This window comes from Toxotes jaculatrix, chromosome 23 (genome assembly GCF_017976425.1).
Source record: "Toxotes jaculatrix isolate fToxJac2 chromosome 23, fToxJac2.pri, whole genome shotgun sequence".
Taxonomy (NCBI): Eukaryota; Metazoa; Chordata; class Actinopteri; family Toxotidae; genus Toxotes; species Toxotes jaculatrix.
The window spans coordinates 13,731,811-14,016,932 of record NC_054416.1 but is presented as its reverse complement, the minus strand read 5'-3'; the positions used below and the strand labels follow the sequence as shown (position 1 = coordinate 14,016,932).

Genomic DNA, 285,122 nt, shown 5'->3' with positions numbered 1-285,122 from the left:
AAAGTCCAGGAAAACCTGTCCAACCATTCAGCTCTCAGACTAAATGCATCATTTCCTTTTCATCTTCTTGTTATATCTCTCCAGGTGGTATTGTCTCTCCCTCAGCAGCTGCCAGACCGTTACAGAGGCTCCTGAAAAAGACAACACTGCTGTTAGAAAGGTGGCTGCCGCTAGCCTAGCTTAGCACAAATATTGGAAGTGGGGGTACAGCTAGCCTGACTCTGTCATCTGACTCTGAACCGAAGCGGACTGACCGATGACCACTAGCATTTTGTGGCTTTAGGTGGGGAGTTATGTGCTGGAACTGTTTCCTGTAGCCAACCACCCACCCTGTAAGTTCTGTGCAAACTCTCCAGCTTTAGCGCCGGTTGCCAGATAATGGTCAGTGGGCTCAGGCTTTGGTTTTGGTCTCAGTGCAGGCACAATGGTATCTCATAACAATCCATCTAAATGTCTTTTACATGCTCAGTAATTGAAATAGGACTTTGTAAAGTGGACAGTGTGTTTCTGCTGCTTACTTCACAGTTAATGCAACAAAAGATAAAAACATTCTCCATCTAATTAGCCTTCATTTCTTATTTCTCATCCTGTCCTTCTTGGCTTGTATGTCAGTGTCTAACAGGTGCGACAGGTGAAACACCCCCCCCCCCCCCCCTGCCCCCCACCACCACCACCACCACTGCAGTCCATGTTGCTTTAAGGCAGTGCAGTCTGAACTCTAGTCTTACCAAGAGCAAGTACAGGTAGGCAGACCATCAGGATGAAAGGGTGGTGAATGTGTGTTGAGTTTGGTGTCGTTGGCTCAATGTACGGCAGGGCCTGGTGTATAATGAGACCTGAAGAAGACAAAAAAATATATATATATTGAAGTTAATACTACATATAGCAAGTTCTTGACAGCCCCACTGAGAACCTATTTCCTGCTGTGTGCCTAACAGTGTTGGCTGTTTGGTGTTATCTGACCTGTTTTGCCTGTGTGTGTGTGTGTGTGTCCCTTCACTAAAGTGTGTTTCATCGCAGTGAATAGTTCTCTTACACACACTGGAATGAGCTTTCCTCACACACTTCCTGACATTTTATCATCGGCTCTGCTTTGCCAATTCATTTCCTGTATGCACACTACTTCCCTTACACAACACCCCTCTTTGAGACATTGAAGCGAAGTAAAGCCGTTGTTGTTGTTGTTGTTGTTGTTGTTGAGCGTTTGTGGTCCCCGTGAATGTACTGACGTTTCCCAAATCAAGCGAGCAACACAACTGGAGGGAAATAAACTGATTCCCGGTCACCTTCAGTGGCGACGGACAGGATGTATAACGGGATCCAGAGCGTGTAGCGAATCCACAGCATTGTGATGGAGGGTGTGTCCATTACACACAGCAGCTCGTGTGGGTACCTGTCATCAAACAGCATATAGCAAAATGTTGACGAGGGTTTTTGGAAGGGCGGAGTATTATGCAGTTATTCATAAGTTCAACCAAAGAAAAGAGATGAAATTCACTCTGTTTATGTAACATTCAGTTCAATATCCTCAGATTATTGGGATTTATCCTCTAAGGACATAAGATGTTAGTGGTGTGTGTGTACCGTAAGAGGTCCAAGATGTTCCACAAGAAGAACTGGAGACACACGACCGGTTTACTCTGGATCTCCTCCAGCATGATGACCATGATCAGCAGGAGGTTCTTTTCCATCACCTGAAACAGCAAGTGGCATGCAGAATCCGATCTGATTATACATTTCCCGATGAATAACGGGATTCCACCGAGCTGCGATACTCACGTGGATGAAGCGAGGAAGGAGCCTGGCTTTCTCAATTCCATCGGCGATATGGAAAAGCTCGAGGATGGAGAGCAGCTGGCAGAGACTCATCACGAAGCTGACGGAGTAGAAAGTGTCCGCTAAAGCATCTGCAGAGTCAAAGATCATGTTTCATCACTCTAACATATACTATTCAGAGGAAGCTATTTTATTCCTGCTCTCCGTTAAACCATTTTTGTGTCCACTGGGCTGGAATCTGAAACTTCATGCTTTACTCTGATAAAACTCACCTCGGCCAAAGGTGAAGAACCTGGCTATGGTATTAGCCAGAATCCACGTGTGTCCACAGAACTGGAACAGGTTGTAAGAGTAGATGTAGATAAGCCTGAAGCTGAACCTGGAAATGAAAGAAGTTCACACATCAGATCAGTTCAGCATGAACCCTTCATGCTCTGGACAATCCTTCCTTACACAGGTGGAACCAATCATTATAGCACACTGTTTAATGGTGCTAGTTATACCTGTACTCTTCCTGTTATGACAGGTCAAGCCATTTGGAGTAAAAGTTAAATTACATGGAAACATAGTACCTTTGTGTTAGTACAGCTGAGTAGGAATTTAAGCTAGTTTCATGGAGCATTTCTGATTTGTTAGACTGCCTTTGTGAGGAAAATACTGTATGTTTTAATGTTATTCCATTTAACTTGTAGGTTAACATTAACAACACCATAAGCATCAGCATTAAAATGCTGTTTAGGCATCAACTTTAACAGTTTAATGGAGAATTTGAGTCCTGATCGAACAGTTTAAGCCCAATGTTTACTGAACCCGAGATCAAAACAATGAGTTAAAAGAGGCTAAAAAAAAAAAAAAGCAGACAGGGTGATAATTCTATATGGGTTTATCACTATGAGCAGCTCATTTCACATTGCATGTAGTCATTTAATCCATCATTAAAATAAAAATATTGATCAGTGCAGCTACTTTTACTTACATTGGGTCTCAATACTACTGTGTACTGTATATATAGTGTATAATGGTTTTTCTCAAGCCAAATGCCTAACACTGTATACTGTATGAATCTATACTGTAACCAGTAATTCTGACCTTCCCCTTCTTTACTGTGATTTAGCAGTTTTAGAGTGGAAAACTGATTCTCCTCTCATTCCTCAACACGCCCTGAAAAAACAGAACATTCCTTTCGCAGTGAGGACTGAAAACACAGCTGCGGTGCTGTGAAATACTCACTCACATTCTCCTTCTCATGTCTTCTCTTTTTCTTTTTTTTGGGGTCCTTTTGTTACAGGGGAGAGGAGCAGCTCAGAATCCTTGTCTGAGTTGGAGGGAGAGTCATTTTTCCCAGGTGAAGTTTGCGCAGCGGTTTTTCGCTCAGTGACCGGAGGGACTCCGCCTCTTACTTCATCCTCCTTCACAACTGGAAGCTGAAAAAAAAAAAAAAATGCTGCAATATCTGTCCTTTTGCCAGCGTTTCCTCAGGCTGATTGTAACAGTTACCACTTCACAGTGAGTAGGAAGTGGGCATTCCATGTGTGAAAGCCTGACGTCAGATAGTCCCAGCCCTCCTCTCAGAAAACTGTGAGCTGTCAGGTCTCCAGAGAGAGAGAGGAGAGAGGGAGCAGCAGGAGAATGAGACACACACACACACACATACTCACAATACATGTCAAGCGAGTTAGGATTAGCCACATGAACAAGTCAGACCCTTTCGGCGCTCATCTGCTGTCTGGTTAAAGTGAAAGTGAAACATAAAGCATGAAATGTAAATTCTTGATGTCCTGGTGCTGTGTAAGCATAATTACCAATGGAAATATTATTGTTGGTTAATTGTTTCGAAATTAACTTTCCAAAATGAAAATGTGCAGAGTAACAATTAACTCAATTTAATTAAAAAAAAAAAAATAGACTAATTAAACCTTTTAAATATAGTTTAACCTGCATTTCATAAATGTTAAGAATGGCAGGATTAGTAGTAATAGTAGTACATATAATTGTTGCTCTCTCAGCACCAAGTCAACTGGTTCTTCCTGAAAACCTCCTCACAAACATGTAGTTTCATTCTTGAGAAAAAGGCCCAGTAGTTTCCTTTTTTTTTTTTTTTTACAACTGCTCAACTGCAAGTTTTTCACAAATGTTACACAAACAGGAGGAAACAGCAAAGTATTTGCTGGGGGGACTATTTTCAGCAGTGCATTAATCCATGTTTGCCTCCACTAACTATTTAGAGTTTTAGTTTGGGGCCCCTCTGGTAACCATGGGGGCCTTAAGCAGCTACATAGTGTGCTTAAGCCTTCAGCTAGTTGTTGTAACATGTTGACGTATCATATTTTAAAGCTTCATATTTTACAGTAACTTTAATAGAGTGTTTTTATGGTAAAAAAATACAGATAAAGCTTGAACATGTCTGTGTTGAGTCTGACGTACATGTCATGGTTAGAGGTTCTACACTCCGTAAAACAGTATGTGCTGCTCTCTAGTGGTGGGAATAAAAAAAAAAAATCATACTGCAGAGATCAGGTGAATGTCTACAGAAAATACAGAAGAGTTTGGACAGAGTTTCAATCACATGGTTCAGCCTGTCCTCCAGCATCTTGTCCATGTGTGTCTCAGTTTACTGCAGCAGAAAATGTACTGTAACAGTAGGAACTCCGTCCGATTTTACAGACATACTTACAGTGGTCCAGAGCACAGCCTGCATATTCACGTATGCATTCTGTGTTACGGTATGCCTCAGTGTGAGCGTCAGAAAAAAAGTGACCGGGGTCAAAGGTCGAGGAGGGTGAACGCAAGGGCAGAGGGGAGGGATATTACATGACCGCTCTGGTTAACAGTATGGATGACGCTTCAGTAGAGATTCTAAAATATAAAATACTATTTAAATATTAAACATACAATGAAAGTGCATGTCACATTATCACCTCTTTGAATTTTCACCTCATTGTCATGTCCATGTTTTTCTTTCTTTTTAAAGGTGCAGACCAGAAGAAGTTTGAGAACCACTCTGCTGTGGAGGCACAATGCTACCAAACCTGCAACCTCACTGTGACAACAAGACTCACGTCAGGTTTTTTTTTTTTTTTTTTTTTTTTTTGCTGTATCATCACTGACAAACCTTCATTAACAGACCAGAGTCTCCAGACTAAGGGAGGGAACCAAGGAGAGCTCGGGATAAATATGAACACATTTAGCCTTTTATTATCTTTGCCCCCTCTCAGTGCTGATGAAAAGCCAATGACACATGGAGAACAGATTAGTCTGGTTCTAAGATATCAGGACCTCGGCTAGTTGTTAGCGCTATCATATCCTCTCTGAAATTACAGCGCATTTTCTGTATCAAATGCTGCGCTGCACTCGATTACCCTGCACCAGAGTGCATGCAATGCAGTACATGACCTTTCCACAGTCAGACTTAAAGGTCTGTGCGATGGAATTCTGCATCGAACTGGTTACCATGGGAACCATCACCTTTATGTTCACACCATCACTACAGTATATGAACATCACACTACTGCCTGCATGGGCACTGAACACTGGTGATAAGTACTCCTGTGATTTTGTATCACGTGTCCATAAAGTTGGGTCACTTCCCATGATGCAACTTGATAATGTCTGCAGTTAGGCCCGGTTTGTAACACATATTTTCTGTTTCTGTCCAATATTTGGACCCTCAACCACCGATGACATAATCAGAGTTATTTTCCCAGACTTTAACTGTAGTACTCCTCCTGAGGAGTAAACTGATCTCCATGTGTAAAGTCAGCAGTGTGGCCCTTTAATCATGACTCAAGGAGATAAATGAATGTGTCTGGATGGGTCTCTATTAGCTGCTAAAGAAGACGTCTCGCTGTGCCAGGAGACACAGATAGTTTTTACAAGCTATTTCATGACTTCTCGGAGCTCGAAACAGAACCATACGTATATGAGCTAAGTGTTGATGATATGCATTTATTTATATTTGCTGCTATGGAGATATAGCGTAGACTCTGACGGGGGACTGTACTAATTACAGCAGAGGATGTTATAGGAAAGGAAAAGGTATTTATCAGCGCGCTCTTCTTGTTAACCACTTATGTCGCCTTCTTAATCCTCTCTGACTAATGGCCTGACATGATTGACCGCCTGCAGTTTCGATGTGGACTCCTGAAGTAACTGTATCTCCTCAAGACCTGCAGTCCCAGGCTGTCTCACTAAAATAGGATGCTAAATATAACCTGTTTGTGCGGCTGGGTTTACAGTAATTGAGCTCCAGTCAACGTTTGGAGCGGAGCAACAACTGAGGTTCTCATACTGTTTGGACCAGCGGACGGCTGGACTTCACCAGGCCTGTGACCTAAAAAAAAAAAAAAAAAAAATGGTCTTGGAGGGAAAATGAGTTAGTTCAGAAAAACTCTTACACCTGACCCCTTTACAAAAAGTTGTCAATCTCTGATCAGTTTGAACAATAACAAGCTGCTTTCATTTGCCTTTTTGCCATCTGGTGCAATTCTGGTATTCATAATCCACTCACATTATGAATTCAGTGTGGCAGGGCCAGATTAACCTTCTTTGGGGCCCTGGGGCACAAATGAGCTGCTGGGCCCCCTTTTTGTGTCTGTATTTTTTATTTCTGACCCCTGGTTTGCTGTGTGGTGATTTGACTTAATGCACTAATTTAGGAATATACACCACACACACGAGATCAGCTGAGATAATGACACAGGGCCCCTCTTATAGACCCTTACAAAATATGTTTTCAACAACTGATGTTCACCTAGTATTTGCAATAGGACCTGCATTTTAACATGTCTGAGAGCCAGATATCATTTTAATTCACTGGCCGTGTAAATGAAGGTATCAGGCCCCACGTGGTCCACAGACTGTAGTTTGGACACAGCTAGTCTGTTGTGCTTCACTCTTCCTTTTCCAACTTGTCTGTGTGGTTAGTTCCTGCTTCCCTGCTCTCCTACAAAAACACTAATTTGTAATTTCTTGTGGGCGCCTAAACAATAAAATTGATTCTTTAGAACATTACTCTCAGCTCACATTTGGTGCAGGAGATGTGGCTGGATACTTGGTTCCAGTCTTTGACACAAGTAGAGCAGAGTTTCACCCACTTAAGCTCAGGGTCATCTCTGGTTTCCTGCTCACTATCTACAGTGTTATACACTGTTGGCAGGCAGTGATTGGGGTGTGTGTGGGGGGGGGGGGTGTTTTGCCTACCAACAGCAGACCCCTCTCCGCAACCCCCCAACCCCACAGCGTGGTGGTGAGTTCAGGGTCCCTGCCAGCGAAACATCACCATTCCCAGTTATTCATTCCAATTAGACTGGACTCCCTGACGCTGGCTGACTTCTAAAGTACTGTCATTTACAGTGGTGATACTCGTCACCTAAACGCCTACGTCTCATCCTGTTGACACTGATGCTAACCATTTTTAGTCTTAGCTGTGCTAAGACGCTACGAATGAAAATTGTTGTGGTCAAAACCTGCGCGAATCAATATTTTGAAATTCACTGAGGATCGTATGACCACGCGTCGCGTGTAAGGTGTCGCCCATAGTGACAAACCCAAGGGGAATCATCACCGACTCTATGGTTCCTCTCACCCCGACACAGCGTTTTAGCTTCTTTCGGGTCGCTAGTTTTGGTTTTGTGGCCAACAGCTTCACTGACTTAGATCACTGTCACTGCTCTCATCAGCTGTTTCAGTGACGCCGCTCTGATAAAACCTCTGTCCATTGCCTGAGCAGCTGGTGAACATGGTGGAGCATTTAGCCACTAAAAAGCCTGATATAAATTGATTGATTTTCAATATTTTTATTTCTGTAATGGATCGTATGAATATGTAGTCCCATATGTAGTTCCCTCTGTTCTACTGAGCTTTTTAGCCTCTTCTAGCTTGTTGTTTTGGTTCAGTCTCACAGTCCTGATCTTGCTTGTTTGCAGTTGCAGCAGGCTGTGAGCAGTTTGTGCTCTTATTTTTCTCTTTGTTGGAAAAAGATGTGGTCTAAGTTCGTATGGAGTGCTAATCTAATATTTTATTGGATTAAATGAAGATTTAAATGAAGAACCTGATTGAATCAGATGGTGTGATCTTAATATAACACCCAGTAACCAGCTCATACCCATTCACTTTAAAGTTAGTCACAATATATGCACTACACACTGCAAGCAGGCTGCATCTGTCATCTGTGTAACTCTAACTCTCCAGGAACGTTTCTTCATGTGTTTCGGGTGTCGTCAACGTCTGGAGTCATGATGACGGATCGTTAGCTAATCTTAGGAAAACTGAATATTCTCCTGATCTTTGTCTGTATCCATGCGATGATGATTCATCACATGGATACGACTGAGTAACACTCGCTTGTCCACAGTTGGGACTTGGCAGTTCTTACTGAAGGAGCTCAGAAGCTTTACAACACATCTCAGAGGACCTGACAGGGGTGGTGTCCGTGTTTAGACCCTGCTTTTCCCTTGTAGTTTTCTGTGATCCAGCCTCACATCTTTTGTATTACCTCTGCCAGTTTTGACTGACTTCTCATGTACCGAACCTTGCCTGCTTTAAAAAAACAGTTTTTGCCTTTTACTTCCTGAGTCCTTTGTTTGTGCCCAGCTGCTTTATAAATAAAGATTGATTGATTGAGTCTGAAGTTCAGGCCGTCTTTAACCAGCATCTCACTCTCAACATGAAACACCAAACATATTGCTCCAACAACATTAACTGGATGACAGGTCTACTCAGCCTCAATGTCAGGTGAACAGATGAACAGGTGAACGGGCCTCATGTTGCAGTAAAACAATAAAGGATGAGCTGTCCATGGTGCTGAAGATTCACCTTTGAAACCATGCAGATGTTTGTGTTTTTAAGCTTCGTCAGCTGCAAACAGGTTTTAACAGAACTCCATCGCAAATGTTTGAAATTCTACTGGATTCTACTTGTTTAAGAAGATACCAAAGTTTCACTTTGGGGGGAAATCTGCATCGATCCATCCGTTCATTGGTTAGCTGTACTGACACTGGGTGAAACAGGTCACCAGAGATAAGCAACCATTCGCTCTCACATTCAGATCTATGGGGAATTTAGATTCGCCAACTAATCTGCATGTCTTTGGACCGTGGGATTAAGGCTTGATCCCAAAACCTTTGTGCAGCCCCTCTATGACCTGATCCATCACTGCTATCAGAACACAGCATCTGGGGTTTGAATATTCCTCCGTCACTGGTGAACTGTTGAAACAAACAGACTGGAACAAGGGGAAGGGAAACCATCACCTTTGTGGTGTTAGAGTAGTTCCCTCAGGCCTAAAGTTTTCTTCTTTCCACCTTCATCCTCCTCTTTTTTTTTTTTTTAAAGTTCAGGCACATTTAAGTGCACATCCTGGAGACTGGTGGCTTTGAAAGACACAGATGTTTAAGGAGGGCCTGGCAGAAGATGTGAGCAGGTTGCATTATGGAAAATGTAGGATCCAACTGTTTTTGGGGACTAAAAGTCAGGAAATCTCAAGCTCTGTTGCACAGATTTGGACCAGAGTGAATCCCTCTGACCTGGTTTCCAGCTGGGTTGTGGTCTCAAACAGTCTCCTTCTTTATTATATCATGGAAAATAGCCATTGTTGAGAGAAACTGTAAACCTATTCCCCAGGTACAGGTCTAAGAAGATCTTGGTCATGGTCTTGATCCAAAACTCTGTCATTCTTTCAGGATGAAAATGTGGTTTTCACATTTTGTGGCATGACCTATTTATGCTTTAGAAACCCCTGGCATCTTCCAAAGGCCCCTGGTGGTCTGTGGCCCTAGACTGGCCTCACACCCCAGGGCCTCACACAGCACTCAGATGTGCACAGGGGCTCGGCCCTCATTGGGGAGTGTGTTGCTGCCGGGTTGTTGTCACTCGGGTGTTTATCTGCCACACGGCCTCCGTCTGAGGTGTCACGAAACGCCGCACACCACATCCCCTCCTTGTCTAACACAGCTGTGGTTTTCACATTTTGTCGCAGAGCCTATATTTGAGCATGTGGAGTATTTTTAAAAACAGCCCAGACGTCCGTCCGCACAGAAACTCGGCCTGTTGTTCAACAAGCATCTTGTTGTTGACTCCCAAATATCCTGAAAACACATCCATGAGACCACTCTGAGCCTGAGTCTGCACTTGATCTGGTTTGTTGCTAAGACAACAAAGTTATTTAGTTATGGTCGTTATAGGTGATTATCTTGTCCCTAACCTGTGAAAATGAACTTTTCGGTTGGTTTATTTTGCTTAAATTTCTTATTTCGGCAGCATCTTTATCATTTTCTTTCTTTAAAGACACTTTGAACAAAAGTGTGTCTGATGTGTTTGGTTTTTCTATTAAAAAAAAAAAAAAAAAAGAAATCCCTCACAGAAGCTATGAAAATATGTGTATGTAAATATTGTTCACTTCAAACTGCATGACTCGGGATGCTGCTGCTGCTGAGTCATCCCTGAGATTTCTGCTCTGATCTTCAGAGTTATGGCTTCTGGTTCTGTAGGCTCTGCTCTCTGTTTGGTGGGTTCTAACCATGTTCTTTGAGTCTGTGCTGTTAGAACTGAAATGGTACATTTTGGTTTAACTACTAAAAAAGAAATTGGAAATATTTATTATTCTTATTATTGAGTCTGTATATATAGTTATCATCCTACATAATTATATAAAAGTTGACATTTTCCTGAGGGAACCAAATAGAGTGAGTGTTAATTTTGCCTGGGAGCGCTCTCAACGACCCCTACTGGTCCGCGAACCCCAGCTTGAGAACCATGTGGCCCAGACAGACAGCAGTTAGTGATGTCTCCGCTCCGTTTTAGACACTCGGCTTTGGGCTTCGTGTGGCGGTGAGCTGGAATGTCTGGAGCGCCTCAGAGTGTCATCAGGGCGTCCGTCTAACCGGGCGCGGAGCTCTGCGCCGCAGGACCATCTGAGTCCGAGGGAACGGAAGAATCCTGTGGGGTGGGGGAGCGGAGGGGTGGAGGGGTGGGGTGGGGGGGCTCCATCTCTGTCGCTTCTTTTCTGTCAGACACCGAATGTAAGTGAAAACCTGCCACTTCAGCCATGAAGGCGACGGAGGAAAGCTGCGTGGACTCGCCGGTGATTCTCCGGCAGGTCAAAGATCTGCTCCACAAACCGGCGCACGGAGGCGAGGATGCCCCGGAGACGCAAGACGAAAGCAAGTACGTCGATCTGGACTTGGCGGATGTGAAGACAGGTGGGACAAAAGCCGAGAAAGACTGTCGCTTTGGTAAAAGAAACCAAATGTCTGTCCTTATTAGCAGCAGCAGCGGCGGAGCTCCGTGCGCCACGGAACCAAACCACGAGCTGGTGATTAAAACCGGGACTGAAACTAAAGCTAAAGAGGATTCTGGACTTGGGGAATGTGCAGAGGCTACCATGGAGGGTCCCTCTGATCCACCGTCGTCATCAGTTCCTAATTATCTTAAGGCAAAGTCTGAGGAGTGTCTCAAATCGGGACAGAAAAGCGAGCGCGCCATTGCGCAGCCGGAGGTGTCCAAAAAAGAAGAGGACAAACACACACCGAGGGATGAAGAGTTACACTGCGGGGGGGACAACCTGAGCGGGGGAAGTGAGTCGGAGGACTATGAGGAGGAGGAGGAGGAGGAGGAGGAGGAGGAGGAGGAGGATGGTGTTAGTTTGGTGCTTTCTGATGACTGCGTCCCGTGCGTGACGGAGGACGAGTCCCATTACATTACCACGCACGAGATCCAGCTCTCGGAGCTGTCTGACCATGAGGGGGACTACGAGGTGGGCTCCTCCACCAGCTGGGACATCGAGGATGCCAACCAGGTGTACTCTTTTGTCGATTACGCTTCTTTTGCGGGTGATGGAGCCGTGGGGGAGAGGGGGGACGGCCGCCAGAGCCGCTCTCAGGGCGCAGCAGCGGCAGCGGCAGCAGCAGCAGAAGTCAGCACTCTGCTTGAAAGTGATCCGGCCAAGTTCACCAGCTCAGATGAGAGTGTGTCAAAGTCCCAGCGGCAGCAGTGCAGTGGCAACGGCGGGGGACAGATCCACCTGTCAATCAGAACCACTTCTCGAGCTATAAATGACCCTGGCAACATCCAAGAACAGGGAAATATCCTTTATCATGCCAGGCGCTCCGGAGACATGAGCCGCTATGTGTTTAGGGGAGTTGATGGGAAGGCAGAGACGCTGCGTGACAGGGCGAAGTGTTTCATCGCCGCGCCCGGACGCCTGCACTTTGGCGGCAAATTGAGGGGGAAAGAGGTCACGGAGTATTCCAGCGGTGCGTCCAGCGCTGTCAGCGAGCTGGACGACGCTGACAAGGAGGTGCGCAACCTGACAGCCAGAGCCTTCAAGAGCCTGGCGTATCCTTACTTTGATGCCATCAATTTCAGCACCTCCAGCGAGTCCTCCGCATCAGAGCACGGGATAGGGATAAACAGGTGGTCCACGTTTGTCGACCTGAAATATGGCAACATGAACGTGTCACAGGGACTGGACCAAAGTGTCCGCCAAAACTCAACGGCCTCGTTTGAAATAGCCAAAAATATAGACAATAGAGGTTATAAGGGCATTGCGCTGGCAAGCATCAAACCGCCCACCAGCAAGATTTTCACTCTGAGTGGGAATCCCCACAGCGCATCTACAAAGAAAATAGAGCTGATGGGGAAATTCAGTCAGGGCCACAGTGGGGTGATCAGGCTCACTGAGACTCTGAATTTTCGCTGCAATGTCAAATCGGGAATGTCTGCGGGAGAAAGACGAAGTAGCTTTGCACAAAACGCAGCGGGATCACGTTCCACAGATGAAGTTACCAACAGTTTGCCAAGCGGCCAGAGGAGAGGGGCCAGCCAGCCGCCCTCGAAAACCATGGAAGACACACACAAGAAAGCCATATTCGCGTCGAGCCTGATCAAAAACGTGATTTCGAAGAAGATGCAGTTCGAGCAGGAGCGCAAGATGGAGAGAGGGGAGATAAGCGAGCCGCATCAGACGCCGTCCCCGTGCTCCGCGCACCTGCAGGAGGGCGACGCTCACAGAGGGAAGGGGAGCAGGGAGCTGCACAGACAGAGCTCCAAGTTTTCCGAGAGCAGCTCCGACTACGCCATAATGTGCCTGGATGAATTAGGGGACATAGTGGACAGCGGCTCATGTGATACCAAGAGCGACTCTCGGAGACAGGACGCGGCCGCTCCCGCACCAGAAACTAATTTGGAGCCGGTAAATGAGGTCGGAATCGATGCTAAAAAAGGCGCATTGGAAGCGTCCAAAAGCACGCTGCTTCGCAGCCAAAATAGCGCCTTCAGATGCTGGAAGGACGAGGAGCTAGAGTTTCAAAAGGATCATAAAAACGATAAAACTCCCGAGGAGAAGCCGCCTTCAGCGTACGACAAAGAGGGAGAGGGGGATTGGGGCTCAGGGGGCTGCGGCAAACTGACTAAAATGTCACATTTGTTTGTGCCGAGTATCCAACTGCTGTCCAGCGACGGAGAAGCCGGACAGCAGCTGCAGAAGAGGAGTTATTCTCCATGTGGAGATGCAGGAGGGATAAAACTGCGCTCTGACAACACGTTATACGTCGCAGACTCCAGGACAGTGGCTACATCGAAGTCTCCGGAAATTAAAATTAACTTAAGGAGGATCAGGGACAATAAGACGGAGCCTTTTGGCGTCTCCAAACTGCGCGCTCCTAATATAGGCTGTAACGCGGCCAGCCTCATCAGGACGGACGACTTCAAATGCCAGGGTCTGGCTGCAGCTTTGAAGGGTGAGTCCTCGGATAAAGTGCCGCACTTTATGGTCAGAGACATTAGAGACAACAAAGGGAAGCTGCAGACGCCCATTCACCAAGTGAGAGACGTGCGTAAATTGGTGAAAAGCTCATATCACTTTGTTTCTCTGGACAACGAAAATAAGTCAAACTTGGCCTCAGCTGAGGGCACAGAGCAAAAGAAGCAAATGCCAAATCGAAATCCAAATTCTGTGTCACCTATAGTGATCAAATGTCAGTCTGTGAACACAAACAGTAACGGAAAACAGTCTGGAAATGTTGAGTTGTCTAAACGGGAGCCATTGGACATAGACAGGTCGTCTCCAGAGGGCGCTAAAGGTGCTCCCCCGCAATGGGCAGCAGGGAGAGCACCCATGGGTGCCACAAATAATTCCTCAGAGGGAGGCATTGGGTTGAGAATCGAAAGCAGAATAGCTCCAAGAAAACAGGAAAAAATATCAGATGTCACAGAAAAGAAGCCTGAATCGAAACTGACGAACCAGGTAGCTTTGGAAAAACTCCAGGCTGCAGTGAAAACCATGGAGCAGCTTTATGTGTTTGAGAAAAACGAATGGAAAAGGAAGAATGAGCTGCAGCCCCTGACAGACAGCCACGTGCTTTCACTGCTAGCCAGCGAGGAGCATGGAGGAGGACCTGAGGAGGAAGGGTCCAGAGGGTTCAACATGGACAACAAGGCTGGAAGAAGAGACTCCTACCCCAACACGGACAAGGTGTCAGCAGGGGTCGCAGCGTCCCCCAGCAGCAGTGAGAGTCTGCTGAGGCGGGAAGACAAAGACCTGTTCAAGGCCCTTCAGATGTCCAGTAGCCGTGACGGTGGCCTGGTTGCTAAGTCAGTGCAAACCACTGGTACCACAGGCAGCAAAAACATGTTCAGCCTCAGCTCCAGCCTTAAGGCTTCTGCAACAGCGAAGGTGACCCAGCCAAGCATCGTCACGCAAACACCTTTCAGCGTCAAAAATTTTGTCCCAAAGTCCCCCAAACTGCCCGTGTCGTTAAAAATCAGCCAGTCGAAGGTGAGTGGAAACGAAGGAGCTGAATGGAAGGAGGTGGACAGGTCGTCTCAGGAGTTTCCAGGCGCCTCAGCTGACAACTACCTAACCATACCGGTCAAATCTCACGCCAGCAGCAGTAAACAAGCACAGTGTGCTGATAAAACATCAGTGTATACATCCACCACTCAGCCACACCCAACCACCCCTCCAGGACACTTGGTATCCGGTGCCAGGGGCCAGGAGGACCACAACCAGACCGCCAAACGCTCCAGCATTGTGATGGAGACATGCACACCAGAGATCCCTTCTGCTACCATCTACCACTCCCTTCCGTTGGGGATGTCTGCCAATCAGCCTCAGGTGTACTGCTTCTCCCCAGCAATCACCCCTGCTCCCACCCTAGACCCCTTCCAGGCCACTCAGAGGAAGATGCTCCTGGATCCCACCACGGGAAACTACTATCTGGTGGACACCCCCGTGCAACCGGCCACCAAGCGCCTGTTTGACCCAGAAACAGGCCAATATGTAGATGTGCCCATGCCGCAGCCTCCCATGACCCCTGTGCCCATGCCGATCTCACCCTTGGCCCTCAGTCCAGGAGCATACGGACACACTTATATGATCTACCCGGGCTTCATGCCCACGCCCTCGGTGATCCCGGCCCGGACGCTGGTGCAGTCACAGATGTCAGTGCAGTCGGAGGCGGAGAGTGGAGAGAAAGCGTCGTCGCAGCAGACGGAGGGTATGTACATGGAGAGTCCCTTCTACATGGCAACTGGAAAATCTCCCCAGGTGGCGTCTGGAGCTCAGCAGCAGGCCTCCACCAACAGGCCGCAGCAGGGTTTCTCTGGCGTCAAGCAGCCAGTGATCAGCATCACCTCGCAGCAGGGGCCCCGGATCATTGCCCCGCCATCGTTCGATGGGACCACCATGAGCTTCGTGGTGGAGCACAGATAAACAGCAGCTCACCCAGACAGGTGAGTCCCCTGTCAGCGTCAGTCTTTTCAGTACTCCACAATTTATTCTCGATAAAACTTTATTTAAAACGGCTAGGTTCACATTAAATAAACCAGAGAAGAGTAGAGAAAAAAATATGTCATGAGTTAAATTTAACAACTACAGTTTTTTTTTTTTCTACCACAACTGGTGTCCTCAGCCTCCAGGTTGGGACCCACTGTGGTATCACACTGCAGGGTAATATCAGCTATAAGCCCATGAGTGCATAGTGGACAGGCTGTGCTTTCCCCATGCAGCAATGAGTGGACATAAAGCTTTCAGCCAGTCATTTCCCAGGATTCAACTTGGATGAAGAAGAGACCTTATGTGATGATAAAGTTTGCAGCTGAGCACCTCAGCAGGCAGCAGCTCTGATACCACAGCAGAGATGCAGAGGGTTATATTGATATAAGATTCTACACGGTCGAGGTGTTTGAATGTGTGTGTGTGTGAGTGTGGCGTCGTGGACATAGTGTGTGTGCGGGGAGTAAAAAGGTCAGGCAGTGGCAGGCAGTTTGTTATGTGTATACACGGAAAAGCCTCAGCTGCTGCCGGACATCAAGAGGCTGCCTGGCAGGTCAGAGTCGCAGCAGGGTCAGTGGGCTTTTTATAGGAGCGCAGCGCGAGAGGCCAGGTTCACATGGCCTCTGATCAGCAATTACATAAACACAGCATGCAAACATGGCAGCAGGTCGCCCTGGACATTTGGAGTTCCCCCTTTTCATCTGAGAATGAGACCCACATACTGGAAGGGCTCGGTTATGTTTGTAACGTAAACAGATGGTCTGTAGTCTGAAAGTCCAGAGGCTGGAGAAATGAGCTCCAGAGTTGGAAGATTGCTGGTTTACATCCAAAAGACTGGGGGCAAAACTGTGTATGGGAAAAGTCAGTGGACAATCAGTCATGTCATCCACCTCAGCAACTGTTATTACGGTGCCTCTGGCACCCAAGTGCCCAGTGAGGGACCCGGGTTTTGGCTTCAGGGCCTAGCAGGAGGTATTTTAAGGGTAACAGAGGGTCCAAAAAACAGTTAGTTCAAGTTTGATTTTTGGTGCCAAAATTTTCCTGCCTGGAAAATACATGAATACAAAATGTTGAAATGAGAGAACAACATTAAATAGATGATTTGCTATTGTTCTGTATGGAATTCCTTCATAGAGAAGTGTGTTTACACTGCAAAGTCAATTAAAATACAATATATATGAAACTAATCCACTGAATTCAGTAAAGAGACTTTTTATTTCAAAATTTGCAGATTTGCAGACAATGTACTTAAACTGTATAGACTGTGGACAGTGGTCCAGTGGTTTAAGGGAGACCAGAGGTCTCTGCAGTTTACTTGTTCCATGCATCATTCATGTGATTTGTTCTGCGGTCACATTAGAGGAAGCATTGATTTCTTGATGGGGAAAAAACTCTACATTTCCTGTGCTGAAACAAAGTTTTCTCTGATGAAAATGCCTCTGTTACGTTGTAAATCTTGTGTTCATAAGTTGTTTTCTTTGCTCCTGGCAGGGCTGAACTCTGACTGGACGCTGGACGTGAAGATGTGTGTGTGTGTGGCCTGTGTTTCCTGCTTTGTTTTATCTCATCACATTGTGAAAATTTGAAAGACGTAAAAAACATCGGCCTGTGTTGTATTTGCATTGACTTTGCCAGCAAAGTGGTTCTCAAACTTTTTCTCGAAGCTGTAAAAAAAGATCACGCCCCTCAAACCACAGTTGTTATCACTCATTAACAATGATGGGGGGAAGCAAACGGTTAAAAGAGGATCCAAGCTGAGCTGTAGTTAAATAACTTTCAGCACATACACAGCACATAAATCATATTTATTCATCTTATCTCTCCTCTTTACTTCCCCCCCATTCACCCAGGCTCACCCTGCAGTGGCTCTGTGCCCCCACAAGGGGGGGCCCCCCCACCACCTTCCCCACTTTGAGAACCACTTCACTGAAAAATGTTGCTTTTTAACAGGTCAGATTGTGTAGAGTTTGGGATTGGGTAATGTGTCGTAGACGATAAGGTCATTTGTGTTATCCATATATTTGGCCAATGAAGTGCCCTGTCTGGTGGGCTGGATTTCATTCTTGTGTCTTGACACTTGCTAAAAAAAAAAGTGTTATTATTACAACACTGCTAATTTAATGTGTGTACTGAACCTGTACAAAGGTAGACATCCTACAGATCTCTCACCATGCACATGTCCTGCATATGAAGCAGAACATTCAAACAATTTATGAACAATGTGTGTACATATAACACAGTACAGCATGAGCATCTTTTAAAGTTTTTTTTTTTTTTTTTTAAATCTGGTGACCACTTGGAGTCAGTTTGTGCTGAGCTCAGATCAGATTTCTTCACTTTTCTCTGGTCACACCAAAATAAAACTCCTCCTCCTTTTCACTGGAAGTTAAAAAAGATGATTTCTGGATCATATTCAGCGGGCAAAGCAAAGAGAGACCTGTAGCATGACTCAGCTGTGTGATCTGCAAACTGATTTACCTTTTAGCCCCATTCAATGTGTATTTCTATGTGTGTCACTGTTTCTAAGTGACTATATTGACACTGAGTTGATTGTTTTGTATATAATAGTTCACAAACTGTGGATCTGCTGGTCAGTCCATTTTTTTTTTTTTTTTTCATTTTTAAATAACTAACACCTAGACACATAGAACCAAAACCATCTGCATGTCCATATACCACCAGAAATTAATAGGAAAATATGTTTTTTGTAATTTGGGTGAATGGACCCTTTAAAACCCTTTAAAAGAAGAAGAAATCTGAATAAAATTGTCAGATTTCCGATTGTGTGCCAAAATAAAATATGAAATGACCTCGTTGTGTGTTATAGAGGTTTGCAGCACAGGTAAAAAATATAATCACTTTTTAATTCTGTTTACAAATCTGATGTGATGCAAGTGTTCCAAAAACCATCTGCTTAAAACTCCACTGTGTAATCTACCTTTCTCTTTATTTACAATTTGTCTTTTCAAACTCATCACTGACAGGGTTAGGTCTTTTCAATTATTATTTATTCAGGAAATGGTAAAATCTTTCATTATGTTGTTTTGTGGTTGTTGCAGGTCACACTGCAGCTTTACTCTGCCCAAAACATGTTTTTTTAGAGAAGTGAAATTTTCTATAAGTGTAAATACTTTTTTTTCTCACAGGTTTGGGGAGGACCTGATGCCGTGAGGCTTCACTGAATGATTCTGGGACTTTGGTGTTTCAGATTTTTTGTTGCAGAGGTTTTGAAGCAGGGTGACTCTGCTGCTTGGAAACTATGAAATGAGCATGGGCAGTAAATGTTGTGAAGGTAAAAGGAAGTAGTTTTATCATGGAGAGAAAAGCCAAGGATGTTTAAGACTTTTGGGAAAAAAGTGATGAGTGCACAGTGGGAGGGGGGCAGGGACTCAGGTGGAGAGAGAAATGAGAATGTTTTTTTTTTGTCCAAAATTAAAATATGATGACAAATTTTAGGTTTTTCACTTTGATGTGTTTTGCAAATGTACAGTGTCACAAACGCTGAAAGGGATGTTACATTATGTATTGTTTGTAAATGTGTTTGTGGGCTGTGAAAGTTCAATAAACATGAAACCATTTTGCAAAACCTGTGTTATCACTTTATGACTGAGCAGATGGAGTTTCACTACTGTAAGTGGTGTAAGGACATGGTTAGCCTAGCTTAGCATAAAGACTGGAAACAGTGGGAACAGCTAGCCTGACTCTGTTTACACAAACAGAAATCTAAACATATGTGGTATTGGGTGAAACTGCTTCTTGACGACCATCAGGTGGGTGCAGTGATTGTGCTCAGCTTCCCAGTCTTGGCGTCACAGGTTTGGCACTGCTGTGTGAGACCAAAAATCAAAACCTGCACAAAGTTGTTCATCAAGAAATAGTTCCAGCATGTAGCTCATCTAAGACTACAAAAACAAAACAAAACAAAAACTGGAATACTAATCATCAAATAAAAAACATGTTCGTTTGTGAGCTTTGCAGGTGGCGTGTTTGCAAGGCTGAAACCGGGGCTTAGCGCCTGTTGATGCTGGAATGTGTGCTAAATAAGCAGCCAGTGTTAAAGGCTTCTCTGCTGGCTCTGGGCCTATATAGTAACTGTGTTAGGAGTGGGGTGGAGGTGAGGGATGCTGGATCATGTTGCAGAGCCCTAACTGCATAAACACAGAGGCATTTAATCCCAGTGTGTCTGCGGTGCATTCCATTACATCCTGAGCCATAACACACACACACACACACATATAAGCCTGTGAGCAGTCTGCAATGCATTCTGTGTTGCAGTCAACACCCAATATAAAGGGTTATAAGTAGCAGTAGTAACTAATGTATTTATTCATGGTTTTCTTCATCAATGGACAAAGCACTTGATTTATTTTATTTAGTTACACTTGAACGCGACGTGTAGTTAATTCGGTTATCAGGTAGAAACAACTGAAACGTTTTCCATAATAATCACCATTATTATTATTATTATTATTATTATTATTATTATTATTATTATACACAGTAATGTTATTATTCCAACTGATTCAATTGCTGTTGCTTGTGTGTAATAATTCCGGTAGCGTTTGAACACATCTGGCGCGCTTCAATGACGTCGTGTGTGTGCGCCAGCATAATAAACCGGTACATGTGGGAGAGTAGCTGAGTTGAACCGCTTGTTTAGGTGTTTTTACTTTGTCTTCCCGCTGTGCCTGACTCGTATGGTTGGATATAAAGGACCTTTGAACGGATCTGGTTTCTGGTGCTAAGCGAAGAGCGGCCACTTGTTGTTAAATGCAGCCAGTTCGCTCACCGCAAAGAGCAGCCGGTAAGCTAACATCAACAGCTAGCCGACAGGGCAGCGTTAGTTAACGGACAGCAGTCACCCCCCCCGGCTCTTCACAGATGGCTGAGGTGAGTGTGAAAGCTGAGGCTTCAGCCCAGCAGCAGAGCGATGATGGAGATAACAAGAAGACTGTGGAAAGCAATGGAGACTCTGCAGCGGAAAACCAAACTCTGTCCAAAAGTCAAAGGAAGAAGCTCCTGAAGCAACAGAAATGGGAAGAGGAGAGGGAGCTCCGAAAGTGAGTGAGGGGTTTTTAACACTGGCAGCAGTGCAATCTAAACCACAGAGGTGCTATATCAGTGTATATTCATATAACATGTCATGGCGTGTGTGCTGCTACAACACAGTATCACAGTGGTATTTTCCAGGGTAGACCCAGTCTACCCAGTTCTCTTTAGCCAAGCCAAATGTAGCAATATCTGTTTTGTGTCCACCACAGGCAGAGACGAAAGGAGAGGAAGCAGCAGCGTCGCCTGCAAAGGCAGAGTCATCATCAGGAGGAGGAGGAGGAAGAGGAGGGGGCATACAGCCAGAGTCCCAGGAAACGTCCACGCCGAGAGGTGACTCCCAGCTCTCTGAGGCTGGTGGTGGACTGCAGCTTCGACAACCTCATGCTGATGAAGGTGAGCTGCTCTGGGAGGCTCTGGATGTATGTGAATATTCAGAGATATGACGTTTGAGGCACTGAATCTCCGGACCGCTAACTGTTGTTGTCTTTCCAGGATGTTCGGAAGCTTCACAAACAGATCCAGCGGTGCTATGCTGAGAACAGACGAGCCCTACATCCAGTAGAGGTTAGTGTCTGCTGACCAGCACACAAACCAGTAGAGCCAATCCTGTCTGATGAGTAACCACAGCTCTTACTTCTCCAGTTCTACCTAACAAGCCTGGGTGGACAGCTGAAACAGAGCATGGATGAAAAGGACAAAGGATGGGTGAACTGGAAGGTAAGTAGAACTCTATTAAATGTATTGAAAACACCAATAAAGTGTCTAAAACAAATGCAAATCAGTTCTTAGATAGACGAGTGCTAGTACCATATATCTAAGTGTGTCCTTGCATGTGTGTGTGCAGGGCATTTCCTTTAAAACCGAGCACTACAGCGAAGTTGTGGCTAAGGAAGACCTGGTGTACCTGACGTCAGACTCTCCCAATGTGCTGGAGGAGCTGGATCAAAAAAAGGCCTACGTGATCGGAGGCCTGGTGGACCACAACCATCACAAGGTTTGACTGAATTCAGTGCTACTGGTTTTTAGAAACACGGCTGAACGGATCACAGAGATGTGCTTCTGATCTGCGCTGGTCACTGTTTTTTTGGTCTGGCGTGGTTTTCCAGGGGATCACCTTTGAGAGGGCGAAGGAGCTGGGGATCGATCACGCCCAACTTCCTCTCAGCAGCTTTGTCAAGATGAACAGTCGGAAGGTTCTGGCGGTCAACCATGGTGAGTACACGTGTCAGACCAATACATGAGACTGATATTTGGTTAGTTTTAAACCACTGCACAGATAGCTTTAGTGTGTTCTGTCTAGCTTTTGTCATTGACCAGTTTTAGTTGCTGCTCAGTGAGTAAATGTTGTTTGGGACGATACTTGATATATAAAGACCTTGCAAAGGTTGTTGTAGCTTTTCAAAAACCAAAGTGTAAGTGTGTAACAAAGTGACCAGTCTCAGTTTCGGCTGGTTGTGGAGTTGGCTAATTCCCGCTTTGACTCTCAAGTGTGCTGTTCATCCGTCCTGCAGTGTTTGAGATCATCTTGGCGTATCTGGAGAAGGGCAGCTGGCAGGAGGCCTTCTTCACCATCCTGCCTCAGAGGAAAGGAGCTGTGGCCGTCGACCAGGACGGAGCAACCGTTCGGGAAAAAGAGGAGGAAGATTCAGACTCCGACCCTGACACCGACACACTAGAGCAAACCAGGAAAAGAACCTAACACTTATCCCACACGGACAACTCCAAACAAAGTTCTACCGTCTGATGCTACAGGAACGAAGGGAATAGGAAAATGAAAATGTTTGGATTTACTGATGCAAAGGCTATAATCAGAAGTTTCTGTTTAAAATTTCAAAATGCTTTTTGTTTTTTTACTAGATATTTATTGAAGATTCTAAGTTGTGCTGATTTAATTGCTCAGCTTTGTGGGACTGCTGATAAAAGCAGAATATTTCAGTTTTGCTACAGCTTTTTAGAGCCGTTTATTATGCTCACAAACATATGTTTTACTTAGATTTTTATCCTTTTTGTTTGGAGCCGAAAGCTAAAGCTGTCAGACCTGTGCCAAATGGACCCATTTAAAAGAAAAGATTTAATACAGGATAAAGACCATCATTCTCACTGGTTCTGGAATTCCTGTTATTGATTTTTCTTGACAGCACAGTCACGAAATGGAATTAAAGAAATTTAATTTTTGAGGTGGATTTGGATGATGTGTTGGTCAGTCAAAGCATGCAAGGTGAACCAGAGGAGTATTGGGGACCAGAGGCCCCTTAAGGACACCAGCAGGAGTTTTGTAGTGTGATGTAACATATAGTAGCTAATGGGAAGAAGCCACAGGGGGCAGTCATGGCCTACACTTGATACTGCAAGCGGAGCCCAGGGATTTGATAGACCACCTGCACTGCATTTGAATGTGGAAGAAAGAGCAATGTCTCAGACTGTTGTCCTCTTTGCCTGTACTTTAGGCCAGACCTGGTCTGAATGAAGCCACAACAAACTGCAACAGGAGTGAAGTATTTAGTCCGATTAGGTTACACCTATTCTGAAATGAATCTTTGGGTTGCTCCATGCCAGCATGAACTAACATTTAGCATACTAATATAATAGGTAATATAGGCATGTTCTGAATGGACACCAGGACAAGACCCCCAGACCTCCAGGGGGCCCATAGGCCCCAGATTCAGTATATGGTAATTGTGATAATTTGAAAAATAGAAAAATTATCTAATACTGCGTGCACAATAACTAAAGCACAGTATAAATGAAATTTAGTGTGAAAGCCCTTTTTTTACATGGTTTATATCCCTTTATAAATTGTGATACATACAATTTTAAATAAAACTTAATTTAAAAAATTGACAGGAAACACGACACCCTGTGGAATCACGTGACCAATGAAACTCAAGCAAGTAAATAAAGAGAGTTTAACAGACGCAGCATAGGCAGGTGAAATTTTTGGAAAGATTGTGGAAGTTGCAAATAAACAGTATGAATACGGTCAGACAGTATATACTCGCGGGCAATATTTATGAATGGGAAGAACTGCCCTTGCTGCACTAACAACTAAATCCGGAAGTTGTAGTATCCATGGTGACAGAGAAAGGTGACGCTGAACCTGAGAAGAGTTAGTTTTATTTAGTAGAAGCTGTTGCTAGTCCGTGTTATTACCCCAGACCGGAGAGTCCAATGTCTCGAAAAGCATTAAAGGTGGTGGTTGAATTAAAGTTCAGAGCGGTAAGATTAGTCTTTTTTTTTTAATTCATTCTTAAACTTTCCTGCTGTATCTTCATCGGTCCTATGTGCGGAGAACGGCACGTCCGACACCAGTCTACCTTCCTATCGCTGTCATTTTTATTTAACTATTTATCCAGCAAAGGCAAACGTTTGTTAGAAGTGGACTTACTTTGATGTATGAAGCTTTAAGGGTCACTCTGCAATTCGGCATATATCTTATATAGCAAATATATGTTAAATCTGTTACATTTCAAACTTTTAAACCCACTTCACTGTTCTCTGGTAATAAATTAATATGGTGATTTATTAAGTACAAAGCTGCCCGCAAAAGGGAGGTAGCATTCAGCTCAAGTGAACCGTTCACTCACATCTTAAAATACCAGTGAAAATTTTACATCTGAAAGGAAACATTTTTATGAGAAGTTAATACTTTGGGTCTGTTAATTACAGCTCAGAAAACACTACATGTACATATATTCTAAGTAATATATATTACACGAGGGTACATAAATTAAAAGTGTGTCTATGATATAAACTGACCTCATTCTTAAGGCTCACACTCAGGACAGTTGCTACAGGGGTTGTGTTGCCTACTTTAATTATCAGGACAGTGTATTGGTGCAGGGAGCCAACTGTGACCACAAGGTAAAGCTGTTAAAGAGTTAAAACACAGATACTGAGAACAGTAAATGATAAGATTGAAAAAATAACTGGATTCCATTTAGGTGAATTGGTTCCGGGTATTATATGTACTGGCTCACTGTCAGGGTTTACTGGCAAGCTTAATGGAAACGAGCCATGATTAATGAAATTAGTTTCACCTGTGCTTCTCCTGCTAGGACAAGTCAAAATGTCTGCTGTGAAAAAGAGTCTGAAAAGAGAACTGTAGCACTGTAATTAAACTGTTTAACAGGGTGTCACTGAGATAAAAGTTTATTTTGTTGGCTTAAATGATGTCTGGCTAACTAGCTGTTGCTTGCTAGCTAACAGGCTAATTCATAATAGCTCCATAACATTTTAATGTTGACTGCTGACTAATAATAAAACAAGAACCGTGAGAAAGGCTCTTAAATGTGTACTTAATGGCTGCTGTATGATAATGTGCTAAAAGACAGAGGCTAATACTCCAGGTCCCAGGTAAAAAGTTAGGGCTCTCGCTAGCTGATGATCCACATTAGCATTGTTTTTTTTTTTATTTATTGCAATGTAAAGCTAGTTTGTCCAGTACAGAATATACATGTCTGACAGTGTGGTCACTTCCTATATATTTGGGATAATGGTTTGATGTTTCCAACTTTAAAGTGAATTTAAATTATGCGACAAAAGGGGAAACTGGAACCAGGGGAAATGAGCACAAAGTAATATGGGACTTTTGTTCATCTCTACTGGCAACAAGTAGAAAATAGCTGATTTGAACTTATGTTTCTCCATTTTTCTTCCCCTGAGGTTTCTTGTCCTGGGGTTCACCTGCCATACAAAGATGATATCTACCTCAGCATGTGCTTCATGGGCCAGTACCGTCAGTCTGAATGTCTCCCTGCTGTCTTCCCTCTGCTGTTTCATGAGAAGATGACTTTTGAAAAGGCAGGTCTTTACCTGTTGTCCACGGAGCAGAGAGGCGGCTATGATGAAATGACATTTGAGTAATCTTAGTTAGAAAAGGATCTGAATCACAATCCATGTCCAATGTGTTGCTTTTTTTATGGTTTCAGTTGGTGATTACTTAGATCTAGTTATTCTCATTCTCGTTAAAGTCCATTGAGACATGCCTGAATGAATGTACATACAGTAGATATATAAACTTTATTTTATTGTGTTTAATATTGTATATTGTTAACATCTGTGAAATGAGGAACCTAATTTTGTCTCCAGATTTTCAGACATGCAGTTGACCCTGGAGACATCGCTGTAATGCTCGAGTGTAAGTTATATTTTAATGTATACAGTTTTCAAACTACTATTCCAAGGTGAAGAATAAACTTTGATAAGATAAAACATATTCATGTTATTATGTATGATTCACATGTTTGAGATTTGTCTTTTTGTGGTGATACTGTAGATTTCTTTTCTTCTCAGATGAAACGGTCAGAATTGATCTGGTGCAGCTGGTCCCTCCTGGTGAGACTCTTTATTTTTCATGTCCGTATTTTGTATTCTTTGTTCATCACAGGGCTGCAGAAGCTTTAAAGTAACAGCATTCCTGCTAGAATGTCTCTACAGTAGCTGTGTAACAGACATGTGTTTGCGTTTGCAGCAGGCGACACTCTGGCCTACTTTGAGGAAGATGCTCGACGGTTCTTATTCCCAGAGCCCAAGCTGGTCCCTTCCTTCTCTGGAGTGGACCGAGAGGTTCTCATGACCCGAGCACCTTACTTTCCAGTAGGTCAAACCCTTTGATATGAGTGTGATCTTTGTAGTTTCATGTGATTATGGTTCAAACATGTCTTCTCTGTTTTTCTCAGGGTATCGCTCCGAGGTTGGAGTTCTCCACCAAAACCACCATCATTGAGTGCTCAGCTGATGCCGAGATCAACATTTACCCCAATGTAGCCATGGTAGAGATTATATTATATGGATCAAAGTCTATGTAGACGATGCATATTCAGTTAAATTACACTGTTCCTGAGGTGATCACATTAATTGGACCATATTAGACACACAGACAGTACCAGTCCATTCTTTGTGGACTGGTACTGTCTGCATGGCCTTTTTTAGCAATGATAACAACAATAATTATATTAATAATCATTTCAATTGCTGCAAATTGCACTTTATTGCCTTATGTTATGTATTGTTGTAATTTTAACAGTTATTGTAGTGTTATTGTTACTGTAATAACATTTTCAAAGTAATTCCATAATGAAGCCAGTGCAATGACACTGGCAGGTGGGATATACATGATGATATTTTGGTTCTGAAGCCTGGCAGCTGAATTGTGAACCAGCTGGAGGCAAGTTGCTTCTGACACAATACAGAAAAAAATTTGACAGGACTACAAGAGTGAAAATGAACATTTGAATCAAATTAGCACCTAGTGCTAGTTCTTGCAGAAGGTTTAACATAAGCAGCCAGGAAGCCCAGCTGTTTTTGTTACAGTCAGCTCTGTTGTTTCCAGAGGCCAATGATAAAGAGGCGCACGAAGCGCTCCGGCAGACCCAGGACGTCCTCTCCTCAGAGGAAACAACCTCAAACCCTCGCAAGGAGACGAGGTTGCGGGGCGGACAGAGAAAGACATGGCATTTCCAGGTCGCTGTCTCACATTCCCAGATCCCAGTCACTGTCCCCTCGGAGGGCGGGGGACACGGAGCGTCTGGCCCGGCTCAGCCTGGACTCTGCAGCTCCCATCTCAGCCGACATGAACACAGTCAGCACCTCCCAGCCTGTAAGTACACACACAACACACCTTTATTCCAAACCTAAAAAATATTTCCAGCCAGCAGATGGCAGAGAAGAACTCTCACCTGGTAGCTACTGTTTTGTGTTATGTAATCTTTCACCAGTTAGAAGCTTGTGTCACAGAATGACTCTAATATTTGCAAAAAGCAAATAAATAATGCAAACTGAGGGCAGGAGGTGGATAGTTTCAAGATGTGTTACCACCGATCCACCACTTACTGATCCTAAACAAAAAAATTAATTTAAAAAAAACCAAAACAAAACACAATATTTATCTTATAACTTTATTCAAACACACATTGGCTGAACTTAATTTGTTTTCATGGCGCACAAACGTCACTCAGTCTTCCATGTGGCCTCCTGAAGCCTGTGACTGTGTAATGATTACACGGTTCAAGCGTCAACAACCATGTGAATCTATTTATCTTATGTAACCCACCTGTGCATTGTGATGAGGGTTTAGTGAGGCATTTATTAGCCCTCTGCCTCTTTTGAACGCCTCCCTGTTTTTTGCTCCCCCTCTTCTTGAGGGAGGAACAGGAGGTGCAATTGTGTGTGAAAGTTCACGATTGAACGACTGAATCTTCAGTCAAGGTCCACTGCAGACCCCCACATTCCAAGGCCTTCATGAGTGGATGGAGTTTTTTTCAGCTCAGTTTGTCATCAGCTCAGATCCCCTGGGGGCCCAAAGGCTCCAAGTTTTAGATTTAGCTATAATTCAGTCAAATCATGATGACGGTTTAAGGGTTGTTTTCTTATGTCGCAAGTACAGTGGCTTTAAGATCATTTTGTTAAGGAAATATAATGTTGCCATGGGAACAGTCAGTTGTCTGAGGGCTATACCTTTCATTTCCACCTAATATTGCGCACATTTTGCCAAACCTGTGCCGCGAAAAGTCACATTAGCGATCAACACTTCCTGTTAGCAGAATGTGTTTAACTGGTGTGTACAGCTCTGGTAATCATGTCTAACACTGTGTCATCCATTTGTGCGTAGATGCTGGCTTCCTGGCCTGGAGCCAGTCGGTCCGACTCACCCCACAGGTCGGCTGTGTTTACCAGCTCCTCTTCACCTTTGGTCAGGTCTTCATCCACAGGTAGACATCCTCGTATAATGCTGATTTTGTTGCTACTAAACCAGGTTTACAGTCTCAGAGAGCTTACCATGACTGCTTATAAAAAGTATCGTAATTGTTATACTGCTCTGTTGACATGGCACAGTTCAGCTGTAACCTACTTAAAGTTACCTGTTGTGCTGTAACCTACTTTCAGTCAGTAACTCAAACATTTTTCCCTCTTTTTGCTGTTTTAGTGAGATTCTCTCCAACTGACAGGAGAAAATCTTTATCCAACGGTTTGGTAGGGACATTTTTATATTCCTCCTCAGGACAGCCAGTTACTGTATGAGCTTTAACTGATGTGATCCTAATTTAAAACAAACATTAAAGGAGTGATGCATTAATGAGGGGTCTATCTCAACGACACAGAGCGCTGGTGAATGAATGTCTGCCTCCTTTGGTAGGTTGGAGGTATGTCTGAGGACGACTCCAGCTCTTCAGAAACTCACGACTCTCTTGATCACCATCGTGGTCCTGACCCATCAGCACTGTGGCGGTCTTACGAAGAACAAGTCAGACACAGCAGGTCAGTTTCTTTGCTAGGTTTGAGCTTTGACATTTATGGTAAAATCATATTAAAATCATATGCTTTTTGAATGAAAATCCAGCTGCCTATTAAGCCCTAATCACCATAAACAGTTTCAGTCAATTTTCTCCAATGACTACACCAGTCCACAGTCTTTCAATAAAGTTTCTAGATGTTAGAGGGTAATTTTTTTTCCAGGCTATCATTTTCCTATGGTTCCCACTCTTTATCCTAAGCATAAATAAAAACATCAGTACTGCAAAAGAGCATAAGCAGATGACTGTAATATTTATTTTTTCACGTGAATCATGACGGTTTCTAAAAACTCAGATCCAAATTCCCTGACCGTGGTTGTTCGTGTCTCCATCCAGTTCTCACAGAGAATGGGAGGAAGTCCATGAGCGTGTTCGAGGACTCCTCACGACGCCCAAAGCTGTACGCCGACTTCTATATGTAAGATGTAGACTCAGTATTGGATATCACAACATTAGTATGTGTTTCAGTGTAGTATAAGCCTTGGTGCTGTCTCTGTAAGCCACTCTGTGGTGTCACACAGCTCAGCTGATGCAGTTGTAGATGGCAGGTTACTGGTAATGATAAACTATATTGTCATGTGTGATTACTTGAATATTTATTCTCTATAAAGAAACTGTATTTTAATTTTAAGTGCCATGATTTAATTTGCTGTTAATACAATCTCAAACATTTAGTTTGTGTCTTGATAAGTTCAAGACTCATTTCTACAGCATGATTTGAAGAATTCTTTTTTTTTTTTCAATTACTTTTCAAAATAATCTCAGTTCTGTTTCAGAGTAAAAGCCTTCCCATCTGTTTAAAGGACATTAATTTGAAAAATCTACATGGTGTGTTGAGTTTCATTGTGACTTTGTTGATGTGCTGATGAAATTACTGATGTGGAAATGGTCAGCACACTGAATAGCCATTAAAATACAGATAATTCCCCTTATCAATCTTTTTATACCTGGTTTTATTAGTGATTATGAGACAGCAGAGGGATTTTTTTCTTTCACACATGACTGCTATTGTGTTGCAGGGTGCTACAGTCACTGAGGTTGACAGGGTTTTGGCGAGACGGTCCATCTCTCCAGGTCCACCATGATGACCTGGCCAGGCTCTGGTAAGGTGGCTTAGAGCTGTGCTGTGTTTCAGTGAGTTTCAGTTCTCACTTTGAAAAATGCTGCTCTGTTGCGGCGTCCTGGCAGCCTTGTGTACTTGTGTTCCAAGTAATTGCAACGTCTCTTGTTTGATTTTGGTCAGAGACCTTTGTTGTATGGCTCTCTCTCCCTCTCCATATTTTCTATCTGTACACGGTTAACTCTGAAATAATGGCAAAAAATCCCCACATTACTTTTAAAAAGGCAATTTTTTTCTTTGTGTTGAAAACTAGTGGTTTTGTGGTTGTGAATGTCTTGAAACTCTTAGATTGTCTCAGATATGTTGGGGGGCGGGGGGGGGGGGGGGTACTATGGACTATGAAATACTTTGGAAAACGTGATGGTGCATTTTCACATTTTCCAGTATTATTCAGCTGTAATTTATGTATATGACTCATGATTTATTTAAGTAAACATACTAAGCGTGTATGTTAAAGTATACAACTTAAAGTTGCGTTGCACCATAGATGCAAAACTAACTGAAAATGATGTTTTTAAGTGTGTGATGTCTGTGATCTGCCTCTCTCCTCTCCTTTAGGGAGACAGGTCACCACCTTGCCAATGAAGTCTTCAGATTTTGTGACTATCCTGTCATGCGTGTGTGTGCTCCCACAGAAAAGAGGGGAATTTAATTGCAGTGGTTTGATAAATGTCCACACACACTGTGATGATGGCTTGAAAAATAATGTGTTTCATGTTAAAATAAACCTCTTATGGTTATATCTCAGCCTGGACGCAGTAGAATGGGTTTGACGTCATAAGTCTCCATATCGTTAATCTATCAAGCTAACATTGTCGAGTCCTTAAGTAAATCACCCGAAGGCTATTAAAAGCAAATTGTGTCTATGGCAATGCAGCTCTGCGAACTACTGCCATATATCAGAAAAATAGCTGCTCACCACGACTGTGAGGCATTAAGCACCGGCTCTATCAGGAACATTATGATCTATTACAGAATGGCTGCCTATTTTGTGTTCCCTGCAAGCCTTGTTGGCAGTGTGGAGATTTTTCGTGGTTTGCTTGGTCAGTTTTAACCGAAGTCTTTAAATAATGCTATAAATAACAGACAGTTCGGAACTTAGCAGGGGGCTGCTTCACGCGTCTGCAAAGACAGTGAAGGTGGTAGGTGATAGAAAGCTTTAGCTTTAGAGTCCCATTTCAGGGAACTCCTCCTTTGAAGGATGCGGCTGAAAAGGTGAAACCTTTTGGACAACTGAAGGCTAATAGGATGAATCTGTGCCTCCTAACTAGATGGGACAGTCTACACAGAACCATGATAATGATCATACAGTAGATCACCAGAGTCCTTTTACAAAAAGCGAACTAATATTTGTTTCCATTCGCTATCAGCCCAAATGTTTACATGATGACATGATGTCGTATTTTTATGTTCAAGAAAATGCTCCGAAATAGATTTAAAGAAAGTAAGTGTTCCCTCCTGAACAATCTCAATCTGTTCATTATCCTGATCATGGTGAATATGAATGTGGACAAAAAAATCATCAACAAAAAAATTAAGCAACTTTCTTTTATTCGCTTGCAATTACACGTAATGTAGTGCACGTTGATTCACATACTGTAGGTACTCAAGTAGCCTAGTTGTCTGTACAGAGAAAGAGTAAGTTGATGCTGTCATAGTGTGCTTTTGAAATGTAGAATACAAACAGATTTACGAAGGTTATCTGCATATCGTTTCGGATCAGTATAGAAATACAAACAAGCATCTTCATTCACCCATGTTTCATTTCAAATGTGGCCCCTCAGGAGGCGCAGGGATGACTGAAATTGAGACTAAGAATGTATTCCACACACAATGGATGTGGAAATTCTGACCTCTTGGACAAATGTAACGCAATGTCCCATCAACATGAAAACAATGTTCAGATAAACCTGACAGAATTCTGTAAGCTCCATCACTTTATTGAACATTTTTTATTATTCTGAAAATAGACAAAGTTTGTGTGTTTTCAACACTTCATGACCATAAATCTATCAAAACATTTGCATGATACTTGGTTAAGGATAAAGCTGAAAGATAGCGTAGCATTTTGCAGGTGCTAATTTCGCTGTGCTACTAACATTGCAACGTATTGACATATTAGCCGATACTTTTTACATCAGGCAAAGAAAATCTCACAGGCATTTCTTCTGTGATTTTTTTTCTTAGCTGGACTGCTGAAATTAGCATATCTACCTAGCCTAGCAGTGAATTTTTAAGAATACTGAGTGTTTGTTGTTGCTAATTTTCTACGCCAACCTAGTTACATTAGCTTTTCACAGGTGTTATTTGATTTTTCCCAAGCTGGACCACTAAATTAGCATATCTAACTAGTGGAGAATTTATGACTTTCAACTTCAGATGAAACACATCGTACAGTATAGTATTGTGCTGTAAACTACACTTGCAGTTTAATTTCTACCACAATCTGAGCTACAAACAACCACAAAGCTTGTAGGTCTTGTAATGAATGACAGGCTCATGTTCAGACAGTGTTGTTCTGACGATGTGCAAATCATGTACATCTATCGATCTGAGTGTGTTGTCGTAGAATACCTCAGTTTGTATGTCATGAGTAACATGAGGGTCACCGAGTTGTGGTGCGATGATTATTGCGTTTCCTGTCTGGAGATTGGGAAAGGTATTTGGCTCAGACTTGAGGGATGTTGGAAACAAAACAAAACGTACCATTTTACTTCAACCTAGAAACAATGGTATTGATTACATGCTGGGAACAGTGGTCATGGGACCGGCACTGTTACAGACATGTACATATGTATATATAAAAGAGTATAAGAGCACAATTTTTCTGTGAGCCTCATAAGTAACAGTGCAGCCAGGGAGCATTATCATTATATAAGTGCAGACATTTGTGGTATTACTTCACACTGTGATTGGCCAGGTGTGTGGAGGTCAGAGAGTCACAGTCGGCTTCTCAATCCGCCTTCCACTGTGGTAGACATTTTTGTTTCCAACGTGGTTTCACAGCATGTCTTAAGAGCTAGCTCTGAGAGACCATAAACCCGCCCTTAGTCTTGCCATTGATATAGGAATAGCAAAACTGTACATAAGTCATTTAGTTTGCCCAGCATTGTAGTGTTGTGACATGTTGTGAACGTCGCACTCTATGGATGACTAGCCCGTTTTATATTTATAGCCCTATTTCTTTTGTCTTTTTTCTGTGTTCTGTTGTGGCAGTGCAACTAGCCAAGCATAGCCCAAATCCGATACACAACTGTCTGCACCACATTTAGCTAGTGAGAAGCTAACTAGGCATCTAGGCTAGTAGTAGACAAAATATATTGTAGCATCAAAAAATATACAAAGAAGCTCAAAAGGGAAAAAAAGAAGTACTTTGACATTTCTGAATGCTTGCTAGCTAGCCGTCCACATAGTTTCTCCAATAATTTGTCATTTTCCGTTGGAAAGTTGAGCATTTGTATATAACACTCACATTAAGTCTTTTATCGCATCTACCTTTGACAAAAAAACCCTCGTATCCTCATGCTAACTAGCTAGTAACAAGAATACAACATATAGATTTATCAGCTAAGTGTGACAGTAGACTGATTACTTGTGACCCAGTTTGCTTCAAAATCAATATCTGTGTATCGTGGGCATGACAGGGAATGATGAGATAAAGCTGTCGTAGCTGTCTGTAAGGATGCACTGTTCCGTATTTAATGCACAGACCTGACAGTCTTATCGATCGCCTCAGCTCACTCTTCACCAGAAAAGCTAAAATGTGCATTTCCCAAAATGTCAAACTAAATTCCTTTAGTTCCCAAAGGTTTTCATGTGTTGTTTCAACAAAAGTGTTTATAACCAGCTAAAATTTGTTAAACAGACGAAAGCTTGCCATGCAACTGTGTCATAGCTGAGCTACATTTGAACATACTTCAACCCTACAACATAGTGAAAATAAATTTGTCATTTTTAAAAAGCACATAGGAAGAAACATTTGATTATCAGATTATTGACATATATATCGATTAGCTGACAATTAAAATGGTCTGGTTTGAGAGGGTACAATCAGTAGGTATTGAATATACTAGTATATATAAGTATATTCGCTGCCTGAACACAGACAATGCTTATGATAGTTTAACTTTGCAATGCATCAATAAATGCTAGCGATTTGGTTCTGAAAAAAATGTCCTCAAATTTCACAGTGTTCATTGACTCCAACAGCTTTTGTTGACCATCTCCAGTCTCTGTGAAGTCTCCATTTAAAAAAAAAAAAAAAAAAAAATCAGTCTGCCAGCAATTGCCATTACTCTAACATATTGCCTCATGCAGCTCGGTGAAAAAACTCTTTATATGTTTGGCACAGTTTAAATATACAGAGAGATATACAAGCAGTGCATCATAGGACATAGACATTTAACAAGAGCCACACACCCACCCACACACACACACACACACAGAAAAACATCATTCATTTTCTAGAGAATTAACCTCTAATCACGGAGCGAATAAAGTACATAGGACGGAATTTATATTTTCCTTTTTTGCAAAGTACACACACCTCGCCCAAAAAGAATATCCTCATGCACACAAACACACATGCATACATACATACATACATACATACATACATACATACATACATACATACACACACAGCTTCTTTTGAGTGCATCTTTGGAAGAAAGAACACACTCTTATTCAAAATAAAACTGACTTTTCTTAATCTTGGCACAATTTGAGTAAGAGGGAAGCACTTTAATCTAGTCGTTGGTTGTAAATGTCCGACGTGAAGGGTGATCATCTTAGATAATCTTAATGGAGGCTGCTATTGCTGATGTCTGAGCTTGGATGGGTCTGGTTGGATAGTTTTCCTCTCTCGTCGTGGTGCTGATACATGATGGAAGGTTTTCTGCTTTACACCCCTAGCAGTGTGGCACTTTCTCTGCACCTCTGAGCCAGCCAGAGGCTAAAACTGTGAGGTTTCAGTGAAGGAGATCGCATCTGTCTTGTCGACGGTGAAACCTCCGTTCACATAGGATTTCTTCTCGCACTCTTCGTCATCCAAAGTGGCTTCCAGAGCGAAGGGGTTGGCGACATCCACGTCCGAAGTCAGGTCCATCCGCTCAAGTTCCCTCTTGGATAGTTTCTGAACAATACCGGCCCCATAAGCATCACCCAGCACATTGATCATAGTGCGGAACCGATCCCTGAAACACACCACTCAAAATAAATCTACAGGGTCGGCCTTGTTCGAACTTAAGCAGAAAAAGTAAGAAAAACATTTCAGATGGAAGGACAGCGGATGAACTTACAGAAGCCAATCCACAGCCACTATCAGAGTAACATCACTTGCAGGTAACCCTACGGCTGTTAACACTATCACCATGGTGACAAGGCCAGCGTTAGGGACCCCTGCTGCTCCAATACTGGCAACAGTTGCTGTTATACTGAAACAAAATGTCAAAAAAAAGAACACAATTGGTACGTACTCTGAGAGAAAAGAAATTCGTCTGAGTAACCAAACTGTACCTGATGGTGACAATCTGGCCCACGTCCAGAGAGTAGTCATTCAGCTGGGCGATGAAAATGGCGGCAACCGCCTCGTACAGTGCTGTGCCATCCATGTTAATGGTGGCACCCACTGGGAGGACAAAGCGGGTGATCCGCTTGTCAATGCGGTTGTTCTCCTCTGCGCATCGGAAGGTGACGGGTAGAGTGGCAGAGCTGGAAGACAATCATCAAACTTAGCTGGTTTTGTTACTGCGACCTTATGGCTTGCTGGAGCCACAAGGTCTCACAATGGTTTTGCTGCTGCCCTGAATTTAAATATACAGCTATATGTATGTTGTTTCAAGGCGATGCATGCACAAGTAGTGTTAGGTACAGAAAAGGATTTGGCTTTACGAGCAGAAGCTTGGAGGATTCTCACCTCGAGGATATCATGAGTGCTGTCACCAGGGCCTGAGCCATCCCCAGTGTGAATGTATACGGGTTCTTCCTCACAATGATGAAGAAGATGAGTGGCAGGCAGACAGTGGCGTGGATAGCTAGACTGAGGGACCAAACAGACATTATTAGGATAATCTACTTGAGGGGAATTACTAAAAGTGCTTATAGTTCAGTTTCGTGTTACTAACTGCTCAGTTGGCCCACAGAGAATTTAACAGGTTCATCTGGAGTTTGTTACAGATTATCATCAATACCTTTGCCCTTATGATGGGCTCATAACTTTTCCCTTGGAAAATAGTTAGTGGAAGATAGTTTCAGTGTTTAACCCAGACCTGATTAAATGTTACTGATGCATACAACAACTTCACCAATGCTATCAGTTTGTAAAAACTGACCACTCTGGAGTGGCTTCTCGGCTTCTCAATCCAACAAGGCAGTTATTTAGGCCTTGAAAAACATAATAAATGTAGGATTATGTTAAATGCTGAGCAAGACCACACACTCCCCCCTCTCAGAGCCCTAATGATTCTGATCAGAACTGATAGCGAAGATATAAATACTGATAAAAGATCTTGAATTAAGGGACCCAAAGACCCAAAAGTAATTATAACTTATCGATAGAGTTAAGCTATTGTGCTTCTAAAAAGGCAGATTTGAAGAGTTTTGTCTTCTGTTTGAAATTGTGTAAAAAAAAATAAAGAAGCCTGATGTCGTCACAGGAACCTTGGACTAACCCTGCGACCTAACTGAAGGGGATTTACTGTACAGTCTTTAATAGCGTCACTTAGATTTAGAGGTGCAAGCGCAGCTTTCATTACTGCATCTGCAGGTTGAGCAGTTTTAAATGTCCTTGGCCCTTATCAGTGCCCACGCAGAGCTTGGCTTTTACTGTATCCCTGTGGGGAGGAGAGACTCGGCCCAAATGTCAACCATAAATCCCAGTGTCTGGAACAGGCGGATACAGAGTAATGGGACGACTTACCCACTCAGCACCGTCACCATGTAAAGACCCATCTTCCTGAAGATCTCCCAGTCTTCCACCTCGATGATCTTAGCAGCAATTAGGAACAGGATGCCTACTGGCATGTAGCTGAAAAAACACAAGTACTTTGAATTATCTGGGGTATAGAAGCTAAGATTATGGCAAATATTGTCTATTTGGATTGCAGCTGAAATAATAAGTTGATTAATTGATTTCAGAAAAATGATGAGCAACAATTTTGAATGAATTATTCAAATCTAGACATAAATTGGACACGGTGTCAAAATGGATTTGAATATTGTATCTACCAAAGATCCAAAGTGTTCTCTTACCAAACCTGGTATTAGTTTTCCAGTTGGGTTGATGCTGTTTTATTGCACTTTATTTGTTTTGAACTTGGGTCAAGATGATCCTCTCTTATCTTATCTTATCTTTAAGACTGTGCCATGTTGTCTGTGTGTTACGTTTTACAAGTGGTTACAAAACCCTTGCGGGAAAGGGGAAAGAGAGACATCATAGTTTTGGCAATGCGTTGTGTTAGCCTGGCAAGCTAACAGGTGAGCAGTGGTAGAGAGAATCAGGGTCTGTATACAGGTACAGTTTGGAGGTGTTTCTATTTTACCCGGGTATTTCCATTTGATGCTGCTTTATGCTTGCAGAGGGAAATGTCCTACTGTTTAGTCCATCACAGCTTAACAAAGATGATGCATGACAATTGATTAAACCATTTAGCTACTTAACTGTTGAAATTAGCTTCAACTTGACCACACACTGGATTAAAAATGGTGCTTAAATGAGGCTGTATAGATGCTATAGTATCCCGTGCTAGCTCTAGACACATAAGAGAAATAGCTTGTTGGCCAATTAGTCTGAGTGTAGTGTTGTGTGTTGCAGGGCTGCAGTGTATTTGTTGCATTTCAGGATTTGGTGTTTCCCCTGATGTTTGTGCTTTCACTCTTGCACGCAGTTTGTCCTTAAGGGCCACCATAAATACTTTTTTAAAAAAAATACATACCACATAATTATCTGGACCAGTTTCATGGTTGCTTCATTCAGGGCGTCAAAAAATTCCAGGAGGATTCGTCCCTTCTCACCCATCTTCCCAATAACAAGGCCAAATGCCACGCAGAACACGATGAGGCCCAACACGTTGATTCCATCCGAGTATGACCCAACGATTTTATAGTTCTTAGTGATATTCTGCCGAGAGGGGAGACAAGGAGGCGATTCATTCTGTTTAGCCAAGACCAGGCCAGGAAGCTGCTTTCACAACCACATTAGTAGACTCTAAAGACCCATTGATAAGCTGTGCAAATGTGTTCTGCGGGATCACAGTCCACTGGCCCGTGGGTACTTATAGCCCGTGATTGGGTTTTCTGATGCTTTTAGATTTTTGATTTATCAGGTGCAGAAACATGAAACGTAAAGTGGAGCTGATAGATCAACAAAGAAGCACTGTCATGTAAAGATTAAAAACCCAACAGTCATGTTAATGGATCATCCTGACGGAAAACACCCTGGTTGCAAGTGTAGCTTTGCATTAAGGCAGAGTAATGTGTGCACTTACCTCTACTGCTGCCATGATAGTAGTTGTGAGAGGTGGGATTGTGGTGGTGTCGCCCAAAACCTTTGGAGGCTCCATCTCTTTGCGCTTAGTCTTGTACTGGAGCAATTAGTTAAATTTGACAGCATCAGTTTCAATCACATGGCTACAAACTGTACACCCACTGAACCTGTATGATACTTTAAACATGCACAGGAAGTGGAACAGGAATGAATAATGGAAGTGTAACCCTTCTTACCTGCTGAAAACAGGCCTGCACCAGATTTTCTGGAAACATGTTTCTGTTGATGTAAAAGACAAGATTGGGGGTGAATGTCACAAAAGGTAATGATGTGTACTTAGATCATTCCTCGACAGATTCTTTATTTAGGGAGGGAATGATTTTCATGTTCATAAAGTCTTTTGTGTCAGTGGAGTTGAAACACACGTTATTTGCAGATGTCTTCCCCAGGGATGGAAAGATTTTGTCAATAGAAAGTTGTGGGTGATCCAGATTTTCATTAAGATGGGGAGACATTGAGATTAGGCCATGATAGAGGCTGTGACGACGGGGTCACCTGATGAGGTCCAAGAGCGTGTCAACTGTCGTGACGTTGGGCGTGGTCCCTTCTCTGTCAATGTGATCAGCTGTCTGAGAGACGCCCGGTTTGATAGTCATCACCAGAATGATTCCTGTAACAGATGACACCACTCAGGATGCTGTGATGACAGCAGATGCTATATACAATAGGTTTCGTATCAGAGCGGGAACCGACAGATCGTGGAGGAGAGGGCTCACCCAGAACGACTGCAATGATGGTTGTTGAGAAGTAATAAATAACAGCCCGCAGACCTATCTTTCCCGAAACCTCGGAGTCCAGGGCTGCGACACCTGTACGCAAAAAGCACAATGTTTAATTCAAAACTTCATTCAAAGCAAAAGCTCAGCTTCAAAGCTAAATAATAATCTATTGTAGTATTTACTGTAAATTCTATCATTCATTTAGCGGTATCAGTACATTGCAGAGCAATTTCCATTTAAGAAAATTCTGAATCTCCATAGTTTTTGGTCTAAAACACGGGAGAAATTAAAGATACCAAATCAAAAAATATTATTCTCAAATGCCTATTTCTCATCATTACGACAAGGAGCCTAGAACTTATGCTAAAGCTTCACATTCTCATTATCACCAAGCATATACTGAACTCTTCCAGCTTGTCTGGACAGGAAAAAGGTGGATCCAAGCCTGATATGTATAACTCCAACACGACTTCCTACATTTCACAGTAGGAAATGATGGTTCACAGGTGTGGGAAAACTCTGGGGAGATACAGGTGGGAAAAACAAATCCCAGCCACATCAAGCAGTTCAGGAGCTGGTATTATGAACAAGCAATGGAACAAAATACCAAGATGGAAAAGTCTTTTTTTCTTTACATCTTGTCACATTTCAACAAATTGGCTGCATTATTGCACTAAAGCCATAGATGTGACAGAATCAGAATTGAACGAATAGAAAAAGAAAGAACCCAGCAGGAGCATCAGAATAACAATAACATATACTCTGCACACACACATATGTACAAATATGGGCTTACAAGCTAACATATGTCTTGCACATGACAACTGGTCACTGTCAGTCTCTGTCCCCTCAGTTAGCCAGAATGAAGCTATGAAGTCTATTGGTATCCACCGTCTCTACCACATGTTGCCAGATCTCTTGTTAAATCTCTGCATATTGTCAGTGTAAATGTTGGTTTTCCAGAGGGGACTGTACCGGTCCTTTAATGTGGGAACGTGCATTGGATTAGGCCAATATTAAATGTGTATTTGTTCTGAGATGCTCTGAACCATCCTACCACTCTGAGGATGTTTCATACCTTTTAATGCTTGCCTCCTATAGTTTCCATCCTCTAGTTTCTCCTTTGTGCCATTTTTTAAATAAATGTTGACTGTTTTATAAAGACATATAATTACAAAAATACCATTGAGTTATTCATCATTCTGATTTGATTGATTGATTAGGTGAGACGGATGTATTCAGACCTGACCTGTGAGATTTGATTTTGTTTTTGATACATTTTATGAGTTGTCTCTAAACGTCTAAAGTTTTTTCTAATCATTAATACTGTTATGTAAATTCTACTCAGTTGGTTTTGGCCTAAACTAGAGAAAAAAAAATCAAACAAATCAGGTCTAAGAAGCAGGATCAATCTAGGAAAAGATTCCACGTCGATCTCCTTCACTTTGCGGCTCTGAGCCGTGAGAATCACCTGCCTAATTCCATCCAGGCAGGGATCCTCCATATCCCGCTGCGGATGTGGAGAAGGGATTAGTCAGAGCAGATGTAATGCGGCTCCTAAATGACATTCTTCAGCAGTCAACTGCAGCATCTGTTATCCTGCCGTCTTCTTGTGTATTTTGTGGCTGTTACTCCTCAGTGTTTTTCTCAGTCTGGATCACATAACCAAATTAGCATCGTCTTGCCTTCGTTGCATACAGACTACAGGAAACTAAAGGTGCGTGCAGCCTGACACTCTCTCACTGCGTCTCATTAGTGGAGATTACTATCTCCAAGAAAGACTAGCAGCAAATTCTTCTACAGACATCAGCTGGTCTCTAGTTTGTTTTGTTTACTGGGTAAATAAATAATACCTTTAGCATGAAGCTGTTTACGTGAACCTCCGTAGCCACGCTGTCATCAGATTTACCTGTTATCATGCTCGAAATGATGAGAGGCAGGATGACCAGCTTCAGCATCCGCATCAGGATCTCGCCCGGGAAGCCAAAGTACTGCTTGTGGAGGTGGGAGAGGGAGGCATACTCTCTGACCAAGACACCCAGGCTGATCCCTGAAAGAGCCCGAGAAAGACAAGAGGAGTCAGGGCCATGAGGACCGTCTGGTTTCTGTTGACTCACACAGCAAACATCTGTAATAGCTGTGTGTACAGATGTGGAAGCAGGATAGACAAGGAACATTTAAACGGGTGCTGAGTCGGCTGAACAAATGCATGATGATCACATTATTTTTTACAGGTCGATGATTTGTCAAGTGGAATTTATGAGGTAAAATGCACATTAGTGTATATTAAACTTTTTATATTTCCTAGCCATAAACGCCACATATATATCCCACTCAGGGATTTTAGTAATGCACGTCCAAACCAGCATGTGTGTTATCGCACACGACAGACCATTGTGAAAGGTGCTCGTAAAATGATGGAGGTGACCTAATGCATCATGAGTCCGACCCGCTGTATGATGGGTAACTCACTGACGCACACACTTCACAGGTGCAATATTTAATACTCAGAACAAAAAATGCTCTTTGTCTTCTGGCTGACAAATAATTTGGAATCTTGTTCTGAACTTTTGGACTGGAATTTTCCCTCTTTCATGAGTGTGTCTGTGTGTTAAGACACAGAGCTGCAGTCAGGATGCGGTTAGCCACGGACGGATTATGAGGCGGTGGGCCCCCGTGGGGGCAGACAAGTAAAATGACCCCCATCCTTCCTACATAGGGACCAGAAAAGGACTATGAACAACAGTCATTTTGTGCATCTTTGTGGTTGTTCTGCGTCACTTTGTGGTCATTTTGTCGTGGCTTTGCGTCTCTTCATAGTAGTTCTGCACCTCTTTCAGTGATGTTTTGCTTTGATGAAGCCCAGGAGCCTCCTGTGTCAAAATCAGAGGAGCTTTTACTTTTCTTAAATGTAAATGAGACACATCAGCGTGTCTTTATCGACAGGTCTGAACTGCAGCACCTGCCTGAAGCTCCTGAAAGCTGCTGGGTCTGATTTTTAGGTGCTTTGCATCAATCACACTACATCCCACTTAATATCACAGCTGCAGTCAGTGTATGATGATGATGATGATGATGGCTGTCGTAAAGACTCACGCCTTGATTTTATAACAGCGGCAAAACAGCGCACAGTTTCCTCCCAGCCCGCTGATGAATGTTTTGAAACTCAACTTTGAACTGCACTGATTTCACAACAAGGACAGTAGACCTGAGGAAATTTGGGGACAAAGTCCAGACCTTTACCTCTAACGCTGACTTCTTTTTAATGCTACACATGGCCAGCAATCAAGAGAAATCTTCTTTGCAAGGCAATAAAATATGAATTTCAGCAAACAGATTTGTAGCCTAATAAGAAAGCAGTCTGGGAGAGGCTTCTTGGGAAGTGAGGTCATCAAGGTAAATGAACAACAAGGGATGACAGAGATTATAGCTGTGGAAAAAACAAGATGCAACATAACATGTGTGTCCATATTTAGCTGCTAAGCTAATGCGGGTTACAGGAGCATTTAAATATGTAATCAAGAAAAGAAGAATGATTCTACTTTAATGTTTGTGCATTAAATATCTAGAGAGAGCAGGGAGGTAGTTAGCCTAGCTTAGCATAAAGACTGGAAGCAGTGGGAAACAGCTAGCCTGGCTGTGTCCAGAGTTTAAAAACACACCCAAAATGTCTAAAGCTCACTGATTAACAAATTAGCCTGCGTCTCATTTACAAATTAACCAAATGATCTACATCATGTTAATCAGTGAGCTTTAGAGGTGTTGACAGGTGTAATTTTATGAACTTTGCACAGAGCCAGGCTAGCTGTTTCCCCCTGCTTCCAGTCTTTATGCTAAGCTAAGCTTAGAGGATGCACAGTTTGGCGTAATTAGTCCAGAAAAAAAAAAAAAAAAAAAAGCCTATATATTTTAAGCACCTGCAGGTGGCTTGCAATGTATAGGCTATGCACTGTGCTGTGCTGCCTCAGTGCTGGGACTCCACTCACAGACCCGGCATCAGCTGTCAGTTCAGTCTGGTCACGTTTGACTGAGACATGTCCAGACACGGGGGGGGGGGGGGGGGGGGGGGGAACCTGCTCTCTGTCTCTGGACAGAGGACAGAGGCTACGTCTCCCATAACACCACACTCACAGAATCAAGTATCATTAAGAAATATGATGCATGCACCATACACACCATACATGTCTGGTGCTGTTTAGTCAAGCAGCGCAAAGCCGATGGAAAGAGAGGATGATTTATTTCAACAGTGGCAGCAGCAGAAAGCAAGACTGAATGGTATAAAACAAAGAGGGAGGGATACATGTGTAAACAGCAGTGAAGATAAGTAAAAAAAAAAAATGAAGAGGTTTCCACATACCAAGCAGCACTGACAAAACCGTGGCAATCAGAAGCCAGTTCCTCTTCAGCAAGCCTTTGAAATTCACGCCTCGTCGCTCTTTGTTGCCCATCATGTCCATGGTGTTTGCTTTCTTCTTTTCTCTCTCTCCAGAAAAGGGGGAAGAAACGACAACAATGGCCCCCGTGGAGACACAAAAGACTCCTGCGGCCGGTGGGATGTCAGATGCAGACGAGGCAGAGAGGGATGGAGGAGCAGCAGCTGCGTTGCTACAGCAAAGGATGCGGCCGTCAGACGCTGCTGATGGCCAGCGTTGGTGTGAGGGAGGGAGTGTGTGTGAGTGTGTGTGTGGGGAGAGAGAGGAAGGGAAGGAAGGAGGGAGGGAAGGAGGGAGGGAGATGGTTGGTCTTCTCCCTCCACCACCCTTCCCCCACACAAGGTGTCTGACATTTTCTCCTTTTTATGAGTGACACCAGCCTGCGTGGTTTGGCCGAGGAATTAGGAATAAAAGAAAATAAAAAATAAAAATTGCTCAACCTGGAGGAAAGATGGGATGTGGACATCTGGACATCTGTCTGTGTCCAGGAGCCCACACCTGCATAATCTGCCCAATGCTTCAGGCTGTTTGGACTTATATAAATATTAGCTCTTTATTGAACTTGTTTCATATTAGAATGTTTAAAGTTATTTGGCATTTATTAATGACACTGAATAAACACTGTAACTAATGATAAGCGTGAGTCCCAGCACATTTTTAGTCATTTTAAAAAAGACACCAAGAGACTGTCTGTGTGTGACTGTCCTCCTTGATCTTTGTCCAGCCGTCCACTCCTGGTCAATGACCTCTGACCTCTTGCCACCGGTTGCTGCTGTGAGCAGACTTGGTCTGATCTTTACAGACCACTTGTTATCACAATTGATGACAGCTGAGCCGGTTCTGGTCTCTGATGCAGCAGAGAGCTCAGAAAAAGCTTTTGCCACAGAAATCCTGAAGAGGTTAAAGTATATGAGGTTTAAAAATGCTCAGATTTTGTATGATCGCTGTGATCATCTCTCCTGTCCATGTTGACAAAGTTTCTAGTTAGTGCTAAAAAAATTTCATGGACCTGGACACTACGTTGTTATTAGCTTTGACATGTTTTGCTGACCACCCTCAGGTTAAACTCGATGAATAGCAAAGTCTTAGTGTGTCTTAGTAGCCGAACGTAGTCGCCATGGACTCCTGTTGTTTCTTCTGAAGTGCCTTGCCGCGGCGGGCTCGGACCTGGACTCGGTTGCATCTGCATGCGTCAGGAACAGACTGTGCACTGTTGGAGCCAGGCTCCATCTGGGGCTCCTTGCCAGACACACACCCACTGCCTCCTCTCAGCACCAGAGCCATGGCTCTGAACTTGGCATGACCATTACTGGTGGTGTACATTAATACCTTTATGATACATAGAATGGTCAAAGTCACTGTTCCACCAACAATATATATAATGCATCTATATGATCCAAGACTTAGATTTTTCATCAGCAAGATACAAGTTCATAACTATCAGGGACCAGTTTAGACTGTCAGCAGACCAGCAGGGGCCATCATAAACTCGTTTCAGCTAGATTAGCTAGGTAATGAAAAATGTGCAGACGCACAAGAGGCAGAGGAACCACAGGTAAGCACAGTGCAGCTCTGTGGACAAACTACATCAATCACACTATTGTGTATTGCTCATTGTAATGTTAGTCCAGACGGTTTTGATTATAAAAAGCTATAGAAAACCTATTGAGTGGACTTTGAGGTTAAGTTTGTGTAGTGTTTGTTTTCCCCAAACCAAATCCTTTCAATGCAATGCATTTTGGCTGCTGACTGTCAGTGTATATATCAGATGTCTGAGTGTTCTTGAACACACCACCAAGGGGGGATTGACCAAACCAAGTAACTGATTCGGAAATGTAACTGTGATTAGGATAAAGGGAAGCTGCTTTTAGACAGCTTCCTCTTACTTCTGCCTCTTTTAGCAGCGATTAAAACATTTTAAACCACATTTCATTGAAAAACTGATGGATGGATGTTTCTTTTAAATGTTGGGTTACAACTAACTGTATGTGTCCATTCCTCAGGAGAGATGTATTTTTATAATTTGATGCCAGGTACTCTACTGACTTCAGTTCATTTCTAAAGAGACATCCACGCTTTAAAACTGAATTCAAGACTTTTAAAATCACACTGAAAGGCAACGATTCCCAGCATCTTTGGCTTTTATTATTATTGGCTACCTTTTGTGCCCCCCCAGATTTATTTTGCGACCTCTTTGCGGGGTCCCAACCCATAGATTGGAAACTACTGGTGTAAAGCAATTTTACATTAAAAAGCATCATATGAGTGGCTGTTTTTTATTTGGGGAATTGATCTGATCAGGACACTTGTTCCAGACTAGCTAGATAAAAAAAATGACCAACCTGTATGGCCAGGTTGAATGTCCGCTTGGCATCTATCTTGTGCTTTTAGAGGTCTTCTGCTGTCATCTACAGGCGATATGTCATATTACATCGTGTTTCTTACAATGGTTTTATTTTGAAGGTTGTGTCCGGAAGTCGTACTCTCCATCTCCGTTCTGGCTGACTTGACTGTGGCATGAGACTGAGCCAGTCGTCCGGAGGAGCGCCAGCCAGCAGGTCTTGACTGTAGGTGTGGATATGAGAGGAAGTCAGATGTGTTAAACCTGGTAGTCAGCCGGTGTACAGGCCGCTGCGCAGCAGCATCCATCTGAGCGGGAGTGCTCGACCGGCCGGGCGGCTGCTGTCTCTACCTAACTGGCTAGCTAACCTACCCAACCTAAACCCGCTAACTTCACCGGTTTAAAGGCGGTTTAAAAGGGACGAACCGTGTGGGGGGAAGCGGGGCCTCCGGCTACTACGACTCGGTTTTCAGCTGACCTGGAGAACTTAGCACCCCGGTTTATTTTCCGGAGTAACATCCTCCCGAGATGGGTGAGTAGACAGCTAGCTAGCCAGCTCACTCTGAGCCGAGTTAGCTAACAAGAGCTGCTTTCACACTTCATTTAAACCAGAAATGCTTATCATGGAAACGCCTGCAAGCAGCCACGTATGTGTGACTGTAGACGTTATGTGTCATTCATTAAAGCCGGAATAGCTTTACGTTGAACCTCATAGTTTCCCGCTGTATAATAATAACGGTAGTTCTGGAGAAAGCTGACTGTGGCTAGATGGTGTGTACGTGCGCGCGTGTGAGCGTGTCTGCCTCAGTGCTCGGGTGGGGTAGCTTCCCTGACTCCATCCACTCTCCGCTCTCAGTGGTCGTCATGTTTTTCCTTTAAGCGGTGCTAGCTCCGCAAACATGATGTGTTCTCATATTGCCTTCTGTTTGTTGTTGCCTGATGTAATTCAGCTGGGACTGGAAATGGTTTCGAAGGTCCCCGGCAGCTACGTGGATGTACATCCCCTGAAATGGCAGTATGCTGCTGATGGTGTAGATGGCACTCCTCCATCTCCACAGCTGTTATGCAATAGGATCCAGCAGCCCACTTTGTGTTGCTGTTTATACAGCACTGCTCTCTGTAGTGTTACTGTTTGAACTGGTTATTGATGATAGACACACACTCGTTACCAGTTGCCAGAGTACAGGCTTGTGACTATTGTGGTGCTGCATCTTCATAGAGTTTAAATACAAATTGACATTAAAAATTAAAAGCCTGCTGTAGATTCTCTAAACATTATTCCTGTGTCTGTCACATTAGAAAACCAGAGGTCCCTATGAGGCGCTGGCACCAGGAGCAGTATTTGTTTGACAGTTTATTAGGTGCTTCATAAGGTCTGAGCCCGGGCTGGATCGATGATGTTGTCATTTCATATAAGACATCCAGGGATGGAGGGATGGATGTGTGGGTTGTGCAGCGCACAAGCAACTGACAGAAACAACGAGGTCACTGCAACAGTGTCTGCAACCCTTATGCAATACTAGATCATCACCTGGTTTCTAGGTACATTGCTGGAATGACCGTTCAGGAATATTCATGGTGTGACTGCAGCAGTTCTTAATATTATCTTCATCTCTATTGCTGATCAATGAAATATTGGAGAAAGTAGTGTGTCACCCTCTGGAGTAATTAGAGTGCATTCTGGACCAAAACCAGACAGGTCGGTCCTAATCAGATTTTGCTGAGAATGTACACGGCATAGCTGCATCACTCTGTCTATAACACATGTAGTGAATATAAACTGCTTAATTAATAAATATCAATCAGCTGCTGTTTGGCCTATTTGTTGTAGCGGGTTAAAAACAGTCTGTTGGCTCAGACTGTAAATAGATATATATTGAATGTAGAGCTGGTGAATCAGGTTCATGCATTAGTGTAAATGTGGAGCAGGTGTGTCAAACATTACAAAACACAGCTCTATGAGAAGAGCCCCGAGGGGAATTGTTCACTGAGCTCATGGTCACTATTATATGATGTAATGAGGAAACGGCTAGACTGTAATTTGTTTCTTTGACTTATTAATAAGAATAACAGGAACGATATAGCATGTGATGGATGCACGCCAGTTCTAAATTATTGATCCAGTTACTGTGGTTAACATGGCTGGCATTACAGTGGAATGATGGCTTGGAGTCCTCATAATGGAGTAAAGAGGAGAAGAAAGAAGTTAAAAACATACAGTAAGAAGAGCTGCTTACAAAATTAAGAGACAAGACGCTTCAGTTACAGTTGGTTTTTAGGTTCCGAGGTACCTACCAGATGAAAATAACAAATAAAATAACGTTAAATCTCCAATTTTATATTTAAATTCTAAATTGCTTTGGAAATAAGGGGCTTTTTGTTAATATTCTTGTCACCGATGCATCATAAAACACTTCCCAGAGGGCAGCAGTGCAAGCTGACGAGTGGGTGGGTAGTATGTGACAGAATACAAATCTCCCAGCTGGTTCTCAGTGACTTTACTGGCTGTGCTGACCAGTCTAGCTAAGGTGTTTTTTTTTTAATATTTACAACTGAGATGCCCATGAGATGCTGAATTCATAAACACTCTCCAGACCCACTTATCCTGTGCAGGGTTGGAAAGGGTTGTGAGAAGCTACCTCAACACACACTGCACAGTTTCCCAGTCTATCACAGGGCCATACAAAATCGTATATCGTGTGGCCAGTATGGCACACCTCTTACCACACCAGGGTTAGTTAGACAGGTTTTCCCAAACTGGTTCCCCTCTCACACTCACACAAGTGTGGTCGACCTTTAAAAAAAAAAATTAAAGAATTCTGTGGTCATCTTCAAGTGAGCTCCATGTTTCGAAAGGGTTTTTCTGTGTGTGGAAATAAACCTGCAATAATTTCCCCCTCACATCCAATTAAAGAAATTACCATGGCTCCAAGCTCAAGTATCCGAAGGCTTATTGTGCTTTGCAGTCTTAATGCTCCATGGCTGACTCACTCCAGACTTTTTTTTTTTTCACGCCCCTCTTTCTGTCTCTGTATCCTTTTCAGCTTATCTCATCTATCGTCTCCTCCAACAAAAAAAAAAAAAAAAAAACCTGTCAGCTTTTGTTCATTAAACCTTTCTCTTTGCAGACAACCTGAGTGAAGCCCTGGAGAAGCTGAAGCTAGCGTCCACAGACAGCGCCACTGACAGCGTGGAGAGCTGTCTGGACTGCCTGCTCAAAGCTCTCGCCAACAACAGTAAGCAGTGTCTGATTTAAACCCGGTGTGTCGTAAAATCCGTTTTCTTTTGGTCTGTTAAAAAAATAAATAAATAAATGAAAATCAGTGGCAGTCTGCCGGCGCTGGACCTAGTGCCAGTTTTGTAATATTTCCTAAATGACTGAAATGTAAATTAAAACAGCTCTCTCATTAGTGTGATTAATTGTAAATTTCATAAATCTGGATTGTACTCAGATACGAAATGTATGTGTGCTGAAAATAAGGTTCTTGACTAAGCTGTGGCTGCATGGTGTCTGCCTAAAGACACATTTTTTTGGGCAGTGTGACAGTCTTTGCCAGACAGCTGACTAATTTGTAAGAGTGGACATCTTGCTGTTGAATGAGCAATTCTTTTCTAGCTGATTGTACAGCAGATTTTCATTGCCGTTCAACACATGTGCTGCTAAACCTGCGTGGCTAAACGCATTCCGTCTAATGTTTCATGTCACGGACTTGACCAATAACAGGCTCTTGTGCGCTGTGTTATTTTTGCTGACATTCGTGAAAGAGTCCTGGTGAAATCTCTGGATGTCAGTCCAAAACTGTTGTCCTCAGTATGAGACACATTAACCAGCGACGGCCTGCATCAAAGTCCTGTGCGTCAGAAATTAAAGACCTACTTTTTCCAGCATAAATCAATTTAGGTGTCTCTTTCTTGTGTTTCTTTGTAATTATCTGTTTACATAGTTGCACTGTTGTTCCCCAGGCGTTCAGAACACAGTCTGACATGGCTCAGAATTGATAATACGCGACCCATCTTGCACAGTGTGCCATACATTATACCTACAAGATCGCTGTGATCACACAGGGTTCAGGGTAACTCTTTTTAGAAAGTAATCTAGTTATCCCAGTGATGTTGAGAATACATAGGCATGCTGTAACTTTGAAAAACCTGCATTGATGTGATTGAAATGGCTTCTGTTTTTCCTCTCCAGACACCGAGGCCAGTGTGAAGATCCAGGAGATGGGCGTTCTTCCCTTGCTCCCCACTCTGCTAAACCCCCAGTCTTCCTGCACTCCTAAAGTAGCCAACGTCATAGCTGAGGTGGCCAAAAATGGTGAGGTTCGGCTTCCAAGCCCACCCTCCCAGGAACATCCTGACTTTCTGTTCCTCCATTTGTCAATTTTTACACTTTCTGCTGCTCACACCTTTTTTTTTTTTCTTCGTGAACACATTACTTTGATGGAAATGGAGCAGCCTTGTTAGTGATGTGTTATTTAAGAATCTTTTGTATGAATTATAATATTTGAAGAATCCAGCAGTTATGTGTTTGATTGACAGGTCATTTCAGACCGGGGCCAGTTTTAGCAGCCCTCCTTGGCGTTTCAGAACTAATCTGTCTCTGAGTGTGAGGTGGTTGTGTAAGGACTCAAACCTTGCATAACTGCAGTGTCAGAGAGCTTCCATTTTCCATAATGCCTCCGTGTGAGCACAGGAGAAGCTTTTAAAGCAGAGAAAAGCAGACATGAATAGAACTTGGGGCAAGAAAAGGTTAGGATAATGAATGGGTTTTTAGCAGCTTGCAAGACTGCAGCTAATGATCACTCCCCAGCAGTTTGCCAAGCTTGGCAGCAACCCGCTGGCATTTATCTGTCACAGCTTCCGGAAATGTCTGCAAGCAGCCAAGTGACTGCTGGGGCTAAAGACAACTCCCTTTCTGTCTGACAGTTTGAACCGACTTGATTGTTTTTAAAGCTGCACAGGGCAGGATTTAATGTGGAAAACCTGTTCGACTTATTAGCATACATGTAAATCACCACCACCGCAGAGGAGAGTGTCTCACCCAAGCTAAAGACCCGCTGGTTCCATCCTGATGGCCCACATGAGAATCTGATTACAGTACGGTCACTAGTGAGACATCCTGTCCACGTACGGGTCTTGGTGACTTCATGCTTAATGTCTGTGGGAAATGTAAACTTTCTCTGAGATAGCAGTGAGTAATCATCTCATCCAGAGAAAGCAGGACAATCCTCAGTGAGATTTTTTTCTTTTACCCCTTTGTTGAAAAGCAGCACAGACAGCTGGGGGAGGGGGGGGGGGTGGCAACTATGAGAATGCAAGAAGTGGGCAGCAAATCAACTCTTCCTGTGGGTAAAGGTGCATTAGAGTCTGCTGTGATCAGCAAAAGACAGACCACATGCACAACAATCAGCTCTGAAGAAGTCATCAGTGATTGGAACTGTGTCACAGGATAAAATTTTCAAATCTGCTTTCAAATCTTATGAAGTTTGCTTGAAAGCAATAAATACAAATTTTCAAAAGCATTTATTATTTCTGTAAATGCTGCCCTGTTAGTCTGAAACTTTTTAAATGATATTCATTTGGGTGAAAGGCACTTAGTGATTTGTTCAGAACCCAAAAGCACAGGATTTGGACTTAACCTGGGACTGGTCTTGAGCTGATACTTGACTCAGAACTCAGTCTTCATAGCTCATACACTGAGATGTATGTGTGAATTGGAATAGAATGACTTTGTTTCGCCTCTGGAATATACAGGACTCATCCTGTTACCCAGCTGTGGAGGATGTTGTCTGGGTACTAACATTTTTCCTGTTACTGTTATTTCTGGTTTCCATTTTGAGCCTTTAGAGTGTGAAATTGCCATTTGCAGTTTAAAAATGAACTAGAGTATAAAAAAAAATATGTATGCACACTGTTAATTAAATGTGACACAGGATTGCCTGCTTCCCTGCATGTTAATTTTGAATTTTTTTTCCTTTTAGCGTTCGTTTTGAATTAGCTATTTCATTACAGAATTTTGCCTTGGGCTGTTGGCATCTTATATATTTTCATCCAGAGCTCAAAATATGTTTGGTAAGGAAGAATGTACCAGTTTGTTTTGGATTAGTGACACATTTTTTTCAGCTGTAATTTATTTTTAAAAGGGGCCGAGTATCTTGATCACATGTGCTGGAAGTTGTTGGGTTTCCCCAAGCTGCAGTCAGCACTGGAACTGGAACATCAAATGTATGTTTGATGCACTTAACTTCCTTGAACTGAGGACAGTTTGATTCTGACCTGTTACCCAATATCCTCGCCTCTCTCCAGAGTTCATGCGGAGTCCCTGCGTTGAAGCCGGCCTCATCCCTCCTCTAATTCAGCTGTTGAACTCCACCGACCAGGAGGTTTTACTGCAGACTGGCCGAGCTCTTGGCAACATCTGTTATGACAGCCGTAAGTAAGAGTGTGCTTTGCTTAGGGAACACTGAATTCCCCTTGTGCTCTTGTCATCATCGTCACAGACCTAATATAAGATAAGTAGTAAATATAATGCTGCTTTTGGGCTACAGTAGATGCAACTTGTATTTCAGCTACACAAGCTTCTAACAGGGTTACAGGGTTGTATCCAGGGAAATGTTGGTTGAGCTCTAAGTAACCACACCCCATTTACTGTGTTCACATAGAAGGCAGTGCAACTACTGACCCGCTGTCTGTTCTCTGTGAACACCTCAGTTGAATTTCCCCTGACACTGATTGTTTGTTTATGTGGAACCTGCTATATTCGCTGTATTACTGGAATCCATGTGAAAGCATAGAGGACAAAAATTGTTATCTCAGGTCTCTTTTCTGAAGATGCTTTTTAATAATAATTCAAAAGTGGACATGTGAGATTTTACATTTGAGGCCGAATTGAGGCTGATACTAATACGGGAATATTTGGAGGGTTAAAAACGACAGCAAGATCATATCAGCCAATAGAAACCTTTTTTTTTAACCTGAACACTGAACATAAACAAACAATCTTGATTTTAAAAAAAAGGGACCAAGAGCAGGACATTTTAAAAAATGAAAAATCAACTTGTCAGTACTCTCTCGTTTCTAAATTGCCTCAAACCTAGTTTGGCATTTCTGTGCTGCTTTTTTTTGGGGGGGTTGCTAGTTTATCTGCTGACATTTCCACTGATCCCGAGACATCTGCAATAAGCTAATAAGGGCTGATAAACTGACTTGGTTGAATTATTATTTAACCTCTAATATAAACTGCCATCTTGGGGTACGTTGCTCCTTTAAGGTCATAGAAGATGAGTCATCTTGAAGCCTGAGCCGGAAGTTCCTACTGTGATTATACCGGCCAAACAGAAGGAGCTTATGTAGATGAGGTTTGTCTGTACTTTGAACAACAGACCCACTTACAGCCTCCCTCAGCAAATGGAGATTTCACAGTAATCTGTACATACACCAAAAGTACAGTGAAATTTTGACTCATGTCCCATGAGAGCCCCACGTGTCAACAAAAATCTTCTCGCACATTTAGTTTATGTGTAAAAAACAAAGGTGTCACAATTTATCTGACAACAATATGCTTGTGTTTGAAAATGCTACGTGTAGCACATTTGAGACGTCCACTCTGAGAAGTTTCATTAGTGAAATGTTCCAGTGGGGTATTTGAGGGTTGACCTCAGGGACGAGCAGTGTAGTTTAAGCCTGATTTTGCAGCAGCCAGCTTTAGAGCTTTAATCACAGCTGTCAGTTCTGGTGCATAGTTTTCTCGTCTTGTTGAAAAGCTGGGTATCTGCGGAATCTGGTGGGATGTGACATTTGTTTGAGTGTGTGTGTGTGTGTCGGAGTGGGGGGTGGGGGGGGGGTCTCAATACGCTGGTATGGTTTTATGATGGACACACTTGGGCAGTGTGGACGAGCAGCTGCTCCCTACCTTACAGAAACACACACTTGTGATATGTTAAACGTTGCTTTAGTAGAATAAATGAAACTGGATCTTCTGAAAGCACTGTCATCACAACACAATGAAATGGAGCTCTGCACATACATTACACAGAATACACACACTCTTAGCAGACATGAAGTGACATGTAATCACTGTGAAGTTGAAAGAGCTGTGATTTGTACTTTCACTTCATGTCAGAAGACTGTTAAATCACTGAGGGCCTTACAGTACATTAAATACAACAGTATAAATCAGCTGTATTACTTTTATATGACTGTTTAATTATTGATAGATTAATGTTATGTAATGCATGTAAAGGTAATGAAGGTAAGGCTCCTCTCCCTGTCCCTAAATTGTGTAGCGTGAGCAGCACATTAGCAGAGCATTAGCAGCTCCTGTACTCTGTGTGTGTCTACAGGGCAGGCGTTCATGCACAGTATTGAGCTGTACATCACCTGCATTTAGGAAGCATTCAGAGCCCAGTACACAGTCAGCATAACTGCTTGTGAAAATGCAGCACAGTAGTCTTGAAGCATAAAAATACATTTCACAGGTCACAGGCCGTTAGCTGTGTAGGTAGCTGGACTGATTAAAATAGGGGTGGAGATGAACGACTGCAGCTCTTTGTGTTGCTATTCTTTCATGACCTTTAGATGAGGTGATTTAAGAGCTTTAGTTTATCAGCTAGTAATATGGGCTGGCCAATTTACTTGTCAGGTTCTACTGGAGATACTCTGGTGATATGGATATTTTATACCGTACTGGAATTGTATTGCTCAAGCCTTTTACAGTAACTACTCAAGGCGTTGGGGTTGCTGTTAGCTGGTGTGTTGTTCTTAGGTTCAAACCCAAGACAACTCTGGCTAACAGGTGTTAAGGCTGAAATAGTGATCAATAACACTTCCCACTGGCAAGCGCAGCTAAAACTGTTAAACTTCATATCCTTGTAGGCAGCTCTCACCTGGGCTAATACCTTTGTGTTAGCTAAGCTCGCTAAAATTTTAGGATAGCTAAATTCTAACCCTTTAAAGCTAGCACAGCTGAGCACTGGCTAATCGACTCAAGCTCCTGCTGGCCATCTCTTGAGTTCTGTGGTTTTCTTCCTGTTTCACAACGAAGTCCCCACCACTGCCTTTTCGTGAAACAAACTGTTGAGTCAGCATCAACAGCAGCTTCACAGGAATAGAACATAATATTATGCACGTGACATTTCCTTGTTGTTGAGAGTTCAGGCGTGGCACGCTGCCACGAGTGATTGAAAGTAGCAGACGCACTGATACTGAGAGGACTGACTCATGTAATGCTTCCTTTGGCAGCTACTCTACCAGACAAAGCCTTCCTAGAGAGACAGTTGTCACTATTGTTCATTTATTTATTTCTCTGAAGAAACAAAAGAACAACAGTGATGAAGCCACTTGTGATGAGTATCAGTATCAAAGGTAAAGTGTCCTGGCCTTCAGAGGACTACGGCCTGGAAAAGGACATCACATAGAGGCTTGATTATACAAAACATATCCACTGTCAATGGTCGGTTTATTCAAGCTTCTTCTCTGATTTTTTTTGTTTTGTTTTATTTATTTATTTTTTTAAAGATTGCAGCTTTGATTTTGCTGTTGTTGATTGTGTTGAGTTTTAATTCTTGGCTGTAACAGAATAATTGTATTAACTGTGCAGGGAGATCCTTAGCTTTATTCTGTTGCATACTGTGGAAAAAAATTTTTTAAGAAAAGGGAGGAATTATGGCCACCAATGTCAGTTGTCCGACTCCACGTTCTTGTATGGATTTGAATAATAAAAAGCCTTCATCAGAAGGACAGTAAGCCTCATTTGAATCCTTATTCACCTCACTCAGAATGTAGATTTGGATTTGCTTCGTGTCATATCGTTGTGGCCATAATTCTTTCCTTTCCACTTATTTCATTCAGCCCTGTGATCATTTTATAGCCTTAATTTGCATTGATTTACATGTTTTGTACTGATTTCATATGTATTTTCAAGTTGTGGTTATTTTTCTTTTTCTTTTTTCCTTTGCTTTGTGGTTGATTTGTGTCCTGGCCTCTTTGTTTTGCAGATGAGGGCAGGAGTGCAGTTGACCTGGCAGGAGGGGCTCAGATAGTAGCTGAACACATTAAATCCCTCTACCAAAATACTGAGCCGGAAAATGAGAAGCTCTTGACTGTCTTTTGTGGCATGCTGATGAACTATAGCAATGATAATGGTAATGACCATCTTCCCCCCCAAGAACAACTGTTAACTAATCTCAATTAATCAGCGAATGTTCTCTTTCTTATACACAGACAATAGGGTTGATCTGAACCAGATGATTCTTTGCTTTTCTGGTTTGGTATTGACCTTTCTCCTGATCTTTCTACCATGCTCTCTGTTGCTTTTCCAACTTCACTTCTTGAGGTAATCTGCAGATCTTAATATTTGCTAAAAGCCAGCTTTCATTGGAGTAGTACCCTTCCTCCCGCTATGGCCCCCTCTGTGAGTCTGCTTTGTTAATAGATTCAGGTGTAGGTGTAACGTATTCGTTAGCTAGTTCCTCTCCATGCTTTTTAGCCATGGTAGTGGCATGGTTCACCACCACATTGCTGTTGAAATTGATACATACATGCATGTTCCCCTCAAGATGAACTGTAATGAAGTATTGGACAAATTTGAATTTGTCTAATGCTTTGTATTGACCAGATACCTGCTAAACTAATGACATTCTCATCAACCTTAGCTGTACTTTGTTTGTTGCTGTTAGCAAATGTTAGCATGCTAACGTGCTAAACTAAGATGGTGACCATGTTAAACATTATCTGCTAAACATCAACATGTTAGCACTTGTCATTTTGAGAATATTCCATACATTAGCATTTAGCAAGTACTTCCTCACAGAGCTATTAGCATGGCTGTAGACAGTGTTGTTGCATTTTTGTTTGTGTACAGGTTAAAAGATGAGACACAAAATATTAATCAGTGAGCTTTTGAGGCATTTGTAGGTGTATTGTTGAACCTAGTTGGCCTAGTTTCCCCCTGCTTCCAGGCTTTATGCTAAGCTAGGCTAATCATGTCCCGACTACAGCTCTTTACCTCAAAGCTTTTCTCATCTCGCTGTCTTGAAACCAAAGCGACTAAACTTATTTCCTTTAATGATGAACTGTTTCTTTAGGGTACAAGACAATATTTATGCACCTGTCTGATAACAGGAAAGTGTGACCTTTTTTTTTTTTTTTTTTTTTTTTTTACAGATTTTCAACTTAAAATATCCAAATTTTTAACGAGAGTAGAGACTGCTTATGGTTTATCTTCTATATTTCTCTATCTTCATAACGTGTCGTAATCACTTTCAGTTAACTTAACTATTATTTACTATGAACAACTCTATTTGCCAGTTTGACAAGGTGAGAAAACTGTATCCCTGTATATAGAATTTTTCTGGACTACCCTGAGGTTTGTGTCTTTGTGATAAAGAGACTTGTTGAGAGCAGCGAGTGTGTGATCTGACAAACTCATAGCTCCTGCCAAGGTGTCTTTTGGCACTGGATGACGGTTTGACTCTGTTGGGCTGGGTGATGGGAGGTTTGGGGTTGCACTAATAGAAGGCTGGGTTTTTGAGTTTTTGAAGCTTTCTGCAGCTTTCAGCATCCAGCTGACTCTTCATATCTAGCTAATGTTGAGACAACTCCCCGCTTACTAACACTGAATCAGCTGCATCAGTTAAAAAGGGTCTCTTGAGAAGAGGACATGAATCTATTTAAGATATTCCTGTGACAACCATGGCGCTCAGATATTTACAGCACGCACAATACCTGGCAAATGGCCAAGGAATACACATAAGTGAGGTAATCCACACTGATGCATGAGGTGATAAAAGATAACTCACTCTAAATTGTGCATTTATTTACCAATGTATTTATCAAATCATTTATTTTGACAGCCAGTTTATTTTAATGGTCATACAGCTTGATTAATATGCTTAATAGTTATTAACATTAGACCGATTCATTGCTATAGCTTGGTGCAAATATTATAAATAATTCAATGAGATTGTGGTTGATAAGTGGCTTCTGTCTCACACTAGTTCTATTTGTTTTATTAGTATTTTTCAAAGTGCTCATGCTTACTGCCCCTCCCCTGTTTTTCTGTTTTCTGATAAGTTTCTCTGTATAACCCAGTAGCATTAACATTATATTCATATATGGAACAGTTGTAACAGTTAGTAAAAATACACAGTACAACAACAGGTTTATAATTGAACAGACAATAGGCACTAGAAAAGTCTCCTCATCATGGCTTTCTTGTTTTTTTGTTTGTTTGTTTTTGTTTTTTTATTTTAGTCTTTAACCACTTGCCTTTCCAAAACCCCTGAAAGCTTCAGCCTCATGTGCACTGGAAGAACAGGAACAGTGTCCTCTTATTGTTTTTGTTGTCTTTCAGGAAGCATCAGCATCAGATTTTCCACTCTATCTGATCTCGGGGGGAATGCTGTAAAATGCTGTGGGGGCAGAAATAATGCAGTATTTTATCGGTGCTTAAACACCGCGTGTTGCACCTGTTTTCTCGGCTCCGAGTGCATCACATGTCATTACTTCACCATAATACGTAACTTTTACTTTAATTACTTACTATTACATAGCTATATGGTTTAGCTTGTGCTGCTACTGGAAGCTGTGACTGAAAGAGAATAAGAACCTGAAAATATCTTTTTGAGTGTTGTTATTAAGACTTTTTCCTGCTCTCTTCTTTTCTGCTCATTTACCTGCTCTTGTTTGCCTCCACCATTGGTTCATTTTCTCTGGTTTCTAAATTAAAAGAATAAATCTAAATGCTTTTTCCTTTTGCTCTTCAGGTGCTTCTAAAAACTCTGTCATCAAATGGCCAATGAATCCACTCATTTCCTTTTGGGTGTTTGGGAATCTGAGGCTGTTAATATATTTAACCCTGTGTCTAAATGTGATGAGTATTTTCATATGAATTTGCTGTGATTTCCCAGATTTTCATCAGGCAGGAATGTGGAATGTGTTTTGTTTTTGTTTTTTTTTTTCATTACAATGTGAGTACACAAATAAAGTAATGTAGCCTTAAATGGTAATTACAGGATAGCTGTACATATTAAAACATACTATAACAATATTACAAGAACAGGAAAGTCATAAAGTCAGTGACTGACATGCAGAAATATCTATCTAAAGTTAGCACTAGTGTTACCAGTGCTACTGGTCATACCAGACCAAGTAAGGCTGCAGCAGAAAAACCCAGAGTGTATTGAATTGAACAACGGTTTATTTTGGTGCACACAAATTTTTCTCTTGTCATTTTAAAGAGAAAGAGTGTGTTACACAAACGGTCACTGTTTATTGAAATATAGCAGCTGAGCTTTCAGACACAAATAACACACAAGCTAATGTCTTGATCTCCTCAGCTCTATAGTGTGTGGAACCACAGATCGACGGCCTGTCTGTCTGTGTCTTTGTTTATTGCAGATTCCTTACAAGCCCAGCTGATCAATATGGGTGTGATTCCCACTCTGGTGAAGCTGCTAGGCATCCATTCCCACAACACAGCCCTGACAGAGATGTGTCTAATTGCCTTTGGGAATTTGGCTGAGCTTGGTGAGTATTGCTAAATACCTGTTTAGCCAAGCAAATTTACTTACTAAGGTGATTAGTAAGTTTGGATGATGACAGTGACTAAAAGGGGGATTTGTAGTTGTGAGGTAAGGGGTTACAGTGTGACTGTGGAGCCTGCGGAACAACCCAGATCTGACATTTAATTAAAAATCAAAACCTATTCACAAAGTGTCTATATAGCAGTAGAAATCCAGTTTAACATGTCACGTCTTTGACCAAAAGAGTGCAGACAATCTGGATTACGGGTGGTGGAGATTGTAACGTCTCTGTTCTGACATGCCTGCGATGATCGCCTTGTGTTTTCAGAGTCCAGCAAAGAGCAGTTTGCCTCCACCAATATTGCCGAGGAGCTGGTTCGTCTTTTCCAGAAGCAGACAGAGCACGAGAAGAAGGAAATGATTTTCGAGGTCTTGGCTCCGCTCGCAGAAAATGGTGAGGTTTTTTTTTTTTTTAAAATTATTATTATTATCTTTAAATGATTATTAAACTCTACAAAAGGCCACAACCACTGTATGAGAAATCCGAGTTCAAACACTGAACGGTGAGAGGCTGCAGAGCTCCATCACGCCTTTAGATGAAAATCACGTCCACCTACTGTGTAGTAATTTATCCTGTCAGTGAGTCATGCTTTCCAGGCTAGCTGCTAACTGCACAGTCACGGCAGACAGCTCCTGCATTTACTCAGCTGCTCTTTTTCAAACATGTCAGCATGCCTGTGTGTTTGTGTGTGTGCTCCAGCAGCAGAGAGAGCATCTTACTGACTGTTGTTATCACCATTCCAGGCACACTGGGTGCTCCCACATTGTCAGTCTCCAGGACAACGTCCTACTTAACTCTACTCTAGAGAAACCTCTCTCTCTCTCTCTCTCTCTCTCTCTCTCTCTCTCATCTCACCAGCTCTTTCATTTGTCGCTCTGCGTGTTGTTTATTAGGCTTTGAGAGAAACAACAATCGAACACTTATTCTTTAAAAAAAAAAAAAAAAAAAAGTCAAATGTATAATGGTGAGACAGGGATTTAAGAATACAATGGTGACAAATGTTAAATGTCTTTACGGTCAAGTGGTTTCAAAACTATTTTAAGTGGACAGCTGGAGTCTTCTCCCAAACCTTGGATAGGACTGCAGCCAGCAGTTATCTTTGTTGGCAGCTAATGTGCTGATTATTATTTTTGCTAAGTCTTTTTTGTCCACAGAATGTCAGCATGTGGTGAAAAATTCCCATTATAAGTTTCCATAGCTCATAGTGACATCTTCAGATGTCTCGTGTTGGGTGGTCAGCAAGGCCTAAACTAGCTCTACAATGTGCTGCTCTCAGCCAGTACGAGTCCCATGTGTGCTAATGGTGCCATACGATGCATATGGTATGATGAACCACTGCATTGCAGCATGAGTGTGTTTCAGACATAACTCTTCTCTGAATGTCTCACCCTTCCATCCCCTTTGCCAGACGTGATAAAGCTGCAGCTGGTGGAGGCGGGCTTGGTGGAGTGTCTGCTGGAGGTGGTGGCTCAGACCGTGGACGGAGAGAGGGAGGAGGACATTGCCCAGCTCAAGACTGCCTCCGACCTCATGGTCCTCCTGCTCCTGGGAGGTAAAGTCTGGGGTTTGAGCAACACACGGCGCCACTGTTAACTCCGAGGGCTAGGATCAGAGTTCAGAAACACATCTTCAACCAGCTTCCAGAGTCCACCATATGCTCAGGAACCCGCATTCAGATCCCTGTGAATCTTAAATTAGAAGGAACCTTGTGTAAGAGTAATTAAAAATTCATATTTTCTTCAACCTGTCAGTGCTGCTGCAGCACAGACCCTGCAGCCAGCTGTACAAGGTCGTCAGGGGAAAAGGATCATCAGTTAACGGATTTAATTAGTGGATGGGAAATTTCACCCTACGTGCACACACGCACACACACACACACACACACACGACCAACATAAATATCTCCGTCCAGCAGCTGATGCAGAATTCATAATTCAGCGTTCATGTAAATATTTTATTACATCAGAACAGACCTGTGTGTTGTTAGTATGTGTACTGGCCTCTCTGCCATAGTCTTACCAAACCCATCACATGCCTTTGATTAAGTTCATTGTTTACCCTTGTTAGCAGCGGAGCAGCAATAGGTCAGTGTGTTTCCACGAGCGCAAACCAGACATGAACCCAACCCTAACCTGCAGACGGTTGAATGTATTCCATGCTTTTTTCATCTTTCATTCCTCTGCCCGATGGGAATGATCACAGATAACAATGTTTGCAGGTGGCCTAGCTCTGTGTCGCTGCTCTAACCTTCACTCTGTCGTCACTCCGCTGTGTAGATGAGTCCATGCAGAAGCTGTTTGAGGGAGGGAAGGGCAGTGTCTTCCAGCGGGTCCTGTCCTGGATACCATCTCACAACCATCAGCTGCAGCTGGCTGGTGCACTGGCCATTGCCAATTTTGCTCGCAATGGTGAGCTTTACTTCACACTGCTTTAAGTTGGTGGGGGTTTTTTTTTTTATATAACATTGAGGGACTTGAACGTTAACTTCTACTTGCATTTAATGTAGATGGGAACTGCATCCACATGGTGGACACTGGTATCGTGCAGAAGCTCCTGGAACTGTTGGACCGGCACGTCGAGGAAGGCAACGTCACCGTTCAGCACGCAGCTCTCAGCGCCCTGAGGAACCTGGCCATACCCGGTGAGCTGCTGCATCGAGTCTTAACGCAGAGGACCTGTCGTCTAGAGGTCCTCACGGATCCACTTGGTTCCTCGTCGTTGAGACCTTTGTTAGGGAACTATTGTCCTTCAGCAGCTCTTTACACTTTAGGTCTAAAACCTGAAAGGAACCGAGTGTAGTTTTATTTTTAAACATGGTTCATTAAGTTTGAAGGTAGTGGTCTTACATGCATGTTGCACATATGTTTTGGGAACATTTTTGTAACCTTAGCCTTGCGTTTTCAGAGTTGTCATCTGTAATTATTGTCCTGTATAAGTCGCTGCCTCTGATTTTTTCATCAGAACAGTGTTTAAATCCACGCTGTTGATTCCCTCTCTCCAGTGGTAAACAAATCCAAGATGCTGTCGGCGGGCGTAGCAGACGTGGTGTTGAAGTTTTTGCAGTCAGAGATGCCTCCAGTCCAGTTTAAACTTTTGGGAACATTACGCATGCTCATCGATACACAAGGTAGAAACGCCATCCTTTCTTTGTCTTTATCTTTCGTACCGAATCCTTTCAAATCCTCACAGCCACGAGTCTAAATTCTGATAAAAAAACAAAAACAGGGTCAACATCTTGTACTTGTGTCACACAGACCAGCTCACGAAGTCCCTGTGAAAGAGATTCCAAACAAAACTGGCTCTGTTTTTAAGTTTTGTTGTGATAAATCAATTCTGAGTCATAAAGACGCACAAATATGGCAACTGCTGCTCAAGAAAGTGCACACACAGCACAGATGGTTCCACATCAGAAAGTCTCCGTAATCAGCGACGAATCCAAAAGTGTGGTTCAGCCTTCTGCTACTGTAGAGTTTGCTTCTAATCTAAAACTGGCGCCCGGCAGACGTGCGAATAAAAGACAGTAATCTCGTGTGCCGTGCCTCTCGCTTCAGCTGAAGCCGCAGACCAGTTGGGGACCAACGGGAAGCTGGTGGAGAGACTAGTGGAGTGGTGTGAAGCCAAAGATCACGCGGGAGTGATGGGCGAGTCCAACAGGCTCCTGTCAGCCCTCATTCGACACAGCAAGTCCAAGGTCAGACAACACCGCACTTCACAGGAAGAACGGTATTTCCTCTGTGGCAGGAAGACATGTTAGAGCAAACACTCACTCTGAAAGACTCACTCTAAAAGAACTTAAAAACACTTGCTACGCTAGCAGTCTTAAGGCTACAGACGGCCCACAATGCAACATCAGTGTCACTCTCTTTCTTTTTTCTTTTTGCGGATTTCAGGAAGTCGTCAGAACTGTCATCCAGGGAGGAGGAGTCAAGCATTTAGTTACCATGGCAACCAGTGAGCACATGATCATGCAGAACGAAGCACTGGTGGCTTTGGGTCTCATAGCGGCACTGGATTTGGGTAAGAGCGGGTGAAGTGAAGCTGGAGTGGCTTGTGATTAAAAATGTCCACTGAGGAGCAAAATGAAGTCCTGATACAGGATCTGTGGGACTGCTTAAAGAGATGCGGTCCAGGAGCTCATGAACTGAAAGCTGGTCGTACCGCACCACAGACACACAAGTTTTAAAAAAAGAAAATCTCTCTTGTACAGATTAATCCAGCTTTAAGTGTAGAAAACACAGGACAGATGTTTTGAGCCTTTGACAGATGTGAGACGACGTGAGTTAAGGTGTAAATGTAATGTAATATATTTATTTATTTGATATTTCCTGTCTGACCTGTGACCTCCGAGGATGGGGCCGTTGTAACACGTCCTCGTATTCATGGTGGTGACACACTGAGACTCTTCTTTCTGGCCTTCAGTTGCAGCTGAGAAGGACTTTGTGGGAGCCAGCCTGGTGTCGGTGCTCCACAAGCTGCTGTCAGATGAGAGGAGCGCTCCAGAGATCAAGTACAACTCCATGATCCTCATCTGCGCCGTCATGGGATCAGGTCAGACTTTAAATAAGCTTTCAAGGTTAATTATTACTCTTCAGATATATGCAAAAAGTATATTATTTGAAATTTGATTGTTAATTAATTAATAATTACAGTCTAATGTCTAATAAACCACATTAAATGTCTTCTAGCAGCTCAAAGGGCATTATCCTCACTTTCAGGCTTTTATTTTGAAACACCAGGAAGAAGAGCTAAGGTTCACTGATTGTAGCTGAACACAGTGGAAGTGACTGGAAGCAGTGGTGGTGTTTTTCGGTGCAGCTCAGAGCGACGTCACTCGTGTCGCTGAACCGCTTCTTCTCGTTTCAGAGCCTCTTCACAAAGAAGTCCAGAGCCTGGCGTTCATCGACGTGGTGTCCAAGCTGAGGGCTCATGAAAACAAGACGGTATCGCACCAGGCATCGCTCACAGAGCAGCGACTAACTGCCCAGAGCTAAATGACTGTATCCAAGCCTCCTTCACCACACACACACACACACACACACACACACGCACACAAACACACACACACACACCTACTTCAATGCCTGCCTGACCACCTAATCACCCAGTGACACCTCATGACTGCTCTCCCCCGTGCCCCATCGTCATGTGCCAAGGTACCACGTCGCGTGAACTGCCAGCCCAGACATACCCTCGAACCCTCTGCCCTGCCCGCCTCCACTAGGGTTAGACTGATGTGGGTTTTTAGAGCGTCAGTACTGTTATGCGTCTGTTCCGAAAAGAAATCTGAGCTTTTTCTTTTTTTGAAGGACAAGAATTCACCTAGAATGACTACCATGGGACACGAAACCCTCTCCTCTGAAAGCCATAATAATGGGATTTATTTAGGTGGGTTAGCCGGTCCTGAAGGCAGGCTGAGGCAGGCTTCATTTCAGGCTTTTACAGACTCACAACCCCTTAAATGCTCAAAAGACTTACACCTCTATAGGTCGACACCACTACCTTTTTTTTTTTTTTTGATACATCAGTCTAGCCCTAGTCCCCCCCCCCCCCCCACCCTCTACTTGTGCATGCATCTTCTGCTCCACAGGAGCTGAGGCGCCATAAACGGCCTAACGCAATAGATCAAGAGACGACACTCTTCTATGACCATAGCTGTGATCCCATCCGCCGGTAACACCCACCAGTGAAAATGTGCACAAAAGAAAAAAAGAAAAAAACTAAAAAAAAAAACTAAACACACACACAAAAAAAAAAACCTTCCTGTCGTGATTTTTTTTTTTCATTTTTAAGAAAAAGAGCAGCCATTCATGATGTGCCCAGTTGTGTCCCACGTAGCTCGAGTATAAATTGACTAGAAACTGTGCATGTTTTAGTCCTGTTGAAGGTGTGCCAGTGTTCATTTTACCTCTCTACCGCTCGCAAAATACCGCCTGCCCTCCTCTAATGACGCCTCCGAGTCTGTTTTTTTCGCACTTGTTCTTGAAAACTTTCAAACCTAGAGATTTTATTCAGATTTTTAATCCCGCAGTCGTCCCGAACGCAACCCCCCCTCGAGGTCCGACAGCCGTAGTTAAGGTGAAGTTTAGTTATTTTAAAAAAGTATTTTCACAAGAGCATGAAAACGAGGGCGTGAACCATGAAGAGCAGCTAAGAACAAGAGGAGGAGGTGAAGAGAAGTCCCACTTGTTTCGTACGAACCTTTGTTTCGTACGAACCGTACCTACATGTGTGCGTACCATGTGGGTTAGGCAGCGTGGAGCAAAATCAGTGCGGCATCTTTTGAGAACAGGTAACTGAATGCAAACACAGATCCTTCCTCTACCCACCAACCACCACCTCCACAGCAGCAGCAGCAGCACCTCTCCCTCCAGAGGACGGGTCTCTCTAATGCGTGACAGGTCGGTTCTTCCAGTTGAAAGGGACTTCTGCTGACACGCGTGTCTCAGCATGTCCCAACACTGCACCGACACCGATGTTGTTAACATGCCAACGGTGTGTTTCCCGGTCCGGGCCCACACTGTTTTTGTTTTTGTTTTTTAAAAAGGTATGAATGGTTATTTATCAGATTTGTGCTCTTCTAAAGACACATGCCAGTGGAGATGTATCCATAGTAACTGCGTAAAATACTATAAACTTAAATGTTTGTTGTAAATGTCATGAGTTGTACATTTGGAGGATTGTAACTCAGCAGATAATTAAAAGATGATAGCTGGTCACGGCTCATGTCTTTATTTCGACGGTATCTCTGAAAAGGTTTCTCTTCCAGGTGAAACATTTCCATTTCACATGATGGTGCATTTGCGTCGCTTCGTGCTTCCTCTTGGCGAATTTGCGTCCAAGCTCGTCTCTCCGTGGACTTTGTACGCATTGTCAAACCAAAATCTATTTGTACGTTATTTCAGTGAATTTGACCACGCAACTGCATCCGTGTCTGTTTTTATAACGTCTTATCACATATGTTAGTTTGGATTTTTGAAACTTTTGGTGTGTTCGTGTCCATTTTATGGAGCATGTCCTGTTCTACACACGCGTCCTTTATGGAATGCAGTTGTCTGGATTAAACAGAATTATTTGTATGAGCAGCGACAGACACCAAAGATGTCCAGGAACGCTGACAGATGATGTGTGGGAGGTGTAATGCATAAACACATTTGTGAGCTCTTGATGCCAACAATACGAAGAGAGAGAGAGAGAAAGAAAAAAGAAAAAACACTTTAAAGACTCAACAACTCATTGATTTTTTCACCTTTATTAATTAATTTTACTTGATATTAAAATCAGTCCAATTTGAGCGAGACATGAGACAAAGCAGATGAGAGGAGGTAGTTACAATACAATGTTTGTGGGATAAACACTGATGAGCCAAAACATTATGACCACTCACAGGTGAACTGAATAATGGTCATTATCTACTAATCATCATGAGCAGTAAAAACCAGATGATCAGAGTGCTCCTGGTCCTGGTAGTGGTGAGGACCTAAAGACAGCGGTCTGAGCACAAGTCTGATCCATATGGACTCCATCTTACTATTTGTAGATTTACAAATCTGCTGCTGAGGTCTTGGTGTACCAACAGTAGTAACAACAGTTTATTAGGCAGATGTGATCTTAATGTTCCGGCTCATTAGCTTATTGTGATCATATAAACAATGAGTGGAAGTGAACAGGTAGTGATGAGTGAGAGAACTCCTCATTTAGTTACAACCTCCTAAAGCTGGGCACAAACAGTCAGTGGTACTAAATGTTTGAGGAAATTATAAAAACCAACTCAAATATACAGGAAATAATAAGTATCAAAAACAGTGTCGATCCCTTTTAAGTAGCTTAACACACATTTTCAGAATGTGTCCCATCTGATGCCCCACGTTGTGAATTTGAACCGATTTTACAGACAAAATAATTGGAACTGGGAATAATCACTTTAAACTGTCAGAAGAAACACTGATTAAAAAATACATATATGCCAACACTTTAAAAAAAAAACAAAAAAACATTTTATATCTGGGCTAGATTTAAAGACTCGGTTAAGTTCTGTTATTATGTGTACTGCTGTGATCTGCATCAAAAAGCACACAGTGAAAGACAAATCATAGGACACATGTGCCAGGTCTGTTTTCATTGAACTAAGTGCAGTAATGTAAGAAATGTCTGTTTCACAATATGAAAAATATTCTGTTCCACACCAGAGACGACTCATTTGTTCCCGGGCCCCTCGTTCTAAACGTTCCACTCCCAAGTTTTTGACACGTCCTGCGAAAAACATCAACTCACCACAATATGAAATGACAGCCAATTAAATGTTGTGTATCAGGACTTGAACCTTAAAGATGGTTTAAAAAAACAGGATTTAAGAGTCCCATTTCCAAAACCTTCAGGACTGTTATAATAACCCTGGAAAAATGAGTGACCATTGCAGGTATTCAATATGAGTGCCAGTGAGGTATCTCAATCCTGGTTTCATATTTTTTTAAATTCCATAAACATATTTACCCATAAAAATTTTCCATTGAATGGATTCATTTTGATTTTTTATCATTTTTTTGAAGTTGTAACAGTATCTGGATGCTAAAATCATTCCTACTCTCCATAGTCACCTTGAAAGGACTTCTTTATAGAGCATACATTGTAAGACATAGGGGGACAAAATCCACAGTCCTTGTTCTGTGCAAGAGCAAGTTCAGTTACCACATGAACTTTAGCAGTCTGAGTCCAAATCTCTTCTTTTAACAACAGAAGCCAAAGTGTTTAACATGTGTAATGATGTCTAAGCACAAACGGCCGCAACAGACCAGACGACACATTTCGGTCAGTACAAAAAAAAGAAAAGTGTAACTGTGTAAGTGTAACGCTGGAGCTACATGGTCTTAGTCTAATGGGTCCTTTAGTCACGGGAAAGACTCCATCACGTCATTAAGTGTCAGTCCATTAGCTGAGCAGTAAGTCGTTATGCTAAGCAGCTGAAGTAATTTGGAGAATATTTAGCTCATCTAAACCCTCACGAAGTCCTGGACATGTGGTGGAAACGTGCGTAAAATACACCTCAGTTTGTTTTGTACACTATTTCACAGTTCTAATATGATGGGCTTAGCAATGGAGCATTATTTTCTACAGTGAAAAATACCAATCTAATATCAAAAAAAGGTATCAAAACTCCTACTCTCTAGACGTAGCTATCAAAATTGGAGCACTGTGACAAATCTGCATGTAGTGCATGTTAACCATCCTTTCCAACAGTTACCTTTTTTTTTTTACAGTAGTCACACACAGTGTTATATACAGAGCATCGGTTCACGTATTAGTGCCTTGGAAAAAAAGGTGCTGGTTCAGTGAACGAAATGGTGCAGGTGATCAGTGACGTCCTCTGAATGCTCTCTCCTGACGTTCTGGTGCGTTCAAACACTGGCAAAAAAAAAAAAAAAATATCTGTGATTGTGATATTCTGTGATCCTGTTAAACACTATATTTCATTTTTTTAATTGAATTTCATTAGAAGAAAAGGGGGTTTACCTGTTAGAGTTGAAATGCTGTTTCAGCATTAGGTAAAGAAACTGGAAGAGATAAAGATAAAGATGAGATATTCATTAAAAAAGGCTCTTAAATGGTTCAACAGTTTTAAGATGGAAGTCAAAGGACAGAAAAGGAAAAAAAAAGCAGAGAACGGTGAAGTCAAAGAGGTTGGGCGGGGAACGCTTAGAGAACAGTTTTCGGCGAAAGGATCTAAACTAAAGAGAGAAGGTTTAGGATTACAAGTTGAGGCAGAGATAAGACAGAAAGAGAAAAACGTCGTCTGTTGGACAAGGTCACGAGAAACAGGCAGTGGAGGAAAACAAAGAAAGAGTTGTTGTCTCAGTCACATGACTCCACCCCAACTCTGCAGCTCAGTAGGAACATGAAGGAAAATCACTGACATGCAGTCGCACTGAAAATAACTTATGAGCTCTGAACAGTCTACAGAAGCAGTTTGAACAGAATTTCAGGGCATGGCCTCACTCCGTCTACAGTCTCAAGGTCCAGATTCAGGCTTTGCACATTAGCATTTCTTCTATAACCAAACAAACCCTAATTCGCTTGATTGGAAATGTGACAATTGTGACAAATAAAAATTATCAATACCATTCTGCTTCATTTCCAGCTTATAGAGAATAAAGCTGTATTCATATTACAACAGAATGGAGCATGCTGGTCTGCGTAGTATTTACTGCTTCCAACTTCTCAGTAGTGTCGCACAAAGCTGCGCTACCTTAGCTAAAATGCTAATGTTGCTGCTGTTTCATTTTTTAATTTTTCGGCGTCTTTCCAGCAGCATACCCTGTCAGTGGTCCACAGCATTACCTCTAATGCACAAAATACATTTTGAACATCACGTGAACTTAAAGGGCAAAACACACGGCAGCACCTTGATGCATCAGAATTTGTTAACGGTCCAGAAAAGCAATATTTAATGCATTCATGTTAAGATTTGGCCTTATTTCGGTCTGTACAGTGCTTTTCAGTGTTTGATACAGGCATCACTTAATGTGACCAGTGTGTGTTGCACATAAGTTCATCACAATACCTGTGATAAGTAATACCAGCTGCTAATTAGCTAGCTAACACGGTCAAATACTGAAATAACACGAAATGCTACCTGGAGAGCAAAGCAGGCTAAGTTTTATTTGTGGCCCTTTGGCATGGAGTCTGGAATGTGTTACTAGAGATTGTTAACAGTTAACAGGAAATGAACTGTGTTCATTTTCTGAATCCATTTTAAATGAATTATTAAATCATCATTCAAAGGCAGGAAAGAAGAAATGGAATTGTTAATTAGCAAATTTTACTTTAATTTATTTTTATTTAGTTTACAATGAGTTTTTAAATGCATAATTTAAATGCTAATTTACTTAATAATTTTACAATTGCTGTATTTCCTGTTGAAATAGATCAGTAAATGATGATGGTTTACTGTTTTTTTTTTTTTAGTACCACCCACCAGTGCAACGTGGTCACCACTGAAGAGGCAGCGGCAGAGGTAAGAATTTCAGGCCTTCATTTTATTGGCTCTTTGAATTTCAATTGAAATCAGTTTATAAAATGATATAGTTAAACTAACTGACAGTAACTGACTCCAGTGGCACCTTCTTGCCTCCATACAACACTTTAAAGGTGGAATGAATTCAGCTCCATGTTTCCGTTACTGGATCTTAAATGGGACACAACACAACACCAAACACATCATCATCATTATCATCCACCCAATCACAGCAACGCTTAAGACAAAACACAATCACCAAATGGATCCATCGCACCCACCGGCTACAAACACACACACAGCGTTGCGTGACGTGTGTGTGTGTCTCATGAGTAGTAAGCTGATGCTTTCTTGCTGGAGTGTGGTGGGAGTCGACGCATGGAGAAAGGGGGGGGCACCCTGACGAAGCATGGAGGAGGAAGAATGAGGCGTGAGATGAGTTTTGGCATTGTGATGGTAAAGCTCAGCAACCCTCCTCCCTCTACTCCCCCCTCAGACTGCTATGGAGTTAATGCTGAATTCAAACATCTTTTATTTATTTTTTAAATAAAGAAAAAGATGTTTGATGAAAAGCCGATATTTATTTTTTAGTTATTACTCAGTGTCAAAATTGTTTTGTGTCTAATTTTCATTGTTTAGGACAATTGGACATGGACATCTTGCACAAATTAACATTACTGAGCAGCAGAAGCCCAAACAAAATATGTGGATTTTGTGAGAACAAGATTACTGTGCAAATAAGATAATAGTCTTGGATCTTTTTACAAAGAAGATAACAATATTACAAGTGTGCACAAGATAAGGATCTTTGAGAGACACTTCCAGCATTTACTCTATGACAAAGTTTCATGTTGTGAAATGGCAACAATAAAAACTCATGGGTAAAAATCCATGAGGGTGAAAGGATATAAATGTGGGATACATGAGACACAGAACTTAAGAAGTAAAAGTATGGATCATTTTCTCACCAGCTTGCCCGTACAGCCTCGATGTCACTCACTAAGTTTTGGGCCAAACAAATTCCAAAAATCTGTGGATGAAAGAGGAAAAAAACAAACAAACAAAACAACATAAAATGGCAATGTTACACATTTTCAAAAAGGAAATACAGAATGATTGCTGTTGTTTCTGATTTTTATTTTAGAGCACCATGAAGGTTAAACACATGAGTGTAACTGGCCTGCAGCAGTGCAACACCGATGAAGATCCCAGCCACCAAGGTGAGGTTGTCCTGAAGCCACTTCTCAAACTGCGGCACGCAGCCTTTCACGTTGATGTAGTCTTTCTGCTCCGAGTCCTGCATGAACATGTCTGCCTGTCATCATCTTTACCAACAGCTCCAAAGCCGAAATATCAAATAGACATTTTCCCAACCTTTGATTGTTAAGATATAAATTGGTAATTGTTTTTAAACCTGGGCCTTCGATGCTAACACATTTTCGTGAGCATAACTATTGGCTATTAGCAGCTTTAATCCAATTCTGACCTGCCTTCAGAAACCCTGTTAGAAAATCACAAAATCAGAAAAAAAATGAAATATAACATTTTACAAATTAAAAAAACTGTGGAGGCATCAGTCATAAAAAACACTTGGGGGACATTTGTGGGAGAAAACAGAAGAAATGAAAGAGTGAGTGAGTCGTGCAGATATGTGTTACTTACTGGTTTAGCTCGAATGTCGTATCCACACTGAGTGTTTATAACATCCTCCTAGGGACAAAGAGTAACTGTATCAGTAATACAGTAACAGTAATAGTATCTAACATGTTTAAAAGCTTAATTTTGAATTTAGCTATAAAAAAGTGCACAATTTGTTTTTGTACAACTGAATAAAAACCAGACTAAGAGTCTATATTTACGCTAGCAGCTCAGTGAGGCTGTCACAGTGGTACTTCAAGCTAAATGCTACTGTCAGCATGCCGAGCAGGTGCACTGTTTACCATGTTCACCATTTTTAATTTAGGGTGTTAGCATGTTAATATTGCTAATTAGCACTAAGCACAGAGTACAGCTGAGGCTGATGGGAAGTGAATGGCAGGGCTACCAATCTAATTAACTGCACATTTAAGATTTTAATGAAATAACAGGAAACCTGCAGAGGCTTGTTCATTTTTTCTGATTTTTTTGTCTGCTAAGGCAGTTTGACTAAACTCTGAGAGAACTGCCAGGCATTATGCTCTACTTAAGGTTTAGCAATGTTTTCTCATTTTCTCCTGAGACCTGATGAAAAAGTATTTAGAACAATATCTGTGTGCAAGAAGGGGGTGGGGGGGGGGGGGGGGGCACTTTTACCGCTGGGTCCTTGGTGCAGCAGGAGAAGGGAACTCCACATTTTTCCCGACTGGGATTCCCATCGGTACAGTTAAAATAGATGTTCAGGTTCCAGTCATCTGCTCCAAACGCACCACAGCACTCCCACTGAAGTCAGACAGAAAGGGGAAAAAAAATGATGAAACTATTAAATGCTCCTGTTGTTGGAATTAAAATGCCCTCTGTTTGTCCGCAGAGATGGCGAAAGACCATTTGGCAGTTTCAGACATGAATTAGTGGACTTGATTGGTCTGATGACCTAATTGGCTTGTTTTATTAAGGGCTTCCAATCAGACCAACTGGCAGCATTTAAAGTACAAAGCTTCCACAGATAAGAGGAGCTGATGTTGTTGGGCTAACAGAGGTGAGCTCTGGTCACGACCTATAAGAACAGCCTCTCACAGTCTCTCACGTCTTGCCAAAAAAAAAAAAATCCTTACTGTGAATCCCTGTTCACAGCTCTTTGATGTAGCTGCAATGTTTCAAGTCATGATGCCACATGACAGCAAGAAAAATCTCATTCAAAGTCACGCTGACAGCTGAAATAACACAAATTACTAAAAATCCAGCCTTACAACATGACCTTGTTCAAAAGCATGAGGGATGGTGTAAAAAAAAAACATCATATAAATACCTTTTTCATTAGTATAAACAGGGAATTGCAGATGTCTGAGACCATATCATTACACTAACAGCAGAAGAAGCAGTCATTCAGATATCCAACATCCGAACTTATTTTGAAGACAAAATAAGAGCTCAAAGTTAAATCATTACCTAAAGTTATTAGCTCAAGATTCCCCTCACTTTCAGTTTTACCTCCAGATAGAGTTGGAGCTAATCCTAGCTACGCTGTTAGATTTGTTTATAACCTGTCTGTTCATCTGACTGCTCGTGATTTCTGCTGTATTTTTAGCACTGTTACCATATGTTCCTAGCTCTCAACAATGACCCTGCTGAGTACAAAGCTGTCATAACTGACAGAAATCACATTCAAGTTGTAAAAAAAAAACAAAACAGTTTTCATTTATAGACTATTCCAAGGACATTTAAAGGCTGAATGGAAAGAGAGTTATAATGATGTAATGTTATACACACGCTGCCATGGTAGAAAAACATGCTAACCAAAAGCAGCTAAATAATTTACCGTTTGACTGCTCAAATTAAAGTTTCAAAGTCGTAAATGCTGTAGTAGATAATTAGGCCATGAGACTTGATTGAAAGCCCAGGGAAAAGCTAGTAAGTAGACTTTATTTTATAATATTATGTCAAACTGTTTTCCAAGGTCAAGAATGAACTTCTGTGCCATCTGCAAATGAACATGTTTTCTAGCAATTCCTGCTGTTATGTTCCCAACTTACATATTCCTGAGTGAAATCTATGAGGTTCTGTAGATCGATGTCATCCCGGTACGCCCGGATGTTATTGTTGATGAATAGGTTGAGCTGGTCTTTAATCCAGTCCTTAAAGACAAACGCCAGGATTCCAGTCGTCAGCTCCAAGAAAAAGATGATTCCCAGAAACACAGAGAACTACAACAGAGCAGAACAGAAATAAGAAGACAAATTCACATTTAGGTCATTTGCAGAAGGTTGGATTTTCGGCTCATTCGTCTCTGCATGCAGATTGGAACATGTTCTTATCATGGAACATACAAACTTAAGCAGAAAGGTGTTTTCTCGCAGCGCTCCGATGCATCCGGCGAAGCCCAGAATGAACATGACCCCCCCGACCACCATGAAGAGCCAGACTGGATCCAGACCCCCCAGGTCTGTGATGGATGAGATGTTGGACAGAACCCCCTACAGCGAGGAGACGGGGCACAACAACACACTCAGTCTGAGCCAGGCAGCTGCGTCTCTTTCAAGACATAACACAATTGCCAATAGGGTCACAGTGACATGAAGCTAGAAGCTACACAATGTTCATTAGATAGTTACTAACTCCATTTGTCTGTTGTTAGAGTACAGTAGGTTTGTCAGAGCTCATTGGCTGAAAACAGCTGCCAGCTGTTTTCAGCGCAAATGAGGTTAATGAGACCGGAATTTGAGGCTGAGGAAGTGGATGACTGTATGAAGGCTGATATCATCCATTTTCTCAGACAGTGCTAACTTGCAATTTTCATCTCATCTCATACAGCTAAGACAACAAGCTAAAAGAGACTAAAATGCTCTCTATGACCATTGATTAGTACAGCTTTAATATTAATAAGTAATGGCACAGAAATTACAATGGTAAACTGGTAATAATAAAATTTATAAATTAATATAAAAAAACATTGTATTCCTATTTTCGAATAATTACAGAGTGTCTGTACTCACCTTCTCACTCCATGCCCACAATCCAATTCCAACTAAGGCCATGCCCAACAGCTGCAAAAGAAAAATCACAGTCATGTCTTATTACTGTGCATATGTGTTAATGCAGAGTGACATGATGGCAGTCTGTCACATTGGTACTGTCATGAAAATACAGAAGCACTTCCTCTGAGGCTGCTGTGGCCCTGTGATGTGGGCTCTCAGAGGTTTGCCTGGTTCACAACTGCCTTTAGCTTTTGTTATCTCATAGTGGCACTGGTTTATGTCTCAATACTGTTTTTAAGTCAGTTTGTATATATTTTATATTTTCATGCAGTTTGGGGAAACAGCACCAAAGTAGAGTTGTTGACTAAATTACCGTAAAAAGAAGGTCAAATTATAGTTAATGTGAGAGTTGTGAAAGTCTCAGCGTGTCATTATAGTAATGCAATTTGTATAATGCAATTTTTCTGATTGGCTAAACTAAATAAAGATAAGAATAATAGCTGTAATCGCTCAGTTGTCTTTTCATGCACGCAAAAAAAGGAAACGTATCATTTCTGTCACAATATAAATTCTTATACTGTATAATTTTCCATATCGCACTGATCGTCACAATAACATCACATCTAAAATGTTAGTTTCTTCCTGCAACCATTACACCTGACAATTAGGACTTGCACTAATGATTCCGATTAATCGATCATGAGAAAACCCGGTCGCGTGATTTAAATATCTAAACGTGTCTTGACACGAATGACATCACTTTAAAAAAAAAAAAAAAAAAAAAAAGATATGACGTCATGTCTTAACGTCTGCTGAAGCTGACGTTAGAAATCTGTTTCGCCGTTAACGGAATGAGCTCGCGCGCGATGCGCGCGGCCGTCAGTGCCGTGCGTCTGCGATATGAATGTGTCGGCTGCACACTAAGCCTGCAGCCTGACGCTGAAGCGCTGAGCTGTCATTAGTTCACTACAAAAAGCCGATTAGCTCTGTGTTGTGAACCGAGCTGCAGCTGCATGATGTATTCAAACGTTTCGGACCGAATACAAGCACAGTGGGAGATTCATGCCCTGACTTGACTCTGAAAATGAACTTGAACGATAAAGACTCGAGATAAGATGCGATCATGACTCGGGCCTTCCTCCCTATTGGCCAGTGGAATGATAATAACCGAAGTGTACCGGAGAGAGGCGCAGACGCGTACAATAAATAAAAATAAAAGCCTAACTCTTACCCAAAACAGGATATTGAATCCAAAAATGAAGTACTTGATGCAGCAGCTGACTTCGTGTCCTTTGTAATGATTCCCCGTCATGTTTGAGCATCATCTGCGCAGCGTCTCTGTGTGAGGGGAGAAAAAAAAAACCACGGCCTGCTTCACAGGCTTTGTGTGCGGGATGGAACAGGTTCAGCGCTCCGGGGATCCATTTCACTTTGTCCGCTTCAGAATGCTCGCGCGCCCGCTTCAGACCCACACCGGGGCCATGCTGACAGGAGGTCCAGGACGCGCTCACACACCCGGCATTTAAAACGGAAACGCGATAAAACAGAGAATAAGAATAATAATTATAAACTATCACCCTCCGCTTTCTGGGCGAATTGCGCCTACAGAAGGCGGTACCGTTACTCCAGGGTGGTCGTCAATGATTGGCTAGAAAAAGACTTGAAAGACTGAGACTGCAGCCAATCAGCTCCGAGCAAGTGCGGGGCACTTCCTGTGTCATAGATAATGTTGATGTCAAGCTAATAATACCGATACTACTCAATAATAATAGCAATAATAATAATAATAATAATAATAATAATAATAATAATAATAATACGTTTCACAAACTGCTATTCAAACTCTGTAAAAAATGTTTTGTATTTTTGTTTTAATTATTCATTTAAGTGTGTGAACTGTACTTTTTACCCTAACGGGTAATCTATGTCATCGCAGAACATAGTTGAACTGCCCACTGGGCAAATCCCAGAGAGCCCCAGCATCAGTGGGTCAGTGGGCCGTCAGCAAATCCATGAAAGCCCGCTGGGTGCGTCTATGGGGCTCGGATCACTGGCCAATAACTGCTAAGTTTCAATCATAATACGCTACTATACAATTGAAAATATCATATTATTACCACTGAAGAAGGTGGAGTTTATTTCTTTTTTAAAATCATGTGTTTATCGTTTGGTCACCAACGTTTACTTTGAAAGTTTTCAGGAAGCATGAGGACAATTCTCTGTACACCTTGATGATCCTCTCTTAACAGACTACATTTATATGCAGACTTTTTTTTTTACTGCTGTTACTTGTAGTTAGCGGTGTCACGTCAGTCACTAGTACTGATTAATCGATATTGTCACTGATCAATAACAGTTAGTTGGATTATCCTGTTTTGTCACTGTGTGTTGTAGTTACTCTCTGTGTCCACTGGAGGACAGTGAACTTCCATGATTGTAATACTGAGGGTAATGAATGTCACCAGTGTTAAGTCTGACATTAAAGCGCCAATACTTCCAGTGAAAACTTTCAAAATAAGAGACAGTAATTAAAATTAACTTCTTGTTAACATAAAAAAATCCATAAGATAATTTTTATGGATTTAATTTTGTTAAGTCATTAGTATCTCGTAAACCCCACCCCCCCACTCCCTTGCCTATTTTGTGTTGAAACATTCTGCATCATATCCTACACATCAGAGGTGGATAATACTGAATAGGATTAGATAGGTTATAATAATAATAATAATAATATATCCAGGTCACAGGTAAATTCAACACTTTCCTGTGGTCCTAGTGACAGAGTTAGATGTGGACAGGGTGTGCTTGGTAAAGCACCAGTAAGGGTTCACTCAGAGAGCCTCTGTTCAGACAGTACAGACTCTGGGTTAGGGCTTCATGAAGGACCAGACTCCCACTCTCGTCTGTGTAACGCAGCTGAAAGCCCACAACTTCCACAGGCTTCACAGCCAGAACAGCTGACACATCAAACACATCGTATCCAGACGAGGGTCGCTGGTCCAGGGTCAGCAATCTCTCCTCCAGAGCTGGACTCTCCTGCAGAGCTCCCTGTGAAGCAGTGACACTATGCAGGGTGACGGTCACACTGAGGGGACGGGGGTGGAGGGTTTTTCTGAACAGAACCAGCTCCGCGCCCAACATGGAGGGATTCAAACTGCTGACGTTGAACCAGATCCAGCCTGGAGGGGCATCATCTGGGCCTGTAAAATAAAATAAAAAGAAAAGGAAAGGATTAGTTAGTAAGTGGATAGAAAATTAAAGATGAATTCCACCAGTTTTTCCAAATTATTAAATAACTGATGATTTCACAGATATGTCCAGTATGATACTAATATGTTCCTGATTTGAACAGACAATCCTTCATTTAATGCTCAATTTATCATTATAATTTTCAACTTTTTCCAATTAAAGCTCCTATAATCAGTATTTTCATATTAACAATAGCTACAATAATAACGATGTGTAATGTGAAAAGGTCCTCTTGTCCCTCAGCTCTACAGAGCTTTTTAGCCTCTTTTATGCTATTGTTTTTGGTTTTACAACCTGCAAACTTACTGTTTTGCTTCCATCTCCTTAAGTCCTTTTAGCCCATTGTTAGCACTTACATAGAGCTAAACGGTGGAGACCAAAACAGAGCTAGAGGGATAGTGAATATTAGACACAGAGCTCCAAATTCATGCTGCTGTTGCTCTACATCTGTTGGCTGTGTAAATAAGTAACAGGTTTTCCAACACTTTAGCAATGTTCACTTTATAAGGTGAAAATTCTTAAGTGTTGTGTTTGCAGGTTTTTTCCTTTGCCCCCCACATGGACAAAAAAGAACTTAGTGCAGCTTTAAAATACATTAATTTCTTTATACCTTAATTGTACCAATATAATACCAAAATTGTGCACCATCAGCATTAACATTACATAGTTTTTAGTATTGGGACACTCAGTTTGTCTTCATATCTTATAGCGCAGCTTGCAGTCAAACTGGATTACTACTATATGATATTATAATAGCAGTAATGATAAAAGTAATAATACAATGTGAAGTTGTCTTAGTTAGTTAATTAGTTATTTGAAAGGAAGAGGCAAAACTAATATTCAGTCTGCCTTAATTAAAGATTAAAGTCTTTCATTTCAAGTCCTTACCGACAACACTCCGAAAACTCTGCACCAGCGTTCCGTCTGATCTGCCAAAGTCTTGAGCCTCCAGTGAGTCCAGCCGCTGATAGACCCTCCTCATGTAGGGATGTGGTTTGGCCTGATGGCTTGCTGACACTTTATTGATATGTATCATTTCCAGAATAGCTTTGTTGAGCTCGTGGTCATCCTCTGCGTCTCTGCGGTGGTCCATCAGCAACAAGCCTGTGACGGAGCACAGCAGGACGAAGACCAGGGTTATATCAAAAAACCCCAGACACGCTCCTCGAACCATCCTGAGTTTTATTTTATTCTAACTAACCAGCCTGATTTGATCCTGTGTGTATGTGTGTGTGTGTGTGTGTGCTTCTGTTCCTGTCAGAGTGCTGGCGAAGTTTCCATCTGGGAGAGTAGTGTAACAGTCTGTACACTAATAGGTATGCAGGAACCACAGGGGCTGTCAGGACTTAGTGAAGCAGTCCCGTTCTGAAGCGGAGGAATGCTGCTTCCTTTTGACAAACACTCTGCCGTGGACTGTAATGAACCGCAGTCCTGCACAGCTCTGAACAGACGACCACAGGGCTGATACACTGACTGGAAAGACTCCGCTTCAACTCAAGTAAAACATTAGACACACGCAGCAAGAAATGACTGCAGCCTACAATGTGCTACAATGGAGTATTTGGTATGGTGAAGCATTAGAAGCTGCTGTTAGGGAGAAAAATCAAATAGAAAAGGAAGAATAATATCACCATGTTGAAAAAAGTCAATTTGGAGAATATCGTTGTAATATTTTGAGAATAAAGTCCTAATTTTACAAGCAAACATTTTAGTTTTTTTAATGACAGAAACTGTATTTATCATGAAGTGATAAATACAATTTATCATGAAGTTTTAATATCACTTTCTTGAACACTGTGTCCTAGAAACCACTGGTGTCGTTTGCCTAAGCTGGAAGAAAAATACACCATTTGCCTGATGATGAAGGTCAGCTGCTTTCCCTCCAATTCATTTTTGTTTTTAGTTGCATCATTTCAATGTGTTTTAACATTTAGGGTCATCATTACAGAGAAAACTACACAAGTAATCTCCCTGGACACATCATCACCTACAGTATAATGTTGCATTAAGGCAGGAATACAGGGTTTGTATTATTTTTTCAGGCTGATACTAACCTTTGCTGGCTCTCTACAAAACTACACTGATATTTCAGTACTGAAATGACATTTGGAGAAATATAGCCACGATTTTTGCTCTTTAAAAATGATTTCTCTTGTCTTAAAGTATGTTTGGTTACATATAAATTCATTTTTTTCCCTGTTAGTTCTGTTAGCTCAGTAATATCTGCTAGAATTTTCCAAATTGTCATGAATGGTCTGTTTTTCCTCTTCCTGGAAGGTCTTTTCCTTACATTACTGTTAAGTCTTTTATCTTTGTCCACTTCTGTCTCAATAATGACAAACCACCAGGCACTTTGGACGAGACTTTGATCTCACAGCCCGGTGTTTGTCTTTAGGTTTTTCCGCTCCGATTACTGATCCTGCGGCAGCAACAAGAGGAGGAAGGCGTCCCTTGAATCGGTTCTTCCTGCCCTCAGCCTCTACTCTGTCCCTCCCTCCCTCTCTTCTCACCCATCTCACTCTCTTAGGGGTGGAGTTTGTCACTGTGGAGCGAGCCAGATTCTGTCAATGAGGTAGTTGCTGTTGAAAGCAGAGGAGAGCAGACAGGTAGTGAAGAAGAAGAAGGAGAAGGAGAGGAAGTGCCGGATGTCAGCAGATCAGGTAAGCAAATGTCTAAATGTATGCAAAGATCTCTAGTGGAGAGCTGCTTCTTCTTCAGGACCATAATGTTTGCTGCCTCTTCTTCTTCTTTTGGTTAATTTTTCTCAACTCTAAATCTTGGTCTTTTATCATGACCCTCATTAACTGATGTCTAAGTAATCCCCGGCAATCTAAACATCTCGCAGTGTTGTGTCAGTGCACGGTGTTTAATTAACACCGCGCACTGAATGAAATCTGGGTAAGTTACAAGTTTATTTAAGGTGGAATTGATTTAAATCTGCAAAACATGCTGTTCTGTCTGTAACACTTCAGCACTGTAACATGCAGCAGAGCACAAAACTCCACTGTTATCACACACTCCGCTCCTATCTCTTGCAGCTGGGGAGTATTTGGGAGCTTTTCGAGACTTTCTGATTGCACGTTCTGGACTGTGCTGCTGGACGGCAGCCAAATGTTTTTTTTTGACACTCGTGTTTTCAGCAGAATGGCCCCCACCCCTCCACCCCTTCCATGGCTCGTCCTGCTTTGAAAATTGCTGGCTGCTTAGGACCCTGTCATTATTAAGATTAGAAGAAGAAGCTGCAACTGCTGTGAATGGATGTAACAGGCATTCACAGCAGCTGTGGAGCGAAGCCACTTGTTACATGACGCATCACATTCCCTCACAGCTGTGTGTTTTGTGTCCGTCAGTAGTTTGAGGTTTGGCGAAGACAGGGTGTAAATCAGGGTTATTGATGGTTGAATTATGAGATGCTCTGTGACCTTAATCTCCTTTTATTATTATTATTTTATGCTTGTGTTGTCTTTTTTTTTTAAGTGGGACAGTGGAGTGAACCAGACAGAAAGCATATGTTCTGGTTTTAGCAGCTGGTATATCTCAAAGGTTTTAATGCTTAATATCACAGAACTGGACTGAACTCGAATGAAATCTGGCGCATGACACACATGTGATTCATGATGTTTCCAGTACAGCTTTAAATTAGAAGATGAGGCAGATTAGCAAAGACAATCTTGGAAAAAAATCCCAAATAATTCTCATTTGTAAAAAAATTGGTGGAGTGCTCCTTTAAGAGTGTGTGAATCAGCTGGAGAGAGTGGTACCACACCATCCAGCACTGATGTTTTGTTTAGCTTTGGATTAGGGAGGTGCGTGTTGCACTACCACAAGCTTATGGGAATGTAAATCCAGTCTGTCATTAAACGCTGTCGGCTCTGACGCTCAGCAGATGCCGGGCCTCCTCCTGAATGACATGTTGAGTGGAGAAAACAGTTCAGTCCTGACATGTGAGGTGAATTCAGCAGTTGTGGCTGGTAGTATACGTTACTAGCCCCGGATGCTTTGTGTTGGCATCGTGTTGTAAAGCCACTGTAACATGAAGCTCTGTCAAAACAGGAAAAGGATCAACTGCAAAACGGGGGACAGGACCCTCAGAGTGCTCCAGGCAGCTTAACATTAGGACCTTTCCCAGCACTCCCACCTCCCCATCTGCAGACTCCCCACTGGGGGACTCCCATCAGTCTGAGGGCCATCCAGATCTTTAACAGGACAGATAACTGAGGCCTTTGTGTTGTTACACTGAGAGTAAATATCAGAGATATGCAGTTGTTTGGTTTGACACAATGCTGGACAGGCTGTTATCTGCTGAAATGTGATCTACTCTCAGCTCTGGCCTGCAGCTGGACTTTGTTTTGTGCTACAACTGTAGCTAAAAGTCTACACTACGACTATGTTCATTAACAGCCTTGTTTACAATGAAATATGTAATCCTACGATTGAGGTAAACATTAAAAATGACATCATTTAGATTTTTCTTAGGATATTCAAAAGCAGTCCATTGGCAGCACACCAGATGGAGTGTGAGGTGGAGGCGGAGAGAGGGCTGTGGCCATTTGGAATCCTGTTTTTACACTCAGAACCTTGAACATGATCTTTCCAGCTCCCTAAACACAAGCATTGTTCATGGAAGACAAGCTATGACATGTACCCCAACGCAGAGGCTGATTATAAGGTGCTTTTTCTGTTCAAGGTGCTTGCTTTCTGTGTGAGGTCTGGGGTAGGTGTCCCAGACAAGTGTTCGAAGGAATGTGGTAGGATGACATCTGAGGCCTGTTTTCAAAAAAAAAAATATATATATATATAATTCAAAACAGCTCCAACACACACATCCTCAGTGGGATCTGAGGTGAGATATGATGAATCTTTATTGATCGCTGCAGAGGAAGGAGTAATCAGTGCTATGAGCTGAAGCAGAAAGCAGAATGAGAACAAATTATGACTGCAAAAGTAGGGGAACTTTAAAGCGCCCTTAGGTTATTTTTTTGGGGGGGGGGGGGGGGGGGGGTGACTCTTTAAATTCTAAGGGTCACCGCAAAAATCATGTCATTACTAGAGAGGCTGTGTTTAGCCTCAGGGAAAAAGCCAACATTTGCTCATAATGAACACATTTCCTGACGAGCTGAGCACAGAACAAGTCACAAAAGTTTCTAAGCGATGTGGAACACGCCTGGAGTTGATTAAAATACTCACATTATTTTCCGTACTCCTCCTATAATTATAAATACAATGATCAACAACTTTACATTCCAGTCGTTGTCATAAAGCAGCAGTGTTGGTCTATCCCTGCATATGAGGGTGTGTTTATATTGAGGCTTCTTGCTTCTGCTGATAGACATAGTAGTTTTGTCTAATTATATTGTTTTATTTCATTATATTCAATTGTTTTTATGAAATACAATGTATTTGCTATTTGCTCATTTGGTTCAATGATATACTGTGGTGTTTTTGGTTTTTGCAAAATGTTGTATGTTGCTGTGTTACAGAAATCAATCATAGATTGAAATATGAAATATCATGGACTGAAACCTTTTTATTTCCTTACAGATCCTGACTGTTTATGTGAACTGGTAAAAGGCTCACACACCCATGCAGCAGAATCATTATTAAACCAGGAGAAAATGTAACATCTTCTCAAGAGGAAAGGCTCCCTCTGGTCCACTGAGGTCTCTGACTGAAGAGTGTATCTGAAACAGTCCTGCTTTTGTTTGGATCCAGTCCCCTGAAGATCTTACAGGGTGTCGGCCTGAGACTGACTGACAGTGATGGGTGCGCAGGGTCAAATGCTGGCCCGGACGTTGCTTCTGGTGCTTCTTCTAGGAAGGGCCTCCTCGTTGCACAGTTCCCTCGTGAAAGTCAATAAAGGTTTAAAGGTGAAACGGGGTCAGGCAGCCTACCTTGATGAGGGCGACCTGCAGTTCCATATTCCTCGTCAGAAGGACGCGTGCAAGGTGGAGGTGGTGTTAAATGAGCCCATAACTCAGCGGGTGGGAAAACTCATGCCTCAGGTAATGGAAAAATCCACTTCCAGTGAAAAGTCCCAGTTATGTTCCAGGCAATTTACAATCTGTAGTAAAACAAAGCTGTATAGTTTAAAGGCAGTCATTACATCTCCATAGCACTGCTTGACAGCTAACATGGAGGAAACCATGTTATATATTATTAGCGGTCTCAGTGCTTCACCTTTCTCCATCATCTTACAACCAAATACCCCTGTGGACCCTAAGACCTCACAGTTGTATGTGTCAGTGCATGAGGTCATTTTGGTTTTTATAATCTGTCAAATATAAATTAAATTAACATGCTGAGATTATCAAAAATAATATAAAAATACTATGTTGAATGACAGGTTAGGAAAGGTTGTAATTTCAGTTAAAGACTGAAAAGTATTTAAGCTAGACTGCATTACTGGATGTATTTCTGTATTTCCACGTCTTGAGCAGCGAAGTGTTCAGTCAAGAAAAGGGATATTTTGGGGAAGAGAATGTGAAGGAACTTCTCTATACTTGTTCCTTTGTTTTCCAGGTAGACGGGCTGTCTCCTCTCTAATGACTCTGTGCTGACAGATACAGTCGTCTGCTGAATGTCCTCTTTTGAATGAGTCCTCTTTTTATGCTTAAAAGAAGAAAACAAGAGTTTAGGATTTAAACATAAAACATTCATTTCACTATAAATAGGACTACACAGCATTTAATCCTTTACTTTTGGAATTGTTGACAGTTAAGCCTTTACTGCAACCACACATTATAGTATGTACTGTATGTAATAAGGAAATTATGTTTAGGTGTTTTGGAACAATTTACCAAGGGTATGGTCAGTATGCAGATTCACAGGTCTTACATGTTGGAACTAACTGTGTCAGGTGACTGGTTAATAGTTAGTTTGTAGTTAATTCAGTGTTCTCAAAACATTTATCATCATCTGCGAGATGCTGCTGCTAGTCTTTGATTTAGAGCTATGTTGGAAATTCTTCTTTGATATTATTCATTAATTAATCTATTTATTTATTGTTCCAGTAAAGATATTATTATTTATTATTATTGATCATTTTCAAGTTCTTTTACAGAAAAAGCAATGTAGTATTAATTATATGGGAAATACAGGAATGACCTCAAAAAAAAGGAAAAAGTAAATATTCATTTATTATTAATTTTTTTATTGGAAACCTTATTTATTGCTTTATCAAATTTTAAGTGAACTGAATGTGTATCACTATAATACTGTCTCTATTTTCTCAATAATATGACCAAATTACAGTTCAACATTGTAAGATGAAAGATTACTTTATTTCTTTACTTCCTGGTTTGGTAATTAGTAGTTTCTTGGCAGATAGACAGTTTAAATCTGGTCTTAAATCTCTTACCATGTGGTTTCTTCACACTGACACAAACAAAGGTAAGTTATGCTTAAAGCAGGGCTGTGTAACTTTAAAAAAAAAAAAAAAAGGAAAGAAAAAAGAAAACTGAGAAGATTCTGCTAGCTTTACTTTGTCTGGCTAGCTTATGTCTGTCAAGCTAATGGTTAGCTAACGTTAGCAAATTTCAGATACTGCTGTGTGACTGTCATTACTGAGTTAGCTGACTCTTTACTGCTTCTACTGCTGTTACACTGTGTATTAGCTCTCACCTTTATTGTGTAATGTTCAGCTAGTTCTACATACATTAAGCCTGACACACTCATTAGATTTAATAATTACGATTTCTCCCTCTGTATGTTTAGGTATTTGATTGCCATTATCTGGCTGATGAGGTGAAGTATGTCCATAATGGCTGTCCATTGTTAAAAGAGGACACTGTCAAGCTTCGACTCTACAGGTACCACACCTTGATATCATTAAAGTATTTTTTTCTTTCCTGTTCTTTTTGTTGTAGCAGCATGATCATCTTATGTGCTTTTGGACCAGGTTCACAGAGACAGAGACGTACATGGAGGTGTTTTCTCTCCACGTGGACATTATGGAACCTGAATGCACCATCATAAAACTTGGGCCTAAATCCTTAGAGGTTCCTGAATTCTACAGCCTCTCCGACCCTGTGGATGGCAACGTGGTGTCCTTCCACTATGAGAGGAGGTCTAGCCTGGAGTGTAGCATCCACCTGAGCAGCCATGGCACCCACCTGCCAGCCCATGGCCAGCTGGTCACTGGAGAGCCAGAGAAAGCCACCAAGAGGGGGGATGAACCAGAGAGCTTCATCCACCTACGTCAGCAACTAGGTAAGCTATGAAACATGGCTGACAGCTGATTATGGGAAAGAGTGATTTCAGAATTGTGTTATGGTTTTGTCTTCAGATAATAAAGCCAGGGCGATGTGTAAATCTGAAGACTGCCTGAAGGGTCTGAAGCTGGTGAAGTTCACCAAAATTCCCTGTGATGACTTCCTGTCGATGGGGCTGAGGTATCAGCACGTAGACCCTCCATCCCCCGATATAGACTACATCGCAATCAGACTGGACCTCACGGACACCAGGAGTGGCAGCATATATCAGGTCATTAATTAACTGTCAGTGTTAAGTGTAAGAAAGTTTAACTGAAGAGGTAGAGAGTAAAAATGTTTTGCCAACCTATGTTACATGGCTTGTGTGGCACTTTCTTGTTTTTCATGTATGCTTTTCATGCCTCATCAACGGATTTAATTTTCTTGGGCTATGATTTTTGGGGTCTCTCTTTTTATTCCATCACAGCTTTGCAGTTTTTTAGCACGTCACTAAAAACATAGAAAAAATCTTTTGAAGTACTAATCTTTGTGGTTTTATTTTATTTTTACACCATGGTGTAGTCTGAACAGACCTGGATTCCCGTGCGGATAGTCGGTGCAATGCCCAACCAGCCTCCCAAACCGTCCTTCATGTCCATGTTCATCCTGGAAGTGGACCAGTTCATCCTCACTCCACTCTCCACCGCTACACTGGATGCTGAGGATGAGGAAACTCTCAAACAGCTTTTAGTTTTCAACATCACCAAACCCCCTGCGGACGGCTTCGTCACTCATCTGTCCGATCACACTCGCCCGATCTCGTCCTTCACATGGCTGGATCTCAACGACATGCTCATTGGGTATCAACCTCCAAACTCTTCACACACCCAACGCAGGAATTACGAGGTAGCCTCTCCTTTTCTTATACTTTGTGCAGTATATAAACTATTATTTTTGGTGCAGGCAACCGAGGCTGAAGAGTTCTGTCATCTTCCCTACAGGTGGAATTTGAGGTTCATGATTTTTACTTTGAGAAGAGCCAAGCTATGACTGTTCACATGTCTGTTAGGAATTCAGACACAAACGCGCCCAGAGTGTCCTGGAACATGGGTATGTTAGCAACCAATGATCAAAATGTGCACTGAAACAGTTAACAAGATGAATATGTGTGTTACCAAAGGGATCTTAGGCCAGAGGGACCCAACGTTGCAGCTTTATGGAACTTTTTAGCCTCTTTTAGCTAATTATTCTGCTAAATATTCACAGTTTTGTGAAGTTTCACCACTCTCATCAACCTTGTTTTCAACAGCAGCACGCAGAAAAATGGACAGAACTCTTCCTGCCAAACAGTAAAGAGACAAAATTAGCAACTAGCTGGTGAAAAAAGTCTAACAGTTAAAGAGCAGGATATTTTTTTTCTCAGGGGTTGGCAAATATTGGCCTTACATTCATCAGGTGGCCAGAGACACAACTCAGATGATTTCTAACCCCCAGACATGCTTTCATGCTATCCGTTAGCATAAATCTTAAAGCTGGTTGACACCAAAAAGGGTGGTAGACATCAGAAACTATCTCTGTGTGCAGAAGAGTAAACTCACCCGCATCCTGAGGTTTGACATATACTTATACTGACTTATAACTTGTCTTGTAGGCCTCAGCCTGTTAGAGGGTCAGTCTCGTCCAATAACATGGGAGCAGCTGCAGATTGTCGACAACGACAACCTGAATGCTGTCCGTATCATCACTGTGGACGGCCTGCAGCATGGACGGCTCACTGTCAGAGGTACTGACACAATTCTGTTCTGATTCTGTACAAACTCTGAGAGGCTGCTGTGGCTCTGTGAAGTGATATGGCTTTTTTACACTTTGGTTTTTGTACAGATGAATGTTTCATGAAATTTGTAAAACTTTAAAATGTTTTTCTTTTTTTTTTTTTAATTTGAATTCTGCTTTTATGGGATTGTTTGACGTAAACTCCAGGCGGAAAGGGCTTCATGTTCACCGTCAGTGACATCAGATCAGGCGTGGTTCGCTATCATCACGATGACAGCGACTCAACCAAAGACTTCATCGTCTTCCGCATCACAGACGGTCGCCATCAGACCCGGCACAAGTTCCCCATCAAGGTCCTGCCGAAGGACGACAGCCCTCCTTTCCTCATCACCAACATGCTGCTGGAGGTGTCTGAGGGCCAAACAGCTCTGTTGAGGGGCTCCACTCTCCAGGCGTCAGACTTTGACTCCAGCGATGACTACATCCTCTTTAACATCACCCGCCCCCCTCAGGCAGGAGAGGTCATGAAAATCCCAGGACCAGGGCTCACAGGTCAGTGGGGATGGACTTTATATTTTAATTGTACATGGAGTTGTTTTTTTTTGTTAACCATATCATGTTGTGCGTGTTTCTCTTAAATCAGGTTACCCTGTCAGCCGCTTTCTCCAGAAGGACCTGTCTCAGTCCATGGTTTACTATCGACACCTTGGAAACGAGGTGTTTGATGATTCCTTCGAGGTGGTGCTGTCTGATTTCCACGACCCCCCCAACCTGTCGGAGCCTCAAGTGGGTTAACAGTAACACCTCTCTAACAGACTATTATTCAGTGACAAAAGTGGTATTTGGGTCGGTCATTATAACGGTGTCTTCAGGTGGTGATGGTGCACATAGAACCTGTTCCAGACCAGCCGCCCAAAGAGGTTCCTGGTTCCAGTCGGTGTCTGGTGATCAAAGAAACAGAAGTGGCCCACATAACGCGACAGCAGCTCCACTTCGTGGACCAGGAGTCCCCAGACAGTGAGCTGACATACACAGTGACCACTCCGCCTTTCTACACGGGTCCTCACAGGTGAGTGTGTCCTTGTAAACACATCATCTCTACACACCAAACTGTCGAGAAACATTCCGTCTGAACTACGTGCTCTTGTTTTGATTGTGCAGCTCTCCTGATGCGGGGAGGTTGTTCCTGGTGGACAGCATACCCAAATTCACCAAAGACTCCAATGCACCAGTGCTGAGGCTCTTCACACAGGTAATTCTATTATTGTTATTAATGCTTTAGGCACACATGTGATGAGACTGGCTTATCCAAAGCTCATCCCCCCTTTTTTTTTTTTTTTTTTGCTTGTTTCCAGCATGCAGTGAACTTCATGAAAGTAGCCTACATGCCTCCTATCATGGACATCGGCCCTTACCCCCAGTATATCCAGTTTGTTCTCTCTGTTACCAACCATTTAGGCAAAACCATCACTGGGATCTGCTTTAACATCACTGTGATACCAGAAGACAACCAGCCACCACAGGTGGAGAAGAACATCGGATCATTCTTATCTCATTTAATATATTTCTTTTGGACATGTGGACATGTAGAAAACACACTCTGTGTGTGGACACACTCTGTTCCAGGTCATCACCAGCGCTCTGACCGTAGATGAGGGAGGGGAGTGCTGGCTCGGCCCCGAACACTTGCTGCTGTCAGACGTGGACTCTATGGAAGAAGCCCTGCAGGTGGAGCTGCAGAGGGAGCCACGGCATGGAGCTCTGCAGCTCGGTGGCTGCCCGCTCCAACCAGGCCAAGCTTTCACGGTGCAAGACCTGAAAAGCTTAAAAGTTAGGTCAGACATCCTGGTTTATTCATTTCTTCATGGCACATGGGACTTAAAGGGTTAAAAGGACTGCAGTAAAGATTTTTTTTTTTTTTGTGTGTGTGTTACCTGTTCATGCAGGTACAATCACGACAGCTCAGAAACCGTGGAGGACAACATTGAATTCGCTGCAACCGATGGCACCAATTCAGTCCGTTTCCTCCTGCCAGTGGAGGTAATTGCTCTCTTTTTTTAGGGGTTCCTTTAAAAAAATGAGCCATTTTAATGGCTTTACATTCTTTAGCCATTAATTGTTCCACCCTGTCATCCTGTGTAACCTCCAGGTGAATCCCATCAATGACGAGGTCCCGGTGCTGGTCTCCGGTTTGAAGCCGGTTCTCAGCTGTGCGGAGGGACAGGAAATAGTCATCACGGCGGAGTACATCTACGCTTCTGACGCTGACAGCGACAACAGCACCCTGGCCTTTTTAATAGCCCGGCAGCCGTATCACGGCGTGGTGCTGCGGAACGGTGTGGTGGTGGATCGCTTCATCCAGGCAGACATCACTGCAGGGATGATCACCTACAGACACACAGGTAGACCGCAGAGGGTGGACAAAGATCATTGTGTTTATTAGAGTTCTACATATTTTTATTGACAGAGCACCTGCCTGTGTAACATACAGTAAATATCTCTAATACAGTCCGAAACTGTCTTTGTTTCCTGTGTTTCAGGAGCGGAGATTGGTCTCACCCCTCGCCGTGACACCGTCACGTTCGTGGTTTCTGATGGAGAAACGGAAAACTCCGCTCTGTGCTGCGACGGGAGAAATCCCATCAGGACCAGAGGCGCAGCTCAGCTTCGGGACAGCCTGCCTGTGTACGACCTCCACATCACCGTGTTTCCGGTTGACAGCCGACCACCTTCACTCACAACAGGTGGGCAGGTTCCTGTGTCCTATTCTTTGACTTTTGACAAAGGCAAAAAAAAATAGCTACAGGGATTTTAGTACGATGTTTTAGAAGTTTCTGATTTGTTTGTAGGAGACATCTTCACGGTGAATGAAGGCGGGACAGCCCCGATAACTGCGTCTCATCTGAAGGCCTCGGACGTGGACACCGTCCTGGATGAGCTGGTGGTCAGCCTGATTTCTCCACCCCAGTTTGGCTACATTGAAAATGTCCTTCCCAGTCCTGGCTTTGAGAAAAGCAACATGGGCATAAGCATAGGTAAGTGTAATGATATATATATGTTCATCATGTAGATGAAACAAAGCTTCATTTCCTGTGCTTTTTTTTTTTCTTCAGCTTCCTTCTCATACAAAGATGTCATTGACGGTCACGTGAACTACGTCCAGTCCAGACACCAGAGGATGGAGCCCACAGCGGACCAGCTCATGCTCTGTGTGTCAGACGGCAAACACAGCTCCGCCCACGTGCCCTTCTACATCATTATTAACCCCACGAATGATGAGATCCCAGAGTTTCTGGCTCGCAACATCACAGTAAGTTTTCACGGGCCATTCCCATTCTGTTTACAAGATGCGGTCCAATATTCACTGATGTCCCCTGTGTGACGAGGTACGGGAAGGAGCAATGAAGCAGCTGGACACGTCGGTGCTGAACGCAGTGGATCTGGATGTCCCCAGGAACGTCCTTCTGTTCAGCGTGGTTAAACCCCCTCAGCACGGCAGCATCATCGACCACGTCAGCGAAAAGCCAGTCAACAAGAGACGAGAGGCCAGTCCCCAGTCCCCCGTGGTCGACTTTACAATGACAGATCTTATTAATGGTACTTTTTACTCATCTCACTCAGGACTGAAACTGACAGCAAAGAAAACTACTACTTGTCTTCTGTAGCTCTGGAGTAAATAATTCCTGATGGTGTATCATCACTGGCCCTGCAGGTATGGAGCTGATGTATATGCACGATGACTCAGAGAACATGGAGGACACTTTTACCATCCAGTTAACTGATGGCAGGCACCAACTCCACAGACAAGTGATGGTTAAAGTGCTGCCAGTCAATGATGAGCAGCCGCGTACCATAAGGTGAGACTCACACCTTCATCACAGTTCATACGTAAAAGTGTGTCATCATGTGACTGATGGTAGAAACAGGGAAAAGTCTCACTCTTCTGTCCTTTAGGAACAACGGGCTGGAGGTGGAGCCTGGAGACGCCCGGCTTATATCCAGCGTTACGCTATTCGCACAGGACAGTGACACTCCGTCTTCAGAGGTCATGTACATATTTGACAGCGTTCCTACCCAAGGACTCCTTCAACTTAAGGTTGGTGCCATGGCAATCGAGTTTTTAAGTCCGTTCACAAATCTGATCATCCCCCAAAAAAGTGAGTCCGAGTTTCTTTGTTGCTGAATGGTGACGCATTTGAGTGCATTCATTTGTACTGAAGATATGCGTTTGGAAAAACAAACATGCCAGTTTGCTGCTGATTGGAATGATTAGGCCTAATCAAATTGTCGTATTAAATTAAGAAATCTGACTGGGCATAGAAAAGCGCTGCAGCCAGTGATCGACTGTGAACATCGGTATCATGTTGACATCTGGCTTTTCTTTAAGGAAAAAAAAAAAAATCTTAATTCCCGTGTCAGTGTGATGTGCTACTTTATAGTGTCCTGCCACTGTAGACATTAAGAAGACACAGGGACGTGTTGTGCTCCTAACTGTGACTGATCCTGTCTCAGGAGGGTCAGGGCTGGGTGACGCTGACAGCTGGGAGAAACTGCACCCAGGAAACGGTGGACATGAACCTTCTGCGCTACGTGCACACAGGCCTGCACGCTGCCAGAACACAGGACTTCTTTGTCTTCCACTTGCTGGATGGAGAGAATCAATCACCCCCACAGCACTTCCACATCTCTGTCAAAGATCTTGAGAAAGGTACCAGAAGCCAGTCTTATATATTCTTCATTAGACATGGGTTTGGACCAAATTTTCTGCTTGTGATGTCCTTGTGACCTCTAGGCCACATGTCCAGTGTGTTGTGACTGTAACCTTTGACATGTTTCCTCCTTGTTTTCAGGAAACATCGCCGTCTTTGTAAAGCCAGCGAAAGTGAGTCGGGGTGACCGCGTGGTCCTCACCACGGACGTGCTGTTGGCCACGGACGGCACAGAAAAGCCCGAAGAGCTTCTGTACGTCATCACCAACCCTCCTGCGCATGGACACGTCGAGTACATCAAGCATCCTGGAGTGGCCATCTCCACCTTCAGCCAGATGGACGTAGCGGCAAACCTTGTAGCTTATGTGCACGACAACCGAGCCAGCACGCCCACGGAAACCTTTCAGTGAGTCTGAGAATACTGACTCCTCAGTTCTGTCTAAATTCAAAGGGAAAGATAGCCTAACACCCGGCGTGTTGTATGTTTTCACAGGTTTGTTGTGAGTAACGGTAAAACCAGCCGTAATGGAACCTTCGAGGTCTCAGTCGAAATGGTGGATCGTGTCCTGCCATCCTTGTCCTCCAACAAAGGCATCACAGTCCCCCAGGGTTCCTCCATCATCCTGGGTCCCGACTGCCTTGCCCTTTCTGACCCGGACACTCCGCCCAGCGCCCTGAAATTTACCCTCCTCCAGCCTCCACAGTATGGCCGGCTGCTTTTAGCCGGTGCCGCCCTAACTGCTGGATCCATCTTCACCCACAGACACATACAAGAGCTGGAGGTATCGTATAAACATGACGGAGGGCCGTCGCAGATCGACCGCTTTGCCTTCACTGCCTCTGACAGCACCAATCGAGGCTTCCTCCTGGAGGGGCGTCTACAATCGGACCCTGTGTTCTTCACCATTCAGGTATGTGATAAAGGCTTTTACTAACAGGCTCTGTGACTGTGACCCAGCTCTCCTGATGTTCATTGCATCATCATATGTGCCTCTATTTTATTAACAAACCACGTATGGTTTCAGATCAAGCCTTTGGATAAGTCGCCTCCTGAGGTCGTGAAGCTACTCCCTCTTTGGAAAGCTGAGGTTTTGGACGACGGACGATACGGGATCTTTGTGTCGTCTCGGGAGCTGAAGGCCCAAGACAGCGACAGCAGAGAAGAAGAGCTGATACTCTGCATCGTTCGCCCGCCCTACTTTGGTTACCTGGAAAACGTTACCACAGGTCGGATAATGAGTTTTTGTTTCCGTCCACACTTCAGCTTGACTTGGAATGAAAAAGGTAAGTCTTTTTCTTTTTGCTGTTCCAGGAGGTTTTGTGCCACAGCGCTTCTCTCAGTCGGAGCTGAGCAAGCGAACCATCGTCTACATCATCGATCCAGAACGGGAGTCTCTCTCAGACAGCCTGGAGTTCAGAGTGTCTGATCCTTTAGGGAACACCGGGCCATCTCACACGTAAGAAAAAAAAAAAACTCTGTGACGCTGACTTATCTATGACATTATTTAACAGTTCGGTCTTCACCGGGCTCGATCTTGTCTTGGCAGACTGGAGTTCAGCTGGTCCAGCGTGGAGCTGTCTCAGCCCGAGTACTGTGTGTGTGAGGAGCAGGGAGGCATCTCGCTGGACATCATCCGAAAAGGAAACCTGGCAGAGTCCTCATATATCACTGTCAAGGTCTGCAGTCATTTCTTACTGGACAGGATTAGGATCCATTCTTGCTTCCTGATTCGAATTCTTCCAGCAGACTTTAAGATGTGTTCCTGAATCCCGTTTCTTCTTAGGTCAAGGAGGTGACTGCGATTGCCGGAAGAGATTTCCTCATAAACCCTTCATCCCTCATTCAGTTTGATCCAGGTACGTGCTCATTGAATGATGAACCAGAGCTTGTTAAAAAAAAAAAAAAAAAAAAAAAAAAAAGAAGCTGTGATGTTTCTCTCGGTGCAGGGGTGTCAAAGAGGAGCTGGCAGATCGAGATGGTTCAGGATCACCTGGAGGAGGCGGAGGAAGTGTTCGAAGTGCTGCTGGTCTCCCCTGAAGGTACAACGATTGGCAGCATCCACAGAGCTCAAGTCACCATCAGGGACTCTGGAAGAGGTAAAAAAAAAAAAAAAAAAAAAAACCTCAGCTTTGTATTTTAAGATCCTAGTGGACAATTTGCAAAGCTTTTTTTTTTTTTACATGGCATGAAAATCATTTAACAAATACAGATTATAAATGATGTGACTGTATGTAACTAACGAACAGTTAAAACTTTAACACCGCAGGACAGTGCGGGCTGAACCAGGATCAGGAGACTCCTGTCCTCGGAGGAAAAGAGATTAGGTCAGACACGTACCCTCAGCATGGATCCATTCAACTAGAGAAACTTCCCTTAGGAACGGAATCAGTCATCTGGTCTCGTGGAGACAGCGTCTCCAGGCCTGCAGGTCTCCCAAAAAAGAAACTCAGAGTTACAGGCAATCCAAAGTCTGTAAGTACTTACTGGCATTTTTTTTTTCTTTTCTTTTTTTTTTCACTGTGGCTTTCTTCCTGCTTCAACATGTCTTTAAATTGTCCCTGTGTTTCATCTTTCAGATTGCACCTTCGTCAGTTTTTCACAACGGGTCAGACATCGTTTACACGGTAAGCAGAGCAGAGACAGCCGGTCCTCACCAAAACTAACTTTTCAAGTTCAGAAAAAAAAAAAACCCTTATTTCTTTTGTCCTTTTGATTCCAGTATCATGGCATCATGCAAATGCAAGTAGAAGATGACACCTCGGCGTCCAGGAAGGGCCGAAAAGCAAACGTCCGTGTGGTTAGCCGAGGGCCACAGCAGCGGGCGTCGGCAGGGCTTACTGAACCGAAGCCGGATCCTCAGAGAAAGAGCTCAACGCCTCGGAAAACTGGACTGGCTAAAGGACACGTGAGTGTCAAAGGACACTGTGTTGTCCATATTGGTTGCTCCACACTTACCCTCCTTTTTTTTTTTTTTTGTGGTCCACAGGCTGCAGCTGATGACTCCATCCCCAAACCCTGTGTGCCAGAACTCATGGGATTTCTGCATTTCAACCAAACCACCAATCAGCTCTTTCACTGCAACGGTGTCTCCTGGAAACCCTGGGCACCAACGGATCAGGTCGGTAATGAAAGAATGAACAAGCTTCTTTGCATCTCTGGGAGAAAATAAAGGTCTGACGATGGCACTATTCTTCAAGTGATAGAAAGCTGTTTTAGTTCATGTGATTTCTTAACATGTCGCCACGTCTTCATCTTGTAACGCAGACGGTGGGCGCTCAGATGTGTCCTCGGGGCTGGACGTTTCGCGGTGGCCACTGTTACATCCTCAGCTCTGAGAGCAAAGCCACCTGGAGCACAGCGAACAGAGCCTGCAGGGAGAGGTAGAGTACAACGGGAAGCTCACACACCTTCGCAAACACGGAGGCTCAGAGAGGAATTGTGGGGGCAGAAAGGATACGGCATACGTGCCTCTGATTAGTCGTCTGTCACACACCGTAACTGTGTAATCTCATTTAAATTAAACCCTTCAAAAAGAAAACACTGCTTCCCTTCTTTTTCTTTTTCTTTTTCAGATATAAAGGAACTCTAGCGAGTGTTTGCTCTAAAGCCGACATGGACTGGCTGTGGGACTTCAGTGGAAGAAAACCATTCTGGATAGGTATATATATATATATATAGGATATTTATATAGAATTATATAGAATTTCCAAACCTTTGGGGATGGTGTTGTTATTTTCACTCCCCAGTCCCTGCAGTGTACAGCTTGGTGTAGTCTTGTGGGGAGTGACAGGTCAAAGCTAAATATCCACTGTCAGCACAGTGATGAAATGGGCTGGACGCCGCTAGTATAACTTCTTCACACTAACTGACCGATGGTTTCTTTCTGTGGACCGTTATAAGGTCTGAATGACAGGGAAGGCCGAGGACGCTGGGAGTGGGCGGGTGGCGAGCCGGTCAGCTACACCAACTGGAGGAAGACGCCCCCCCCACGCTCGAAAATGAAAGGAAGCAAAAAGTGCGTCCTGGTGTGGAGAAGGGCCAAGTGGCAGATAAGGGACTGTAAAACCAGCCGAGGCCATCGCTTTGTGTGCTCAGTCAAGACTTGAATCTGAATTCGTGTAATAAAGTGTTCGCACGCCACAAAGCGCTCACTGTGGTGTTTGAGAGGAGTCGCAGGAGGAAGGACTCATCCTCAGGACGTCTGAACTGCACAGTAAGACCACTTTCCAGTAAGGATCAGTAGGAACTGGAACTTGACTGGAACTGGTTTGAACCATTATCGTGTCTGGAAAGTAACCTGCTACACTAAGTGACATTGTTTACACAGCATTTATTCGAATTAGCCACTGAAAGTATTGTTATATATGTAAAGCTAAGAGATTTTTTTTTTTTAAAACATGTATTTGAATTCTTTTTGGCAGGTTCACTTATTGTACTTTGTGCAAGTTTCCTGCAGGTCCTGCGACGTTACCTAAGGCATCATGTGTCCAGACCCAGTAATTAGACTGTTGTTATTTTAATTTATGCTAAGCCTACACTGTACATACACCAAAATGAATTTATGGTTAATCAGATTACCACAACCCCATATCTACAGGCAAACACATAATGGAAATTCCTTGCCTGTGTATACTGTACTTGTTGGGAATTTTGGTGGGGGTGGGGGGGTTCAGCAAGGGTTCACATCATCTGTGTATTTCCTCTTTGTTAAATTGCGGATTCACTTCTAATCTTTGTTTCAACATGTTTCTGTAAAGATCAGGACGAAGCTCCAGCTCTTCATTTCGCTCAAAACACCTTCAAACCTCATGAATTCCATTCACAAACACATTTATTTGGCCATGTAAACAGGAAAAAAAAACCCAAAGATCATAATAAAGTTCAAGATGAAATCATCTGTGTAAATGAAGCTCTCATGGAGCCATAATTACTATTAATTTTTTTTCTAATGAATTCTATTTCTGTAGAATTCCTACAGCTTGTTTTTAGGAAACAGACGCTCCATCTGTGAAATCTCCAAGATGCAGCTGTACTGTAAGTGATCCTACGTTAATGTCTTTGTGAGCACCAGCCTCAAAATAAGCTCTTATCCCAGAGATTTTTAAGCCATTAAATGTATTATTTCTACTTCTAAGACACACTGACATGCTGCTGCTGCTTTTTTTTTTTTTTTTGAGAATTGGGCTCTATTGGTGTTATTTAGATCTGGGCCAGTGGGTCTTGCGAGCCACAAGGTTTAAGCGGCAATGTGATTATCCCCATCATGTGATCTAGAGCTGGGGTATGAAAGAAGGCCTTTTATATGAGCTGTAAGCAGTTCTCGAGAAGGTCTGCGTGCAGTGCAAAGATACAGCATCTCCTCTTCAGCTCGGTGAGTCCAGCTAAAACTCAACACATATACATGTAGATGAGGCAGCTGTATTTGAGTGTAACAGGTAAACCTGAGACACTTGTGTTTCAGATAAGAGTCCACGTGGTGTTATGACTGATGCTTGCTACTGTAATTGATAAAATGCTCTTTCCTAAACTTACTTTAGCAGCAGTTAGAACCTCAGTCAGTCACCGTCAGTGTTTAATGGAACAGAATCACTTGCTAGCAGGGAAATTCAATCTTATTCTGGGTTAAACTCTGAGAGGCATTAAGATTAAGATTAGCTCTTTGTATTACAAACATGCTAAAGAGACTGAGCGGTTGATGGATGTAATGGACACTGATTTCATTCAGCTGCATTAGATCTGGTATTAAGGTAATGTTATTGTGTCAGGTAACCATCACTGCACTGTCTCTGAGAAATGTGATTTGCGCTCTAGCTAAAAATGCTTAAACTAAACAAGAAAGAGCTACATGTTAGATACGTCATAGTTCATTTTAACTTTGGACAAAGCCAGGCTAGCCGTTTCCCTCTGCTTCCAGTATTTAAGCTAAGCTAAGCTAATCACCTCCAGACTCCAGGTTCATGTTTAGCACACAGACATTTCACCAAGACAGAAAACAAATGAAGACAACAATACTCATGACATATTCTGCATTAGTGCACATTGAGCTGGAGGAACTGGGCCATGAGGTTGAAATGATTTGCCTGATAAACTGTGGCATCACACAGGGGGGACGGGTGGTAGAGGGGTGCTACATTCCCATTCTGATGCCGGTGCACACACTACGTCTCCCAGAATGCCTCACCACACAGACAGGTGTAGTAGGTGCTTAAGCCACCTGATTGCAGCAGGCCTGGGGGACCTGAGGAGAGAACAAAGGGAGCAGGGAGCATGGACTGCATGGAGTTTAGGACTTTGGAGCGACAGCGTGAATTCAGGAAAGTACTTTTTTTTTACAAGTGAGACCTGTTCAAGAGGCAGCGTTAAAGACTATTTGGGGGACTCTGTTACATGTTTAAAGATGTTTTTGTTTTTTTTCTCCGGGACATTTTTTGTTTGATGTTGAATGGATTTCGATTGAATAAACCTCCATTTTCTTTCGAACCTCCTGTGTTTGCCTGTTTTTCCTGTTATAATTGCACTGCCTCGCCTGCTCTGGTGACCTCTCGTGACAGTGTGTTGCAAGGCTATTGTTGCACTGAACTGGTGTTCATGTTGCTATGTAGGCAAATGTGTACCTCATCAGTTCTGTTCAGCTGATTGTGTTTTAGAGTTTGATGCTTAAAGATTCTGACTCTTTCCTGTGGCAAACATATCTTTTACATGTTTTTTTTTTCATTCCAGGTTTGATCATGGCATAATCTCCTGACTTCTCTCCTGATCTTCATCACTGCAACATCATGGATCATCATCATCATCATCATCATCTGTCAGGCCAACACAGTCTATCCAACCCTGCCTCGAGTTTTCAGTGGCTCTCTCTGGCTTATCAGGGCCTGACAGAAATCCCTTATGAAACCATACTCACACAGACAGACACCCTGGAGGTGCTGGACCTCAGTTACAATCTGCTGGATGAGTATCCTTTTCCTAGTAACCAGAAGCTTAAAGAACCAACTACAGCAGCCATTTCTTGTCACATAGTACAAATTAAAGCTGAACTGCTCATTTTTTTGTGTTACAATGGTTGGCAGTGACAAACCCACACAACTATCACCAATGCTGCAGTCCTCTTCAGGTTTACACAGCTTTTTAGCCTCTTTTAGCTCATTATTTTTGGTGTTTTTTGAGGTGAACTGCAGTCTGGTGGTACTTCTTTGTGGATTTGTCACAACCTTTGACATTATACACACAAATATGAGCCGTTTAGTCTGAAAAATATGCATTAGTGCAACTTTAAGGACCAAAAACACTTCAGTGAGTTCTCTTTCATTCAGTCTTTTATTGGAACCCGGCTCTGCTGGGTCAGCTGGAGAAGCTCAGCACTCTGATTCTGGACTGCAACAACTACACCTCTCACGTCAAGTTCCCCTACATGCCCAGCGTGACCACAGTGTGCATCAACAAGAACAAAATCAACAACCTGCCTGTGTTCGTGGAAGAAATCCGACGCAAGTTCCCGAACATCAAGTGAGCCCGGGACTGTCGGTCAACTCTGCAGAGGATCTGTAGTTAGTGCTGCTGTTTTCACTCTGCATCCGACCATGGTTTTCATCCCTCACCTCTTATGTTTCTCTATTCCTTTCCAAAAAAAAAATAGGATCCTCAGTATGATGAACAATGAGGCAGCACCCAGCTACTTCAATGGAGGGAGTCTGACCCAATACAAAGACTACAGGTGAGCAACAAAGTCCCACTTTCCACTGTCTGGTTATTTTTGGTGACTAATCACAAAACAAGGATCTCTTTGTTGTTCTATTTTATTGGGAATTTGGGGGGGGGGGGGGGGGGGGTCTAGCCACTTGGTGAATATTTTTAGTGCCTGGTTCTATTTTAGATTCAGTATAAGAAATAAATAAATCAGTAAAGTCTTTATCAGGCAGTCTGAGGGTTATGAAACAGCCTTTAGCTCTTCATGTTGGGGAAAATAACATGACTAGAAATGTGGATCATGTCTGTCACCCTGCTTAAAAACAAGCTGGTCCCTCTTTAGGATAATCAAGTGTGAAAATACAGATGTTCCGTTAGAGAGAACTGGGCGAGAAAACAAGAGAACACGTTGTTCATCTCAAATGTTGAAGTTCCAGCAAAACCCAACCAGTGGTGAGGAGGTTAACTTCAACAACAGCACCCCCATCTGGCTCATTGGAGTAATGACACTGTGCTAAAATGTCCTGTGTTTAGTTTAGTTTAAGGAGCCAAAAATAAGAAACGCCAACATATGACATCAACAGAAGGGTAAAGGGTGGGGGTGTGAGGGTGTATTAATCACATGCCAGTGTAAAGATCTCTGTACTAGAACTTACTGAAAGGCTCAGGCCTCAGTGCTGGGACAGGTGCATCAGTGTATTCTCCATATAACAACCATACCTGATTAAGCTACGTCTGTATTGTTACTATTCTCTAATTTTCTGTTTTGTTTTGCCTCCTCCTTAGACAGTACGTCATCAGCCAGATCTCAGGTCTGGAGATTCTGGATGACACCGAGGTCCTGGAGAAGGAGAGAGCCCAGGCCCGAAAAACCTACAGGCTGCAGCAGAGCAGGCACAGCAGCAGGAAGAGGAAGGAGGAATCATCCAGGAAGCACACACACATGCAGAAAAAGTCAAATAGTGTCATATAAATCACCCCCTTTTAGTGTCAACATGATCATACACGTTGTGTGTTGTGTAGCTGCTTGTTCTTATGTGTATTTGAAGCTACAGGGTGTTTTACACTTTATATTCAGATCCAAACTCTGTGTTTTCTATAGCTGCACTATCAAATTAAAAATAGAAATATCCGATATGTCACACGTGCATCATTTTCTACACCTTTCACCATAATTAAACCTGACATATATGACAGATTTGGAAATGATTAACAGTGGTCGCCCAGCGGTGTTTGCATTGCGTGTTGCTAACACTAGGGGGCGGCAATGTCAAACAGGAAGCTGGGCTCTTTTAAAATAACTATTAGAGATGAAACAACTGTGGAACATTTTTGAAGCTGTTAAAATAAATTCCCTCCTTTTCACTCGAGTGTCCCAGGAGCTTCTCTCCACTGAAATAACTAAAAAAAATTATTGTAGAATGTTTCTGATCAAACTGTTGTCAATGATGTTTTGTGAAATAACAAATTTCTCCTCATATGTACATCCAAAAAGGAAAAAAAAAATCCATCACAGCAGGTAAACCATGCTCTAATAGCTGGGGAACCATTTTAAAACAAGAGTAAACTGTGGAGTAACCTTTTGATACCTGTTCTCTTTTGACTAGCTAACAGGTATGGCTCAGAGGGAACTGGTGTCCGGTTACCAGGACCTGTTGCTGGACTCTAAAAGACACAATGTCAGCGGCGGGAAGGCTGAGGAAGGCGCGGGTGAACTGAGTGAGTGTAGACATGATGATGTGATATATTAATACACAATGTTCAAAAGTGGGCGATGACAAAGTGCTGCAGTAACAGTAACATCAGGGCTCCCCCTTGGATTTGACCTCCTGGACCAAGGGTGGACCTCCTGACCTTGCTGCAGGGGAGTGCTCAGGACCCCTGAGTGAACTGCACAAGGTAGTTACGCTGCTGCAGAGTGTACATGGATGCCCCCCAGTGGACGGTGGGATGCCATGACAATCCCACAGACTGAGCAGGTGGGGACGGATTCATATAAAGGGGGGGGGCATTACAGGTCAGTGCTTTAAAGCTCAGATTTGAAATGTGTTGTGTTGCAAAGAATCAACAGTGAGCGAGAAGGAAATGTGAGATTTGTGGGTGATGCTGGGTGCATCTGAAAGGTGGTTTTCCTGTCTGTGTTTTCCCTGGTCCTCTCTCTCTCTCTCTCTCTCTCTCTCTCTCTCTCTCTCTCTCTCTCTCTCTCTCTCTCTCTCTGTTCAGAATTCTTTGACCTTCATTGGTCTCAGAGTTAGAGGCTTTGTTCGCGCTGTGCTGAACGGGGATGAAGGAGAACAAAATGTTCCCCTGATCAATCCCCATTACCCATTATCCCCAGCTTTCAGCCTGCTCCGGCCTCCAATATGCTACTGAGAGACGCTTCTTCCCCACTCAGCTCCAGGAATGGTAAGACGGACAAAGTGTGTCTGAGCCAGCTGGCAAATATAAATGGTCAAAATCAAGGAGTCTGCAAATCCTGACTTGTAGTCCTGAGCCCCTGGTATTCTTGGAGATCCTACACTTCCCATAATGCAGCTCAGTGTTGTCTTTCATGCTGCACCGATGTTCAAAAAAAAAAAAAAAAGAAAAGAAAAGAAAGAGACAGAGACATTGTAGTGTGTACATGTCATGGACAGCACTTTCTTTGTTACACCGTGGGAACCTTTGAGGGGAACTGGATCAGTTTACGCTCTGACTGTCAACACTCTGGCAGAAAGCACTGGGTGGTGTTTTCAGACAGAGCCCAGAACTTCTGCATTATGTTCCAGATGTGAGAAAACCATAGTCAGCATTATACTGACATTTCTTATGGTGCATCAGACGGTTTGCTGCACTTTAGAAATTAAACATGAATAAATAGAAAAACATTCAGGTGTTTATGTGCACACCCCTGTCAAATGTATGTATGTAATTGCATGTATTGTGTGAACATGTTGTGCAGGAGTTTTGACATCAGGCTCATTTTTATCTTCCATTTCACTGTATAATGAATCTTCCAAAGAGCCGGAGTGTTGTGTTGTTGTTGTTGTTGTGACTGACACACTTTAACAACAATAATTAAAAAAAAAAAAAAAACTGAAGCAGCAGCAGAGGCCAGGAAATGAGAGTTCTACATTTCCCACGATGCATGAGAACAGTTCTCACAGTTGTATGATGTCTGGATCCCATCACTGCAAGACTGATTAAACTAACCCTAACCTGTTGTGACAAAAAAAATGGGTGGAATGCCCCTTTAAAGTCTCCATTTAAAATACAGGCTCTTACACAGTGCAGCATATATATTTTTGGATAAAGAAGCTTCATCGTGTGATCGGCACTTTCAGTTCTATCATGTGAGCTGCAAACGTTTTCAGCCGGTTTCACATCGTCATTGTTGTGGTCAGACTTTAGCCACAGGACGTGACAGAAATAAATTCAGAGGCTTGCAGGTCATGAGAACAGATGGCCGAGGTGCTGCCCTGATAACAAGCGACTGCGCGTTCGCTTCTTTGTCCCTCCAGAAAACAGGTTCTGGTTTTGCTGTACTGTGGAGACATGTACACAAACACCGTCAGCGCTAACACTGACGCTTGTGTTTACTGTGGTTACAGCCAGTTTGTTGAACCTCTCACAGGTCTCTTCGAACTGCTGTCATCTGCCTCTACAGCTGAGCCGGTGGGGGGTGGGGGGGGGGTTGCTTTGCTGTGGAGGAGCCGAACGGCATTCATGTGTCACTTGGCAACCCGGTGCTCACTCACGGTGGGGCCCCCCACTGAACAGAACAAGTTAACTGGCTGCATTTGTGAATAAGTGAGGGACTTCATTACCCACAAATCCTGAATGTTAATGTCAGCAAAGGCGTGTGTTCGTGGTTTGGGTAGAAATGGAGAAAAAGCCAGCAAAGGCATAGTTACAGAAACTTTTAGGTGATGTTTATGTTAATTATAAGCTTTTATTTTGTGGAGAAGTGGCTGTAGGGTGTAGGATTCTGTGGTCTCACTGAGCAGGTGCATGTGGGAGATAAACTTATTGATATTATCAGTAGTTTCAGGAACTTAAACTGAAGAAACTGTGACTTTGGGGAAGCACATGGGGAGGGGGGGGTGTTAGTCTTTCTTGTGAAATGTTTGCTATTTCCACTCATTGTTTCCCTCCTGCTGACACATGCCAGCTTCTTACCACAGGCTTTGTTCCTTCAGTAATTCCTTCTCTGCTCTCCGTGCTTCACAAAGTCCCAGTGTTTTCCATATCAGTTCTCCTTCTCTCCACGTTGTTATCTCATATCCATTCCTTCCTCTGCTTGTGCTCGACTCCCTGCTTTGGTACTGGATGTTCTCTCTGTACCCACCCCTCCCCACACCCCCTCCCCACACCCCCTCCCATCCTCACCCCTCCACTCCAGGCAGTCTTTTACTGTGAAAACAAGGGTTTCCCAGCAAGATTCTGAGCATGAGCACTTCTCCAGCTTGCGGCTTTTAAATGCTGAAATCTAAAAAAAAAAAAAAATACTGCCAAATACCATGTTATAAGTAAGCTAGGGGAACATCTCACTCGGTGAAATGCATGTCAGCATATCTGTGGTGCATCTAACAAATGGCTTCCTGTTTAGTGCTAATTTGCAAGTGTTAGCATGCCAACACAGACACTGTTTACAAGCATAGAATTTAACATGTCAGCACTGAGCATGCAGGGAGTGCTGCTCTCTGTGCGCCAGGTTGAGTTTAAATGTATTTGAAATGTGCGGAGAAGAACAACAGCTGGGTGTGTGATTGCACTGAAACCAGTCGTTTTATTGAATTATTTGAATAGTTTCCTTCCTGAGTTTGGTTTTTCCACAGTGATGCTGTGAAATAACCAGCTCAGTTTATCATGTACTGTTTTGAGAAACATGCAATAAATCAACTATGCAACTATGTGTGTGTTAGTGTGTTAGTTTTTCTCCTCTCGTCCACCTTTTCCAATACGAGCTATGCTGCCTGTCTCATGTGACCTTTTGAACTGGTGTTCGTCTGTGTGGACGCTTTCCCTCCAAGTGCAGCTCCTCACTCCGAGAATTGTGGGTGTTTTGCGCCACTGCGTTGTTCCTTCACCGTTCCTTCAAAAGTTTGCGGATTTGTGTGCACTTATCGGTGCTGGTGACAAAATCAGGGAGTGTATCTTTAAAACTTCTGCGGATATTTTCCCTCCCTCTGTCCTGAAGCTTGTTTCGAGGTTTTTACACTTCGGTCGTTAAAGCTCTGTGAGAACATTCTCAGGATATTTGACATATTAACTCTGGTCCTTCATGTCCTGACCTGCACAGGGGAAAACGATCCTATTGCCTCATCTGGCTCACTTAATGTTTTTGAGATGAATGATTTAGATATGAATGCAGACTCTCACTGTCATGAGCAGATGACAGTATTTACATTTTATGGTCGCCTGTGGTCATGGAGATGTAGAACGTCTAAAGTGCCTTAAGACAACTAACCTGCGATTTCCAGTGAACTAACCAGACTCCTCTGCGTGGCCCTCACAGAGTCCAGCCTGACACCACATCAGAGCGCCAACAAGAGGAGCATCAGACTCTACCGCCAACCCCTACTGGAGGAGCCTAAACTGGACCTGGTCATCAGTGAGTCTGTCTGTGTGTGTGTGTGTGTGAAGTGTATTGTCTGCTGTTGAATGGTGGGAAGGAAGCCAGAGTTTTCCTTCCTTCAACAGACAGCTAGTGTTTTATGACCCCTACTGTGTATATGTGTGTGTGTGTGTGTGTGTGTGTGTGTGTGTGTGTTTTCATTCACAGGTTTCAAGCCTGCTTTCCTGTGTAATGACTTTTGGTTCAGCACTCTTCTAAAACTCCAGGTAATAAATGCAACTCAACTCTCTCACACACACACACACACACTCAGACACACACACACATGTTAATCAGTGAACTTTAGAGGTGTTGGTAGCTGTATTTTGAACTTCGGACAGAGCCAGGCTAGCTGTCTCCCCCTGCTTCCACTCTTTATGCTAAGCTAGGCTAATCTCAGCTCTGCAGTTCACAACAGGAGTTTGGTATCAATCTATTCAGAATCAACCCTTTTCCTCTAAATGTCTAATTTTATTGTGAAAAGCTTTCTCTTACTTTATAATGCAGGATAATCAGTGACGTCCAGCTTTGTATAGGAAAACACTAACTGAGAAAGATGACTAACCTGTGAACCAGAACGTCCACTGATCTGTGACTGAGTTTCTGTCCTGTGTCCCTGACAGTCTTTCAGTGTTCCAGCCTTCTTCTGTGAGATCAGCGAGCTGAGATGTGAGACAAGTCAGGAGGTGATGAACAAAGGCCACAGGGTGGGCGCTGTCTCCCCGCCAGAGATCAACCCCTTCCACTGGCCGCTGCGCATCAACGGAGGGGACAACAGGCTGCCACGGTGAGGAGGCTTTAACTGTTCTGACATTGCTTTAAGTTGAGCTGAGTTAGCTGCTGCTTTCACTGGTTATAATGACAAACATGGCCGGCAGCAGATCAGATCAGCTTCAGAGCTCCTCACGGGGATATACACAGTGTTTGTAAGTGTTACTTTAAGTGTCCATCAGACTCAGGATTCAGAGGTGTGGTTCCATAATACAGAACCGTGCTTCAAACAATGCAGATTCTAGTTTAATTTCCACGTCTTTTTATTTTCCAGTTCAAGCACTGATGTATGTGCAGATCTGTCCTTTCTGTTCAGTGTTCAAAAGTTGAACCTGAAGAGACTAAATACACAGGAAGACTACCATCTACCATCATATAAACTCTGTGACTCATCAGCTGGAAAAGTCCCTGTTTCTTGGGCATGTTCTGACCGTGCTGCGTGTTACCGCGGATCTGCAGCAATCAGTGTGGAATAATTGCTCTCAGCTATGAAAAGTTTTGACTGATCTCTGTTCTCTGTTACGTTTTCATCCTCCACTGCTCTTTCTTTCTTTTTTCTTCATCCCATCATTTCCCCAACGGCTTCATCTCCCACCTTATCTACAAGCCTTTGGCAAACGTTCAGCACCCGCAACCTCCTACTGCAGAGTCACTACACCTGACTCGCAGGGAGACGAAGGGCAGCCGCCCAGCAACACAGAGAGGCCAAAACGAAGGGAAAGAAAACGCTCTGTCTCTAAATGAAAAGAGTGAGTGGAGGAGGAGTTTTTTTTTTATTGCTGGAGGACATAAATATTTAAAGGCAGCAAAAACATGACCAGTCAAGTGACTGGCTTTAACTCAAATCTCCTGCACTTCAAAGAAAGAGCTTTTCATGATTCTGTTCGTAGGTCAAAGTGCTGAGGACAGAACCAGCTCTGAGGACCTTTTTCATGGTTCCTGCAGAGAGACCATCATGAGTCACTGAGTGAGTCACACTGTTGTTTTAAAAAGTCCTTCCAAGGAAATGTTCCCACTTGACCTTGAACGTATACTATAACAGGTATTGTTGGGGATGTTCCGCTCCGTAGAACATCCCAACAATGTTCCACAGAGTGTAAGGTTTCAGTTCGAGTGTGTCCACCAAATGTCAGTATTTCTTTGGGGTCTTTAATGTAAAAACTACCCACCCCTTCATGTCCATTATGTCATTATAGCGAGCTATCAGCGTGGCTCCATGTCCATTAAATCATTAGTGCCTGTCAATCACTAATTAAAAAGGCATGTTGTGGCTCCCTCCCAGTCTGCTGTGCACTGAAGTGCGGTCTGCTTCTTGTTCCTCAGGGGGGGACTTTGGGGAAAAATGGCCATTCCACCACCACCACCACCACCACCGTGCCCTCCACCCCATCCTGCTAAAATTGCCGCTTCAAAGACTTCCTGACATCTGGCCAGTGCTCGAGGGGGAGCGGAAAGGTGGGTGGGCAGGGTTTCTTGCCTTTGGGCCTGGTTGACGGATATACAGGACATGATAAGGAAAGCCACACTTCATTTCCTCTCAAAATAAATTGTCTCAGGTGCTGTTTCTATGTTGGGAAAGCTGGCAATTTGATTTATTACTAGAAAGACAAGTAGGCACTAATATACAGTAGAATACACACTGGCATATAATACACATATATATGTGTGTTACATAGTCCAGCTTGTAATATATATTGTATATCTTTGTGATATATGAAAAGTCCCGTATAAACATTGCTGGTGACTCACTGCTGTAGCATTATGGACACTGTGTGTGTCCGCTAAACAAAGCTGGACAGGATATGGTACTTTGTAAAAGGCTGAGATATTCAAAGGCACAGAGGAAGAGGGGAGTGGGGGGGCGGGGGGGGGGGGGGGGGGGGGGGGGGAGCAGTGGTGGTGCCCTAACAGGATTACTCAACAGGGACACACTGTGCATGTAAAGCAGATGACGGGGGAAACCGTTAGCACGGCACGGCACGGTTAGCCTGGCTACAGTTTCCATCTGTCCTGATTCTGACAGAACGGAACAAATAAAAGAAAACTACAAGGAAGGAAGGGGGAAGAAAACCAGAATAATTAAGGCTTTAGATTAACTCTGTACTCTGCTGGACTGCCTCAAGCTACACAGTGAACTGGAACGAGGCCGGAAACGAAGTGAGTTTGCCTTCAAAATAAAATGCCCCGTTTTTTTTTTTTTTGTCTTTTTTCCCCCAAATTCAAGTTAGCATTCTAATCACAGTATTATAAACATAAATGATGTTTACAGGGTGAGTGTGATAATCCAGAATGCAATTTAAAAGACAAATGTTTGGACTTTACTACACTACTACACTATGTACTGTATAATATAGCCCACAAGTATAAAAGTGTAATACCATGATACAAAAATTAAGCATTAAACAAAAGGAACTATATTCTAAGATGGCGTGTAATGGTTATTACAATCACAGAGGAATAAGTAAAGATCCAATGATATTCAAAAAGAGGAGGATGATTTGAAGAATTTCAGGACAATATCACAGTGCTGAAAAACTGAATTTGTTATTCATTGGTTGCTTTTTTTCCTTATTTTCTGTTAAAATTACATTTACTACATTGTAGCCTACTGATTTACGAATGACTGGTCATGCCAATAACGCAAATTTCTCTGCAAACCAGCAACATGGCCTCTGAGGTGTTGCATCACAACCGATGTGTTTTATTCTGAAACTCAAACCCGGAAACCCGGGCGTTATCGTGCGTGTAACTTGACGCTGGTACCTGTCAAACAGTCTCCCCGTCCTCCTCACTGTACGGCTGAAATGCCGGCTGGCTGCAGGCTCTCAGGGTTCAGCGCTCACGGCCGCGCACTGGCTTCCACTCGCGAAATATATGTTGAAATCCCCGGTTACATAACGCCGAGTTTAAACATGACCTTGCGTTAAACGGACTGAACACCGGCTCACTCTACGGTTTTTTTTCTTTCCCGTCAGTCTCCGGGGGATTTATTCTGCTCTGCGGCGCCCTGCATTGCAACGGAATGGGAGCTGGATGAATTGAAAGTCGGACGTGGATACAGGCTGAAGGACCGGGAACAACAAGACGGACAGAAGCCTGCGGTAGCCTGATATAGCAGCCATGGCCAGCATGACCTACATACCACACAGCTTAATGGACGCATCTCCAGGACATCTCTGCTGGATGGATTCATTGGACACTGACGCGCTGTTCAACCTTGTAACACAGTAACAAGTGACCTTCAGTTTTATTTGCTGCTGCAGAACTATGCATAACAAGACACGTGAATGTGCGTATGACTGAACACAGAGGAATCATCCCTGCAGATCATGTCCTATGCAAAATAAGGGAGCAACAACATGATAAGGATTACGTGCTGGATGTTTTGCTGACCTTTCTGTCACGCTCGGGGGTCAAAGAGGAAACCAAAAGGAAAATTAATCAGGCAGGTGGCCTGAGGCTTCTGGGTACTACAGTCTCCCTGCCATTCTGCCCCTGTATGCTGTTGGAGTATACACCGGCTCTGCTCTGTAGATTAGTCTACAGTTCACGAGGCTGGCAGTGGAGCCGGGATCAAAGGTCCAAAGAAGAGCAGGGCTGAAAGGTCTTTTTGAGCTGAAGCAGCTTGTATGATGCCTTATCCATTCACGAGCAACAGATTGTATGGTAGTGATCACTAAATATGCTGTGATCAGCAATAAATAAACAAGCCAAGCAATAAAAAGAGAGTTTTTTTGGAGGGGGGGGGTGGGGGGTGCTGTCAGCAACACAAACTGTTGCCATCATGCTTCTGAACTGTGGTCAGCCGTTACCTCTGCTGAGGCATACAGATGTGCCACCTCGGGTCATAGAAAACTTCATCCTGACTGGCTACCGCTTCCCAAACTACAGCCTGAGAGATTGCTTACTGTCAGCATTCAGGCCTACAAATGAAACAGGCAACTTCTGGACGCACTTCCTCCCAGTTTTCATTTTTTCATACTACTTTGTGGAGGTGTTTGGTTGGGAAGGTGCACCACCTGGTGACGACCCGTTCTTCTACCCATTGTGGAACTACTTTATTGGGGTGTTCTGTCTGCTAATGGCTAGCAGCATGGCCCACCTGCTCAACTCTATGTCCCTGGTGGTCAGAGAAGTCTGCTTCTTTGTGGATTATGGCACTATCAGCGCCTACACTGTTGGCTCATCATTGGCATACTACTACTACATCCACCCGCGAGCAGGGCTGGTGGAGACGGGAACCCATAATGACTCTCATATGGATTTGAAACATGAACCTGCAGAGGCAGTTACATCATCCTATGCAATCCCAGAATTCAGTGTGTTCTTTGAGACCTTCTACATCCCATGTGCGTGTGTCGTAGCCATCATTTGCGTCTTATCTTGCTGCAATACTCGCCAGAGGTGGAGGCAGCATCGATACGTCATCCGAACCCTTGTCTTCCTCCTCCCGTTCCTCATCTCTTCCACACCAGTCTTCTATCGCCTCCTCACCAGATCGCCTTATTCCAACGCCACCTCCTCCTTTGCTGCCTCCACTTCCATGCCCACCTTCTTCTATCGCCACTGCCTCTGGCTGCTGGTGTCTGCCGTCTTCAACATCAGCAAGTTCCCAGAGCGGCTGGCCCCGGGCCGCTTCGACATCTGGGGGCACAGCCACCAGTGGTTCCACTGCTGCACGTTTTTATCCATCCTGGACGAACTCCACATGATCAAGGCTGAGGTGAGGGCCATCCTGCTTAGCCCGACTCTGCTGCTGCCCTTCGCCACCCTCTCTCGCCTACCTGGGCCTACCATAGCGTCCACCTATGGGGTGATGCTCCTCCTGCAGACCACCATCATCTCCATCATCGTGTGGTTCTCCTGGCGTGCCAACTGCATCTACGGACCTCAGAGAGACCAGCTAGCAAAGGAGCACATCAAGAAACACCTGAAATGTCACTGATCAAACAGACTTTTTTTTTTTTTTTTTTTTTGGTCAATCATGTCAACTGTGAAGGAAGATTTGCACATGCATACAGAGCCATGCCACAAAGAGAAGCTCACCAGTGGAACAATATTTCCCATCCGATTTCAAGTCCCTCATATGTTCCATCTCCTTTTGGGAGCATTTTTCAAGCTTTCACGAGGGGAAATCGGGGACAACGGGAGATGAAAGGATTATATTCTGAGCTCACCACAGGGTGGCTGTCTGGTTGAGTGGATATTGGAAGACCTTGCCAGCTCTTTCCCCTGAGCTGTTCCAGCATGCTCCAACAGGATGTCTGAGCAGTGGGGATAATAACTACCTCTAGGGGCTGTATACTTGAGGACAGAGGAAAGGTGTTGGTACCCAGGAGAACACATGTTCCGTAAAACATTTGAGTAATGTGGCTTAAAAAAGTCAGCGCGGCCATTTACAGAAGTTGTTGATGAGTTGCCTGCTGTCATGTTCCTCCTCCTGTTGCACTTCCCCTTCCTCTGACCTCAAGCGGTATCTTTTGAAAAATTCTCTGCTCGGGCTTCAGCTGAACCCATTGTTTCACGCTGAGTTAATCCTTTTTGTCTGACCTTTGTTAACCATACCTCGACTTTGGCTCTTCCTCTAACTTACACAAACGCTCACGCAATCTCATTTCCTCTCTCTTTCCAAGTGACTCTTGCAGCAGGAAGTGTGGTGGGACTTGCAGACGTAACAGAAATAGCTGAGAGCTCGTATCAGTCTTACAGTAAAGCACTTTTGGGGGCCCCAATCGAATTTGCCCTGTCATTAAGAAGCCATGCTCTCTTTCTATCCATGAGGGACACGTAACATTTCTTAAGCATATAATCATGGCGTGTTCTGTTGGACTACTTTGGTTATTTCAGTGTGAAATGTATTCATGGTGCAGTCAATACATCTGTTTTTTGTATGTTTTTTTTTATTATACTGATAAGCAGTTCCTCATACATCATGTTCACATTGCTTAAAGTGCTCTAGTTTAGGTGAAACATGATATATTGATGTAAATGTTTTCTAATCAGTATGAAAAACATACTGGGTTTTTATCAGCACACAGGAGTGGTACCCACTCTGTACAGGCATTTTTTCTTCTTCTTTTTTTTTTTTTTTTTTGCTAAACAGCTCATGTTCGTAAAAATCTATCATTCAAAAAGAAAAAAAACAGATCCGAGCAGTGGTTCCTGTTTGCAGGTCTGCATTGTGAACATAGATGAAATGAGGACAATGTCCACGAAGGTCGGTCTTTCACGTCATGTGATATACAGCAATCTCTCAGAGCAAAAGCCATACCTTAGAAAAGTGAGAGTTGAAATAAAGGCAATATTGTGTTTATAGTATATCACCAGGAACCTCTGGATAGTTTTGCACTTGACAGATAGATCAGGTTACTAGTTCACATAGCAGTTTGTTCCTAATGTATATTATCATTACATTCAAAGAGCTAAGTGCTCGGGTGTGTGACTGAAATACAATGGTAATATATGAGAGGCACAAACTGGGGGCTATAGTTCATCATGTAAATTCAATGGTAACCTTGACAGAGAAGCTAACCTTGCATGAAGCAAGGTTAACCTTATTGCTAGCCATTGTTTCTGTGCTGTAGGATCCCATGAGTGTTAGCACCCGTGTTAGCTACCAACCCCTTTGTTGAAATACCCGTGTAGTCGTCTGCTTCCCATCCTTTTTGCTAGAATTCTCGCTGCCTGACCCGAACTCTTCGGGCCCTGTTTCACTGCGTAAAGCTTACGACTCAGGGGCCAGGTTCAGGTTTGGTTGTCACAAATTCAATTTATTAACAAATTCTCTTTTAAAGGCTTTTCTTCTCTCACTGTACCATCTGTCTGCATCCATGTTTGTCACAATGTTCAGAGAGAGAAGGGGGAAAGAGAGTGAGCGTAGCAAATTTGTTACGTTAGCCTGATAAGCTAACGGTCCTGGTCGAAAAGAAAACAGGTACATTGAGTGGGCATTACATGGTCCACAGCCTTCATAGATTCATGTAGTTGGACGAAACAGTTCTCAGTGTCTCCTGTGTTCATTTAAAACAAAAACAAAAAAAAAAGTGGTGGGACCAACCGTGATTCTAGACCCCCATCTGCTGAAGTGTGCACAGTTAGTCCTGCTGCGTTCCCGAACCTGAGGAAACAGGATTTCAGTTGAGATTTATCAAATAAATAAGTCCTCAGTTCTGAATGAATTTGCACACTGAAAATTGACCGTGACTGTCAGAGCTCAGATGAGAATCGAATAGGAGAATGTGTGTTTCGTTTGTGTGTTATCATGTTATTCTGTCACGTCCTCTGCAATTTTGTCATCATGCTTTCTTTCTTAGAGGGAGTTTTATCTTAAATGGCAAGGTCTTACTCGTGTGTCACATTTACTCATGTCTGTCACTGTCTAATCTCAGAAATTTTACGACCACCACTGTATGAGTTCTGCTCATATCTGCACATTTTACTTGTGTTTCTATGCGTTCGCTTGCACAAGACGGAGTGAGTCGAGACAGAAGCTGAGTTGTTTGTGATGTACGACACTGGAATGAGTAGGACCATACTGAGTGGTTGTTCTAATCATGCTGTTATAGTGCACTTTAAAGCTTCTTTAAACTCCTCAAAATGTTCCTTTAAGGGTCAGTCCTGCAGTACTGTATTATTTCAGGTTTAAGGCAGAGCTTTCTGAAGAATTGTCTGAGAGATTCATCAGATGATGATGCGTCCAGTGTTAAAGCGATGTTTCTACCTCAGTACAGTATTCGTGTCACTCGGTCAGTGAGAAGAACCATCGTTGAAACAGATTTCGTCCCCTCGCTCTCTCCAGACTGCGGCTGCCGGACTTGAATCTACCATTTGTTAAAAGCAGTGTTCAGTATGTGAATGTTAGACTTACAGACTACTGTATTTTACCTAGTGAAGTCCTCAGGGGTGACTGAAGAACGACACTAATACATTATTCACACAGGCACTTAAATTATGAATTACTAGAAGTGGCAGTAAATGATAGTACTCGGTGTCTGTTAATGCTGAGATGGTGAAACCCCTCCACTATTATGTTAATTGATGTATCAAATAGCACTAATAATATGGATGATTTGAGTTTTCTTGAATAAATTATACAGAGAACTGTTTGTGGCTCTGAACTCATTTTACTGTGTAGAAGTTTGTTATGGGTTGAGTCTTGTTGAGATGTGGCAATTTGATTTTTGTCTATTTAGCCAAGCTAGCAGCACAGCTGGAAAAGTTTTGTTTTGAATGATGCATTCGTTTTTATATCCAACAATTTGATACACAGTCAGAAAATACTGATGACTTTTACATACATGAAGTTATAAAAACAACAGCAACATACAATAACATGCAAAATGTTATTTTTGTTATTAAATAGCAAGTCCTTAGCTAAATGTTAGCATGTTAGCAGCCAAATATTCTGTGACAGTTTAAATGTAATATGCCACAAATCAGTATGTGGACATACAAAACAAAACTATGATTTTTTTTAATGCTAGTATGCTAACATGCCAATGACAACAGTGGCCATGCTAACCTGCTAACATTAGCAAGGTTTCTAGTGTGTAACCTCTCAGAGCTGCTAGCACGGCTGCAGGCTTTCTGCAGGGTGAATTGAAGTCACTGCTTTTCAGAGGTTTGAATAATTTAAATGTTTTCAAATGAGCTTCAGTCCAGGTGCTGATTTGCAAGTCCAGGCCCTCACTCAGCTTTTAGTGCCCACGTATTTCTGTGTGACTATGTGCACATGCTGTAGGTGTACTGGACCTTGGCCGGGTCGTGTGTGTGTGTGTGTGTGTCTGTGTGTGCAACACGTGCAGCTGGCTTTTTATGTCAAACTCCACTCCTCCCCCACACACCAGCTTTTTTTTCCCCTCTGTCTCTTTTTACTCTGACGTCCCAAGTCCTGGACAAACGGCTGGTGAAACATGAAGCTCAGAGAAGATCCACCTCAAATCAATGGGGCCTCAAATAGACCGCTCACCTCTCAGAGAGCAGAGGCTGCTGGAAATCTTTCCATATTGAAGACTTTAATGATAAGTAAATACTGAAAGTAGTCCAGGTACACAAACAAAGATTAACTCCAGTAACTGCATTCAGAATAATTAAGAATTAACAAGAATGAGTAGGTATGAGGACTGAGGTTTCCCCATTACTGAGCCTATGGCTTCATGAATCTTGTTCACAGCTCCCTCTAGTGGCTAAAATGAGCAGATGGAATAGATGCATAATACAAGAAGGAAGGTATATGGGAGACAAAAAAGTTGTCCTTTTTTTTTAGAGAAATAGCACAATAAATAGAGTGGCTAAAAATAATTAACTTTCTTCTTCTCAGGTTTGACAGAAATCCAGGATCAGTGAGTGCAGCCTACCATCAGCCAGCAGACTATTTATGGAATTAAAGGGCTTTTAGGGACTATTTTAAGGCTCCTGCTCCCCAGTGTATTAAAAAGAAAAAGGGAGAAAAAGAAAAGAAAAAAAGAAAAACATTCCAGTGTAGCCTTGTAATTGTGTAAGCGTTTGAAGTTTAGGGACCAAGAGACTCCAGACGAAGCTTCAAGCTGACTGCTATAAAAAAAAATTTAAAAAAAATCACATTTTATTCTATTTATTTCTTAATGCATTCAGATTTTAAAAAGAGCACGGAACAGTTCAACAAAGACACGGTTTATCAGTCTTCATAATCAAAACGATCAGTGTTTTTAGGATAAACACAAACATCTTTGAACCGAGATGATCGGACACAAAAAGTTATTAAGGCAGTTTAACAGTAGGTTAACACACCGACGAAAGCAGGTTTACAGTGACGTTTGGAATGTCTGAAGAACAAACAGCTTGTTTTTATTCAGTAAATCAAAGACAAAAAAAAAATTGGGACTGGGAATAAAACTGAAAAACCTGAGGCCATCACAGAGGTGGGGTGAACCCACACTACAGTATCTTTAGCTGGAAGAGAACCCCCAATGATAAAGTACTCTCTCTTGATTGATTTACGATTTATGAACATCCATCACCACCAATAAGCTCTAACAGCAACATAACCATTGACTAAACTACACCCTGTACTCCACTCAGTAGCTTTTCTAGACCTTCTAATTGCATCACATGGTCTCGTCCATGTTGGCTGAGAAGCTGAGACGCATATAAAGTTTATTCTTCTCATTATGGTCAACAATGAACTTTAAATCTCAACATGATCCTTGTTCCTAAAGACTAAAGAATAATTCTGGTTTATTACAACGTGGCTCTTGTTTTCTGATGAGAGTACTTTCTCTGTTTCTTAGCACACGCAGCTGGAGCGCTAACGAATGTGTTGAGTACGTCTCCTTCATCAGAAAACATCTGCAACACCTTATCAGTGGTAACACTGAGGAACAAGTCCTGAAACCGAGCTCCACATCTTCGAAGTTAAATCTTATCAGAACTGTTTAAAATACTAAATACGAGCCAAGTTGTAATAAACTGGAATGATATGCAAATCTGCTGCCGTCTCTGAAACTGTACACACACGATGACAAACGTAAACCAGGAAATGTCGACTCACACACACACACACACACAGAGCAGGTTGGAATGAGAGATTCTTACGAGAATGAAATACTGCAGGACATCTGGCTGACGTGAAACTTTTCATATCTTCACTCAGTATTCACATCTCCTGTATATTCACCAGCTTCTGCTGTGTAGTCGTAGTAGCATTCTCAAAAATGAGAATACTGTCATGTATCGTGTAGACTTGTTTGGCTCTCTCTGATTGGCTCTTGGCACCAAACATGGAAAATGATTGGACGGTATTTTCTTCTGTCATCTATTAACATTGCATTTCTAACCAATGTCAGACAGTAGCTGAGAATTCGAAAAATTCAACATGTTTCTCTCTCTCTCTCTTTGTGCTCTACTTGTCATGTTAGTTTTCAGACATCTTGCGGATCATGTAGTTGAGGATTCCTCCGTGGTGGAAATACGCCAGCTCCACGTCAGTGTCGAATCTCATCCGCACTTGGAATGTTTTCCCTGTGTCCAGCTGCCGGGGGGAGCGAAAAGAGACATCATCAAGTACCACATTACAGGAAGAAACAGAAATACGTCCCCAACCTCCTCCTCCTCCTCCGTCCTCAACAAACCTTAACGTCCACGATCATCCTGGGTGTGAGCTGCTCGGGGATGATGACGGTGTAGCGCTCTTTGCCCGTCAGCCCCAGACTGTCGGCCGTGTCTCCCGGCAGATACTCCAGAGGAATCACTCCCATCCCAACCAGGTTACTGCGGTGGATCCGTTCATAGCTCTCGGCCAGAACTGCCTTAATCCCCTTTTAAAAACCAAAACAAAGCTTTCTTCAGCCAGATCTCACAGAGGAAACTGATCACATGACCAAAGTTTTTTACTTTAGTCATCTGGAGAAACAACGTGGTCCTATTCTATAGGTCCTTTATTTATAAAGGACTGTTGTTGGTTTGTTTGACTTTTTGTTGCTCATTTAAGTCTTCTGCACTTTTGCTGTTTTTTTTGTCCAAAAAAACAAAACAAATCTTTCTGAATTAGTTCAATACACTTCAGCTTTAACACAGTTATGGAATATTAATGTCTGAATTTTCTTTCATGGGTAGGAAACTGAGGGAGAGTGATCCTCACCAGCAGGAAAGGTCCTTTAGCTGCCCAGTCCCTGGAGCTGCCCGAGCCGTACTCCTTCCCTGCCAGAACCAGCAGAGGGACGCCGGACTGCTGGTACCTCTCCGCAGCATCAAACACATCCATCTGGACAAGACAGGTGAAATATGCAGGACAAATCACACTGTGTTAATGGGCCTTTACAAAACCCCATATGTTTGAGTTTCCCTTCACGTGACTAAGACAAGAACAGCGCTTCGTGCTGACCGTTTCTCCGGTCGGCAGGTGAACGGTCTGCGGCGCCTGCTTGTTGAGGAACTTGTTGAAGAGGCGGATGTTTGCGAACGTCCCTCTGGCCATCACGGCGTCGTTGCCTCGTCGAGAGCCGTACGAGTTGTAGTCTCGAGGGGACAAACTGTCAGAACGCAAACAGATGTGATAAAAGCTTAATTCCACTTGGACTTATATAACGTCCACAGCGACTCACACAAACAGTGCTGCTGCTGCTGCAGTCCAAAGCAGTGAGGTCACTCACCCTCTGTTGGTCAGGTAGCGTGCTGCGGAGCTGTTCCTGGCGATGTTCCCCGCAGGAGAAATGTGGTCCGTGGTGACCGAGTCTCCCAGGTTCAGCAGCACGTAGGCATCAGTTATGGATTTAGGAGGCTGCAGCTCCATGGTCTGAATCAAGAAAAGGTGATAGAAGCCAGAGCCATGACCACACAATAATAATGATAATGATACCATTTGACCATAAGCTAAAATGTGGACAACTCCGAATGCAAAAGTAGCGTAACTCTGGGAGGATGTAGTGATTTGTATTATTTACCAAGCCGTCGAAGAAGGGTGGTGACTTGATGTAAGTGGATTTGGGATCCCAGGTATACAGCTTGTCAGAGGGAGCAACCAGGGAGTTCCAGCGTTGATTCACATTCTGTAACAGCACAACACAGCATGATGTCAAGCCTGTCTGTACCACAAAGCATAAATATAGGTCCCATAAGATTTAAGGTAACACTACCTCAATCTTTTCATAGACTTCTTTGAACATGGATGGAATGACAAACTTTCTCTCCACAGCCTGGATCTCCTCTCGTGTGGGCCAGATGTCCCTCAGGAAGACCTCTTTGCCTTCAGGTGTAATGGCTACAGAGGACAAGAGGACAACATTCTTAACAGACTTTGAAAACAAAAGCTTTCCCTCGTGTGTCAAGCTCGGAATCAATCTCCAAACTCACCAATGGGCTCCTTCTCAAAGTCTATCCTCACGGTGCCTGCTATAGCGTAAGCGATGACCAGCGGAGGAGAGGCCAGGTAGTTTGCTCTGGTGTTGGGGTGGACTCGCCCTTCAAAGTTTCGGTTTCCCGACAGGACGCCTGCAGCAACCAGATCTCCCTGAAACACAAATAAAAGCGTGACAGGAAGACTTAAAGAGCTGAAGAGACTCGAAGAGGTGAACCGATGTGGAAATGTAAACCACCGGTACCTTCGTTATGGCGTCCACCACTGGCTCTGGGAGCGGCCCGCTGTTGCCTATACACGTCATGCAACCGTAGCCAACAACCTCGAAGCTATCAGGACAGAACAAAATGAATGTTCACATTTTAGAAGATGTAGCCTCATATTAACATCAACATAAAAGTGTCAGCGCTCTCTGGTGGACAAACCATGTTTCTACAGAGACACAGTTCCTATATTTCTTCACCACCTGTCTTTGTATCACCAACTATAGAATAAAAAGACAGCCTACCCCAGCTGTGAGAGGTAGTCCATAACACCGCTCTCCTTCAGGTAGTAGGTGACCACTCCACTGCCCGGGGACAGGCTGGTCTTTATGTACGGCTTCACGCTCAAGCCGCACTGGATCGCCTTTTTAGCAAGGAGTCCTGAAACAACAGCACCGGGGTTCAGTCACTCAAATCAAATCACCGTCAAGAGGAGAGGCGACAGTTAAAGGAATCCATCCTCAGGGAGATGTATACACACCGGCTCCGAGCATGACAGATGGGTTGCTGGTGTTGGTGCAGCTGGTGATAGCAGCGATAACCACTGAGCCGTGGCTCAGAGTGTACTCTTTCTCATTGAACTGGAAGGGGACCGCGGTGCTGTGACGCTCGGGGGGCACTTGGAAACCCTTGAAGCCTTGCTAAACATGTCACAAAACCAAAAAGTCGATCAGTTGTGATAATCTGCTGAGTTAAAATACAAGTGACAGCTGTTGACCTCTTTATTGCCACCCGTACTGGTGCCTACCTTTGCTCCCAGGCAGGTTTCAAAGTCTTTCTTCATGTCAGAAACAGGAATTCTGTCCTGGGGTCTTTTGGGACCACTGCAGCACGGAACCACTGTACTCAGATCCAACTCCACAACCTGAGAGAGAGAGACAGGCAGACCATTATGTACTAGCCGTGGTGATTGTGATGTCTTTGCCCCACTATTTTTGTGTTTGGTATCATGGTCACAATTTGCTGTGCTAAACAATCTCAGCCCAGACTTCAAAATGATGTTGAGACTGACCTGAGTAAAGTCTGGATCCTGAGAGACATCGTTGTAGTCTCTGAACATGGCCACTGCCTTCAGGTACTTTGTGATGTAGGCCAGCTTTTCTGCCTCTCGCCCTGAATCAACACCAGGGAGACAAAATGAAGAAAATAATCAGCTGTGATGAACCAATGATTTCATTCATTCATTCATTCACAGCCCCAAAAAGAACCACACAGAGGAGGAATAGTCAGACGGACACTCACCTGTCTGCTCCAGGTACTGGATGCTGACATCATCCACAGGAAAGAAAGCCGCCGTGGCTCCATACTCTGGACACATGTTGGCGATGGTGGCTCTGTCAGCGATGGACAGCTGAGCCACACCCGGGCCGAAAAACTCCACAAATTTCCCCACTACGCCCACCTGACGGAGGTGCTGAGAGGACAAGGGGTGAGGAGATATATATATATATATATATATATATATATATATATATATATATATATATATATATATATATATATATATATATATATATATATATATGACGCCAACGTGTTGTAAAAGCTGCATGAAAAGTGACTGTAATTACCTTTGTAACAGTGAGGACAATGTCAGTGGAGGTGATGAGTTTGTCTGGGGTCCCGTGCAGCTTGTATCCCACCACCTCGGGAAGTACCATGCTTATCGGCTGACCCAGCATCACAGCCTCTGCTTCAATCCCCCCAACGCCTGAAGGTTCGACAACAAATCTTACACAAAAGAAGCTCATGACAACAGTTCGGTGCAAATGAACAGAGAGTGTTGAACGCGTGCCTCGGCTACAGTCAACACTTATTGTCTTACCCCAGCCGAGGACACCCAGGCCATCGATCATGGTGGTGTGGGAGTCTGTGCCCACCAGGCTGTCGGGGTAGAAGTACCCATCGTAGCTAAACACCACTCGGGCCAGGTACTCCAGGTTGACTTGGTGAACAATCCCTGAACCAGGAGGAATGATTCGCATGTTCCTAAAAGCTTTAGACCCCCACTGGGAAGAATAGAGAACATGTTTAGGAGCTAAAAGAAAACCCACCAGAATTGAAACCTATTAGACGTGAAAATTTTATAAAGAGTTTGTTCATTGTTCTTACTTTTAAGAACTGAAATCTTTCTCTGTTGCGGTCAAACTCCAAATCCTGGTTTTTCTGAAGGCTGTCAGACCTTAAGGAAAAAAGACAGAAGGTATATTGCATCAGACACTGGTTGAAGTCTCAGCGAAGTGAGATGATGATCATGTTCAATCCACCTGCAGAATAACACATTATCTATGAACTGATGGGGCCATTGTGGAGGGAGTCTGATGAACCCTGTCTTACTTCCTGTTAAAGTCCACTTGGATGGAATGGTCGATGACGAGGTCGGCGGGGCAAACCGGATTAATCTTCTCCGGGTCACCGCCGAGAGTCTTCACCGCATCACGCATGGCAGCAAAGTCCACCACGGCAGGAACACCACTGCAACGAGAGTTTGGAAACGCAGCGCGTCCGAGTGAGTCCTGTCTCTATTTTCAGCATTTAGGTGCAACTAAGAACTAAGGAGATATGTAGGTTCAAAAAAATATTTGTAAAGAGTTTTGCCAGCTGTTAAAAACTTGCAAAGGAACAGTGGAGACATACGTGAAGTCCTGGAGGATGACGCGGGCCGGTCTGAACGGTACCTCCACCGTCTGAGTCTGGGTCTGCTTCCAGTTGAGGATATTTTCCACATCCGAGCGCTTCACCAGAAACTCATCACAGTTCCGGACAGCGGACTCCAGGAGGACCCGGATGGAGAACGGCAGACGGTCTGAGGAACAGATGGACAGTGAACCATCTCTGGAATATGTGCTCCTAAAACTATACAATTACACTGCCAAAAGGTTTTATATCTCCATTCAGTACGGGTTAGTTATTACCATATCTGCTGTCTCCAAGTTTGGGAAGATTGTAAAACTTCTGCTCTGGGTCCTTGGGGTCCAGAGGCTCAACTAAATGTTGAAAAGGATTATTCACAGTCACAGGCATCCTCCTCTCTGTCGTGGTACGAATCTAAAAGGGGAAATATAAGCAATATACGCCTTATTTCAACACTGTATAATAAATTCACATCATGCTTCACATCATTTCTGCAGATGTGTGTCAGCTGCTGTTCCACCACATCCCAAAGGTGTTTTACTGGATTTCGGATCCGGTGCCTGGGGAGACTTGAAGTACACTGAACTCATTGTCATGTTTGCGAAAGCAGTCTGAGGCGACTTTTGCCTTGTGACATGGAGCATTACCATGCTGGTAGTAGCCATTAGAAGATGAGCTTCCTAAGGGTTAATTACAAGCTCCGGGCTACGATCCTTCATGTGCAGGGTGGAAATGGATTAGCCTTTAACAGTGGAGTCCATGCAGGATGTTGGAGCCGAGGGTCACTGAACCTTTGGCCCACGTTTTACAAACCTTACATAACTAAATCTCTTTAGCAATCTGATGAAACTTTAAATGGAGCAATGTGCAGTGGTGTGAGTAACAAGGTGACTTATTAAAAAAAACACACACACACACACACACACAAATTGAACATAAATTCTGACAATCTTGTTCTACAACAGTTGATTTCCTTGAGACACGTGTTATCTGTGTGAAAGGTGAGCTGATAAAAGGACCTTCTCTTGACTGGGCCCACACATCCTGAATATCCACATACTTTCCTGGCCGGTTGAAATACAGGCTAATGTTGCTCTGCTGCAAAGTGCAAAGTCACATTATGATACTGGCATTACTGTGATGTAATATGGCCAAAGCAAACAGCACCTGTGCTTTCCTTTGAGAACATGTGATTAATCAATGAAACATAATGTCATAATAACACTGTATTTGTAAATGTATTAATAATGCATAGTTCTGGATATAAAATCTGAATGTTTTCTGGGTGCTGACCTAAATATGTCCATGGTATTAAATATCTAAAGGCGTAAATATAGGCGTTATATATGTTGTTTTATCCAAAATCTGCTGAGAAGCTAAGGAAGTTTATCCCGTCCTTTACGATTCCTTCGTGGTTCCCTGTTCCCAGTTTCTCCTCCTTTGGCCTCCCTAACAGTTAGCATTAGCAACTTGGTCAAACTTCAACATCTAAAAATGCGCAGGTTTTTGTATGAAAACACAGCAAAGGAAGAAAGACACAGTCTTAAAAATATTGTTATTACTATATTACAAATGACTGACTTTTCCCATGCAGTACTAGCATGACTTGGTATTAAGGCATGAAGCTTTTGAATGCGACAGCCAAAGTTAGCTAGCTTACGACTCCACTCATCAGCCTGTTAGCTGAATAGTGCATAACGCTGCTGGATGACAGTTCAATTAAATGCCGTCGGATTTAATAACTTACTTGTGTGAGCAGCACCGGACACACAGCAGCGATCAACCCTGCGTTACAATCACTACTGCTGCTTCTTCTTCTTCTTCTTCTTCTCCTCCTACTCCTCGAGTTTCTTTTTCTTCTTCTCCCTTTTTCTTCTAAAAAAAGTAGCGGTTGGGAAAACTAGCATACAGGTGCATTACTGCCACCTACTGGATTGGAGTGTACAACAGCAGAGGAAAAAACAAGGGGGGAAAAAAATACAAAAAACAGCATTCACTTCCTTTCCTTTTCTTGGTGTACACCACCCACGCACTCACCCACTCCCTGTTGAGAACATGTCGAAGGATGGTCAGATAGTTATTTCTGTTTACTTGAAAACGTTTGCAAAACACAGATTTGCAATGTAGCGTGCTGTTCATTAAAACTACCACTAGGTGGTGCTGCTACAGCAGCGTTCCAGCTGCTGTCAGCTCCAGTACCAGCTCCAGACGGTTAATCTGTAGCTGCAGAGATCACCAACCAACAAAGATGTAAACACAGCTCTGTAGGTGTGAAGAGTAAATTCGGACATTCGTTGAGAATGTGGATGAGCTTGAAAACCGCTGTTGCTGTTGTTGTAAAATTAGGTGCCATTTACTTTTATGTTACTCCTGCACTGCAGTCTGTATGTCCACCTCATACATCAGGCTCTAGATTAATATCTACATACTGGCCACTGTGAATGAATGGCATCACATATTGTATTTCAACATTACAGCTAATAACATGGGGTTAAAATGATGTAACTTGGACTGAGACTGTGTCTCAGACAGCCTGTAGTCGATCGGACTGCACATAAAGTGAATACTTTATGCAGCATTCATTGGAAAATCAATAAAAACATTTATAGCTCAATAATCACTGCACGTAAAAGCTTGTGTGTGTGTGTGTGTGTGTGTGGTTGAAGCACAGGAAAGAAACCAGGTGTCCTCTGTGTCAATGTCAAAGCCATTCCAGGCAGGACGGTGACAGGACGATTGACAGCTCAGTGTGTTCTCATGACGGAGAGACATTTTTCCATTCAGCCAGGCTGCCTCCACCTCCAAGGCACTGTACAGACACACACAGAAACACACACACACACACACACACACACACACACACACACACACACACACACACACACACACACACACACACACTGGCCATGACTTCATAAGAGACTGGGCTCTGACAGCAGGTTGTGATTGGCTGACTGAAGACTGAAGGTGTGGTTTAAGGAATATGAATGATTTCAGACCACCTGAGCTGATGTAACATAAACAGAACCGAATCCATTTCTAGCAGACATGTCATGACATGACATTAGCAGAGGTTCCAGGTGACTGTTCAGCAGTGGGCATCCTGCTGCAGGGAAAAATTCTGCTTGATCATGCAGAGACGAACCTGTCACTGATTCATGCCTGTCCCACCTCAGGCAGTGCTTCAACACCTGACTGCTTTTCTGCATGTGTAGACACATATATACACATATATACACATGTATGACCCCATGTACTAAAGTCTGTAAACCTATACGTTACAATCCAAACCCATATAGCGCTCTGTCCGTAAAACACTAATGCATATAAACACACAGCAGTGAACTCTTGTTTCTCCCTTAGGGCCACTGCAGTCTCCCTGTTTACTAATGCTGAGGATCTTCACCCAGCTGTGATATTCTTTGACAGGTGAACTGAGTCATTCCTGCCCAATACTAAAATAACCTCTCTGCCTGCTCCCAGCCTCATGCATACATACTAATAACCCTGCACAGCGCACAGAGGCGTGGAAATCCTGTGATGAACTCTACCTACAAACCTCCACGTGTCTAGGGGATGGTGTAGCTGTCCAGGAGACGTCCTGATCCGGTCCATCTTTCTCCGAATAACAAGGTTTGCAAACCCTTTGGTCCCAGCTCCTCCTTCACTCAGGAATAAATACATCATCCATCTTTCTTTCAATCACAGACAGCTGTCTTTTGTCCACTGTGGAGGGGTAAAAGGGGCTCTAACCTGCTTCAGGGTTATCTGTGACTCTCAGGTCTAATGGTTGAAGGTCATCTTGTCCTCACAGGGTTAAAGCGGTGACACGAATTGTGAAAATGTGAAGTTTTTTGCTTTGAATGTTTGGTTGTTAGAGGAAGACTGTGTTAATTCTCCTCTCATAGTGACACAGTCTTCAGTTAAAGAGCAAAGCGTCACATGGAATTAAACTAAACAGCTGTGGGGGGGACATTACAACAGTGAAACAGCAACGACCCCTGACAAGAGATTGAATGAAGAGCACAAACAAACATCAGCTTGTCTGTGAACACCAGACCAAAACCACTCCCAGTGGATGCTGGGAGTGGTCAAAGGTCAACAACCAGGAGCCAGTGGACGAGCAGAGAAAGGACAAGGAGGACATTTACATCTGACACTGGAGACCAGAGGTCTCTTAAAAGAAACAGGTTACCATCTATATCCATATACAACCAGCTGTTATTGTTTGACCCAGGTCATGTGATGACACTCAAACCAGCTCCATTCTCTGAATAAAGACCATGCGTTGCAGTTATAGTAAACTGACCCTTATTCTTAGATTATTTTGTTAAATATCCAGTTCCAGTTTTATTCAAAGCAAGCCCCTCTCCCCTTCTTCTGCTCTGCCTCTGTTCTGGGGTCACGCAAAGGGCCACTCAATGTCACCGCCCTTAACCAGTTTAACCAATCAGCTAGAACCCCCTGGGACCCCCCACTCCTCCTTCCTCTTTTCCATCTCAGCACCACACCCCCCCCCTCCCCAGCATCCCCTGTGACAAATCGGATGGCTGAGGGTCCCCTCTCCCTCTTGGTACCCCAACCCCCATAAGACCATCCACCGTCCCCTACCATCCCCCCATAACCTGCTGCATGGTGATTACAGGCAGGTGTACGATCTAATGGGTAACACCCCTCCGCATAAAAGAAAAAGTCTCCATCGTTGTAGAGGATCATGTTGTTGTAGTATGACAAGCGGATGTACACAACAGAAGCAGGGGGTTGATGATGCTGGGATGAATCTCACAGCAGACGTGCAATGTCAAGACACTTTTTTAGACACTAGAAATGGGTGAGATCTGACATTGAGAGGACAGAAAGTGTGTGTGTGTGTGTGTGTGTGTGTGTGTGTGGGAGGCCAGAATTTTGCTGCTGTCATCTGACACTGTGCACAAATGTATTTACAACCTTGCAAAGTCTTAAGTGCACAGAACAAGCTGAAAATATCAGCTGCAGTTAATTAAACCGGTGCAGATATTCACTATTGTGTTGACAACATGCGACTAATTCCTGTTATGAGAGTGAAATGTTGCACTGAGCTAAAATAAAAGAGACTGGCTACTACAGTGTGTGCTGGAGGACGTGCAGCAACCCAGATACACACACACACACACACACACACACACACACTGATGCAGCAGAAGAGAGGAAAGAGGTCTCATGCAAAATAAGAATCTTCTTGCTGCTTAGCTTATGTTTCAAAGCACGATGGACTGACATCACGGTAAAGACAGAGGAAAGCAGAGTGAGACACTGTGAGTGTGGGTCTGTGTCCGTTGTGAGTGTGTGTGTGCGTGTGCGTGTATGAAAGAGTGAGTGTGAGAGATCTGGGGAAAACGTCATCTGCCTGGACTGGACTACCGGACTACAAGCATACGAGCACCGTCCTGAAGAGGGACAGTGGCGCTACTGTGTAGCCGGACAGAGAGTCACTGTGCTCGGTCAGGAAACCATTACCGTTACCGGTCCTCTCAGCAGCAGCAGCAGCAGCGGGGCTGAATGCTGGAGGACACCGCGCAAAGTAGCACCGGGAGCAGCTGTTAGTGAGTGACTGACGTGGTGAACATGGCTTCTACTCCGGTCACCCCAGCATCGCTCGAAGGAGGGACACCTTCACCCACCGGGAATGAGGAGCTCTCTACAACCCGACAGGTACACGTCTGAGCCCCCTTTCCATGTTGATCCACGCTGAACTTCATTTGAAATCATATCAGTTTAATGTTTACTTGTGCATCCGCAGAGGCACAGGGGTGCAGGAGCATGACTTTAGATACCGTCTGACTCAGCAGAAACTGCTCCTTAATTCGGCATGCATTTAATACTTTAACCAGGTCTTAATTTTAAACGAAACCCAAATTTTAAATCGTTTTATGGAGTAGTTACACCATAAACTGGGATAGAGGTAGGAAGCGGTTTGACCTGTTCTGAAAGTTCATACTTAATTGAAATAAGTGCCACTTGGTTCATGCAGTGTACCCCGAATTTAACAAAATGCTTAAAGTCATTTGCAAGCGCCCGAATCATCTCCTGCCACTGATATATTTGCCGATGTCAAAAGAAGCTTTAAGATGATAGATTTTGAATGGAGTTTGGTGTGACGTGCTGTCGCTGCCGACACTGATATTGGGAGTGCTGGATGATAGTTTGTCCCATAAGGAGACAGCAGGCTCTGACGGAGAAGGCGTTTCCCTGAATGTGACACTTGCATGGCCGTCCAAATCGTAGCTGGAAAATCACGAAGTTCTCCTGCCTACAAGTCCAAAACTGTTTATCCCGAGTCAGCGATGATGTTGATGTTTTCTTGAGGTGCACCGTTATTACCTACCTAGTATTTAAACCATGTGGCCCACTCAGATGGCTTATTTTTAAGTCTTGTGCATACTGAAATATAAATGAAATTTATTTTCCATTAATCAACCTGTCAAACTGCAGGTTGTGGTGTACGGCGGATGAGTCATTCATTGAATCAACATGTGTGTTCTGTAGTATACAACACAGAGTGCTGTGACACTCTTGTTTAGCCACTAGACCGCATGTTGTCTTTGTAAACGTGAATTTATTTGCGGCCTTCTCCCTAATTGACGCCTTCACAACAGGTGTGCTGTGATAGGCGTCACCAGTCTCGTCACCAGTCTGATGTCCTAACGTGAGTTACTGGAGCTAGGGCGCAACCACGAATTCTTAAGAAGGGGTCTTGCCCCACCCCCCCCCCCCCCTCGTGAGAATAGACAACTCTGACTTTTTTCTTTTATACGGTATATGGTCTGACCCCCACCATGCCCGTTTCTCTGTTCTGTTCTTGCCATTTCCGGTTTATTTTCAATCAGTTTCCTTATACTAAGGAGAAGCATGTGCGATTCCCCCCCTCCCAGTTGTACTTGGTAGCGCTCGTGGTTAGCCATTATGGTTAGCTAGTGAGATGTCGGTTATCTGACTTAGCGCGTCCTGTTTTTTCGGTGTTGTGAATTTTACGGGCCTTAAAATTTGGTCAGTGAAGGTGGACGACAAATGGACGAAGTAACGGCTAAAAAACGGCGAAAGACGGACAACAGCGAGTTTTTTTTCTTTTTTTTCCAGACAGTATGTAACTATACTCCTGAACAAGTAATATTAGCTTAGGATATAAAGCAATAGCTAAGGTTTTAGCTAACTGGTGGAAAGTAACTAAGTTCATTTACTCAGTTACCGTACTTAAGTACAGTTTTGAAGTACTTATCCTTTACTTGAGTATTTCCATTTTAGGCTTCTTTATACTTCCATTCCACCACATTTCAAAGGGACAGACAGTATGTAACTAGACACCTGAATAGATAATATTATCCTAGTATATAAGGCAATAGGTAAGGTTTCAGCTACTATCACCACTTCCACCACTGGCTACTGTATATTGTACACCGTTCTTTATACACTTACTATGTAGCTCACTAAACAACATGAAGACTTTAAAGTATATAAAACTAATAATACAAGCTGAACATTAAGTCTATCAAATTTACATGATCATCACGGTCAGTCATTGTTCCTCTGGTAAAATAATGGTGTCTGGTCACAATGCAGGCAGCACAGAGACAGGACGAGGGAGAGCTATGATGAAAGCAGTGGTCAGACAGGGACATGCTCTGGAGACACAGATGATCAGGTGAGAAAGTTTCATGTGAATTATAATGCAATTTAGTAGAGCACATAGACAGTAAGTGTATGAATGACTGCGGTCACCTGGACAACAATACTGCAGTCTAAATGAGATCAAGACACGAGTGGACAACACCCATTTCATGGCCTTCTCTCCATGAAACATTTAACAAATGTGGCAGAAGCGTTAGCATCTATTCATATACAGTATGTTGCAGACTCACTTCTTGCCAGTTCAAACCCCTTTGTCAGAAAGCTAGTCATTAACTGGAAGGACTCAAGGACACCTGGATGGACTTTGGTGTGTCACTGTCTGATGTGACCAGGCTGTATTGTTAGAAAACTGTGAGACCTGGCTTTATCTCCATCATACATTATTTGATAGCTAAATCTATCCTCTGATTGGTCACAGTCTGGCTGGTGGACAGCTGAAGTCTTGAGTGCACACAACATTTTCATGTAGTTTTGGTAGAGCATAGGTTTTGGTAGAAAAGGCTATAAGAGGCAGGGCTGTGGAGTGTCAGTCTGCAAAGCAACAACACTCAGTCATATTGTGCCTGTTGTCTATTAGCCAGTGTTTTCCTTTCAACCCCAGTTGCAGTATTTCCTGTAAGCCCTCCACATTATCATTGCAAAGCACTGCACTGTTATGGACATTTGGGTATGGGTGTTTGGCTGTTTTATACTATAGGCTAGTTACTGATTGTTTGTTTCTTTGAGTGATTATTTTGTGGTTCTGCCTTTGATCTGCCAATTCATCAGAGCTGTGAAGTCTTAGAAGGCAAATTTGGGTCAAATCGCAAGTCTGCAAGTTGGCAAATTTCCTTTGTTACTGAAATGACATGGCATGTAACTAGCAAAGATAGACAATGCAGATAACAGAATATTTAAAAACTGTATTTGCAAAAGTTTTACAAGAAAGAAAATACAATCAACATGTTTGTTAGATCTAAAGCTTTTTTTTTTTTTAGCTTCAGTGGACTATTTTAATCTTGTATAATGGACTAAGTTATATTGAAAGTCTTCTTGTGAATTTGAACATTAACAGATCTGTCCTGGGGATTTGGAAATGAAGAGGCTGAAACTAACACAGCGATTGTCTCATGTTTTCGTATACACTTACGCCATTAGAATAATCTGAGAAATCCTGTAATCACATAACATTGTACACATAGGGGCGTTTGAACACATTCACACTCACAGGCCACTGGCTTGCTCTTGGCTATGCGGCCGTGAGGAACAAATGAGCTTCTTTCCTTCATTTCACCTCAGAATAGAATTGCTGTTTGTAGCCATTGCAGCCTTCGGGGTATATTCATCTCCAGGTGTGTGAAAGTGGACAGAATTAACATTGCAAACAGGAGCATGAGGCCCATGATGACGGACAGAGCGGTCAGAGGGGGGGGCGGACATGTAGTTTGCCACCAGGTCTGCTCCTGTAGAGAAGGACATCTGCCACTTGTTTTTTTTTCTGTCTCCAACCAAGGTCAGACAGTGGCAGATGAAATCAGACTATGGCAATGCTGGCAGTGTGAAAGAGAGACATGGCTGTAAACAGATAGAGAGACAGAGGGGAGAAGACGAATGCATTGCTTTTGTAGCGATCAATTAAAGGATGTTAATGTGATAGTCACTAAGGCAGCACATCAGGGTTCAGTTTCCGTCTTTGCAGTTCAGTGCGAAACATGGATCGATGAGGGGGGAGATTGAGTAAGGCTTCGAATTTGAGACGTTTGCTAGTTCAAATCCCAGAACATCTTAGTTTTAAATCTGATGGAGCAAGTAAGGGAAAGTGCTTCCATAGCAAGCAGCTGTATTCTCCTAATTTTAGCCACCGTTCTTATCAGTTGTAATGACATTGTACTCATCACAGTCATTTCTTTTATGGAAATGCAGCCACATTGTTAAAACGAAGTCAGATGAATTACAAAGTGATTGTTGTAAACTTCCGTTATAGTTTACAGACCGACTTTAGCTTCATCTTACTTGTGCAATGAGCGATTATTATCAACATTTCCGGTGAGCTCACTTTCAGTTTTACCTCCAAACAAAGTAGTTTAGATAATCTGGCTCAACGGGTGGTTTGTGTTGTGTGTGCACACAGTTTTACCATGCAGTGAGGGGATTATTAGAGAAATTTCTGGTGCACTTGCCCTACTTAAGTTCACAAGTGTGCGTACGGTTTGAACGTGCAGAAGGAAGAGCACAGCATACGATTGTGCGTATTTTTTCCATGTTTCAGAAGAATATGAAACAGTTTTGGACATTGTCTTGTGGACAGATGTCTGCGCTTCACGTCTCTGGGCGGATGCTTCCTTTAGCAGTTGTTTACCGGCAGCTGAGAGCTGGCGAGATGTGTTGGTGGTGAGCTAGAGAGACAGAGATAAACACTGTATTTCAGCACCTGAAGACACTGAGATATTATTAATGTTATTGTTGTTAGAAGCACAATTATTATTAAACCCGTGCCTCAAACAGAATGGAGCACTTTATGCATGTGTCTTTGGTGAGATTATTGGGCTCAGGAGCAGTAGCAGGATCACAGTTGTGGTAAAGTGCCGGAGGGTACATAGTTTCCTCCTCCGCAGTCACAACGCCCAGCATCTGCCTCAGCCTCCACCTTGCAGGACATGACTCGGCATTTTCCCAGCAGAGCAGATACTTAAGACAATGTGAGATGCAGCACACAGGGCAATGATCTCCTATTGAATGTAGCATGTAGATTAAGCATGTGAGAAATATTCTTATACAAAAAAGTTATGTTTTTACATATTTGTTTGCTTTGTTTGTGTAGCTGTTCAGAGGCCACTCTGGCATCACTCACTTTTACATGCAGTCTGGTTATAAGTTGCAGGTAACAGGGAAAATATGAAAAATGACACTTGTCAGTAAAAAAGGCCTATATATTTAACTATAATGTACTGTATGTGACTAAACCACTATATAATATCAGCAAAAATTAAAGAATTGTCCATTTTAATTGTGAATTATCTTTATTTTTTCATTTTTGGCAACAACCTCTAACCTTTGGCTGACAGAAATCAGCAGATGTCTGCAAAATCTCTTTCATCATCCTGCCCCAACAAATTCAGCCCCCCTCCATATGAAAAGCCTCTCTGTATAATACAAAATAGCAGCAAAATGACCTCTCTAAAACAGTTTCAGATTTATTGAGAATTAGTTTTGTTGGACTGTATTAATTTTCGGTAGGTGTTCCTGATAAAGTGACAACTGAGTCTGAGTCTTTTTCTTTTCATCTTGCCTTATATCAGGTCAAAGTCTCAGTTTGTCTCAGTCTAACAAAATACCTGCAAAACAACATTATCATTGGGAGCATGTTAGCATGCTAATGCCAGCATTTAGCTTGAAGCAACCATTGTACCTTAGTACAGGCTCACGTAGCTGCTAGCATGGCTGTAAACATGTTTTCTATTATTGTTTATTATTTTGCATTACAATTATGTTTATATCCCTGACAAGCACGTGCAATTATCACTTGTTTGTACTTCATTTGCAACAGATAGTACAAAGGCAACATTGCTGACAGTTTCTCAAAGCAGCCTCTAAAAGCTGCTTTTGCATTTTCCCTGGACTTTACACAGTCTGTTTGGTTGCCGGCCTTATCTGTAATCACTCAGCCATCAGAGGACAATCCATCTCTCTGCTGTGTGCTGTGTGTTGCTGTGGAATATGGTTGGGGTGGGGAGGTGATGGGTTATTGGCAGGTATCATTCCACACAGATGTGCGGCTCAGCTGGCTGTGGACAGATGCTCCCAGCTCAGTTTCGCAGTGTCATGCTGGTGTTTTAGCCAGTCCAGAGCTGTTGATCTGCCCAGTGAGACTGCACTCACAGATTTGACTCATTCTCCTCAGAGTTATCTCATTACATCTTCGAATTATAGAGTCTTTCCTTCTCACCTCACATATTTTCTGTTTGTTGTTTTTCAGCTTTGATCTCTCACTCTGTTAGTTCACAAAGTCCTTTCATTAGCCCACATTATGTCTCTTTCTCCTCATCCCCATCACTTTATCCCCACAAATCCCATTACATGCTTACCCTGCGGACACATCAGCTGTTGACAAACCAACTACTGTCTGTAATGAAGGCCTGGGGGCTGATCAATTAAACAGGGAGAAACTACCAGAAAGACAAAGACAATCTCAATCTATTATTGTTTTTAGAGTTTTGGACCTGTATGTGAGGATGTGGATCGGTCTTTTTCCTGTGAAGCACCTTCCCTGCCTCCTGTTCTCCTCAGCCACTCACTGACTCACTCTCTGATCTGAATCTGAAGGCGCTGACAGCATATTTGCACTGGTGTGGGTTCATAGAGACTATTTAGACAGCCCTCCAGGCATCGGGATGTGGGCATGTGTCACATTGGTGGCATGCCTTCACCAGGGCCTCCTGGGGTGGTATATAAAGTCACTGTGTATATGTGTGTGTGTTTGAGTGTCTGTTGTGCATATGAGGACAAGCAGGACATGTGAAGAGCAAAGCGGTACCCCGTATTGGTAGAGTCGAGCGTGAAGTGGAGGCTCTTCTTGTTTTGTGTGTGTATGTGTACGTAAGAAGTCTGAATAGCAGTTTGTGTGTCCAGGGACAGTCAGCAGCCTCCAGGGGACAAAGCCAGCTCTTGTGTTTGTCATAGAAGGAGGCGTATTTTAGGGAGCTGACCATTTCCCAAAACAACACAATTGGGCGATTGATCTGACAGCTCTCTTTCACATCTTTCAGGGTCTTTTGTGTCTCCGGCCTTAGAGGGAAAAAAAAAAAAAAGTCCAGCAGATCCTCTAGAAGGCTGACAAAAGGTTTTGGTCAAAACATGTTGTTCACAGAAAAGCATGGAAAATATAATGAGCGTTAAAGCACTCATAACCCCACCCCTACGTAAAAAAAAAACAAAAAAACAAAGAAATCCACAATGTTTGGTTATGTTAGGTGTTCGGTGTTATTACCATTACACATATTTCCAATATCCAAACTGGGCTGAATTGTAAAAGAAGTGCCATAATGGCTACACCACCTAACAGCAGAGTAGCAGACAGATGGTTACCATGTCTGGCACCACCAATGAACACTAAACAACCCCAGAAGCTCCACTCGGGGTATGATGCAATCATTTTGGGCTGTAACTGAGTTTATGTCCAATGCTGACCTGTAATAGAGCTTTGATGGATTTGATATGGAGCTTACTATGACGTTAAAAAGAGTAGCTGACTGACAACATTAGCAAATGCTATGAATCACTGTTATGGAATAACGTGAGTTGCACCTTCTCCAGCTCTGCTGATTTCTCCACAGTACGAAGGATAATTTGTGATTGTCTTTGCCGTCCTTGTCTGTGTCATGGATCTCCTTTAGCCCCTTTCTTCAGAAGCGCAACCCACGATGCTTCGACGTGACCCTGAAGTTGCACCTGAACATGTATGCTTCTGGAGTTGTCGCAGTTGTTGCAGTGCACAGATATTTAGTGGCAGCACAGGTTTCCTCAGAGGATTTCTACAAGCTCTTCATGGTGACTTTGAATTTACAGTTTTAAACAGGACCTTTCAAAAGCATTGTATTTTTAAACCTTCTTTTATTCAGTCTAGTTTAATGCTTTGGGTTTGTTTCCGATTGAAGGATGGAATTAGGTCTTAAGATAAATGCATAAATCGTCCCGCATATTCAGCATACACTCTTCCCTGAAGGTCTATTTTAAAACAGTATCTAAATTAAGTCTGCTTTATCATCTGACCTACAGTTATCTGAGAGGTCAGTGGAAGTGGCCATCCATCTCTACTTCCTCTATCAGACCCATGAGATAAGGAAACCGCAGACACAAATGTGATGTGTGCGCATTTGTTGCTATATTTGGATTTATATGCAATTCATTCCTATAATATTCAGACCTATTTACATTTAGTTATGTTGCAGCCTTAAGCTAAGATCATTTAAATTCATTTCCTCCCTCATTAATCTACACTCAACACCCTCATCATGACAAAGCAAAAACAGAATTTTAAACATTTTTTCAAATTTATTAAAAAAGTAAAAACTGAAATCTCACATTGACAAAAGTATTCAGACCTTTTGGTATGAAATTTAGCTCAGGTACAACCAGTGAACTGAATTTTCTGTGCTTGTTCAAGCTAATTGCAGTAGTTCTGGTCCCCTTCACTGTGTCATGTAGTTACATTTAGAGGGAGGTGCACATCACTGAAGGTCAATACAGTGCACAAAAGAAATTTCCCTTCCAAGAAATTGAATGTCACTGTTGACCTGTGTGGGTCTTTGTGTCCTGCATGCCAATGAGTTGGTGTATTGGAGAGGTTTGAGTATTGATGTTATCCATAGAGGTGTTGGTGAAGTGGTCTGCGCGGTGGAGAAAACAAATTAGCGTCCCTCTGGATTTATAACACAGCCTCCTGAGGGACTTCGATTGTTCTGTTTGTACCTTTGCGTGTGAATTCAAGTCCCGTCTTATTGGCATCTTGTAAAGGTCATATAGTGTAATCTCTCTCTGTGAACAGCCTGTTGAGTTTTGGCTATAGTCTACGTGTTGGCTCAGAGTGGAGGAATTTGATTCATTTGAAATATCTTCAAGGGGGGTGTTGGAGATTTCACTGTCACTGTGGCATTCAGATTCCCACACTACAGTTTACCTACAAAGAGCTTATATATCCCATGATCCTGTCTGGTTCTTTCTGTTAGTCTCTCTGCTTTTTCCTCTTGCGTCTGAACATTTGTAAAGGAGATTTATAAAGCCCCGGGATAAATACAGTTTTCTCTTCACCCAGATCTATGGCTCGGAGGGCAAATTCGTACCAAGTCACGTCCACTTGCATCTTTCCATTTACTTTCTGTGCAGTCACACCATCTCTAAACTTTGCCTTGTCTGTACACACAGCTGGGGAAGTAGTATTTTATCCATGTGGGCTTTTTCTGTTGAGTGCTCTCCTTTTCCCAAATTCAAAGTCTGCATACCTCAGGGCGTAGAACCCTTTGGGATTAAGATAAAGTAAGATGAGGCCAGGTTTTGTGAGGCAGCAAAACTATGATTATCTGACTGTCTATTTTGGAACGTTTCAGAAGATGTTGGACAGGGGAAAGAGGCTTTCAGATGCTGTTTGTTTGTTTTTTACTCTGTACCTCTGCTAATTTGATTACATTTTCTGTTACTGTAAATAAAAGGATATCTTTCATCAGCAAAGTTGAGATTTACTGCTGGACATGTTGAATTATATCATTTTTCATCGCACTCTTCCCATCCTACACCATGCCTACCCACTGTCCCATCTCATTCACACCTGTCCCATCTGTCAGAGCTGCTCCCTCCCCTCCCACTGGGTGCTGTCAGTGAAGGGGGATTGACGTTCGCCAGACCTTGAGGTGAAGGTTGTTATGGCCCGAGCTGTCACTGGGTTTTGAACCCTCATTACAGCACGAGGAAGCCGTCTGACACAGAGTAGATCAATAGCCCTGATGAGGGGCCTGTCTGCCAGATGCTGTATAAGCACAGCGAGGACACACAGTCAGTTTAGTCAGGTTAAGAGTGTGTAATGAGTTGTGGATGTGTGAGTGTGTGTGTTCTGCACACTGAGTGCATAAAAGAATTTCTTTGAGGATTTCATGCATTGGTCCTCAGCACTGTTTCACTTATAAAAGGTATTTGAGAAATGTGGACCAGTGATTCAAGAGCTAAATATAGTGTATCATTCTGGAAATGTAAAGGACTGTGTAAAAATCATTAAGAGTAAATATGCCTTCTGTCTAATATGATTATTGTTAATAGACAGTGGCAAGATGGAAGGAAACACAAGAAAAGTGTGGTCGGCACTTTGTCTATAAACCATAGTTGACAATGTAGTTTTGAAGTGTTTTAATTTAGGTTTTTTTCAAGAGTGAAAACATAAGGTTCAGGTCTCCCTCACAAATCATTTTCCTACAGTCCCTAATTGACTCCGTTTAGGTTGTGAAGTTGGGTTTAATAATCTGAAAGCAAATCGCCTAAATTCTTTATTTTATTTTATTTATTTTTTTTAGACGTGAGAGGGTTTGTGAAAACTCTTAGCTATGGCAAAATTGAAGCAGTCATTGAATGTAATAACTTCCAGTTGTTCAGTCCCCAAATTCCAAATTCCTTTCTTTTCTGGATCGGACATTCTTTAAAAGTAAGAGCTTTCTTGGCCCATTTGTAACATTTTTTTTTTTAAACAACAATATGTTTCACTGAATTTCCATGATGTCAGCTAAGGGTTTCACATGTGAGATCTAACCCAGGAGAGTGGACTGGATCTGGGTGAGGTTGGGGCAAGCCTTCCCCCTTGGGTGCACTGACCCGGGCTGTTAAAGAAACTTTCATTTGAACCACTTTCATTCTTCTGTTGCACTGCATTTACACATCATGTGTCAAATTCTGCATGGACTCGCAGTGAAATCAATTATCCTTGGTTGAATTAACCAAAACAACCTCCAAGAGTGGAGGGGGGCTACCTCAGGCCGTTGCAGCTTCATTTGATAAAATGGCTCAGGCTTGCCCCTCCCCACGCCGCTGGGTTCTCTAATCCTATGATGGAATATTCAGAGTAGAAATTAGTTTAGCATTTTAGTAGCACTTAGCCAGGCCGGGTCTTAGCTCAGGGCGTAGCTCGGGTGCTGCTGTGCTGCCGGATCTATGATATAGCTCTGATGCAGATGACTCACTCTCGAACACTCAATCATTAACACTTGGGTAGAGGCCAAATGCTTGAAATGCTAAATAGATGAGTCAGATTGTCTTTGGGGGAATTTTTTTTTACCAGGGCTCTGCTGGCTGCTTTTCTTCATTTGTGGTTTCTAATGTGTCCATCCTGAAGTGTGGACAATCTGTTATATCACTTGGATCCTTGTGTGCCTCTCTACCAGTGCACTGATTTCAAATCCATGGTGGGTGTATTAGTTAGTAAGTAAGATATTCAAAAAGGTGTCTTAAGTATGTTGTATGTAGCTGTCCCCAGGTCATGTTAGCGCTGATCGATCGGCCCCATGTGTCTGAAGCATGAAGCCTCTCTCCTCTGCTGACAGAGTGCTGACCCGACATACATCTTTACATCACAACACGTTAGTTTTAATCTGCCGTGATCTGATGCAGCAAAAGTAAAGAAAGGTTCATTACAATGAGTCTACGGTTGTTAAACCACTTGTGTACTAGTCACAGATTGAACCTCACTCTGCTGATTTGGTCCATTACAACCCAACATTACTTTAGAAAACACCAGCTTGTCTTTTGTTTCGTTGGTCTCTGTCCCTGGTTTCCCGCCCTGTCTCTCTCCCTCTCTCTCTCTCTCTCTCTCTCTCTCTCTCTCTCTCTCTCTTGTCCTTCCCTCTTCACAGGCTCTCGTGCTGATTCGAAGCTGTTGGTGTTCCTGAGGGCTTTGCGGCGTTAGTGTGTTAGTTTGTTGCTGCTCTTCATATCTCGTTAAATCAGCCCCCCGTCTCCGTACAGCTCTGGTTCTACATGCTGTAAGCAGAGTCTGTGGTTGTGTGGTCGGAGCTGTTGTGTGAGTTTGGTCAAACTGATGTAATGGTTTGGGCGTCCCTCCAAAATCTAATTAGCGTTCAACACACTTTGCTGCGTGTATGCGAGGTTGTCAACTCCCTTTATCATAGTTGCACAATGACGATTTCTTAGCCTGGTAAAACATGTGTTTGCATGTTTATATATGTCAGTATAGGGCTTTGTCTTGTACGGAATACCATGTGGGTCAAAAAACAAAAACAATACAAATTTGTGTGTGACCCCATTATCTCTAAAACACACCTTTGGAATCTTGTTCATTAAATTTGACACGATCAGGCTTCTGTAGTTTGGCAGTAGTTGAGCGTAGGTGTTCTGGCTGCCTCAACATTACTATAGCAGGGGGCTCTAATCCATTCATCTCTCTCACTTAGCACAGAGTGTAGTGTGTGATTCCCGTGTGCATGTGTGTGCAAAGCACCATGCTTCCTTACCTGTGTGACTCCTGGCTTCTGTGTGTGTGTCTCATGTTTTGCGGTGTGTGAGGCCACCCTGCTGTTTATTTTCTTCTAATGCTGTATACGCTATAGTGTCATGAGCGTGTATGTGGACTCTGTAGGTCTTTGTAGAGGGTTTGCCATTGTGACTGACCTCATATTTGTGTTAACAGCTTTCCAAACAACTGATTAGACCCGATCTGTGGACTTGGTCTTGAGCTTGGATCTTTGCCCAGAGAGACAGATTGTTGGGTGAAATGGCCAAGTGTTGGTCACTGCTGTCCTGCTCCGTCTCTCTCCTTTCCCTCCTCCTGACTTTGGTATTGTATACGAGGATGGGAAGACTTTGTCTTGATTTGTTTGTATGTGATGACATTGCAAATAAATACATTTGTAGGGAAAAAAAAAGCTTTTCTATTCCAACGTTTTCACTTCTCAGAAAGTCGGAAATCAGAACCATATGTTTTTCTTTTTTCTTTTTTTTTTTTTAACTCTGTCTCTCTCTCTCTCGTGCTTGACATTTCTTTGGTCTTACTCTTTGTTGCCATTCTCAGTCGGGCGGTTTGAATGGGTATGCTGAGAGAAAACATCGTCGTTGTGTTTCAAACCGGCAGCGTCTCAGCTGAGACATGGCTGTGTGGTGTGTGGGAGTGAGATAAAACTGAGCACTAGCTGCCTCTACATGATTACATGATAGATGCATTTGATAATATTAAGAATGTAAAGGTGACAGAACAATGGATAAACAAATACCCCCCCCCCCCCCTTGTCTATTAACATGTTGAATTCATGTAATTATATGAAGCATCTCTCTTTAGGTTGTAAGCTCTGTTCACCCATTTTAGACAGTAACACTGTTCTTATTCCTTGTTGTTGTTCTAATTCTAATTCGGCAGGTGTTTGAGGGAATACGTTTGCAAATCTGTGTTGTGTTTTATTGCTTATTATCTACAAGCTGTTTCAGAGGAGGACACTGAATCCTCTGTCATATTACTTTCACTCATCAGCTACTGGTTGTTTCGTCTACTAATCCTCATATGATCCTTGAAAAGACAATATCAGTCGATCTCTGTCTACGAGGTCACAGGGACGCTGGAGAAGGAGCCTGAGACGGTGTTGACCTCAGCTCTGTAATATCTCAGTACCTCCACTTAGTCCTGACAGCAACAATAATGATCCATTTCAGTATGGACGACACATCTGCGGTTGCAACAGCAGTGAACTGAAGTCTTTCCAATGCATGTACAAGGGTGAGAAAGCCTTATTCTTTCCATATAGTCAATCAGAGAATTTCATTTTAGACTCTATTTGCATAAAGCAGTAACTGTCGATGTCTATCACTGGCTGATGGTGGCATGAGCTTTTTTTATCTTATGCCACCTTCTGCTAGAATCATTGACGCACGGCTTGTCTTGCATTATGGCATGCATGTTAACATGTTTACATTAGCATTCAGCTCAAAGAAATTCTGTGTCCACTGGACCATTTGTGGTTATTTAACCCAAACAGCCAGTGTACCAACTGTACAAATGTTAGCTGTAAGAAACCAGAAATCAGGTTTCCCTAATAAAGGGGATCCAGACACTGGAATAAAGTCACTCATATACAAAAAAAAAAGGAACATAAAAATGTTTTAGAATAAAAACAAAGGAGTTCCCAGGCCGAACAATAGGAATCAGTGATTGGTAGTGAGGTACGCAAGCTCATTTCCACTTAATGTTATAGTTTGTTCACAATGGGCACTGCTTACAGATTAAGGACTAAGAAAGGATGAGCGTTGTTGAGGTTTTGAAGCTGAAGGAGATGTGAGCCTCCCTCGGAGCATTGCCCTGCATTAGCCTGCTGGAGTAACACCTTATACCTTCATCCTCTATGGCTTTAAATGAATGCAGCTGCAGTAATCCTGAAGCATCTAAGGCAGCAGAGCCTCATTGGACAGGAATGTGTCTCTGTCCTGAGCTGACAGGGGTGGAAGCAGCCGGTCGCTTACAGCAGCAAAGGAGATTTGGGAAACTGGGAATCTCCAGACTGGAGAAAATATTTGTTTCTGTATTCCTGTCTTGGTAAGCCTGGGTTCACCATCCTTGCACGCCAGTGAGCCAACAAACTGGTGGGTTTCTGACACCAGCTTTTCTGACAGTAGTTCTGTCACAGCTGCCTTCAGCAGGGCAAGCACTGAAAAACTGTGCCAAAGACGTGTGTGAACTAATCTGTGTCAAGTTAGAGCTTAGATATCTGTGACAGGGATGTGCTGTGTGGGTATACACTCCTGTCACCGCTTTGTCACGTGGATCTCTTACCACAATTGTTGGTGAGTCCCACGTGGTGTGAAAGACCATGTAGCAGCCACCACTCAGGGGCAGTTACTCTTTAATGGAGTTGCAGCTGTTTGTTTACAGTCTGTGAGAGTGCATTGATTTGTATTCAGTGTGCGTGGATGTAAGAACACAGTGTCTTTACCCTTGATGGTGTTTAGACTGTAGGTGTGTTTCTGTCTGACCTTTTGTGACCTCAGTGAGCTCAGCGTTGGAACAGGCTCTCGGCTCTGTTTGGGTGTGATGCTGACCGGGGAGACAGAGCTTTTGGGTGTGGTCCTCATCGAGCCAGTCTGCCCTCATCCTGAGGCAACACACCACCACCATCACCAGCACCACTATCTCACTCAGAGCTGTGCTGCTGGCTGGGTCATAGTGTATGCTAATTAATCACTGACTTTTGGAAAGGGAGAAAATTAGCTTTGCATGCTACATACACATTAATTGAAACTCAGATTCAAGCCCTACTTGTTGCTGCTCCCTGGCCCCCAGGAATATGTTGTATTAAACGAATGAATGATTTGGTAGTCACGTGTTAGCACACACAGCTAATTTCATCCCTCTTGCTGTTTTGGTATTTTCCATGTGGAAGAGTGTTCAGTCAAACTTTTCCAGGGCTGTGAAGATGGAAATAATGATGGTGGAGTTGCTGGTGAAGTGTTGCCACTGTGGTACAGTTTCAAGAAAGTTGTTAAAGTGCCAGACCGGGCAGAGGAATGCTGAAGGCAGGGGTATGTTACCACATTTACAGACAGACAGACAGACAGACAGAGAAAAGGTCAGTCCATGGGAGACTGTGGATATAAAGACCTTCATGTACTGGAGTGCTACAGTAGTGTATGTGTTTGTGTGTGAAGGCACTGTCTATTAAAAGGTGCTGTGGGTGCTGTTTGAAATAAGTGGAAACATGTCACAAGTCATCCAGCAGCAACAGTAGAGTGACCTGTGTCCGGCACCTTTAAAACTCCCCTGGAAACAAGTTACACCTCCTCATCTAGAAGGTTTAGGCCCCGACATGGAGCTGATATTTTGTGATTTCCAAAGCTTCATCATAATGATGCAGTTTTTTTCTCTCCTCTCCTCTTATTATTGAAAAAAATCACCTCCACCCTTGAATTAACATAATAATATGCCAAAGGTAAGGACCTTGAACCAGAGGAGGGTGGAGTCTAACACACACATTTATCTGCATGAAGCATTTCAGCTGCATTTATCAGTCGTCCGTCTCACACATGCCCAAAGGAGCAGATGCACTCCTGTTGTAATTGATCCAGCTGTATACACTGGCCACATAACGGCTTGTGTTTTACTCACAGTACGTCCCCGTAAACGCAAATCCTGCATTTTTACCTGCGTAACAACAGAGAACTCTGTCCAAGCTCTGACTGGTTCTGAAACACAGGTCACCTACAACTACACACAGCGAGTCCAAATGGTCTTCATGCCTAAACTGTCACGGTGACTGATATTGCCACTTCTATTTACAGTTCCTTGTTGAGGCCTACGTTGGTCGTCGTGAGGTGGTCATGTTATTTACTTACTACAGCTTCTTTCCTCTTGTTTCTCTGATTCTGTCCTGTCAAAGAAATTGTGCATTCTGTTTGCTCCTCCACGACTTTATTTTTAGTCTCGCGACGCTCTCACGGCACCCGCGATGACTAAAGGAATGATCATACCCTCGTCTATTTGTTTAGACCAGAGCTTCATCACCTCAGATGTGGGACAACAGAAAGACTACTGTCTCCGCCTTTTTCTCTTTCTCTTGTTTTGATACAGAATGACAAGAACAGTAGGATTTTTTGCATTGTAACACATCATTTAGAAAAAAAAAAAATCAGAAATGTGAAATTATGGAAGTGAAATCCTCTTCCTTGTAGCCAGGAAGCATGAATCAGCATTCACATTAATGATTAACAGCAGCTTCTGTGTAAGATTATTGCTCTTACTGTGGAGCTCTTAAAGCCCAGATGGATCCTGCGGTTTACAGTTGCCACAACAACTTGGGTCCAAGTGAAGGATTAGTTTGAAGCCACCTTAATGTCCTCTCAACAGTACCCCTTCCATCAGCGTCCTCTTCTGCTTTCCCACTCATCACATGATCGATAGTGAATGAGGCTGACCGGTGTTGTGAAGTTCAACCCTCAGAGGAGTCGTGCCTCCTTCAGTTACCTTGGTTAAAAGGTCACAGGCGACTTTATCTCTCACTGATCCACTTCCACATTTCTAGTATAGAGTACGATTTCCACAAGCCTTTGCTTTTTATATCTGCTTGAGTTGTCTTCTCCCTGGAGGAAGGTGTCCTTGTTTTTGTCTTGTCAAATAGAAAAAAAAAAAAACAACAACTAAAATCTAAAAATATGGAGTGTGACAGCAGGTCCTTGTCTCTCTTCCCTTTGTGGTTTGCAGCAGCTTAGATGTGGCTGAGCATCAGTGACAGGTGACCTTACAGTTGGTAAATCTCCTGAGCCAGTGTGTGGCTGAGTCACTTCTGTGGGTTTAAATCAAAAACACTAGTTTGCGAACTAGTTCCGAGACTCTTAGTATGTCACTGAAACTAAATTACACTCTGAAAAGTGTTGACAGTCTGACCTGGTGTCTCATTTTGGCCAGATGTCTTGGTGTTGTGGCAAGAGTGATGATAGTGATGGTGACAGTTAAAAAAAAAAAAAAAAAGCTTTATAAGAAGAAGAACATCCAAGAAAAGTCTTTAATAGTTTTTAATATATTCATTTTAATGAGACATCAACACACTAAGTTACAGCCATGTAAGTCCTCAGAAGCTTCTGTCCTAATTCCTTGAATGTCAAACTGTCCTGTGTGTGGGTTTGTCTGCTCTCAGCATGTGGCAGCTATAGTGGTAAATATTCAGAGCGGGAAGCTCTAGGAAGGAAAACAGACACTGTCCTCTGTCCCCTACATAGTCCCCTTCACTTTCTCCAGCCCTGCCTCTGTCTCGGTTCTGGCTTCCTTTCTTTGCTTTCACACTTTGTCGTCACATTTTTGTAACCACTTCTCTCCTCATCACACTTCTGTCATCACGGTTTTCAGGGTTTTTAAAGGTTCAGTTCACTTTTTCACTATTCTGTCATCATTATTGTTATTTTAGAGACTTAGTGACTTTAAACCTGCTTAATTCAGTGTGTAATCCAGTTGGGATGGACCACGTCCATGTTTACTTATGACTTGTGTCCTTGAGTGTCCCTAAATGTATTACGAAGAGCTGTTTTCATGATGTTTCATGATAATTGTTCACTGTGTTTGATTCTTTAGCAAGTTAAAAAGTCTCTGCAAATTATATGCAGTTTGTAAGCAAGTCAGGTAAACAGTGGCTGTCTGGGAGTCACGAAATCAATCCAAACGTTAATGACATGTTCAGGAGTAATGTGCAGTGGATGTGATTTTTAGTTAATGGGCTTATTCATGTGAAACTACTGGTGCTTTAAGGGGATTTGTGGACAGCAAAGATTGAATTTAAAAGGATAATTCCTGTTTGTTACAACTTAATTTCACGATTTTGGACGTTGCTTCTGTCCGACAGTAAGACAGGTTGTAAACAAGTCACCACCTTGGACTTGAAAAGCCTTTGCATTTAAAAAGAAGTCTGATCCTCCTTCCGTTTTTTTTTTTTTCTTCCAGCCGAGGAAATAAATTATCTGCCAAGTCCAGTCTATTCAAACTAAAAGCTGCAACTTTTACTTAGTTTTTAGATTCAAATTAACAGGAAGGATGTGAGGGACCAAAGAAAGGACAGCTCCAACCAGCCTTTAATGTTTTCTTTTTCTTTTAGTTCTCGCCCCCCTGCTTGACTCAGTAACTTTTTGTTTTGCCCATTTTTCCATCGTTGTAGTCCATCTATCACGTCAAGGAAGCAAAAGCTGGGAGACACAAAGGCAGCACACAGTCAGCAAAGAAACCCTCTGACCTTTGACCTGGCCGTTGATGCCATCGTTGTCTTCTCTCAGGGTAGTGGTTTAAGGGAAAGAGTGGTTTTGGGAGGGGTGTGGGATAAAATGGATGCAACTGGAAGTTCCTTTTGTCTGCGTGATGTGTGGTATGTGTGTGACTGTATGTGACATCATTACAGTGCCTGCCCGCTCCGTAGCCATAGTAACGTACAGTATATTTCGTTGTCCCCTCCCCATTGTTAAATGAGATGTTTTAATTCAGTGTGCAGTCACGTGATCTGTAATTTAGGCAACTCCTTTCACATCGCACATATTTATTTGATCCATTGTTTATATTAAGTTATTGAGTAGTGCAGTGCTTTAAATCGCAATATCAATATCAAACTCCATACTCAGCACCAGCACTGAATTCTGGGGAATGTAATGAGTAAAGGAGGGACACGTTTCAGGGCCCCCGCTGGGATTCAAGCTGACAGGACGTGAGTCGTTTTGGATAGAAAATCCGCCTGATGTAGTTTGGTACGGACAAACAGTGTCTGTGTCCGTGAATGGATGACAGACAGTTGATATTTGGTGGCATTTCCTTCTGGCCTCTGCAGCAGCAGACTTCAGCAGAGCAACTGACACAGACGTGTAATAATGATCTGAGGAAGTAATTTTCCTCCATGGATAAAAGAGCATCTTCAAATAGTGGCAGGCTTTGGTTTGAGGGGTCAGTATGGGAAATTAAATAAAAATAAGATAATGACTGGCGGTTGGATGAGGTCAGTTTTATGTGATTAAAAAAATTTCCTGGTACACCAAGACTCAATAATCGTGTAGATAACTTGAGATGCGTTTTCTTGCCCTGTGCAGTTATCATGTTTCCTCCATGCCCACTGTATAATTCTATCCTCAGATATCATTATTTCCTTTAAAGCAGTGGAGCTCCAAGCACTTAGTCCATAAAGCAGCTCCACCAGCTCCGCGCTGCCTAACTTCCACTCTGCCGTTCCACGCTGACTGAATTCTCTGAAAGCAGATTATTGCACTCACAAATGCTATTAAAGCCGCTTCCTTGGACAGCACACGCTCTCCAGTGAAACAGGACGTCCAGCATCGTCTTGGATTCAAAAAGTCAGTTTACCCCAGACTGCCATCTTGAGGTGCTCGGTCTCAGGGAACATTCGTGTCTATTCATTCATGTTGTTGACACAGACCCTCAGTTGCTTGTCTTGTATAAGATGTTAGATAAGATGTAATTTTGCCAAATTCTTGTTTCACTACATTAATGAACTTGTCAAAATAATATCAGAATATTTGAGCATGTCATTTTGAAAAATACAGAGTGCAGTTACAGTTGATATCTGTGCGCCGCAAAGCCTGGTCCCTCCTTTACGGACTGTAGTGTGACTCAGCACTTAGAGGAGACTGACGGCAAAAAGGGTGAAGCACCAGCAGACAGAGAAATGAGCCTCTGTTGTTTACTCTCTCTCTCTCGGTCTCATATCCAGATCTGTCAAACAGCAAAAACACACACACACACCACACACTTTTTGTGTTGAATTCTAAGATGTGTGAGACTGTGTGATTAATACACTGACAGGTCATCTTCTTTTTTCTTCCCTCTCCTGTTCTTTTTTTTTTTTTTTTTTATCTCTTTCTCCTCCAGCAGTGAAAAATGAAGGGCACGGTGGTGTATGTGTGCTTATAGACTGATCATATTTAGCAGCCAGATAGGTAGTTAAAGGCTGACTGCACTGCAGACATTGTCTGGGGCCTGTGGGGACCTGTCCAAACTGAAATGGTACCTCTCCCTTTCTCTTTCTCTTTCTCTTTCTCCTTCTCCTTCTGTTTCTCTTTCTCTTTCTCTTTCTTGTTCTTTCTTCGGGTGCACATCATGATTAATATTTTTTTTTTGTCAAACACATCATCAAACATATAAGCTACAGCTGCAGTTTAAAGTGATTAAGCTATGTAAGTTTTTGAACTTTTCATGGGATTTGTTAACAATAAGAAAAATAGGCTTCAGTCTTGCTGGCCCTTGTGTAACCCTCTGAGTGGATGGAGATCACAGAGCGGCTCTGTTGTGGGCTGTTCTGGGTGTGGGGACAGGAGACGGAACCAGACCAGTATCGTGTCTGATCTGATTATGTGGCATCACTCTGTGATATAAACCACTGATGTACAGAGTGGTCCAGAAGCCTGATACCACTTTCTGACTCTCAGACTTTTGGACCCCTTTGCAGACACAGGATGGTCATAGATAGGACTGAAAGTGTCATTTGTTCAACTTGTACAATGTTTCACATGGTCCGTGTTGGTATTTTGAATTAAAGTATTTTTCAGTTGTAGCACAGAGAATGTCTTGGTACATTTTCATGTTACATACTATTTTTTCCCAAATGAAAAACAGACTTTTTAAATGCCTCTTTGTTTTCGTGTTAATGTCTTCCAACCAAGTCAGAGAGGTCCCCAGACACTGCAGTCTGAATGTTTAGTGCTGTTTGTCCTTGGTTGTGATTATCTTCTTGATGCAGCTTCATTTTTCATGGTGCTAAAACAGAATTTGTGTGTGTGTGTGCTGTATTGAGTTAGTGTGTCTGGAGAGGCTCCAGTGGCAGACTGGCCTGTCGGAGGCAGAATGTAACTCTGTTAGGAAACAGACACTGAAGCCTTCATATACGTCTTAACATTACCAGCAGAGCAACCTGACTTTGAGTTTGAGCCGAAAAAGCAAACTACAGCTGATGCTGAAGAGTCTACCCACCACAGTGAAGGATCATATAGCATTACCATAGCTGTGTTTGTATGAAGTAGTTATTATATATATATTTTTTTTTAAATAACCCTATCAGTGCTCTCTGGTGGACAAACTATGTAAAGCCGTCACTGCTTTTAACATACATTCTTCTATCTGCTATTCTTATACTGCAATGTCCTCTTACTTATCCACCAACATACACTCCAGTATTGATATAGGTACAATAAGCTAATATTGGCTGATATATTAGCCTGGCTGATCAGCTCGGCAATGAATACAATGGTCAGTTAACCTACTGACCAACACCACTACGTTCTCACTCTTTAGGGTAATGTTACTGTTGAATGCTAATGCTAACATCCACGGAGCAGTGGAGCTAATGATGTAATGTAAATGGGGAATCACTGAGGAGCTTTATCTTTTAGGTCGAGTCTCTGTAGAACCTTCAGCTTTCTAATGAAAATCAATTGTGACTGAGCACTGTGTGCGCACACACAAACAGCTGAGTGAATGAGTGAGTGTGTATTGTGCATGCTCTGTTGCCCTTGAGTGAAGCTGTTAAGCAGCTGCATTCATTTTTTATGAAGATGCCCTCAGAGAGCCATCATATGTTTGTATGTACATATCCCATCTTGAGTATCCATAATGAATATGATAATAAATACCCTGCTGATGTGCTAACAGCAGGGGGCAGTACCGACATACAACGCTGCTTATCTCTTGTGGACGCTGTAATTGGATCTTTAAGTTAGCCATACAGGTTATATCCACACTGAAAAAAAATGTATTTAACAATCTTACATGTTGGATCTACAATGTGATTAGTTCAATGATTTCCTCTGCCTGTTTAACACCACAGCCATTGTACTGAGATTTTCTCAATCACTTCATTCATCTTCTCAGTCTGCTGCTTCTCATAAATAATTCATGGTGTCCTTTGCAAACCGTATTGTGACAGGAGGAGTCTGTGTAATAGCTTTAATTACAGTAGAGAGAGAATACATGTTTATTTACAGGCATGTGCAAATCAGTGTTTTGAATGTAGATGATATATTACAGATGATATAAAATAACCTTTATCAACAAGACTAAAAATCTAAGTCTCTAGTGGCCTCTAGCATCAACTTGCATTGTGAGTCTTTACAACCCATAATGCAATAGTGCTTGGCAGAAGTGTCCCCACACTGGTGATATAACTATTCTAACCATGAACATGTAAATCCTCTTCTTAGGAAAGGTCATGGGGTCATTGGAATTGAATGGTTTCACCTGTCTGAGAACATACATGTGTTCAGGAAAGCTTAGAGCAATCAGCACACTGGATTGAGAGATATACTAACTGTAAAAAGTAAAACTGAGTTTGTCACGTAAAGTCAGTGGAGTGGCTCTTTAATAGTAACTTTAGCGGATCGTAGCTCTTATGTTTCTTCTTGGCTTCCTGTACAACTAAGCCAAAGGTGATTTTACTGCTCTTCTGTCTGTGTGAACACTCAGACTCGGCTGCAGTAACCTGACTCCAGGTCAGTGCCAGCTGATGCCAGTCACGCGCCGCCACTCCAAACACAGATCTGATTTCTGTGGCTCACTTATATTCATAGCAAACTGTCAACTGCGTGATATTTTTTTGACATGGACAGTAAATGTCTCTACTGCACTCTGTCTCTGCGGTGTGTGAATGTGTGTGTGTCTTTGATAGAGTGCTTTGACACATTAGTGTGTCATGTGAGCTGACGCCAAGAATAGTTCAGCCCAGTCACAAAAGGTGTGAGTGCTGTGAAGGTCAGGAGAGGAAGAGGACACAACAATGTGAACCATGACTTTGCAGAGGATTTATGTTTATTGATCATTGATCATTCATCTTATCTCTTAATAGAAGCTTCATTTCTATTGTGATTCTGCTTAATGTCAAAGCTTTACTCGCTTGCCTGGTAACTGTGGCCATGTAATGTTAGTAAGCATCCAAAAGAGGGTGCCATGCACCCACTGGAATTGGATTAGAAGTCAAAGAGCCTTGTGTCAGTCGGATATAGTGGGAATGACAATTGCACAGATTAAAGAGCGATATTTTGATTTTAATTTGGAAAATTATGAAATAACGTATAAAATTTATGAAACTGCATGTGGTTCAGAGCAAGGACAAATATCAGAATTAACAGTCAAGTGTTTGCAGATTTGTTTGTTGCTCTGTTGCTTTCGCCTCCGGTGTTTTCATGTAGTGCTGTGTTACGTGTCTCAAGAGGAAGTAACAGCTCTTTTAAATTAGTCAGAAACTGGTTTATGGTTTATACTGACTGACCTTTCTTATATTTTCCCACTAGAGTAATTTCAGAAGGCTTGAGTGACTGTTCCGTGAAAGCCTCATGGCCTAGTGGTCCAAGGTACACACAATACAAGCACAGTATCCTCAGCTTCTGTTGCATGTAATCTCCCAAATTCTCCTCCCATGATTCCTTTCTGTCTTCATACTCGAGTTCAGGCGAAGGACGTTGCCGTGTGCACATACTCACTTTTCAGTGCAATAGATGAGCAAGGAAATGCTCAATGCATAGCATGTCCTACAGATTACTCTCTGCCCCTTCAGCTCTGTAAAACCAGGCCAACATAGGCTCATTCTTTTTAACAATTGCTGCTCCTGAAGTGGTTTAAACACATGTCTGGGGATGGAGGTGGGTGGAGTGGAGGAGTGGGGAGTGGGAGGGCAGGCAGGCAAAGATGGGACTAGATAAACGAGCACAGTACAAGAAATCTATTTAATAGTAATTAAGGGGGAATCTGGTCTCCAGTGGATGATGCAATTTTTGTTCAATCTCAGTGAAAGAAGAATGTAATGGAAGCATTAAAACACATTTTTGGAACCAGTATTGTGTTAGTTTACTCACAGCTACGCAGCTGCTTGTTCATATTTAATCTGACCGTGTCTGTACGTTTTTTTTTACTGACGGTCAAATCATGAATCATGAAGGTCTCAGCTGACTGAACGTCTGTGGCCCCGCCTTGTCTTTGTCGTCTGCACATCAGCCCTCCTCTGGCCCCCTCGTCTCCATCGGTATTTTCCTCTCCAGCTTTCCCCTTTGCCCTGTTGCCCTGACAACAGACAGACACCTAGGCGAGGGTTTCCTTGGAGACGGGGACAGATGAGGGTTCCCCGCCTCCCTGGCCTGACAGCACGGTTGCAGCGCCACCTGTGACTGTAAATCTGATTTGGAATGAAAAATGCAACCATACGGCGATTTCTCTTTTCTCTCTCCAGCATTAACATAAACTGATCTGACTCTGTTATCAACCTGAGAGCTCTGTGCTGCTGAGGCTCAAGGTCCAAGTACAGTTCTTTTGTCTTGCATGAATCATGTTCATGAGTGCAATAACACATGGCTGTGTGGCAGATTGTGGATTTGGATTTGAGGACGTTGAGGACCAGTGAGGATTAAAAGACAAAAAAAAATATCTCCTGCTGTATTCCTTCTCTTAAAATCTTAAAATATAAATCATGAAATGCCAGAAGCTGACAGTTGAATCTTTGACCCTGATTAAAAACATTTCACTTTTCAAAGTGACAACAATGTTGACACATAAAGACACCAGATGTCTTATTGTGGCGCCATCTGATGCTACTATCATATAAAGAATCTTCACATAGTAACCTTAAGGTAAAATATCATGATAAAAACAGAATGACAGAAGAGTAATCCCTCTCTCAGTCTTAACTTCCTGAGCAGCAGCAGGACATCAGAAGACATGGAGACATTCATAAAGCCACCGCTCCTGCTCTCACGCAGCTACTTGAAAGAGAATGTATTCCTTTGGCTTTCCACTGGCTCTAATTAGACTCTGTATTAAATTTAAACAGCATGGGTGAAACAGCTACTTATCACCACCTCCTCTGATTCCAGGCCAGAAAACAGGTGCTGCTCTACTTACAGAGTAAACCCCTGACAGGTAATTATTAGACCAGAGGGATTTGGAAAGGGGTGGTGGTGCCTTCAGGGAATACCCTCTTTTTTTTTTTTTTTTTTTTGTTCGTTTCCCTTTCGCCTTTCGCATCTCTTCTTCAATTCTTATACCCCATCTTCTCCTTCACTGTCCTCTTCCCCTGTCCTTTCTTTAGTCCTTTTGCTTTAATCCTTTTGTCTTCCTGTGCTTGTATCTTCCCTCTCCATTGCCTGCTCTCTCCTCTCCTTTCCCCATCCTCCTCTAATAACATCCGGCCTGTTTGATCTCCAGCGCTGAAAACCAGCAGCTAGCACAGTGCCATCAAAAGCATCTCTGTGGTTGCTATGGTTATTCACTTAGATACAATTACTATAGCAACGCTGTTTCTGAGGGCCGGGGAGGAAGTGGCTCAGCAGGAGTCCAGGTGAAGACACACAAAACATGCACACCACATAGATATAGAGCACAGCTCTGGCAAATATATGCTGCCAGTTAAATGCAGATACATCATCTGTAACATAAAAGAGGATCTAATATCTAATATCTCCAGCTGTGCTGATATTATTTTCCCTAGAATGTTGGGCAGGAATGGGAATTTGGATAAAGCCATATACTTTTGTGGAAGAGGTGCTTGAAACTGTTCCTGTCTTTTCAGCTGGGTTGCCAGATATGGTCAGGTTTTTGTTTTGGTCTCTGCACAGGCAGCGGTGATAACAAACCTGGCAACCTCACAAAACAAACTCGATGAGATGTTTTATATTTTCTTGAATGTGTCTGAGGCAGGTAAACAGAACACCGGAAGAGGTGAAGTTATTTATCAGCCAGTTTCCGCACTAGAGAGGACGAATAGGGGCAAACTTTGAAGAACGTAGTGTATCAGCTGAGAATGAGTGTTGAACTTGCTGTGTGTGCACTGTCCTTATTTGCTGCCCTCTCTCGATCAAATCCTTTTAACCTGAATTACAGACGGGTGTCATTATCGCCGTCTCCTTCACTTTCTGTGAGGTGGATCGATGGATGGCTGATCTGACCCCAGCGTCATCAGTCACAGCTGCCCGGTCGGGCAGTATCAGAGGCTGGATCAGATGGAACATGGTCACGCTATGGATCCGCCTGTTAAATCAATCCTTCATCATTGCTTTTTTTTTTTTTTAGCCACCATCCTGCCCAGGTCATCAGCAGATGCCAATAGCCTCATTAGACCCTGCAGCTGGCACTGTCTCACAGAGTGTACAGTATACAACTGCAGTATTTACACAGTTCAAATTTGTGTGTTGAACTTTGCCCAAAACATTCTAAAAGTAATGGAAAGGTAATTAAAAATTGGTTGTATTTGGTTGCTAATGCTATGCGTATGCTAATACATGTATGCTAATATTTGCTAATTAGCACTAAGAGTAAAGTATAGTGTAAGGCTGATCAATTGCAGCTTTTAATTTATAGAGGTTTTCCATAATATTTAACCATCTAAAACATTTATTCAGAATAAACCTGGTTTTGCTGTGATACACAACAAATCTAGAAAACCCTTCTCTGGCACTGCAGTCACTTTTGTTGGGTGTTTGTATTCTGCTGCCGCTGCTCACTTCACATGGAGGAGTTCTTGTGGAGAGGGACTTACAAGTGGGGTGAAGAGGACTTCATTGTCGAAGACAAGTTTTGTTGCACAGAAGCAGGCGCTCACCTCAGGACCTGTGAGGCTCAGCTGTCCTCGAACGGCTCCATTCAGTCTGGAGAGGAGTGTGTCTCAATGGGCTCCACAACCTGTGGAGGATTAGACTGTCTGATAATGATCCAGGATGCTGGGGGGATGCAAAATACAAGAAAGACAGTTTGTGTGCAGTGCAGTGACAGAAGTCTTTATGAAGTGCCAGACATCACAGTCCTCTGTCCATTTCACCCCCCCACCCCTCCCCTGATTACCCCCATCCTCCCTCCCCACCTCTCATAAAATATTCAGAGAGCCTGGTGCTCAGCCAGATGCCCCCCTCCCTCCCTCCCTCTCTCCCCTCCCTCTCTCTCCTCCCTCTCTCTCTGCCAGGCAGCCAGCCAGCTGACAGGGCACGTGGCTCACTGAGAGGTACAAAGGGTGGGGGATACAAAGAGCAGGTTTGGGCTTTAAAATGCAGAACAGGGAGATTTTCATGATGTTTGCCTGCTTATAATGAACCCACTTATTGTGTGGTTACCAACAGGCTGACGCTGTGTCCAACCTAACCAAGGAGGTTTCCCCACTGAGCCGTTGGACCTTTTCTCAAGTGCCTCTCTTTGATTTCACAAAGCTTAAAATGAATTACCCCAGATACCAATCCTTTTGATCACATGCAGAATCATGGCTGAACTGACCCTAGAGACAACCCAGGGGGTAAAAATATCTGACATGCTCCTGCTTCATTTCGCCTGCCTTCACCAACATTATAGCTCTGGGCCAATGCACAATGCAACCCAACCTTCGACAGTCAGAGTGTGTTATGCTAATAGCAGCTACAGAGATGAGGAGCAGGCTACCGAGGTCTGGTGACCTCACTTCCTTGTAACTCACGCTGACTTAAGTGACATACATATACACATACAGTACATGTATATACTCATACAAACTTGCATTGACTTGGTGTTCGACTTAAATCTGCTGAATTGTCCCAATGTAAGTGTAACTCCTGTTGAGACCGGGGCTGTGTGAGACAGTGGATTATCGGGGGCCTTTTATGGTTTTTGAGGCTGGAGGGTGTTTGGCCCACTTGCCCTCTGGGTAATCCACATTTGTGCATAATCATGGTCTTTCCTGAAATCTAAGCTAATCCCTCTGTTCTCCAAGAAAACTCCCAAGTGTTACTGAAAGAGAGGAACAAAGGCTCAGACACGGAACAGATTTGTTCTCACCTGGAACCTGCCAGCTTTGCACCGGTACTGAGATCCAGTCTGAAATATAACTAAATCCTGCTCTCTACTTTTTTTTTTTATCTTTTCTGTTTTATTTGACTTTAAGCTTCCACGTATCTGTGTCTCTGCTCCTCGGTCCTTCCAGCCCTTCGGTTCAGATTTGTCTCCTGCTCTTGTTAAAGTGTGACAGACGCGTCCACAATAGCGTCTCTCAAAGTCGCTTCTTAGGACTCTGAGCCGTGTGCTGCTAAATCACTTTGATTGCGCTGGGAAGCCTTTATGCGTACGTTTATGTGTGTGTGTGTGTGTGTGTGTAGGATGGGAGGCATTCAGTGACTCTGTGGAATGTGGGAGTTCCTTTTGTCTTGGTGTGTATGTGTGTGTGTAATGCCATTTTTTCCCTTCCAACTCATCACAACCTAATGGCATCCTAATGGAAGCGGTGTCAGGCCAGGTCAGTGTCACTGAGGCCTGTGTGTGTGTGTGTGTGTGTGTGTGTATATTCAGAGTTTGTCTGGGAAACAGTTTGAAAGGACTTTTTATTCTTCGGGTCATAAAGTGAAGAATCTTGGTTTCTTCTTTGTGTTTTAAGGAGAACAGAGGATTCCCTTGTTTTGGCTTTGGTACACACTTCCCAAGCACTCACTCACACACACACATACACACACACACACACACACACATCAAACGCACTCCAGCTAATGTGCACTCGCTTGGTTAAGCTTTGTCTCATGGCCATGACATGGTGTAGATGTTGACACCTTAAGCCGTGAATTGAAACTTAGTCTCTTAAACTTTATTATACTTTAGTTTTTGAGCTACAACACATTTGCGTCTGTCTACAGTCAAAGTAGATAGACACCACAGTAAAGGACAAAGAGCCAGTTCATCTAACACCAGCAGGCAGTGTCAGTCAGCCTCTCATTGTTTTTTTTTTTTTACTGTATCAAATCTCTTCCTGTCAGTATAAAAGACAAGGAAGACATTTTTAGATGGAATCACAGGAACAATGGCAAAGGAAAGTAACTCAACACCTGTGTGGCTTTAAAAATATGAAATATGATTGCAGCTAAGTACTGAGGTTGACCGTGTTCTTTTAGCGGACAGAAAATGTCATTTGACTCTCTGTGTGTGTGTGTGTGTGTGTGTGTGTTGTTGGTATGCAACTTTGAATGTGTTGTACTGTTGGCAAACATCAGCCAGAGGGGAGTATAACTGCTGACAGTGTCTCATTAGAAAATAATTGCGTTGCATGCACAAACATATTGCTGCTGTTAAATTTTAATGAGCTCTCCTAAGCTGTGTTTGCAGTTAAAAAAACCTATTAAATCTTTGTGTTGTGTTCACGGAATTGCACATAAATGTCCCGAGAAGTGAGTACACGCTGTAGTCTGTCCTGAAAAGTGATGATCCTCAAGGTCGCTGTTTTTCGGTTTCACTTCAGGGCTTGATTTTTTTGCTTTGATGTGCAATTATGTGAGACTGATCTTCTCCATTTGCAAGAGGAGTGCTGTAAACCTGTCACCAGCAAGTCTCTGATTTGATGGGTGTTGAGGTCTGAAGGATCTCTTCATCTACGGCGACCGCATGCCCGCTGAAGTGCTCTGCTTCCTTGCAGCAGCAGCAGCAATATTTTCCTACTTACATCAGCGTCTGAGTGCTCTCGGAGATAAAGGCTGCATTGTTTATGTGGCAAAACGTAGCCTTTCGACTGAATCAGAACAAGCTGTTGGACCCCATCAAGCTGTGGACCGCATGTCCACAGCTGTGGGAAAAGCAGTTTTTACTTTTCTTAAAACACATTGTTGGTCACTTAAAAACAAGACATTCCCTCTTGTTTAATTATAATTAATGTGATAAGCTCATTGGCTCCCTAGTTAGTTAGCTCCATTCATCTCTCTATGGAAAATACTCCAATAATCCAATTAAAGTTCATTATTTGTACCTTCCGGGCGATTGATTTGGAGCAGAGGCATACATCACACACAGAGACACACACAGGGGGCTATAGTTACGGCAAGAAAGAAATAATAGACACAAAATAAGATCAGATAGAAGCTCAGATAGTAATTCCTGGAACACCATGATGGGGCCTGACAGTGAGGGATCAATCCTAAAGGCACCGTCCGTATATATATGTATCTGACGCTGGGCATTAATGGGCCTGTGTAAACCAATGGACTTTCAGTTAGGGAGTGAAAGGCAGAGCCAACCAATCGCAGGACAGCACGAGGTCACTACTGACGACACAGTGTTTTCCAGGAAGTTGAAGAACCCGTGTTGTGGGATCTTTAAAGTCACTTTCTTCTTTCATTAGTTATTGACTGTTCAGTGTGATGAGTTGTGATTGTGGACAGCTTTGGGGGAAGTGTCCCCCCCCCCCGCCCCCCCGAATGTGTCCTTCTGTAAGACCCCGGTCTGCTGCACAGGTATGCAACAGATGGCTCTGGGCTAATAAGGTGTACAATTAACATACCTGTGCCTGTGTTTGACGATAGTGATGGTGTGTCTGGCTTGTTAGGGTCTGCTCCGGTCCAGTCTGGTCAGGAGAGTAGATCTGAGTCCACTGGAACCCCCAGGAGACACACATCACTCCTTCTCCTTGTCCTCCTCTTTTTCTCTCCTCCATCTGCTCCTGTTGCCATCCTTCCCACCTTGCTGCCAGCAGGTGTGCCCTCTGGCACTGGCGAGACTGATGCTGGTAACAGTGTTAGTACTTTTCTCATAGACTTAATTTCTCGTGTCTAGTCGGATTGTTTTTGGTGGGGGTGGTTGTGCAGTGGGCGACTTGGACTCATGATCTCAGTACACTTAAAATCCTGGCTGCAGCCCTGCAGCTGTCAATCAAGAGGAGACAGCGTCTGTCCGTCTGTCCCTTATAGTCACCTTAACTCACCTCGCACCCTCACACACGCCGGGAGCAGCACAATGGACAGGAGCAGGTGTTCACGTGTATGCGTGTGTGTGTGACGGATGCAAAGCGCCATCTCAGAGACAGACAGAGGGATGGAATGTGAAGATCGTGAGAGCCAAAAAAAGAAAAAGAAGAAGGACCGGCCATGAAGGCGAGACAAAAATATATTAACCACAGTGTCCACAGGCTGTGTCTCAGTTTTAACGTTTCTTATTTTGGCGTGAGTCTGCACAGAAGAGCAGGCGGCGATGGAGAACATGAAAACAGAAGATTCCATTTTTCATTCATTAACGGGACGCTGCTCCGACCTGCTGTGACTGGGAGCCCACAGCCAGGGGCCATCATTAAGATACAGCCGTGTGTGTGTGTGTGTTGTGCATGAGGGAAGGGTGTGTGAGTACACATGGATTTAAGACCTGGCTGCCTTCAGACAACAAAGACTGACAAGGTGGTGTGGATTTGCTGTGTGTGTCTGGGTGTGTAATCCTCACCGGGTGGAAGTTTATTGACCATTGAATCGATGGAGGAGGAACCCGAAACACGCAGGCCTCCGCCACAGCATTCAGGGTTTATATCATTGTACAATGAAAATTTTTGGATTATCTTTTTTTTTTCCCTCTGCAAACAGCTGGACTTTCATTCATATTTTAATTTCCGTTTCCTTTTCATGATCCCTTTTACTACTGTTGATTTGCATCTGCCCTGATAACAGTGAGCTTCATATTTTAATGGTTTTTTTACTGTCATGTCTGAGCTGTTTCATCTTCCTGCTCTGGATTCTGCTTGTTATTAAAAGAAGAAGAACAATAACAAAAAAAATGATGTGTGAGAAAACCGGAAACTGGACACACACACACACACACACACACACACATACACATACACACACACACATACACACACACAAGGCTGCTAACTGTGTGTGTGCATAAGCGCGTGGCAACTATTTTGGTTCGCCAGCGAGGTTTCCAGATAAACACTGGTGGCAGCTGCTGCCATAGCAACACCATTGTGCTCCCTCCTCCCTCCTGCCTGCCTGCCTGCCTCCCTCCCTCCCTCCACTCTCCTCTCCCTCCCCGACCACTCCCCCCTCTGCCTGGCTCGGCGCTTCGCTCAACCAGAGAGTGAGGACCAGAGAGGAGAGAGGTCGGCTCGCTTCGTCTCACCGAGCAGGGGGGAAAACAGACGAGGCAAGTGGACAGAGAAGAGAAGAAGAAGAAGAAGCAGAAAAAAAAGGAATAAACAGGAGTGACAAGTGGTTGTTTTGGGGAGACAATGAGTGAGGACAACCACTCCCACTACAGGCTGGACCCCAGCGATCGCCTCAATGGGCTGGGACAGAGGAGAAAGAGACCCAAGAAGGTAAATGAATAGATGGAGAGCCACATGGTACAGGGAGTGAGGAGAGTGAGGGAGCTGGAGCTGAAGAGGGTACGCTGCTTGATTTCTCCCAGCAAGAGAGCTGGGCGTAGAGGAGGTGGAGCAGGTGGAGTGTGTGTAATTTAAAAATTGTTTTTGTTTTTTTTTTTTTAATTGACCAGAAGTGTTTTTGTTGTGTCAGGGTGTGGTGTGCTGGTCCTGTTAAAGCTTATTTCCCTACAATACTGGCTTTTGATTTTGCTCTCCATCTCCATCTTCATCTCCATCCTCACCCCCAGGAGAAAAGCTGTTTCCCAGTGGGAGCTCTCCATCTCTGCTGATTCCACCTTCCCCCCCCCCCCCCCCCACATTTGATGGATTACTCCTGCTTACTGCTCCCTCATATCCACTCTGCTCCCTGTGTTTTCCCTCTCTTATTCTCTGTCTGTCAGTGTTGTTGTTGTTGTTGTTGTGGTGAACACGTCTATGTGGTGAGTAGTAGGAGGAGGCTCCTCTCACATGCTGGCAGGGTGGGTCCCTGCTCCGCTCCGCTCGCTCTTTGTGTGCCTCTTGTTGTTGGACGTCGTTACGCACAGATATCGGCTGTCAGGAGATTTTTTTTTTTCTTATCCAGTTACCCTCGTGTAACATGTCTGCTTATTGTTACTGTAAACATTGTCCAGCTTTTTATGTTTATTTATAATTCATTTAGGCTAATAATGTCGCCACAATCAGCATTGTGGCTTATATGGAGGTAATGTGCAGGTTTTCAATTCGATTGCTTGAAGAGTTGGTACGATGTCAGTCGATCAAGATTTTCTTTGGTTGACTACCGTCCTAAATATTATTAATTATTACATTTGACAGCCCAACTAATAAATTGTCTGGGATTATATGTCCGCCAATGTTAATTTATTTATTGATATATATTGTGTATGTTGGCCAGTAACTACCTTATCAGAATATCAGCTCAGACAAAATAGTTTTTGGTGTTTATGTTATATGTTTAGGTAAAAAAATATATTTTTTAAAAATATCATTATCAATACTTGCCTCAAAAATCCAAATGAAATCCACGAGTGACCACAACTAAGTGGTTAAAGTTTAGGAAAGATCACGGTCGTGCTTTCAAGCCAACTTTTTCTACCTTTTGATGATTAATAGATGCAGTAGTCTTAATAGAATGAATAGACTGTTTAATAGAAGAATGAGTAGTTAAAACATTTGGCTTCTTGACGTAGCTGCTACACAGAAGTTGTCCGTGGTGCCTGTGAATGTTGACCATCATCCAAAGCTCCGTCCTAACATTTATCTAAATTTATTTAAATGTCCTCAGCGTGTGTTCATATTTCTGTCTGTCCTTTTTTTGATCCAGCCTTATTGCGTTTTAATGTGCTTTGTGGGTTGAAGCTTGGCCGAGTCTTTTCTTTAATCAGGAATAGTGATGTGAGGGATGTGCATCAACCTGTTACTTCATGGTGGACGGTTCAGATTCCGTGCGGTCTCGCTTGTTTGGCCATGTCAGTGCTGAAGCCACGCTTTTCACGTTTCTGAACTTTGTCGGCATTGATTTAGAGAGTGCGTGGGAATTTTTTAAATGACAGAAAGGCGTGTTCGGTGACGTCCCATTTCACCACCACACACTGTAATTATTTCACCCTGTTAAACACCAATACATGAACAAATGCTGGAGACCACTTGCGTCCCCCCAAAAACAAAGACCAAATAACAGAAATCAAAACACCACTGCAATTAGCATGTAGCCACTCCTCCATTCATAGACCAGAAAGCCCACTGCCTCAGGGCGTGTCTGCTGGGCGTCTTTAATGGGGATGGATAGTGCTTCAGAAAACCCTGAGGAGCTTCCTGGTGCTGGGTAAAATATGCTAATGTTAGCGGGGAACGGGAAATACAGTACGACAACATGAAAATAACACACAGAAATTTTACTCTCTGTGTTCCCATGTCAGACTCTGAGCAGCTCCACTGACTCTGCTGCTCTATGTGACACCAGCCACCTTTAAGCGACCTGCCTGCTCTGCTGTGATTGGTCAGAATGTTTTAGAAGCAAAGCTGGAGCTCAGAGGCAACTCACCGTTGTGACAAACTCTTGCGCTGCAAGACAAAACAGGTGTTACTGCTGTGCGTGTGCTTTCACACTTCTGTGCAACGAGAAGAGAGCGAAAGAGAGAGGGAAAAAAAAGAAAGGAAAGGTTCAGAGGAAGGCAGGTGTTCAAGTCGGTAATGCTGAATCTACAAAAGAAAATTGTTGGTGGAAGCAGAGGCAAAGCATTTGGCAGCAGGGGAGGAGGTGGGAGGGGAGGGGGGGGGGGGGGGGGGGGGCTTCAGAATCAATGAATGAATTATTGATTTGCCCCCCCACCCCCCTGCTTAGATAGGCACACTGGAACACACACACACACACATACATTTACACACCCCTCTGGAGGCCTATGGGAGCTGATCTCTGCTGTGTGCAGGGCAGCAGACTCAGAGTGAGGTGTTTATGCTTGTGTCTGCTGCACACACACACACTTGAGTTGATGTTTGCAGCTGGTAGAAAGCCTCTGTTTAATATAGTGTGTTCTTGGCTCTTTCATGAAAGCCCTAAGCACTTTAATCTGCCACTGCCTCAATTAAAACGCCACCCCCACCTCCCCACCCCCCACTGATCCAAAGGGGGTTTGAAACACAGCCCCACTGTACCCATACACGCAATGCTAGTACATTGTATAGCTTCTTTCAAGGTGAGGGGGACTCTGGCAGTGATGAAGACGCGGGTTTCGTTTTCTGATGAGCGCAGGAAGGTTTCGGGTTCACGGCTTTCTGTCCCGCAGGGCGAGGGCGGTTTGGAAAAGGACAGAGCGGTGTTTCGTTTCAGCGAAGCGGAGAGTTCAGGGATTTTCAGCCCCTGTTTGTTTCTGTGACTCAGCCGATTTTCTGTCGGAGAAACAGGCACACATGCAGACACACAACAGCGAGTCATCAGGGTTTATTGCCTTCACTTGCCTCTTTTAGTTGCTTTTAAGCTACTCTAGGAATGAAAAGTCTCGCGTCTCGTTAGATTTGCTTTATGCTAATGTTTGCCTTTTATTGATGATGTTCAATCAATATCACAAAGTGCTTATATAATATATATGGTGGGAAAGTAAGGGTGTGAAGGTCGTGGGATTATTAGCTGCTATGGCTATAAGATGTTGAGAGTTTAGGCACTCAAGTAATCCGACTGCCAGTCTTAATCCACATTTACAGTGTTGCTAATCAATTCTTATGAGACTTAAACGTGGTGGTAACATACTTTGATTCTGTATCTAACCTAATTTTTATATATTCTGTCAAGTTTTCCCTTGGAATCCATTCAGAGTGGACCCGCTCTCAGATGTAGTGCTATAAATGGCTCACGGCTCATATCAAGTTTAATTTCCTGTGCCGTCTCCACAGTCGACCATCCACCCACCAGAATGGGCAAATTTTCAAACACCCCCCCCCCACCCCCACCCCCTCCTCTAGTCCCCTTCCATAACACACTACAACTGTGAACCACCTCACACAATCCTGAGGGATTCCTTAAATTAGAAAAAAAAGCCATTATCCCACATCACAGAAATAACTTCAGATTGTGCTCGCTGCATTTTTCACACTTGCTAATCACCAAGGTTTCCTTTCTGTTTCGAAACCGTTCAGGAGCGTAAATAGCATCACTTCCTGTGAGTCAGTGGATTTTTTTTTTTTTCCCCTGAATGTTTTTATGTAAGAAAACATAGTGCGCCATTGAAAGGTTATAGCCAGATTATCATGAAATTTTGCATAGAAATTCATGCTCCCCAGATGATAAATCTTGATTGAATGATTTATCATTAGGATTTCCATGACATATGCCCCAAGAATACAAACAGGTATGAAACAACCACTGTAACCATTACAATAATGCCTCAGCCATCCTTTGCAGGTCTGAAGAATCATAGGAATAATACTGTTTGAGACAGCTGTCCCGCCTACCAACAGGTTGCACTGTCCCACATAACATACCCTTCCACTACCACCACTTTGGATGTTTAGAAATGAGTCCGTTTTGATAGAAGGACTGCTATCGACCGGTGAGACGCAATTACTGGGTTACTTCCCTGACGTCCGCTCTGATTTGTCTGGAAGTAACTCTTAGGATAAAGAGGAAGTGCCCAGTGTGTGTCTGTCTGATCCAGTGACTTTTCACATTGCGACTCACCTCAGCAGGAGACGAAAGAATCGGCCTCAGAATCTTTGTTTACTGGTCATTTGATGTGTTTTTACGCTTCATCCAAATATTGAGCCTTAGGCAATTTAATGTTGAGGCAAGAGTTAGAGGGAGAATTAGGATTAGGTTCAGGAGATAGTCAGAATTAAGATTAGGAATGTGTTTGTTTGTGTGTGTGTGTTTGCGTGGGCTTATTTCACTATATTCATAGGGTCCAAAAGCTGGAGCCTACTAAACTTGTGTGGTCTGACAGCTCTGTAGGGGCCACAATGGCAGTTTCAGGGTGAGGGTCTTTGGGAATGCATTATGTCAATGATGGGTCCTCATAAGTACAGTAAAGCAAGGCTGTGTGTGTGTGTGTGTGTGTGTGTGTGTGTGCTGTGTTGATCCAAAAATACCCAAAAGACTCATGTCCCATATCATCAGCTGTTTGGAACCACTGAAGTATGCTTTCAGTTTTTTTTTTTTTTTCTGTGTGTGTGCTGAGATGCTGTAAGCCATTTTGACCAGAGGCTGATTTCTTAAATCATCAGCTGTTTTTGTGTGTATAAGGAAGGAAATGTGTGTGTGTGTGTCTGTGTGTTTCCTGCATGCTCACATGTGGCTCCACTTTATCCATGCCAGAAAACATCTGTGTATTATCATAATAAATGAAATGCGAGCATTAGTTTCCATTTTTATTCTAATGCTGTGTATTTTTTTTTTTTTTAAGCGTGTTCACAAGCGTGCTTTGATAAGTTTGTGTTAGTGTGTGTGTGTTTGACCCTTCCATGCTGCCTCCGTTTTTTTTTTTTTTTTTTTTTTTTTGGACAGCAAACAGCAACACAGATGGTCTGTGAGGATGACACCCAGACGTCGCCATGGCGACCAAGGGCCTTGCCGCCAAAAAGAAAACCTTTTGCTGAAAGCATCTGAGGCGACATCTCAGGCTCTGGCAGCACGGCCCTAGTTCTGGTTTTCGTCTGCAAAATTAGTACTCCGTTCATTTTGCCAAACGTTTGACAAAAAGGAGCAGTTAAAGGATTATAACTAAATGATTTTCTTTAGAATATATTGGTTTTGTGTCAGAAGTACCAAGTCATACCCTCAACTATCAACCCCTGACTCAGGCAGAGCAGCACTCCCTTGGTACAGAGGAGGTCAGGGTGTGGCTGTTCCCCAAACAACCATGATTGTGTGGTTGTGTTGCTTTGTGTTGCCTATTTAAAGGAGGTAAAGCGTCCTGTTGCTCTCCTGTTTCATTCCAAGTGGAGGAGTCAGAGATGAGGATGAAGATGCAGAGAGAAACGGTGGTTGGCTAAAGAAAGAAAAATGAGTTTAATGAGCGTTTAATCTCAGTATGGCGTTGGAGGTTGATGTGCGGCCGTCTCAGGGAATCAATCCGGTCCTCGTATACATATTCTCAAAGTTGGATCTCTTGTAGTGATTTCAATGCCGGACTTGGTATCAAGAGAATTCAAACAATTTCCCTAATGAGCTGCTGGAACCCATTCATTCACCGAGCGCCAGGCCTGCATTAGCGCTGTATTGATGCGTAGTGACAGGCTTGAAAGCCAGCTCTGGGCTGAGGTGGGAGCGCTCAGTCTGACACTAAGCAGGCGTCTCTCGTCTCACTTATGGATGGCCAGGGATTATTTATTGATGAGAGGATCTATCCATTAGTGGCGCCCGGGGACTTCGATCAATGGATCTTCTCCGGTTCAGATGATGCAAGATGTTTGGGCAAACCACAGGTTTTCTTTTCTTTTTTTTTTTCTTATCTTGGGTTTGGCCTCAGAGAGAGGTCACAGTGTGCTGAGGACGTTTCATTTTCCAAACAGCTCCCGGGAGGAGAAGTAGTTCCCCTTTGATCCCAAAGCAAATCCTGAACTTGATCGTCTAGAAAATCTCACAACAATACAACACTCGAAATCCATGAATATATGGACATTATAATTCATGGATTCAGCAACATTTAGATCATGTTTTCTTTCACCTTTACTCATCAAAGCTACATTTCAGCCCTGACAGTTTGAAGTTCTTTCACATCAGTCCCCATCTTACCCCTCCTCTCTTCTCCCTTTCAGGTTTCCTCGTCTTCTCCGGCTTGTTTTAGTTTCTGTTCCCTCCGGTTTGTTTCCATGGCACCTGTGGCCTATATCCCGTCTTCAGACACTCTTTCCTGAATATTTGACAAGAGAGAAAAATGTAAACGGCACTACTCCTTTATCTGGCAGTAGGATCAGGTGATTTGATTTACGTGTTTTGTGGCTGAAACACAGTGACATTCAACCGATGTGCTACTGACAAGACCAGGGCTTGAACATGCTTCTTTAGGCTGCAGGTTAAGATACATGCTCATAGGTTTAGTGAGGTTTGAATAGGTGTTTTCTTTGATACCTGACATTCCTGACACTGACACCGGCCACTAAAATTGGCCCATGCATGATGATAAGTGATAGTTAATGAAGAGCTGAGCCTTAGCTGTGGGGGGTGGGGGGGGGCGTCACGTTCAGCAAAACCCAGCAATCAGCCACAGAAAACAGACGTCGGCTTGGAACGTGATATTGCTCCCCTGTGGCTTTGTTCTCCTCCGTCAGTCGCCCTCCAACAGGAGTGAAATTTAAACTGGTGAGGTCGGAGACAATGATTAGCTGTGATCACTGTGCGTTCAGGCGCATGAACCGACACTGTAACGCTACACGCAGGTTTGTTTTTCGTTGCCTTTCTCGTACGTCTAAAAAAAAGAAAAAAAAAAAAAGAATCCGCATCGGGCCAAGCATAGACTCCTGTTAAGTGTGGGTGTTGATCTAACAGCGTGAGGGTGTAATTCCAGCTTGATGGGAAAGTACAGAAGTCATTACAGCATTTTTAAGTCTGAAAACCCAAAACTGCAATGTAGATGGAGAATGTGTTATTTCTTCTTACAGAAGCTGCAGAGCCTCGTTTTTTAGATGGAGTTGTAGTTTTTAATCTTCAGGGAATGAGTGAACTGTGGCTCATATGAATCATGTGGGAGTCTAGTTGATGCCAGTTTGGATTTTCTGACTGTAAATATTGTTTATGGGCCGAGCTGATGCTGAATGTGGTATTTTAATGCAGAGGGGGAAGATGATTTAGCCTCAGCATTCAGGCTCCAGTATGACATGGAACCATGGAGCTGTTGACCCGAGGCAAATCTCTGATATTGATGTGTTTTCCTGTTAGTCCAACCACCCGTCAGCCTCAGCAGAAAATCTGTGTAGACTGGAATTAAAAAAAAAACAAAGCAAAAACAAAAGAACATTAACAAATCAATTCATGTTTTATTCTCCAAATAGATTGAAGGTTGTATTTGGTGTTTATTAATCTCCCTGCCCTGCCTACCTGTCATTCTAATGCACACTTCATACAGCAGAAGCTCAGCAGATCTTATTAGATCTACATCATCTGCTTCATCCAATGAAACCTCAAGGCCGTGACTCCATCTGAGACCTGGACCTGAATGCTCTTATCCAACGAATTCATTCGAATGTTCTTGATGCTAAGAAGCGGAACAAAACATCACAGAGATTATAGGAACCGAAACAGTCGCATACGAGTTTGACTTGAAAGCATCAAGAGAAGAAAATAAACTCACCAAATCCTGCTCTGTTTTTCCTCTTTATCACCCATTCTCTCCCTCGCTCTAAATCTTCCTCTAATCTCTTATTTACTACACGACAGAGAGAATTACTGGACGAGCTCCAGCGTTCCTTTAAAAGATTGAACTCCCTGTGCAGACTTGGAAGGTGCTGTTGCTGAGCTGACCCCAGGTTATCGGTTAGGATTTGTCAGGCCATGCAGGGTCGCGTCCTGGTGTTAAATTCAGTCGACATTTCTGTACATCTGCATTCTTGTTGTGTCGTCATTATCTTGAATTTGCATTACAGTCCTTTGACATTGTGTTGCATTGGGATTTTTGCTGACTTGCTCGCTGCAGAGTGTCGGAGTGTATCAAATGGAAACATCCAAGCGGGATCAAGGCCAACATTCAATTCCTGATGACTGAATCGTGCATTGTGTTCATATAGAGCTCGACAAATAGCTTTTGGTCTAAACATTGTGTGTGTGTGTGTGTGTGTGCAGATACTGTAATGCCACTGTAAAAAAAGATTTTGGGGGTTTGAGTGGCATGAGGTAATATAAAACCAATAAAAAGATCCAACTGACAGGAAAAGCAATTCCAAAACCTGCTTCGGAGCATACATGGGTGTGGTTGGTCGACGTGGTTGACAGGTATTGGAGGTGATTTCGGTGTCATATAGCTGCTGGAACAATAGAAAGAAGGGGGGGGGTTAGGGGTGTGGATGGACGGGGGTTGGAGATTGGGGGGGGGGGTGAAGGATTTCAGTTCAGCCAAGTGTGAAGGAAAAGGCAGAGGGAGGAGGAGGAGGAGACGGACGGACTTGATGTTGGTGTTTCAGACACTACAGCAGTCTGTGTCGTTCCCTTGAGGAGCCTGTGTTTGCTCGTACGTGCTGCCGATAGTGGAGATGAAGAAAAAATAACAACAGGCTGAATGTTGGAGAACGTTTAACTTGACTTAGACCTAAACATAGAACATGGGACTAGACTTGAGACTTATACTGTGTCAGATGTCACATAAGTGCCAGTATTTTTTAACTTTCTCTGCTCTCCTTGTTTAAGCAAAGATGGATTACCGACTAGGTCAGTGAGGTCAGTGCCCTCTGACAAAGGGGGCGGGGGGGGCCCTCAGGAGGACCAGGCTCCGGCTGATCTTGGGCCTCTGGGCACATCTAAAATGTTTTGTAAATGCATGTGCAACCACAGTTGGGTGATGACTGAATATTGGACTAAAGCCATGTGAAATCCATTGAATGACACTGATGAGTTGTTGAGTACAGTATCTGTGTGTGTGTGTGTGTGTGTTTTTCTGTCCTTTTAATAGAAGCCTGTTTAGTCCGGCTGCAGCTGGACAGAACTGCTCCATGTTATTTGCCTCAGTGAAGCTCTGTTCAAACATGGCCGTGCAGGCTGATGGACGATGCCCAGCCTCAACTGTCTGTCATTTCTACTCTTATTTTATTATTTTTTTATAACATGGCAAGTTAGCAGTGTTTTAGAAACAATAGAGCCGTCTCAGTTTAGCCTAACACTCGGGTGATCCTGATGATAGCGACTGACACGGCGGCGGCTCAGCAGTTTCGTACAGTTTCGAGTAACACAGCTGACACATAGTCCTCGGAGCTGTGGAGGGGAACCCTTCAAGTCATTTCACCTCCTGTTGTGTGGCTTGCACCAGGCCACCCACGGCACAAGAGGAAAGCAAAGTGCGCAGAGATTTTTACTACTTTCTCAACCGAGCGAGGTCAAAAGGTTTGACATTAATACGGGCTGTCGGATTCAGTGCAGCCAAACAGAATCATTTCCGTGGATGCCTCAGTCTATACATATGGCAGGCTGCTAACCCTGCCATCTGTCCTCTGTTTAAGGAAGAGGAAAAGAAAAGTTATTCCTTCCATGTATTGGAAGATCTGATGGTGTAGATCCAGTGTAAACAAAGGGAATTATAAAACGGATCACGCAAAAGTTACTATTCATAATTTAGGAAAACAAACTATGTTTTATTCTAATATTTTTCCATCTACATCTAATAAACCGTATGGTGTGAAATGTGAGGTGCGCACATTCTCATTGCTGTTATTTTTTTTTTTTTTAGAAATGCTAGTGTATGTGTGAAATGTGTTGTATGCATGGTTTTTGTGTGTATGTATCTGGGGTTTTATATTTTCGATTTAGAGCATCATACCAATGGTCATGCATTCTGCTCGCTACACTTCATACATCACTGCCAGCCTTTGTTTAAGTCATGCTTATAATAGGTTAATATCCCTGTTATCATTCCAGACATCCATTGGTGTCCATTCAATTCTGTTCAGTACAAAGCTCAACAATACTGCCTGTGTTCGTTTTTATATTAAGTGACATTATTGTTGAGCTTGAAGTAGTAGACTTCTCCCTGTGCTCTCACTCACATCACTTGGCCTTCCTCATTAGTTGCCAGTGGAGATGATGGCTTTTTTTTTTTTTTTTTAAATCTACCTGAGGTGAACAACAGTTGAAAGCTAACACACTGGAAATAATTTAATAAGTGGACCTGGACTGTAAATTCTCATTGTTAATTAATTTAATATAATTTTTTATTTTTGCATGATCTGTAGTTCAAAAACACTGGTACGGTCCTTTAAATCCATTCTATTTAGATTCCCAGGGTGCAGGCTTGTATGAATCCATGAATTCAGACACAACAGAAAATGATAGAGGGTAAAGAGGCTGTTACCCAGCAGCCCTTTGTGCCGTAGAGCTACACCATGTAACACCAAATCAGCCTCTTACCGAGCTTGCGAATGCTGGTGTTTGACCTCAGCCTCACTACAGACTGCAGGCATGGAGACCACACACACCCCCCCGCCCTGCATCAAAAGACTTTCATTTTGTGGTTCTGACCCCTGCAGCATCAGCCGCCCCTCGCCTCCTCCCGACTTCCTGATTGAAGATTGACCTTTCTGTGGCGACTGAGGGGGTTCACTGGGGATTTGTTGAGATTTGCTTTGGTTTGAGATTCTGTTTTTTTTTTTTTTTTATTGGACTTGAGGACTTGGTGGATACAGTCTTTTTTTTTTTTTTTTTTTGGTAGTACACTGCTCCCAGTTGCGTACCCTCTTATTTTCTGCTGTTATTTGCAATGTTTTGAGCTGAATCAGAAACCTCCAGCTTCCGTCTGCGGCTCTTCTGCTTTAGTTGCTTTTTTAGCTGTGTGTGTGTGTGTCGTCAGGCCTCATCTTGTTGGCCCGGGGCTGAGGGCTCAGGTGCAGAGATAAACAGCAGAGATGGGTACAGAATAGAGAGTGTGTTTATGTGTGTTTTCCCTCCCTAAGTTCAGACAAAAATGGGCGTCTGCCTGCCTCGACTTTTTTTTACTACATCAGGATATTGCATTTGCTTTTTAAATCCTTGATTGATCGGTTTACCTGTGCTTGTTTTTGTTTCTTGATTTAATCCTGGGAAAAGATTACTTCTTAAAGTGTTTGAGTCTTTACCTGCCGTAAAAGGTTTTTTACCATGAACCTGATGAACATGGCTGAGGAGGATGACAACAAGTGATGTATTTGTGAATGATTGGCCTAGAAGTGGTGGCAGCATTCGTGTCTGCAGCTTGTTTACGTTCTTTCTTTGCCTCAGTCCTTCTTTCTCATAATCTTTGGATTAATCCCTCAGCCACACTCTCACTTCTCCCAGCTCCTCCTCTCCTCATCTCCATCTTAGTATTTTTTCAACATCCCTCTCCACACTTTCCCTCACCCCCCCCCCCCCCCCCCCAACTCCCTCCTCCCCTTGCAGTCCATCTGTGTGTTTGGAGGCATGAAGCCATGAAGCCTTAATGACAGTCTAGCCCACAGTGGTTGGTCTAATCCAGTTAGCTCGGCTCTGTAGCGGGGGCCCATTCACTGTGCCTCACCACCAACATCACCTTTTGTTTCTGCTAATCCCATTGGCACTGCCTCACCACACGCTACACGCATAACACGCACATAACACACGGGCCGTCCACACAGATGCACCTCAGTATTATTCTCGCCCCCTTCACATCCAGATGAACAGTCACACACAGAGAGACACAGGACATCCTGGTAAATCTGCCGTGTTTGGAGTAAAACCTGAATTCTCCCCCGCCCCCCCCCCCCGTGGCTTAAGAATGCTTGAGTGACACCTCTCTCTGTGTGACATGATAAAGCAGCAGTGCGACAGGATGAGTTACATTCAAAAACTCACGTCCTGTTTGATCTGCTTATCATTTTCCAACACACCCTGTCAGTCAACCATCAGTGAGCGTTGGCGGTGTCCTCAGCATATTTTCAGCGGCGGATTTACTCTCGTCTTGTCGGTCGTCATGCCGGTGTGGAGACGTGCGGCTTCCCATTGTCCCAGGGCTGGAAGTTGGGTTCTGGTTTGGTTTTTCAAAAAGAATAGAGCAGTTCCACGACAGCTTAAATGTCATGTTCATTCAGAGGTGAAAGTAAAAGAGGCTTTACTTCACACAGGACTGACTCCTTTGATTCTAGGGTTGTGGCTTTATACTGTTAGGTGTGAATATAGCTTCTCATTGTTGAGGACAAACATCTCAGCATCTGGGAGGGCTCTCAGTTTGCCGCCTTCTCTTGCCTAGTTGCAGAACATGCAAAGAAAGAAAGACAGACAGAGACAGACAGAGGTAGATCTCCTCCTGGTCTGCAGGCTCTGCCCTGGCTCTTTACATGTTGCTAACCACACAGACAGTATGAAGCTAATAGCGGAGCAGTCCCTCAGGGTTTGATGGTAGAACATGCTTTTCTACTCACTGAAATTGAGGATGAGGACCTCAATTAGAGCTGTGGTGAACACCACAATGCCTGTGTTGTATACGTGTAACTGTAATTTCCCAGTGTGCACTGAGGTGGAGACACTGTCATAAGATAGAGACAGGGTTACAAAAGGATGAGCAGTGGACGAACTGGGAGGACGGGGGGCGGCCAAACTTGGCTCGGCTCTGTCAGACACCACTGTGCTCACCAAAGTGATTGTTCATCTGAATGTGATTAAGATTTTTTTCAATGCCATACAATAATGATAGGAAGTGTTCATTCAGTTAGTAAATAGTATTTTTAATTACTAGGCAACCCTCGGGGGAGTCGAGTTGCAGCCGCAGCAGCAATGTGTGTTTCGAGTCACGTTGCCTGGCGTCTGGTTCACATGCCAGGGTCTGCGCGTGTTCGCTGGGTTCAATTCACAGGAAGCGCCTGGCCCAGGACGAATTAAAGGCCACGTTCAAACGACAAGGCCCGTCATACATGTGAAAACGGCGCTGGAGACATGACATCTCACTGAGCAGCGAGAGCGAAAAAAGGCTTAAAAAGGCCAGCCCATTCATCGGCACAGAAAGATGGCCTTGTTACGCAAGACCTTCCACTGCACCTCTCGCGTTCCTCCAGCCCTCGCTTCTCAGAAGTGACGAGAGAGGGAGAGAGAAAGACAAGGCCGCGCTGTCATCTGCGTCTTGGAGATATTTGTTGATGTTTTGGTCAGAGTCCGTGTTGGCATGAAGGAATCAGATTCGAATTGAATCAAACACAATAGAGGAGTCAGAGGTTAGGAGTTCTGATGTGGGGGGTCTGTTCCACAGCCCGAGGGTTACAGACAGTTTAATTGGTCAGACTGAGACGGTCAATCGGAGCCACGGCTTATTTTCCACATTAACCACCTGATTTATATTCTGAGCTAGCCTCTTCAGTGCGTTTTCATTAGCGTGTACTACACTAGTGGGAGTTATAAGTTCCTATCCAATTAGCTTTTTTTTAGATTGAGACTGTATTTACTGAGGCAAACTCCACATTTGTAGAGTTTCTTGTAGAAGTCTGGTACAGTGTATGTCTGTGCCTAAATTCTAAGTGTGCGACAAGATGTTTTGAGCACACAAAAAGATTTTTTTTTTTTACATGAATGTATTCTGTCAAGATAACACAAGAATAACCTTGGAATTTCATATAGGTTATTAAATAAAATCCCATCCAGTCTCTTATTTATTCATACGAGCAGATATTTCTCATTTACGACTGGCTGCAATAACAGAGGTTGTTCCATTCCGAGACAGCTGATTGCTGCATTCATACATAAATCAACTTCCCATCCCAACAATAGGTGTTGTAGGAACTGTTTAATCAGGGCTTCCTTCGACACTGGTGTAATAATTCACAAATGCTTGGCAGGTAATAGCCAATGGGAAGCGGATGCAAATGTAATCTCATCGTTTGTTATCCCCCCCTGGTTCTTTTTCCTGTTCCTGAATCTCCATCAAGTGACCTTTGACCCCCACATCTCAGCAAAAGTCAGGATACTCACCTTGGTCTCACACACACACACATATATATACACATACCGTGACCATCTCATACATCCTTGACCTGCCGTCAGTGCCACTGACTGACACAAGCAGGTAGTTTTAACCCTTGTTGTGCTGGCCATCATCCCATCACAGGGTGTGGGAAGGAAAGAAGACTGTGTGTGTTTGTCTCAAGAGACACTAATCCAAACCCTCAGTGCAGAGTATGGAGATGTGTTCTCATGATATGTAATGAGCCCACGTTTCTCAGCTCTACATCCTCTCGAGAAGCACCCACCCCCCACCTCTAGCGTCCTGAGGCTGTGGTGAATAATCGCCATCCCACCCCCCTACCTCCTCCCTTAGCCTCCATCCATTATTCAATACCCTGCGGAGGATGTGTGCGTACGTGTGTGTATAAATGTACCTGAGCATCACCTTCGTATGTTCTGTGTTTGTCTGTTTTCATGGCTGCACGTTGGCCATGCTGTTACATTTGTACTGCGTGTGTTAGCGTGTGTTCCTAGAATATTTGTTTGCATTGCTGAGCATGGATGCAGGCTGTGTAGGGGGTTGGAGGGGCCAAATGTCAGCCTTCCTCTGTGGACATCATAAGTGAGTTATGGCTTGTGTAGATACTGTAGTTTATGTCATTATACTAAGGATGAATTTATTTTATACTCAGTTAGAGGTTTTGGACATTTATGCAATGACTTTAACGGTTTACTGGTTCAGTGATTTGACACCTGAAAAAGCTCCCCATCACACAAACATAAGGCTGAGTACCTGAGGCTGGTACATATTTACAGCAATGGTTCTTTAGCTGTGGCGGCACCTGCTGACAGAACCTCCTTACTACATTAATCCTATAGAGCACAGACACTGGGGGAATGGTACAGTAGAGGAGAGTCTCTGGAGTAATGGGTTGGTGGTGTTGTGTTGGGGTATAGCTTCAGTGTGGACCATCTTAAATCAGTATGCCTGTGTCTTTGCTATGACTAAACACCCAGTTTTAGCCTGAATATGTCCACTCATACGAACTCTGTACGAAGGCAAGTTACAGTGTTTTTGTTGTTTTTTTTTTTTGCAATCAAGACGTCAGAATAACTAAATTTTGTTCTGAAAAAAATGGGAAAAAAACGTATGTTGCAGAAAGCAGCTTTTGGTAGCAGGATCAACTGACATTAGGAATATTCAGTTGTACCTTTCAGGTCACAGAAATCATGTTTTGAATGGTGAAAATAAAACAACCATGACTGCTTGTAGCTATTTTTTTCTACCTGAATATGTGACAGTGTGCAAATATCTCTATTACATAATTGATTATCAGGAGTTCATTTATTATGACTCCTGCTGGTTGCCCTGTGTGTGTTTTACAAACAAAGTGATTACATAATCAATCTGACCATGAATCTTGAAAATAAGCAGCAGCTGCTATCTTAGCATGTGGTGCACACACACACACACACACACAAACACACACACACACACTGCTGACCCATACATCCTTATGCTTGCACCCGTGCTCACATATGGTATGGGAGATGATGGATGAGAGTGTGGAGTTATCCAGATGTTCCCTCATAGGTAGAGATTTATATGTTCTGTATTCAGTTTCTCATAAGCAGACCAGTCCATTCATTCACAGCTAGTTATTACAGGCCAAGACACTGCTGGTGACACTGCCTAAAATGGTCATGGTGATCATTGCATTGGCCAGTATGGTCTAGATGGGTGTTTCAGAAAGCAAGATTACCAGTTAAGTCAGGCTTTCTTCAGTGTCTCAGGCTTATTTCTGAAAGCAGGTTTAGGTAAGTCGTACTAAACTGACCATAAACATGTTTCCTTCCAGACCAGTCTGGTCATGCTAGTTTTCAGGTTTAGCCTCACCTCAGACTATGAGATGAAGCTAAATGGCTAAATAGCTTCATCCTGGTTGAGTTTATCAAGCTAACTCAAGTCAGGCTTTTCATGATAAGACCTGCTGGCCAGATTTCCATAGAATTTTTGTTCCTTATTCTTTCCTCTGAGTGACAGGCCAGAACTCATTGCTAGAAATCAGCAAAGTGGTGTCAATCAAGCTCAGTCATGTCTGTTAAATTTAAAGAGTATCTGACATGATCTACTCAGATATCACTAACCAAACATAAAGGTTTTTACTGGCCCCAGAGCATCAGTGTGACCCCAGATGCAGCCATAAGCAGATGATGCAACAGGCCTTATAAACCCTATAAATCCTTTGGGGCAGGACGAGTGGTTTTTGATTAACAGGTTGGCTGAACATTAATCTGTTCCTGAGATATGGAAGAGAATTTACTCTCCACACTCAGCTCTTACAGGGATTTGGGACTTGCAGTAAACCAGAGAAGCTTCAGTGACCAGTTTGTTAGGTGATGAATATCCTTCGATCTCTTCTGTACAACAACAATTAATATGAAATTACTGAAGCTGAAGCTTTAACAATTAAAACGTTTCAAAATTAGTAGCATCTAGTAGCCCTAGTTGTAATACAGTGGTATCTTGTATCTATGAAGTGAGACCTCTTCCCCATTCCTAGTCCCACTTTCACAGAGAGTTGAAGCCCCACCCACTTTCACACCTGCATTCAATTGGCCAATCACTGCGTAAGGTGCACGTTATTGTCAAATGCTCTGTTTTGGAAAGTGCATAAAAACAGACAGATGCAAACAGAGTTTCAGATTTTGATCCAACAAGCACATCGTTTGAAGCGTGCTGAGGCCTTTACTCATGGGCTGGACAACACTGACACACACAGGCAGTTTGTCTAAGAGCTTTGTCAGGACAGAGACATGTTTTGTAGATATTTTGTAACAAAACACAACGGAGAGAGTTTCAGCCTTAAGCTCAGAGTAATGCTCTGTGAACGTGGCCATGTTTGCATCACAGCAGTAAACAACGTAAAGCACGAGGGACAAAAACACCTGAACTACTCTGTGTACTGTATGTGTGTGTGTGTGTGTACTAAGTGACAGCGCAGCAGGTTGTATTTCCACGCTACCTGGATGTGTTTGTGTGTGTGTTGCGCTCTGCACAGTCCGCCCTCCATTGTCTCTTTATCGCAACATTCTGATTCTAGGTCAGTAGAAAAGACTCCTCTATTTTTGTCCACATAATCCCCTCTAAGAATGCACACACCCCTCAGTGTGTGCATACATCCGTCATCCGTGTGTGTTTGCGCGTGTGCATGTCAGCCGCAGTGTTTTAATACCTCCAGCACTTTACACACTAATCCACTCACAGTTGGGAAGACTGTGCTGCACTTGCGCCTCTTCCCCCGCTTTGCCCATCTCACACACACACACACACACACACGTACACGCACATTATGCATGCCTCCATCTTGGCTTGAACACGCCGAGTCATACACACATTGGATATACTTCACCCCGGGGTGTCGAGGCCTCTTTGGGAGCACCCATGAGCGCAGGCATGGTGGTAGGAGCAACAGGCCAGGTAAGCTGCGGTTGGCTCGTCGGCCTCACATGTTCACTGACAGTAGCTGGGCTGATGGATTCACTCTGAGCTGTGTGCGCTTGTTGTGTTATTGACATGTCATGTAAAGGGCACTGAGACTGAACTGTACACTGTTTTAAAACATCAGTAACCTGGGTGTCAGTTTATCGTGCTAACATACACTGACAGAGCTAATGAGCTGTATCGGTCTTAACAGAGTTTTTAGCTCACTTCATATTACTCAGCAGTTTCTCCAGGTGTGTAAAATTAGATGTAAAACATATTTGAAATTATTGAACATTTAGTGCATAACACATTTACATGTGTACTTGTTGTAAAATGAATTTGAAAATTGGTTTGAAAAGTCAATGTAAAGTTTATAATCAACAACAACAACAATTAAAACAAAGCAAATGGTTTTCTGAGCAAATGACAAACCATAACTGCTACCATACATCATATATATCTATATCTATATCTGTGTGAGTGTGCTCCATGCATGACAGAAGACACCTGTGTGGTTCAGGTCTTCTCACTGTCACAGCTCTTAGTGTGGTCAGGATGTAATGATTTTTTACTGTAGTTTTCAGTCTGTTTGTTAGCAGCTTCAGAGCTGAAGCTCCTCTCCATGTGTTGGGTCCCTGCCCTCTAATTAAATTTGTCAGTTGGGCTTGTGATGACTGCTTGCTGTGGTATCACCCCTCTCTCTCTCAGAGGGAAACCAGCGTGTTCTTCCTGGGTTTATACCCCCTAATCCCCCATAACCAGGATTCCCTGCTTCATCTTTTCACCCTGGATTAAAATCTGAGAGACTCATTAGCCAGACAAAAGCTATAAGGCTAGTTAAGCAGGTCTTTGCATCAGTGTGCAGCACTTGACTTACAGTTGTTCTCATAAGGCATCATAAGCCCATGTGACTGCAAAGTAATTATTATAATCTGAGCAGACATTTCCATAAAATTGTAATTTCTTAAATAATGTTGACAAGATGATGCTTACACCTAAGGAATCATTAATATGTCAAACTCCTATGTTAAAGATCCAGGTTTTGCAGTACAGTGCCATGCAGGGGGGATGATCATGCCTCTATAAGTGTATTGAATGAACACTCCACCTAAGGCAGATTTTAGCAGTGTGTAGCATTGTGTGTGTGTGTCTGTGTGTTGATGTAGCTCTACATTCACACACCCCTCTAATGTCACATTAGAGCAGGAACTGGGACGTGTTAAAGATGCGCGCGTGTAGAAAAATGAATAACGGTGTTGAGCAGCGAGGGCAGCGGCGATGAATGATGTCATCAAGGCCCTCAGGGGACTTCTGGGACGGCTCATTTGGCACAGTCGGGCGGGGCTCTGATGAATCGACTCCCTCCTACCACGCCCACTCTCTCTCTCTCTCTCTCTCTCTGCCTGTACTCGCTCGCCCTTGTGTGTCCACTGTCAGCGGAGATGAGGACTCTGTGATTGTTCCATTCATGACATCTGACATTCAGATAATGGCAGCCAGGACGTGTATGTGCCTTCTCTATTGTTCGCACACACACACACACAAACACAACCTCTCATTTTTCAGCATGCGTGTCTGTGTGTGTGTGAGTGTCTGAGCTCATTAGGTGAGAAAAGGTTGTGCTAATGAAACCCAAGGGACCAGGCAGACCAGCAGAGACACACTCACCCCGTGGAGAGCCTTTACTCTGCCTTCCCTTGCTCCGCTGGCGTTGTTGACTACGCCCCACACCCTTGTTGCTAGGCAATAGGCGATGGAGAGCAGCCACTGTGTTGGGAGTGCTGACTGGTACTCCAACTAAAATAAAAGGCTGAAACACATTATGCTGAAACAGGTTGTCAAGCTATTCATAATAAAGGCGGTCCATCATGGTTTGTAGATCAGCTGAAAATCCTCTGATCAGTTCATTGTCCACTTCCTGCACCCACCAGCAGACAGACAAAAGTTAGCAACTAGCTAGTGGCCCGCACCTTTGTCGTCATGGTTACCATAATAAATACACAGTCAGGGTCGCAGAGTGGTCATGGGTAAATGTGGATAACTGTCTTCCATTCCACCTCACTCTGATAGGTTGTGTTTTCGTCCAGCTCTTCTGTCTCAGGCTCCACCTATCAGATGGCTGGAGCAGTGTTGCCTTAGAGGCAAAACACAGGGCTTGAAAATACTTGAATTTTTTTATCCATTCACAGCTGCTCACATCTGGATTTTGGCAGCTGGGGAGTCCAACAGACACAGGATAGAGATTGTTGTGGGTAAATTGAACTGAATAAAAAAAAAAACAAAGCTTAAAAATTACTACCTTGATTGTAAACGATGAAAAATGTAAGATATTGAAATCTTAACACAAAAGCTGCATTGTCATCGTCATCATTATCATCATCTGTGACAACAGCAGTCGTCTAATCACAGACACATTCAGTGATATTACAGCTGTTGCAGGCACAGCTGTAACTTGATGCCTGGTCAGACTGAGCTCTATTTGTCCCTCGGGTGCCATCGGACAATTGAGAGAATCTCAAACTGGTAAAGAGCTAAATTGCTCCATTGTTGTGTGTTAACACTATCTGGCTAACATGCTGTAGCCGCACAGTGACACACATTACAGCTCAATCTGAGCAGTAGCGCTGTCATTTGGCTGTTTTGGCAGTGGCAATAAATTAAAAACCCTCCCCCAGGGCCTCTGAACAAGACGCCCACGGATGCATACAAAATATATAGACACACACACACACACACACACACTCTGTCCCCAACCCCCAATGGTGTGGATTCCCTCATGCTAGCATGTCAGAGGTGAGGGATTGTGTTTAAATGGTTTTGTGGAACAATACATTACATAGACAGACACAATGGGAACAGATAAGACTCCACACATCACATATGTTTGTCATCACTTTAAAATGCAGATTTTGACAGAGACAGAGGTTGAGCTCTGTAACAATGAGCGGGTTGTTAATGGTGTGTGTGTGTGTGTGTGTGTGTGAGGTTTTGGTGAGACTAAGGCGTGGCCCGGTTAGCAGCGCCTCTTTGTCTGCTCTGCACCCGAGGGGGGACAACCATGTCTCGGAAAGCCAGCACCTATGGGAGGTCGGAGGGATGTTTGTGCTGCATGTGGCGTCTCTTTGTCTGGTGTGTGACTTCATCTCAGGTGTGAAGATGAGTAAACACCTTACTGTGTACTGCTGTGAGGGGGGCAGCTTTGCAGCGCTGATGCAGGACTGTGGCAGAAAATCTCTGCAGTTTGTGGTTCAACTGTGATGGTTGAGTCCTCGGCATAGATATAGCAGAATTAAATTAATTGTGATTAATGAATTTGAGCTGCTTATTTTTTGTTATGCATTGAGCAAAAGAACCCCTTAAAATGCAGATCTGAAAATCCCAATATTTGAATTTGAGGTACTGGTTTTTATTTTTGCGGTTTTAGCCCACGGGTTTTAATGCTTATGATGCCTCAGCACACATGGCATTATGTCTGAGTCCATGAGATACAGCAAAAATGATCTCAACTCACGTCTCACTGCCAATTCAACGGACAAATGGAGTCACTCAGTTGTCATGGAGATCCTTCACTCATCACGTGACAGAGAGAGTTTAGATCATGTGACAACAGGGAGTTTCCACTGTCTCCTGGTCGATGAGCTTTGATATAATCTGAGAGGTTTTGATGAATAAGAATCTTTTTATTGTTCTTGATATTAACCAAAACCTTCTCTGTGTTTTCTTCTAGGTAAGTTCAAGTGGACGGGGCACGGGGGACCAGGACCTTGTAATTACTGTGGGTACAGTTGAGTTGTTCCTCCAGCGTCACTGGTGCAGGACGCAGCTGCTCCAAAGGGCTTGGATAAGCAAATCTTCAGCTGCATAGTAAAACCTGTGCGTGTTTGTATGTGTGTGTGCTGTACAGTTCTCGTCAAGGCAAGCAGATGGCCCCCGGGGCTAATCCATTGCTATTGTCATCATAAATACACACACACACACTCACACACACTCCTACCTGTCCTCTGGTTTCTTCTTATGTTAGCAGTGACTACAATCTAAATCAGTTATCTTTATAAAAACTTCAGCACAAGTGACCTGCTAACACAAAGGCACATTTCCTCGTCATTGCCTCTCTTGGCATTCCGTCACCGCAGCCTTCTCTGAACCAATTACCGGAGCTAACTCCTCCCGAGCTCTCAGGGCTCAGAGGTCATGCTACTGTGTAGGACTGTCAGTTTCCCACTCCTCCGAGTGTTTTGCATTTTGTGTGAGTTGTAGTAGTGAGGCCTGCAGGGGAGGCAGAAGCAGCTGGAGGTCCTTTAATCTCTGAGACCCTCAGCAGATTACTGATATAATACACTCTCTGTGTGTTAGTGAAGATCTGGACAAGATTAGTCACCAGGCAGACTTACCCTACCTTAGCGCTTCTTAACTTAATTCTTCTCAAGACAAACAAATATTCTACCACGTGAGATGTTCTGGGGAGATTCCTTTAATGTTGATACCATCACATCATCTTTCATGAGGCATGTTGGGGCTTTATTGCTCCAGCAGAGCCTCTGATAAATCATTGTTTTATTACCGCTGTTTGTCCATATAGTGACTCTCACTGGGCTGTAACGTTGATGGCCGTACTTTAATAGCCAAGCTTCCAGAGGGTGCATGAGCCAGTAGCTGTTTGTACAGTGATATTATAAGAATACAAGACCTAAATAATACCCTAAAACAAGAAAAACAAATCTGTAAATACCACATTTACCCACATTTTGCAGCAGAAGAGAAGCTTTTTTTCTCCAGATCACAACCCTTTGGACATTTCTAAATTTTCTTGGTGCCAGTGGTTCCCAAAGGTGTCCAAAGTATAATCACAAAATTAAAAAAAAAAAAGTATGACAATAGTGTTCTTCACGTTTCTCTGATTTTTTTCTTGTGAAATACTGTATATTCCAGTTTCTTCAGGCTTAAAAAAAACTTGAAATGAAACTCTGTCCTTGATTGAACTGCTCATAACTAATGTCCCCACTCAGACCAGAAAATATGATGGTGTCATAAGTAGGCATTACTTCATTTCAAGGGTTATAAAGGTATGAGCACCACTGCCCCAACCTGTTTGAAACGCTTAGGAACTGTTTATAAGTGGATGGGTGTTGTTTGCCACCTTTTCTGTCTATACTTTCTGTTCTGTTGCATCAGTACATCATGTGGGAGCTTGCGGTATTCAGTTTGTGGACCCTTTCTCCTATCAGTCCTGCACCTGTACTCAGCTGGGGCTGGATGTTCTCTCTCACTATCCACCTGCTCTGACTTGTAATGTGGAGTCCGGCCATGGGGTGGCACCATGGTTTCAAAAAGCAAAAAAGGGTGAGGCCTCGGAAAAGAGAAACACTGCAGTCGACGTCTTCATAGAGTGTTCACGGAGGGCTCGGATACTGTAGATGAAAGGGCGTTATTCTGTGCTGGACACCAACAACAGCATGTAGTGTGTACTTCCTGTGTGTGTGTGTGTTCATGTGTTATCGCTTGATTTCTCATAGGCCGCCTGAGCTGAAACACTGGTGCTAATAATAACATTGAATACATTACCACTGCATGTCTCTATAGTGACTCTTTACCAGGAATGTTTAACACTAGATATACTGGCTAATAGTACTGGAGAGGTATTTTTCCTTTCCTTTAAAATACATGGGCCGCCTTGTGATTTCAGCACCATGGACAGGGATTCACAGTCAGTGAGCAGTAGATCCCTCAGTCTCAGTCGCTGCTGCCGTCTCTGCCTTATCATATAGGTTATATTGTGTAGAAGTGTAGGAGGTTGTGGTACATTTGAACTGCTATGCCATTACTAGATGCATTATAGCCGACGCGCAGGCAAACATGCCACAAAAGCTGTAAAGAACATGCAAAAAGCAGCGGCTAGCATGATTAGATGTCATGTGTTTATATAATGAGGTAACCCCTCTCTGCCTGCGTTTCCAGTGTTGTATGCGGTTTTACCATTTTCACGACTAAAGGGTGGGAAAACAAAATGTAAACATATGCTTGAAAACAAACTGACTTATGTGTTTTTGAGTGTGTATTTATGTGTTTGTGTGTTTACTCTGGAGCTGTGAAATCTCCCAGTCACAGGAGCGGACCCTACCATGTTGGATTTGCTAATAGGGGTGATTGAACCGGGTAAAGATACCGACTACAGCCAAAGTTTTTAACCCCCTTTGTGTGGTACCTCCCTTGCTCTTTTTTCCAAAGGACACTCGCTGACGCTTCCGTGTGCTGTATCCCCTCCCACATGTCGTTTCCTCTAACCCCTCCCTCACCCTGTTTTCTATAATCCCCACATCCCCCTGCCCCTACCTCCCCTTCTGGTGCCTGATGAGTGGGGAAGTCGTGTATTTGGAGAGTCCAAATCAGAGGCTTCCCAGGTTCCCATAGCATCTGCTGCTACCTCTGCAGCCTGAGCGGTAAAGGGGAGGGGTGGAGCTCTCTTCCTACCTCCCCGTCTCTTTCTGGCTTCTCTGCGTTTCTATTGGTCCTCTAGCTTACCTCTTGGTGGTGCGTACTGGCCCACCCCTCCTCTCTTTCTATCCCTGCCTCAGATACAGTTATCCAGGCAGCAGGGAGGGAGGCTTGCAACAGACACTCACACTTTCTGCATGGGTGAAGAGAGCTGGTGGGTTAGAGGACCAGAGGACATCAGAGCTACCTCTATCCTCTTCCCACGCTCATCGTCTTTATGCCGGTTTGTCCTTGGGCATAATAAGAAAGTCACCTGGTGAGGTGGGGGCTCGTTTCCGTGGATGACCGGCCTCTTTGCCAATGAGGCGAGCTTCCTGAGAGGACTTCTGAAAGTGATCTAAAAAAGCGTTCGTTTTCTCCGTGTGGGAACCGTGATAGGGCAGCCATGGCTCACGCCGCGGCTCACATTAAGAAGGCCAGGTCCGAGATGGACCAACCTCCGGACCTGAAGGCTCTGGAAAAAGCCAGAGAGCGGAGGAGGCGGTCCCGGGAACGGGCTGAACGCAAGCGCAAGGTACCAGGCAGACTCACTGGAGTCACCCACCTATTCATCCCTTCCCGCTTTATGTGATCGAGCAGTGTTTTTAGCGGTTACTTCATCGCACTTCCAGTCATCCCTCCACATCATCATCATCATCATCTCAGTGTCACATCACCTTTACTGATCGAGGAAGTCTTTATCAGAGTCTGTTATCAAGGACTGCGGAAGAGTTTGCGGCACAGAGATCATCAAAGACTACCCATGTCCTCGTCTTTATTACCTCCACCTCCATCATCATCAGTGGCACCAAAGGAGTGTTAAAGGACTGCCGCTGTCCCCGCTTGTCCTAATCTCATCTTGTACACTGCTGAAGGATCTTCCTCAGTCCATCCGACATTCTGCTCCTCAGTCTGTCGTCATGTCCCTGTCACAGTATAATAAACGACCACTGTACAAATTGTCAATCACACTCATTCAGCGTTGCCATCTCTCATCTCCAGCACTGTATGTACAGTAAAATACCAACAAATACTCCCGCTGTCTCCCTGTAGATGAACCTACGCAGATCAGGCTCTGGTGCACTTCCAGGCGGTGCAGTGTGTGTGTGTGTGTTTGCTCTGTTTGCTCGTGGATAGTGTCTGCATTCTCTCATCAAACACAAAAAGCTTCGACTGTGGTTTCATTAGTCAGGTATACTGCTGAGATGTGCTGTTGTCGAGGTCAGTGATTTTATTCCAACAAGTCGTTATAGGGAGCATAATTTCACATGGGACTCTGTCCAGGATTGGTGTAGTTGTTAGAGGCATCAGGTTAAACTGTCCGGTTACCAGAACTTAATTTATACTCTCCAACCAATCAGAATCCAGACGTCTCAGTGGCCATGGCATAAAGCAAATGAACAGACACTGTCAGCTGGATTCAGCGCATGCAGATATATGGTGAAAGAGAAATGGAGGAGGACATCAGGAAGTCTGATTATGGACGGTGAAGTTGTTGTATGGAGTTGAATGGATGAACCTGTCACAGTGCACTTTGTGGTATTTAAAGGAGAATAGCACACATTCATTTTAAAGGAGACTCTATTATGGACTGTCAGCCTGATTCATGGTAGCAGTGTGTATGAAAGGGAAACAGGGACATAAGAATAACTGGGAATATTATTCAGTTTCAGACCTGGTATGTTGCATCTTATGTGTCAAACTGGCCCTTTTTTTTTTTACTGTGTCTCTTGTCCCCTGAGCGTCGCTGATGTTCTGATACAGGCCGTCGCTCGGCATCAAAATAACATCCCTCAGGGCTGAAGCCTTGTCGTGACCTTTGTGCTGGTGTGGATGAAGAGCTGCTGTGTTGCCGTAGTGTTTTTCTGCGTCCCCTTCCACCCCTCGCTGCTGTTAACTGCAAGGCAGATTATCACATGGGATTATTGGTGTGCCCTCTCTCTCTCTCTCTCTCTCCCTGTCTCTCACTCAGTCTCAACACACACACATATACACATACACACACCTAAAAGTGATTAATAGATTCAATTTGTTGGACTGTCCACCAAGCACCCCGGGGGTAGACATTTACATCGCAGTGACACACACGCGCTCACACACACACAGCTGTCAAATCGCAGTTTTATCACCAGCGGTCAGCTGCTGCTGCCTGCAAACAATTAACCCCGTGTAAATGGTACTTAGCGGCTATCAGAGTGCTCGGCCTGGACAGTGCACGGCGTGAAGCATAGGAAACGCAGGAACAATGATTTTCCTGTCAAATACGTCATATGACATAAGAAAGCAGGGAAAAATGCATCCTCAACACGGTGCGTCAGCTTGAATGCAGCAAAAAAATCCAGTACATGCGGAGGGATCATCTGGTGACCCAAGCACAGACTTTAAACTCCTTTGCTGCTGCTGTACAGTGATGTACGGTGGCTGGTTTGAAACAGCTGCAGAGCTTCTGTAGCTTCAATAAAACTTTATTTAAATAAGGCTTATATTATTGTCATGTCTTTACATTTTTTGTCCCAGTTTTATAAGTATATTTTATCATAGTTTAGTAAGAAGCTTCCCTGTTTTCCGGGTTTGCTTCCTATATATATATATTTTCTTTTAATGCAAACTCGGCACTAGCATGTTTACCTGTTGATAAAATAACTATAATGTACATTTTGCTCTTTATTTAAAGCATGTCAGCGGCTCAAAGAGCATAATCCCTCCTGTTCCTGGTTCTCCTTTATTTTAAAAACACTTGCAGGAAGTGTTTCCGTTTCAGTGAGATTGTCTGCATTATTATACGCATGTGCAGATGGACGTGGAAACTCTGCTTGTGCACTTTGACCAATAACTGTGTGTCTGTCACTGGTTCCAGAGGATATACAGTAGCTTCTGAAAAGGAAGATGTAGGCCAACATCGTCAGGGTACTGAAGAGTAAAAGGAAACACCATGGGGAGCCCACTTTAAAAAGCACGGAAGTACGGAAATATACCAACATAAATAAATAAAACATGGCAGGTAAAATGCACTTGCTCATTCCAGAGAGGAATCACAGCAGCATCCAACAGAACATAACAAGGAAATTAGCGACACGCTGTCTCCTGCAGTTCGCTACACATCTCAGCATATGCATGTACAGTTTTACCAGTCACTCAGTAAGGCGCATACATCACTGTAAGGGTAGTGGTGCCTTTAAACAGTAGTGATTTAATACACACCCACAGCGAGTTAGATACGTGAAATTCCATATGTGTTGTGTGTAATGTAAAAGTGTGTCCTGAGGGAGAGGATTCGTTTGGCGCACGCCGCCAACCTCGCCTCTCGCCTCTCCATACGTTGTACGTTTTATGTGCCGTACTGGCAGTCAACAAGACGGAGCAGATGTTGTACGGTTTTTCATTAGTCTCCAGGCACATTAAAGAGTAATTGAGTGCTGAGCCCCTCAGTGCAGAAGCGTGTGGTGGGTGTTTGATACCCTCTGAGGATTGAAATATTTCATTAATACGTTCCTGAAGTAGAGGAGGCTACAGTTCCAGATTATTTCTAGGACCTTAGTGTTTTTGCGACAGTGCCACCTCCCGAAATTTGGTTGGGTTAGTGTCTTTCTACGCACATTTGTAGATGTAGACTTTGTCTTAAAGTCCACTCAGGTTCCTAGTGACTGAGACCTAAAGCAGGACCCCCAGCCAGACTGGACTTACTGTATTCAGTCCAGTCGTGTTTGGTTATAACCAAATGGATCTTAGCATACATGCTGTCAGCTCTGATGGAAAGTGTGACATGCACGTTTATGGGTCTACATCACGCTGCTGCCAGTGTTGGTGTGTGTGTCTCTGGTGTCTCTGTATTTGGACCTGTTCAGGTTGACTGCAGTTTGGATCAGGTCTGTATCCACAGGTCTCCTCTGGGACATGTCTCTTAAAAAGAAAACATCATTATGCATTCCAATTAGACTCTCCTTGCATGAGATGAGTTTAATCCCACTCTGCTGTGTCTTCCCTTGTACTTGCTCCATCACTGCAGTGGAATCCCGACAGTCTAATGCACCCACAAAGGCTGCAAGTTGGGAACCCTTCACCTGCTTTGATTCTCCTGGGTTGTTTCCTCTTTTTCTCAAACACGCCCCCCCCCCCCCCCCCGTCCTCTCTCTCTCTCCCTGTCTGTGCTGTCTGTGTCTGCAGCAGAGCAGGATGCTGCTCAGCTGTGAAATGCGCATTCACCTTTCGTCTGCCCTGAAATCGAGCAAAGTAAATGTATTCCAGCGTCCCTGTCTCTGTCTCTGTCTCTTTCAGGCTCTACCTGCAATTTTTTAGCTAATGTCAGCAAACGTTAGGTGTTGATAGTGTTGTGTTATGGACACTACTGAGTCAGTTTGCTGACTTTATGACTCTGCTTGTGCTGCTCTTACTGTGTTTTGGCATGTCGTGTCACAGCTGGGTAGGCAGGCAGGTAACAGACAGCAGGCAGCAAAACGCTGGTTACAGGAAAGGTAACATGTACAGCAGTCCACAGAATAAACAGTAGTGATGGTGAGAAACGGGTGTGAAATATTACCCATCGTATTTAACCAATCAGTGCTTGTATCACTGCTGCTAACAGACGCATGTTTTTGTATTGTATTCCACCATCTTCAGTCCAGAATTGTGCTGCTCGTCTTTGTGCTCGAAGAGCGAGAGAGAGTATGTGTGTGTGTGTGTGTGTGACTGCAGAGAACTGTAACTTCTCACCCAGAGGCAGTTGCCTTGACTACAGTGCCAGCTGTTCGGCCCCCGAAAACGTATCTCACAAACTTGCTTGGCTCTCACATTTCATACTTAATGACTGGATGGACTCACCCAGAGGAGTTGTTACGAAGCTCCAGCCAGAGCCTAATTGAAATGAATTGAACGATTACATAATTAACCCCTTAATCTTCCCCGCCCTGGTCTTTCTGGCTCTTTCTTTTCCTTTCTGTCTCTATCTCTAACATATAACAGGAGATTGATGCTCTAATACTAATCCGCTGCAGGGCCTCCCCCATGATGCAGTGGTAGTAATCCATTTGCCATTTTTCATCACGGTTGTTTTCATGGCCATTTGCGTTTCCCACAGTGCATTTCAGTCTTAACCTTTTCAAACTATGAGTTGTTAGTGTCTGAGCAAATGGATCTCAGCTGGAACATTATTTAGAGCTGCTTCTGTTAGAAGCTGCTAGATTTACAGCTTGATGCAAAAAGGGTTTTTGTGCACAACATTCACCCCGGTGACGTTCAAAAGCTGCAGGGGAACGACAGAGAGGGACAGAAATCGTTTGGTTGAAATGGTTTACCCAGGTGCTGCATCGCACTGTACTGTGTGCGTGTGACTCATAAGAACACCTTCGATTGTCCTCCGAGTGGGCGCTCTGTCTCCACACACCTTTCTAGCTCTTTCTTTCAAGTATGTGGAGGAACACACACATGCAACACTTGACAGCCAGGAGCGGTTCACGCAAAAATTTGTGCATTCAGTGCTGGATGGGACTCGCATACTATATGTCTGAAGACAATAAAAACAGCGAATATGACCAATATTTCTATTTCTGTGTTGTTATATTTCAAATATAACAGCATCACGTTAGCTGGGAAAAGCTTGTCCTACTTACTGTAGCTGTCTGCGGGTCAGTGAGCTCTATTTGGGACATGTAACCCACAGTTGTCATCTGCACCATCATGGGAATATCATGATGAAAACTATGGCTGATTCTGTTGAAAACTTTCTGAAGCCTCTTTTCAGATGTCAGATCAAATACACTGGTACTGACGGCTGCCCCCAACACCCCCCCATCCCCACCCCCACCCCCACAGACAGTGAGACAGTCACGGGCTTCAAAGCTCACATTCGCTGAACTATGGCTACAAACCCCTGGTGGAAAATCAGGGTGTGACACTCAGCGTCTCTAGGATCTCTGATCTAAAGAGTCACACTGGAGGGAGTTTGAGTTAATGGCTTCTCCTGGACTCACATTATAGTGGGTAAAAAAAAAAAAAAGCAGCATGCTTTTCTGTTTCCACCAATCCCACAGCTTTTGGTGCAGCGTTACATTATTTAGCTGTCCTGCTGGCAAAGCCACTCTCCTGTGTGTTTTTTTTTTTTTTTTTTTTTTTACATCTAATCTCAGGCCACAGCTGGATGCTCATCTGATGCAATTTAGGGGGACATGTTTGTGGCGGAGATGTTAATCTCTGCCTCCGCCAACCCCCCACCCCACCGCACCTCCTCTCCATCTATGGATCTGTCTTCTGATCTCTGGGATTATTAGGCAGAATGTCTCTGAGTCTATGTTCACTGTCTGCTACTGTATTTCAGTCATTCTACTACACTACTACTAGTATTTGGTAACAAATGACTTGTTATATTCTAAACTGATAGTATGTCCTCACTGTGGCTCCATGATGCCCCCCCCCCCCCCCCACCCCCCACCTCAAAATCTTCCCTTAAGCCAGATACACACACACACACACCCTCCTACTGATGGTACATGGATGTTGAGCATGCACCACTGTTTGATGCTGGACTGGGATTGGCAAAATCCTGGATTAGAGCATTTATAATCTGGTTGCTGTGGCGCTATGGGACACTGCAGCTCAGGAGAGATACCCATCCTATCGCCATGGCAACCCAGAGAGTGGAGAATCCACTATAGAGAGTAACAGAAGGGGCTGCCCTGAAAGTGCAGAGGCAGAGTGGTTAATGGCACTGTATTACGGCTCGTGTTAGACAGAAATGTAGAAAGAGGAGTTGTGCGTTGCTTGTTGTTGTCTTTCTTATTTTTGAATACATTTCATCTTAGTAATGGAGGCCATCATCATCATCATGAGTTACCTGAGTCTCCATGAGATTTTGAAGGACAGATTGTGGATCTGATGATTTGTTGACATGAAAAAAAAAAAAAAACATCATTGGGTCACGTCCGACGCTATCGTCACTCGGATGTGGTCCAAGGTCGGAAGTGTTGTGTAGTATAGCAGATGAGTGTGTGGCTTAGTTATGCAAAAGGGGGAAGGTTCACCCAAAGGAGCTTAGCCTAAGAGAGAACTTCTCCTGGAAAAAAAAAACAAAAAACGATCTGCCTCAACATCTTTTTCGCAGAAGTCAAGATTTAGCTACTTTAGGTCTTAATGGACTACACTCGCTTTTTGTGAGCCTTGGGGTTTGGCATCAGAACCATCTCTATGGCTATAGTACAGCAGCTCAGATAGCTCTGTCTGGTATTTAAAAAAAAACCTATGTTACCACCCACCTCTGCTTGTATCCAGCTAGAGAGCAGATTGTTTTGGTTTTACTTGTCCAGGTTTTTAGAAATCTGTTTCTGAGATTCATGCCTGCACCCCAATCGAGGTATCTGAAATGGGTGGATGGCTAAGTAGGGAAGCCCTAAGGGGACATTAGATGAAGCGTTTTCTCTACAAGCACCAAATAGTTGTACAAAAAGAAGAAGGTTTTTGGTCTTTTGTCCATGAGAATAATTCTGGTTTCCAGTCTGCATCTGAGCTGAGAGGTGGTGTGTGTGTAGCGCTGTCTCTACGAATGACACCTTTCTCATTACACGTTGTCATTTGAATCATTCTCTGTATAAAACTGTTGGCGAGCGCAGCTTTAATTATAAAACACGTTCAGGAGTGACGGGATTTTACTGCAAGGGCTGAGAGGATGGATGGAAAACAAAAAGGAAGTAGAGAATGGAGCGAGAGGCGATGACTTGAATTTAATGTCAAGACTAAGAAGCACTGAGTCTGAGCTGCAGGCAGAGCGAGGTGCTGCCAAGAGGTGTGATATTGCTGTAACTACCTGGAGACTGTGTGTGTGTGTGTGTTGTGTATCATTCCTCTGTCTAGATGTTCCTTGTTCTTCTCCTCATCGACTCAAACAGCTCTGTGGGTGTTTTGGCCTGCTATTTTAGGCAAGTCCATCATCTCTCCACACACCAGTTTCTTCTCTGTGTGCTTTTGCGATGCTGTGCTAAGGTTGTTGTGAGGCTTACAACACGGTTGTCGTCGCACCAATTCAGTTAAACAGAGCTGGGGTAGACGGTCACTCACTGAGATTAATTTACCCCGCTGGATCCGCTCCAGCTCCTACCTAGTGTGTGTGTGTGTATGTGTGTGTGTGTGTGTGTGTGTTTTCTGATTACTCACAGTTTGCCCTTCAGAGTATCAGAGAGCCTCTTAAAGACAACTGAAGACAGAAGACCTGAATGATAAAAGACAACAACTAACACATAACTTATGTAGTCCATACTTTTGTCCTTGAAAAATATTTGTATCCAGTTATGATAATTATTAAGTCGCCTACAGAACGTTTAATGGCATCACTGAGCACAAACTAGCCTACTCATTTCTTATCCACATTGAGTAGTTTCAAATAAACTCTCTCTTGCAGTGACCGTGACCATTTTCTTAGTACTACACTTCCCACAATGCAGCGCGGTAGTATTTTATTAGAAGCTCTCAGTGCTAAATGTCTTTCAAACTCGTGTAAAATCAGTGGATTACCCTTTTGAGATTGTTTTTTTTTTTCTAAACATGCTTGAGGATTAAATTTTGCTCACTCCCTTCTTAATCGTTTCAGCAGTTTATCAGTACGGTTATCATCATCTCTCATCTTCCCTCCGTGCCTCTATTATTTTTAAGATAAGATGTGATGAACGTCGGGAGGAAAAACTAATAATGGGACGCAGCAAAAAGAACTCTTTAGGAAAAATATGTCTGCTATTATTCAAAATATGACAGTAGTAAGAAAAGGTTTTGGTGTTTGGTGAGATGAATGTCCCTCTAAACACTGAGTCATTGTGCTAATCTGTTTGACATATAAACAGCGTGTATATGTGTACCTGTAAGCGTGATATGTGTCGGTCAGCTGGTCAGCGTCTGAGGCTTACAGCTGGGCCGCTGAAGCAGTGCTGTTGCTTGTCAGCAGGGAGTCCCCCCCGGCAATCATCTCTGATTGGGCACACAGGCTGCACTTTACAGAGGCTGCAGGACTACAACTATCCCTTAATTCTCCCAACATCTGGCCCCCATCCAGTACCAGACAGACAGTGTAGGCTTGTTTGGAATCACTGGTGTTTTCCCTTCATGAGAGAATGAACAACATGTGTTAACATAGTATCAGTGTAGTAAAGATTGTAGTTGCATCCCGGCACAAAAAAAAACACAGCGGATGTAGAAAACATGCTGAAATGTTGAATTTGAAGTCTTGATGTGCCTGTGACTCAGACTTGCTCTGTAGGACTTTGAGAGTATCTTGCAGCGCTTCCCTCTTAGCTAAATTACATATTGAGATGTGATCAGACCACGGGCAGAATCGAGGTAACAACAGCTCGCATGATGTCTCGATAAGCTTTTTACCACCTGTGTAGCCTATTCAAGGAATCCTGTTCAATTCAGTTCTGCCACCTGTCTCTCAACCTGTCAGTCCAATATCTGGGAAAAGAGTGACGTCCAGCACATCGCTCTCCTGTCACCTTCCAATTTATCTGTCAGTGTTACTGAGGTTTGACACAGAAGAAGCCATTTTCTGCAGGTCTCCTGTTTTGTTTCTTAAGAGAAATCCATGCAGAAACCTTTTCCAAATCTGTGTTTCCATAGCAACCTGGCTTCCAACTTCTATAATTAATGTTTTCTTTTTTCCATAGCAGTTGTGTTACGGCTCCTTACTTAGGGACAGACAAACCTCTAATTGGTACTTAGTGTTCTTATATGTTTAACCGGTGTGTGTGTGTGTCTATATACATACATTATATATAGTCTAGCTATAAGCTGCTAGCTTTAGCAAGTAGGATGTGTTACACCCCTAGAAGCATTTAGTTGCTTCCTTCCTCCTGTACGCTCATACTTGATCAAATTTCCCCTCACAGCGGGAGCATAAAGCAGTACAAATAGCTTTACCTAACAACCCCCTCCCTGCTGCAGCCAACAAGCCATATGGTCGAGCACAGATTATAAAAGCATTTGTTGTCCACGCCTGCCCCACCCGGTGGATTACCAACCTACAGAGGGAGCACGAAGGAGAAGGGGGGGGGGGGGGACGCATTGAGCTCTGTGGATACAGAAGAAGAGTGACTTTCATGTTTAAAGTTTCTGACTTGAGAGAATTGTGTGGTCTACCTGAACAGGGTCAGGTTTGACCTTTGTCTCTAGAAACCACACACATACACACAAACACACCCATGGCCTCACCTATTGGCTGCACTAATTGGATTGGAGTGTGTTGGCAGATGATTCTTCTTTAGTGAGGAGATTGGACACGACGTTACGTAAATTACATCCAGGAGAAGGTTAATGAAACTAAAAAGGCCTGGAAGGTGACATAGCAGTGGAGGGCCACATCAAATTGTGTGTGTGTGCGGAGAAGACTTTCCACCACTTAAAGAAAAACTATCAAATACTAGATTTTTTTTTTTAGCAATGAAATTTGAGCGATGAAAATCATTAAGAAAATCATTTTAATAGCGATAAATTTAAAGCTATATATTTAGATACTCTATAGCTCGTAGTACTCGTGTACTACGAGGTCTGAACCCTTTTGTTTTGGAGCTCTGATTTTCATTGTACATTACTCAGGTTCTGAGCTGCTGAGTGGGTCTGTTCACGTGGTTTGCTGATCCTGTGATTGCTCCCTCAGTTTATATTCATTCATTCATAGAAAACTCCAAAGCTGCTTTCTCGTGTGGTTTCTGTGACGTGCTCAACAATGAGGAGTCTTTCCCCCTACGCTAACAAATTCAGTGAATGACAAGTGTTTGGGTGATATTACAGTAAGACGATTGTTTGAGTTGTGACCTAAAAGACTGCAAAGAGAATGGGGACATTTACCTCCCTGATGCCAACGGACAAGGACACACATGCACACGGAGTGAATGCAAACATACATCTGACCCCTCTGACAAGATGGACGCCGGGTTTTAGAAACAGCAGGGAACCTGATGTCTGAAACCTCGGCCAAACCATTCACTCTGAGAGCCAGTCGATCGCCATGAAAAGGTCTGTGTGACTTCAATTTGCATCCAGTCCGGCAGAATCAATACAGCCCCGCTCTGGGCTACAGTCTGACACAGATCTGCATTAGCAAAACACACGACGCCTGTTCCCATTAAACAGTCTATGGACATGAGGTCCAGTGATCGCAGTCCCAAAGAAGAGTCACTGGTGGACTGGTGAGGAAAGCTTGGTAATGCTGCTAGCACCGGTCACCAGCAGGGGTCGAATCATATGATTGTATCTGTAGTGGACAGAGCTCCCCATCCATAGCCTGTATTGACGATCGGGTGCGGTGGTTCATTTTGATCTCCAGTTATTATTTGTGGATTTAATTAGTCAGTAGCATCTGTTGGTGCCAATAGCCACGGCTTTGATGCCACAAGGATTCAGTGTTTCTGCCTGTAATGTTGTTGCTGAAGGACACAGTTCTCCTTAAAGACAGAGTAGCACTGTAGCATGTGCTCAAGCAAACATCAGGGCTTAGTTTTCAGTGCGGGTGAAGGCATTTAGGAAAGGGTCACATGGAGGCAGGTTGCACTGGTTGTATGTATGTATGTATGTAAACCTTAAAGGAGCCACTCCTAACACTTACATGGCATCAGCAGGGGAACACAAATCAACTGTATCGGACCCCACCGTTATAATATGTACGACACTGGAACAGCTTCTCTTATTCACTATAACCAGAGATGGTCTTTATATTATCATGTTGAGACTCACTGGTGAGGTTTATGAGGCTGGGCGTGTCCTGGCCCATGCTGGGCCACCTCATCAGCCGAAACTCTCACATTTTATGTTGGTTGAGTTTCTTAATTTGTTTTAAAACATAAAAGTGCAAATACATAAAAATATATTGAATTAAGAGATTAGGAATTTTAACAGAGGAGTCACTGCACCTGTGTGACCAGTTTTTAGTTTGGTCTTTGGTTCCACTGGATAGTTTCAGTATCATTTTTGGAGCACACGTGTCTCATTTGACAAACCTTGTATATGAGCACACAGTATTGGGCCCATATTGGCTTCATATCAGTCCATGCTTAGTGTCTGTGATGCCCCCTCCCCCTTCCTGTTTAGGCATGCCGCCCTATGCTGACCACCCTCTCTCTCCTCTCTCTTTACATGCATAGCTAGACTGGTGGGTGTAAAAATAGCAGGGATGGGAGGTGGTGGTGGTGGTGTTGTGGGGGGGGGTGCCTGTTAGTCAATGGTCAGAGAGTTGGAATTAGCAATGAGGAAGAGCTAGCACGGTGCTGGCAGCACTAACAGGACACAAGTTTAGTCAAGTGGTCAAAGTGGTGAACAGGGACAGGAGCTCTGCTGAGGCCAAAGGGAAGTGAGGTTTGGCTGGGACAGAGGGGGGCGGCCCCCCCATGGATGGTAGCTTGTAAGGTTTTTAGGGGGAGGGTAGGGGAAGCAGGGACAGGCAGTGGATTACCAGACTCATTAAATGCTCACTTAGATTCCTTTACGTTCTTGATGGGATAGACTTTGAATACCTTGCATCATGGGCAACGCGGCCATGTGTAAGGTGTGCGGCTCGGACAAGGGCCTGAGGACAGCCGGGAGCCTGTCTAACCTGGACCAGAACTCCTCGCCAGACTACTACTGTGAGGAGCATTTTCCTGTGCAGCCTCCGTTGATGTTGGTAAGAGCTTACACTGGCAGGTGCAGCACAGGCAGTGCAGTTTCAGGCAACTGGGGCGCCTCTGAGTGGCTCTGTCTGCGGTATTTTAGGAGATTTGTACAGATGAGAAGGTTCTGAGCACAAAAACTCTGATGCCCTCAGAAGTCAGTGTCAGCTCATGCTTTAAGTCTTGAGTTATTTTTATTTTGGAAGTGAATCTTGACAACAGGAGTCTTTGTAGCCGCTTTGTTGAGCTGCTCAGCTGGTGCTCAACCCTGTAGTTTTTCACATGAGCTACCTTTTACATAAAGGTGATACATTTTTCTCTTTGCACAGAAAGTGATCACTCTGTTGGACTCACTGTTATAATTCAATGATCAGCACATCTGATCAGATTCATACCTTGCAAAAGGTGTTAACAGGTATAGACAAATTACCCATGTGTTTAGGGTTTGAGCTTTTTCAGTGTGTATGTGTGTATTGGTGTGTAAATGTGTGTGTGATGGGGTGGGACGTCGCTCCCTCTCCTCTCCCTTTAAAGGCCAGTGTGACATTTTTGTTCCTAAAGTATCCCCGTACAGCAGCACGTGGGCTCTCGTGGCTAATTTGAAAAGCAGTGTAATGACTTTAGCAGCGTGCCGCTGCTGCTGCGCTGCTACTGGGAACACAAGGCAAAAAAATATCACTCATTTCGTCTGATGCTGAGTCTTAATGTCTCATTTTTCCCAGAGCAAAGTGTAAAAATATATGTCAGTGGGGTGACAGTATTTTGCTTGTGTCTAAATGAGGTTTCTTGAATTAAGTGAGTGAGATTTTTGTGACAGTTTTTTTCTTTTTAAGAAACAGAAACTAATGTCTTCATATCCATGACTTTCAAAACCTGTAAATGGAAATATCTCAAACTATTAGTCAGAATTCTAACATTGCGATTTCTTGTCCATAACTAAGCAATCCCACCATCCACGACGCCATACAGACATATAAACACCTGTCAGTTTACTCAAAACCACCTCTGTGGTACTTCCTGCTACAGTAGATGTCTGTGGTACCACATTTTACTATAATGACACACACACACAGACTCACATGATGAAAACAATAGCAGACACACTCTGCTGCAGCTGGTAGTAGAAGATCTTGTGCTAATCTGGTGAAGAAAGTCAGATCTACAGTTGCTGTCAAAATGTTGTCATATCTCATTCCCTGCAGCTTGTAGTACTGAAAAAGTTGTAGTGTATTTTACTTGATGTAACCTAACTGATTGGCACAGGTAGGTTCAGACAGCTGTAATTGGCCTGAGTGTGGGAGGAGGAGGCGGTGACCTGTCGGCCCGTAGTGACCTCCAGCAGCACAGGTTCCAGCTGAGCATCTGCCGTCTGATTGGATGAAAGAGAGAGGATGTGAGGAGGAACACAAAGCAGTGTGGGAGATAGAGCTGAGCTTCATTACTGAGGCGGACCAGCAGCGAGACTGACTCTGAGTGTTGGCATGTGAAGTCAGACATATCGACCATTTGCCATCAATGCTCTGATTCGTCACTCTCTCTAACACAGTCATCCTGTCTCTGATAGCGACCGATAGTGATCATGCTTTGATTCCAGTTTTCATAGATATGAGGAGGCTTCAACCTCAGAGAAATAAGCATCAAATGAGCACATTAAACAGTAGGAGTCATTGTCTTTGACCTGCTGATGGCGCTAGAGGAAAGGTCAGGGTTATTAGAAAACATCCTCTGGGGATTGCGAATATCTTTACAGAGGCAGGGTGCAGTTATTCTGGGTCACACCGTTGAAACCTCTTCCTTTCCTTCCTTTTCCTTCTCTAAGACACATCCCTCCCACCTTCTGTTTTTAAACGTGGTCTATTCTGAAGAGCTCCATGTCTTGACCTGTGACCTTTGACCCCCTTCTCACATCCCTGAGAAAATCCTGTGCAGCTTTAAAGTGTCCTCCTACTTATGGGTCAAAAATCAGTTCCTACTTCTTGGTCCCCAATGAGCTTATCTGTCTTCAAATAAAGTAAATATATATTATATATTTTAATTAGCTTTCAACAGCTAATTAAAAGTCTTGGCATATGTCAGACCAGCACATTTCTTATACTGAGTGTGTTAAAAATGCATTAAGGTGAGTAAGAAAGGAGTTTGTTTCTTACATAATATTCCTTACATAATGTACAGTATATGGCTATATTGTTTCCAGCATATATGTATATGATTTAGCTGTATGGTGCAGATGTGTTAAACCACTACAGCCCTTAATGCTTTTCCATCTAAATTTAGCTGAAACAAATAATCCTCCAGATCCTGCACTGATGGACTGTATGCTAATAGGTCCACAGGGATGGCTCTGATTGGCTTGCAGCAGCCTGAGGGCCATTTTCGAGTTGTCTTCCACGGCTTGGTACTGTCAGCTGACACTGATCATAGTGGTAGAGAAGGGGATGGAAACACAGGGAAGGTGAATGTGGTGAATATATCAGGACTTACCATAGTTCCAGTCATGTCAGCTTGAGGATAATGAATTAGGACGGGTTATTTGTACACTGCAACAAAGGCCTGTTGTTATATCATTAATATCACTGCATGGTGAAACCCTCACACCTCCATGCATAAAGAAAAGCAGCTTTTTATTTGGCTAAATGTGTGTATGTAGGGGAGAGGAGGGGGGCTGCTTGGTTGTAATAATTATTGGTTGTGTGCATTGAAATGCTCTTGTAATATCTAACACTGTGGACGTGCTCATAGACTAATGTGTGCAAGGCAGCACTAAGGAGTTTTTAATATCAGAAACACACACACAAACATTGCCAGCACCAATGGGAGAAGTGCAGTTGCTAGTAAACAGAGAGACTGTTTTCCCGTCCTGACAGCTAGGAATAGAATGTGTTCCTTCAACCTAATCAGCAAGGGCACATTTGTAGCTTCAATATGTGTGCGTGCGTGTGTGTGTGTGTCTGTGAGTCTATTTGGTATTTTCTTATTCTTGCTCTTACGTTGGCCCAACATCTCCTTTACAGTATTCAGAAAGTTAGAATAGTTTAAAGTTATAATTGGGTTTAGTTTATATTCATGGTTAGTAGCTTGAGTTTACCTCTAACTTGTCATGCTTGTTAATTTTTGGCTGCAATATTCATTTTTGACCATTAGAGGGCAGGAGAACTGAAGCTGGCTAACGTTAACTTGTTAGCAAACACCTGCTTAGTGAGCAGATGCAGAGCAATATTAGCATTTGTTTGTTGTTTTTTCTGTTCGCTCCTACAAAACAATATTCCAGTAAGTTCAAAATTCATTACCCTTTTAGTTTTGTCTCTGTCTCTCACTATGTTCACCAGCTAGTTGCTAACTTTGTCTGCTGTTTGCTGCTAGAAGGAACCACACATGAAGTAATTAGCTTTAGCAAGTATATTGTAGTTTTAGCGTAGCTCCAATGCTAGCCCATTCATTTATTGGGCTGATAAACTATAAACTTGTGGTTCTTATGGCTAACTTTACCCATAAGAACCAAAAGTTAATAGTTAATAGCTAACTTGGTAGCCACAAAAACATAAATGTAATATTTATATAGCATTAAGATAGTATTAATCAAATGTTAGCCATAAAAATCAATACTTGTATGACACATTTATAGCTAGCTTTTTCCTGGTGTTTCCAGTCTTCTTACTCCTTTTATTTTTATTTTTTTAAATCTTTTTCTCCCTGCCATGGTATAGTCAGCCAATTTAAAGAAATGCAGTCACAGTAAATTTTATAAGTTACACCTGTGCTTGACCTACAGTAAGTCAAAATGTCACGGAAAGCATCTGCGGGATCCTTCTTTACTTTGGAAGCAGCTGTTTGACAAAACAGTCTTAACTCAAAGTCAACTTACTAGCTTTTCCTACAGTCTTTTAACTGCATCTCATGTCCTTCATTGACCTGTTTTGTCAAACTGTTCCCATGGTCAAGAGTGAACTTTGAAACTCCCATTTAAGTCTAAATGAGAACCAGTTAGAACCATCATATCTCACATGTGAGTGAAACACTGATGCCCTAATAGGCAGCTCTAGAGGAATCAATGCCCCTCATGTTTTCTGTGCTGACTTTGCTTGCTCCGCTAACAGACAGAAAGCCACGTTGTCATGGTTACCTCCGGAGAGGGCAGTGCTCGTCTCCGTGGTAACTGGGAGGGGTGAGGATGCTCCCAGCCTGGGCACTGGTCTCTAACAGAGAGTGTTTTAGGGACGGTTTAGGGGGATGGTTTTTTTGCATTATTGATACAGCTCCTCACACTCCCCAGATGAAGACAGTGACTCTGTAGATGAATGTTTGATGTAACGTGTTGGCGGAGGAGTTTTAGGACTGTGCTTTGTCACGCTCGGTGGGTTTGATTAGGTCTTGAAATAATGTGGTTGTCTAGACACAAGCAGGAACATAAGCAGGCACAGATTGTTATAGAAAGGGCACATATTATACAAATACAAATACATATGATGCAGTCACTGTTATTGGGGATAGTTTTTATTTCACTGATCCTAACTCCGTTCTGGAATGTTCCCTTTTAACCGTGGTGAACGAGGTAGAAAAGCAGTGACCTGTTTGACTAAGGTTCCTTTATTCCCTTTAATTTTTTATTTCTGTTCCTATTACTCACCCAAACACGACCTTCATGTAACTGTAGGCCCTTCAGAGCAGTTTTTTTCTGCTCTGCACTGCACTCTGAAAACATTCCCCCATCAAAGACAGCGACAAACTGACTAAGCTGCTTATGACCAGGAGTTATGAAACAATTTCCGTAGGACGCTGGCTGCCACAGATTTCCCTTTCTCACCAGTGTTAAGTGTTTTCCATTCAAAAGCCCCACTTGTCTGAAGGTCCTGTTGGTCTAAGTGTCACTATAGCAACCTGCCAGTCTCTGAAAGATGATTAGGGCAAGGTCTTGTATAATGTGACTTGGCAGCTCTGGGGGGGGCGGTGAGGATATTATCAGACTGGCTTCATTGTGGTAATGGCTGCTTTGTGCGGTGCTGCTTGAAAACAATGCTAACTCTGTGAGAACATGTATGAGGCTGCACGAACAAGTCAGGACTTTGCCGCATAATATTTTCCATTTCCTTATGAGTTAGACTCACATGGAACTTTTTTTTTTTTCCTTGATTCTGGTCTTGATAAGTGAACTTGGGGGGGGGGGGGGGGGGGGAATTCACATGTGACAGAAGCAATAAAGAAAGCAATGAAAGAAATTAAAGAGACATTTAAAAAAGCAGAATAAAATATATAGCTTACCATACATGAGACTAGATAAGAGAGTGGAAACTCCTGTAGTACAACTCCAGCAGACATGATGTATGAACCATAGATTCATAAAAATATTTATATAAAGGTATGGGTGTGAATAATGAGTACAATATACATACCCATTAATTTAATAGTGATATATATATATATAATAAATGTGCAGTTTTATACACACACACATCCAGCAGTAATACTAGACTCCTGTGAAATATATATAAATTAACTGTAATATAATACAAACATACAAAAATAACATTGTAGTAGTTACAAAGTATCATTATCACTTTATTAAAGTAGCTCTCCATCATCTGCTGTTTGAAAAAGTCAGATAATGAGACTGGTATCAGACTAAAGACCTGTTTGTCCTAGCTGAGTACGCAGACTGCAGTCTCTGCACACTGACTTACAGTGTATGAACGTGAATCAGTGGCTTCCTTTAATGTAAACCTACAAACTTACAGACTTTTTTTTAAAACAATCCGAACCAGCATTGCTCCTCTGAGATGATTGTGTCTGTGCTGCGGGAAGCTCCAGTAGCCGTGTGAGTGCGAGTGCGAGTGATGCAGTGCAGTTCTCTGCAGCAGCCAGGCAGCAGCTGACTGCAGGTCAGCCACGAAACATCAGACCAGGGCTATTTGTATGTGTGTGAAGTAGACATCACTGCTGCAGTGTCAGTGCTCATTTTACGCATCATCAGTGCTGGATGCTATTCTCTGATCTCTGGGAAAATGAGACAGACCAAACTTCAAATGCAGTTTCTGTCCATATTGATAAGAATTCAGATAAAAAAATTTTTTTTAGGCAAACCATGACCTTGATAGCCAATGAGAGCTCAATCCTCAGCTGGAATACAAACAGAACAATAAACAACAAAAAAAAGTCAATAAATAAGACAGCGAATCCCTATCAGTTCCTGTGTTCTGCTTCGGTATTTCTGTATCTGACCTTTAACCTCCCCGTGGAAAGAGCAGCGCAGTTTGAATGCAGTAAAAATAAGCATCACACGGTGTTTTTCCACAGGAGGAGCAGAGAGCTGGGAGCTTTGATCGAGCTGAGTGTGAGCCAGGATTTAGCTTGAGTGAAGCCACCAAGAGGAAAATGCTGAATCATTCTGCCTCCTTACAGTCCTGGTCTGTGTCCAACTGCAGCAAACTCAGCATCCAAAAAACAGACAAGGGACATGTCCTTCCCCAACCAGGGACATAGACACAATTGTTCAATTTGCAAAAGCTATATTTCTAATTATACACACACGATGTTTGCAGATAATGGTGTATTATGACATTCTTGTCAGTACCAGTGTAGACGATTAAGGAGCCAGTTTTGCCTTTATAGAGAAGGGAAAGACTTTGGAAGTTCTCTGCTGAAAAATGGCTCTGAACCACTGGACGCTGGTTTGTTACAAATCATCATGCTTTCAGACAGACGAGCAGACTTTGTCAGAGCAGATATTTTTAACTGTGAACTTTCACAAAACTGTTGTGCACTTTGTTCGTTGTCATATCACATCTTCAAAGCTTTTGCATTTGTTTCAAATAAGACTTTGCTTGAAAAGTATTGACATAATGCACAGCAGAGGGCTGCAGAGGTCCAAGTCTGGCTGTGCTTGATTCTGTGTCAGGTTAATGGCTTTTCACCACAAAGTCAAGAATATGACTCACTTCTCATTTAAAAGTTATTAAATCAGGGAGGAAATATGTGACTCACTCAGGCACAGTGGCTAAATTGTGTGATTGCCATTCAATTTGACAGCCAATAATAAAATGTAAATGTGGTTTGGATGTTATGTAGATCATTTTTTTTTTGAAAATGTCTTTCGTCTTCGTCTCTTCTAGTCGGACAGTAACACCAGTTTCCTGCGAGCGGCGAGGGCGGGGAACATCGACAAGGTTTTGGAATATCTGAAAGGGGGAGTGGACATCAGCACCTGTAATCAGGTAGGAGATGGATAAACGTTACATGCATCTTTTATAACACCCACTCACTCACACACTTAAAGCTGTACCGTACAGACAAAAAAAGTACATGCTGTATATTTTAATGGACTTGTGGGAACAGTGGAAACATTGTCGAACGATAACAGCAACAACAATGCAGCAACACAAAGAACTGAACAAGTTAGTCCTAATTTTACTGTGATTTTCAGCGAATTTTCTTTCACATTGTTAGAAAAGAGGCCAAGTGCAGAAATAGCTACAGCTGCAGACATGAACTTCTAAAAATTAGAATATTTTGTAGCACAGTTTTGGTTGTTGTTGTTTCTGTAAAGCTGTAGAAACTGACTTTTTTTGACCACTAGTGGCCTGAAGAGGCCGAAAACACAACATCCGACATATCACCACCTTGCAAAATTGTTCTAGTATTTGTTTCCTATGTGCACATCCAGATGTTTTTTTACGCAGAGAAACATTAGCAGTCATTCATAGTCACATTTGCCTATCCTGTTAGCTTTGTTTTGGTCTCCACCTGAGAGAAGTATCTATCTCTTTAGCTGCTAAATGCTCCACTATGTGCTTCAGCAGGTGGTCTCTGACTATGCCTGTCTGCTGTTTGCTGCTGAGCAGGTAGTGGACAGTTATAACTATTATATTTATCACACAACACGTGACAGCTTCAGTTGCCATGCACACAGCTGGAGGACATCATAGGCTCATTCTACTTAAACCAATCACTAGAGGAGTTTAAATGTGGAACATTTAGCACATAACAGTGTTTTAAATATGTTGAGTAGCATTTTTCAAACAATCCACTGAATGCATTGTTGTGTAAGTGTTAATGTGCTCACGTTATCCACCTCTATTAGTATTATTATTATGATATGAAAATGGCTCTACATGCCTGGAGGAGAGTGTTTGATCAGAGGGAGTTTCTTAATTTAGGTCCAGTCATTATCTAGTCTCCTCTAAGCCCATTAGCATTCCAGCCACAGGCGACGAGGGGCAGTGAAAGCTGAGAGCACGTAAACAGTCCTGTGCTGGCAACAGGCATAACGAGCAGCCTGGTAAACACAAGTCACATGGAAGGGTAAATCTAACATTTGCCAGTGGCTGGTGGATGTGTGAGCTTCATCAACCACCTGTCATGTAGCTTTTCACTTGAACATAAAACAAATGAAGTTTGGGGCTGAGTGCTGGGTAGTCACCTGACACGAAAAACAAAACAAAACAAAAAATTCAAGGTCCGCTCAGTAACTAATTTCAGGCCTAAACTGTGCTTTGTGCTGAGGGCAAAAGGGCATGCAATACAACAGTGACAGTTAATAGTTAACAGTTAATAAACATTCCCCATTAGGGTACAAGGTGGTGTCTGTTGCACTTAGACACTGTGAATTTGTTCACACGCAGAATATTATTCTCTATGTTTAAACAGCAGTTTGAGTTTCAAACACAGAGTGACAGCTCCAGCTCATTTTGGAGTCCATCAAGTCCTTAACAAAAATGCTAAGACATGCTGCGCTCCCCAGTTAAAAAACAAACAAACTGCGCACAACATGACAGAATAAAGGCGCATTAGTGACAGAATCATCAACACAAGTCAAAACAAGTCAGAGTCTCTCTGCTACATCTGGAAATATCATTTTAAAAGTTATGTCTGTGTGAATTCAAGCCAAGATTCTGTCATTTCTGTGGATAAGTGTATGTGTACAAAAATGGCATGTTGATGAATCACATGGTTTAAAATGCTAGCATTTCAGAGTGGACGTCAGTGATCAATGATGATAACCAGTGTTGCTTGCAGTGTTGTTTGCAGGCACATTAAAAGTAGAGCAGGTCAGCAATCAAGTGGAAAAATAATCCAAACCATTCGACACCCATGAGACCTAAGTGACTCCATTACAGTGATGGAGTACTGGTACTGGTCTGACTAGCCAGTGGTAAATGCTCTTTGATACACAGGGGACTTTCCTGTCTGGTTAGCTTTATTGTCAGTACAGTACAGAGTCCAAAATCTCCAGGTATGCTTTGCTAAATGTTGTTTTGACACATGGTAATGTTGTAAAAAAAAATGAAAGTTAAAGCTACGGCAGACAGACACAGTTAGAGACGAGCTGGTGAACACAACGGAGCATTTAGAAGGTGGAAAACAGCTGAAAGGAGAGTGAATATTCAACAAATTCATCGGGAGGAGCAAAATTTTGGCTTCACATCAAAGCTAATGTTGCTCCATTTTTTTTCTGGATGTTTAACTTGGCAGTTTTTACCCTAACCCTTACACATAAGCGAAAGCAACTTGTTTTTAAAGCTGATAATATAATGAATAATATATATATTCAGCATGTTGTGGAGTTCCTCTGTAATGATAAACCTTAACTGTAAGCCTTCGACATATCGTGCAGTGGTTCCAGGGCTTAGCCACAGGCTTATGATGAAATGAAAGCAGCTAATCAATGAACTACTTAGATCACAAGTAAACAAGTACATAAAATAATTACTTCTCTTGTTCATTATGTGTAATTAGTGACTGTATGCTTGCTAATGGTCTAGCTAAAAGGGCTTAGTCAGCTTAGCTAAGAGACTTTTATGACTGGATTTTATTGTGAATAAAATAAGGACAGGAGGACAAGGTTTAGGTCGCAAGCAAAATAATTAGGTCTGTATATGATTATTTGTCAGTGGCATTCTAACTGAATCTTTACCGTTTCCTTAAAAACGTTTTGTGACAGAGGCTTTGAACTTCTTTCAGAGTGATGTGGGTGTTTTACTGTGCTCCGATTCCGATTATAGCTCAATAACACACTGCGCTGATGAGCTGGTATTTACTCTGATTATAAACCGCCTCGCTCCGCCGGCACGACGCCACCGCTGCCAAAGCAGATTTTCACCACATCACATTTGCATGGCATTAAAATTGCTGGAGGAATAGAATCTTAACAGATTCATTGGGAAACGTCTCCTGAGTTATTGCGCTCATGAGGGGCCGACAGAGTGAAGTAACACATGTTATGGGTGGAGGAGTGGGTGGACGGGGCATGGTGCATGATAAAGGGGCTTCCTGAAGGTGAATGTAGGGCACGGTGGAGGGGGTGTACAAAGATAAATAGGACCCCTAGGGTTATGGGAGGTTGTGTGTTTAAAAGTGACAACTGCTTATGGTCCATATTAAATGATATCCAAACAGGTTTCTGCACACAGATAATTCATTACTTTGAAATTGTGAGTAATCAACATGTCTATTCTATAATATTCTTCATCCAACTTGTCTGTCTGTTGTCGTCCTCTGGGAGAAAAGACATAGGAACTCGTTCATTGCTGCAGTCTGATAGTCACAGGTGAAGAATAGCTGTCTGGTGTCCAAGAGGAGTTGAATCGAGGGCAACTGTACTTGGTTGTGGATATCTGAAGATGTGTCTCTGAAAACTGGGCCATCAGACCTGAGAAGTTCTTCAGTTAGACCTGAAGAAGTCTCTTGGATAAGAGGTGAAACGTCTTCCAACTATCTACAACCAAATCCAGCAGCTCTGGATTCAGGTCTTCTTGGATAACCATGACCTGGATGACTGAGAATCTTCATAGACAGCTGTGTTGGTGTTTTATGGGAGAACGGCGACAGGTGCTATTTCAAACAGACTGTTTGAAGGTTGTTCTGAGATGAAGAGCTGTGTTTAACAGACACCAGGGAATGGAGGTTTTTCTTTGAATGCTTTTTAATAACATACTATCTTTTTCTTTTGGGTTCGCTGATGATCATTTTTGTCTCCCAGTTTTTTTAACTGATGTAACTAACAAGTAACACAACACTAGAACCAACACAAAGCAAGAACATTTAATTTTTTTTTTTTTTTACTGCATCCCAAAAAGCCAGGCCACAGCTTAATGAGATTAAAGTCTACGAAACATCCACACAGAATTATCTGAGCTCAACCAGATGTATGCCGGATCAGTCAGTGAACTATGACCAGTGTTTGGATGATGACGTAATTTCACAACAACTCTATAACCAAGGTGTTATAAATGGGCAGATACATTGCTTGCCTTTATGCAGCAGCTGTGCATGGCATCCACAGCAGAGTTATGGCTGTAAGACTGTGGTTATGGCAAATAGACTTTGATTAAGGTTGCTGATTAATATTAGGAAAAGTTTGTGGTTACTGTGAGGGTTAGGGTCAGACATGCTACATACCCATCCATCCATCTGACCCACACTAATTCCTGGATGAGCACTGAACATTCGCTGGACGTGGAGTTCTTTGAACTACTATTTTAAATCCCATAGTTGTGCCAACACAGAGTGTAGTTGTTGGGTGATATGAGGCCGGCTGAAAGCAGGCAGGTGCATGTCAACATGACAACTGATCCAAAACAGCAGGACTTAGCTGGGGACCCATACTCTGCTGTGCCGCTGAGCAGTTGCCTCCTGCCAGCTGTGGAACACCTAAGGCAGCTAAAGCAATGAAAACTCAAGCACAGTCAGATGATTCTAGGACAAGCATTCAGTCTCTTTGGGATCCCACCGGGTGCCTCTGCGGGGACCCTGGGAGTCCAGTGGGATCACGGCCTCAGGGGGGCTGCGGGATGATGGTTAGTCTGCCAGTCACAGGGGAAATTACTTATTGACTCAGCGGCTCTTTTTAAGCTGCAGCCTAATGCTCGGACTGCTGAAAGGTTGTTGAATCAGTGGTGGGTCACTTGGAGGAGGAGATGGGGGAAACTGGGGGGACCCCTACCCCCACATTCACCTCCATTCACCTCCTCAAAGCCCTGAAGACTCTGACTCTCTTTTATCAGTCAACAAAAACTTCCACACACGCTTACGTTTGTGTTGCAGTGTCTTGAGTTTTCAAGCTTCCTGTCTCTCAGCAGAGCAAGCCCCACCCACCTACTCCCTGCCAACCAATCAGCACGTGACACTGAAGAGCTGCCCCCCCATACAGATATTAATAGAGGTCATGAGTGATTTACAGCTTGAAACTTCAACATCACTCTGTGCTACTAGAATGATATTTATTTATTGTTTCAGTCAACACAGATCAATACCAAGACAGTAATATCAGAGCTAACAGCTCCTCAGAGTGGAAAACTCTTCTGTTTGTTTGAGCAGCACGCACACAAAAACACTCTCTCTCTCACACACACACACAACTATTTATAACTTGATACCCAGGACTGGCTCTGCTCCACAACAGCATAACATGGCACAACATCTAACCCATCTTTGATAGCTGGCTTTGATATTTCAGTCTGTCCCTCCTCGTGTAAGAGTGAAGGACAGCTGTCCACATGATCAAAAGATGGAAACAGAGAAAGAAAAGCAGGCTCTGATAGTTATGGACCAGGAGGAGGAGGTAGACCCTTCTCTTTCCATCTGGATCTGTCTTTGTACTTTGTTGTTTTGTCCCTTCTCTTTGGGACTAACCTTTCCTCCCTGGTTTTTTTCCAGAATGGTCTTAATGCACTGCACCTGGCAGCCAAGGAGGGCCACGTGGATCTGGTCCAGGAGCTTCTGGACCGAGGTGCGGCGGTGGATTCAGCCACAAAGGTGAGATACGGTACAGTTCCTGAAAAGAAGGAACTAGTAATTGCTGTATAATAAGCAGCCATTTGTAATGTGAATCAGCATAATACACTAATCTATAACTATCTGAACGAGCTCTGTTATTTATCATTGGACCTAAGATGCTCTCTACTTTATGTTATCTTCAACATATGGTATTATTCCTTGATGACATCCACTTAACAACTTCTGGTGAGATCCTCACTCTGAAGGCCTGATCACACCAGGAAGGGACAAATCAAGGTTCATCCTCACAAAATAGGTGGAGCTAAAAGCTGGCCAGTCACAGCTGTGTCTGTATCTGAGTATTTTGGACATAGCCACTAGCGCTTTAAGCTAGCTGCTTTGCTAACGGTCATTTAGCAAGTTTGGTCGCTAATCGGAAAATAAGTTTAATCAAGTTCATTATGTCTCACAAATGTCTAAAAGATATTTGATAAAAGATATAAAAGATGAGAACATAATGTTTAATTAGAATTTTTTTCTTAAATACAAGTGACCTCTTTAAACATGCTGAAATAGGAATCCTCTGTCCGCACACTTCATGGTTACGAGGTCAAAATCTATACATGATACTTTAACCAGCCTTCACCTACAGCTCCATGACCATTGAACTTTCCTGGGAGAGTCTAACACCATCCACTGACACCTGACACCTGACAGGCACTTAGTCTCTCCAGCTGCTAGACCACTCGGAGCAGGTGTCCTGGAATTTTGTATCATCGCTGTATTCACATTGAAAGAATTTCATTCTTGATCTTATCCACAGTGTTGAAAAGAAAAAGGGAGAGAAATATAATACAGTAGGCACAAAGAAATAAACTAAATAAACTTTGAGTTTAGGACTGACATCATTCATTGAGGAAAAACACGCTTCTGCAGATAATGCAGAGTGTAGGAACAGAGCTGAGGAGAAAGTGGGGCACTAAGGGAAAGTGATATGGGGAGTGGAGTTGTAAACATAGAGGACTGATGCCTGAGCTGTGCTGATCATTCCAACTGCAATTAGAGAAGGTCCAGACTCATTACTGTGAAGGGCTCCGGTGCTGTTACTCTTGTTGGTGTCGCTCCAGAATGCAACTACATGCACCACTGTTAGCCAACTTCAGAGGTGTAATTTACCCAATATATCTGATTAGGTGTATTTATAGATAACGTCTATATTCAGTGGAGCATGTCGTCATTTTACAATTGAGTTGTGCAAACACAGAAACCGGAGGTTGTTTGATTTAATCTTCCTAAGACACTTAATTTTGGTTTTTCCCTTCATTTGCCACCCGTCACTGTCCCGCTACCATCCCAACTTTAGCAGCCTTGGACTCATGTATTTCATTCTTCGCTTCTGAACATGGCTCAGAAGTTCAGCACTGAATCAGACTGGTTTAAGTAGACCACAAACAGTGACCTTGTTGTTCTCCTTTTTGCTGTCCCAGTCCTGTTGTTACCCCCATCAGATCCTGACTGCCAGCGTTGGAGAGTACATTTACTCATGTACTGCACTGAAGGACAATTTTGAGAGACCTTAATACTTGTGTACTTTTACTCATGTATCCTTATATAGTCATACTTGATACTTAACCACAAATCACTCCATAACTATATGTATATGAATATACAGAGGTCTTAATACAAAATTAGACCCAGAAGCCACAGTGGTACACTGTGAAGCCACAGTGAAAAATGCTGATGTGTAGTGTGGGGCCTTGCGTTGATCATCAGTCCTTCTTTTATGTTTTCTGTTAATCCAGAAAGGAAACACAGCACTTCACATATCCTCTCTAGCTGGTCAGGCTGAAGTAGTGAAGATCCTGGTCAAACGAGGAGCTGACATCAATGCACAGTCTCAGGTGAGTCTGCTGCTGTGTTTGTTTAATGCTGTCATCCTCTTAAAAACCATTGACAGCAGCACTTGTTGAATTACTCCGCATTAATATCATGTTAGAGAGGCACGGTTTTATTTTGGGCTGTGTTTTGTTGATGATGAGTGGGCGTTTAAGTTTTTTTTTTTTTTTTTCATGACCGGTAGTTTATTCATTAACATTAGTCTTTGTCTGACTTGTGTGCTGTAGAATGGATTCACTCCTTTATACATGGCCGCTCAGGAGAATCACCTAGATGTGGTGCGCTACCTTCTGGAGAATGGAGGCAACCAGAGCACCGCTACAGAGGTGAGAGGAGTGTGAGAGGAACATATTTTGTGCTAATCCCTCTTTTATATATATATATATATATTTACTGGATAAGAGACTAGATGAAAAGTAAAGGGATCACCATGTTTATTAGCATCTTCTGGGGACCATGAGTGTCCTTACAGTAATTTCAATCCACCCAGTGTTAGCCAAAGTGTTTAAGTCTGGACCAAAGTTCTGGACCGACTCACATGACTGTTGTACACATGGACTTACACTGAATTTAGCTTCAACTGTTATAGTGCAGGTAATCCCACTATTTCCTTATTGTTTTTTACTCAGGATTAATTAGTGAATTTATTTTGTTCTTGCAGTTGTTTGAATACCAGCTTTTATTTGATAATTTACTGTATAAGAAGTCATTAAATGTCTTTCATCCACAGGTTAGACACTTGAAGATACTGCTTTGATATTCCCAGAGTAAGGATTTCTTCAAATCGAGATGTCTCTAATCCTCTTAACTCGTCTTCTCTTCCACCTTCTCCTCTTTGTCTTCCCTCGTCCAGGATGGCTTCACCCCTCTGGCCATCGCCCTCCAGCAGGGCCACAATCAGGTGGTTTCTGTTTTACTCGAGAACGATACCAAAGGCAAGGTCCGCCTTCCGGCCTTGCACATTGCTGCCCGCAAGGACGACACCAAGTCCGCCGCCCTGCTCCTCCAGAACGACCACAACGCGGATGTCCAGTCGAAGGTACGCCCCGTAGCGCTGTTTGACTCGGAAGGGCTGGCATGTGTGGAAGTCAGGCTAATGTGGCGCTATGTGTTTGTGCCAGTGTGTGCTGAGGTAAATGGGAGCTGAACGAGTTTCTGTGGTTCTAGTGCATTTGGCTAACTAGCATCTTGTGATATTTGAGGTACAGAATGAAGGTAAAGTTTTGAAAACCAGTCAGACTCTATTGGTTTTTAATGGTTTTGGCTTGCTAACACTGGGGTTCACCCAGTGGTCTTAGCAGAATCTTTGAATGAATAAGTCTTGTTTACACCTGCTATTAAAACATAATCTTTATCTGGATAAGTTATCGTACCAATCAACAAATTGATCACACTTATTACAACCTTGTGTTGCTGTCCAGTAGTGTGGACTTCTCCCAATGTGGGCTGAGCCGTAGATGATGTAATGACATTACTACTCGTGGCGATGACGTTTTTATGAGCTCATAGTGATGACGTTCCAATCAGCCTAGAGTCTTTATGTCTCTGTCTCTGTATGTGGGAAAACATTTCGGCCCACGAGTCATGACAGCTCTAACCACAGTGGTTTTTAGGTGGAAATCACAGGAATTGAGGATGTTTAGAGTTGCCTGAAAAGAGGCTTCTAGTGGCCTAGTAGTAAATAATGAATGTTTCAGTCTGGGCCAGAGGCAGAAGTAGTGGGACATTATAATAACTGGGTCAACATAGTTGTGTAACTTTGACTCAGGAGTCCACTAATAACAACAGCTTTTACCCATGGAGCTCCACTAACTGCTGACAGAAGGCACCAAAAAAGGAAATGGGAAATTCATTGGTATTGTTAATGCACTACGCACACATTTCCTTTAACACCTGACCTCAGGTAGATGTCATGTCATTGTGTCACACTTTTTGTGGTGTCAGTTTTTGTTTTCTTATCCAGATACTAGTCACAGCAGGTGTAAATAGGGTCCCAGAAAATCTACATTTAGGATTTAGTGTTTGTCAGACGACCTCTAACTTGTCATGATGTATTTTATTACCTGTGTATCATGTGTTTGTGTCTCCATCGGTCTGTCTGTGCATCTCTCTGTGTCTTTCTCTCTCTCTCTCTCTCTTTCATTCAGTGTGTCTGTGCCTGCCACGTCACTCCTGGTCCTGCCACTAACTGGGTCTCTCCCTCTTTTTCCTCTCTCTCTCTTTAAATGCTACCACTCACACACTTCCCCCTCCATCACCCCCCCCCTCCTACACCACCTCGCTGCACCGGTGTCTAAGTGTAGCCCTGTCCTCTGCATGGAGTTTGCCCCTGTCTGCAGGTTGTATGGTGGTGATATCTAAGGCTGCATGCGACCAGTGGTCAGTGGGGGGGTGTGGGGGGGCGTCGGGGTGGAGGTTGTTTTTAATATTATTCGATCTTTGGCAAGGGAGGGGAGGGGTTTTAACAGACGATCCGTTGTTGGTTAGAACTCACAACTACCCATCGATGTCGGTGTAAACGTTTTCTGACACTGGACAGTGGATTTAAGTGACGTGGCTAGAGTGAAGACGGGTGATAATAAACATTTACTGCACGACACAGTCCTGAATGTTACGTATTGCTTCTACAGTAGCCACAGTGCACTTTAACAAGCCGCCAATTATGCGGATTATGTAACAAAACCCTGGGTATGTGCATGCATTTAGCGCTGTGCCATAGGTGGTTGTTGTGATGCAGCCGTTCTCAGTATGACTCATAAGTACGGCCCTCGGGAAAATGGATATAAACGGCAGCATGTACAGTCACACACATATACACAGAAAATACACACTGCTGTCACACAAGGGTCCGGTGGCAGCTATCTGAAATGCTCTGCTTACACATCAGTTCACTAAAAACCAAGGTTCTTATTGAAACACGAGGTAGAAACACGTTCAGGTTCTGTTCCCTCTTAGTTCAACTCTTCATCTTTCAGAGGACGAATGTGTCACTTCTTTCTCCAAATGCTGAGTCGGTTTTTAATGAAATTCGGAGGACAGTGAGAGCTCGTTTGTTTATCCGATGCTTTCATCGCGGTACCTACGATCGGGTGATTGGCCAATCCACGTAGAAAGTAAAACCTGTCACTTTGGATTCTGGGAAGCCGTGATGTGGATTTTTCCTCTCTTCCTTAATATTTTTGAACAAATAACAGATGAGCTGGTCATTAAAAAACAGTCCTGCCAGGACTTCTTCTTCCCGGTGACAGACTTCACCCCAGCCACGGCACTTGCCAGTTTAGTATCTGACTGCACAGCGGCCTCTGAGCTGCTGTGCATTCAACTCTTAACTCAGTGTCATACAAGCCTAACTGAACTGATGTTTCCCTTCCTCATTCCTCCTGCTACAGATGATGGTCAATAGGACTACTGAGGTATACACATGCTCCTTTTAATTGTCCACAGATTCACGACACAGTCCCATCCCTTTGTTATTCCTCTTTGCTTTTCCTCCACCGTTATCTTGTCTCACTTCCACAGCACTGCATGGTGTCAAGAAAGATTCCTTTTTTTTTTTACAGTTCCCACAGTTTCTGTTGGTTTGGTATAATAAGAGGCCACCATGCACGGCTGATAGGAATGGCCAAGCTGCTGCCACGTGTCCTGCGCTCAGGCACTGCACACAGTCTGCTTTAGTTTTTTGGCTTTGGGTTTTATTATTCATACTCTGTCTGTTTGCATTTTCATTCTTTTTTTTCAGTTTACATTAACTTTTGTTTCAGGCTCAGAAAGCCGCCTTCTTTTTTTAATTTAATTTGATTTTTTTTTTTACATTTTACATTTAGAAATATCTCTGAGCAGCATCATTACTGAGATTTATGGTTTATTGATTTATTTTAAATGCTTAGATTTTCCCCCTGTATTGTTTTGATTCGATGAATACTGTGCTGATGCATTTTTGTTACAGCTATGAATGTATATTATTAGTCTGTCAGACTGTCTTGTGATTTTGTGTGCTTATGTTGTGCTGCATGATCTCTAGAGATGCACTACGAACTACTACTTAGTCTAAAACAGAATTGGTTAAATGACTGCAAATATTACAGTACACTGTTGCTCATTTGTTGGAAGTCCAGCACTGCCAAAAGAAAAATAAAAACATTTAATCAAAATTTCAATTTTATTTTCCAATCTTAAAACAGAACTTTGATTTTAATTTTTATGTTTGTATGTTTTATTTCCATTTTTAAATCAGCAGCCAATGTACGTCATCTTGAAAATGCAAACTGGGCTCTAACATTTGAAAAGAAATGGGGACCACTGTTTTTTTAACCAGTTGTATTTAATATCCCTCCCAGAGATTCTGATGGTTGACTGTAACAGAGCCCTTGTAGAATCAATCCAGGTTACATGTTTGGATTGGACATAGTCTGCCATTTTGAAAAAATGAAAATGAGTTGTGAAATTCATATTAAAATAAAAATGGAGGACACAGAGAATTCAAAGAATGTTTTGGAGGAAACCTTTGGCGGTAATTATGCACGTTTAAACATGATCATTAAAATCCAAATTCGATTTTTCTTCCAGACATCATTCACACACACACAAATTCATTTCTATTTAATTAAATGATTTTTATTTTAATATTGGCAGCTCTGGTTTTCCGTACTTAACAGATTGACAATGAAGTATTTCAAATGCATGCATTTTTTAATGGAAGATCGACTACAAACAATGCTAATCAGTAATGGCATGGGAAGCTCATAATGCTTTTAATCAAATTTTAACCTGCTTGGCCAGAAAAAAAAAAAAAAGAAAAGAAAAAAAATGTTGGCGTTGAACAGCATGTTGCATCCACGCTACCTTAATTTGCACCATTCTAAGCTTTTTGACTGTGTAAAGTTTGAAACCATCACGTTAGTCACTGTATTCTTCACACTTTTGTAAACAACTCTTTCACGTTAAATCGGACCACACTTACAGAATGGCAAGGTAAGGCAAGAATTTCACAACTACTCCAACCTGCTCTGCAATCTCTAACTTTTCTCATGTATTTCTCATTGCTAACTCTTAATACCTCTCTGACGTACAGTTAACATAGTGCACTTTGGTGATGGGAAATATGCCCCACTCATTATGTGCCACTTTTATGATTTTCCTATCATTTGATTTTGGGTTATAGTTGGCTAATATTACTTGTCCATCTGTGCTGTATGTCTCTTTGTTCTGCTTTTGTTCTCGTCTTTTTTCTTTTTGAAGCCAAAGAAAGGCCGTCTTTCGTTTTTTTTTGGGGGGGGGGGGTTCTGTGGTTGAAAACCTGCATGGAAGTGATGTGTCTGAGTGTGTTTTGGGGATGTTTTTTTTGTTGTGTGTGTGTGGGTGTGGGTGGGTGCTCCATAAACTGACTTGGAATATTTTCCGAAAATTTTGATTTGTATTTTTTTTTTGTCTTGCCCTGTGACTTTTACATTTTCCTTGCTTTCAGTTCTACTTTTTGTTCACCTGTGATGCTTGATGCGACTGCTGCATGCTGGGAAGACTGAAGTTCAAAGAGGCGCGGGTCTAAGTTCATGAAGTATGAAGAAAATGTCTGACGTCTGACCTCTCTCCTCCTCTTTGTGTGTCTTGTCTGCGTCCTGTCTGTCTTTCCAGAGTGGATTCACCCCCTTACATATCGCTGCCCACTATGGGAACGTCAACGTGGCCACTCTCCTGCTGAACCGAGGGGCAGCAGTCGACTTCACTGCAAGGGTGAGATACCCCACACACACACACACACACACACACGTGGGCCCCCAAGATCTATAAGCACTCAGACACACAAAGAAATCCCTCTTCAAGTGGGGCCCTCCTCTTTTCATGGATCAAGGCACAACACGAGGAGAGTGAATTTAACTCCGGCAAATGGCTTTGAAAAGTTCAGGCTTTTACAGTAGACAGGGTGTCTGACCAAATACCAAACCCTTCCCCCAAGTCCAGAATGCTAACTCTTATTTCTGGTCAGACCTTTTCAAATGTGGATTTTGTCTCTTTAATCAGTACCATCCAGAAAAGCAATTCAGATGTCTTATTTTTACCCACTCGAACAGCGTGGACAAAAATAGCTCTGGTTTTTTTTTTACCTCGCATCAAAAATAAAATAAATGACACACACACATGGAGTTCAGAAGCACTTTTGCTGAGCCTCATGGGATTCCTGTGTGGCTGGAAAGGAGGTTGCAGCGATCTAAAATCCTGTGTGGTTAAAAAGGATTGAGAGAATGTTCCCACCCTTTGTCTGTATGATATAAGACGCCCTCCTACAGTTTGAGATGGCTTCTTTAACAAGGGTCTAGCTCAACAAAAATATTTTAGTGTTTCAGTACGAAAGAGCAAATCTAAACGGAGTGTATACCAACTTAAAGTTTCTCAAAGTAGAATTGGAAAGGAAGTTTCTAGAAGGAATGAAGAAATTTTATTTTATTTCATGTAAAAATCTCTCTACCTTTAAATTAAAGGCTCCACTTTAAAATCCAGGTTTAATTAGTAATGTGTCCAACTAGGATGAAATGCATGTCGCTTATAATATTCTTGTCTTATCTGCAGAATGGGATTACTCCCCTACATGTGGCCTCCAAGCGGGGCAACACTAACATGGTTCGCCTGTTACTGGACCGTGGTTCTCAGATTGATGCTAAAACAAGGGTGAGTACCAGGAAAAAAAAAAAACATCATGAAGAGGGAATTCATCTTCAAACCACAGCATGATTGTGCATCTTCTCCCTCCCTCCACCTCTTTACTCCACACTTTGCTGCTGTTGCATCCACAGCCGCAACAAACGGTGCAGCTCATTACTATCATCTCCATTAGCGACAGCAGATGTTGGTACGCGCTAAACTGCTGTTTCCAGTTCAGCAGGACCTCAGTGGGTCAGTGGATTAAATTCAGTATCACACTAGACTCCCTGACCTCTGCTCCGTGTTATTTTGCTGTGCACCAGCTCGCAGGACATGGTTATTAGCTGTATTTGATTCAGAGCCATACAATCAGCATCCAGCCTGGGTTAGTCCCTGGCTACATCTGCATGTAGATACCTGCCTATGTTGCAGCACCTGTTGAGGTCTAGAGGAAAATTAAACCACCCAATGGTGGTTTAGCTTCTAGTCAGGTCAGTGTCTATATGTATTGAATTCCTGTCAATAAGTTTCTCTTGTCTCTGTAGGATGGCCTCACTCCCCTCCACTGTGCAGCTCGGAGTGGACATGATACAGCTGTGGAGTTGCTGCTGGAGAGAGGAGCACCCTTACTGGCCAGGACCAAGGTGAATCATTTCCACCTGGAAGCAGCCCAGCTCTAACACAAGACAGGCTTACAGTAACTGTCACCTCTTCACAGTGGAAGTCAGGAACTATTTAAAGGAACAGTTTGACATTTTGGGATAAAAAAAAAAAACACTACCCAATACAGAAGTTTCTTCTTGTCGTTTTGAGGCTGCATTCATCAGACACATTGGATATATTATGCAATGTGTTAGCAAACAGTTGCCACTGTTTACCAGCAGACACAGATCAGCATTAGCATTCATTTGAAGTCATATAACACTGACGAAACTTCAATATTCACTTTCCTTTTAGCTCTGTTTTGGTCTCCACCAGCTCCTGAGAAAAATATCTGGCTTTTTAGCTGTGAAATGTTGCACTTTATTCACCAGTTAACTTTAAAGGCCCACTTACACATTTAAGTAGGTTTTTGGAGGGTTCCTTCATGGTTTCAGATAGAGCTAAAGCCTGCTGGACAGTGTTGTTCATTGTTCAAAGTGCCTCCCTCTTCCCTTTTATCTCCATCAAACTAAACGCCGTCTCTCTCGCTTTCAGAACGGGCTGTCTCCTCTCCACATGGCGGCGCAAGGGGACCACGTTGAATGCGTCAAACATCTTCTGCAGCACAAGGCGCCTGTTGATGACGTCACATTGGACTACCTGACAGCGCTGCATGTGGCAGCGCACTGCGGCCACTACAGAGTCACCAAACTGCTGCTGGACAAGAGGGCCAACCCCAACGCCAGGGCACTGGTACGATGAAAAGATACGGGACCAGATACAGCACAGAAATGCATTGCTTCATAATAAAATAGCATTATATTTAAATATATCTGTATTTTGAGGATACAGTGTTAGAAATAAAATGTATTTGAGATTGAAATCTAACTACATAAAGCCTATGACTGCATCCTTTACTGTATGTGTGTGTGATGTTTCCTCTGAACAGAATGGCTTCACTCCCCTGCACATAGCCTGTAAGAAGAACCGTGTAAAGGTGATGGAGCTGCTGGTCAAGTATGGAGCCTCCATCCAGGCCATCACAGAGGTACAAATTCAAATGAACAAGCGTGTGTTTCTTTGCTAATTCGTTTCTTGAAGTTTGTGTTTACTTCCTATTTCAAAAGTAACATAGTGTCTCTGACATTTTATCCCATGGTCCCATCTTCTACCTCCCTCCCTGTGACCAGTCTGGTTTGACTCCCATCCATGTGGCAGCCTTCATGGGTCACCTGAACATTGTTCTGCTGCTGCTGCAGAACGGAGCCTCGCCCGACGTCAGCAACATTGTGAGTCATGGGGGAACGATCCAATCAGAGAGCAGGAGGGCAGTCATTGATTCTCAACTGATTGTCCAGTAATTTAGTTACTTTTAAAGGAAGGAAATATTATTAAAGCGAAGTGTTAGTTTCAATATGTGCGTGTTTCTGTTGAGTGCGCGTGTGTTGACTCTGCTGACCCATGTGATGCAGCGTGGAGAGACAGCGTTACACATGGCAGCCAGAGCGGGTCAGGTGGAGGTGGTTCGATGTTTGCTGAGGAACGGAGCAATGGTGGATGCCAGAGCGAGGGTGAGACTACTGTCATCTATCACTGAGCACTTTTTACTTTGGGATTTTGCCACTATCCAGAATAAGCAACTATTTTTTTAAAGATATAAAGTGTTCACTCCTCTGTGTCATGTTCAGGAGGATCAGACTCCCCTCCATATCGCATCCCGTCTGGGAAAAACAGAGATTGTCCAGCTGCTGCTGCAGCACATGGCCCATCCCGACGCCGCCACAACCAACGGCTACACCCCGCTCCATATCTCTGCCAGGGAGGGCCAGGTGGAGACGGCCTCCGTGCTGCTGGAGGCCGGGGCTTCACACTCGCTGGCCACCAAGGTGGGTGGAGGAACCACGTATTTGTGTCAACATGCAACTTTGAGTTTGATCATTTGAACACAAACTAAATCCTGAAAACAGTTTTCAGAGGTTTACAGTGTGCTGTAATATCTCGTATTATATGACATAGGCCATGAGATGAGAGACAGCCTGAGACGAGGAGGTTACAGTATGTCTGTATCGGCAGGTCTCTGTCTGTTTGACCCAGTTTTCATGAATGATTGATGAACCTGTAAAGCCGCTGCTTTCCTTCGAATTGTGCATGAAGCCTGAACACAAGCGAGTGATTTATCATCATCGCCGTGGAGGTGTTTGCCAGCGGAGATCTTCACTTTCCACATCCAGTCTGGGACAGATTAGTCCTTTAATTTATTCATACGGGATGAAAGGGGGAGACAGAGCACGGTGTGCTGCAGTATTCGTCAGGGTTCGGTGCTTCTGTTCTCTCTTGATGTCTCTCTCCTCGGCTTCTGTCTGGGGAGGAAGGGTGTGGCTGTCCCTACGGAAACCAAACCAGGGAAAGTTGTTGTCATGCAAGTGCAACACCCTCCGTCCACACAAGCGCCTTCAGAACATTCGATACCCTTGAGTTGTCTAGAATACAGTTTTTATTCCATCTGTCAATCTTCGAAAACCCTCCCCCTCCGCTCCATCTTTCCCCTCTCCATCTTTTTTTCTTTGTCTTGTCCCAACACCCGTTACATTAGATATAATCCAGGGTTGGACAAACAAAGGACGACTCCCTCCATGGGCAGGGCTGGGCCATAAACACAGTTGGTCATGTGGTTTCTGTCAGCCCCAGACTGGTTCAGTCATTTTAAAACAGTCAAAGCGCCCCCTCTGCTGGCTTTAATGTGTAATGCAGTTCAAGTGAAACGACTCTATCTCATATTTTTGTTCTTTGGTTACCTAGAATTGCATCAGCGTGTCAGCAGGACGGTTGTTCTTGTTTAGGCCATTAGGCCTCATACTGTCTGATGTGTTATTGTCCTATATAAATAAAGTGGTTTGTGATGGAAACAGACATAAATTACTTGCTTGTGTCTCACAGTATTGTATTTATATATTACAGTAATATATATATATATATGTAAGAGAGAGGAATTGACCCAACTTGGGAAAAGACCCAAGTTGATGGATGAAGCTGAACTGAGTTAGCATGTGTGTAGATGTATCCTGTATTCACACATTTCTTTCTTTCCTTCTCTGGTTGTTTACAGAAGGGTTTCACTCCCCTGCATGTGGCCTCCAAGTACGGAAGCCTGGATGTAGCCAAACTTCTGCTGCAGCGTCGCGCTCCATCTGATTCTGCTGGGAAGGTATGCACTAGCTATTTCTATGAAATATTTATCTGCATAGTTTTTACTGTACAATCAAGAGTAAAGTAAATCGTGTCTCTTTATTTATAGTTGTAGTAGACGTTTTAGTGAACTAAATGTAAAAACCTGTTCATTTAAATGGTATGTTGCTATTTTTCTGTATTGAGGTTAAGTTGGCTTCAAGAGCACTGGTAAGCCTAGTCTGAATTAGATCAGTCATTCCTTTGTTTGGATTAACTATGATTTATTCCAGAAAACATAAAACAGATAACAAAAACCTTTTTTTATTTTACATCAAGATTCCTGATTTTTTTTTTCTTGAAATATTTTCTCCTTTGCGTCATATTAAGGACCCACCCAGTGATCCTTGCAGCTTTTGCTGTCTAATATAACTCTAATTCATCTCAACCCCGAAATCTTATCCCCTTTAACACATACTATCAGCTCGGTGTGTATGTGCTGTTAATGGCTTCACGCTGCACTAAACTGCTGTTTAATTCATGTGCGCTCACCGTCCGTCCCTCACAGAACGGCCTCACCCCGCTTCATGTCGCGGCACATTACGATAACCAGAAGGTTGCGCTCCTGCTCTTGGACAAAGGAGCGTCCCCCCACGCCATGGCCAAGGTGAGAGTCCACGGTAGACAGCTGTGCTGATGGGAGAGCTGGCGCCCGGATGTTTAAGATGTTCTACGCCATCTTAACACGTCTCAGAGGAGAACCATAAATCTGTATAGAAGTCATTTCTTATAATCATCATATTCATACTTCACTTTTTGGCTCAGTAAATAAATACAGTGTAAGACTGAGTCATTATACAGCAGGCCGCTGTAGTCTTTATCAAACATCTTTGTTGGGAACTATTTTCAGCTGCGGATGAATTCATTTCTGATGCTTCAGTGAGTATTTTGGGGCAGCAGGACAGTGTGTGTGTGGGATTGACAGTGTGGCTCACTGGTTGTGTTGGTTTGGGATTTGTGGACAGTGAAAATTCAGCCAAATGTCAAAACGCTGGGCGATTACAAAATTAGTTTACTACACCACTGGATAACCTAAAGTGAGACCAAGACCAAGGGCGACGACAACAAGCATTTAACTTTCTGCCGTGACACCAGCTCCTGTCCCCTGTCCTCGTAACACACAGAATGGCTACACTCCTCTCCACATCGCGGCTAAGAAGAACCAGATGGAGATCGCCACAGTTCTGCTGCAGTACGGAGCCGAGACCAACATCCTGACCAAGCAGGGGGTCACTCCGCTCCATCTGGCCTCCCAGGAGGGCCACGCCGACGTGGCTGCCCTGCTCATAAGCAAGGGAGCCCAGGTCAACGTCCCCACCAAGGTACTGTAGAGACCTGGGCTGGTTTCTTTGGGGGAAATTGTATTAATTAAACTGCATGTATAACATAATGTAAGAATATTTCAGCTTTATATGTTAACATTTAAGTCTCCATCAATCAAGTAATGAAATCGTACCCAAGCTTCTTCTTCACAAGTGTCAGATTAGCTACATGATGTTCTCTAAGAACAAAGGGTGGACAGAACATGGTCTGAATCTGACTGTGAATGTAGTAACTGTGTGTTCCTCATGCAGAGTGGCCTGACTGCCCTCCATCTGGCAGCCCAGGAAGACAAAGTGACTGTTGCAGAGATCCTCGCCAGAAACGGAGCCAACCTCGACCAGCAGACCAAAGTATGCACACTCATACTGTTTTCATGTTCCGCATGTGGCTTTACGCCTTCTGGCTGCGAGATAATATAATTATTAAAAGTCATGTCCCGTCCTGCTGAATTTATCATATTCAATAACAGTATTTTTTACAGCGTTTCTCCAAACAGGCAAGTGTTGTATTTTGTGTCCTTTGTCTCATGGGTTACTTTAATCATTTAACTGTTGTTTTCCAGTTGGGATACACCCCGCTGATTGTAGCATGTCACTATGGTAACGCCAAGATGGTCAACTTCCTGCTTCAGAACGGAGCCAGTGTCAACGCCAAGACCAAGGTTGTAGCTCTCAGATAATCAAGCTACAGCAGCTTCATATGCGGTGTTTTCATTCATAATATTAATATTAATAATAATAATAATAATAATAAATAAATAAAGGAAGTCCTGATCCATTTTTACATTTCAGTATTTTTTTGTTTTTCCTTCCCAGAATGGATACACTCCCCTTCACCAGGCAGCCCAGCAGGGCAACACACACATCATTAACGTTCTGCTGCAATACGGTGCCAAGCCCAACGCGATCACTGTGGTGTGTAAACACTCATCCACACAAACACAAGCTCACACACGCACACAGACACACGTATCTCATTCACTTCTTTTTTTTTTCTTTTTTTCCCTCTTCCCTCGTCCAGAATGGTAACACTGCTCTGGGTATTGCTCGGAGGCTGGGCTACATCTCTGTGGTGGACACACTGAGGGTCGTCACAGAGGAGATCATCACCACCACAACGGTACGTTGCACACACACACACACAACATTTAACTGACCTCAAATTAAAATCTCCTCTCTGCCTCCTCATTTGCTGACGATAATCCTCCATCAGTGGACACTGAACGCCACTTTTCAGAGTGTGTTCTTTGAACTGTAGATCTTTGAACTGCAGTCGTTTAAGGGACGTGATTAACGTGACTTTGTGTGAACTGTGGCTAATGGGACTCGTTTCCTCTCATGCTGCCAGACGGTGACAGAGAAACACAAGCTGAACGTGCCAGAGACCATGACTGAAGTACTGGATGTATCAGATGAGGAGGGTGAGTCATATTGCAATTCCACCGGACACCACTTCCACAGCAACTGGTGGACATGGAGCTAGAAATATTAAATTCATCAGAAAATGTTGCTCAGTGTCTGCTGAATGTGTAAACAGACAACTGTTTGCTAACACTTCTGCAGTTACAACTTTAGTAGGTTAAGATTTTATGAGGTAGTGAGCGACTGTGCTGTCCACCCTCAGCATTGAAAACCATTGATGATGATGATATGTCAGACGACCCCATGGATGAGGAAGGTATTCAGCATGGTGCTTTGTTGTGAGGACTTGCTGTGCTGATTTTACCCAGGGTTTTGAGGCGGGGGGGGGGGGGCGGTTGCTGTTATATGCATGATGAATGAGCCTGTAGTAACTGCTGTGCATCTAACTGCTCATATTGTACCATGATATTTGAACACCAGTGACACAGAGACACTGGTTAGAGATCAGGGGAGTGGGTCAAAAATATTACCTTCATGAGCGTTGTCATAGTGAAGTGGCTCAAAGTGTCTGTACACCTAGGTTCTTGATGTATATTTAAAGGAGGAGTTCAACATTTTGGGAACTATGCCTAGCATAAAAACTGGAGGCAGAGGGAAACAGCTAGCATACAGTGTGTCATTCCTTTTAATCTCACTAAACACAGTGTATTTCTTTTGTGTAGTCTGTACACAAAAAGAAGTGTAAAAAAAATGACAATTTGTGGTTTATGGGGGAGTAATTGTTATGGTCAGCCCCTTGGTGACTGTGTTTGAATACTTTTTGGACTCTTGTTTTGGTTTCTTGAGTTTTGTTCAGTATTTCCTGATTTATTTTGAAATCCTGTTCCCTGTGTATCTGTGCCCAATTTGCTTCCTGTCTTTGTCTTTGTTGATTGTCTGCCCCGCCTTAATGAGGATCACCTGTTGCCAGTTACCCTCAGTTTATCAGTTGTCCTCGCTGAGTTTGTACCCGTTGTCCTGCCTGACTTTGCCTCCTGTGTTTGCCCCTTGTGTTTCCCCGTGGACTTAACTCTGTGCCTTTTTGCCCCAAGTAAGAATCCTTTAGTTTTGTGAGTTTGTGCTCCTCAGTTTTTGTCCTTCATGGGTGGTTTTTGGTGGTGGGTTTTTTTCTTTTTTTTGTTTAATTAAAAGCCATTGTCACTTATCAGTCCTTCAAGTGTGCCTGCATTTGGGTCCTTTCGCCTTGTGTTCCTGGCCACAGCCCCACAACAGTAATGTGGAGAGAGCCTGAGTTCATTAGTGAGAAAAAAAAAAAACTTAAAGAAAGCATGCTTGTTAGCGTTCTGAAAGTGTTTATCCTCCAGAAAAAAAACAGGAGAAATCCAGAGCAAAGAGACAAACAGCAGTAAAACTAATCTTTGGAGGACTTTACCCAAAGTGCTGTCACTTCAAAGCTTATTTTTAATCCCATAAGAACACTCTAGGAAACACTGGTTCCTTGGAATGCTGCTAAACGAATCCCACCAGGCTCTGCTCTTACTAGCTCTATCAAGTGGGTCTTCGCATTAGCGTTAGCATTGAAAGATTCAGTTGATAGCCTGGGGATGTTGTTTGTAAAGTTCAGGGTAAATTTGGAATTAGGTTATTATTTTTTTTTCTTATTTGAAACACAACAGTGACCTAATTTGAGTGAGTGAGGTGGGGAGAAGGAACAGGGAAACTCAGACTTCCTGGTAGCAGCTAAACAAGAACATGAATGATATTTTTCATTTTAAAAACTTGCTTTATCTCCTTCTTATGCCTTCTTCCCTCTCCAGGTAGCCAGTATACTATTGGCACCAGAACATCTCTGTCTAACTACAGTATGTTTGTCACTTGTTCTGCTGACCTAGAATAACGCTTTCTGCCAGACCTGGGCCAAAGTCAGCTACAACTCCTGCATTTACTACAATATCACATGGCTACAGCCTCGTGCACTACACTCTCAGGCTTTATTTGCTAACACTAACACTTTTTAATTTAATTTAAATACAGTATATCATTTAGAATGTACTACATACATCAATATTAATGTGCCAGCAATGGGTCTGTTAGAAGCCTACTTTTGTGTTTGATTTTTTTTTTTTTTTTTGTTTGCTTGTTTTTGGGGTTTTTTCACATGCATGAGTCTGAGAGTGGAAGTCTTACTGTACCACACAAACTCCATATGATGAAACTGAGTGTTTTGGCCCAGGTTAGCCTGCAGCCATTAGCGATGCTGACCCCTGCTGTACAGTAGTGGAACAGCAGTAGAGCTTTCTCACTATGAGGCAGAGAAAATAAGGCCATGTTGAGAATGTTGTTGTAAGATGCATCTGTTTGAAGACAGAGAGGAAACAAGAGACAAGGAAACAAGTTATTTTGAGTTAGTTCTACGGAATAATCTTTTTTGGGAAGGGCTTTCAATCATATTTCATAGTCTTCATCAGCAGATTGAGTATGCTTAGAGTGAGAAAACAGAAGTTACTCGAACACACTCAGCAAACTCCATATATTGGTGCAAGTGAAAGCTCAAGCAAAAGCTAGTAAGTTGATGTTATCAGCTCCAAAAAACCTGGAGTGGTCCTGTAATGAGCTTCTTTTCTCTTTCATTCATAAATCCACCTCTTACCTTCTCTCCTCTGTCCCCAAGGCGATGACACGATGACAGGTGACGGAGGGGAGTATCTGAGGGCCGAGGACCTCAGGGAGCTGGGTGATGACTCCCTCCCCGGGCAGTACCTGGATGGAATGAACTACCTCCGCTTCAGCCTGGAGGGAGGGCGCACGGACAGGTACATCAAACGCTGTCATGTTTAACTGTTTTTAATTTTTGGTAAATTGACTAATTTAATCTCTGCTGTGGACATTGGTTCTAACTTGAATCAGTGTGTGTGTATCTGTGTGTACTGATTAAAAACCTTTCAATACGATAAACTCAAGGACTAACTGCCTCTGTTTGTATATTTGTGTCTGTGTTTTGCGACCTCTCCTGCTCATACTTCATCGTTGGTCTCCCTTGTCATGCCTCCATAGTCGAATGCAGAGGTATGTGCTGACACTGGCCAAATATCTGGCCTTTTAAACCTTCAGCACTACTGTAATGACCAGTTTAACAGCGTCTCTGAAGCTGGGTATTGAACTTTTTTTTTTTTTATAAATGATTTCTACGTTTTTTCAGTAAGATATTTCCTAATTTTAAAATCGTTGTTTGTGTTAAAACAGGACTAATTGACATCATAGCTGTTGTTTTGACATTAACGTTGAATCATTTCGAACAATACCCAGCCCTCAACTCTTGTTTGTGTGTAATGAATCCATTCATTTAATTACATGATTGTTCCCTAAGTTCATTCAAGCCATGAGATCCAGGGTAGGAAAGTAATACATGTCCACATCCACTAGCTGTGAGAATTATTAGTCAGGTTCTTTTTTATCCTTATTCCTGAAACAGGAAATGAGCTTTAAAGTGTGGACCACGTTAGTTTCCTGCCCTGCTGTGATCTCTGTAATTGTCGTGACCACAGAGCATCGCTGGCTTCACTGCTTTCTCCTTCTCTGCTGCAGTTCAGACAGGTCCTTCACCCCCACCCACCACAGCTACTACTCCCCCAAACATGAAGGCATGATGGATGAGATGCTCACCAGCCACCAAGTAAGTACTGAAGTACAAATATGTGTGCTTATGTACTAATTTCAAATTTCTGCTGCTTTATACTTCTACTCTTCTACAGTTCAGGGAGGAATATTGTACTTTTTACTCCACTGTGCTTATCTGACAGATATAGTTAAGAGTTATCTTGAAGATTAAGATTTAATTCCAAATCATATGATCAGTTTATCAAACACAACCCAGTTACAGATAAACTACCAAACAGTACGTGTAGCATAAAATTAATATCAACCTTGACCACTTTCAGTACATGTAAACAATGAATAATGATCCAATAATTTAATATGATCTAATGCTATAATACTGATAGGAGCCATTCTACAGTACATAGTGAGTACTTTTACTTTGATAGGTTCAGTACATTTTTGTTGTGAATAATTCTGTACTTTTATTTTTGTAAAACTTTTTTTATGATGGATTATTTCTAAATTTTGGTTCATTAATATATTTCCTAAAGTAAATATATGACTGCTCCAGGCAGTAACTACTGGTTTCTCTATAATCAGAGGCTATTCATTGAATTCCAGGTTTCGTCACTTGCCAGGGAGAATGAGAGGGACTCGTACAGACTGAGCTGGGGAACGGAGAACCTAGACAATGTGGCTTTATCCTCCAGCCCCATCCACTCCGGGTAGGTTCAGTCAGACTGGATAATAACAGGAAACCAAATAACTCTCAATCTGCGACTGTTTGAATATATGCAGTCATGCTCCCAAACATCTCGTAAAAATTCATGAATATGCATAAATTCAGTTTTACCAACGCCCTGAGAACAGAGCTGCTGCTATGTTTCGAGTGGTTAATTACATTTAATTATAGTAATTCTTAATTGGTTCATTAACTTCAGTTTAAAGTCTGTGTTTCAGTTCTCTGTTATGTTGCTGGCGCTCGGAGTGAAGTGCTTCTCTCACTTGGCAGCTGCTGGAAATTCCTCTGTATTTCTGTCCTTCTAGCTTGTGAAACACTTTGTATAATTATTGTACACAATTTGATTTCTTATTTAAAAAAAATACACACTGATGATGTAACATCAGTTTAACATCAATTTAAGTTGTAATCGCTCAGTGTTTTCCTCAGCAAGTTGCCTCTCTCGTGCCTGCTCGGTTTTCCCTCTCTGGGTTTCCTCTTCCTCTCACTTGGTTCTGCTTGACCTTTGATTCCTTTTCTGTCTGATGTGGTTGTTGTTGTTTTTTTAGCCATTCCTCTCCGTGCCATGATCATGGAGACCACAGCAGGTGACCTTCTTCTGCAACCTTTGGTTTAACATCATGCTCCTCCTCCTCATCTTCATCATGCTCTTCCTCCCCTCACAGTGTGCTCTCCAGCTGGAGAGGTGTTTGTGTACATTACTGTCCTTAACCAAACGCCGCCTCATGTATCTTTCAATTGGGTTCACCAGGCCACAATATGGTGTCTGTGTGATACGGCCAGTTAAGGAAAACTGACCTTAAATTGTGGATATCATAGGGAAAAAAAACACAGCTCCTAATAACACGAGGTGGTGAAAGTTGGGGGACATATTTGTTCATTTCATACTATGTCAATGTGAAGTGTTTGTTTCCACTAACATACCCACCGATGTTCCATTTTAGTCTGAAGAACACAATAAATAAGATTCAGCATATTATTGTACAAAATACAGGACAATCACCTTGGATCTCATGAAGCACAGTATGTCCTGCAGTGGAGGACAGCGGTCTATGTCTCCTAACCGTTGTACTTGTTGTCCTGCTGAATTACAATAAGTGTTTTTTGACACTTTCACGTGTTTTAATCGTCGTTGTGTTTAATGTGTGTGAAGCCGCTACACACAGGGACACTCACGTATGTCACGTATGTTATGTAGCCGCATCACACCCATACGACCCCCCCCCCCCCCCCCCACCTTCCCCGTCCATGCACATACAGTATTTGCCACTTTGCATGGGGAATGACGACAAAGAGTCTCAAGCTGTGAAGTGGAAAAAATGTCATGCAGTTTAAGATTTAAGTTGTTTCTGTTGTTTCTTGTCCATTCAGTGCTGAGAAAACTGACACCAGAATATTTGAAACCTGAAACAATTTTACTATCAGAATAACCTCCACTCAAGGTCCATCCACTTGCCTCTGTTGGAGCTTTCAGCTGTGTCACATGGTTTTCAAAAATCTACCATGTCGCTTTGGTGTCTACATTCTCATCACTTAATGGGGCATAGCGATTTATGTCTCTAATTTGTGGAACCACTTCCTGTTCCACCCCAGCTTCCTGGTCAGCTTCATGGTGGACGCCAGGGGCGGAGCCATGCGCGGCTGCCGCCACAACGGCCTGCGCATCATCATCCCACCCAGGAAGTGCAGCGCGCCCACGCGGGTGACATGCCGGCTGGTGAAGAGGCACCGTCTGGCTACCATGCCCCCGATGGTGGAGGGCGAAGGCCTGGCGAGCAGGCTCATCGAGGTGGGGCCCTCAGGAGCCCAGTTCCTCGGGTAAGGCTACACAGGACAGGCATTCATTCGTTCCATCGTCATGATGGAATGAATGAGTGAATGCATTGGTAGTTAGAAAATGTAGAAGTACAAAAACATGCAGACACAAACCATAGAATTTAGAGGAAAAAATGGAATTTCAAAAGTGTTTATATCTGTTAAAGATGCACATCCAGTGTAAGAGAGATCTTTAGTTAGGACAGGAAGAGGAGTTACTACCTCTACATTCAGCCTATTGGTTGATTCGTACAACTTGCTGCCCGTTTTTCCCCCCCAGATTAATTTCCCCCTGCCTCTGCCGTACTAAAACAGTTCCTGTATCTGCTCTTGCTTTCTCCCAGCGCCAGGGATCTGTTAATCTTTGCTCTTCAGCATGTCCTGTTTTTCTTTCATAGCAGCCGCAGTCTAACTCTTTTTAACCTTTTTCCCGAACCCGTAATGCAAAAGCCTTTCTAATAAACTCCGCCTCCTGTTTATTGCACCATGATTGATTTGATATGTTGCCTCAAAATCCTGCCCTCTGCTGGTAATGTTGGAGATTGTATAGCATAAAAATAATCATCTTACAGTTTTGAGTTTGTCAGTATATTATGCTTTGGCCCTTAATTACCCATCATCCAGTTATCCATTATCTGTCCATCACTGAGGTTCTCCCTGACCAAGACTGCTGAGATATGTTCCTCTTGTTTTTATTTATATGATCTCTCTGAGCATTTAACGCCACAGACCAGAACATAAAATATGTCTCACTTTGCCTCATGATGACTGGTCCTGTTATGAATGTAAATGGTGTGTTGCTTGGCAACAGCAACAGGTAACAATATACATATCACATATTTGTAACTGAAGAAATGTCCTTTTTCTGGCCATCAAAAAGTTCAACATGTACAGAGACCTAATGTGTTCAAAGTTAAAGTAATAAGTAATAATAAATGAATCAATTAAAAAAATAGAGAAAAATATCTAACATTTTAATTAAAATTGTGAAACATCCAATATTTTTATAAAACTGTGCTCATTATTAAGAAATTGTATTTCATCCTACTTCTTTTCACAATTACGGACTGAAAAAGGAGCCAGCTAATAACTGATTCTCCGCAGTTTGTCTGGATTAATAACGGGAGGAAAAAGTCATTATGAAATGAAATGATCGGGATGATTGGGAAAAATGCTGTCATGAAATAAAAATAGATTTGGTAACTGGGATATTTTGAAATGAATTTGAATGAAAAGAAATCGATGGATGAAATAAAATTTCGAAGCGAGCTACATTTTTGAAATCTATTGGATTATTTCACATGAATTTATTTCATATATTTAAATTTTTTTTTAATTGAATTTTGGACACTTTTGATTTCCATTCAAGTAGTGCTTCACATTAGTCCCCAAGGTTTCTATTTTGCACCCAACCGAAACACTGTGTGTGTGCTCTTTCTTCCTCACTGCTGCATATGGACGCTCGGTCGATCACACAGTAAACTTCACCTCCCCAGTGCCCCTCCACCTCTTAATGAGGGAGAGAGTCTGGTTAGCAGAATCCTCCAGCTCGGCCCGCCGGGGACAAAATTCCTTGGGTAGGGTGGAAAAGAAAAAAAAATCAACCGTTTTGCATATGAAACAATTCATGGATGCCGGTCTTAGTGTGTCCCATTTTCAAACCCTTCCATCTGATGTTATTTTGTCCATACATTATTGTGTTGTCATGCTATTGTCTTATACCCCATTTCATACTTATTACCCTCTAGACATCACGTTGCTGTTACATTACTTTGCTCTCCTGCTTAGCCTTTCCCATCTCTGTCTTTATGTTTTCATGCTTCCTGTTTTCTTGATAAATGTGTGTGGTGGTGTTGGTTTTTTTATGTGAAATTGAAATGGTTGTGTGGCCTGTGAGTACGTAGGGAACTACGAATTCGACTGCGTGGTGTCATCATGTAAATTCTTTATACTGAATTTTCTCCTGCCAGCACTTTGTGCCATTAAAGTACAAAGCTAGCTAGTGCTAGCTTCAAAATAGCACATTTTAAAATGTAGTGTGGCAAGAATAGCAACAATATTATCATGTACTATTAGGCCAAAGAACCATTTAAAATATCACATGAAAAGAGTCAGCAGTTCTGCTTTGTTAGCTGTGTTTGTCCCATGTTGGATTGTACTTAAATGTAGCATGCTTCTTATACATATGTGTTGTAGCTAGCTTGTTGTGATTATGCACATCAGGTAAGTATTAAAAGACACACTTTGAAATTGAAGTATTAAACACAGACACAAAAACACGGTCCACATGTGGGCTAATTCGCCCTCTGCAGGTAGTGACAGGCTGAGAAAGTTCCGACAAAGGTTTTGCCTGATGTCTTAGAATGGATGCATCTTAACTACATACCTGTGAAGTTGACACACCTCAACACTTTCAATTAGACACATTCCGACAGGCACACAAACGCACACTGTTAATCTTCCATCTGTGCTGTGACTGGCTCACACTATCTGCCCTCTAACCCTCCAGTCCTGTGATCGTGGAGATCCCCCACTTTGCCGCCCTGCGGGGAAAAGAGAGGGAGCTGGTGATACTGAGGAGCGAGACGGGAGAGAGCTGGAAGGAGCATCACTGTGAACACACCCAGGAGGAGCTCAACCAGATCCTCAACGGCATGGATGAGGGTCAGTCTCTGATGGCGAACCAGAAGAACTTGCACTGTGAGCTGGACGCGAAACACCCTAACGGTAATGTCTTTGACCGCCCGTCCTCTGCTTCCCTCCTCCAGAGCTGGACACACCGGAGGAGCTGGAGAGGAAACGCATTTGCCGCATCATCACCAGAGATTTTCCACAATACTTTGCGGTGGTGTCGCGCATCAAGCAGGACAGTAATCTGATTGGTCCAGAGGGAGGTATCCTGAGCAGCACTGTGGTGCCCCAAGTGCAGGCGGTTTTTCCTGAGGGGGCCCTCACCAAGAGGATCAGGGTTGGACTGCAGGTAACTGACAGAATACTCGCTATGTACACTTACTTAGTTCAGACAGTAACCTTCTGTGTCGGTAACATAAGGTAAGGTCATTGTATACACTGCCTACTCTTCCAGGCCCAGCCAGTGAATACAGATGTAGTGAGGAAGATCCTGGGAAACAAGGCCACCTTCAGCCCCATTGTCACCCTGGAGCCCCGCAGGAGGAAGTTCCATAAACCCATCACGATGACCATCCCTGTCCCCAAGAGCAACTCCGACCCGGTCCTAAATGGTTTCGGAGGGGACACCCCCACCTTACGACTGCTCTGTAGTATCACTGGTCAGAGAACACACATGAATCTGTGAATAGGTCGAAACAAAGACACAACCATAGAGACATTCTAATATGTCAATCACACGTTTGTGTCCTTGTGCAGGTGGAACGACGCCAGCCCAATGGGAGGACATAACAGGAACCACCCCATTAACATTTATTAATGACTGTGTCTCCTTTACCACCAATGTGTCTGCAAGGTAACACAAAAAAAATCATTTTTTGCTGTTTTAAAGTGACACAGATGTAGCAGCCAGCAGACACCTAACCTCACTGGTTCTCTCTAACCCTCTTCTGATTTCTAGGTTCTGGCTCATAGACTGTCGGCAAGTCCAGGAATCTGTCAACTTCTCCTCTCAGGTGTACCGGGAGATCATCTGTGTCCCTTACATGGCCAAGTTCGTCATATTCGCCAAGACCCACGACCCCATTGAGGCCCGACTGCGCTGCTTCTGCATGACTGACGACAAAATCGATAAAACGCTGGAGCAGCAGGAGAACTTCATGGAGGTGGCGCGCAGCCGAGACGTAGAGGTGAGAACGAGGGGCGGCGGAGGGGCAGATCACCAACTGCAGATCATTACTGAAAAGACAGATTAAGGCCCATCAGGTGTATCAAATCCTAAACTAAGCCTGAGCAGGGAGGTGAAAAAGATTGATATGTGTTATTTAGCCACTGTACTTATCTGCCCGTTATTTTCCTCAGGTCCTGGAAGGCAAACCTATCTATGCAGACTGCTTTGGAAACCTTGTACCCCTCACCAAAAGTGGCCAGCATCATCTCTTCAGCTTCTATGCCTTTAAGGAGAACAGACTAGCTCTCTTCATCAAAGTGAGCGTCCGTTTGTTCATCCTACACTTCAAACATGCACAAGCCCTTTAATGTCTGATTAAACAACTGACTAATGTTGAACTGCTCGGCCGTTTGCAGATCAGAGACAACACTCAGGAGCCGTGTGGCCGTCTGTCCTTTATGAAAGAACCCAGGAACTACAGGGCACTCACCCAGAATGCCATATGCAACCTCAACATCACCCTCCCATCATACTGCAAGGTGAGGATACCACACTGTTCTTTCCCTCAACAACAGAGGAGACTGTCTGTAGCATATCTTAACAGGTCTGCACTATAATTAACTGCCCTGGTTGCTGCAATCCTGAGCCTGTTTTCCTCTGTACCTCTGTAAAACATTCTTATTTCCTGCTTCTCAGTTACCGCAGTAACACCAATTATTTTCTTATTCGCCAAGTCAAAATTCTTCATTCCTATATAAATGTTTAACATCTCAAGTAGCAGACTGTGCTAATGCTATGAGCAGCCAACATTACCGCTTTATAGTTACTTCTATACTTTGAAACTTAACTTTCTCTCCAGTGAACCAGCTTCAAGGCTTTACTAAGGAACATTACAGGTCTATAATCACATCAGAAATAATCTAAATATAGTGGATTTAAATGGCTTTATGCAGAAGGATCAAGAGACAAAAAAAAAAAAAAATTCAAGAGTGATTCAGACTAATGAGATTCAGATTTAACTTTTTCAGATTTAAACTCTTTGCCTAATGCAGCTTTAATGACCACTTTGACTCTCGCTGAAGTCACACTGACCTGTTGTCTTCGTTCCTGTGGTAACCATACATTGCCCTGTCTTTTTTTTCTCCCTTTAATGTTGCTGTTGTTTCTATCTGTACATCTTTCTGCTTCTCGCTGCTTCTTGCTCCCAAAAGGAGTCCGATTCAGATCAAGAGCAAGAGGAAGAGGTAAAAGCAGCCACCGCTACCCCCCCCCCACCCCCACCCCTTCTCCTCTACTAACTAGCTCTGCTGATCGATCGTGTCCACTGTCCTAGCATCTGGACTAAACATAGGACATGTTCACAAGTAGTCAGATTTTAGAAATATTTTATCGTAGATTAAACTGATTTGTCAGCGGCGTAGCTCATTTTTGATGTTGTGTTTTGTGTGTCCTGTGTGTTCTTAGTAGTAGTAGTTTAAAAATATTTGGCACATGCAATTGATGATATAAGACTAACTGTGATCCATTTTCCATATTTTCTTCCAGACCAGCAGAACGCTCGAGAAATGTAAGAATTTTTTTCCCCACTTAGTTTTTGTTATAACTCGTACTAAAATAGTTACTATTCTATAATAATACTGCATGCTTTTATTAATCAATCAACTAATATAACAATAGTACTTACAGTGAATGGGTAATACATGCAAGACTAATGTAGTTGAACATAGATTGCAGAGGAATAACCAGATTGATACACTGACATACCCAGCTTCACCATTAGCTGAACTGTAGGCCATATACATCTTATCAAAGCCTTTTAAGCTTCATGTTTTTTTTTGTCTTGTCACACAAACAAAAAGGTCTCACCTGCACCTCCCCATGTCAATGTTATGTTTCTCCAGAGGCTTAACTTCACTTTTTACTTTCCTTTGTTTGTTTTCTGATTTCTCACCTGCCTCAATGTCGCCAATTTGACTCTTTCCTCCTTCACAATTTGAGATGGGACATACGGAGAAAGAGTTAAACACTGCCATCTACGTATGTACATGAAAATTAAACTCATTCATACTGTGGTGATGTTTATGTAACAGTGGCCTCTAATTTTTTTTACGCTGGCCCAAAAGTCAGCAGTAGTGCTAACCAGTGTCACAATGCCATTTGTGTCGACTTTTTCTTGTGCTTTATTTGCTCCAAACAAACTCACTTGTGTTGTGGTGGATGGAGCGACACAGTTCGGTTATATCAACACTGGGGTGTCTGTACAACTCACATAGCACAAAGCAATTTGGATATGTGTTTTGGCTTAAAACTGCTAGCATTTTTACCTGCTCAGACCACCAGAGTCGGAACAAAAAAGAAAACATTTTTGTAGTTTCACAAATTTTATTTCTGCATACTGCACTGCTTATTTCACTTGATTTCCAGTGCCATGCAGTTAGTAGAGTAGCCATCATATACAGGTAGCAGCAGGAAGGGAATGAGAGCACTGAAGCATACCTGGACTCCACCTGCTGATGCTACCTTCCTCTTCCTCAGTTCAAGTTCCTGAAACTGGGCGTCAGTGATTGCTCTAGCACCCAGTTCGAGGAAATTAGAGGCCAGAATATTAGTTTCCCTCCAGAGGTAGTCCTGTAGTGTGATGGTAAAGCAACAGTAGTCAACCTCCTCATCCAGTAGGAATCCTTCTACCGTCCTTGCCTGGAACCCATGTAGCGATGTGAAAATGACACAAACTGGCAAATACAATATACTTGAGCATTTAAATGAATCCCATAATAAAACAATCTGTATTATACATGAGAAATGCTGTACATACATGAGTGATATGTTATTGATTAACATTCCATGTATGTGTTTTCAGAAGAAATTTAATGTGTTAAGTATAGTCGATACAGGTACTGAACAAAGAAGCAATAGTTGTGTAAATGGAATTAGAACTCACCACATTATTGAATGGGGCCATATTAACAATCAGCTCTGTATCTTGAGCACCTTGTATCCACTTACTGCAAATTTAATGGCTGCACTAAAGTTCTCACTGAGTTTTCACCTTTCACTCCTCACCAGGACCTTTCCATCAGCACTTCCCTTTGCTTTGCATGGAAATAACTTGCCTTACATACATGTGTATGCGTGTGCTTGTGTGTCTGTATGATAATTCGTAACGGCTTGTCAATGAGAGTTCATTTGTTCTTTTGTTGGTGTGCTTTGATTTTGGAGTGTCCCATCACAACACCATTGGACTATGGTTTTGTGCACTGTTTTTGTGTTATTTCAGTTTTCATTTCAGTTACATTTCAAACGTTTAATTCGGCAAAAGGCAGACTTGAGGGCAAAGGAAATTAAAATACTGTTCCTCCCTGCAAGATGTCTCTTTCTAGTATATTCCTGAGATCCTCCTTCCTCTTTAGAATTTGTGAATTGATCTGCTTTGTAGTAGAATGGCACATCATATATTGTGTTTATCATCACTGGCTTTCTTTGATAGACAATTAGTATTCTGAGTTGTTTTCAAGCCATTTTCGCCTCTCATCACATCGACATTTGTCATACATCCGAGCAATCTTGAGATGTTTTGATGTTTCTTTGTTACCTTTGTTGTCCCTTTTTCCATTGTACATGTCGGTTTCTTGGTCGCCTTGTTTCACTCATTGTTGGTATGGTTTTTTTTATATATGCTAGTTTTGTTTAATAGTTTTGTCTTGTGAGTGTGGGTGCGCTGAGTGTATAAGCAAGTTATTTCCTGCTCATATCCTTTCCCATCAGTATTATTTAGACCTTGCTTTACCACAGTTCCTCAGAAACATATGAAAGTATAAGCCCAATTCCTCTGATACCCTAATGTAGAACCCGTTGTGAATTTGTTGTCCTATGATCCCTGCAGTGTGCTCCAATCTTGTCCTGACCACATTCTCCAATGTCTGTCTCCTTTCATTTGAATTTTTGATTTTCTTTACTCCTTACTTGTTCTTCTTCCGTATGGAAGATGAAGAGACGGAGTCATCAGTCCTGAAATCAGAGCTGATTCGAGAGCCAGACCTCCTATCCGACGTGTCAGAGATGAAACAAGATTTGATCAAAATGACTGCCATCTTGACCGCAGACCCCACAGAGAGATCCCCTTCTTTAGGAGGGTGTGGTCTAGAGAAAGGGACTGAGGACGTTTCTGGAGAACCATTAGAAATAATGGAGAAGGACTTAGAGAAAGTCAAAGAGGACCTAGAGAAAGTCAGTGAGATACTGAGGAGTGGAACGTATGAGGGTGAGATGGCAGAGGAGGCAGCCAAAGCAGCTAGGATGGCAGAGGAGTGGGTTCTCCTCTCAGACAGTGAGATAGAAGAGGCCAAAAAGATGGCAGCTTTAGAGACTCAAGAGCCTGTCTTACGCGAAAGTAGAGCTAACAGAGGGGCTCCCAGACCTAAAGCCATAAAGGACAGTGGTGACCTTAAAGAATACCTCCTGGATGCACCGGTAACCTCCAAAGTAAAAGCTAAAAAAGAAGCAGGCGTTCAAGAAAGATTCACTGATGTAGTACTACGCAAAAGTGAAAAACCAACTACTCCAACCAAAGTGCACGAGAAAATGACTGGTGATGTTAAAAAGCCAGTCAGAAGGAAGGGGAAAGACCACGGGCAGGCAGAGGAATCAACAGAGGCAGCTGGTCTTCTAAGTGTGCCTACAGCCCCTGCTCCAGCATCGCCTGTATCCCCATTGGTTGAAGAAACTCCCATTGGGTCAATAAAGGACAAAGTGAAAGCTTTACAACAGAAAGTAGAGGCAGAGCAAAAGAGTAAAAAGGTCACTGGAAGCAAGCCTTCACAATTGCCTGTTATGAGCAAACCCTCTCCCAAAGCCAAAGAAAGCCCGAAAACAAAACAGGCCCCCCCTAAATCCCCTAAAGGTGAATCTGAAAAACTTGAGGAGACCATGTCAGTCAAAGAACTGATGCAAGCATTCCAAACGGGGCAGGACCCCTCAAAGAGAAAGTCTGGGCTATTTGAGCTCAAAACATCCACTACGTCAAGATCAGAGAAAACCACAAAATCAGAAACCATCCAGTCAAAATCCATGACCAAAGCAATAACTTCACGTGTTTCTCAAGAGCGAGAAGTATCTTTGGATTCCAAGCCTCGCAAGAAAGAGACCACTCAGCCAGACAGAGGGAGAGAACCCAAGTCAGTTGCTGCTGCCCCTTCAGAGCTGACTGAAACTGTAGACTTTGGAAATGGTGGCCTTGATGACAGCTCTGACAGCTTAAAGCATGAGGGTGTGGCAGACTCACTAAGTGCTAGTTCTGGAGATGGAACCCCTCATCTGAGCTCTGAGGACAGCTACAAACATGAGGGATTAGCCACTCCAGGCACAAGTCCTGAAAGTCTGTGTCTTTCTCCCAAAACTGGACAGCAGACTTCTACAACTTCAGCACCAGCTACCACAACAGTCAAAAAAGAAAGTAAAGACACAGAGAAGTCTGGAGACTCTGGTGTAGGGACCACTGGTGACCAACTATCTACAGAATTGACCCTCCCTGTTTCTTCCAGCGAGGCTGCAGATGACCACACTACAAGTGAGTCCATATCTGTTAGGAGGAGTGAGTCTAAGCCATCTAAACCTCAGAAGCTTACAAAGAGAATTTCAGAGACTGTAGAAACTTTTCTTAGTGATGATGAGAGCCCTGATCGTCAGCTAGCATTGCCTTTAGTTGGTTCTCCAGGCTCTAGATGCCCTTCTCAGCGTCATGAAAGCTTAGAGCTGCCTTTAAAACAAGACTCAGATGCTCTCAGTCCATTAGCTGACGACTCTTTGACAATAAGCCACAGAGACTCTCTAGAGGATAGTCCTCTCATGGAAGAAAATTCCTCCCGTAAGTCCCCAGACTCTATTGAACCTAGCCCAACCAAGGAATCACCCCCTCATGACTCTTTAGAAAACAGCCCTGTAGAGCAAAAAAGCCACCCTTCCTTCCCATCAACACTAGATCCAGCTAGTAAATCCTCTAGCCATCCAGAGCCCTCCAAAGCTGCAGAATTTCCTCACGATGCTTTGCGTGGTAGGCTGCTTCGAGACCATGAGGCTAGTGCTGATGATGACAGTTGTGAGCAGACATCTCAGATGACAAGTTCCGGTAAGAGTCCCCTCTCCCCTGATACTCCTAGCTCTGAAGAGGTAAGTTATGAGGTAAACCCCAAACCCCCCGACCATACATTCCTCTCTGTTCCATCCAAACCGGCTGTCATTCCTGAAGACCCAGAAGAAGAGGATACGTCAGACAGCTATGAAGCTACGCGAAAAATCACTCCAGAGGAAGAAATGTTTAAGATGGCAGCCAAAATAAAAACATTTGATGAAATGGAACAAGAAGCAAAGAGCAAAAAGAACTCTAGAAAAGATTTATTTCCCTCAGCAGATGCCAAAATAGGGGATGACAGCTATGAAACATTAGAGCCCACAAGTGAGAAGCTCTCGCAAAGTGAATGTGGGCTCAATAGACCCACAGAAGATTCAGAGTTAGCTCTTTTTGTTGATCCCCCTATTAAAGTACAACCTCCCTCTCCTTTTTCAGCAGGTTTGCATGACGGATCCCACAGCAAAGAGGTCAAGAGCACAACAACATCCAGTGTTACTTCAGAGGGACCTCACTCTGTCTCAGACCAGCCTCATTCAAAATTCAAACTGGAAACTGCACAGGAACAAAGAATCCCACCATCTGTAAAAGCTGATAAAGACAGTAGTGCCAAAAAGGCTGCTGTAACTTCAACAACCGAAAACAGGACTGATGAACAAAAGGAGGAGTGCTTAAGGAAGTCACGAGAAAACAAAAAAGATGATAAGGAACCAGGTAGCAATGTAACAGATGAAGTGAAAGGAGATCACAGGGGGCACACAACAGCACCAGAAGCTAGAGTTGGTGCAAGTGTTGCCACAGATCAAACAAAGGAAACGTTCAAACCGCAGGTCTGTATCTACGATGACACAGAGGAGGATGATGAGACATTGGAGCCTCCCAGGACAGAGTCAAAAGGTGTCACTGCAAAGGTAGACACTGACTCATGGTCTGCCATGCGGGAGGATGATGCCACTTTTGCAGCTCGTGTCAAAGAGGAGGAACAGAAGATACTGAATCTAGTGGTGGACCGTCAGTCTCTACAAGCAACTCCAGACACAACACCCGGTAGAACACCAACAGAAGAGAGTACTCCCACCAGTGAGCCCAACCCCTTTCTGTTTCAAGAAGGAAAGCTCTTTGAAATGACCAGAAGTGGTGCTATTGACATGACTAAGAGGAGCTATGAGGAAGAGGGGGGTGGCTTTGCTTTTTTCCAGATAGGTGAACAGCCTTTAGAAGAGCCTCTCTTAGAAGAGTCCAGACAAGAAGGTAGAAGATCAGCAGCAGAACCTGAAGTTGGTCTGAATCTAACACTAGAGGTTAAGACTGAGGAAGATGAGAAATCAAAAGAAATAACTGAATCTGAGCTTCTGTCCCCACCTGAAGGTGATCAACCAGCCTCCAAGGCTGATGCCTCCAAATCTAAAATCCCTAAAATGGGCATTTCAGCTTCAGCCAAACCTACAAAGAAGGATCAGACATCCCCTGAAAGTCTAGAAACTAAAACAGACAAAAATGTAAATGAAGGATCCTTAGATTTAGATTCTAGTTTCCTTGACCAAATAACAAATGTACAGACAGCAGAAACTACAGTCACTAGATCTGTTTACTCTGAGCAGGGCCAAGAGTCCTCTGATTCCTCACCAGAGGAACCCCAGTCAGTGATAGAAACCCCCAAACCAACAGGCAAGTCTAAACAAAGTGCTTCCAGTAGCGTTAAAAAGACTCCAGTCAAAACACAAGTTAAGTCTGCTCCTCAAGGTTCGGGTAAATCCACAGTTCACTCACCATCTCATGCAACTTCCTCTTCAACCACTCTTAAAAAAGAGGCCTCCTTCACTTCCGAATCTAAATCTAGAATTCCTGTCAAGGCTAGCACCGTCAAGCCTGATTCTACTGTGAAACGTGCTGAATCTACCCAAGACAAAAAGCTTAAAGTCCCTGTAAAAAAGGATACAAGGAGAAAATCTGAGACAGATGCAGGTCCCTCTGTGGATGTCAAAACCAAGACACCATCTTCCAAAGCCAAGAGCTTCTGTGAGGGGGAGTCTACCAGGCCATCTCCTAAAAAAGAACAGGGTCGTCCCTTGAGTGCTGAGTCTGCAAAATCTAAAGGCTTCCAATCCAGATTGCCGGTCCGGGGCAAAAGTGGTCAGTCATCTCATTCGCCAGCACCCACTAAAGAGAAAAGTGAGCCACGCAAAAAGTCCATTGAGTTCTTTGAAGAGATAAGCGATGAAGCAGCAAAACTTGTGGCAAGGTTGGCACAGGCAGAGGCAGAGAAAGAACAAGAGGCTGCGGCTGCCAACTCAGATGATGAGAGCAGTCTCATTGACCCATCAATCATAGAAAGAGAAACTTTCCCAGAGATGCAGTTCCCTCCCTCAGGAGCCGTCTTTCCCATTAGACCACTGTGGGACGACCCTGTTGAGACACAGATGCAGCGAATCCCAGACGATAAAGTCCAAAGTCAAGGTATCCCCCCAGTTTAAGGGGCTATTCTCTATCTCTTCTGCCTCATTAGTACTTTAGCTGTAAAGGTGCTGCCTCTCTGTCTCTTGTAGTTAAGTCCCGTTGTAGTTGAAGAATCCATGTGGCTGTGTCGCTTGAACTGTGTTTGTGTTTGTAATGACGTCTCTCTTTCCTTCTATGTGTGCAGAAAATCTCAAGATTGACTTAAAGGCTTTATGGAACATGTAAAAACAACTTGACGACTAAGACCTTTAAAGATTAAAGTGTAAATAAGTATCTGGACAATCACATGTATTGTAAATTATTGTCTAATGATTGACATGTACATTTCTTAATCATAGCGTCACTACAAGATCGATCACAAATAAAATGGCATAATTTGATTTTAGGATTAACCAAATAGTTCATAGTACAAAATCAAGAAAGCCAGTGAAGATTATTTTGGAATGTGGTTTGTGAATGTGAGTTGATTTGGTAAACCTTGCGGCTCTGACCGCTCATGGCTGTCTGGTGGTGTTTGCAGTAGACCCACAGGATGAAGCAGAGAGAAAAGAGCAACGGTTGGCCATTATAGCTGACCACTTGGGCTTCAGCTGGACGGGTGAGTCACATCTTTGTAGCAGTGAGTGAGCAGTGCTCGGCAGGCTTTCAAGAAAGATCATTTCAGATATTTGAAACTTATCTTCAGATCATCATAATCATCATTATATCTTCTTTTCTCCACAGAGTTGGCACGACAGCTGGACTTCAGTGAGGAGAAGATCAACCTGATAAGGATTGAAAACCCCAACTCACTGCAAGACCAAAGCCATGCCCTTTTGAAACTGTGGGCAGAGAGGGAGGGAAAGCATGCCACAGGTTAGTGATAAATAGGGTACACGTTTTTGAGAATTATTGAGATGACAGATGATGAGAGATTATTCAGATGTAAGTGGAACTTTTAAGCCTCTTTTACGTTTCAACAGAAACGAGCCTGATCAAAAGACTGACAACGATCAATCGGATGGACATTGTTCACCTCATTGAAACCAAGATAATCAAGTCCACCCAGGACGAGACATCATCGCACACCTATGCAGAAATTGAGCGGACCATAGCACTGGACCATAGTGAAGGTGCACAAGCCAGTGCTGGCTAGTGCTGACTTGAGCAGACTATACAATTCAGTCATGTATACTAGCTCTTCCTGTACTAAACGCCGGCTTTGTATCCTTTGTCAGGTTTCTCTGCCCTTCATGAAGACATTGACAGCCCCAGGCCAGGCAGGCGCACAGAGCCCGCACGCAGGCGGAGTCCAGGCTCCGGACAAGAGGTACCCATGGTGTCAGCAGAGGACCTGTCCTCCAGTTTGTCATCACTTCACGAGACGACGGGACGATCAGAGACAGACACAACAGCAACAGGCCTTCTTAGAAATGCCCAGAAAGATAAACTGCAAAAAGAGATGGAGACAACATAGTAAGTTATCCAGAAGATTGAATTCCTGTGACCACACCCACATTAGCTTTCTTGCTGCTTCTTTTCATCTACAAGCTAAAAACAAACCACCACTGAAAAAGTACACTGCTAACTCTAATTTGCAGGCTAGATAGTGAAATACTGTAGAACATGAGTTATCTGACATCAGAAAGGGATGTCTTTTTAGATTTTAGTTGGACTTTATTACACACTGTGTAATTTACATTACACTTTACATTACTGCTTCTGCTTATGTAACTTAAGTTAGTATTTTGTGGAATACATTCAGTGTTTACATTCTCTTTTTTCACAGCTCATCACAAAGAATATACGAGGAACTGACAGACACGGTACACACAGGCAGTTTCAAACAAGTAAGTCCCTTCTTCACATTGTACCGCACCTCTCCCTACAATCTCCGATCCCATGTGATCGACCCGGTGTACAAAGGGGGACCCAAGTTAGGTGCCCAGATTACTCCTTACCCCACTGTTGAACCCTGTGAGGATGAGGGAGCTGCTGAATATGAGGGGGCAGAGGGAGGAGAGGAGTGGAGCTTGGAGTGTCTACAAACCACCCATTCTGAGTACAGTGTTCATTATTTGTCACCGTTGCCTTGGCGAGAGTCATCCAATAACTCTCGAACTGGCATATGCGAGAGTCGACCGTTGTCTATGACTGATTTTGGAGATAGCTTGATTGAGTGTGAACAAGCCGAGCAAGACTTCAGGAAACTGTCTATAGAGCTCACAGGAAGCGATGAGGTCTCTGAAAAGGCATGCGTTACACAAGGATCAACAAAGGAACAAATGCTCCAGCACACTTGGCCTACCTCTGGGTCTCCTGTTTCGGTTAATCCAGTGACAGAATCTACGCAGACCAAACAAACGGTTTCAGGACACATGGATGAAGTTTCACGTCGACTGTATGAAGTCCTGTACGGATATGATGTTGAGCTGATAGATTCAGAAGAGGATGTGTCTGTGATGCTTATGAATGCACCTCCTGAAGATTCAATTCAAGCCGGAGTCAGGAAAGATGAAGAGGATAAAATTGATGTTTGCCAGGCCACAACTTCAGGTGACCTGGATGTCAGATCAAGCGACGACACAAATCAAACTCGGCACACAACTACTCAGGAGGTAGCTGGTTCTTCTGATGTCAGTCATACCATTCCAAGTTTAACATCTCAGAAAGCAAAATTCATAAGCTCAGCCGGTTTCATTCAGTTGTCACATGACTCAGCTTTTGAGAAAACACTGTCATCCACACACAGTGAACCTGAAAATGAGGCTGTGTTCTCTGTAGAGAGTACACCTGAGACTGAAGCATCCAGATACAAATCCTCTTTACCAGAATCTGCATCTGAAACCATTCATAGCTTAGCTCATCATGGATCATCTTCACCTGAATGTGTGATTGATGAAACAATATTACTGACAGAGAGCAGGGCCTCATCACCGGAATCAGCATCGTCAGTCAGCGAGCTGAATTTTCTTGCACCTGATTCTCCAATACCTCAGTTTAGACCCTTGTCTCCCCTTCCACCCCCTGTTTTTCCATGGGAAACCAGTGCTGCTGGGGCATCTGCTCAGGGGCAGCCGTTCCTGAGTGCCCCAGGAGGCGCTTCTATGCTTTTAGCACTGGAAGCCGAGGAAAGGCCATTAACACCAATGGTTTCAAACAAAAGACCATTTGGAAGGCCAGTATCACCAGGCAGTGATTACAGTAGTGAGAGATCCATCTCACCTCAGTCATTAACTTTTGATATTGAGGACAGAACATCATCACCCGAGTCTGTCCTTTTAGAAACCGAGCAGTTGCTTTTTTCATCCTCTGAGCATGTGAATCTGTCCCCTGATTTCCTGGAGATGAGATCATCATCTCCTGAATCCAGAGGCTCCATCACTGCACATTGTCTGCTTCCACCAGACTCCCCTGTTGCAGATTTTAGACCAGCTGTCTCTCATTCTTTTACGACCTGTGAATGTAGATCATCTTCACCTGAGTCAGTGTCGTCAGATGTGGGCTTTGAAGTGGCAATTTTGTTACCAGCACCTTATGAACACAGGCCCTCATCCCCAGAATCTGTAGCATCTGTTCATGAGCATAAAGCATTGTCACCTGATTCACCTGTACCTGAATTCAGTTACAATGGGCCTGACTCAGCCATTGTAACGATAAGGGAGAGATCCACCTCACCTGAATCGGTATGTTCAGATGTGGAATATGGCTCCATGTCTCCAGCATCACTTAACCATGAGAACAGAGCTTCATCACCTGCTTCAGTTGCATCTGGAGATGAATCTGAATCAGTTTTACCCTCGACTGAACCAACTGAGTCTGCACAGACAGCTTGTGATTCCATATCTGATGATCATAGACCACCATCACCATTAGCATTTGCTACAGAGAACAAACCACCAACACCAGTGGCATTAGAATCTGAGTGTGATGATGGCTGGGTTATTATATCTTTGTCTGATATTAAGGAAAGGCCACTTTCTCCAGAGTCAGTGTCAGACTGCAGACCAATTTCTCCAGAGTCAGCAGGGTTAGACATTAGAGCATCCTCTCCTGAATCAGAAACTTTAAATGAGTGTTTATCTCCAGATTCTCCCATTCCACAATATATGTCCTATGTGCATCATGACGTTACTTTAAAGGATCACTCCTCATCACCAGAATCTGTGTTGTCAGATACAGAGTATGAGACTGAACCAATGTTGTCATATTTTGAGAACAGGCCATTATCTCCTGATTCTAGTGGTTCAGTAAATGATTATGAATCATTAACAAATCCTGTAACTGACCTGCCTCCTGAGGAAGACATGGCACTTGAACTGACCCAAGCTACCATTGCTTTAGAAGAGACATGCATTGAAAAGCATGGTGGTGGTCAGCCTGACATTGTCACACCACCAGCAGAAGATGAGGTCTCGTCAACTGATGTAATTACAGAAGAATTATCTCATGAGTTGTCTGATGAAGGAAAACCAAAGGAGGAAATGTACAATCCATCGACTGAGAAGACAAAATCAGCTAAAAAGAAAAAATCTAAGGAATCAGTCAAACAGGACAGTTCAGTGCCAGTCCACAGTTTATCATATGATGCAGAACAATGGAGGCTTATCTCTCAGATCCATGACCCACAGTATGTAGGAGAAACCTCCACGGGTAAAACAGGAGTGAATCACTTTGCTGAAACAAGGACAGAGCTTTATCAAGCAGTTTCAGACGAGGCAGTTGGAGATGAAACAGGTTCTTTGGAATCAGAAAATGACCGAAGACCACTCTCACCTGATTCTGAAGCAGAATATAGACCCATGTCACCAGAATCACTGAGTGCGGCGGAATCGTTCAGACCAGATTCCTCCCACTCAGAGAGATCTGTAGATAGTCAGCGAGCTTTAACACCAGATTCCCCTATTCCTCAGTTCTTAAACACTTTCTCTGGAACCTCTCAAGTTTATCACAGATCTGTGTCAACAGAGTCAGTATTATCAGATCTGGAACTAGAGACTGATTTAAGCATTTCATTTCTTTTTGAGGACAGACCAGCATCTCCTGATTCAGTATCATCTGTAGACATATACAGGGCACTATCACCTGACTCACCTATTCCTGAGTTTAGACAGTCTTTACTAGAGTCAGTTCTTACTGCTAGATTGGATTCATGTTCATCGCTTGAATCAATGGCCTCAGATCTAGAAAGTGGGACTGCCTGTTTGCCATTATTATTCTCTGAAAACAGACCATCTTCCCCGGATTCTGTTGATGTTGACAGGCCACTTTCCCCTGAGTCACCCATACCTGCACAATCAAGTGAAGACATAATTATTACCAAGCAGAGACCTGACTCACCAGAGTCACAAGTGTTGGAGACCACTGAGAGAGTACTGGATGGTAGTAGTCAAACTCTAAAGACAATCCAGGTGCCGGTCTATAGACTTGTTTATGATGCTGAACACTGGAAGCTCATTTCTCAAATATATGATCCTCACTATGTTGGAGAGACATTTTGCAGTAAAACAGGGTTTTTTGAGTATGCTGGAATGAGAACTGAGTATGTTCTAGAGGATTCAGACGTGAAAGGGGGAAATTCAGAGGAGGTTGTGAAGTCGGACATTGTAGATACATCGGATGCAGATGTTCTACAAGCAGCTCAAGCAAAGACTGAGGGGGAAGAAAGACCAGTGTCACCTAATTCTGAGTCAGAATACAGGCGTTTATCACCAGGAGAATTGACATTAAGTGCACTCAGGTTTGACTTACCGGAGTCTTTGAAAGACCTGTCTCCAGATTCCCCAATTCCCCAGTTTCCCATTGACTTTGCAAACATCTCACAGTCCCTGCCCTATTCACCAGGATCAGCAGTGTCACCAAGTTCTTCAGTATCTTTAGATGAAAACAGGGCATTATCAATTGACTCACCTTTACCAGACTTCACACCTGCTGTACCTGAATCAGTTACAGCTGCTGTTGGGTACAGTTCCTCTTCACCAGCGTCTGTACTTTCAGATATAGAATATCAGTTTTCAGCTTCAGAAGAGTTTACAAGCCAGAGAGCGGACTCACCTGAATCGGTTGCTTCCATCTCTGCTGAAGAAAGGCAGTCTGGTGCTGGTGCAACATTTAGAGTAAACCAGTTGATACGTCAACTGTATGACCCTCAGTATGTAGAGGAAGCTTTTGTAAGCACCGCTGAAGTGTTTGAATATGTGGAGACCAGTAAAGATGTTCCCCTTCTTTCAGATGCAGAGGAGATAGATATGCCAAGTGGCCTGACTTTGCAGTCAGAAACTGAGATGAGGCCACTTTCACCAGAATCTTTGATGGAATATAGACCCATATCACCTCAATCACTGATGTTGACAGAAACAAGAACATCATCTCCTGATTCAACAACATCAGTTAACGAGTTGCTGGATTCTCCTTTACCACAATTTAGCCAATATATAGAGCCAGTTGTGTTAGTTCCAGGCAGCAGGTCATCAACACCTTTATCTGTAATATCAGACACTGAAATGGATGTTTTGGACATGTCATTTATAGAGTTACAACGGAGATCTTTCACCCCCGATTCTGAAAATGAGCTCAGGGGACTTTCACCTGATTCACCCATACCTCGATTCCCGCAGACTATACTTCACCCAACTGTGTCAACTGCTCAATACAGATCCTCTTCACCTGAGTCCATTTGTCATTCAGATATAGAGTGTGAAGATGGGTCATTTCCTGCAGTATCCGATGAGCCTAGACCTCAATCACCTGATTCAGTGGCATCTAGAGATGAATGCCAGGCCCTGTCACCAGATTCACCTGTACCTCAGTTCAGTGTAAGAGTGATCGAACGTTTTCCATCGTTTGTTGAGTTTAGGTCTGCATCCCCTCAATCAGCTACATCAGATGTTGAGTATGCACCTTTAATTAATTCCTCACCTGATACTGAAGATAGACCAGATTCTCCAGAGTCTTTCGAGCCAGAAATTGAAAAGAGACCTCTGTCACCTGATTCTGAATCTGAATATAGGCCTTTCTCACCGGCATCACTGCTGTTAACAAATTTCAGATCGTCCTCTCCTGAATCAACTGGCTCTCTAAATGAATTTAGAGCTCTTTCACCAGACTCGCCCATTCCAGAATTAAGACTGGTACTACAGGAGTCCTTAATCACATACATGGAATATAGATCCTCTTCACCAGAGCCAGCGTCATCAGTTTTTGAAGTGGACATGAAATTACCTTTCTCAGTCTTATTTGAGGACCGACCTTCATCTCCTGAGTCTTTAGCCTCAGTCAGTGAATATAGAAGACTTTCATCTGATTCTCCCATACCAGAGTTCACACCAGCTTTGCCAGCTTCATATGTTGTCAGTAGAAACAGCTCAGCATCTCCTGAATCAGTTGCATCGGATATAGAATATGCTCCATTGATTTCTCAGCTGTTTGACGCCAAGGACAGACCAGATTCTCCACAATCATTCTTGTCTTTCTCTGAATACCAGCGTTTGTCACCAGACTCTCCAATACCCCATTACACCTGTTCTGAACTTCCAGTGTTTACAGTAATGTATAGATCCACTTCACCTGAGTCAGTACATTCAGATGAGGATTTGGAGACTGATTTGTGTATCCCCTGGCGTTTTGAGGACAGAGCATCATCTCCTGATTCAACTGCATTCAAAGATGAATTTAGACCTCTTTCACCAGACTCTCCCATTCCTGAATTTACACAGGCACTTCAAGAGTCCTTTATATCACACATAGACTTAAGGTCCTCTTCACCTGAATCAGTGTTGTCGGAGTTGGAAATGGAGTTATGTTTCCCAATGGCCTTTGAAGACCGATCTTCATCTCCCGAGTCCTTAGCATCCCTGAGTAAATACAGAAGACTTTCTCCTGATTCCCCTGTACCTGACTTTGGACAGACTTTGCCAGAGACGTATCTTGAAGTTAATGATTACAGGTCATCGTCACCTGAATCAGACGGTTCAGAAATAGAACATGTTTCCTTGATTTCACAGATGTTTGATTTTGAGGACAGAGCAGAATCCCATCAGTCAGAGGTGTTTGACTCTGATATTAGATGTTTTCCTCCGGACTCCCCGCTACCACAGTTCACCAGTAGTTTACCCACTGTGTCAGAAGTAAGATACAGATCCACATCACCTGAATCAATACATTCAGATGAGGATTTGGAGACTGATTTATGTATTCCTTGGCTTTTTGAGGACAGAGCAGCATCTCCTGATTCAACTGGATCCAAAGATGAATTTCGACCTCTTTCGCCAGACTCACCCATTCCTGAATTTACACAGGCACTTCAAGAGTCCTTCATATCTCACATAGACTCAAGGTCCTCCTCACCTGAATCAGTGTCGTCACAGTTGGAAATGGAATTATGTTTCCCAATGGTCGTCGAAGACCGACCTTTGTCTCCTGAGTCTATTGCATCCTTGAGTAAATACAGAAGACTTTCTCCTGATTCCTCTGTACCTGACTTTGGACAGACTTTGCCAGAGACTTATCTTGGGGTTAAAGATTACAGATCATCGTCACCTGAATCAGAGGGTTCAGAAATAGAACATGTTTCTTTGATTTCACTAATGTCTGATTTTGAGGACAGAGCAGAATCCTGTCAGTCAGAGGTGTTTGACTCCGATCTTAGATATTTGCCTCCTGACTCTCCGCTACCACAGTTCACCACGAGTGTACCCACTATGACAGAAGTGAGATACAGATCCACATCACCTGAATCAGTACGTTCAGATGAGGATTTGGAGACTGATATATGTATTCCTTGGCTTTTTGAGGACAGAGCAGCATCTCCTGATTCAACTGGATCCAATGATGAATTTAGACCTCTTTCTCCAGACTCACCCATTCCTGAATTTACACAGGCACTACACTATGAGTCCACCATTTGTCACATGGACTTTAGGTCCACTTCACCAGACTCAGTGTTGTCAGAATGTTCAGAGATAGAATACATCGTTATAAGCCTAGGATCACTAGTTTATGACAATCGACCTTCTTCACCTGGCTCAGGAGCTTCTGTAGATGAGTATCAGGCTCTCTCACCAGACTCACCCATTCCTGAATACAGACCAGCAGCACCTGAACGTGTTATTGTGAACGTTGGGTATAGATCGCCCTCTCCCGAATCCATTGAATCAGATATTGAATATGCTTTGAGTGAGTTTTTGATGTCCATGAATTATGGAGATGAGGACAGACAAGATTCTCCTGAATCAGTTGAATCCACATCAGAGCACAAACCCTTGTCCCCAGACTCACCTCTTCCTTGGTTTACACAAAACGTTCTTGAGACATCAACAGCAGAAATACACCATGGCAGTTTGTCCCCACAATCAATATTGTCAGATACTGAAAGTGATTTGGCCTATTCTGCTTCATTTGACATAGAAGTCACTGACATGAGAACACTATCACCTCAGTCAGAGCAATCAGATGATGAATGTAAACACCTGCCCCCTGAATCACCAATACCTGATTTTACAAAGACATTAGTAGAAAATGTCATGACTATAAGAGACATGTCACCCACTGAATTTTCAGATTCAGATGATGTTTCACAAACTTTAGACCTGTTTTGTGCAGAAGTCAGGCCTTCATCACCAGAATCTATCGACCCAGATAAGGAAGAATTACTGTCAACAACAATGGCACCTGTTTCACCTGAATCATCCATTATGGTAGCTGAGTATAATGTCATTTATGATGTTGAGTTGTGGAAGCTGAGTTCTCAAATACATGATCCTCAGTATGCTGGAGAAACTTTCAGCAGTAAAACAGGGTTTATGAAATTTATTGGCAGCTCAGTAGAACATGAAAGGCGTGTTCCAGATGATGCCACAGGACCGCCTTCACCCACAGAAACAGCCACAGCTGATGACGGCTTTCTTTGCACTTTAAGTGCACAAGTCATATCAGACATACCTGTTTTAGAATCATCTCCACCAACGTCTGAGCATAGTTTATCTTCAGGAGCAGCTCCATACAGAGAGACTGAGTACACATTTGAGATATCTGCCCCTGGGGCAACAACAGGTTCTGATGATGGGTGGGTGGTTGTATCTGTGTCTGATGCCCATGATGATGATCTGTGTTACTCACCAGAATCCTCCGTAGACTACAGACCCATGTCACCTAATTCACTCATGGTGGTGGAAGCAAGAGCATCATCACCAGAGTCTTTAACATCAGTTAATGAATTCAGACCTCTCTCACCAGATTCCCCCTTACCTGAATTTACAGTAGCATTGCCAGAATGTGTAACGTTCCTGAGATCAGCATCATGTTCACCTGAAACCTTAGCGTCGGATATAGATTATATGCCACTGGATTTGGAATCTCAGACAAACAGGCCACTGTCATCTCACTGTCTGCCTGAATACAGACCTATGTCACCTGAATCAGCCATGCAGATGACCGACAGGGCATCATCTCCAGAATCGATGCCTGAGTTCAACGAGAATCGATCTCTCTCTCCAGACTCTCCCATCCCTCAGTTTACAGTGTCACTGGAGGAGTACACCATTACACATAGGTCATCGTCAACTGAATCAGTGGATTCAGATTCAGAGTGTGAACTTATGGTCACATCCTCAAGAGCTGCTGAGACTGAAAGACCATCCTCACCTGAATCCGTTTCATCTGTCAGTGGGTTCAGACGACTATTGCCCGACTCACCAGTACCCGAGTTTATGAGAATACTGTCTTCTTATTTTAAGGATTCTACCCCCTTTGATCACTCTTCCTCACCAGTGTCTTTGTCGTCAGACTGTGAGTATGTTGCTTTACCTATTGATTGTTGGATTGATGATAGCCCAAGACCGCTGAGTCCTCAAACTGTTGAGTCAGAGGAGGAATTAGGCTTTTGTTGTGAGGATACTGATAGGTTAGTCTCTAAACCAGAACCTTTGAGTCATGTGACACCTTCTTTATTACCTGAGCAGCATTCATCAGTACCTAACAAAAATCAGATAGCTGCATCACCATTACTAATTCAAACAAGTGAGACAATGTCTAAGGAAGGACATGCCAATCCTGACTGGCAAATAAGGACAGGATCGGAATCAGAAGGTCTATCATACGATGAATGGACGCAGTGTGGATCAGAGGCTGAAGGTATCTCAGATGTCAGGGAAGACTTTGCTGCAAAGCCCTCCCCAGTTCAAGATGTAAAAAGACAGGATGGGAAGATACTACACATCAGTGCTGGAGAACTAAAGAGCAAGACAGTGTCTCAGAGGGTAAGAGTGAGAGCATGACAATCCAGCAAACTGGACATTCATTAACTTGCTACTTGGATGAAGCGATAACACTGCGTGACACATGAGGACATGTCTTGGTGAAGTTATAACAAAATTTACATTAATGCTGAGATTTTGTTCACAATGTGTGGAAGTGTGTGGAATGTAAAAACACTGAATTTTAATATTACTAATCACTCTTCTGCAATTCAGATTTATTTGTCTGATGGTGAGATGCTTTTAAGCTGGCATGTTTTGGCTGGACGGAAAATAATCTGTCACTGCTCGGTGATGCTAACTCCTTGAAATGTTGAGGTCATTTTGAATGGTTCATACCGTCCTGCACGCTGATTTAAAGTGAACTTATTTAGCTCATGTTGACATTCACTTACAGGCTCCTCCTCAGACACCAGAGGAAACACAGTTTCAAACAGACGATGAGGTGCAAAGCAAGCTGTTGTCTGCTACAACAGCGACACAAGACACCAGTAAAATGGGTGTGCTGTTCACTGATGACAAGCCAATGAAATCAGTTCCCCTACAGCTACCTGAACAGAGCTCATACACAACCCACAGAACTGTTACTCCGGTCCTATCTTCACTTGAGAAGACAGACAGGGAGTTGTTCCCTGAGGAAGCACAGTCCAGTGAGCTTTTTTCACCCATGTCCAGCCAGTTTCTGGTGCCACCCGATTATGAAGCCGTGTTTTCAGGACATCAAACCCTCAGAGTTTCTGAGTGTAGCCAGGCGTCCTTGAACGATTTGAGTCCAGTGTCTCCAGTGTTCAGTGACTCAGCTCAGGTAGTGACTGAAGTCACCGCCAAGAGAGAAAGCTCAAAATCTGAAGACTTCGAGTTTTCCCCAGGCTTTAACAGAGTCATCTCAGAATTTGAGAAAACGGTCTCGGAATTTGAAGCAGAAGAACCAAAGGTGCCACCGAAAGGACTCCGGAAGGGCTCGGAGTCTCCGCAGCACTCTGACTCGGATATGGAATTCTTTGACTGCAGACAAGTCTTGTCTGACTTCTCTGAAGCAGAGGAAGTGAAACTGGAACACGGGCTTAGCTTAGCTTATCATATCTCTGAACCTCCTTCCCCAATGCCTGGGAGCAGCCCTGACATTGGTTTCCTGAAAGGCAGCCCTCCGTACACTGCTCACCCTTTCCTCCGAGTGGAAGACTACAAGCGCTTCTCTTCTGGCAGTGAAAGCCTCGGGGAGTTTGCTTATGATTCTGAGGGTTCACGTGAGTGTCGAACAGAGGGCGACCTCCCCGGGTGTGAGGAGCTTCCTTCCAGAGATCAGGCAGGGTATTACGATGATGACGACTTCCTGGGAAGGGTAAGAGGTTGAGCATGAGCCCCAACGATGCACTGGCTGGTGTCTTGCCTGGTTCAGGCTGGTTGCTGTGGTGCTGCATTCAAGACTCAGGGGATTAAACACACAAACTTGCACTTTATGAATTAAATGAGGCTGACGGCGCCTTTGTGTGCATGAGTGCCTAAACTTTCAAGAAGAGATCAAAAATATTAACAGTTGTGATGAATTGCTGTATTAGTTGTTGCATCGTCGGCGACTGAAAAGGCTGTTGTTGACATTAGTGGTGTGATGTACTGAAGTCGTGACATTTACAAGCTGCAGATTCAGTAACATTTCACTGTTTGTTCACATCAGCACCAGTTTGCATCTTTTTTTATTTGTGCTTGTTCTTCACATCAGTGTGCGAAATAACCTTTGACAGTCAGGGGGCCCCGTGTAGAGTGGGCCCCACTTCAAGCACACAGTAAAGGAAACTTCTGGTATAGTTCAGCCTGGATTACTTAAATGAATGTGGCCACAATGACTCTATGGATCTTGCTAAATTTGTATTCAAGGACAAAACCTGTACATGTGCACAATGATCTGGAATTACCTAATTTTTTGAGGACGAGTAAGACGCAGAAGCACAGAGTGGTTTATGTTACATCTCCAACTCTTTGCCATTGAAATCATCTGACACAGCACAGGTATTTAATGGCTGCTGACTGCTTTTCACTCACTGGTGAACTGAGATCTGAAGTAAATGCTTACATATAAAGTAAATACATATAACAGTGTGTTTTGTATTTAGCCTTATTTCGCACACTGGTTCCCATCTTTGCATGTTTTACTTCAGTTGAATGTTTTTGCATAACTGTGCCTTCTCTTCATCTCACATCCTGTTTTGTGTCCATTCACGCAAATTTTATTTTATTCCCTCATTCGTTCATTTGAATAAGAACAAAACCTGAAAGTGAGGTAAAGAGAAAAGCAGGAAGAGCTGCAGGAGTGTGCTGTGGTGACACGGTGTAGACCTGTTGTATTGACCCCATGCTGGCTGTGTGCTGTCTCCCAGGAGATAGCAGAGGAACTAGGGATGCTGTCCTCTGATAGCTCAGAGGAGGAGGTGCTGACCACCAGGGTGGTCCGACGCAGAGTTATCATTCAGGTAAACAAGCATGATGCGGCCGTGCGGCCCCGGCGCACTGTGGAGTGATGCAGGGTTAGTGTGTAGCAGAAGTTTAGCGCTTCTTGTTTTTGTTTTTATGGACTTGACCTACCAGGTTAATCCCAGGTGTTTGTTGTTTGTTTCTAGCAGTCTCCCATGCTACTTTCTTTGCACTGTTGTAGAGAAGTTTAAGGTTTAATGCAGAAAAATTAAAGCCACAATGTGAAGTGTTTTAAATTCTCTGACCACCAAATTTCAGAATGATTTCAAATGTGCTATAACGACATAAAAATTCTTCACATAGGGGCTTTATAGATTTAGTGGTTGGTCACTATTGGCTCATGTCGAATGCTGGACAGCATCTACTTTGATTCTGCCCAAATGTGCAGGACTGTGTGAACTGACCGCTTGTGTTTTGTGTTTTGACAGGCTGACACGCTACCAGATATCCCACCACAGACTGTCACAGAGGAGAAGTACACAGACGAGCACGGGAACATGGTCGTTAAGAAAGTAAGGGGGAGAAAGACGGGCAAGAAGTCAGCAGCATCAACATGTCCAAAAATTCCACTTTAGTACTATTGCTATGATGAAATGTTTTCTTATCACGTGCGGTTAGTTTCAGAGAAGTCATTCTCTCTCTCTCTCTGTCCTCGCCAGATCACGCGGAAGGTGATTCGTAAATATGTGTCCGCGGACGGCATGGAGACACAGGAAGTGACCATCGAGGGTTCTCACCAGGAGACGGTGCAGATCGAGGAGGGAGACAGCGTCTCCAGAGTGGTGAAGAGAACTGTGCTTCACAGTGAGGGAGATCAGAAAGAGGTCAGTGTCGACTAACTGCTACTTGCTTTTATAGCCATCACAGCCCTTTATTTCTAACTGTAATGCTGGGTTTCCATTAGGTGAATCATATTAGAGCATCTAACAGGTGTGAGTGTGTATTTACATTGCAGTCGGTGCCTTGACATTTTGTCTTCTCCTCTCCAGTTGACCTTCTCGGAGCCCCTGGCTCTGGGTGCTGCCACAGCGTCAGAGTTTGAAATGGAGCCAGTGCAGGGTCGAAAGGTCAGCAAAGTCGTCAAGACGACGGTGGTGAGAGGCGAGAGGATGGAGAAACAGACGGGAGACCCCTCGCTGGCTGCAGATCTCCCCTCAGCCAGGGAGGACTTTGAGAAGGTCAGTGTGTCGGGACTAGAAAATACTCTTTGTCAATCAGGTGACGCAGCAGGTATTTTTTAAGATGATCTGTCCTCTCTCCTCCTTCATTCTTTCCCCTCCAGGCTTTGAGTTATGCTGGAGGCTTTGGGAAAGTGCTCCTGCCTCATGTAGTAGAGAAAGAGGTTGTGCAGGACGACGGTTCTGTGGTTAGAAGGTTGGACACAGCATGGGAGTGTGTAGAAATGGCCACACCTGTGTTCATTAAGAGGCCATTGATTTATTTATTTATTAGAGTTTAACATGGAAGCACGGTGTGACTCCACTCTCCTAACATTTAAACCTCTAGATTTTGACTTGTGCTTTTGCGGCATAAGTAGCAGCCAAAGAACAAAATCATGTTGTAATGCACATATTGTAGCTTTGTGTCCTGATCTTATCCTAACAGTGTGTGATGCACAGTGCATCCGACCTGAGAGGTCATGTGATCGTCTCCGTTATAACGATGTGTTTGATGACGCTGCCACTTCACTGTGTGTTTTCAGAAATGATAAATATGATGATCGAAGCTCTGAAAATACACCGGATTTGATCAGAAATATGTAGCGTGTGCATGGGTGTGTGTTTACAGATGTTATGACAAAAGTCTGTCAAGTCAAAGGCCAAAGCAAAGAGCCAATCGCACGCCTGGCTGTCCTCTGTTTATCCTGAGAGACTGAGCTTAGACGATGACTGTACGTGGATGTGCTGTTAGCTTCTTCTCTTTCTTCCTGCAGAAGTCAGATGCGTAAGTCACGAACCCAGAAGAGGACTGTGGTGAGGGACGCCCAGGGGAAGCAGGTGCACCTGGAGCGCCTGGACGACACCCCAGACGCCCTGCAGCCCGACGCCCTGCAGCAGCACCTGCACCGACTGCTCCAACGCTACTGTGAGGACGACCGGGAGGAGGAGGAGGAGGAGGAGGAGGAGGAGGAAGGGGACGAGAAGGAGGAGGAGAGCTTAGACTGAGCAGCTGCTTCCACTGATCCTCTCCCTGCATCTTCCACTGAAGCCTTTGGTGACGTACACTCAGATCCGAATGATCCAGATCCAGACTCTCTCCCTGTTCCTGGTCTTTTACTTCACTGGATTGGTTCTCTTCTTTTTGGTGTCCACTCCTCCTTCCCTCACATTGTGTTTCCTTTGCTCTTTTGGTGACCAAAGATAGCACCCTTTTTTCCTGTTTTCGTGGGATTTTATTTTCGGTGTTTGGGCGTCCTTTCACCTCTCTCAGCTGCTGTGGTGTGGTTGAAGCTCCGCCGCACCAAAGGTGGATCAAAATCAAAGGCATCTGGGACGTTTCGCCTCACGCACGGGCCTCTTCTTGAAGAACTCTTGTAAACATTTGTATATAGAGGAGATGAAAAAAAAAAAAAATCATGCTTGGACTGGGGAGAATAAAAAATAAAAAAATGTCAAAAGCATTTAATACGTTAGCCCACCTAAACCTGCTGTACATGCACCGATTCAGCTGGAGAATGGCCACCGAACAGAAGAGATTAATGTTACGTGGAGCGTAAACTGGGAGGAGTGAGTGTGTGTATCATCATGGACTCTTTCTACAGCCGAACATCAACCTGCTGATCTGTTTACAAAGGCTGTTTGAGCACACCTTTTGGTCTTCCCATGATGCATCTGTCCCCGTTTTTTTTTTTATTTGGTTTTGTTTTGCTTTTTTGTTGTTCATGTGTGTCGTGCATTCACATTTTTGTCCGTCGCAGAGCTGCCCCCTCTGTGTGTGTGTGTGTGTGTGTGTGTGTGTGTCTGTATATACAGCGTGTCCTTTGAGAAAGAACGTAGCGATGAGGAATGTTGAATTTTTTTTGGATGCAGATGGAGCACTTATCCCCCCCGCCGTCTCTCGTACGCGTAGCTCCCCGTCGTCTTGTGTGTCATCCTCCACCTTCACCCGTGCTGCTTCTCCTCACCTCAAACTGCAGCGGTGCTCATGTGTCTGTCCTCCACGAAAGCCTTGGGAAGGATAAGGTTGGTTCTATTTTCATTATCGTCAAGAAAATCCCATGAAAAAGCCCCAAACCATCGATGTACGTCTGCTAACAAATAGTATGTGTGTGTATCACTAAATTATTTAAACACATCAGTGAGACACGCTGATTTGATATAGATTTTATGTGATCTGACTCATTCTTTAGTTCAAAGTAGCGCAGCTGTTTTAGCTTAAAGGTGCATTTCGTGTGTCTCAACCACGGACACTGAAACCTACTTCAATTTACTTCCAGTGTTTCTTTATCAGTGTTTTTTAATAGAGAATTGTAGCTTTTAATTGCTATCTGTTGTGTTTTTTTTTTCATATTTAAATCGTCTTTAAAAGTGTCATTTCTCTTCGGCCGCACGTGATCGGTGTGTGTCGAGCAGAAAAACCCCAACAAATGCACTGTTTCCTCCCGTTTGAGGAACATTTGTTAAAAAAACGACATTGCTTTAGGAAGTTACTGAGCTTTTTTCTTCCTTTTTTTAAAGTAACTTAATATTTATGAGCTGTTTATAAAGCGTTTTCAATAGAAAGTAAAGGAGCTGAGTCAGATAGACGCACTGTAACATCGATGGTTTTGGTTCTTTTGATGAGATTTGTTGACTCTAATAAAATATAGACGAACACCAAACTTATCCTCGAAGTTTTTAGCCGTTACCCATATACATAAACATATAGACACATATTAGACGCTTTGCTTTAATTGCTCTTGTTGGTTTGACTCGTTCTTGTTATCACTGCTTTCACAGGATCAACACATCAGCCTAAAATCCAAGCCACAGTTATCACACCTGTACTTCCTTATTTATTTATTATTGCCGTCCATTTGTGACCCCCTGTATACTCCAGCAGCTGAAGCTGAGAGGTGTGTGTGTGTGTGTGTGTTTGGGTGTGTGTCTGAATGTATTCTAAAGCTAAAAGTAAAGACAAATGAAGATCTTTTTTTCTTTTTTTTTTTTGCCATCATAGACAAACTTTTTTTTTTTTTTTGGGGGGGGATTTGAAAGTTGGTTGAAATGCGTTCAGATGGATAAAGTGTGTTTGGTGTTCATCTGCAGTCGAGACTTTATCTGTGTAACACGACGATCCTCACGTTGCTATTTACTTTGAGTGTGATTCGATGGAAGAATAAAAGAACTGTCAAAAAGAGACAATTGATCTGATAAATGAGCATCTTGTTTCCATGGTGATAACAATATATACATATTAACAGTGCAAATATCTATGCGGGCATGTATGACTTTATCAAATTATGACTAAAAAAATAAATAAAATAAACCTGAAACGCTAACAAGGCATAGCAGCTGCAGTGTGTACATGGCACAACAATAAAATTGTACATGTGTCAAATGTGAAGTGATGTTGTTCTTTCTAACAGAAACTGAAAGCAGTTAGTGAGACTGATGCTGACATGGAGGTGCATCTTTCCCATCCAGTCCAGGTTTACATCAAAACCCCTACACTCAGTAAGTTATTGCTCTTAAACATGGACTTTTTTTTTTTTTAAGTCATATTACCAGTCACAGACTGTATATAGAAACGGATGCAGAATTAGAATTAGAATTTGCATCAAAGAACGGTGTGTTCAGCTACGTGGCTTGTTTGCCACACCTGGTCTGCAGGCAGGTGGATCGTTCACCTGTGAACTGGAGTCTCATACACTGTTACACTGATATACTGTTTTGATTCCACTGTGTTGTATTTTTCTCTGTGTTTGACAGTGGAGTAGACATCTGTTTTAATAAGTTTCTGGTTCTTTGGTTAGTTGGTTGATAAGTAAATGTTTCTTTTCTGAATGTTTTCCAATTTTAATGCACTTAATGTGCAGTTTCTAGTTAGTAATATTTGGTAGAACACATCACAAATGTTGGTACATTTCTTTCCTTAATAGTTTGACCAGAGAAGGAGAGATAACATCCCAGGTAACATAACAGTTGATGTTGATGCCTTATTATACTATGACAGTTTTTAGGGCATTTTCATGCCTTATTATACTATGACAGTTTTTTGGGCATTTTCATGCCTTACTATACTATGACTGTTTTTTGGGCATTTTCATGCCTTACTATACTATGACTGTTTTTAGGGCATTTTCATGCCTTATTATACTATGACTGTTTTTAGGGCATTTTCATGCCTTATTATACTATGACAGTTTTTAGACCATTTTGATGCCTTATTATACTATGACAGTTTTTAGGGCATTTTCATGCCTTACTATACTATGACTGTTTTTAGACCATTTTCATGCCTTATTATACTATGACTGTTTTTAGACCATTTTCATGCCTTATTATACTATGACAGTTTTTAGGGCATTTTCATGCCTTATTATACTATGACAGTTTTTAGGGCATTTTCATGCCTTATTATACTATGACAGTTTTTAGGGCATTTTCATGCCTTATTATACTATGACAGTTTTTTGGGCATTTTCATGCCTTATTATACTATGACTGTTTTTTGGGCATTTTCATGCCTTATTATACTATGACTGTTTTTAGGGCATTTTCATGCCTTACTATACTATGACAGTTTTTAGGGCATTTTGATGCCTTATTATACTATGACTGTTTTTTGGGCATTTTCATGCCTTACTATACTATGACTGTTTTTAGGGCATTTTCATGCCTTATTATACTATGACAGTTTTTAGGGCATTTTCATGCCTTATTATACTATGACTGTTTTTAGGGCATTTTCATGCCTTATTATACTATGACTGTTTTTAGGGCATTTTCATGCCTTACTATACTATGACTGTTTTTAGACCATTTTCATGCCTTATTATACTATGACTGTTTTTAGGGCATTTTCATGCCTTACTATACTATGACTGTTTTTAGACCATTTTGATGCCTTATTATACTATGACTGTTTTTAGACCATTTTCATGCCTTATTATACTATGACTGTTTTTTGGGCATTTTCATGCCTTACTATACTATGACTGTTTTTTGGGCATTTTCATGCCTTATTATACTATGACAGTTTTTAGGGCATTTTCATGCCTTATTATACTATGACAGTTTTTAGGGCATTTTCATGCCTTATTATACTATGACTGTTTTTTGGGCATTTTCATGCCTTATTATACTATGACAGTTTTTAGACCATTTTCATGCCTTATTATACTATGACTGTTTTTAGGGCATTTTGATGCCTTATTATACTATGACAGTTTTTAGACCATTTTCATGCCTTATTATACTATGACTGTTTTTAGGGCATTTTGATGCCTTATTATACTATGACAGTTTTTAGGGCATTTTCATGCCTTATTATACTATGACTGTTTTTAGGGCATTTTGATGCCTTATTATACTATGACTGTTTTTGGACCATTTTCATGCCTTATTATACTATGACAGTTTTTAGACCATTTTCATGCCTTATTATACTATGACTGTTTTTAGGGCATTTTGATGCCTTATTATACTATGACAGTTTTTAGACCATTTTCATGCCTTACTATACTATGACAGTTTTTAGACCATTTTGATGCCTTATTATACTATGACTGTTTTTTGGGCATTTTCATGCCTTATTATACTATGACTGTTTTTAGGGCATTTTCATGCCTTATTATACTATGACTGTTTTTAGGGCATTTTCATGCCTTATTATACTATGACTGTTTTTAGGGCATTTTCATGCCTTACTATACTATGACTGTTTTTAGGGCATTTTCATGCCTTATTATACTATGACTGTTTTTAGGGCATTTTCATGCCTTACTATACTATGACTGTTTTTAGGGCATTTTCATGCCTTATTATACTATGACTGTTTTTAGGGCATTTTCATGCCTTACTATACTATGACTGTTTTTAGACCATTTTGATGCCTTATTATACTATGACAGTTTTTAGACCATTTTCATGCCTTACTATACTATGACAGTTTTTAGACCATTTTGATGCCTTATTATACTATGACTGTTTTTAGGGCATTTTCATGCCTTACTATACTATGACTGTTTTTAGGGCATTTTCATGCCTTATTATACTATGACAGTTTTTAGGGCATTTTCATGCCTTATTATACTATGACTGTTTTTAGGGCATTTTCATGCCTTACTATACTATGACTGTTTTTAGGGCATTTTCATGCCTTATTATACTATGACAGTTTTTAGGGCATTTTCATGCCTTACTATACTATGACTGTTTTTAGGGCATTTTCATGCCTTACTATATTATGACTGTTTTTAGACCATTTTCATGCCTTATTATACTATGACTGTTTTTAGGGCATTTTCATGCCTTATTATACTATGACTGTTTTTAGGGCATTTTCATGCCTTATTATACTATGACTGTTTTTAGGGCATTTTCATGCCTTACTATACTATGACTGTTTTTAGGGCATTTTCATGCCTTACTATACTATGACTGTTTTTAGACCATTTTCATGCCTTATTATACTATGACTGTTTTTAGGGCATTTTCATGCCTTATTATACTATGACTGTTTTTAGGGCATTTTCATGCCTTATTATACTATGACAGTTTTTAGGGCATTTTCATGCCTTACTATACTATGACTGTTTTTAGGGCATTTTCATGCCTTACTATATTATGACTGTTTTTAGACCATTTTCATGCCTTATTATACTATGACTGTTTTTAGGGCATTTTCATGCCTTATTATACTATGACAGTTTTTAGACCATTTTCATGCCTTATTATACTATGACAGTTTTTAGGGCATTTTCATGCCTTATTATACTATGACAGTTTTTAGACCATTTTCATGCCTTATTATACTATGACTGTTTTTAGGGCATTTTCATGCCTTATTATACTATGACAGTTTTTAGGGCATTTTCATGCCTTACTATACTATGACAGTTTTTTGGGCATTTTCATGCCTTACTATACTATGACAGTTTTTAGGGCATTTTCATGCCTTATTATACTATGACAGTTTTTAGACCATTTTGATGCCTTATTATACTATGACTGTTTTTAGGGCATTTTCATGCCTTATTATACTATGACAGTTTTTTGGGCATTTTCATGCCTTACTATACTATGACAGTTTTTAGGGCATTTTCATGCCTTATTATACTATGACTGTTTTTAGGGCATTTTCATGCCTTATTATACTATGACAGTTTTTAGACCATTTTGATGCCTTATTATACTATGACTGTTTTTAGGGCATTTTGATGCCTTATTATACTATGACAGTTTTTAGGGCATTTTCATGCCTTATTATACTATGACAGTTTTTAGGGCATTTTCATGCCTTATTATACTATGACTGTTTTTAGACCATTTTGATGCCTTACTATACTATGACTGTTTTTAGGGCATTTTCATGCCTTATTATACTATGACTGTTTTTTGGGCATTTTGATGCCTTATTATACTATGACAGTTTTTAGGGCATTTTCATGCCTTATTATACTATGACTGTTTTTAGGGCATTTTCATGCCTTATTATACTATGACTGTTTTTAGGGCATTTTCATGCCTTATTATACTATGACTGTTTTTAGGGCATTTTCATGCCTTATTATACTATGACAGTTTTTAGGGCATTTTCATGCCTTATTATACTATGACAGTTTTTAGGGCATTTTCATGCCTTACTATACTATGACTGTTTTTAGACCATTTTGATGCCTTATTATACTATGACAGTTTTTTGGGCATTTTCATGCCTTACTATACTATGACTGTTTTTAGACCATTTTCATGCCTTATTATACTATGACTGTTTTTAGGGCATTTTCATGCCTTATTATACTATGACTGTTTTTTGGGCATTTTCATGCCTTACTATACTATGACTGTTTTTAGACCATTTTCATGCCTTATTATACTATGACTGTTTTTTGGGCATTTTCATGCCTTACTATACTATGACTGTTTTTAGACCATTTTCATGCCTTATTATACTATGACTGTTTTTAGGGCATTTTCATGCCTTATTATACTATGACTGTTTTTAGGGCATTTTCATGCCTTATTATACTATGACTGTTTTTTGGGCATTTTCATGCCTTACTATACTATGACTGTTTTTAGACCATTTTCATGCCTTATTATACTATGACAGTTTTTAGACCATTTTCATGCCTTATTATACTATGACAGTTTTTAGGGCATTTTCATGCCTTATTATACTATGACTGTTTTTAGACCATTTTGATGCCTTATTATACTATGACAGTTTTTAGGGCATTTTCATGCCTTATTATACTATGACAGTTTTTAGGGCATTTTCATGCCTTATTATACTATGACTGTTTTTAGGGCATTTTCATGCCTTATTATACTATGACAGTTTTTAGACCATTTTCATGCCTTATTATACTATGACAGTTTTTAGGGCATTTTCATGCCTTATTATACTATGACTGTTTTTAGACCATTTTGATGCCTTATTATACTATGACAGTTTTTAGGGCATTTTCATGCCTTATTATACTATGACAGTTTTTAGGGCATTTTCATGCCTTATTATACTATGACTGTTTTTAGGGCATTTTCATGCCTTATTATACTATGACAGTTTTTAGACCATTTTCATGCCTTATTATACTATGACTGTTTTTTGGGCATTTTCATGCCTTATTATACTATGACAGTTTTTAGGGCATTTTCATGCCTTACTATACTATGACTGTTTTTAGACCATTTTCATGCCTTATTATACTATGACAGTTTTTAGGGCATTTTGATGCCTTATTATACTATGACAGTTTTTAGGGCATTTTCATGCCTTATTATACTATGACTGTTTTTTGGGCATTTTGATGCCTTACTATACTATGACTGTTTTTAGACCATTTTGATGCCTTATTATACTATGACAGTTTTTAGACCATTTTCATGCCTTATTATACTATGACAGTTTTTAGGGCATTTTCATGCCTTATTATACTATGACTGTTTTTAGGGCATTTTCATGCCTTATTATACTATGACTGTTTTTAGGGCATTTTCATGCCTTATTATACTATGACAGTTTTTAGACCATTTTGATGCCTTATTATACTATGACTGTTTTTAGGGCATTTTGATGCCTTATTATACTATGACTGTTTTTTGGGCATTTTCATGCCTTATTATACTATGACTGTTTTTAGGGCATTTTCATGCCTTATTATACTATGACAGTTTTTAGACCATTTTGATGCCTTATTATACTATGACAGTTTTTAGGGCATTTTCATGCCTTATTATACTATGACTGTTTTTAGGGCATTTTCATGCCTTATTATACTATGACAGTTTTTAGGGCATTTTCATGCCTTACTATACTATGACAGTTTTTAGGGCATTTTCATGCCTTATTATACTATGACTGTTTTTAGACCATTTTGATGCCTTACTATACTATGACTGTTTTTAGGGCATTTTCATGCCTTATTATACTATGACAGTTTTTAGACCATTTTGATGCCTTATTATACTATGACTGTTTTTAGGGCATTTTCATGCCTTACTATACTATGACTGTTTTTAGACCATTTTGATGCCTTATTATACTATGACTGTTTTTTGGGCATTTTGATGCCTTATCATACTATGACAGTTTTTAGGGCATTTTCATGCCTTACTATACTATGACAGTTTTTAGGGCATTTTCATGCCTTATTATACTATGACTGTTTTTAGACCATTTTGATGCCTTATTATACTATGACAGTTTTTAGGGCATTTTCATGCCTTACTATACTATGACTGTTTTTAGACCATTTTGATGCCTTACTATACTATGACTGTTTTTAGGGCATTTTCATGCCTTATTATACTATGACTGTTTTTTGGGCATTTTGATGCCTTATCATACTATGACAGTTTTTAGGGCATTTTCATGCCTTATTATACTATGACTGTTTTTAGACCATTTTGATGCCTTATTATACTATGACAGTTTTTAGGGCATTTTCATGCCTTATTATACTATGACAGTTTTTAGGGCATTTTCATGCCTTATTATACTATGACTGTTTTTAGGGCATTTTCATGCCTTATTATACTATGACAGTTTTTAGGGCATTTTCATGCCTTATTATACTATGACAGTTTTTAGGGCATTTTCATGCCTTATTATACTATGACAGTTTTTAGGGCATTTTCATGCCTTATTATACTATGACAGTTTTTAGGGCATTTTGATGCCTTATTATACTATGACTGTTTTTAGGGCATTTTCATGCCTTACTATACTATGACTGTTTTTTGGGCATTTTCATGCCTTATTATACTATGACAGTTTTTAGGGCATTTTCATGCCTTACTATACTATGACAGTTTTTAGGGCATTTTGATGCCTTATTATACTATGACAGTTTTTAGGGCATTTTCATGCCTTATTATACTATGACTGTTTTTTGGGCATTTTGATGCCTTACTATACTATGACTGTTTTTAGACCATTTTGATGCCTTATTATACTATGACAGTTTTTAGGGCATTTTCATGCCTTATTATACTATGACTGTTTTTAGGGCATTTTCATGCCTTATTATACTATGACAGTTTTTAGGGCATTTTCATGCCTTATTATACTATGACAGTTTTTAGGGCATTTTCATGCCTTATTATACTATGACTGTTTTTAGGGCATTTTCATGCCTTATTATACTATGACAGTTTTTAGGGCATTTTCATGCCTTATTATACTATGACTGTTTTTTGGGCATTTTGATGCCTTATTATACTATGACAGTTTTTAGGGCATTTTCATGCCTTATTATACTATGACTGTTTTTTGGGCATTTTCATGCCTTATTATACTATGACTGTTTTTAGACCATTTTGATGCCTTATTATACTATGACTGTTTTTAGGGCATTTTCATGCCTTACTATACTATGACTGTTTTTAGACCATTTTCATGCCTTATTATACTATGACTGTTTTTAGGGCATTTTCATGCCTTACTATACTATGACAGTTTTTAGGGCATTTTCATGCCTTATTATACTATGACTGTTTTTAGACCATTTTGATGCCTTATTATAGTATGACAGTTTTTAGGGCATTTTCATGCCTTATTATACTATGACAGTTTTTTGGGCATTTTGATGCCTTACTATACTATGACTGTTTTTAGGGCATTTTCATGCCTTACTATACTATGACAGTTTTTAGGGCATTTTCATGCCTTATTATACTATGACTGTTTTTAGGGCATTTTCATGCCTTATTATACTATGACTGTTTTTAGGGCATTTTCATGCCTTATTATACTATGACAGTTTTTAGACCATTTTCATGCCTTATTATACTATGACAGTTTTTAGGGCATTTTCATGCCTTATTATACTATGACAGTTTTTAGGGCATTTTCATGCCTTATTATACTATGACTGTTTTTAGGGCATTTTCATGCCTTACTATACTATGACAGTTTTTAGGGCATTTTCATGCCTTATTATACTATGACTGTTTTTAGACCATTTTGATGCCTTACTATACTATGACAGTTTTTAGGGCATTTTCATGCCTTATTATACTATGACTGTTTTTAGGGCATTTTCATGCCTTATTATACTATGACTGTTTTTAGGGCATTTTCATGCCTTATTATACTATGACAGTTTTTAGGGCATTTTCATGCCTTATTATACTATGACTGTTTTTAGGGCATTTTGATGCCTTATTATACTATGACTGTTTTTAGGGCATTTTCATGCCTTATTATACTATGACAGTTTTTTGGGCATTTTCATGCCTTATTATACTATGACAGTTTTTAGGGCATTTTCATGCCTTACTATACTATGACAGTTTTTAGGGCATTTTGATGCCTTATTATACTATGACTGTTTTTAGGGCATTTTCATGCCTTATTATACTATGACTGTTTTTTGGGCATTTTCATGCCTTATTATACTATGACAGTTTTTAGGGCATTTTCATGCCTTACTATACTATGACAGTTTTTAGGGCATTTTGATGCCTTATTATACTATGACAGTTTTTAGGGCATTTTCATGCCTTACTATACTATGACTGTTTTTAGACCATTTTGATGCCTTATTATACTATGACAGTTTTTAGGGCATTTTCATGCCTTATTATACTATGACTGTTTTTAGGGCATTTTCATGCCTTATTATACTATGACAGTTTTTAGGGCATTTTCATGCCTTATTATACTATGACAGTTTTTAGGGCATTTTCATGCCTTATTATACTATGACTGTTTTTAGGGCATTTTCATGCCTTATTATACTATGACAGTTTTTAGACCATTTTGATGCCTTATTATTCTATGACTGTTTTTAGGGCATTTTGATGCCTTATTATACTATGACAGTTTTTAGGGCATTTTCATGCCTTACTATACTATGACTGTTTTTAGACCATTTTGATGCCTTATTATACTATGACAGTTTTTAGACCATTTTCATGCCTTATTATACTATGACAGTTTTTAGGGCATTTTCATGCCTTACTATACTATGACTGTTTTTAGGGCATTTTCATGCCTTACTATATTATGACTGTTTTTAGACCATTTTCATGCCTTATTATACTATGACAGTTTTTAGACCATTTTCATGCCTTACTATACTATGACTGTTTTTAGGGCATTTTGATGCCTTACTATACTATGACAGTTTTTAGACCATTTTGATGCCTTATTATACTATGACTGTTTTTAGGGCATTTTGATGCCTTACTATACTATGACTGTTTTTAGACCATTTTGATGCCTTATTATACTATGACAGTTTTTAGACCATTTTCATGCCTTACTATACTATGACTGTTTTTAGGGCATTTTGATGCCTTACTATACTATGACTGTTTTTAGACCATTTTGATGCCTTATTATACTATGACAGTTTTTAGACCATTTTCATGCCTTATTATACTATGACTGTTTTTAGGGCATTTTCATGCCTTACTATACTATGACTGTTTTTAGGGCATTTTCATGCCTTATTATACTATGACAGTTTTTAGGGCATTTTCATGCCTTATTATACTATGACTGTTTTTAGGGCATTTTCATGCCTTACTATACTATGACTGTTTTTAGGGCATTTTCATGCCTTACTATATTATGACTGTTTTTAGACCATTTTCATGCCTTATTATACTATGACAGTTTTTAGACCATTTTCATGCCTTACTATACTATGACTGTTTTTAGGGCATTTTCATGCCTTATTATACTATGACAGTTTTTAGACCATTTTCATGCCTTATTATACTATGACTGTTTTTAGGGCATTTTCATGCCTTACTATACTATGACTGTTTTTAGGGCATTTTCATGCCTTATTATACTATGACAGTTTTTAGGGCATTTTCATGCCTTATTATACTATGACTGTTTTTAGACCATTTTCATGCCTTACTATACTATGACTGTTTTTAGGGCATTTTCATGCCTTATTATACTATGACTGTTTTTAGGGCATTTTCATGCCTTACTATATTATGACTGTTTTTAGACCATTTTCATGCCTTATTATACTATGACTGTTTTTAGGGCATTTTCATGCCTTATTATACTATGACAGTTTTTAGGGCATTTTCATGCCTTACTATACTATGACTGTTTTTAGGGCATTTTCATGCCTTACTATATTATGACTGTTTTTAGACCATTTTCATGCCTTATTATACTATGACTGTTTTTAGGGCATTTTCATGCCTTATTATACTATGACTGTTTTTAGACCATTTTCATGCCTTATTATACTATGACAGTTTTTAGGGCATTTTCATGCCTTATTATACTATGACAGTTTTTAGACCATTTTGATGCCTTATTATACTATGACTGTTTTTAGGGCATTTTCATGCCTTATTATACTATGACAGTTTTTTGGGCATTTTCATGCCTTACTATACTATGACAGTTTTTAGGGCATTTTCATGCCTTATTATACTATGACTGTTTTTAGGGCATTTTCATGCCTTATTATACTATGACAGTTTTTAGACCATTTTGATGCCTTATTATACTATGACTGTTTTTAGGGCATTTTCATGCCTTATTATACTATGACAGTTTTTTGGGCATTTTCATGCCTTATTATACTATGACAGTTTTTAGGGCATTTTCATGCCTTACTATACTATGACTGTTTTTAGACCATTTTGATGCCTTACTATACTATGACTGTTTTTAGGGCATTTTCATGCCTTATTATACTATGACAGTTTTTAGGGCATTTTGATGCCTTATTATACTATGACAGTTTTTAGGGCATTTTCATGCCTTATTATACTATGACTGTTTTTAGGGCATTTTCATGCCCCACTATACTATGACAGTTTTTTGGGCATTTTCATGCCTTATTATACTATGACAGTTTTTAGGGCATTTTCATGCCTTACTATACTATGACTGTTTTTAGACCATTTTGATGCCTTATTATACTATGACTGTTTTTAGGGCATTTTCATGCCTTATTATACTATGACAGTTTTTTGGGCATTTTGATGCCTTATTATACTATGACTGTTTTTAGGGCATTTTCATGCCTTATTATACTATGACAGTTTTTAGGGCATTTTCATGCCTTATTATACTATGACTGTTTTTAGGGCATTTTCATGCCTTATTATACTATGACTGTTTTTTGGGCATTTTCATGCCTTACTATACTATGACTGTTTTTAGACCATTTTCATGCCTTATTATACTATGACTGTTTTTTGGGCATTTTCATGCCTTACTATACTATGACTGTTTTTAGACCATTTTCATGCCTTATTATACTATGACAGTTTTTAGGGCATTTTCATGCCTTATTATACTATGACAGTTTTTAGGGCATTTTCATGCCTTATTATACTATGACTGTTTTTAGACCATTTTGATGCCTTATTATACTATGACAGTTTTTAGGGCATTTTCATGCCTTATTATACTATGACTGTTTTTAGGGCATTTTCATGCCTTATTATACTATGACAGTTTTTAGACCATTTTCATGCCTTATTATACTATGACTGTTTTTTGGGCATTTTCATGCCTTATTATACTATGACAGTTTTTAGACCATTTTGATGCCTTATTATACTATGACTGTTTTTAGGGCATTTTGATGCCTTATTATACTATGACAGTTTTTAGGGCATTTTCATGCCTTATTATACTATGACTGTTTTTTGGGCATTTTGATGCCTTACTATACTATGACTGTTTTTAGACCATTTTGATGCCTTATTATACTATGACAGTTTTTAGGGCATTTTCACGCCTTATTATACTATGACTGTTTTTAGGGCATTTTCATGCCTTATTATACTATGACAGTTTTTAGGGCATTTTCATGCCTTACTATACTATGACAGTTTTTAGGGCATTTTCATGCCTTATTATACTATGACTGTTTTTAGACCATTTTGATGCCTTACTATACTATGACTGTTTTTAGGGCATTTTCATGCCTTATTATACTATGACAGTTTTTAGACCATTTTGATGCCTTATTATACTATGACTGTTTTTAGGGCATTTTCATGCCTTACTATACTATGACTGTTTTTAGACCATTTTCATGCCTTATTATACTATGACTGTTTTTAGACCATTTTGATGCCTTATTATACTATGACTGTTTTTTGGGCATTTTGATGCCTTATCATACTATGACAGTTTTTAGGGCATTTTCATGCCTTACTATACTATGACTGTTTTTAGGGCATTTTCATGCCTTACTATGCTATGACAGTTTTTAGGGCATTTTCATGCCTTATTATACTATGACTGTTTTTTGGGCATTTTGATGCCTTATTATACTATGACAGTTTTTAGGGCATTTTCATGCCTTACTATACTATGACTGTTTTTAGACCATTTTGATGCCTTATTATACTATGACTGTTTTTAGGGCATTTTCATGCCTTATTATACTATGACAGTTTTTAGACCATTTTCATGCCTTATTATACTATGACAGTTTTTAGGGCATTTTCATGCCTTATTATACTATGACTGTTTTTAGGGCATTTTCATGCCTTATTATACTATGACTGTTTTTAGGGCATTTTCATGCCTTATTATAGTATGACAGTTTTTAGGGCATTTTCATGCCTTACTATACTATGACAGTTTTTAGACCATTTTCATGCCTTATTATACTATGACTGTTTTTAGGGCATTTTCATGCCTTATTATACTATGACAGTTTTTAGGGCATTTTCATGCCTTATTATACTATGACTGTTTTTAGGGCATTTTCATGCCTTATTATACTATGACTGTTTTTAGGGCATTTTCATGCCTTATTATACTATGACAGTTTTTAGGGCATTTTCATGCCTTATTATACTATGACTGTTTTTAGGGCATTTTCATGCCTTATTATACTATGACTGTTTTTTGGGCATTTTCATGCCTTATTATACTATGACAGTTTTTAGACCATTTTGATGCCTTATTATACTATGACTGTTTTTAGGGCATTTTGATGCCTTATTATACTATGACAGTTTTTAGGGCATTTTCATGCCTTATTATACTATGACTGTTTTTTGGGCATTTTCATGCCTTACTATACTATGACTGTTTTTAGACCATTTTGATGCCTTACTATACTATGACAGTTTTTAGACCATTTTCATGCCTTATTATACTATGACTGTTTTTAGGGCATTTTCATGCCTTATTATACTATGACTGTTTTTAGACCATTTTGATGCCTTATTATACTATGACTGTTTTTTGGGCATTTTGATGCCTTATCATACTATGACAGTTTTTAGGGCATTTTCATGCCTTACTATACTATGACAGTTTTTAGGGCATTTTCATGCCTTATTATACTATGACTGTTTTTAGGGCATTTTCATGCCTTATTATACTATGACTGTTTTTAGACCATTTTGATGCCTTATTATACTATGACAGTTTTTAGGGCATTTTCATGCCTTATTATACTATGACTGTTTTTTGGGCATTTTCATGCCTTATTATACTATGACTGTTTTTAGACCATTTTGATGCCTTATTATACTATGACAGTTTTTAGGGCATTTTCATGCCTTATTATACTATGACTGTTTTTAGACCATTTTGATGCCTTATTATACTATGACTGTTTTTAGGGCATTTTCATGCCTTACTATACTATGACTGTTTTTAGACCATTTTCATGCCTTATTATACTATGACTGTTTTTAGGGCATTTTCATGCCTTATTATACTATGACTGTTTTTAGACCATTTTGATGCCTTATTATACTATGACTGTTTTTTGGGCATTTTGATGCCTTATCATACTATGACAGTTTTTAGGGCATTTTCATGCCTTACTATACTATGACAGTTTTTAGGGCATTTTCATGCCTTATTATACTATGACTGTTTTTAGGGCATTTTCATGCCTTATTATACTATGACTGTTTTTAGACCATTTTGATGCCTTATTATAGTATGACAGTTTTTAGGGCATTTTCATGCCTTATTATACTATGACAGTTTTTTGGGCATTTTGATGCCTTACTATACTATGACTGTTTTTAGGGCATTTTCATGCCTTACTATACTATGACAGTTTTTAGGGCATTTTCATGCCTTATTATACTATGACTGTTTTTTGGGCATTTTCATGCCTTACTATACTATGACTGTTTTTAGACCATTTTGATGCCTTATTATACTATGACTGTTTTTAGGGCATTTTCATGCCTTATTATACTATGACAGTTTTTAGACCATTTTCATGCCTTATTATACTATGACAGTTTTTAGGGCATTTTCATGCCTTATTATACTATGACTGTTTTTAGGGCATTTTCATGCCTTATTATACTATGACAGTTTTTAGGGCATTTTCATGCCTTACTATACTATGACTGTTTTTAGGGCATTTTCATGCCTTACTATGCTATGACAGTTTTTAGGGCATTTTCATGCCTTATTATACTATGACTGTTTTTTGGGCATTTTGATGCCTTATTATACTATGACAGTTTTTAGGGCATTTTCATGCCTTACTATACTATGACTGTTTTTAGGGCATTTTCATGCCTTACTATGCTATGACAGTTTTTAGGGCATTTTCATGCCTTATTATACTATGACTGTTTTTTGGGCATTTTGATGCCTTATTATACTATGACTGTTTTTAGGGCATTTTCATGCCTTATTATACTATGACTGTTTTTTGGGCATTTTCATGCCTTATTATACTATGACTGTTTTTAGGGCATTTTCATGCCTTATTATACTATGACTGTTTTTTGGGCATTTTCATGCCTTATTATACTATGACAGTTTTTAGACCATTTTGATGCCTTATTATACTATGACTGTTTTTAGGGCATTTTGATGCCTTATTATACTATGACAGTTTTTAGGGCATTTTCATGCCTTATTATACTATGACTGTTTTTTGGGCATTTTCATGCCTTACTATACTATGACTGTTTTTAGACCATTTTGATGCCTTATTATACTATGACAGTTTTTAGGGCATTTTCATGCCTTACTATACTATGACAGTTTTTAGGGCATTTTCATGCCTTATTATACTATGACTGTTTTTAGACCATTTTGATGCCTTATTATACTATGACTGTTTTTAGGGCATTTTCATGCCTTACTATACTATGACTGTTTTTAGACCATTTTCATGCCTTATTATACTATGACTGTTTTTAGGGCATTTTCATGCCTTATTATACTATGACTGTTTTTAGACCATTTTGATGCCTTATTATACTATGACTGTTTTTTGGGCATTTTGATGCCTTATCATACTATGACAGTTTTTAGGGCATTTTCATGCCTTACTATACTATGACAGTTTTTAGGGCATTTTCATGCCTTATTATACTATGACTGTTTTTAGGGCATTTTCATGCCTTATTATACTATGACTGTTTTTAGACCATTTTGATGCCTTATTATAGTATGACAGTTTTTAGGGCATTTTCATGCCTTATTATACTATGACAGTTTTTTGGGCATTTTGATGCCTTACTATACTATGACTGTTTTTAGGGCATTTTCATGCCTTACTATACTATGACAGTTTTTAGGGCATTTTCATGCCTTATTATACTATGACTGTTTTTTGGGCATTTTGATGCCTTACTATACTATGACTGTTTTTAGACCATTTTGATGCCTTATTATACTATGACTGTTTTTAGGGCATTTTCATGCCTTATTATACTATGACAGTTTTTAGACCATTTTCATGCCTTATTATACTATGACAGTTTTTAGGGCATTTTCATGCCTTATTATACTATGACTGTTTTTAGGGCATTTTCATGCCTTATTATACTATGACAGTTTTTAGGGCATTTTCATGCCTTACTATACTATGACTGTTTTTAGGGCATTTTCATGCCTTACTATGCTATGACAGTTTTTAGGGCATTTTCATGCCTTATTATACTATGACTGTTTTTTGGGCATTTTGATGCCTTATTATACTATGACAGTTTTTAGGGCATTTTCATGCCTTACTATACTATGACTGTTTTTAGGGCATTTTCATGCCTTACTATGCTATGACAGTTTTTAGGGCATTTTCATGCCTTATTATACTATGACTGTTTTTTGGGCATTTTGATGCCTTATTATACTATGACTGTTTTTAGGGCATTTTCATGCCTTATTATACTATGACTGTTTTTTGGGCATTTTCATGCCTTATTATACTATGACTGTTTTTAGGGCATTTTCATGCCTTATTATACTATGACAGTTTTTTGGGCATTTTGATGCCTTATTATACTATGACAGTTTTTAGGGCATTTTCATGCCTTATTATACTATGACTGTTTTTAGGGCATTTTCATGCCTTACTATACTATGACTGTTTTTAGGGCATTTTCATGCCTTACTATACTATGACAGTTTTTAGGGTATTTTCATGCCTTATTATACTATGACTGTTTTTAGGGCATTTTCATGCCTTATTATACTATGACAGTTTTTAGGGCATTTTCATGCCTTATTATACTATGACAGTTTTTAGACCATTTTGATGCCTTATTATACTATGACTGTTTTTAGGGCATTTTCATGCCTTACTATATTATGACTGTTTTTAGGGCATTTTCATGCCTTATTATACTATGACTGTTTTTTGGGCATTTTGATGCCTTACTATACTATGACAGTTTTTAGGGCATTTTCATGCCTTACTATATTATGACTGTTTTTAGGGCATTTTCATGCCTTATTATACTATGACAGTTTTTAGGGCATTTTCATGCCTTACTATATTATGACTGTTTTTAGGGCATTTTCATGCCCCACTATACTATGACAGTTTTTTGGGCATTTTCATGCCTTATTATACTATGACAGTTTTTAGGGCATTTTCATGCCTTATTATACTATGACTGTTTTTAGACCATTTTGATGCCTTATTATACTATGACAGTTTTTAGACCATTTTGATGCCTTATTATACTATGACAGTTCTTAGGGCATTTTCATGCCTTATTATACTATGACAGTTTTTAGACCATTTTGATGCCTTATTATACTATGACTGTTTTTAGGGCATTTTGATGCCTTATTATACTATGACTGTTTTTAGGGCATTTTCATGCCTTATTATACTATGACAGTTTTTAGGGCATTTTCATGCCTTACTATATTCTGACTGTTTTTAGGGCATTTTCATGCCTTACTATACTATGACAGTTTTTAGGGCATTTTCATGCCTTATTATACTATGACAGTTTTTAGACCATTTTGATGCCTTATTATACTATGACAGTTTTTAGGGCATTTTCATGCCTTATTATACTATGACAGTTTTTAGGGCATTTTCATGCCTTACTATACTATGACAGTTTTTAGGGCATTTTCATGCCTTATTATACTATGACAGTTTTTAGGGCATTTTCATGCCTTATTATACTATGACAGTTTTTAGGGCATTTTCATGCCTTATTATACTATGACAGTTTTTAGACCATTTTGATGCCTTATTATACTATGACAGTTTTTAGGGCATTTTCATGCCTTATTATACTATGACAGTTTTTAGACCATTTTGATGCCTTATTATACTATGACTGTTTTTAGGGCATTTTGATGCCTTATTATACTATGACAGTTTTTAGACCATTTTCATGCCTTATTATACTATGACAGTTTTTAGGGCATTTTCATGCCTTATTATACTATGACTGTTTTTAGGGCATTTTCATGCCCCACTATACTATGACAGTTTTTAGGGCATTTTCATGCCTTATTATACTATGACAGTTTTTAGGGCATTTTCATGCCTTATTATACTATGACTGTTTTTAGGGCATTTTCATGCCTTATTATACTATGACTGTTTTTAGGGCATTTTCATGCCCCACTATACTATGACAGTTTTTAGGGCATTTTCATGCCTTATTATACTATGACTGTTTTTTGGGCATTTTGATGCCTTATTATACTATGACAGTTTTTAGACCATTTTGATGCCTTATTATACTATGACTGTTTTTAGACCATTTTGATGCCTTATTATACTATGACTGTTTTTAGGGCATTTTCATGCCTTACTATACTATGACTGTTTTTAGGGCATTTTCATGCCTTATTATACTATGACTGTTTTTTGGGCATTTTGATGCCTTATTATACTATGACAGTTTTTAGGGCATTTTCATGCCTTACTATACTATGACAGTTTTTAGGGCATTTTCATGCCTTATTATACTATGACAGTTTTTAGGGCATTTTCATGCCTTATTATACTATGACTGTTTTTAGACCATTTTGATGCCTTATTATACTATGACTGTTTTTAGGGCATTTTCATGCCTTACTATACTATGAGTGTTTTTAGACCATTTTCATGCCTTATTATACTATGACAGTTTTTAGGGCATTTTCATGCCTTACTATACTATGACAGTTTTTAGGGCATTTTCATGCCTTATTATACTATGACAGTTTTTTGGGCATTTTGATGCCTTACTATACTATGACTGTTTTTAGACCATTTTGATGCCTTACTATACTATGACTGTTTTTAGGGCATTTTCATGCCTTATTATACTATGACAGTTTTTTGGGCATTTTGATGCCTTATTATACTATGACAGTTTTTAGGGCATTTTCATGCCTTACTATACTATGACAGTTTTTAGGGCATTTTCATGCCTTATTATACTATGACTGTTTTTAGGGCATTTTCATGCCTTATTATACTATGACAGTTTTTAGACCATTTTCATGCCTTATTATACTATGACAGTTTTTAGGGCATTTTCATGCCTTATTATACTATGACAGTTTTTAGGGCATTTTCATGCCTTACTATACTATGACTGTTTTTAGGGCATTTTCATGCCTTACTATGCTATGACAGTTTTTAGGGCATTTTCATGCCTTATTATACTATGACTGTTTTTTGGGCATTTTGATGCCTTACTATACTATGACTGTTTTTAGACCATTTTGATGCCTTATTATACTATGACTGTTTTTAGGGCATTTTCATGCCTTATTATACTATGACTGTTTTTAGGGCATTTTCATGCCTTATTATACTATGACTGTTTTTAGGGCATTTTCATGCCTTATTATACTATGACAGTTTTTAGACCATTTTCATGCCTTATTATACTATGACAGTTTTTTGGGCATTTTGATGCCTTATTATACTATGACTGTTTTTAGGGCATTTTCATGCCTTACTATACTATGACTGTTTTTAGGGCATTTTCATGCCTTACTATACTATGACTGTTTTTAGGGCATTTTCATGCCTTACTATACTATGACAGTTTTTAGGGCATTTTGATGCCTTATTATACTATGACTGTTTTTAGGGCATTTTCATGCCTTACTATACTATGACTGTTTTTAGGGCATTTTCATGCCTTACTATACTATGACAGTTTTTAGGGCATTTTCATGCCTTATTATACTATGACTGTTTTTTGGGCATTTTGATGCCTTATTATACTATGACAGTTTTTAGGGCATTTTCATGCCTTACTATATTATGACTGTTTTTAGGGCATTTTCATGCCCCACTATACTATGACAGTTTTTTGGGCATTTTCATGCCTTATTATACTATGACAGTTTTTAGGGCATTTTCATGCCTTATTATACTATGACAGTTTTTAGACCATTTTGATGCCTTATTATACTATGACAGTTTTTAGGGCATTTTCATGCCTTATTATACTATGACAGTTTTTAGACCATTTTGATGCCTTATTATACTATGACTGTTTTTAGACCATTTTGATGCCTTACTATATTATGACTGTTTTTAGGGCATTTTCATGCCCCACTATACTATGACAGTTTTTTGGGCATTTTCATGCCTTATTATACTATGACAGTTTTTAGGGCATTTTCATGCCTTATTATACTATGACTGTTTTTAGACCATTTTGATGCCTTACTATATTATGACTGTTTTTAGGGCATTTTCATGCCTTACTATATTATGACTGTTTTTAGGGCATTTTCATGCCTTACTATACTATGACAGTTTTTAGGGCATTTTCATGCCTTATTATACTATGACAGTTTTTAGGGCATTTTCATGCCTTACTATATTATGACTGTTTTTAGGGCATTTTCATGCCTTACTATATTATGACTGTTTTTAGGGCATTTTCATGCCCCACTATACTATGACAGTTTTTTGGGCATTTTCATGCCTTATTATACTATGACAGTTTTTAGAACATTTTGATGCCTTATTATACTATGACTGTTTTAAGGGCATTTTGATGCCTTATTATACTATGACTGTTTTTAGGGCATTTTCATGCCTTACTATATTATGACTGTTTTTAGGGCATTTTCATGCCTTATTATACTATGACTATTTTTAGGGCATTTTCATGCCTTATTATACTATGACAGGTTTTAGACCATTTTGATGCCTTATTATACTATGACTGTTTTTTGGGCATTTTCATGCCTTACTATACTATGACTGTTTTTAGGGCATTTTCATGCCTTATTATACTATGACTGTTTTTAGGGCATTTTCATGCCTTATTATACTATGACTGTTTTTAGGGCATTTTCATGCCTTATTATACTATGACAGTTTTTAGGGCATTTTCATGCCTTACTATATTATGACTGTTTTTAGGGCATTTTCATGCCTTACTATATTATGACTGTTTTTAGGGCATTTTCATGCCTTACTATACTATGACTGTTTTTAGGGCATTTTCATGCCTTATTATACTATGACTGTTTTTAGGGCATTTTCATGCCTTATTATACTATGACTGTTTTTAGGGCATTTTCATGCCTTACTATACTATGACTGTTTTTTGGGCATTTTCATGCCTTATTATACTATGACTGTTTTTAGGGCATTTTCATGCCTTACTATACTATGACTGTTTTTTGGGCATTTTGATGCCTTATCATACTATGACAGTTTTTGGACCATTTTCATGCCTTATTATACTATGACAGTTTTTAGACCATTTTCATGCCTTACTATACTGTGACTGTTTTTAGGGCATTTTCATGCCTTATTATACTGTGACTGTTTTTAGGGCATTTTCATGCCTTATTATACTATGACTGTTTTTTGGGCATTTTCATGCCTTATTATACTATGACTGTTTTTAGGGCATTTTCACGCCTTACTATACTATGACTGTTTTTTGGGCATTTTCATGCCTTATTATACTATGACTGTTTTTAGGGCATTTTCATGCCTTATTATACTATGACTGTTTTTAGGGCATTTTCATGCCTTACTATACTATGACTGTTTTTTGGGCATTTTCATGCCTTATTATACTATGACTGTTTTTAGGGCATTTTCATGCCTTACTATACTATGACTGTTTTTTGGGCATTTTGATGCCTTATCATACTATGACAGTTTTTGGACCATTTTCATGCCTTATTATACTATGACAGTTTTTAGACCATTTTCATGCCTTATTATACTATGACAGTTTTTGGACCATTTTCATGCCTTATTATACTATGACAGTTTTTAGACCATTTTCATGCCTTATTATACTATGACAGTTTTTAGACCATTTTCATGCCTTACTATACTGTGACTGTTTTTAGGGCATTTTCATGCCTTATTATACTATGACTGTTTTTTGGGCATTTTCATGCCTTACTATACTATGACTGTTTTTAGGGCATTTTCATGCCTTATTATACTATGACTGTTTTTTGGGCATTTTCATGCCTTACTATACTATGACTGTTTTTAGGGCATTTTCATGCCTTATTATACTATGACTGTTTTTAGGGCATTTTCATGCCTTATTATACTATGACTGTTTTTTGGGCATTTTCATGCCTTATTATACTATGACTGTTTTTAGGGCATTTTCATGCCTTATTATACTATGACTGTTTTTAGGGCATTTTCATGCCTTATTATACTATGACTGTTTTTAGGGCATTTTCATGCCTTACTATACTATGACTGTTTTTAGGGCATTTTCATGCCTTATTATACTATGACTGTTTTTAGGGCATTTTCATGCCTTATTATACTATGACTGTTTTTAGGGCATTTTCATGCCTTACTATATTATGACTGTTTTTAGGGCATTTTCATGCCTTATTATATTATGACTGTTTTTAGGGCATTTTCATGCCTTATTATACTATGACTGTTTTTTGGGCATTTTGATGCCGTATTATACTATGACAGTTTTTAGACCATTTTCATGCCTTATTATACTATGACTGTTTTTAGGGCATTTTGATGCCTTATTATACTATGACAGTTTTTAGGGCATTTTCATGCCTTATTATACTATGACAGTTTTTAGACCATTTTCATGCCTTATTATACTATGACTGTTTTTAGGGCATTTTCATGCCTTATTATACTATGACTGTTTTTAGGGCATTTTCATGCCTTATTATACTATGACTGTTTTTAGGGCATTTTCATGCCTTATTATACTATGACTGTTTTTTGGGCATTTTCATGCCTTACTATACTATGACTGTTTTTAGGGCATTTTCATGCCTTATTATACTATGACTGTTTTTAGGGCATTTTCATGCCTTATTATACTATGACTGTTTTTAGGGCATTTTGATGCCTTATTATACTATGACAGTTTTTAGGGCATTTTCATGCCTTATTATACTATGACAGTTTTTAGACCATTTTGATGCCTTACTATACTATGACTGTTTTTAGGGCATTTTCATGCCTTATTATACTATGACTGTTTTTAGGGCATTTTCATGCCTTATTATACTATGACTGTTTTTAGGGCATTTTCATGCCTTATTATACTATGACTGTTTTTAGGGCATTTTCATGCCCCACTATACTATGACAGTTTTTTGGGCATTTTCATGCCTTATTATACTATGACAGTTTTTAGGGCATTTTCATGCCTTACTATACTATGACTGTTTTTTGGGCATTTTGATGCCTTATTATACTATGACAGTTTTTAGGGCATTTTCATGCCTTACTATACTATGACAGTTTTTAGACCATTTTGATGCCTTATTATACTATGACTGTTTTTAGACCATTTTCATGCCTTACTATACTATGACTGTTTTTTGGGCATTTTGATGCCTTATTATACTATGACAGTTTTTAGGGCATTTTCATGCCTTACTATACTATGACTGTTTTTAGGGCATTTTCATGCCTTACTATACTATGACTGTTTTTAGGGC

At 42.2% G+C, this 285,122-nt stretch overlaps 14 protein-coding genes across 31 annotated transcripts in view; 9 read left to right on the top strand and 5 right to left on the bottom strand.

Moving 5' to 3' along the window:
* The window catches only part of hacd4 (3-hydroxyacyl-CoA dehydratase 4), a 6,101-nt gene extending 2,634 nt beyond the window's left edge, over nucleotides 1-3,467 (bottom strand). The window contains exons 1-8 of one of the 3 annotated variants that reach the window (XM_041031231.1): nucleotides 3,435-3,467; nucleotides 3,011-3,200; nucleotides 2,049-2,155; nucleotides 1,780-1,907; nucleotides 1,585-1,694; nucleotides 1,287-1,393; nucleotides 729-836; nucleotides 1-131 (exon numbers count right to left, since the gene is read on the bottom strand). The exon at nucleotides 1-131 is cut by the window's left edge and continues 2,634 nt beyond it. In XM_041031231.1, coding sequence (XP_040887165.1) covers nucleotides 49-131; nucleotides 729-836; nucleotides 1,287-1,393; nucleotides 1,585-1,694; nucleotides 1,780-1,907; nucleotides 2,049-2,155; nucleotides 3,011-3,024 — 657 coding nt within the window. In that variant the 5' untranslated portion in view covers nucleotides 3,025-3,200; nucleotides 3,435-3,467 and the 3' untranslated portion in view covers nucleotides 1-48. Of the gene's footprint in view, nucleotides 132-728; nucleotides 837-1,286; nucleotides 1,394-1,584; nucleotides 1,695-1,779; nucleotides 1,908-2,048; nucleotides 2,156-3,010; nucleotides 3,369-3,434 lie in introns of those variants that run through there. The other 2 variants (XM_041031230.1, XM_041031232.1) reach the window with 2 other exon arrangements.
* A 7,290-nt stretch (nucleotides 3,468-10,757) lies between these two features.
* Nucleotides 10,758-19,133, top strand: c23h4orf54 (chromosome 23 C4orf54 homolog). The gene is made up of 2 exons (XM_041031405.1): nucleotides 10,758-15,504; nucleotides 17,039-19,133. The coding sequence occupies exon 1, from the start codon at nucleotides 10,820-10,822 to the stop codon at nucleotides 15,482-15,484; it is 4,665 nt and encodes a 1,554-aa protein (XP_040887339.1). The 5' UTR covers nucleotides 10,758-10,819; the 3' UTR covers nucleotides 15,485-15,504; nucleotides 17,039-19,133.
* A 1,023-nt stretch (nucleotides 19,134-20,156) lies between these two features.
* trmt10a (tRNA methyltransferase 10A) lies at nucleotides 20,157-22,782 on the top strand. The gene is made up of 7 exons (XM_041031216.1): nucleotides 20,157-20,607; nucleotides 20,809-20,992; nucleotides 21,092-21,163; nucleotides 21,242-21,316; nucleotides 21,444-21,593; nucleotides 21,706-21,811; nucleotides 22,111-22,782. The coding sequence occupies exons 1-7, from the start codon at nucleotides 20,429-20,431 to the stop codon at nucleotides 22,296-22,298; spliced, it is 954 nt and encodes a 317-aa protein (XP_040887150.1). The 5' UTR covers nucleotides 20,157-20,428; the 3' UTR covers nucleotides 22,299-22,782.
* A 985-nt stretch (nucleotides 22,783-23,767) lies between these two features.
* Nucleotides 23,768-29,975, top strand: spata6l (spermatogenesis associated 6-like). Its single transcript, XM_041031428.1, has 12 exons — nucleotides 23,768-23,815; nucleotides 25,262-25,399; nucleotides 25,688-25,736; nucleotides 25,892-25,933; nucleotides 26,070-26,194; nucleotides 26,278-26,370; nucleotides 26,931-27,197; nucleotides 28,209-28,308; nucleotides 28,524-28,570; nucleotides 28,734-28,855; nucleotides 29,215-29,308; nucleotides 29,910-29,975. Exons 1-12 carry the CDS (start codon nucleotides 23,768-23,770, stop codon nucleotides 29,973-29,975), a joined length of 1,191 nt encoding a protein of 396 aa, XP_040887362.1.
* Nucleotides 29,976-34,964: 4,989 nt separating this feature from the next.
* slc1a1 (solute carrier family 1 member 1) lies at nucleotides 34,965-43,732 on the bottom strand. The gene is made up of 12 exons (XM_041031080.1): nucleotides 43,632-43,732; nucleotides 41,184-41,324; nucleotides 39,272-39,364; nucleotides 39,051-39,165; nucleotides 38,732-38,774; nucleotides 38,497-38,592; nucleotides 37,945-38,129; nucleotides 36,930-37,037; nucleotides 35,928-36,050; nucleotides 35,528-35,722; nucleotides 35,311-35,445; nucleotides 34,965-35,205 (listed from the first exon to the last, which is right to left on the bottom strand). Exons 1-12 carry the CDS (start codon nucleotides 43,729-43,731, stop codon nucleotides 34,965-34,967), a joined length of 1,575 nt encoding a protein of 524 aa, XP_040887014.1. The 5' UTR covers nucleotide 43,732.
* Nucleotides 43,733-46,218: 2,486 nt separating this feature from the next.
* rap1gds1 (RAP1, GTP-GDP dissociation stimulator 1) lies at nucleotides 46,219-74,768 on the top strand. 4 transcript variants are annotated; one of them, XR_005893075.1, is made up of 18 exons: nucleotides 46,219-46,580; nucleotides 49,177-49,284; nucleotides 50,241-50,363; nucleotides 52,355-52,480; nucleotides 56,044-56,190; nucleotides 59,447-59,575; nucleotides 59,900-60,025; nucleotides 61,041-61,184; nucleotides 61,909-62,040; nucleotides 62,139-62,273; nucleotides 62,634-62,759; nucleotides 63,184-63,323; nucleotides 63,523-63,649; nucleotides 64,052-64,180; nucleotides 64,496-64,572; nucleotides 70,592-70,640; nucleotides 71,785-71,860; nucleotides 74,633-74,768. XR_005893075.1 is itself a non-coding variant. In XM_041030893.1 (17 exons), exons 1-16 carry the CDS (start codon nucleotides 46,577-46,579, stop codon nucleotides 70,622-70,624), a joined length of 1,806 nt encoding a protein of 601 aa, XP_040886827.1. In that variant the 5' UTR covers nucleotides 46,219-46,576; the 3' UTR covers nucleotides 70,625-70,640; nucleotides 71,785-72,664. The 4 variants fall into 4 exon arrangements, 3 of the variants coding, with proteins under 3 accessions (XP_040886827.1, XP_040886825.1, XP_040886828.1); XM_041030893.1 differs by lacking the exon at nucleotides 74,633-74,768 and having other exon boundaries at nucleotides 71,785-72,664; XM_041030891.1 differs by lacking the exons at nucleotides 70,592-70,640; nucleotides 71,785-71,860; nucleotides 74,633-74,768 and having other exon boundaries at nucleotides 64,496-66,345.
* tspan5a (tetraspanin 5a) lies at nucleotides 67,194-76,859 on the bottom strand. Of its 3 annotated transcripts, XR_005893077.1 has the most exons (11): nucleotides 76,482-76,859; nucleotides 75,269-75,319; nucleotides 74,603-74,749; nucleotides 74,309-74,479; nucleotides 72,933-73,058; nucleotides 72,303-72,350; nucleotides 71,821-71,937; nucleotides 71,609-71,670; nucleotides 70,922-71,039; nucleotides 69,140-69,180; nucleotides 67,194-69,031 (listed from the first exon to the last, which is right to left on the bottom strand). XR_005893077.1 is itself a non-coding variant. In XM_041030896.1 (10 exons), exons 1-9 carry the CDS (start codon nucleotides 76,560-76,562, stop codon nucleotides 69,168-69,170), a joined length of 816 nt encoding a protein of 271 aa, XP_040886830.1. In that variant the 5' UTR covers nucleotides 76,563-76,859; the 3' UTR covers nucleotides 67,194-69,031; nucleotides 69,140-69,167. The 3 variants fall into 3 exon arrangements, 2 of the variants coding, with proteins under 2 accessions (XP_040886830.1, XP_040886829.1); XM_041030896.1 differs by lacking the exon at nucleotides 70,922-71,039; XM_041030895.1 differs by lacking the exons at nucleotides 67,194-69,031; nucleotides 69,140-69,180 and adding an exon at nucleotides 70,540-70,811.
* A 1,175-nt stretch (nucleotides 76,860-78,034) lies between these two features.
* LOC121177511 lies at nucleotides 78,035-79,673 on the bottom strand. The gene is made up of 2 exons (XM_041031834.1): nucleotides 79,388-79,673; nucleotides 78,035-78,450 (listed from the first exon to the last, which is right to left on the bottom strand). The coding sequence occupies exons 1-2, from the start codon at nucleotides 79,671-79,673 to the stop codon at nucleotides 78,035-78,037; spliced, it is 702 nt and encodes a 233-aa protein (XP_040887768.1).
* A 1,440-nt stretch (nucleotides 79,674-81,113) lies between these two features.
* frem1a (Fras1 related extracellular matrix 1a) lies at nucleotides 81,114-99,632 on the top strand. The gene is made up of 37 exons (XM_041031524.1): nucleotides 81,114-81,159; nucleotides 84,041-84,501; nucleotides 86,213-86,307; nucleotides 86,397-86,707; nucleotides 86,784-86,980; nucleotides 87,271-87,594; nucleotides 87,690-87,798; nucleotides 88,340-88,471; nucleotides 88,669-89,013; nucleotides 89,105-89,247; nucleotides 89,334-89,530; nucleotides 89,623-89,713; nucleotides 89,817-89,984; nucleotides 90,088-90,296; nucleotides 90,408-90,501; nucleotides 90,611-90,863; nucleotides 91,002-91,205; nucleotides 91,311-91,496; nucleotides 91,575-91,771; nucleotides 91,848-92,058; nucleotides 92,174-92,318; nucleotides 92,416-92,557; nucleotides 92,974-93,169; nucleotides 93,312-93,576; nucleotides 93,664-94,081; nucleotides 94,196-94,397; nucleotides 94,483-94,627; nucleotides 94,718-94,847; nucleotides 94,955-95,027; nucleotides 95,118-95,267; nucleotides 95,438-95,643; nucleotides 95,748-95,795; nucleotides 95,891-96,076; nucleotides 96,158-96,289; nucleotides 96,436-96,551; nucleotides 96,744-96,829; nucleotides 97,072-99,632. Exons 2-37 carry the CDS (start codon nucleotides 84,259-84,261, stop codon nucleotides 97,275-97,277), a joined length of 6,555 nt encoding a protein of 2,184 aa, XP_040887458.1. The 5' UTR covers nucleotides 81,114-81,159; nucleotides 84,041-84,258; the 3' UTR covers nucleotides 97,278-99,632.
* Nucleotides 99,633-100,230: 598 nt separating this feature from the next.
* On the top strand, nucleotides 100,231-102,010 carry LOC121177510 (leucine-rich repeat-containing protein 72). Its single transcript, XM_041031833.1, has 4 exons — nucleotides 100,231-100,285; nucleotides 100,485-100,677; nucleotides 100,808-100,885; nucleotides 101,644-102,010. Exons 1-4 carry the CDS (start codon nucleotides 100,231-100,233, stop codon nucleotides 101,828-101,830), a joined length of 513 nt encoding a protein of 170 aa, XP_040887767.1. The 3' UTR covers nucleotides 101,831-102,010.
* Nucleotides 102,011-106,347: 4,337 nt separating this feature from the next.
* paqr9 (progestin and adipoQ receptor family member 9) lies at nucleotides 106,348-115,321 on the top strand. 2 transcript variants are annotated; one of them, XM_041030866.1, is made up of 7 exons: nucleotides 106,348-106,450; nucleotides 106,622-106,680; nucleotides 107,077-107,275; nucleotides 107,470-107,973; nucleotides 108,115-108,191; nucleotides 108,548-108,679; nucleotides 110,200-115,321. In XM_041030866.1, the coding sequence occupies exon 7, from the start codon at nucleotides 111,009-111,011 to the stop codon at nucleotides 112,167-112,169; it is 1,161 nt and encodes a 386-aa protein (XP_040886800.1). In that variant the 5' UTR covers nucleotides 106,348-106,450; nucleotides 106,622-106,680; nucleotides 107,077-107,275; nucleotides 107,470-107,973; nucleotides 108,115-108,191; nucleotides 108,548-108,679; nucleotides 110,200-111,008; the 3' UTR covers nucleotides 112,170-115,321. The 2 variants fall into 2 exon arrangements, with proteins under 2 accessions (XP_040886800.1, XP_040886801.1); XM_041030867.1 differs by lacking the exons at nucleotides 107,470-107,973; nucleotides 108,115-108,191 and having other exon boundaries at nucleotides 107,077-107,240.
* Nucleotides 115,322-116,774: 1,453 nt separating this feature from the next.
* Nucleotides 116,775-124,801, bottom strand: aco1 (aconitase 1, soluble). The gene is made up of 21 exons (XM_041030864.1): nucleotides 124,701-124,801; nucleotides 123,235-123,367; nucleotides 122,957-123,125; nucleotides 122,657-122,794; nucleotides 122,432-122,501; nucleotides 122,145-122,328; nucleotides 121,891-122,030; nucleotides 121,562-121,733; nucleotides 121,332-121,432; nucleotides 121,068-121,184; nucleotides 120,801-120,960; nucleotides 120,565-120,700; nucleotides 120,301-120,385; nucleotides 120,053-120,209; nucleotides 119,836-119,960; nucleotides 119,644-119,748; nucleotides 119,353-119,495; nucleotides 119,085-119,232; nucleotides 118,842-118,964; nucleotides 118,333-118,518; nucleotides 116,775-118,232 (listed from the first exon to the last, which is right to left on the bottom strand). The coding sequence occupies exons 2-21, from the start codon at nucleotides 123,341-123,343 to the stop codon at nucleotides 118,116-118,118; spliced, it is 2,685 nt and encodes an 894-aa protein (XP_040886798.1). The 5' UTR covers nucleotides 123,344-123,367; nucleotides 124,701-124,801; the 3' UTR covers nucleotides 116,775-118,115.
* A 3,711-nt stretch (nucleotides 124,802-128,512) lies between these two features.
* Nucleotides 128,513-253,406, top strand: LOC121176783. Of its 10 annotated transcripts, none has more exons than XM_041030859.1 (44): nucleotides 128,513-128,644; nucleotides 204,430-204,531; nucleotides 209,972-210,070; nucleotides 211,834-211,932; nucleotides 212,155-212,253; nucleotides 212,781-212,966; nucleotides 217,559-217,657; nucleotides 218,492-218,590; nucleotides 219,109-219,207; nucleotides 219,761-219,958; nucleotides 220,155-220,253; nucleotides 220,396-220,494; nucleotides 220,678-220,776; nucleotides 220,894-221,091; nucleotides 222,312-222,410; nucleotides 222,939-223,037; nucleotides 223,555-223,752; nucleotides 224,005-224,103; nucleotides 224,316-224,414; nucleotides 224,569-224,667; nucleotides 224,774-224,872; nucleotides 225,101-225,173; nucleotides 225,377-225,430; nucleotides 227,786-227,927; nucleotides 228,169-228,180; nucleotides 228,700-228,787; nucleotides 229,333-229,436; nucleotides 230,002-230,040; nucleotides 231,047-231,271; nucleotides 233,778-233,932; nucleotides 234,037-234,248; nucleotides 234,354-234,558; nucleotides 234,656-234,752; nucleotides 234,858-235,086; nucleotides 235,259-235,384; nucleotides 235,484-235,606; nucleotides 236,279-236,311; nucleotides 236,613-236,634; nucleotides 244,169-244,246; nucleotides 244,372-244,503; nucleotides 244,611-244,760; nucleotides 244,866-245,103; nucleotides 245,417-251,422; nucleotides 251,994-253,406. In XM_041030859.1, the coding sequence occupies exons 1-44, from the start codon at nucleotides 128,558-128,560 to the stop codon at nucleotides 252,064-252,066; spliced, it is 11,070 nt and encodes a 3,689-aa protein (XP_040886793.1). In that variant the 5' UTR covers nucleotides 128,513-128,557; the 3' UTR covers nucleotides 252,067-253,406. The 10 variants fall into 10 exon arrangements, with proteins under 10 accessions (XP_040886793.1, XP_040886788.1, XP_040886794.1 ...); XM_041030854.1 differs by lacking the exon at nucleotides 128,513-128,644 and adding an exon at nucleotides 197,119-197,340; XM_041030860.1 differs by lacking the exons at nucleotides 128,513-128,644; nucleotides 222,939-223,037 and adding an exon at nucleotides 197,119-197,340.
* Nucleotides 253,407-254,891: 1,485 nt separating this feature from the next.
* Nucleotides 254,892-261,887, top strand: LOC121176786. Its single transcript, XM_041030865.1, has 8 exons — nucleotides 254,892-256,221; nucleotides 257,255-257,347; nucleotides 257,777-257,860; nucleotides 258,008-258,172; nucleotides 258,338-258,526; nucleotides 258,631-258,722; nucleotides 259,282-259,456; nucleotides 259,493-261,887. The coding sequence occupies exons 1-8, from the start codon at nucleotides 255,376-255,378 to the stop codon at nucleotides 259,511-259,513; spliced, it is 1,665 nt and encodes a 554-aa protein (XP_040886799.1). The 5' UTR covers nucleotides 254,892-255,375; the 3' UTR covers nucleotides 259,514-261,887.
* Nucleotides 261,888-285,122: the final 23,235 nt, after the last annotated feature.

What these genes read in the sequence shown, in the direction of transcription:
- c23h4orf54 (XM_041031405.1), top strand. Translation starts at nt 10,820, where the DNA reads ATGAAGGCGACGGAGGAAAGCTGCGTGGACTCGCCGGTGATTCTCCGG.
- trmt10a (XM_041031216.1), top strand. Translation starts at nt 20,429, where the DNA reads ATGGCTGAGGTGAGTGTGAAAGCTGAGGCTTCAGCCCAGCAGCAGAGC. An exon ending in GAGGAGAGGGAGCTCCGAAA is followed by an intron (nt 20,608 to 20,808) that starts GTGAGTGAGGGG and finishes TGTCCACCACAG; the next exon opens with GCAGAGACGAAAGGAGAGGA. An exon ending in TGGACCACAACCATCACAAG is followed by an intron (nt 21,594 to 21,705) that starts GTTTGACTGAAT and finishes GTGGTTTTCCAG; the next exon opens with GGGATCACCTTTGAGAGGGC.
- spata6l (XM_041031428.1), top strand. Translation starts at nt 23,768, where the DNA reads ATGTCTCGAAAAGCATTAAAGGTGGTGGTTGAATTAAAGTTCAGAGCG. An exon ending in GGTGCAGCTGGTCCCTCCTG is followed by an intron (nt 25,934 to 26,069) that starts GTGAGACTCTTT and finishes TTGCGTTTGCAG; the next exon opens with CAGGCGACACTCTGGCCTAC. An exon ending in AATCTTTATCCAACGGTTTG is followed by an intron (nt 28,571 to 28,733) that starts GTAGGGACATTT and finishes CTCCTTTGGTAG; the next exon opens with GTTGGAGGTATGTCTGAGGA.
- slc1a1 (XM_041031080.1), bottom strand. Translation starts at nt 43,731, where the DNA reads ATGGACATGATGGGCAACAAAGAGCGACGAGGCGTGAATTTCAAAGGC. An exon ending in CATTTCGAGCATGATAACAG is followed by an intron (nt 39,365 to 41,183) that starts GTAAATCTGATG and finishes TTTTGCGTACAG; the next exon opens with GTGTCGCAGCCCTGGACTCC. An exon ending in ATGGTGACGGTGCTGAGTGG is followed by an intron (nt 36,051 to 36,929) that starts GTAAGTCGTCCC and finishes TTGGTCCCTCAG; the next exon opens with TCTAGCTATCCACGCCACTG.
- rap1gds1 (XM_041030891.1), top strand. An exon ending in CAACATCTGTTATGACAGCC is followed by an intron (nt 52,481 to 56,043) that starts GTAAGTAAGAGT and finishes TTTGTTTTGCAG; the next exon opens with ATGAGGGCAGGAGTGCAGTT. An exon ending in TGCCAATTTTGCTCGCAATG is followed by an intron (nt 62,041 to 62,138) that starts GTGAGCTTTACT and finishes CATTTAATGTAG; the next exon opens with ATGGGAACTGCATCCACATG.
- tspan5a (XM_041030895.1), bottom strand. Translation starts at nt 76,562, where the DNA reads ATGACGGGGAATCATTACAAAGGACACGAAGTCAGCTGCTGCATCAAG. An exon ending in GATTCAATATCCTGTTTTGG is followed by an intron (nt 75,320 to 76,481) that starts GTAAGAGTTAGG and finishes TTTCTTTTGCAG; the next exon opens with CTGTTGGGCATGGCCTTAGT. An exon ending in TGTGGGCATGGAGTGAGAAG is followed by an intron (nt 74,750 to 75,268) that starts GTGAGTACAGAC and finishes TCCTCGCTGTAG; the next exon opens with GGGGTTCTGTCCAACATCTC.
- LOC121177511 (XM_041031834.1), bottom strand. Translation starts at nt 79,673, where the DNA reads ATGGTTCGAGGAGCGTGTCTGGGGTTTTTTGATATAACCCTGGTCTTC. An exon ending in GAGTTTTCGGAGTGTTGTCG is followed by an intron (nt 78,451 to 79,387) that starts GTAAGGACTTGA and finishes TTTATTTTACAG; the next exon opens with GCCCAGATGATGCCCCTCCA.
- frem1a (XM_041031524.1), top strand. Translation starts at nt 84,259, where the DNA reads ATGGGTGCGCAGGGTCAAATGCTGGCCCGGACGTTGCTTCTGGTGCTT. An exon ending in TTCTACACGGGTCCTCACAG is followed by an intron (nt 89,531 to 89,622) that starts GTGAGTGTGTCC and finishes TTGATTGTGCAG; the next exon opens with CTCTCCTGATGCGGGGAGGT. An exon ending in GGTCAGACATCGTTTACACG is followed by an intron (nt 95,796 to 95,890) that starts GTAAGCAGAGCA and finishes TTTTGATTCCAG; the next exon opens with TATCATGGCATCATGCAAAT.
- LOC121177510 (XM_041031833.1), top strand. Translation starts at nt 100,231, where the DNA reads ATGGTTGGCAGTGACAAACCCACACAACTATCACCAATGCTGCAGTCC. An exon ending in CGCAAGTTCCCGAACATCAA is followed by an intron (nt 100,678 to 100,807) that starts GTGAGCCCGGGA and finishes AAAAAAAAATAG; the next exon opens with GATCCTCAGTATGATGAACA. An exon ending in ACCCAATACAAAGACTACAG is followed by an intron (nt 100,886 to 101,643) that starts GTGAGCAACAAA and finishes CCTCCTCCTTAG; the next exon opens with ACAGTACGTCATCAGCCAGA.
- paqr9 (XM_041030867.1), top strand. Translation starts at nt 111,009, where the DNA reads ATGCTTCTGAACTGTGGTCAGCCGTTACCTCTGCTGAGGCATACAGAT.
- aco1 (XM_041030864.1), bottom strand. Translation starts at nt 123,343, where the DNA reads ATGCCTGTGACTGTGAATAATCCTTTTCAACATTTAGTTGAGCCTCTG. An exon ending in AAGTCTATGAAAAGATTGAG is followed by an intron (nt 119,749 to 119,835) that starts GTAGTGTTACCT and finishes GTGCTGTTACAG; the next exon opens with AATGTGAATCAACGCTGGAA. An exon ending in CACCCTTCTTCGACGGCTTG is followed by an intron (nt 119,496 to 119,643) that starts GTAAATAATACA and finishes TTCTTGATTCAG; the next exon opens with ACCATGGAGCTGCAGCCTCC.
- LOC121176783 (XM_041030854.1), top strand. Translation starts at nt 197,200, where the DNA reads ATGGGCAACGCGGCCATGTGTAAGGTGTGCGGCTCGGACAAGGGCCTG. An exon ending in TGGTGGATGCCAGAGCGAGG is followed by an intron (nt 220,777 to 220,893) that starts GTGAGACTACTG and finishes TGTCATGTTCAG; the next exon opens with GAGGATCAGACTCCCCTCCA. An exon ending in ATCAAGAGCAAGAGGAAGAG is followed by an intron (nt 236,312 to 236,612) that starts GTAAAAGCAGCC and finishes ATTTTCTTCCAG; the next exon opens with ACCAGCAGAACGCTCGAGAA.
- LOC121176786 (XM_041030865.1), top strand. Translation starts at nt 255,376, where the DNA reads ATGGGTGTGCTGTTCACTGATGACAAGCCAATGAAATCAGTTCCCCTA. An exon ending in ATGACGACTTCCTGGGAAGG is followed by an intron (nt 256,222 to 257,254) that starts GTAAGAGGTTGA and finishes GCTGTCTCCCAG; the next exon opens with GAGATAGCAGAGGAACTAGG. An exon ending in CCAGGGAGGACTTTGAGAAG is followed by an intron (nt 258,527 to 258,630) that starts GTCAGTGTGTCG and finishes TTTCCCCTCCAG; the next exon opens with GCTTTGAGTTATGCTGGAGG.